This window comes from Martes martes, assembly GCF_963455335.1.
Source record: "Martes martes genome assembly, chromosome: 1".
Classification (NCBI taxonomy): Eukaryota; Metazoa; Chordata; class Mammalia; order Carnivora; family Mustelidae; genus Martes; species Martes martes.
Genome location: NC_137888.1, coordinates 166,947,263 through 167,235,620, shown reverse-complemented (window position 1 = coordinate 167,235,620; position 288,358 = coordinate 166,947,263). Strand labels below are relative to the sequence as shown.

The 288,358-nt window shown below is 41.8% G+C and overlaps 5 protein-coding genes across 15 annotated transcripts in view; 3 read left to right on the top strand and 2 right to left on the bottom strand.

Moving 5' to 3' along the window:
• Positions 1-35,305, bottom strand: part of SRGAP3 (SLIT-ROBO Rho GTPase activating protein 3) — a gene marked incomplete at both ends in the record, with an annotated part of 247,518 nt that extends 212,213 nt beyond the window's left edge. For all 3 annotated transcript variants that reach the window (XM_080817981.1, XM_080817980.1, XM_080817982.1), the window contains one exon: positions 35,239-35,305. In XM_080817981.1, coding sequence (XP_080674107.1) covers positions 35,239-35,305 — 67 coding nt within the window. The remainder of the gene's footprint in view (positions 1-35,238) is intronic.
• Positions 35,306-77,834: 42,529 nt separating this feature from the next.
• Positions 77,835-78,113, top strand: LOC308358860 (large ribosomal subunit protein eL43-like; the record flags this gene model as incomplete). The annotated part of the gene is made up of 1 exon (XM_080829338.1): positions 77,835-78,113. The coding sequence occupies one exon, from the start codon at positions 77,835-77,837 to the stop codon at positions 78,111-78,113; it is 279 nt and encodes a 92-aa protein (XP_080685464.1).
• A 47,581-nt stretch (positions 78,114-125,694) lies between these two features.
• On the top strand, positions 125,695-151,164 carry THUMPD3 (THUMP domain 3 tRNA guanosine methyltransferase). The gene is given in 11 exon segments (XM_080815035.1): positions 125,695-125,783; positions 127,277-127,562; positions 128,624-128,701; positions 137,770-138,240; positions 140,743-140,873; positions 143,115-143,184; positions 146,271-146,386; positions 149,747-149,857; positions 150,578-150,701; positions 150,899-151,027; positions 151,029-151,164. Coding segments are annotated over 10 exon segments (1,527 nt in total). The 5' UTR covers positions 125,695-125,783; positions 127,277-127,307; the 3' UTR covers positions 151,071-151,164.
• A 10,721-nt stretch (positions 151,165-161,885) lies between these two features.
• SETD5 (SET domain containing 5) lies at positions 161,886-250,052 on the top strand. 9 transcript variants are annotated; one of them, XM_080819809.1, is made up of 24 exons: positions 161,941-162,225; positions 196,372-196,431; positions 199,937-200,123; positions 204,910-205,015; positions 205,399-205,550; positions 205,889-205,947; positions 206,469-206,647; positions 207,578-207,616; positions 210,801-211,043; positions 211,836-211,984; positions 212,378-212,495; positions 213,238-213,347; positions 214,252-214,501; positions 214,872-214,955; positions 216,559-216,816; positions 217,466-217,786; positions 218,195-218,437; positions 223,692-223,821; positions 232,224-232,468; positions 237,406-237,876; positions 240,660-240,958; positions 241,828-241,961; positions 242,691-242,779; positions 243,166-245,850. In XM_080819809.1, exons 3-24 carry the CDS (start codon positions 200,053-200,055, stop codon positions 243,772-243,774), a joined length of 4,359 nt encoding a protein of 1,452 aa, XP_080675935.1. In that variant the 5' UTR covers positions 161,941-162,225; positions 196,372-196,431; positions 199,937-200,052; the 3' UTR covers positions 243,775-245,850. The 9 variants fall into 9 exon arrangements, with proteins under 9 accessions (XP_080675936.1, XP_080675935.1, XP_080675931.1 ...); XM_080819805.1 differs by having other exon boundaries at positions 205,342-205,550; XM_080819810.1 differs by lacking the exon at positions 207,578-207,616 and having other exon boundaries at positions 161,886-162,225.
• Positions 250,053-262,606: 12,554 nt separating this feature from the next.
• On the bottom strand, positions 262,607-287,648 carry LHFPL4 (LHFPL tetraspan subfamily member 4; the record flags this gene model as incomplete). The annotated part of the gene is made up of 3 exons (XM_080797270.1): positions 262,607-262,707; positions 265,164-265,400; positions 287,243-287,648. The coding sequence occupies 3 exons, from the start codon at positions 287,646-287,648 to the stop codon at positions 262,607-262,609; spliced, it is 744 nt and encodes a 247-aa protein (XP_080653396.1).
• Positions 287,649-288,358: the final 710 nt, after the last annotated feature.

Here is a 288,358-nt window from a genome sequence, read left to right as displayed (position 1 = left end):
AGAAAGAAGCTTATTCTGCACTCAAACCCAGGTTTTCTCCCTCCAAGTCCAGAGTTCTTCCCTCAGCATACAGTTAACTTCCAAGAGTGCTTCCCACTCACTGAACATAAACTTTATAACAGCAGATGAGAAACAAAGCAGTTACTCGCAGGACTGAGTTAAGCTCCAAGCCAAAAAAGAATATGAGGCTCTGAAACCATTTTGGAAATCATCAAAATAGATAATTATGTGAAATAAGCCCCCTCTGAAGTCCACGACAGAGAAGCTGCATGTCGTCCAGATGTCCTATCTCAAGTTTGATCTGTGTTTACGGAATTCCCTGATTCAAATGAAGGACAGGGAACTTGGAAGTGGGGGGAAATGGAGAGAGATGAAAAAGGCTGTATCTCTACCCAAGAGTGGCAAAAAGAAACTATGACTAACAGGGGAAATTCATTGTAGGAAACGAACCACATGCTAGGGGAGGATCAAATTTCTCACCCTTCAGACCAGAAAGTTAAAGGCAGAACAACCACAGCATGCTGAAAACCATCTTCAGTCCCAGGTCAAAGAAACAGAGCTGAAAATACCCCTGGGAGGTTAAACTGAAGTGGCCTTTGGGGCAGGGGAGCTGGATGGATGCAAGGGAGTACATACCATTATATTTATAATGCTTTGCATGTGTCTCTATTATATATTCATAACAAGAACTAAATTTAAACAAACCATTTAAAAACAAAGAGAATTGGTCTCTGTAGCCACTTCTGTAGGTCAGTTCTTCCAGCCCTGGCCTCCCCATCAGAGTTCATCCTTCCTGATCCAGACAAAGGTGATCAGTCAGGCCTACTTCTTCCTCCTCAGAGCAAGACAGTAGCAGGTTCTTCCTTTGGTCTCACTCAAATCTACGCCATTTCCCTTCAGATCCTGGAGCCACAGAGGACCACCTTCTCCATACCCTTCCTTTGACAGATGAGACCCAGAAAAGGAAGAGACTTTCTCAGGATCCCCCAACAAGGCAGTCGCAAAGGTGGAGCCCGAGTGCAGATTCCCTGCCTCCCTGTGCTGTGCTCCTTCTGTGACACCAAGCTCCTTCTCTGTTCAACACCCAGGAAACCAGAATACCAAGCGTTAATAGGCACAGTGTCAGGGTATCAGCCCACCGGGCAATTCCCTAAAGACTCCTCTTTTCCACACTATATTTAACTGCCTCAGAGCACTCCAGAGCGCTCAGCCGCTGGCTCTCCCCTGGAGGCAGGACCATTCCAAGGGGGATGCAAAACTCATGGGGGTTTGCCCCCCAAAACTGGGGAGCAATGCCAGCATCTACTGGGCAGGGGCCAGAGATGCTAAACATGTACAATGCCTGGGCCAGTCCACTCAGAGCTGAGACTCACCCACAGGAATGCCCCATGGGACAGCCCCACCAACCATCTCTGCCTCACTTCTCTGAGTCCTCTACCGCCCTGCAAACACTGCGTGTCTGCACAGTAGTAGAAGCCCGGAGAAGCGCGAGCTGAATGTTGTCAGAAATAACAACAATAACAAGCAGCATCCAATGGCCCCTTGCAGCTGAACACAGTGGCGAACAGTCATTCCCCTAACAGCCCTAGGAAAGGGGCACCACTGTTCTGATTTCACAGACAAAGAAACTGAGGCACTAAGGGGCTAGGTCACTTGCCAGAGCCGTGCCAGAAATTGACAAGGCAGGCACTTATTAACCGAGTCTCCCAAATCCACAAACCCAAACAACACCGCTTTTACAATAAACCGAAATGTGGAAAATTTAAACTCCTAATAAAAGTTACCCATGGCCCACTTCTGTGCCTCAGTGGCCTCACTAGGATACCAGATTGCATCTTCCAGGACCCCTCACTGCCCCACCTCCACCGCTCTGCAATCCCAGGAAACATACCAAGGAGTCTTGATGGGCCTCACCTTGGACAAGGCTGTAGTTTTCAGACCAGATTTCACAGGCCACTAAAATCCCCCCACCCCAAAATGGGAGTGGGGTGGGGTGTCTACAAAGGGTGGCCAAAGTTAAAAAAGATATTAGGGAGAAATACAACCCCTTAAGAAAGGATATCCTTAAGAAAGGATAATTTCTCTCTCTCTCTCTCTCTCTCTCTCTCTCTCTCACACACACACACACACACACACACACAACCAGAAAGGAAGAACATCATTTAGAATAAAAGGCAGGTCTTCAATCACACACAGTTAGCTTTATGGGAAAATCCCTGCATTGCCCTGATTTTTTTCATGTTATTGCAGACTGAGGACACTTCACAGACTGACAGTGATCCAGGGACCTTTAGGGCAGACAACCTCACTGGGAGAGAAGGAGTCCTGCGGGTTTTGGACCTCAGTGCTGGCTGCAGGCCCCAGCCCTGTGGAAGCCAAACCACCCAGAGAGAGTCACAGAGGCAAAGAGGAGTTGGGTGGGGAGTGGGGTAAGACAGAGAACAGTGATGGCAGAAAAGAGGTAGTGGAGCAGGCCCCAGCCCCAGTGGAAGTTCCTCCTCCCTCAGTGAGCCCCATGCCGGTGGTCATTACCCACATGCCATGGGGGGGCTGGGACAGGAAGGGCAGGAGGAGATGTTGTCCTGGCTAGGTCTGGCTCTCCTGCCCTTCCCCCCACTTCCCTCTACCCTTTCCTCCCCGCCACCCTCAAGAGTCAAGAGCAGAGTCTCTGAGCTTCAGCTTTACACACACGGGGAAAAAGCTAATGCGACCTTTAAGCGGCATTAACAGGATCAAGGGATGTATTACTAGTCTCGAGGGCCTCCACAAATTGGGGTACTTCTGAAAGACAGTGCTTAGCTTGGTCTCCATATTTTAAGGGATGTTAATAATTTGGAAGGTTTATCAGTGGACTGCAGACTCAAAACTGGCCCTTCTCTATTTGGGAAGATTTCCCAGAAAACACTGCTCTAGGAGAGACCCCAGCCCTGCCAACCGGATTGGTTAAATCCACCCTAGAAATGAATTAGGTGGAAGATATGGCGAGCCAGATGGCTTTTAAAATATTGATAAGCTGAAATGTGGCAGGAAAAAGAGACCAGGGGTCAGGGAACAAGTTATCTAGAGCATAACAGAAGAGTCTAAGCATCAGAATGCTTAGCAGAGCAAACAAACATTTTGCATGTAAGCCACTACTGCCCACCCCTGAGCCCATGGCAGGTAGGATATGTTTTCCTACCGACCTTGGAACACAGTCGCAGAACCCTTCTCAACACAGCCCCCCAGCAGCCACTACCAATCCATCATAGTTGGCACTCGGTCGGGAATCATACCATCTCCAAATGAGAGTTATCTCCATAAAGAGGCACAGATGACACATTAGACATAAACTATTCCCCATCCTTGACTTAGGAGTACACAAAAGTGGTCTTCAAATCATCGAAATGTTACCATGAGTCAGCCGGCTTAGACTTACAAAAAACAGAGATGTCTTGCAATTCCACTCGAGGAAGACCTTTCCAGCAAAACTTTCCAACAAGGGGACAGTCTGATTTATGAGGTGGTCAGTCCCTTGCTACCGGAGGTTCCCATCAGAAGCTTCAGAGCTACCAGAGAGTCCAGCCACAGGTGGGCAATCCAGGCAAACTCTCACCAGGCCTGGAGATTCAGATAGAACACCTAAGTACTGAGCACCTACCGTGTGGCAGGGACAGGCACGCAAGATACCACCGTGGATACTGTGACCTCCATATACTCAGGGGACTGAGTAACTTCACCCAATGAGGGAGTAGCCCATCAAGAATTCAAATCCTGATCCTGCGACTCCCAAGTCCTGCATGTTTTCCAACCCCCTCAAACAAGCAACAACACAAAGCCTCCTCTGAAGCTGACTGGCTCTCAGATGGTACCTACACTGGGGGCTTTTCCTTCCCTAAAGATGCTGCCCAGTTGTTACCGGATGGCCCGATATCTGCTGCTCTGAGGTCCAGGGCTAAAGCTGCCTCACGGCTACACAGCAGGCATTTTGTTTGCTCATTCCATCCCCAATGAGAGTTCTCACCACAAAGGGGCACAGATGGAATCTCTGACATTGAACTTAGTGTCTTTGTCCTAACATCCCAGGCACTGTCGTTCTTTGGGTCTGAGGCATTTATAGCTTCTGTTCCAAAGCAGAAGTCCCTAAAACAGGGTGAGAGCTAAAACCACATCAGTCAGAGATATCCAGATGATTAGCTAATTGCAGGCTGCAAGGTCCTGAGCCGTGGGAGGGAGCACAGGAAGGTTGCAAAGAGGAAAACAGAAAGGATGGTTTGCAGAAAGACAGAGCAACTCCATTCTCATTGCTAGTCCTGCTGCAGCTTCATGGCCCATTTCAGATTCCTGGGGTTTCTGTCCTGTACCCCAAACCCCATTCTCTCAAGTCCCACCTTGTCCCACCCTCCAGCAACAGTACCTTCTTCTTTTTTTTTTTTTTTTAGATTTTATTTATTTATTTGACAGACAGAGATCACAAGCAGGCAGAGAGGCAGGCGGGGTGGGGGGGGGGTAGTAGGCTCCCCGCCGAGCAGAGAGCCCAAAGTGGGGCTCGATCTCAGGACCCTGGGATCATGACCTGAGCCAAAGGCAGAGGCTTTAACCCACTGAGCCACCCAGGCGCCCCGCAACAGTACCTTCTTATTGCCCAGAGCCTGGGGCTTGTCCCCGACTTACCCAACACTATGGCCAGGCCCTGCTTTTTGCACACACTATTTTGCCAGCACTAGAGATTACCCCCCTCTCAGATACCCAACAATCCCATTGTGTAGACCTGGGCCTGGCAGCTTGGACTCTCTCTAGCTCCTGTGGAGCTGGGGAGGGAGGAGGGCCCCTCCCCCAGGGGGCGTGGCTCTAGCTTCTGGCCCTTCCTACAACAGCCCACTTGCATCCCTGCTGCTACAATTAACCTTAGAACAGTGGACTGTCTCCAGTAATGTTCCCCACTTCCCTCGCTGTGCACCCCACTGCTGTCCAAAGTTACCTCCCTCCTCTTAAGTGAGATTTGTGTTATGGAACCAGACCACATTTTACCTATAATTCTTTGTCTTTACCCATGCCCATCTCCCTAGTCAGAATTTTTTTGATCCCCACCCACCTTCAGAGAACATCTTTGCTGCCTAAAGCCCTTTCTGGTGATGTGAGCCCACACAAGCCTTTCCTGTCTCTCTTTTTGCATTCAAGATGTGTACAGCAAAATTAGTCCCCCATTTATACTATTACCTTCTTCACTGTTTAATGAAACAATTTCGCACATCTGACATTCTCATCACTACTATTGTATATGTTTTACTTTCCAAGTAGTTTATTCATGTCAGTGGATAGAAATATTCCACCTCACTCTGCACCTACTCAGTGCCTGGCCGGGGCAGGGCTAGAGTAGACCCTCTTCTTTGGAAAGTGCCAGCTCACCAACAGGGGTAGGAGTCTGGCTGACACAATCCTGATGTTAACCCCACCTTCCTGGCCATACCAACGTGGTTCAGGGACCACCTAAGCTGGGCCAATTAGAATCTCTTCCCCAGCAATACTGAAGTGAGGGAAGAAGAAAAGAAAACAAATGAGAAACAGAGAAAGAAGGAGCAAGAGAGGCAGTCTTTCTATGTGTTCACCTCCAAATGAAATATGAACTTGGGAGGTGTCAGCAACCATTGTTTAATACCTGTCATGTACAAATATCAGAAACGGCCAGAGAAGAAACAGCCAAGAAGGAAGAGTGAAGCAGATGTGCAAAGAGAAGCCAAAAAGAGAGAAAGAACACCAGGTGATATCTAGAACAAACCTGGGATCCCTAGCAACCCAGTTCCTGGTCCCAAGGCCAACTGCGTTTCCCCACCGGGGTTCCATAGAACACCCTGCATTTTTTTTTTAAAGATTTTTTATTTATTTATTTGACAGACAGAGATCACAAGTAGGCAGAGAGGCAGGCAGAGAGAGAGGAGGAAGCAGTCTCCCTGCTGAGCAGAGAGCCTGATGCGGGGCTCGATCCCAGGCCCTGGGGATCATGACCTGAGCCGAAGGCAGAGGCTTTAACCCACTGAGACACCCAGGCGCCCCACCCTGCATTTTTAAATAAACTCTATTTTCATTACCACTAGTTTCAGCTGTTTCTGTTGCTTGCCACCAAAGGTTGTGATTAAAGCAAGTGCACGTTACATGTTTTGTAAATTCTTGCACATTCATTGAATATATTCCCAACTTATCACCACAGACCTCAATTCAAATAGCAGTGGTCAATTTCTTCAGCATCTCCCCACAGATGCTTTGAAACAAAGACCTCTAGCTGGATAACTTATCTATCAGCCGCATTCATGCTTAATGACACAGATACCATGGTCACACACAGACAACCTGCACACAAACACCCACATGTACCTACATGCACATTACTTCAATTGCATACAGCATGCACTCAGGGCATTTTGCCCCCTTCCTGGGTCTTTCACTCCAAAGGGGCAGAGAACAATGAAAAATAAATTAAAATTTATAGTCAAAAGCCTGGGTGACATCTCTGTGATGGCACTTAGCAGTCACATACCCTGAGCAATGTATTCAATCTCTGAACCACATTCAACAACACATTGCCACTCACACCAACCATTCTGGAAGATGAGAGTTCAGTAGTTCAGTCCCTATATAGGACTCCATGGACACTTCAAACAGCATCTCCCAGAAAAGGTACTACTGCAGAATGCCTGTTCTAGAACAGGGGTCCGCAAACTACAAACTACATGAGTCAAATCTGGCTCACAGCCTATTTTTGTAAATAAAGTTTTACTGGAGCCAGCAATGCCCATGCCCCTCTCAATGGCTGCTCCTGCATTGAAAGAACGAAGTTGAGTAGTTGCAACAGAGATCATGTGGCCCACAAAGGCTGAATGTTTACTATCTGGCCTCTTACAGAAAACACGTATACATCCGGAAGATGCCAATAGGTGTATCCTAAAGAAAAAAGAGTACCTGGGTTAATGAGTTTTTTAAAAATGTGAATTAAATAATTTCTTTCTACAGGACTTATCAGAGCCTTTATTATATGGAAGTGCACTATGAATCTCTAAGAGAGCACACTAGAATGCTTCCTACACTTACTTGAACAGAGCCCTTTCTTTTTTTTTTTTTTTTTTAAGGTTTTTATTTATTTATTTGACAGAGGGAGATCACAAGTAGGCAGAGAGGCAGGCAGAGAGAGAGAGGAGGAAGCAGGCTCGCCACAGAGCAGAGAACCTAATGCGGGGCTCGATCCCAGGACTCCGGGATCATGACCTGAGCCGAAGGCAGAGGCTTTAACCCACTGAGCCACCCAGGCGCCTCTGAACAGAGCCCTTTCTATAGCAAACATCTTGAGGGAGTAGTTCGAAGTCTAGAGGAGTTCCTCATCTATAAAATAGAGATAATATTTCACCTAATTTATGCTTTTCAAAAGTCATGGCATTCTGGCCATGTATAAATGAGAAGGAAAAAAGCTGATTCAGACTTGGAAATTAAAAGCAATTATTGTAATATATTCCCCTCTTACTAAATAGTAAAAAGCTTTGATCATACAGGAAATACCTATATTAGTGGATGAAGACTTCTTTTTCCTTGAACAACTTTGGAAAATGGATTTGACAGTACATAATCACTTCTACTAACCAAAGCTTTATTTGGAAATTTATTTTGTAAAAACTGAATTATAGAATGCTTGAAATACCTTAAGTCACTCTATAAGCAAAATGCATAGCACTTACTTTGTTTATACCATAAAATATATGTTAAATGCCTTTATCAACTTGAGAATAAAGATAGTTACTCATATAAATTAAAAAATAAATAAAATAGAGATAATAATAACCCTGACATCCTCTGCATCATAGGGCTGTCAAGAAGATCACATGCAGCAAGGATGTGAGTGGGCTGTGCAAACCACAGGCAAAGGATAATTATACTTCCAGCCCTGTAACTTAAAGGCATTTTCTCTCCATTTCCCACCAGCCACTCTGAGGACAGACAAAAATGGCCTCCAAGAGTCAGCTGCTTCCAAGAACCTGCTGATTCTGAAAAACTCGCCCGTGCCTTGGTAGAAAAGTACATGATTGTAAGCTTAATGGGAAGGGTTGCTGAGAGATTCGATTTGTTTCCATTAAAGAACATCAATTAATCTTGATTCTGGATGGAAGACAGGCATTTCTCCTCTGGAGGTTTTGATTAGCTCTCCATACCACACAGGAGTGACATGGGCTCCAGATAGACTGTTTCCTCACGTACAGACATTTCACAAGCTGTGGGGTTCCAAAGCGGACAGATGCTCCTCTAGAAGGAATACCTGACCATGTTCCCTCCCCTGCAGACCCCCCCTCACACTCTACACATGCATGCTCTGTGCCCTTAGCCCTGGCACATAACACCTACAGCACCAACCGAGATGGGTCCCCCACTATCACTCAAACCCTGCTAATGGAACAACTCCTAGAGATACAACCTTCTCTCTTGCTGACTCAGAGCCATGGAAACACCCAGGGAAGGCCAAGCAGGTCAGGTAAGGAAGGGCCAGCACCCTGGACAAGGAAGCAGCAATGACATGATGCTGAGATGTCATGTCATTTACAAATGGATGTCACCATTTCCTTTCCCAAAACAGGAAATGGGAAGTGTGGGGAAGGGGATGTTGGGAAGAAAGTGGGAAGGGAGATGGAACAATGAAGTCGCCGTCCACCCACCTGCAACCCTTAGCCTCTCCAGGCAGTTCAGAGGGTGCCTCCCATCTTCCCGCCCACCCCACCACACAGACTCCGGCATCTTCCAGAGACGCCATGTCATCTTAAGCAGTCCTTGCCACTCCCAGGGGATAATCTCTTCCTGGAATTCCCACGATCTACGTGTACCACTTCCATCTGTGGAAGAAAGGCCATAAGCAAGGGCAAGTCTTAAAAAAGAAAGAGAGAGAGAGAGATTTAGGAAAGATGAAAGAGAAATAACATTCAAAAGATGACTCAGGGAAAGGATTCGCTGAAGCAATACGGGGAAAACACAAGATGCTATACCACGGAGAGACAGACGAGATCCTTTGTCCACACTAGAGGTAACTCAGACCAACAGGGCATTTCCTAAGCCATGAGCCTGAGGTCCCATGTAGAGACGGGCCCACTCTGCAAAGAAGTGAGACTGGAGGGTATCCCTAATAGTTTCAAAGTCATGGGTTGGACAATATCAGTCTGAGAACCTAAGAGCAGACGCAAGCAGCAGGAGGGTCTAGCAAATTCCATCCTGGAGCAAGGAAACCAATCAAAAGTCCTACAGATAGGCCTCCCCACCCGTGACTTGCAGCAGCCATCAGACATTGAGCCAACTGTGCTTGATGGTTCTCTGCTTCTGGTAAATTTCTTATGATTTCTACCACTAGATACCAAAGCTTCATGAAAAGATTCAGTTCTTCTTGGTCTCCCCCAGACCCCCCCGCAGCTGACAGAAAGTTTCAGACGCTGGCACGAGGAGCCTGTGGAGAGGCCGATGCTCTCACACACAAAGTGTGAGACTCAGGGCTTCCCAAGCACAAACGGCCCAGCTCCAGACCCACCTGAACGCAATACTGTCTCTCTTAAACCCCCTGGTCTCTCTGCACCCCACCCGCCCCCACCCACTCTCCTCAAGGATCGTCAGCCGGCTCACAAGGCAGAAGGAGCTGCTGTCTGCAAATCTCTGCAGAGCTGTGCCGTGGAAGCGCAGCCATTGTTCCGAGAGGCTCCAGGACAGGCCCATGGTGTAGAAGTTATGTGAAGATTTGGGTCAATGTAAGAAAAACCATCAGGAGTCTCGGAGCACTTCAAAAGAACAGCTGGGGATGTTCGCTGAGATGCAAGCACTGGGGGCTTGTGGTATAATATGAGCCACAGGTACCTATTAGGAGCAGCTATAAAGGCATCTCTGTTCCCTCGACCGCACCCCCAACCCTCCCCTGTGGGCCCCCAGCTGCCAGCCCCACTGTCACGAGTGGAGTCCACACAATTCACCCTAAAGATGTCTCCGACAGCACGGGGCATTCTGATGTGGTCCTGAAAATAAACCATCATCTAACATATTAGTCAGGCTTAAATAAATAAATACATCTCTTCTTACCGTGAAACAACATACTGTATACTGTTGGCCCTGGGAGAAAAATTTCAATTTGATGCTCATGTTGGTACCGGTTGCGTTCTTGGTCCACACTGTCTTAACCCCTATAAGCTAGTCTTTCCTGAGACACAGTACAAATTTCACCTCGGTTCCAGCCGCTCGGAAGATGTCTGTTCCTCTCGGAGGTACCCCCCGGACACACCTCCTAGAAAGTGCATTCCAGGTATGCCACAAAGGCTATATTTTAAGTCAGATCCATCCTGAACATGATATTGCCTCCAAGGTTGCAGAAAAGTAGTCAGTGACTTTTCTATAAGGTGCAATGATATTTTTGTTAAAAAAAGGAAAAGAAAAATAGCCACCCCCACCACTACACCAGAGCGCTAACTCCAGTACTTAGAGGGACCAGTTACACCACTTGAACCAGAGAAGCAGGGGTGGTTAAGGAGACAACAGAGGCCAAGTGAGCTCCAGCCCTACCAAAGGACAGCTACGGGTGTTCAGCTACGGCTGGTGCTGCCACGCGGGAACACAGACCCAGGCTGCCAGACTTTCTGACTTTTTAAAAAAGGTGCTGGAAATCCAGATTTTATGTGAAATCTCCTCATTTTTACATGCTGGCATCTAAATCACATTTTTCAAAGACACGGTGCAGGCCAAATCAAACACATCTGAGGACTGGAGTTGGCCTGTACACCGTCAGTTTGCAAGCTCTGCATAAAAGTCCAGCTTAAACAAATTACCAGTAATGTGCAAAACAGATCCGTCCCTCTCTCAGCCACCCCCTCCATCTCCGAGAAATGAGGCCGGGGGTCAGGGATGGGGTTGTAGGTAAGAGGAGGTTAAGGCATGAAGAAGGCCCTGTGGCATCTGCGTAGTTCACATTTCCATTTTGACAGTCAGATCAAAATGGCTGCATCCAGTCAGCTCTTCAGCCTGTCTGCTTTCCTCTATCAGGAAGCAAGATATTTTACTTTTATTATGGAAATTATCTTCTTCCAGTGGGCTGCGGAAAGCAGAATCACAAGGTTGGCGGAGACCTTATATGTCACCTTGAACAAACCTCCCTCTGATGCCCAAATCCCCACTCCGACCATCTTTTCCCGGGGCATATCACCCCAACCTCGAACACATCCTACACTAGGGAGATCAAGGCTTCTGGAGACCGCCTGCCTGTCCCTTCGAGATAGGTCTAATTGTTAGAAAGGTCTTCCAGACACTAGACTTCTTATAAACCCAGCCCAAAATCAGATTAGGTTTTTGGCAGCTGCCTCCCTGTGACTCACACCAAACTTATTGTCAACGAGAACCGTAAGCCTTTTTTTACAAGCGTTACTGCTAAGCACATCTCTCCCTAGTCTGTACTTGGCCAGCTGGGTTTTTAGACAGAAGGGCAAGACTACACTTTTTTCCTTATTAAATTTCAGCCCACCTACATCTTGCGATGAGGTGGGCATCTGTTCACGGGTACAAATCTTTGTTAGTTTCCTAGATGCTTTTAAGAGGACCTTGACCCTACCTCTGCTCCATGGACTGTTGAAGCTGATGGCTCTGAACTTAATCGATAACACAGATGGCATTGGGGCCTTTGCCAGTAAACACAACCTGCTGTCCACCTTCTCCAAAGCCCGGTTGCTGGAAATAATACTTATGGAGAATTGACTGAATATTCCATAATGAGGAAAGAGGACTGGAAGTTGGTCCATTCCTTCAGATCAAAAAACTGAAATGCCCCTGGGAGTCAAACAGGCAACAAAAATGAGTGAAATGGGTCAGGTGGGCCCTCAAGCAGGTGGGGCCCATCCCCCCTTTGGAGGCCCTCAAGCAGGTGGAGCCCATACCCCACTTGGAGGGGACAGCCAATTTTTGCTTCTCTCTGAGAATGAGGGCCCGATATGCTTAGATCTGCCCATATCACAAGAAATGTCAGAAATCTGGGGTTTTTATGTGAACTCTCCTGACTTTTTAAAAAATTTTTTCTTGATTTTTATTATTTTTTTTAAGTAAGCCTTACACCCCACGTGGGGCTTGAAGTCACAACCCTGAGATCAAGAGTTGCCTGCTCTACTGACTGAACCAGCCAGGCGCCCCTTGATTTTTAAATGTTGGAAATGAATTCGCTTCTATAAATGTTCCAAAAGCCAAACAAAACACACTTGTGGGTCTAAGTTGGCCTCCAAGCTGCCGGTTCTGCTGTAGATGTTCTAAATTGCACTCCTGGAGCAAATCAAGCCCTCCGAATCTGAGTAAGAATAATAGAGAGCACTACTGAATGATTCCCATGTTCTAGACACTGGACTAGATGCGAAGTATGGACTATCTCATTTAATCTTCACAAGAATCCAATCAGGTGCCCATTTTAAGGAGACAGAAACTGAGAGGTAGAGAGGTGAGATGATTAGTAATGAAGCTGGAAGTCAGTTCCAGGTTTGTCTGATCTCGGAGTCCGGTGGGGAGTTCTGAGACCATGGTGTTAGAGCGGAATTGCTTTAAGTGGACTATGCTTTGATGTTAAAACTATCAGCTTATGCTGAGAGATTTTTAACTATTAAAAACGAGTTGTAGGGGCGCCTGGCTGGCTCAGTCAGTTGAGTGTCCTACTCTTGATTTCAGCTCAGGTCATGATCTCAGGGTCGTGAGATGGAGCCGTGCCAAGCCCATGCTCAGTGAGAAATCTGCTGGACATTCCCTCTCTCTGTGTCCCTCTGCCCCTCCCCACAGCTCGCATGCACATGCATGTGCTCTCTCTCTCTCTCTCAAATAAATAACCTTAAAAAAAAAAAAAAAGTCTTATAGTGACTACTACTTAGGTAACTAAGGACACCATCCACCACATCACAGGATTTTAATGGCCTCCAGCAGCTGAAGTCCTTGACTCCACCTTCCCTACAGTTCCTCTCAAGGATGGGTCAGAGGCAAACACAGCAGCACTTCTCAGGGAAGAATGTCTTGTCCTTGACTCCAATGTCAAACTCATCCTTGAGGAGAAGCGAAGAAGGATATTCGTAAATAATGACAGAGGGTCTCTATTGTGAACCTGAAACGATGGTGGCAAGTTGGAGGCATTTTTGTATCAAAGACTTTGAATTATTTGTTATGCTGCCCTTCACTTCTCATTGCACGACCCCATCTGATGAGCATAATTTGAGATAGAAGATAGAATATCTTGGCCATATCCAGGAGTGGCAAACCTAAATGCCTACAGAAACCAGGAAGCTGGGGCGCCTGGGTGGCTCAGTGGGTTAAAGCCTCTGCCTACAGCTCAGGTCATGATCCCAGGGTCCTGGGATCGAGCCCCACATCAGGCTCTCTGCTCAGCAGGGAGCTTGCTTCCCCCACCCCCCGTCTCTCTGCCTACTTGTGATCTCTCTCTCTCCGTCAAATAAATAAATAAATAATAAAAGCTTTAAAAAAAAAAGAAAGAAAGAAAGAAAGAAACCAGGAAGCTTAGGTACATGAAACAGTAGGGGGTAGATAAGGGTGCCTGGGAACCCAAGAGCTCCTGCAGGGACTCCAGGATGCACGCCTCATGTAAAAATGGGGGCTGCTTCTCAGCTCTGGCTGATTTGTTACCATATGGGAATGGGGGCCCAGTACAGTCAGATCACTTTCCACTCTCAAAAAGTGAAAAATACAGATTTGTATATGAAGTTGCCCAACTGTGCTGTGCATCTCAACACAATACATCGCTGACCTGCAGACCACCTCCTGCCTGGTGATCAGTGTTGGCTAAAATAACTACATCGAATTTTTCATTTTAGTCTTGAGCTGCCTTTATACATCTGGAAAAGGAGAGGGACATCAAAGAGGCATTCTTAAATCCTTGGGGGGCTGAACCACCCAGCTCCTGGCTGCAGAGCAGGCACACTACGGGGCAGAACTGGACGCAGAGTGGATGTCACGGATTCTCCACTGATTTCTTCTGCAGAGGGAGAGAGCCACACCCTGAACTGATCATAGGATTGGCTGTTAAGCTTTTGGGAATATTAGAAGAAAGGTCAACAAGGGGTGAATGCTGACCTTCAGGGAGCTGAAGCCCAACTCTATTTACTCCTCCTAAGTCAGGGTCAAGATTAGGGGCAAGGAAAGGCACCCACCTAAAAGGAAATGTGACATTATGGACTGGCCAGGTTTTAGGATACCTTCACGGACCAAAATTGCCAGAGGTTATACTTCCAAGGAGTTCAAAGGTCAAGTCTGGGTGGTCCAGGCTTCTGACTCTTCTCCCTGTGGCAGATTAGGCCTAAGTAGCGTCTCAGAGAGGACTCAGAGCAATTGTCTAGGCTGGTCCCTAAAGGGAAGGGGTCGGAGGTTTGAGCTTCAGCCTGTTTTGGTTACCCTGGAGCAAAAGAGTCAAGATTCCAGTATGGGCTTGGAAGGAGGACAGAATGCCTAACCCACCTAGGCTAAAGGAGTTCTCCAGGGAGAAGAGCTCAGCACTGGGGTACTGAGCGGCAGCTTCAGGATTGGTGTTCATTGTCCAACCAGTGGCCTCTATCATATATTTCCTTCTGGAGCCTCTTGAGGAGGGGCCAAGAGCTACCTGGCCAGGGACAGAATGGGGTCAGTGTCCAAAGTGTAGCATCCCAACTGCCAATTTGTTCTCACCCCTATTCAGATTTCTATCAATTCATAGAGAAACTCCTCTCAGGGAGCAATAAGCCAAAAAAAAAAAAAAAAAAAAAAAAAGCTGAGCTTCTCTTGAAGAGTTGGTGGTCTTCTCTTAAAAATACTATTAAACTTCAAAAAAAAAAAACTATTAAACTTCACATTTTTATTTTTTTTTTATTTATTTTTTTATTATTAGACCTCACATTTTTAGAGTCTGTCCTTCGCCCTAGTCTATTAAGATCTCTCTGCTTCCTAGTTCTGTCCACCACAGGAGGTGCTATTTCTCCTAATGATAATGCACTGTTTATGGAGCATCTACTATTGTGTGTGTTCTGGCCTAAATGCTTTGTAGAAATGCCCAACCTGGCTATTACTGTTCCTCATCTGCAGAAGTCCAGACAGCTGAGCTTCAGAAAGGTTAAACAATTTGCCCATAACTAATAAACGGCAGAGCTAGAGTCTGAGCCCAATCTACCGGACTCTAGAGCCTGGAGTACGACTCCTACAGCTGTGAGTATTAATACAACAGCTAACACTGACCGAGTCCTTACTACGTGCCAAGCACTGTGCAGAGGGCTTTACGTGTTTTATCTCACTTAATCCTCTAGATTACTTTTTTGAGATAGGATTATTATCTCCACTTTACAGATGAAGAAACTGACGTTTAGAGAGATGAAAAGACTTGTCCAAAGTCATACAATTAGAAAGCAGCAGAGCTGGACTGCAGACCTCAGAGAGTTTGATAGCAATAACCACATTCCTGATTACTAAGCCTGCTATCCTCGGTTTCCTACCATTCTCAAAGTGGATGAGCATGCTCACATCTTCATCCAAATCCTCGGTTAAAACAGTGAGCACGGTAGAGCCTTTAACAGACCACTGGAGACTTCACCTAGGCTGACAATGGTCCATGCAATAATTGGCACCGGTTTAGACAATTATGAACCCACCGAATGGTACCCTCAGGCTGAACTGGTATAGGAGAGGAAAGAAGAAATTGCAGATTTATGACTGTATAGGAAAAGGGTCCAGAGGACCAAACCTGAGATGGGGCCCCTATTTCCTAACTACAGGTCTACCCCAGAGTTCTTTTCCTAGACTTGGCTCCAGTCCCCTCCCTGCCCATTCAGATGATAATTACCCGGGTCTTAGAGGTACAGGAGCCCCCAACTTGAGCCTCAGATAATCCTTCCAGTTTTGTCAAGAAACTGGAAGTTTTCCCACTTCCAGGGGAAATAAGGGACTTCGTGGTTTACTGGCCAAGGTCTGGGGTAGAGGCCAAAGGGGGCCTTTGTCTGAGTTGCCCAGAGAAGGCTTATTCCCGGGCTCTGACCAACAATAAAGGAAACTGGTGATCCAGGGGGCATTCCTGTTTCTTGGGAGACTTTTCTTCAAGAGTATCAGAATTTGCCTTTTCACAATCTCTTTTCATTCATCCTGCCCTCCTTGGAACCAGCCATCCTGCATTTGACAGTAATGAGGATGGAGGGATGTGGCTCTGTCTCTTTAGAAAACTGGGCAATTAAATTTTCCTTAATGAAGTTCTTTTCTTTTTCCTAGCAATATCATTTCTGTTGTGGACTTGGGTGAATTTTTTTTTTTAATTCTTTTAAATAGACGTGGAAGGCAGTATTTCCTGGAAGAGCATCTTAATATTTTCATAAGCCTAAACCTAACTGTGCATGTATTTTTCTATCCTTGATAGCTATTCCAGAACTTGCTTTGAATGCCTCCTGTGTGGCAGGCACTAAGCACAAGAATTTGGGAATGAATAAAACAAGATCCCTGCACTCAATGAGCTCACAGAGAGACAGACACATAAACAACCCCACGGTAATAGCAGCATGTCCAAGGGAGGAGCTAGGCAAAAATAGAAATAATTAACATTTCTGCAGCACTCTAGAGTTTACTTTCTCACACACCACCTCATTTCATCCTCACAGCAACTAGCCTTTAAGGTAGATAACGCCCTCGTTTCACAGATGAGGAAGCAAGGATGCAGAATAGAGACGTGCCTTGCTCAAAAGACAGATCAGAGATGGAAAATCGGGCCTTACAACTCTAAACCCCAGATCCGATGGCTCCCAACATGAATCCAATAAATTAAATGGTTGAGCTTGACTCCACCCCATCTCCATCTCTTAACACCTTCTGCTTTCACTGGGAAATCATTCAGTAAAGTAGTGTATTTCATTTCAGCCGTCATTCTCACAATATACAATGAACACCACAAGAAGTTAACCAGGTGTCTGTCTTATTTTCTTTCCCTCTTTCCTTGTATAGTTTAGCTGATATCTGAGCATCCTCTGTAGCAGGAAATTTTGTCAATGAATTCCTTATTTATTGTCAACTTTGTGGGATTTTTTTTAAAGATTTTATTTATTTATTTGACAGAGAGAGAGATCACAAGTAGGCAGAGAGGCAGGCAGAGAGAGAGGGGGAAGCAGGCTCCCTGCTGAGCAGAGAGCCCAATGCGGGGCTCGATCCCAGGACCCTGAGATCATGACCTGAGCCGAAGGCAGAGGCTTTAACCCACTGAGCCACCCAGGCGCCCCTTGTGGGATTTTTAATTAGAAAAGTAATCATACTCGTTATTTTAGAAATCAATCAAAATGGAAGAATATAAGGAAAAAGGTCCCCTTCCACCATTCCCTGTCACTAACATCCTGCCCTCGTCCCTGACCTACTACGCTCTTTTCCTGCTTCCCAAGAGTAAACAGCATTACAAATCAGTAAGAACTATCAGACTCTTTTTATACACACCCAAAACATAAAGACACACATTTTTTATTTAAAAAAACACCAGGACTGTATTACACACACACACACACACACACGCACGCACGCTCAGGTTATACATACACACTAGGGACGCCGGGTTTTTTTTCCTCATTCATGTAATCTACATAATTACTAAATGTTCTTTGCCTTCAAGAAAAAAGACATAAAGACAGTCAAATTGATGAGTTCATTACAGTTCAGGCCCAAATATCTCAAGATCATAAAACCTGGGGCACTTAAAAAATGTAGGTTCCTTATCAAACTCAACACCCAAAGAACAAATAATCCAATCAAGAAATGGGCAGAGGGGCGCCTGGGTGGCTCAGTGGGTTAAGCCGCTGCCTTCGGCTCGGGTCATGATCTCAGGGTCCTGGGATCGAGTCCCGCATCGGGCTCTCTGCTCAGCAGGGAGCCTGCTTCCCTCTCTCTCTCTCTGCCTGCCTCTGTCTACTGTGATCTCTCTCTGTCAAATAAATAAATAAATAAATCTTAAAAAAAAAAAAAAGAAATGGGCAGAGGACATGAACAGACATTTCTGCAGAAGACATCCAGATGGCCAACAGACACACGAGAAAGTGCTCCACATCACTCGGCATCAGGGAAATACAAATCAAAACCACAATGAGATACCACCTCACACCAGTCAGAATGGCTAAAATTAACAAGTCAGGAAATGACAAATGCTGGCGAGGATGCAGAGAAAGGGGAACCCTCCTACACTGTTGGTGGGGATGCAAGCTGGTGCAGCCACTCTGGAAAACAGCATGGAGGTTCCTCCAAAAAGTTGAAAATAGAGCTACCCTATGACCCAGCAATTGCACTACTAGGTATTTACCCTAAAGATACAAATGTAGGGGCACCTGGGTGGCTCAGTGGGTTAAGCCTCTGCTTTCGGCTCAGGTCATGATCTCAGGGTCCTGGGATCGAGCCCTGCATCAGGCTCCCTGCTCAGCGGGGAGCCTGCTTCCCCCTCTCTCTGCCTGCCTCTCTGCCTACTTGTGATCTCTGTCTGTCAAATAAATAGATAAAATCTTAAAAAAAAAAAAAGATACAAATGTAGTGATCTGAAGGGGCACGTGCACCCGAATGTTTATAGCAGCAATGTCCACAATAGCCAAACTATAGAGAGAACCTACATGTCCACCAACAGATGAATGGATAAAGAAGATGTGGTATATATAAATACAATGGAATACTATGCAGCCATCAAAAGAAATGAAATCTTGCCATTTGCGATGACGTGGATGGAACTAGAGGGTATTATGCTTAGCGAAATACATCAATCGAAGAAAGACAACTGTCATATGATGTCCCTAATATGAGGAAGTGGAGATGCAATGTGGGGGGCTTGGGGGGTAGAAGAATAAATGAAACAAGATGGGATCGGGAGGGAGACAAACCATAAGAGACTCTTAATCTCACAAAACAAACTGAGGGGGGCCGAGGGGAGGAGGGTAGGGAGAGGGTGGTGGGGTTATGGATACTGGGGAGGGTATGCACTATGGTGAGTGCTGTGAAGTGTGTAAATCTAGCGATTCACAGACCTGTACCCCTGGGGCTAATAATACATTGTATGTTAATAAAAAAAAATTTTTTTTAAATGTAGGTTCCCAGGCCTCACCCCCCAGAGATTCTGATTCAATAGGTCTGGGATAAGCCCCCAGAATCTGAGTTTATCAGTTCCTTCCCCATGATTCTGATGTAGATGGCTCAGGAGTCACACGGGGAAAAACACAGCAGTAGCCAAAGAAAGCATCATGGCCAGGACTTCCTTTCCCAGCTGCCCATGCAAGCAACTGCGCCTGTACTCGTGGTTTCTAAGACTGCCCCCATGTTCCTCTCCTTTCCAACCGGCTGCACTTACTAAGAGCTTCATCTCTAGGTTTAGGTTCACAGTCCAGGGCTCTGAATGCTGGTAGCCCTCTTAACTGGTTTAGTTAACATTTTCATTTTTCATTTTCCTGTATACTAAGAAGTGTGCTGGAAATTCTGATGTGTTACTTCAACTGATCCTCTCTCTCTCTCTCTCTCACAAACACACATATACACAAGTGAGGTATTATTATCCCCATTTTCCAAAAAAGGAAATTGGTGAGATATTATCCCTATTTTTCTTCTTTTTTGGGGGGACAAGAAAAGACTTACCTAAGGTCATTCAACTGATAAGCCATAAGGCAAAATTCAGAGCCAGGTGTGTGTGAGTCCATCCAGAGCATGGTCCCCTGTCTCCTTCCACAGTCCATATTCTCCACTCAACTCCCTTCTGTGACTTTAGCATAACTTGTACGACCAGGATGGATTTCAGCCCTCTTCAGTTGATCCCTGGCTTTAATTTCCCCTTAATAGCACTTATCCCACAATTGTATTTACCATTGTGAGTATAACTACTACAAAGTTCCTTTTCTGGAACCATTTTTGTCTTTTATACCAGGAGTTGTATGTTTCTCTTAGAAGTACCACTTCCTGACTCCTCCAATATTTTGATGGCTTCTGACTCTTCTTTAAACGGAAAGATGGTTCTGTCTAGATCCTAAATAGCTCAGGAAATGGTGGTAGTGAGATAAGCTTGGCCAATACGGTTCAACTTTACAGATCAATATCAGAAATCACCTACAACATTTTCAACTACTTACATCCATTTGCTGTAGGTTCCCCCCAACAACTCTGTACCATCCCCTCCTAACACTCAAAATTTTTGTCATTACAAGTTAAAAATCCATCTTCCTCACAGAATTATAAAGTCTATGATGGCAGGGGACATAGTAGGAACTCAATAAATATTTGGGGTTTTGTTTGTTTGTTTGTTTGTTTAAGATTTTATTTATTTCTTTGACAGAGAGAAAGATCACAAGTAGGCAGGGACACAGGAGGAAGCAGGCTCCCTGCCGAGCAGAGAGCCCCATGTGGGGCTCGATCCCAGGACCCCGAGACCATAACCTGAGCCAAAGGCAGAGGCTTAACTCACTGAGCCACCCAGGCGCCCCTCAATAAATATTTGTTAAGCTAAATCAGAGTGAACTGGCCCACCACATTCTCAACATTTCTTTCTCACTATTTCCGATAGTACGACAATTGGATGTTTTTGGCAAAGAGCAGTGGGACCTCTGCCATTTTGGGCACAGAGTTTTGACGGTAGTGTTACGCCAGGTATGAGATCCGGCAAGGTAGAGATACTCAGGGTGGGGCCTAAGCAGGGTCAGCCCAAGACTTAAGCCCTGTATTAGCTGAGGGTCAAGGGACAAATAAACTCCAAAGACCACAACCAGGCAAAAAGTCAGGAGCCCGAATGTCCAGGGTAGTAGGTCAAGGAGTTATCAGTTACCAGGTGTCAGAAGCCACAAAGTAACTATTGTTCTATCTCAGTTTCCTCAAGAAGATACATCTTTGGGAGATCCAAAATACTGTCTAGAGAGGCCACTGATTTAAAAAAAAAAAAAAGACACTGCAAAGTAAAAAGTAATGTAATAGCCAACCCTGCTTGTAAACGCCTTACCAAGACAACAGCTGGAGAGCAGCCACGTTGCTCCGCCCGTTCACATTCTTTAATACAACAAAGATCAGAGAAGCGACAGCCACTCTTTCGAGTCCCTGGTGGCTCAGGTGTTTCATTGGTAAGGGTCCTCTCATGTCGACTCCCTCTCTCTTTCTCTTGTTCCTTTTAAAGCACCCTAAGCTGTGGAAGGCGGCCCTACAGAGCTGTCCCTTCCCACTGTGCTCTGATCTCTTAGCAGGAGCTCTACCTACCTACAGGAATCCAGGCCTTTCTGTCTGACAAAGAGTCGGGAAACATACTTGTCTAAAATAAACTATATTCCAAAATACCCCCACCAACCATCAGAAGCAAGGGGAAAGCAGGTTATCACTGTTGGAAGCCGACTAGCAATCAGGAATCCCAAAAGTACTATAGGTGACCAGAGATGCTGGCAGAGAACAACGGGGAAAGGTGGACCGAAGGAAAGGTACCAGCAGGGAAGGGCAACCGCTCTGAGGCTCAATTCTTTGTCCTAGACAACACTCTCCTTTTAATACCACCTGCCAAAGGCAGGAACGGCTGCCTGGGTACCAAGAGGGAAGTGAGACAATAGGGGACAGGGAAGGGGGAAAATTTTGCTATAAATGGCTAGGACAGTGCGGGGGGCGGTTCTTGGTAAGTCAACTCAGTTCCCCTCAATTTTATACAAATCCAGTGGAACAGAAGTGGCAACACAAGCCAACCACCACAACAGAATGGTTTCCAACCAACCAATCCCCTGCTCTGGAGGGCCATCAAAATATGTGGAAGGTCATGATTACTGATTAATGTTCTTACTTGACAAAGTCTGTGTATTTTTAGGACATACTCAACCCATTTTAAGCTCTAGGCCTATGATGATCTGCATGTCAGCTTCATTTTTATAACTTTTCACTAAAGATCTATCATCCCATTTTTTTATCTCATATATATATATATACATATATATATATATGAATAAAACAGATTTGGTAGATAGAGATATAAAGCCTGAAAGGTAATAATATATCAGAATATTTATAGTAGTGCTCAGGTAGTGGCTTCTAGATTCTTTTTTTTCTTTGTTATATTTTTCTGTATTTTAGAAAGCATGAATTATATCCACAATCAGAAAAAAAAAGTAATAAAAAAAGTAAGACTCTCATCCTCTATCTCCAAGGTCAAAGATTCATAGGATCCAGTGGTTAAAAAGGAACTTCAAGCTCTTTTCCTTTCTGGTCTCATCTCCAACTCCTACTCCATTCCATCTACTCTGGACTTCAGCCATATCAAACTTCTCACCATTTCCCAAGTACCCAGGCCCTTCCATAACCCCCACACCCTTGCACATGGAATTCTCTGTTTATGATATACCTTTCACTGCCAGCTGAGCTTCTAGCCATCCTTCAAAACCCTACTCAAAAGTCCTTTCTTCTATAAGAACTTCTCCAGCTCTCCCAGGCAAAGCTGTCACTTTCACTCTCAGTTCCCAAAGTGTGTGGTTCCAGCACTATCCCAGTACTTATTATACTTATTAGAATAAACTAATCTATTTTTATAAGTATCTTTCCTAGAGAACTATGAGTCCATCAAGACAGGGATGGAGACTATATCTTACCCATTTTTGTGTCCCCACATCAGACACACACTAGGAACACAATTAATAGAAAATATTGGATATCCTGCAGTATCCCAGCAAGTGGCCACCTGGTCCCTCTACTTTGTTCCCTCTGATGAGTTAGACAGCCTTGCATAGACACCATTGTCTGTTCTTTGGATTCTTCCTCTTTCTGAATTACCTTTCCCTCAGGGTTTGGGGAAAGCCTAGATCTACTTCCCTCTGAACCGCAATTCCCAGTACAATCTCATGTACCCTGAAGCAAAACACCTATACATGCTTGTGTATAAGGTCCATCAAAGGGAAATATATGTATATTCATTCATTCAACAAATATTTTGATCTATTATAGACCAAAGGCTGTTTCAAGTGTTAGCAAAACACAAATGGACAAGAGAAACAAAAGTCTTATTCTTAGAGACTTTCAATTCTGGTAAAGAGAAGAAATAAACAAAGAAGGGGAAATATCATATAGCCATAAGTGTTCTGCTGAGAATTCAAGTCAGCTAATCTACAGTTACTCATGGCTATTTAAGATTGGGTAGTTACGAAGTGACAGGAGAGCTAAAAGCTGAATACCAATAAGGAGCCAGCCATGTGACAATCCAGGGGGAAAGGATTCTAGAGAGAGGGAAAAGCTATGTGCAAAGACCTGAGATTGGTTATAAGCTTGGATTGTGGAGAGGTAAGGAGGGCAAAGCGGGCAGAACATGGCTTTGTAAGCCTAGCCAGGGGTTTGGATTCACCTTTTGTTTTTAAGATTTTATTTATCGGGGCGCCTGGGTGACTCAGTCAGTTAAGTGTCTGCCTTCGGCTCAGGACATGACCCCAGAATCCTGGGACTGAGTCCTGCATTAGGCTCCCTATTCAGTGGGGAGCCTGCTTCTCCCTCTCCCACTCCCACTGCTTGTGTTCACATACACACACACACACTCTGTGTGTCAAATAAATAAATAAGATCTTTAAAAAAATAAAGATCTTATTTATTGAAGGGGGAGGGGCAAGGGGAGAGGGAGAGAGAGAATCTTAAGCAGACTCCATGCCGAGGGTGGGGCCAATGCAGGGGCCCAAACTGGGGGCCCAACATGGGGGGCCGACAGAGGGTTAGATCCCAGGACCCTGAGATCATGACCCAAATGGAAATCAAGAGTCAGATACTTAACTGACTGAGCCACCCTGGATTTGACTCTTATGCAATGAAATGCTACTGGAGGGTTTGGAACCAGGGAGTAACATAGTCAAGATTTAAATTGTAAGGATTACCGCTGGCTGCTGTGTAGAGAACGGGCTATGAGAATAAGAGGAGAAGCAGGGAGACCAGTCAAGTCAGTGGCTTTCAACTAGGGCCTCTTTTGCCTCCCGCCCCCAGGAACATCTGGCAATGTCTGGAGACAACTGTGGTGATCACAGCTTGGGAGAGAGAGGACGGTACTACAGGCATCTAGTGGGTAGAGGCCAGGGCTCTAACAAACCACCAAAAACTGATCCAACTCCACGTACGCCTGGGTGGCTCAGTCAGTTAAGCGTCTGCCTTTGGCTCAGGTCATGGTCCCAGGGTCTTGGGATTGAGTCCCAAACTGGGCTCCCCGCTCCGTGGGGAGCTTGCTTTTCCCTCTCCCTCTGCCTGCTGCTCCCTGCTTGTGCTCTCTCTCTTTCTCTCTCTCCCTGTCAAATAAATAAAATCTTAAAAAAAAAAAAAAAAAACTGTGCGCCTGGGTAGCTCAGTGGGTTAAAGCATCTGCCTTCGGCTCAGGTTATGATCTCAGGGTCTCGGGTCATGATCTCAGGGTCCTGGGATCGAGGCCTGCATCGGGCTCTCTGCTCAGCAGGGAGCCTGCTTCCTCCTCTCTCTCTGCCTGCCTCTCTGCCTACTTGTGATCTGTCTGTCAAATAAATAAATAAAATCTTAAAAAAAAAAAAAAACTGATCCAACTCCAAATGTCAGTAGTGAGGAGGTTAGAAACCCTGAGTTAGAAGGATGTTACTATGGTCCCAGGAAGAGGTCACGGTGGTCTGGGCCAGCATGGTGCAGGCAGAAAAGAAAGGAAATCCACTACAATTAATATCTTGAAATATTGAAGGTTTTTCATCCATATTTCCTTAAGAGCTTCTGGACCAGATTCAGGCAAGGAGGGCTTTCTATGTTTGTTACCTCTGGGATAACACAGAGAAAGAGTCAATTCTTGGCTTTTGACTTTCAAAACCCTAGCCCTCAGGGAGAATAGAAAAAATGTGTGTTATGTACAATAACCTTGAGGGAACGTCTGATGACAAAGAGCCCGGATACCACCCCTAATCTACACATGGATAAAGATTTCCAGGAGTCAGTAAAGCAAAGTGTATATAGATTTTATGGATCTATAGGAAAACAGCCTGCATGCTGCCTTACCCCGAACAAGCCTAGGGAAAGAGGGTAACAAGGGAACCCCCATACAGATTTGTAGAATCTGAGAACAGAGAGCAGCTGGGCTGCTTCCCCAGCCAGAGAGCTCGAGGAAGGCACTGGAGGAGAAGCAAGGGCAGGCCGGAGACAAATGTCCAGAGTTCTTCACAAGACAGCATGGTATGTGGGCACCAGGATGACTCCTGGTGCTTGCAAACAGCATGGAAGGACTGCAGAGAGGGACACAGGGAATCAAGAAGGACGGATCACTGGCATGGACAGACCACTGAAGGCCCAAAAAGAAGGAGGCTATTTCAGTTTACAAAATAGATTGATGATAAACCACAACAGATGTCCCTTGGCACTGCCTTTGTCTCCTGGACCTTGGGATACAGCACAGAAGGAAAGAGGAAAAACCCCAAACTGACTTATATTTATTTCTACCACCCCCAGCAGAAGACAGATGACAAATGGAAATCAAGCTATAGAAACATAAAGAAAAACACATTTCTCTTACACCCAGATTTGCAGCTGAGCTCTGTTCACTGTGAGGTGCACGGGCTTTGGGCTTCCGTGCGTTCCTCTGCACCAATGTCACCTGGCATTGACTACAATCCCAGGGGCAGTGCTGGGGTCCACTCAAGGCCCTGTGAATGCAGCCTGCAGTTGAGGGCAACCTCTTACTGTCACACACAGACCAGCACACACCATGCATATTGATCAGGAGCAAGCTGTCGCCAAATTACCATTTAAATCAATGGTTGAGCGCTCTGTAATTGGAGATGTCAAAACCCGCATTTTCTAAGTGACCTCAAAACACCACATCAATATCACTTAGCTGGGCTGGATACGCATTTCTTTTAGCTCTTCCCCTCTTCAAACTGCCCTCTGAGAAAAGTATAAAAATTAGGGAACTAGGCAAAAGGCAGAAAAGAGAAAGAACCGGGGTAATCCACAAATTGTGTGGTCTCATACTTTCCAGAATTTAATCTCAGGAATAGAGTCAGGAATAGGTTGTTGTTGTTGTTGTTGTTTCAGATTTATGTACTTGAGAGAGAGCGCGAGCAAAGCAGGGTGGGGGGGGGTGTGGAGCAGACTCCATGCTGAGTAGGGAGCCTGGCGAGCCAAAGGCAGACACTTAACCGACTGAGCCACCCAGGCACCCCTCAGGAATAGAGTTGTGTGAGATATTCCACGAAAAATGTCTACAAGATTGAATAAGTTTGAGAAAAGTCCAGGGCCCCTTCTTGGCGCTTTATACTTAAAACATTTAAGGTTCCCAGAAGCCCTGTAGGAAACGAACCTATTTAACTCAGTTTGTGTTAGAACTTCCAAGACCCATTTGACCCCAATTTTCTTTCCACCTAAAGCCTCTTTACATCCAGTTTCATGGAATACTTCTCAGGGAACACTGCTCCAAACATAAATTGGCCTAACGATTAGACAAATTAAGAGAAAAGAGCCAAAATCCCACTCCTAGCCAGCTAAGATATTTTATAAACACCAATGAACCATCAGGAATGAATCATTTACGAGTGAAATCAAGCCTAGAACACCATTTGCTGGGTCCTCTATTAGGCCAGAGGTTCTGAAACTCAGCATCTTAAAGAAGTCAACCCCCATCCCTTCCCGGAAAGGACCAATTTCTGATCCAGCCTAACCTCCCCACCCTCCCATCCTTACCCTATGATATCCTTGCCTCATCCTGTTCTCCAAGGTACCACTCAGCTCTGCCACCCGGGCAATCACCACCACCTGGGCTTGCACCATCTACCAGAGCAATTCAAACCCATACATTTATGGATCACCAACTAGAGGCCCGGCACAAGCCTACAGCGATGGGCCTAGCAGAGAGAGCTATCCGCCTCCTGGAACTGTGGTCTACAAGAGTCTGCAAGCCAGAACCCTTCTCTGAACATTGGTTTCCACATCTTGGTTCTGGAGGCAGGGAGAAGTGGGAGACCTGGACTAGAAGACCACTTGGATTTCTAGTTCTGTATTTCCAGGCTGACAGAGGCAGACAGAGTAGTCTCAGTCAAATCTACAGGAGTATCTCCAGTGGACACTTTGCCAAAAGTGACTCCATGAGGGGGGTGTGAAGGGATCTGACACAACTAGGTGGCATCCAGTGAGCACTAGGAAAAGCTAGACTAGACGGGGAGCTGAAATTTTAGAAAGGATAGGAAGCCAAAGATTAAGACCCATCCCAGACTGCCCCCCAGTAGAGGAACCCCTGGGTTTCAGAGTCACACTGCGTTGGCATGCTTCTTGCCTCCCTGTACAAATGGAAGTCAGGAAGGCTCCTTTTAAACCCTAGCTCTGCCCCTGTTTGCTATGCAATCTGATCTAACTTATTTCTCTGAACCTTAGAGCTTTTAATCTATAAAACAGGAATAATAATGAGAACCTCAGAGAATTATTGAGATCACAAAATGAGATACTGTTATATATGACTGAGACTTGGAGCTAAATAAAACTTAATGACCTCCTACTGCTAAATAAAGTTATATAGCCTGAAGCATGGCTTGCTGAATGAGTAAGTGAAGGAATGAATGAATAAGAGAGGAAAGGAAAGGTTGTTTATAACAAACTCTTGTGGTAAAAACTCAAACAGCCAATACTGACCCCCAGATTCACTGATTTCCCCAAACTGGAAAGAGCCTGGAATGCACACTCCACCATGACTATGGCAAACATCGCCTCATCATACATCACCTTGGCTTTCAACACATTAGCCTTCACCAAATCTCCACTACCAGGGACAAACAAGGAACTTCAGCAAACTATGGAGAGTATTTTCTTTCTCAATAATATCCCTATTTTCGGGGCGCCTGGGTGGCTCAGTGGGTTGAACCTCTACCTTCGGCTCAGGTCATGATCCCGGGGTTCTGGGATCGAGCCCCCCATCAGGCTCTCTGTTCAGCGGGGAGCCTGCTTCTCCCTCTCTCTCTGACTCCCTCTCTGCCTACTTGTGATCTATCTGTCAAATAAATAAATACATAAATAAATAAATCTTTAAAAAAAATAATACCCCCATTTTCAATGGAACAGAAAATATGGGTCATTTCATAGGTTGAGTATTTGTGTCTCCCCCTCCAAATTCATATGTTGAACCCCTAACCTCAGTGTGATCATATCTGGAGGTAGATGAGGCTTTGGGGAGATAATTAGGTTTAGCTGAAGGTCATGACAGTGGGGCCCTCATGATGGGATTGGTGCCCTTATATGAAGAAGTCAGCTCTCTCTCTCCACACACTGAGCAAAGGCCATATAGCATACAGAGAGAGAGCAGCCATCTACAACACCAGGAACCAAATCTGTTGGCACCTTGATCTTGGACTTTCAACCTCCAAAAACGTGAGAAACAAACGCCTGTTGTTTAAGTCACCCGCTCATGGTATTTTTGCTATGGCAGCCTAAGACACGTGTAAAAGAAAATAACTATGCTAGCTAAAAGTTGTAAGAGTAAAACTTCTTAATAGTAACTTACCAGCCATTCTCTCAACCTATCCTATGGCAACCACAGTGGGGAAACAAAATGACCACGAGCATTTCTGGCCTCAAGAGTTCATGGCCAAAGGATTAATCACAAGATTGTAGTAAAGGAGAGTAAGGCTCAGAATATGGGGGGCAGATGTGAGGGAACCACTAATTCTGCCTAGGAGAGCTATTAGGAAGACATCACGCAAGAGAGTATCATTTGGGCAGGCACTGAAGGACAGTCAGGAGTTGGCCAAAGAAAGCATGAGAAGAGGGGGATATCGTAAGCAGAACAAAGGCGCAAATGGGGAAAGATCCAGAGGTAGGAAGGGGTATGGAGGGTTCAGAGATAACAGATTGGTTTCATGTGGTTATAAGAGCACAGGTTTATTATAGAGAAGACAACTGAAGATAAAACAGAAGATAAAACTGGCTGAGACTCCATCATCAAGACGTTTTATGGACTTCAACTTGTAGGCCAGAATTTGCAAACTGGTGGCCGGTGGGCTGAAAAATGTCCCACTGATGGGTTTGTTCAGGCAGCACAGTGTTTCTCAAAAATCTGAGCTACATTTAAAAATCAGGAGCTTTCATCATGGCCTTGGATTTGGCAAAAGAGTCGTAGATATTACATGAAAAGCATGAGAATAGATAGATAATCTAAACTTCATAGAAATTAAATACTTCTGTGCTTCAAAGGGCCCCATCAAAAAAGGGAAAGGATAACCCACTGAATGGGGGAAAATATTTGTAAATCATGTATCTGCCAAGGGACGTATATCCAGAATAAAGAACTCTTAGAGCTCAAAAAAAGAACCCTTGTGCACTATTGGTGGGAATGTAAATTGGTGCAGCCACTGTGGAACACAGTATGTTGGTTCCTCAAAGAATTAAAATAGAAATACACTATGATCCAGTAATTCCCCAGCTGGGTGTTTACCCAAAAAAAAAAACAAAACAAAAAACAAACCAGAAATCCGAAAAGATATATGCACCCTTATGTGTACTGCAGCATTATTTACAATAGCCAAGATATGGAAGCAACCTAAATGTCCATGGATAGATAGAGGAATGGATAAAGAAGATATGGCATGCATATATATATATATGTGTATATATATATACACATATACACACACACACACACACATACATACATATATATATGTATATATATATATATAACCCAGCCATCAAAAAGAATGAGGTCTTGCTATTTGTAGCAACATGGATAGACCTACAGGTGTTATGCGAGGTGAAGTAAGTCAGACAGAGAAAGACAAATACCATGTGATCCAACTTACACGTGGAATCTAAAAAACAAAACAAATGAATAAACAAACAAAAAACAGAAACAGACCTGTAAGTACAGAGAACAAACTGACGGTTGTAAGAGGGAGGGGTTGGGGGATGGTAAAATCGGTGAAAGAAAGTAGGAGGTACAGGCTTCCAGTTATGGAATGAATAAGTCACAGAGATGAAAGACACAGCATAGGGAATATAGTCAGCGGTACTGTCATAGTGTTGTATGGTGACAGATGGTGGCTACACTTGTGAGCTTAGCATAGGCTAACATATAGAGTTGTGGGATCATTACATTGTACACCCGAAACTAATGGAACATTGCACGCCAACTATCCTCCAACTTACTTTTTTTAAAGATTTTATTTATTTATTTATTGAGAGAGAGAAAGCACAGGAGCAGGGAGAGGGGTGAAGGGAGAGGGAGAGGGAGAATCTGAAGCAGGCTCCACGCTGAGCACCAAGCCCCACGCAGGGCTTGATCTCACAACCTTAAGATCGTGACCTAAGCCGAAATCAAGTGTTAGACACTTAACTGACTGAGCCAACCAGGTGCCCCTTACCCTTTAATTTAAAAAAGAACTCTTATAGCTCAAAAATAAAAAAGACAACCCAATTTTTTAATGTTTATAATTTAAAATTTTTAAAAATTTAGAAATTAAAAATAAAAATCAGGACATTTTGTTTTAAAATCCAGATGCGCTTGAAACATGGAAAGAACTGGCCACTCTGGGCTCACACTCTGCCTGGCAGTGAAGACTAGAGTTGAGACTTCTCTAGGTGAGCTGACTAATCAGCCACAGTCCCTAATGCTCCCCAGTATCTCCCCAACCCAGCATCCTTTCCTCATTGGAGCCTGTTGACAGTAGTGAGGCTTCATATGGAGCTCCTCCACTCATTCAATGGCATAATCTCTTTCAGACTAAACTCATTGTGGTACTCAGCTGGAAGCTTTTGTATTCTGAGTTTGGGTTTTGTTTTGTTTTGTTTTGTTTTAATTTCCTTCACTGATTTTATCACCATATTTCAAGAAAAATCTTAGAAAGCCAAAAATATATCATATACTCTGTATCTCTCACAACACCCAGCATGAGACTAAGAACAAAGTAGATAATCCATGTCTACTGAATGAATACATAAATGAATGAGTAAATAAATACTTCTCTGTGATATTCTTCAAAATCTGCTCTTCTTCCCCCAAATTCTAGACTTTTGCTCTTAAGAAGATGGCCTAAAATGACTATGGATGTATAATAAAAAACAAAACACTAAAGTCAATCACTGTGTTTCTATTTCAATTTTCTATTAGGTTGAAATGGAAATGAGAACTCTGAATAAAAGCAGAACAGATCATCATGTCTGACAGCAAGATGAATTAGAGCCCAGGATACTGAGAACTCTGGCAAATAAGATTATCAAACACTATCACGGATCTTTGAGGGAATTGTGAAAAATAGGATAGATGCCAAAACTCTGGAGATGGGCAAATGTTATTCCAGTTTTCAAAAGGGGAAAAAAGTTATAGCTTGCCATTTCCAGGCTAGAGAACGTGATGTTACTCTCAAGCAAAATTCTTAAACAGACTCATAAAGAGATACTTGCAAGCACCTCAGACAGGAAGTTGAGTCCATCTGGAGCCAGCAGAGGGTCACCAAGAACAAATCCTATTAAATTCATTTTAATTTCTTTTCTCTGACAAAACTCCTAGCCTTGTGGATTAGAAAAATATAGCAAATATAAAAGATAGGGTACAATGAGGAGATGGGCAGTGAAAGGGCTAATTCAGCCTTCGGGTTATATAATAGAAGCATTATATGCAGCATAAAGGAGGTGATAGTTGTTTCCTTTCTCTGACCACATCCAGAGACCTTCATCTAGAACTTGTTACCACTCTTGAGGAAGGTTTTTGATAGTATGATCTTTTGAAGGTCCATTTGGCAAAACATCTTTTTTTAAGATCTTATTTTTAAGTAATCTTCACACCCAGTGTGGGACTTGAACTCATAACACCAAGATCAAGAGTCACAAAACCTTTTAAACTTTTTAAAGTAATCTCTACACTGAATGTGGGGCTCAAACTTAAGACCCTCGAGATCGAGAGTCACATGCTCTACGAACGGAGTCAGCCAAGTATAACATCTTTAATAGCATAAAGCTCTCATCTAGCTTTCCGGCATCTGATGAGAAATTGAAAGATCTAGTTAGGCCTACATTTCTAAATGGCAACAAAAGGCTGAACCCAAGTGGTGACTCTCCATTTGGACAGGACACGTTCTCTCAAGCCTACCATAATCACCACCACCCTTTCTTCTATTGCCCTCAATGAGGTGGTGGACCAACTACCACAAATCATCTTACCTGGCCAGCTTCACTCATTTATTCTACCTGCCAAGCTCCCAAAGGCACTAGAGCCTGCAAGCAAATATACAGTAAATCCAAAGGAGAGAGAAGATGATTAAGCAGCAGATAAGCACTTTACAAGACCAAATGAAGATGCTCATAATCCAGGAGCTGTGATCAGAGTCTCTAAACATCCAACGGGCAGTCATAGGGAAGAAGCATCTGTCCTGTTCTGTGGAGTCCCAAGGGGAAGATAATACAGAAGCAATAGGTGGACATAAACAACACAACAGCCAGAGCTATCCATAGGTAGAATATGTGGACTTGGGAGGTGATGAGCTCCCCATCACTGGAAATATACAAGCACCTGGTATACTACTGTGTTGCAAATATATAATCAAAGGGATTCAAGTATTTGACGAGGCAAGAGAAGACATCGGTCTGAAATTTTTTACAGTAGGGGAAAAAAACAGTTTTAAAACATTCTCCTTAGGTCAATAAATTCTTCAAAAAGAGATAAAAGAGAATAAGTCAACAAAGAATTCAGTATCATTTTTAAAAACCAAAAATTCCCCTCACTCGATTCACAGGGCAAAATTTACCTAAGTAAGTGAAGTATCTGCACCAAACTGGCCAAATGATACCCAGGGAGAAAGGAAATTGGCATCAGGCGTTATTTTTGGTGACTGGTCAAACATTCTTCAGAGGCAAGCAACAAAGGCAAGGGATAAAAGTAAGAGGGTAAACAATGGAACACGATCAAAAGGCAGCCAGTCCCCACCACAAAACCGCCATCTGCTACTGACATCAATCCTTCAGGGGGCAGCTTCAGGCAAACAATGTACTGGGAAAGACGACCGGCTGCCTTCCCATTTCCAGCCTTGTGACCTTGGGCAAGTCATTCCACATGACAAGGCCTCAGTTTCCTCCTCCCCAAAACTGAGCTCATACGAACCCTTTCCGTACACTGTGTAAGGCCAAGAGTAGTGATGTTTGGGAGTGAGCCAGAGAAACTGTAGAGCCCTGTATGTACATCAATAATTATGACGATGATGAACAGAACTTTGAGAGAAAAGGTTCCAGATGGTTTCAGAGACTGCAACACCCTGACCTAAGTTGTGTGGGTGTCAATTCCGAAGGACCGAAATTCAACTCCTTTAACCAGAACGTAGTGACCTTTAGAGTCTGGAAGAGACAAGATTATCTGGACAAATTTCCTGCTGAAATGCATTACCTTGGACTTGCTAAGTAGTTGTTAAAATAAAGGTGAACAGTAAAACGTAAAAGAATCAGCCAGAGCAAGAAACGCTTAATTGATCCTCAAGCAAAGTTCACGGGCCCAATGGTAACAATCCAAAAATGAGACAAGCGTGCTCCCTACCACGGCAATGCTAATAAAAACCCCGAACTGTCCAAAACTCAACATCCCCTTCTCTACTGTGGCATTTTTCTTGGGAACCACAGTTAAAAAGAACAATAAAAATCAGCTACCTTCATCTTATAAAACATGAACTCCCTAAAAAGTGTGTAGGCAAAGACCAAACCTGGGCTTTTGTACTGGAGCATTCGGGTGAATTCAAATCTCTGACCAATAAAGGGCTTGCTTCTAAATTCTCAGCAAGGCTGAAACATCGTTAAGTCACTGTTTTCCACGCTGAACTGAAAGCTGGAGAAGGGTTTTCTGTTTATTTCTGCCCTGGGGTCTACCCAGAGGTGATTAGCTTGCCGGGTCTGACCAGAACTAAAAGGCACAAGACGGTTGGCGAGACTGGAGGGGAAAAAAAAAAAACAAAACAAAAAAGCCCTCCCCTGGTGGCTGCTCCCCTCCCAAAGGTTCCCAAGCATCTGAAGCGTGTTCAGCAGCTGTGGATGCCGGTCTCCCGCCGCTCCTGGGGGGGCAGCCTGCCTTCCTGGGTCACCGAGTCAGGAGGTGCGGCAGCACCCAAAGCAGGTGTGGCAGCCTCCCGTCACCTGGGCCCCAAATAACCAACTTGCTCTTTAACAGTCCACCCAGAGCCTCAAGGGCAGGCATCAGTATCCCCTGAAGATGTATTTTGTCTTCAGTCTTTCCGCAGAAGACCACAACACAGCCCGTGTCACAGCAAGGAGATCCAGGACCAGAAAGAAACCAGACGCTAAGAGGCACAGGCCCAGGCTTCCCTCAGGGTACCTCCTCAGAGAAAGGGCGAGCACGGTGCTTTTAGGTTTTCCTCGCCAGCGCTGAGCCTAAAACTCACGAAGGTGGGAGAACCCCAGTAGGGTGTGAATGAGGATTCCGCCTGCATTTGTCTATGCCATTGTGTCCGGTGTCCTATTTTGCCTTGCGAGGGAGGATTTAGGGAGCAGCTTCTGAGGAGTGTGCCCCCCGCGCAGCAAAGCTGGAACAAGCAGCCGGAGGTCATCTCACCCTGCCGGCTAGCTTCCTCTGGCACGACGGCAGCCAGGCAGCTCCCAGCCGCCGAAACGGCACACTGAGCTGTTGGCTTTGAATGAAGCCTGATGACCCTACACGCTCGCAAGCAGCCGGACGGTGACTGGGGCTGCACACGGTGAGAGAATACATTTTCTGCACCGAGCTCCCTCTTTATGCCTCAATGCCTGCATTCGTCCGGATCAATATGCCCTGTAACAGTTCATCCATGGCAACCTAGGCCAGCCAAGAGACACTGACAAAGAACTGCAGCCCCAGGACGCTGCTTCCCCGTGCAGGTGCACGTGAATTCCGGCCCGGAGAAAGAGGCAAAGGAAAGCAACAACAAAAACCAAAAAGAAGAAAGAAAAATAAAAGCAGATCATAAAAAGATCACAGGAAGGGGCTTTCAGCATGGGAGGGGGGAGGAGGTGGTGACTGTCAAAATGGCCTTAGAGTGACATGTCACCGCCAAGATGATGGAGTATCCGCGACACTCCTAAAGCCGGGCGTCGGATCCTCCTCACACACCTGCAATGCAGTGATTGCTGCCCATTCTATAGCCCATACTCCCAGCACCGGCGCTCTCTGCGGTTAAAACCAGTCTGGACTTGTGTGGCTGCCACTGTTCCTACTCACAATAAGATTATTGATGCATAACAGCATTTCGTGATGGCAGGGAGGAAAAAGGGTAAAAGAAAGCCAAAGCAAGAGAAAAAGGAAAGGGGACGGGAAGCATGACTCCCCAGCCCGTGTCTCACCTTTTATTTGGGCTTCGTATTCGGCAATGATCTCTTTGTCTTTCTTGAACTTAGTTTGAGATGACATCTTCCAAAGTGGCCAAAGGCACTGACAGGCTGTTTGATTTATTTCTCTTTTTCTTCCCCAGTCCTCTCTCAAGCCCTGGTAATCACACGGCTCTGGTCGATTTCACAGGTTTAGGGACTAATCTCTTTTACTCCGCTGCAGAGCCAGGGGGCAAAAAAAAAAATCCCTCTCGATCCGGGAGGAAAATTCTCTTTACTCGCCGAAAAAAATGTCTCTAGTAGCTTGGTCTGGTCAGCTCTTCTTGCAAAAGAAGAACTACCACCCTAGGAGCTCAGTAACCTGCCCCAGATTTTCAAGATTTTTCTTCCACAGAAATAAAAACCAAGAGCGATCACACACACATGCACACAAACACACTCACGCGTGCACTCTCGCACTCATCCAGACACACACACACACAGCCGCGATGCACACACACATACACACACGTTCACTCACTCACACCCGCTCACCCACCCACCCCCACACACACACATCCACGAGAGGCGCGGCACCTCCTTGGTCGTGCAGTCAGTCCCCGGCTGGCTTTCAAAAGCTCTGCTAAGGAGATGGTCAGGTTGCCAAAGAGCCGGTCATCTCGCATCCTCCCTCCCTTCGGCGCCTCTGGTCTGATGTACAGTGAGGATCAAAGCCAGGAGAGCCGAGATGGAAGTTCTCCTGCTGCAAGGCTTAAGCTTCGGGTGAACCAGGGCTGGACTGTTCGCCCTGCAGGGCTGGCTGAGCGCTCCCCCACCCACCCCGTCACCAAGCTCCACCTCCCGGATTTTATAACAACTGACACATTGTAGCCTACAGGAGAGCAGAACTCACTGCAAGCAAAAAGGGGAAGAAATGCTCACAAAAGGGAAGGCAGCAGGAAAAAGAATTGGGTGGGAAAGGCCTGAGAGGCCCAGGCAAACTCCATTAGCAGTCGGGTTAGGAATTTTTCTTCCAAAAACTCCAAAAGGTTCACCTTTTCTTTGCACCTTGCAATTTAATTTAATTTCTCAAAGCAACAGCTATGTGACAGTTTGTTACTCTGTAGGGATGGTCTCCAGAGGAGAGAGGCTGACCCATGTAGGCAATCTCATTAATATTTGTTGAGCAATTGTGGGCTGGCAGGGACAATGCCAGGCATTTCAGACACGCAGTTTTGCAAAGATGTTGAGAGCAGGCATGCTGGAAACACCCAGCTGCCTCAGTGTCTCTTGGAGCTTGTGGCAAATCAATAACTCATTGAGCCTCAGTTTCCTCACCAATAAAAGGGGCTGTCTTTAAGGGCTTTTTAATTCATTCTTTCAACAAATATTTACTGAAAGCTTACTATAGATCAAGCATGGTTCTGGATACGGGGATGCAGCAATGATCAAAATAAACACACACAGAAGGAAGGAAGGAGCAAGTGAGGGAGGGAGGAAGGAAGGTAGATAGATCCCTGTCCTCCTGGAGCTCCAGGGTCTCCACGTTACACAACTCTGGGAAATCCCCACCAGTCACATTCATGTTCTCGGTAAAGGTCGAACTCAGAATGCACAGTGAACGGTGCCTTCTGGAGTCATGCAAGGCAAGAGGCCCTGGAAAAGGAAGATGAAAAATAAACAAAATGAGTAAATGATAAAATATAGTAGAAGAAGATAAGTGCTATGGGGAAGAAAATACTGCTGGGTAAGGGATTTCAAGAATGAGGGAGCTCTTGAGAGGATCTAATAAGAATGTAAAGCTAAGCTTAGCAGGGTGCCAGGCACATAGTAAGCACTCAATAAATGGTAGCAATTATTTTTACCCCATGATATCCTCCCCCAAAAAACCCAACAACATAGTAGAAGCACCCCTCTTTCACAGATGAAGGAAGAGAGGCACAGATATGGGAAGGGACTTACTCAAGGTCACCAGCATTCAAACATAGGCTATCTGACACCAGATTTTGACCATGCAAATGCTCAAGTATCCTGCCTTCTACTAAAGAGATTAAACCCATTTCACACGCACTTCGGTAGGGTAAGATTTGTTCTACAAAAAATGAAATCAAGCACTATAGGATTGCTGAGCATGGGAATTACCCGTACTAAGGTTGCCTTTGACATATTTTATCCCCCCAGTTTGGTATTTCCACAAATTTTTCAAAATAATCTCACATATGCCTATATCTGAGTATATAATAAATGATCAGATTCAGGTTCAGAAATGAATCCACGGCGATCCATTAAAGCTTCCCAGAGAGGGTGGCCGTTGTAATGGGTCTCCTCAGACAGGTATGGGGCCAGGGGTGAGGGAGGGTGTGGGAGGAGATGGGATATTCCTATGCAACAAACAGTATGAGCTAAGCCTGCAGGCGGGAAGGCATAGGATCTGCTTGGAGAAAGCACAGGGAGAAGTCCGGCCGGTGAATTTACAGGGCTTATTACAGCTTTGCATCCCGAGATAGGAGGTCACAGAGTTGATAAGTACTGTCCCACAGCCAGTGCCATCACCCTCTTGCCTCACCTTGAGGGGGCATGCTCAGTCCCTCTGAGGTCTCCCTCTGGACCAGTTTATTTATTTTTTTAAGACTTTTATTTATTTATTTGACAGAGAGAGAGACAGCAAGAGAGGTAACACAACCAGGGGGAGTGGGAGAGGGAGAAGCAGGCTTCCCGCTGAGCAGGGAGCCCGATGCCTGGACCCTGGGATCATGACCTGAGCCGAAGGCAGACGCTTAATGACTGAGCCACCCAGACACCCCCGGACCAGTTTAAAACAATGGAAGCCATACATTTTACCTAAGAAAGATGTGCCCAGAGATTAGCATCCCTGCCTCAAGCATAGGAAAGGAAAAAAGTAAAGTATTGCATTCCTTAGGATATGACAGACTGGATTCCCTGCCTGGCTCTGCCATTATAGTTCTAAGAAATGGCACAAGTGACTTAACCTGCTTGACGTCAGAGGCAGGAACTAGTAAGTGTCAGCTATTCTCATCATTACTAAAAGTTTCAATCCGCAAATATTTCTGGGAGACCATGTGTAGGGCACTGAGCCACAGAAGTGTCACAAAAGGCTCTAGAAAATGAAGTGAAGTATGGTATTGAGCTACATGCCGAGCAGCAAAAGAGCCAGATTTTGGTGTAAAACAGATGGTGATTAAAATTCCAGTTCCGCCACTTACCAGCTTGTGGGGGCCCCCAAATCGCTTCTGTGTCTTCGCTGAGCCTCACTCCAGTTTCCTCGTCTGTAAAATGGTGGTGATGTTACTCATAGCACAGAGTCCAAGGTGATCATGAGTTTAAAGTGCCTGGCACATAGCAGAGGTCCTGCAGATGTTACTTCTTTTTTAGGGCCCAACCACGTTGGGCCTAGGATCAGAGTTGGGGCTCCACAGATCCGTGGATCAAGAGCAGAGAGAGAAGAAATATAAGACAAGGGTTACGCCCCCTGCAAATAAATCACCACACACAGCGAACCCACATCACCCAGAATCTTCCTTCCCCAGGAAGAGGTGGTATGACCTAGGCAGGCCCCCTGGTATGATGCCCTTGACTTTTTCCTTCTGTTCCTCCCCAAGGCTCACCGGTCTCCCCACTGCCCTTCTGCAACACTCCTCCACATGGCACTTCTTCCTTGTTATATGAGAACCAGCTGCCACTCCTGATGATTACCCTTCACAAGGTAGTAACAGAAATCAGATTCCTCCAAAGTAAGTGTGGTATGTGGCAAGGCAAGGGGCTCTATTATGTCATTTGATCTGTGCCACCCCCAAGGATGGGAATACCTCAGGCTCATTTCCTAAAATCTTTTAGCTCTTCCTGAATTATCCTAATAGCTAGTATTTATCAAGCCCTCATCCCATCTAGGCACTGGGCCAAGTACATTATATAGATTTTATCATTGACTTCTTGCTACGACCCAGTGGGTCAAGTTCTGTCATCATCCTTGTTTTACAGACAGGGAAACAGAGGCACAGAGCAATGAAGCAATTTCCAAGGTCACAAAACTAGCTACCAACGGAATCATATTCAAACCAGGTCTGACCAATATGGTAACCCAAGGACTTAACCAGTACACAGTTCTATACCAGAACAATCATCATAGTGATAATCATTGTGAAATATTGACCTTTCTTTTCTCAAGCAATACAGTGTTCAACCTAAAGTTTGCCATTTAAAAAAAATAATAATTTAGGCTTAAAACCATAATGAAAACATGTCAAAATGGCCATTGATGAAGCTCAAATCACAATTATAGCTGATTAACTCAAAACTCACTAAACTGGTTTCTTTTCCTGGTAGGGGGAGAAAAAAAAAAGACTCTACTTGGAGGAAGAATGACCAGAAAAGTTTTGGGTTTAAGGCAATGTTTGTGGGGTTTTTTTTAGCCAAATATGAAACCCTCCCAAGGTGACTAGTAAGAGTTGGTATCTTCTGTGACATTCTCCAATGCTACCAACTACCGCATCCTTGGCTGGCTCAGTGAATAATTCTGCCCTTCAGTCTCTGCTCTGCAAAATGAAAGTGACCACAGAGCTCAGCTAGCTACTGCCAGAACTGCATACAATTAATAGTGGCAATGACAACATGCCATGTGTGTATGTGCTGGTCCATATTTTATAAAGCCCTTTCATATTGCTTATCTTATTTGGGCCTCACAAAAACCCCAGGGGGAGAGTGCAAGTGGCCTGTTTTTAATCCCTGTTTGAGGAAATGAGTGTATAAGTGACAGCTCTGATGGGAGAATTATTTTATAACCCCAAGCATAAGGATGGCTTTCCTGTGTCACAAAACCTATAAGCTGTGAAAGTCTGACGGCCGGTTGCATAACAATTTTTTCAAGATCCTCCCTGGTCAAAAGCACCATAAAACAAAGTGAAAGACAAACTGCAAACTGAAGAACAATATTTACAACACCTATTATAGGCCAAGGACTAATTTCCCTAATACACAAAAACATATGATTCCAACAAATACTTGTATGCAAATGCTCCAAGCAGCACTGCTCACAATAGCCAAAAGGTGGAAACGATTCAAATGTCCATCAACAGACAAATGGAGAACTAAAACGTGTTCTATTTATACAATGGAATATTATCCAGCCATAAAAAGAAATGAAGCACTGATAAGTGCTACAACATGAATGAACCTCGAAAACATCATGCCGACTACAAGAAGTCAGGCACAAAAGGCCACGTATTGTAGAAGTCCATCTGTGTGAAATATCCAGACTAGATAAACCCACAGAGATAGAAAGCAGAGGAATGGCTGCCAGAGGCTGGCAGGTGGGGCATGGGGAGTGACTGCTTAACAGATTGAGGGTCTCTTTGGTGGTGATGGAAATGTTCTGGAACTAGAAAGAGGTGATGGTTGCACAACGCTGTGAAGGTACTAGATGCCACTGAATTGTATAGTTCAAAATAATAATTTTGTTATATGAATTTCACTCCAGGAAAAAATGAATACTGGGGCGCCTGGGTGGCTCAGTGGGTTAGGCCTCTGCCTTCGACTCAGGTCATGATCTCAGGGTCCTGGGATCAAGTCCCGCATCGGGCTCTCTGCTTGACGGGGAGCCTGCTTCCTCCTCTCTCTCTCTCTCTGCCTGCCTCTCTGCCTACTTGTGATTTCTGTCAAATAAATAAATAAAGTATTTTTTTAAAAAAATGAGTACTAAAAAAAAGAAGTTCCTTCAAACTTATGAGAAAAACACCAACAGTCCAGTGGAGAAATAAGTAAAGGATATAAGTAACACTTCACAGAAAAGGATACTGGCCCATATCATATCCTTTTCTTCCCCTTTCAAGTTTTGAACCAACTAGAAGTAAATAAAGGAGACAGATGGAGAGTCTATTCTTATTTAACAAATATGTATGATGCACTTATTAGGTGCCAACTAGCAACTTGCCCAAGGTGACACAGCTAGTAGATGGCAAAGCCAGGCTTCCAACCCAGCTCCAAAAACTTATTTTGCTTCTTAAAATGTAAGCTTTAGGGGAACCTGGGTGGCTAGTTGGTTAAGTATCCATGTCTTGATTTTGGCTCAGGTTATGATCTCGAGGTCATGAGATCAAGCCCTGCATCAGGCTCAGCACTCAGCAGGGAGTCTGCTTGAGACTCTCTCTCTCTCTCTCTCTCTCCCCCCCGCTGCCCCTCCCCCACTGTCTCAATAAATAAATCAAAACTTTAAAAGAAAAAAGGAGAGGATGTGATATATTGACCCCATGAATGTCCAATACTAAAGAACTTGCACCTTTTTAAGTTTTTAAATTCTAATGTATGAGGGTCAATCACAGCAATGCACAGTTATGGGCACTTTGTTAGGTGGTCAAGAGTCTTCATCTGTTCAAGTTGCCATAACAAAATGCCACAGCCTGGGTGGCTTATAAACAACAAACATTTATTTCTCACAGTTTTGGAGGCTGGAAGTTCTAGATAAGGGTGCCAGTGTAGCTAGGTAAGGGTCCTCTTCTGGGTCACAGACTTTTCATTGTATCCTCACAAGGCAGAAGAAACTAGGGAACTCCCTAAGGTCTCTCTCTCTTTTTTTTAAAGATTTATTTATTTTAGAAAGAAAGAGACGGATTGCGGTGTGGGGGAGGGGGAAGGGAAAGAATCTTAAGCAGACTTCCCGCCAAACAGGGAGCCTGATGTGGGACTCAATCTCATAACCCTGAGATCATGACCTAAGTCAAAATCAAGATTCAGCTGCTCAACAGACTAAGCCACCCAGGTGCCCCATCATGTCTTCTTTTTAAGGTCACAATTCCATACACAAAGCCTCTACCCTCATGACCTAATCACCTCCTAAATGTCCCACCTCCTAAGACCATCACATTAGGTGTTGAATTCCAATATGTATATTTGGGGGGAACACAAACATTCAGACCATAGCACCAAGCTACAATGACTCGGGCCATTTCTTAGAGACCACCAGATGCCTGCCCAGGTCACAAGCCCTCAAGACTGGAGAGAGGGCAAGGATGTAAAATAGGAGACCAGGAAACAAGAACATGAGGAAAAAGTTCCAGGATCAGGAACTTGAGACTCCCAGAATCTCAGCCTCCTCATCTCTGCAATGGGAGAATAATAAAGCTTCTTAGGGTTCCTGGAAGCATTAAGTGAGATAATGAATGGGAAGGCTTATCATATGGCTATGAGGAAGTATCAAAATGCCCCCTGAGGCTGTGTAAGCAGTGAATGAGTATGTCCTGACCACCTTAGAAGCCCTCCATCAAGCACTGGGAGAAATAAGAGATGATGTGACTTGATCAAGGTCTTATAGCTCATCACTTTAGGAACTGGGCTCTAAACCTCAGTTATCTGACTCTACTACATCGTGCAGGCCACAGACTGCCAATAAATTTCTAAGAAATCTAGAGATCAGTGTAGGAAATGGAGAACATCAAATTCTCACTCTGTCTCAGTGTTAGGGATTGAAGGTTGTGTCCCCCTGCTCCAAATTCCCATTTTGAAATCTAATCCACAATGTGATGGTGTTTGAAGGTGGGGCCTTTGGGGGGTGATCAGGGTAAGATGAGGTCATGAGAGTGGGGTCTCATGATGGGGTGACTGCCTTACAAGAAGAGACACCAGACAGCTTGTACTTGCCCTCCCTCTATCTCTCTCTCTCTCTCTCTCTCCTTCCATCACTTCATCCGTTCTTCCTTCCCTCTGCCATGTGAGGATACAGTGAGAAGGGACCCATCTGCAAGCCAGGAAGAGGGTCCTCACCAGAACCCAACCATGCTGATACCCTGATCTCGGGACTTCCAGCCTCCAAAACTGTGAAAACATAGATGCCTACAGTCTATTCTACTTGTTGTGGCAGCCCAAGCTAAGATACTTAGGTTAGGAAGCCCGGATAATGGTTAACTCAAAAAATAATAATTATTATTATAATAATGGAGGAAAATAGGATATAGGGAAAGAAAGTAGCTATACCAAAGGATAGGAAAGAAGATTTTTACCTCATTTACCCACTCATTCAACAAATACATCTTAAGCACGTCTCATGAGCTAAGCATACGAAGAACAAGATACAATCATGAACCAGACAGACACAGTCCCACCTGTCATGGAGATCTTAGTTTAGCAGAAGAGACAGGTAAACAAGCAATTTTAATTCAACATGATGGAGAAGTACATGGTTCCATGGGACCTGATACTAAGGGCACTTGAGGGCTTAGAGAGCCAAGAGACCGCTTCTCAGAGGCAGAAATTTCTAAGCTGAGCCTAGAAAGAGAGCTGGAGATAGTAAGTCCAAGACAGGAAGGGAAAATCCTCCGGGCAGAGGGAGCCTCATGAGCTGAGGGGCGATAATCAGTGTAGCTGGAGCCTGAGCTGAGGGTGGGGCATGAGGGAGAAGATGCTGGAGAGAGACGTGGTCCAAAGCGTGAAGAGCCTCCTGAGCAACAGTAACAAGTCTGGCGTTTGGTTGGGGCTCAGTTGGGAGCCCCTGAAGCGGACTGACCTCATCAGATTTACAACTTCAGGAAAGATGACCCCAGGGGCAGTGTGGAAACCAGACTAGGAGAAGCACAACAAAGGACTAGAGGGCCAGAGGAGAGGCTGTTACCATCGTTTAGGAGAGACACAAAGGTGAGCAAGACAAGGTAACGCCAAGTGCTGCTGTCCCGGGAGGACGGGGTACTTTATAAACCTTGCCTCACTGCGTCCTTGTATCAGTGACAGCACACACGGGGTACTATGACTGTCCCCATATCTCCAGATAAGAGATTGTCTCCCACAGAGCTACCCCTCTGGGGTTAGCTGCTGCCCTTTTGTCCCTGATTCCAAGGGGCCAGCTTCTCTTGCTTAGACAGCTTTAATAGCCTCTTCCTTGGCCCTCTGCCTCCATTCTCGCCTCCTGACAAGCCATGATCAATGTAGGAGCAAGAACAAGCTTTTAACATGTAAATCAGATCATGACAGCTCACTGGTGAAAGTCCTGCAGCGGCTTCCCACCACTTGGAATTAAATGCATACTCTTCCCCATGATCCCAGGGGATTGGGCCTCTACTTGCTCCCGGCCCCATTTCATACCACTCTCTCTCTGGTTCCCTACTCCAAGCCACAGTGGCTGTCTTATACTTCTGGAATGCTGTGTACTCAGCTCCTTCCAGGGTCTTGGCCATGTGTCTCCTTCTCAGAGAAGCCCACCCAGACCTATTAAAAGGCAACTCTAGCCCATTCCTCTGTTTCATTTTCTTCATACGACCACCACATCTGAAGTTATCTTATTTATGTATATGTTTGTTCACTGAATGACAGTCTCCAAGCCCTCCCCACCCTATCCACACGAGACTAGTGTGTCTGATAGAACTTTCTGCCAATGGTAGAGTGTTCTGAACCTGTAATGTCCAGTGTAAGAGCCACTAGCCTGTGGAGCCCTTGAAATGTAGCTGAAGAACTGAAGTTTTAATTTGAGTTCATTTATTTTTTTTAAAAGATTTTATTTATTTATTTGACAGACAGAGATCACAAGTAGGCAGAGAGGCAGGCAGAGAGAGAGAGAGAGGAGGAAGCAGGCTCCCCGCGGAGCAGAGAGCCCGATGCGGGACTTGATCCCAGGACCCTGGGATCATGACCCAAGCCGAAGGCAGAGGCCTTAACCCACTGAGCCACCCAGGCACCCCTAATTTGAGTTCATTTAAATGAGTTCAAATTTAAATGTAGTGGCTATTGTATTGGACTGAGCATCTCTAGAGTATAAACTCTAAGAAGGCAGGGACCACATCTGTCACTATGTTCCTGTGCCTTCAACAGCGCCTGACATTTAGTAGGTGCTCAATAAATAATTCTTGAGTGAGTAAACAAAAATATGAACAGATATACAACAAAATCTCTTCCGACCTGCTCTTGGCTCTGCTCCCCACCTCTCACTAGAGGCCCTGAGGCCTCCCTCCACTGGGTGGAGCGGGGTTTGTTTGCTGCAGTGACCTCAGGCATTTGGCAGAAACACCAGGTGCCAGGGCAGCAGAATCAATTACTCCCTCCACTGCACTCCATTTGGAGCCAAACACCCCCTGTGAGGAGGTGGGATGGTAATGAGGCCTTACCAGTCCCCAGTAAATACTGCAGCTGTTTCCTATACAGTCATTGGGGCTTTACGGAATGTGGAAGTGGCTCGGCCCATAAATCCATGTGAATCGCTTTATTTGTCTATTTCTCCTCCTCCTCCTCCCTTGTCTAATGTTGGAAGGCACTAGGAGGGAGAACCAAGTCAGTATCAGGTCAAGAGGCTGAATTCAATTAAAGTCTTATTTGGACCCAATCTCTTTTAGGAAATGAAATCAGCATTGGGCTGAATAATATATTTTTTTGCAAGTTAGGGTCCCTCCTGGGCTCCATTTAGGCAGAAAGATAATTCAGAACAGACATTCAGTCTGGTCTTATTTCTACACAGTGAGGATTAGGACATCTACATTATCCCATGGCAATAAGACAAAGTTATACTTCCTCCTGTAGTCACCCCAAATGATGACTGAGGAAGATACGGCTTTCAAGGCCTCTGAAAAGCATGCTTCACCTTGTTAACTGTGCCCAGGATTAGATGGGAAAGAAGCAGACGCAGACGCTGTGACAGAGAACAGACATTGGTTTATGAGACAGGACAAACTGAGATGCACTGTGCCAAGGTGGCTCAAGTTGAACTTCCCTGAGAATCTATGTCATGCAAGGCCAGAGGATGCTATAAGGGGTCTGGTTTCCAGAGTCATGAAAGGAAATTCTTGGGCCTGCCCTAAGAGGCTTGAACAAAGGGAAAACAGAACATTTGACTACTGTAGACTCCATGGTACATGTCTTAGAATTGCCAGGCATGTGGCCTGAGATGCTTCGGGAAAAGAGCTGTATTTTCTCAGCAGTTTAGAAATTGTCTTTTCCCTGGAGAAGCCTCTGTGTTATAGCAGAGGACAAGTGGCATAGTCCCATATGCTGTCTGGACAATAGCTAGACTCCAGAGTATCGGTTGCTCCAAAAATTATAATAATAGTAATAATAGTTGCCATTCAGGAAGCCCCAACAACACCAGCCATTTTCCACATTACCTCAATGAATCCCACAACACCTCTAGGACAGCTATAACTATCCACATTTTACAGGGTATAAAGGGGGAGAATTCAGAGAGGTCAAGTCATCTGCCTTATTGGAGAGGCCCACGTGGAAGGAACTGAGGGTGACCTCTGACCAACGGACAAAAAGGAACTGAGGCATTCAGTCCAACAACCTGTGAGGAACTGAATCCTGCCAACAACCACCTGAGTCAGTTTGGAAGCAGATCCACTATGGACTGAATTGTGCTCCCCCAAAAATGTGTATGTTGAAGCCCTACCTGCCAAAGTGCTAGTACATGGAGATGCGGCCTCTGGGAGGTAATACAGTTTAGATGAGCTTGTGAGGGTGGGGCCTTGTAGGAGACCAGAAAGTTCGTTCTCTTTCTCTCTCCATCATGTGAGGACAAAACAAGAAGGTGGCTGTCTGCAAGCCAGGGAGAGAGATCTCACCAGAACCCACCATGCTGATCTCAGACCTCTAGTCTCCAGAACTGGGAGGACATAAATGTCAGTGGTACCTTGTCATGGCAGCCCAAGCTGACGAATATAAGACCTTCCCCAGTTGAGTCTTCAGATAAGACCTCAGCACCAGCTAACACCTCAGCTGCAGCCTTGTGAGCCTGAGTGGCAGCCTGAAGCAGAGGACCCAGCAATTCCAAACCTGAATTCTCTGTTTTTAAGATTTTATTTATTTATTTGATAGAGAGAGATTGAGCATAAGCAGGGAGAGTGGCAGGCAGAGGGATGGGGAGAGGCAGTTTTCCCACTGAGTGGGGAACCCGACACAGGGCCTTGATCCCAGCACCCTGGGATCATGACCTGAGCTGAAGGCAGACACTTAGCCAGCTGAGCCACCCAGGCACTGCAGCCTGAATTCTTGTTACACAAAAACTTTAAGATAATAAACGTGTGTGCCCTTATGACACATTTTGGGGGATAATGTGTTACTTAGCAATACATAACTGATAAAGTCACACAACCCACAAGTGCCTCTGCTCTGATTCTAAACCAAGTCAACCTGATCCCAGAACCCACAGATCTTTGTATTCCGTCACACCACTTTTTATGTTTTTTTCCTTACCTTTTCCCAGAAGTGCCAATATAGGTGCTATTGCTCTGAAACTGTCTGACACTGTCCCTGTGCAAGTGATTGCACTTCCCCAATTGTCACTTCCCCAGTCTGGGGATTGTCACTTCCCCAATCTGAGTCCTCATAGGCCATTTCCTGAAAGGTTCGTTCTTTCTTTCTTTCTTTTTCTTTCTTCTTCTCCTCCCCCCACCCGCCAAAGGTTATTTCTTGTAAGAGGATTAGAAAGCTTTTATATAGAGGGCTATATTCTGGGGACAATTTTGGATAAGGTCCCTTGCCTTCCTTTTTCAACCTAATAAATATCATCTCATGACAATGAGAGTCAATAAGGATTTTCCAAGGCAGACCAAAATCAGGCCTGTCAATGGAGTCTTCAAAGGAAGCAGTGTACCTTAGTGTGCTGTGTCATGAGGTAAGGGGGAGGGTTATTGTTCAATCAGAATCAAGGACCTGGTGTTCCCCAACAAGCTATATAGTTACCTTTCCTTCAAGATGTTTCCCCTGCCATTGGCATGTCTGGGTTTGCCCCCCTAGATTTCCTAAGACTGGTTCTTATTTGGGAACCACAAGTATCAGCCCTCTGTGTCACTTGTCCAGATAAAACTGTCACTCACCCATCCTGCATGAGATAAGGTCTGTTTGTAAATCTTCCCAAATACAACTGGAGTCAATCCATTCAAACACATTTCTTCCAGCATCATCACACTATACGATGGTGAGAGCAAGTAAAGGAAGTCATCCACAAATGTGCTCTTGTTGAGAAATAGTTACCACAGGAGAAGGCAAGAGCAAGAACAGGCTATATTTAGCCTCCTTACACACCACACCAATTTAAATTAATCTGGATAAGTTAACTCCTTATCCATCATGACATGGTGATGCTCCTAATAAATAGTTACCCAAAAAGGTAGAATGTAAAAATGTGAGTATAGTATAATCTCATCTAAGAAAGAAAGAGAAAAGGAAAGAAAGGGGGGAGAAAGCATTCTAAGAAAATGGTCCTCAAATATGCACATATCAAAGACACCCCGGAAAATGTCTTTAAACGCACTGGTGGCCTTACTCCCAGAGTTTCTGATTTAGCAAGTCTGGTATGAGATTGGAAATTTTGCATTTCTTTTTTTTAAAGATTTTTAAAATTTGTTTATTTTAGAGAGGGGGAGAGAGAGAGTGGGGTAAGGGGCAGAGGAAGAGGAAAGAGAGAATCCCAAGCAGATTCTACACTGAGCATGGAACCCAACACAGGGCTCAACCTCACAACCCTGAGATCATGACCTGAGCTGAAATCAAGGGTTGGACACAACCAACTGAGCCACCCATCACTCTAAAATTCTGCATTTCTAACAAGTTTTCTGATGTTGTACCACTGCTGTAAATAATATGTCAAGATTTAGTGGTTATCTATAGGAACTGGATCTAAGGATAATTATTTTTAATGTTACATAATATAATTCCATATTTTTGAGTGTTGATACTAAAAGGGTGTATTGTTTACAATCAGAAAACTACAGGGTTGCCTAGGTGGCTCAGTCAGTTAAGCATCTGCCTTCAGTTCAGGTCATGATCCCAGTGTCCTGGGATTGAGCCCCATGTTGGGCTCCCCTGCTCAGTGGGGAATCTGCTTCTCCCTCCCCTTGCTCTTGTGCTCTTTCTCCCTCTCTCTCTCTTCCCTTCTCAAATAAATAAATAAAATCTTTTTAAAAAGGAAAAGAAAAAATACATAAGTAGTATAAAGTAAAGGGGGAAAGTCGCTGTTTAAAATGTTTGTGTATCATCATGTTAACAATATGAAGAATAAAAATCATGATCATCTCGATAGATGCAGAAAAAGCATTTGACAAAGTACAACATCTCATGATTAAAACTCTTAATAAAGTGGGTTTAGAGGGAACACACCTCAACATAATAAAGGTCACATATGAAAAACTCACAGCTAACAACCTGTTCAATGGGGAAAAAACTGAGAACTTTTCTTCTAAGATCAGGAAGAAGACAAAGATGTCTATGCTTACCATTTTTTTTAAAAGATTTTATTTAATTATTTGACAGAGAGAGAGAGAGAGAGAAAGGGAGAATGATCACAAGTAGGCAGAGAGGCAGGCAGAGAGAGAGGAGGAAGCAGGCTCCCTGCTGAGCAGAGAGCCTGATGCGGGGCTTGATTCCAGGACCCTGGGATCATGACCCGAGCGGAAGGCAGAGGCTTTAACCCACTGAACCACCCAAGCGCCACTATGCTTACCATTTTTATTCAACATTGTACTAGAAATCCTAGCCACAGCAATTAGACAAAAAAAAAAAAAAAAAAAAAAAGAAAGAAAGAAAAAGAAAAAGAAAAACAAATAAAAGGCATCCATACTGGTAAGGAAAAAGTTAAACTCACTATTTGCAGAAGACGTAATACTATACATAGAAAACCCTGAAAACTCCATCAAAAAAACTATTAAAAGTAATAAATGAATCCAGTATAGTTGCAGGATATAAAATCAATACACAGAAATCAGTTGTATTTCTATACACTAAGTAGGAAAAAGTAAAATCAAGAAAACAATCCCATTTACAATTATACCAAAAAGAAAAATACCTAGGAATATACTTAACTAAGGAGGTAAGTACTCTGAAAACTATACTACCATGTACTTTGAAAAGAAAGCTTGCTCTCTTTTTCCATCACATGAGGACCAAACAAGAAGTAGCTCTCTGCAAGCCAGGGTACTCTGACTTATGTACTTTATGTACTCTAAAAACGATAAAACAATGATGAAAGAAATTGAAGACAAAGCAAACAAATGGAAAATAGTCCATCCTCATGGACAAGAAGAATTAGTATTTTAAAATGTCCATACTACACAAAGCAATCTAGATTTGACACTCTCCCTCTAAAAAATGCCAACAGAATTTTTCACATAACTAGAAAAGAAAATACTAAATTTTGTATGAAACCACAAAAGATTCTGAATAGCCAAAGCAATCTGGAGAAAGAAGAACAAAGCTGCAGGTATCACAATTCCAGATTTCAAGATCTACTACAAAGCTGTAGTAATCAAAAGAGAATGGTACTGGGGCGCCTGGGTGGCTCAGTGGGTTAAAGCCTCTGCCTTCAGCTCAGGTCATGATCTCAGGGTCCTGGGATTGAGTCCCACATCTGGCTCTCTGCTCAGCGGAAATCCTGCTTCCCCCTCTCTCTCTGCCTCTCTCTCTGCCTGCTTATGATCTCTCTCTGTCAAATAAATAAATAAAATCTTTAAAACAAAAACAACAACAACAAAAAAAGAGATAATGGTACTGGTACAAAAACATATAGATAAAATGAAGCATAACAGAGAGCCTAGAAATAAACACATGATTACATGGTCAATTACTCTATGACAAAGGAGGCAAGAATATACAATAGGGAAAAGACAGTCTCCTCAATAACCAGTGCTGGGGAAACTGGATGGCTACATGCGAAAGAATGAAACAGGACCACTTTCTAACTAACACCATACACAAAAATAAATGGATTAAAGACCTAAATGTGAGACCTGAAACCATAGAAGTCATAGAAGAGAACATAGGCAGTAATTTCTTTGACAACAGCCATAGCAACATTTTTCTAGATATGTCTCCTAAGGCAAGAGGAAAAAAAAAGCAAAAAATAAACAATTAGGATTACACCAAAATAAAAACTTTTTGCACAGTGAAGGAAACCATCAACAAAATGAAAAGGTAACCTACTGAGTGGGAGAAGGCATTTGGAAATGATATATCTGATAAGAGGTTAATATCCAAAATATATAAGGAACTTCCACAACTCAACATAAAAACAACAAAACAACAACAAATAATCCAATTAAAATAGGCAGAGGACCTGAATAGTTTGGTTTTTTTTTTCCAAAGAAGACATACAGAAGGACCACAGATGCACAAAAAGATGCTCAACATCACTTATCATCAGGGAAATACAAATCAAAACCACAATGAGATATTACCTTATACCTGTTAAAATGGCTAAAATCAAGAAGACAAGAAATAAAGAAGTAAATGCTGTAGAGGATCTGGAGAAAAAGGAACCCTGGGCACTGTTGGTGGGAAGGTAAATTGGTGCAATCACTGTGGAGAAAACACTATGGAGGTTCCTCCAAAAATTAAAAACAGAAATACCAGGAGTGCCTGAGTGGCTCAATCAGTTAAGCAACCAACTCAATTTCAGCCCAGGTCATGATCTCAGGGTCCTGGGGTTGAGCCCCAAGGTGGGCACCCCACTCATCAGGGAGTCTGCTTATTTCCCTCTCCCTCTGCCCCTTCCCCTGTGCTCTCTCTCTCCCCCTCTAAAATAAATAAATAAATAATTTTAAAAAATAGAAATACCGTACGATTCAGTAATTCCACCAGGGAATATTTACCCCCCAAAAATGAAAACACTAATTTGAAAAGACATATGCACCTCTGTGTTTACTGCAGCATTTTTATAATAGTAAAGATACAGGAGCAACCCAAGTACCCATCCATAACTGAACAGATAAAGAAGATGTGGAATATATATATAATAGAACATTACTCAGCCATAAAAAAGAATGAGATTTTGCCACTTGCAACATGAATGGACCTAGAGGGTATCATGCTAAGTGAAAAGTCAGAAAAAGACAAATATCATTATGATTAACTTATATGTGGAACCTAAAAAAAAAAAAAAAGAATAAACAAACAAAAATCAACAGACCCATAAATACAGAAAACAAACTGATTGCTGCCGGAGGGTAGGTGAGTAAAGGGAAGGGTTACAGGGGTGAAGGGGAGTAGGAGGTACAGGCTTCTAGTTATGGAATGAGTAAGTCATGGAAATGAAAAGTACAGCATAGAGAATATAGTCAATGGTATTGTAATAGCATTGTGTGGTGACAGATGGTAGCTGTATTTGTGGTGGGCATAGAATAATGTATAAACTTGTTGAATCACTAAGTTGTGCACCTGATACTAATAGAACATGGTGTCTCAACTATACTTCAGCAAAAAAAAAAAAAAGAGTATAAAAAATAAAATAATAAATAAATAAATATGGATCAGAAGAGTTAATCTTTTATGCTTCCTTCCAGGCAGAATTCAAAAACAGACAAAACTAATTCATGGTGATAGGAATCAGAATCTTGGCAATAATTTTTTGTATATGATACCTAAAGCACAAGCAACTAAATAAAAAATAAACACATGGGACTACATCAAACTAAAATGTTTCTGCACAGCAAAGCAAGCCATCAACAAAATTAAAGGCAACCTATGAAATGAATACAAAAATTTGCAGATCATACATTGATGAGGGGCTAATATCCAAAATATATAGAGGACTCATATAAATCAACAGCAAAAAATAATGATAATCCAATTAGAAGTGGACAAAGGACATGAAGAGTCATTTTTGCTGAAGAGACAAATGGCCAACAGAAATATGAAAAGGGGGCGCCTGGGTGGCTCAGCGGGTTAACACCTTTGCCTTTGGCTCAGGTCATGGTCCCAGGTCCTGGGATCGGGGCCCACATCGGGCTCTCTGCTCAGCCGGGAGCCTGCTTCCTCCTCTCTCTCTGCCTGCTTGTGATCACTCTCTCTCTCTCTGTCAAATAAATAAATAAAATCTTTAAAAAAAAAAAAAAAGAAATATGAAAAGGTGCTCAACATCATTAATCATCAGGGAAATGCAAATCAAAGTCATAACGAGACATCACTTCATGCCTGTTAGAATGGCTATCAACAAAAAGACAAGGGATAACAAATGTAGGCCAGGATATGGAGAAAAGGGAACCTCTGTGTACTTCTGATGGGAATATAAACCGGTACAGCCACTGTGAAAAAAAGTGGGGAAGTTCCTCAAAAAATTAAAAATAGAACTACCATATGATCCAACAATCCCACTTCTGGGAATATATCCAAAGGAAACAAAAACACTATGTTGAAGAGAGATCGTTCATAGCAGTATTACCCACAATATCCAACACATGGAAACAACCTAAGTGTCCATCAACAGATGAATGGATTAAAAAGTTGTGGTATTTATATACAATAAAATACTATTCAGCCACAAAAAGGAAGGAAACCCTGCTATTTGTGATGACATGGGATGGCCCTTCAGGTCATTATTCCAAGAGAGATAAGTCTAACAGAAAAGACAAATACCGTATGTTCTCACTTATATGTGGATTCAAAACAACAGCAAACTCATAGAAAAAGAGACCAGATTTGTGGATACCAGAGACAGGGGAGGGGAAAACGTGGGAGGGGTGGGAATAGATGAAGGTGGCCCTGATGATTAATGATGTTGATACAAATGTCCTTGTTTTATTTATTTATTTATTTATTTATTTATTTATTTATTTATTTGACAGACAGAGATCACAAGTAGGCAGAGAGACAGGCAGAGAGAGGAAGGGAAGCAGGCTCCCCGCCGAGCAGAGAGCCCGACATGGGGCTTGATTCCAGGACCCTGGGACCATGACCCAAGCCGAAGGCAGAGGCTCTAACCCACTGAGCCACCCAGGCGCCCCCAAATGTCCTTGTTAAGATAAACAAGTACTGGGATGTGATGCACAACATGATGGCCATCACTAACACAACTGTATGGTATATTGGAAGTTGTTAAGAGAGCAAATTTTAACACATCTCATTGCAAGGAAAAAAATTTTCTTTTTTTATTTTTGTGTCTATACGACATGATGAATGCTAACTAAATGTATTATGGTAATCATTTCACTATATATAAGTAATTATATATAGTGTATATATATATTTCAGTATATAGTACATATTTCATATATATAGTATAACTTTCACTATATATAAGTAATTATGCTGTACACCTTAAACTTATACAGTGTTCTGTGGCAGTTATATCTCAGTAAAACTGGAACAAAGAAAAAAGACAAAAAAGAAATCAGGAGTTGCTTCTGGGAGTGAAGTTTGACTGGAAAGGGTGACTAGGGAACTTTTTAGAATGACAGAAATGTTTACCTTGACTGGGATGGTAGTTACCCATTAGTTTTATCAAAACTAATCTAATCACATACTTGAGATCTTCACATTTCTCAGTATGAAATTTAACTCATTTAAAATTAACAAGAGCAATCAGGAAAAATTGTATTATTTATATACATATAATACAAATACATATACAAATACAAATACATATATAGTGCTTATAATCATAACTATATAAAGTTGGTATATTATAAGAATATTGATCAGATAACAGCATAGCAAGTAAAAACAAGCAATTCAGAAGGAAGGTACAAGTCTAATAAAATTTTATTTCCATTTTTGCTGTTATAATATTGTCTGAGCAAGAGATTTTTTTTTTTAATGAACAAAAATTCAACTCCTGTTTTGTTCATGATGCTGGTATTTTGTGCTACCTTTCCAGGAAATGGCAAACTTCTTGTACCAATAATTCCTGAGGACAAAAGCAATGGATTGGTGCAGTATCTATAAGTATTCTGTGCCACCAAGAGTCACAGCTTCCCTGCAGAATTGAAGTACTCAATCCCCACCTGCCCAGGGGTGTTGGCTGTTGAAGACTGCCAGCTCCAACTCCCCTGGAGCCTTGACCACAGCCAAAGAGAGCTACTCACCTCCCATTATGTCCCTTCCCCAAGAACATGCACCAACGACTGTGAGGTAGGTGCCCCCAATCCCTTGTCTCACTCAACTCTAAAGGATGCTCCTGGCTTCAGAGCTTCCCATGGGAACAGTCCTGCTGCCCTCACTCCTCCCATATATGTTGTTGCTGACAGTAGTCCCATAAACCTGCACATAATCTCTAAAAAACTTAGAGGACTGTTGGTTCCCCCAAAGGTACCATTTTGTAGGTTTGGATTTGCACTATATCAGCCTTACTAACAAGGCAAAATGAACCATACAGCCCAAGTATGACAACTTAAAAAGAAAGCACAGAATGGCAGAGGATGGAAAAAAGAAGTAGGAATGTACTCACTTCTTTGTCCTGTCTCCTGGAACATATGACATAGGAATGCCTCAAGAATGAGTGAACAAATAGGTACTCTACATCTCTCTCTTTTATGACATTTCTCATACTGTTCTCACAACAGCAGATCATTTACACTAAAGGTCTGAGAACTGCTCCATTCTGAAATTACAATAGTTCTGGAGTTTGAATATCTTCATGCCAAAATTTGTTGATCATTGTCAAGCTTAAGTCATTGCTACCTGCCAAAACAGATAAATGTCTAAAAACTGTCACCATTTCTGGTGCCATGAGTCCACTGCAATGTCATAGCTGTTGTCTACCAAAATACACCTTATTTGGGCAGCCGTCACCTTACCCACTCACCAGTCATTCACCGTCCACTGAATCACATCATCTCTGACAACATCGTGTTGTCAGTATTTACAGTTGTATGATTTTTGAGTGATCACTTTTTTTTGAGTGATCATTTTTTCAATTAAAAAAATTCTTTGGGGGGCGCCTGGGTGGCTCAGTGTGTTGAGCCCCTGCCTTCGGCTCGGGTCATGGTCTCAGGGTCCTGGGATCGAGGCCCACGTCGGGCTCTCTGCTCGGCGGGGAGTTTGCTTCCCCCTCTCTCTCTGCCTGCCTCTCTGCCTACTTGTGATCTCTCTCTCTGTGTCAAATAAATAAATAAAATCTTTAAAAAAAAATTCTCTGGGCGCCTGAGTGCCTCAGTTGGTTAAGCCTCTGTCTTTGGCACAGGTCGTGATCTCAGGGTCCCGGGATGGAGCCCTGCCTTGGGCTCTCTGCTCAGCAGGGAGACTGCTTCCCCCTCTCTCTCTGCCTGCCTCTCTGCCAAATAAATGTCTCTCTGTCAAATAAATAAATAAAATCTTCAAAAAAATTTTTTAAACTGTGGTAAGATACACGTAAGATTTACCATCTTAACAAGTTTTACATGTACAATTCACTGACAGTCAGTATATTCACATTGTTGTATAACCATCACTATATCTATCTCAGGAATATTTTCAGCATCCCAAATTGAAACCCTGTACCCATTAAACTTCCCAGCTCCTGGTAACCTTTATTCTGATTTTTCTCTGATTTTGACTACTCTAGGTCTCATATAAGTGGAATCATACAGTATTTGATCTTTCGTGACTAATGACATTTTACTTAGCATGTACTCAAGGTTCATCCATGTAGTAGCATGTGCCAGAATTTCACTCTTTTTTAAGCTTAAATAATATTCTATTGTATGCATATAGCACATTTTGTTTATTCATTCATCCACTAACGGACCCCGGGCTGCTTCCACCTTTTGTGGCTACTGTGAATAATGCTGCTATGCATATTGGTGCCTAAATATTTCTTCAAGTCCCTGCTTTCAATTCTTGTGTGTACATAACCATAAGTAAAATTGCCAGATTAAATGGTGGTTCTGTTTTTACTTTTTTTTTTAAAGAAGTAAGCTCTAGACCCAACATGGGGCTTAAACTCAATGACCCCAAGATCAAGAGTCCCATGCCTTACCAACTGAGCCAGCCAGGCACTCCTGTCTTTTTTGAGGAACTGCCATACTGTTTTCCGCAGTGGTTGTACCATTTTACATTCCTACTAACAGTGTATGAGGGTTCCAATTTTTCCACATTCTCACCAACACTTGTTACTTCCTTTTTGGACTGTAGCCATCCCGGTGGGTGTGATGTAGTACCTCACCATGGTTTTGATTTGCATGTCTCTAGTGAGCTGTGATGGTGAGCATCTTTTCAGGTGCTCATTGGCTCTTTGTTTTTCTTCCTTAGAAATATCTACTCAAGTCCTTTGCCCATTTTCTACTTGGATTGATGGGTTTTTGTTGTTGTTGAGTTGCAGGAGTTCTTTATGTCCTAGATATTGCCCTTTACCAGAAATATGATTTGCAAATATGTTCTCCCTTTCTGTTCATTGCCTAGTCACTGTTAATTGTATTCTTTGAGGCACAGAAGTTTTTAATTTTGATGTAGTCCAGTTTATCTGTTTTTTCTTTTGTTGCCTATGCTTTTGATGTTATAGCCAAGAAATTATTGCCAAATCCAATGCCATTAAGTTTTCCCCCTGTGTATTCTTCTAAGAGTTTTATGGTTTTATCTCTTATATTTAGATCTTTGATTCATCTTGAAGTAATTTTTGTGTATGGTGTAAGGTAAGAGTTCAACTTCATTTTTTTGCATGTCAATGTCCAATTTTCCCAAACCCGTCTGTTAAAAGGACTATCCTTTCCCCCAGTGCATGGTATTGATAACCTGACTGAGAATAACTTGACCATATATGTGAGGATTTATTTCTGGGCTCTTTATTCCATTGGTCTATGTGTCTACTTTAAGCAGAGTGATTACTTTTAGTATCCTTTTTAACAACTCTGAACAATTATGTTTGGCATTACAGAGTAAAGGTCTTTCACTATAATGCTTCCATACATGTTCTACCAAAAAGCTGTACTTCCTTAAGAGCCAAGACCACATCTACTTATCCTTGTCCTCAGTGTCTGACATTGTTTCTGACACATAGTAGGTGTTCCAAAAATATATGACCCACATGTGGCAAGATGCTGGTAAGCAACTTTTGCTTGCCACATGGCCACCTTGTCAATGCATTATTAAAAGAGATTAAATACCACAATGTATCAATAAGAAATGTCTACTTTAGGGGCACCTGGGGAGGCTCAGTGGGTTAAGCCTCTGCCTTCAGCTCAGCTCATGATCTCAGGGTCCTGGGATCTTACCGCATCAGGCTTTCTGCTCAGCAGGGAGCCTGCTTCCTCCTCTCTCTCTGCCTGCCTCTCTGCCTCCTTGTGATCTCTGTCTGTCAAATAAATAAATAAAATCTTTAAAAAAAAAAAAAAGAAAGAAAAAGAAATGTCTACTTTACTGAAGAATTCTTGGGGAGGCAGGAAGAAAAGTTTATATTGCACACAATATGGCAAGATTTCATAAAAATTCCTTTAAATATTTCTCTTCGTTTCTTTCCCTCAGAGTCTTCTCTCCTGCCACTACCTCATTTTCCTTCCTCCTCTTCTTCTTCCTTTAACTCAGACTTTAAAAAAATATGCTCTATTGTTCCAAAGCTGTTCAGTGCCAACCTACTCAGACAAATAAGAGCCTGGCGGTTGGTTAATGGAGCAGAACCATCTATCTTCTTCAAGCTTAATGCTTAGGAGCTCATCATCACCACCCCCCCCCAGCCCCAAACAGCTGATCAAAGTGTTCGCCCCACCTACATGGGTTTCCTGGAAAGGGGGGTGGGTAGGGGAGGTACCAAGAGAGGTAGGAATCTACTGCTAAGAAAATAAAGACTTTTCTCCACTGAGATACAAAGATATTCATTGAATAAATGAAGCAAGATGATCACCATCAAGTGTTAGTCAATGTCAAGACACCTGCCAGAAGCCACAGTTTCTTCTAATCTTAACTCCTTCTCCTGCTAGGCACTGGTCAATCACTCCTTGGTGGACTCCTAGCCTAACAGAGACCACAGCAAACCTCTGGGTCGGAGATACAGAGCCCTCTGGGTCACTAAGATATCACTGGTCTTGCTTTCTCTGGTCCTGTGGGTCTCTAATGCCTGAGCCCATGTGTCTTGCTGGGCCCTCCTTCATTGGCATTCAGGCTCTATCTATCTTATGCCCTCTGGTCCATAGAAGTGCTTTGACCATCATTACCTCCCAGGTACTGCTTCCGGCCCCACTCTCATCTGTGCTATCTGGACGTGGTCCTCTTCTACTCTAGTTTCACTGCTTCACTTCCATCCTGAACACTGGATGCTGAGTTTTCCAGAAAAATAGAAAAATAGGGAAGAAAAGAGTCTCCTGTTACTTAAACACTTACTGTCTCAAGCGCTGTGACTAAGGGCTCTTAACCAACAGGACTAGGTTGAATACTATTCTGCCACTCCCAAGATATGTGACCTTGGGCAAGTCACTTGACCTCTCTGTGCCTAGGTTTTCTCATATTGAACGTAGAGATAATAATAGTAAATAATATAGAAAATGCTCGACTCATGTTCACTGTGGATACTCTTAGGATCACTTCTCACATGCACTGACTTCATTTAATCCTCACAAAAATCTTGCAAGGTAAGTATTATTCTCCTTGCCTCAACAGGTTTTACAGAAAAGAAAACTAGAGTTCGGATAAAGGAACTCACCCATGGTTACAGTGCTAGTAAGTAGTGGCAACTAGATCTAAACTTGGTCTGTTTGACCCCCAGACCCCTTGTCCTTTCATCATCCCAGGTCTCCTCCAAAGGCAACTACTTCCAAGATATGGAATGGTTAAGGTTCCTTGGGGAAAAGTAAGCGGCAAGAGGCCACCAGCTGGGGCAATTACTTTTTGGAGCATATTCAGGAAGTAATGAAGGGAAATGGAATGAGTATTAAACCAGACTTAAAATAAGCAGCCTCACCTTGCCGCTCACTGGCTAAGTACACAGGCAACCAATCCTCAAATCCCTCCTCCGAAAAATGGGAATGATAATACAATGTTTTTATAACAATAATAATAACAGCCCTGTGTGGGGAGCACACAGTGAGGGAGCAGTAAATTAGATGCACTGTACGCCATGTGCGAGTACTCTACGTATTATGAAATGTGTCACAAATGTAAGATTACTAAATCAGTAAGATTACTAAATTTTACTAAATGTAAAATTACCAAATAGTGCAAGATAGAGTCTTTGGATCCAAAGGAAATGGAGTCAAATCACAGTAGCTGGGTGGATTATTTCACTTCTCTGAGCCTCAGTGTCCTCACGAATGGGAATGTATCAGATTCTCAGTCGTGAGTGACAGAAAACTCAACTCCACAGACATCTGCATGAAAAAGGAATTGATTCCGCTTCAAGTATTTGAGCTAGAGTTTAGGCATGCAAACAATGTTGCCAAGTCACAGGCTCTCTCTTGAACTTTTCACTCTGTCTTTAAAAGCATTGTAACATTCTCCTTAAATAGTAGCCATCCCCCACCAACACATAAGGATTAGATGCAGCTCCCTAAACAATCACAAAGCAGAAAACTTCTTTATTGCCAAAGTTCCAAAATTAATTTTCACTGACCTGGCTTGGATCATGTGTTCATTCCTAAACCAATCGTTGAAGCTGGGAAATAGCAATATTCTGGTTGGTCAGGCCCTGGAATAAGATGGATGGGATAAGCCCCATCAGAAACCTATGAGCTGAGAATGGGGTGGGGGGCTGATTCTCCAAAAGACAAAATGCTATTACCTGAAAAGCAGGCAATGGATACTAGGCCTGCAGCAACAGATGTCCATGACAGAGGATGTGATGGCCTCGTGGTAGAACTGTCTCCAGGTTTAAATGAGCCCTGCAAATAAATAGGTGGTTGTGGTGACTATAGAGGAGGGCAGGGCTCTGCAAAGTAAATTCTGAGCTCCTATCAGTCGGAGGAGAAGCAAAAGGAGCACCATGACTGAGGCAAATGCAGAAGGTCCTTGGGTGGGCAGTAAGGCATTGGATCCCACACACTGGACTGGTGCTTGGGCAAAAGTCAAGGTCAGCCCACAAGAGGCAGGTTTAGTGCTCAGAATGGGCAGGTAACAAGATATGGCTGGGACTGCAGCCAAGAGGCCAATGCTAGTGAAGCTGTGGCTCTGGCTTTTGGTTGAGTGGACAGCTTGTCCCCCTAAAAAGGGCCAGGCCCAGCAGGCAAAGAAAACCATAGCAACCACAAGTTAAGGAAGACGGATGAAAAGCTTGTAAACACAGCTTCCAGCCATGTGGCGTAGCTTTGGGCTCCTAGGAGACAGCCACATAAAGACCAGTCTGGCTCATGGCGACCAGGCAAAGGGGACTATTTCTGGGCTCAACAGTGGGCCGACACAGAGTCTGCAAACCAGACAGGCAAACAGGCAGTGCAAACAGAAATCATGGCTGTGAAAGCAGTCTTCTCCTGTTGCACTGCTATTTGCTCACGAGCGCGCAGGGGCCAAGCTTGCTCTCTGCCCGCCCTGGTTCGTGCCCACCCCTCCTCCCATCCCCATGCAAACTTCCTACCCAGCCGCAGAGCTGGGTGGCAAGTGACCGTTTAGATGGCGGCAACTGTGAAACCCACTAAGGAGCTCTGTGTTGCTCTGTCATAAATAACCAGCTGTCTCATACAATTTCCTGAGCTGTACAATCAGCAATGACAATCTGCCTTTCCATCCATCAGCGGGCAATGACTGTAGGTCCTCAGCTGGATGCTGATAACTCCATTTTTCAAGGCCGTGGCCAGACCCACTTTTCACCACTGAAGAGTTAACCATTACTCTGCAGTGCTGGGTATGACAGTACCCACCCAGAACAGACATTTAATAGGATATAAAATCTTTCTCTCCTGTCCGATTTTCCAAAGAGAAAAAGAGAAAAAAAAAAAATCAGCAAACTCTTTTTGCCTGATAAATACTTGAAATTTTAGGTGCACAGAACCCAAACAGTAACTATGGCAACACAAGCCACTCCAGTAAGACTAACACAGATTATTTCCAGCACAATAGCCTGGCTTGTGCTCAGAAAGCAGAGGTAATGTTGGCTGAAAGCAATTCCTGATTGGGGTGGGGTGGGGGGTGGCCAGGGGAATGAGGAGGGGATAAAATCCTCTGGCAATAAAAGCTTCATGCTCAGGTTTCTGGTTTCAGGCCTCTAGGATTCAGTGGCAAGATGAATTAACTACTGGATTAATATCTTGCCTCTCCACACTAATGAGCTGGCGGCCTCTTCATCCTCTGCTTGGGCTTCTTCACTTCCAACCACAAAGCCACTCAAACCCCACGACTGACAGAGATAGCACTAAGAAAATGGGCTGTGAAAATAACAGAATCAGACAAACAGTTTGACCGGATGTTACGCATCACCCAGAATGAGAGACTCTTAAAAACAAGAGAATGTGACCCATGGTTGGTAAAGCTCTGTCCAACCTCATTTATTTTATAGATGGGAAAACTGAGACCCAGGAAACTTGGGAGAATTGGCCATATTCAGTCAGAATCAGGAGGTCATGTGGACTCCTGGTTAAGGCCACTGGCATGTAGGGCCAGACTGAATGGGGTTTGCATACTAGCTATTAGACTCTGGGTGAGTCAGTTAACCTCAATGAACCTGAGTTTACTTACTTAAGAATAATAATTATGATAATAATAATAAAAGAGCCTACCTTTTAAAGTTGTTATAAGAATAAATGAAGTAGGGGCGCCTGGGTGGCTCAGTGGGTTAAAGCCTCTGCCTTCGGCTCAGGTCATAATCCCAGCGTCCTGGGATGGAGCCCCTCGTTGGGCTCTCTGCTCAGCAGGGAGCCTCCTTCCCTTCCTCTCTCTCTGCCTGCCTCTCTGCCTACTTGTGATCTCTGTCTGTCAAATAAGTTAAAAAAAAAAAAAAGAATAAATGAAGTTACCCATATACTTAAGATAAAAAAGGTACCCCCAAAATAATTGATACTGTCATTAATGCATTAGCCAGAACTAAACCAATTATTCTCGAGAAGACTTGTGCACAATGCAAGAAGATATCCAACTTCACCTCAATCCATTTCCCATTTTTTCCATACCCCACCTTTTTTGCCACAAACTCACCATTTAACCAGTTAACATTTAACAATCTTCTTCTTCTTTTTTTTTTTTTTAAGATTTTATTTATTTACTTGAGAGAGGGAGCATGAGAGGGGAGAAGATCAGAGGGAGAAGCAGACTCTGCTGAGCAGGGAGCCCGATGTGGGACTCGATCCTGGGACTCCAGGATCATGACCCGAGCAGAAAGGCAGCTGCTTAACCAACTGAGCCACTCAGGCCCCCCGTCACAATCTTCTTTTTTTTAAGATTTTGTTTATTTATCTATTTGAGAGAGAGAGAGTAGGGAAAGGAGCAGAGGAGAGGGACAAGCAGCCTCCATGCTGAGCATGGAACCTGATGGGGGGCTCAATTCCAGGACCCTGAGATCATGACCTGAGCCAAAATCAAGAGTTGGCCGTTTAACCAAATGAGCCACCCAGGCACCCCAGATTGAACAATCTTCTCTTAAGGCAGTGTTTCTCAAACATTTTGGTCTCAGGATCCTTTTCCACACTTATTTCCACACAAAATTTATTGAGCTTTCATTTATATGGATTTTTTATATGGATTTTTTTTTAAAGATTATATTTATTTGACACAGAGAGAGAAAGCACAAGCAGGGGGAGTGGCAGGGAGAGGGAGAGGGAGAAGCAGGTTCTCCGCTGAGCAAGGAGCCCGAGGCTGATGTGGGGCTCAATCCCAGGACCCTGGGATCAGGACCTGAGTCAAAGGCAGATGCTTACCTGATTGAACAACCCAGGTACCCCTATATGTGTTTTTAAACAATTTATTAGTTTATTTTAAAATAACAATAAACTCATTAAATGTTAACATTAATTACATATTTTTATGAAATATAACTTTTTTCCAAAACAAAAAAAATACTTAATGAAAAGATTAATGCAAATCTCTTTAAAGTCTGGCTTGACAGAGAACAGCTAGGTTCTCATACCTGCTTCTGCATTCAATCTATTGTGATATACTATTTGAACTGAAGTATATGGGGAAAATACAGCCTCATATGGATATATAGTTGGAAAAGGGAAGGATATTTAAACAGCAGTTCAGATAATTGTGAATTTTCTTCTTTGATACTACCTCAAAACTCAGCAAGCAGTAGTTTCTTAAAGATTAGTTGCAGGTAGAATCTGAAACCACATCAACGAAATTTTCATGCTCTATAACATAATCTATTGGCTTATCAAGCATTTTGAATGGATTTTTTAAAATTTATTCATGATTTTTTAACATCATGCATTGGTCATTTGGAAAACATTGGCTAAGTTGCACAGATCTTCCAAATGTCACGTTTCACTATAGAAGATCACATTCATTAACATCACTACTAATCTCATGAGATAAGTCTTTATTGGGAAGCTGTCAAGTTCATAGTAACAGATATTCTAATTCTCACTTGAAAGCTTGAATTTGATCTTTGGTAACAAATACTATCAGTGTTTTCCTTCACAGGCTCATTTCAATTATTTTTGAGAAATTTTCTACCACATACCCTAGCTGGAGTAACGATAGTTTTCATTAAGATAATTAAAAAAAAAAAAACACAAGTTAAAAACCATAACTCTCATACAGATATAAATGCATACACATTAAAGGTTTTATTTAACTCACAATGAGAGAACCAAGCAGATGTTTAAAGCAGTTCAAAGAAGTCCAAGAAGCACAAATTTATAATGAATAAAATAATGTTCCATGTGCAAACAGCACAAAACTGGCTTTTTCAAAGAGGGGAAAGGGTGTCCCTTGCCAGGTGGGATTCATTTGCGTCTCCACAGACGAGAATTCTTTTGCATTGCTATCAGTTATCTACAACTTAGACAGTTGTAAAATAACTCCATAGAATCACACTGGGCTAAGCACGTGCTACATACAAGCCACGCAGTTTTCCTCTGAAGCACAGATCTTCCCCACAGTCTTCTGTCGCCCATTCTTTCAAGTAAAAATGAAGGTTTTTTGGAAAAAAGCAGCTAGTTCAGCTCACTACTCAGTACAATTTCACTTTCTGAGACAATCATTCTACACTGGTATGCAACATAAGTAACCCTTGAAGTGTGGCGCCACTGCCTTATTTCTGCTAAGTTGCCAGTTGAGCTGCTGTTGCTTTTACACCATTAGTGCAAATGCCACACAATGAAATGACAGATAATGGTCTTAGTATTCATCTGATACTTTTAGATTAATAAATAATTTTGACCTTGAGGACCCCCTGACCAGGTCTTGGGAATCCTAGGGGGATACTTTTAGAACCACCACCCTAAGGTATATAGTTGAGGAAGGAAATGATCTAAAAAAAAAAATGAACAAGAGCACCTGACTGGCTCAGTTCATAGCGCGTGGGACTCTTGATCTTGAGGTCATGAGTTCAGGCTCCCCACTGGGCACAGAGCTTACTAGAAGAGCAAGAAAAAAAAAAAAAAAGGAAGAAGATGAAAAGAGCCAAACATCTGCAAACTGAATAATCAGTTTGCTTAGAGAGGGAAAAGTTATCAATGAAAATCTAAGAACAGTGCCATGGTGTTGGGGACGAAAAGAATATAAACACAATAATAAAACCTACTGAAAGTTACTATGCTTTGCTATTACTAGATACTGGCATTTCCAAATAATGCCAGTGATAAAAATACTCCTACCCACATGGCAGTCCATTCCCACTGCTCCACCTGTATGTTACAGCCCAGAAGTACAGAGCCAAGTCACAGGAATCCTCCGGCATGAGAAGCAGAGACTGTACAGGGAAGAGGTAGCGACCATTCCACTCCTCTTCTTTTAGTGACTACGTTAGAAATGTTAACATGGATGCTTGTCAAAATCCAAAACTCATCAGTATCTCAATCCCTCCACTCCTCCCCAAGACAGGGATTGTAATCCAACGTTCGTCATCTCCGCTCTCCAATTTAGAACCACTGTTACCACACATTTTGGTTTTTTTTAAACCTTACAAGACATTGTTGTAATCTTATAGAATCGGTAATTTTTTTTTATTTGTCCACGTATTTAGCACTTCCTTCGCTCTTCATTTGTTCTTGCCATCTCAGACCTTCCCTCTGCCTAAAGTATATTTTTTACAGTTTCCTTTAGTGAGAGCCTGCTGGTGATGGATTCTCTCAGATTTTATCTGCAAATATCTTTATTTCCTCCTCCTTTAAAAAATATTTTTGCTGCATATACAATCCTACTTTCACAGTTACTTTCTCAGCACACTTCAGATATTTCAGTGGTTTCTATTATTGCTGCTACAAGGACAACTGTCAGGATAATTGCCATTCTTTAATCTATCTTGCCTTTGAGATTGCTCCAAGATCTTCTCTTCTTTGGTGTTCTGCAGTTTCATTTTACAATGTGTGCAGGTATGGATTTCTTACCTTTTTTTTTCACTTAATGTTTTTTATTGGAGTATAATTAACATACGGTGTTATACTAGTTTCAGGTGTACAATATAATGATTCAGCAATTCTGTACATTATTCAGTGCTCAAGACAAGTGTACTCTGGATTTCTTTTTATCTCACTTGAGATTCACTGTGCTACCTGAATATGTGGACAGGTGTTTTTCGCTAATACTGAAGACCTCAGCTACTATCTGTTTAAATCCTATCTCTGTATCATTCTTTCTCTTTTCTTATGGAACATTCTTTCTGTGTTAAATTGTTTCTTTTTTTTTAAGTTTTATTTATTTATTTGACACAGAGAGAGGTCACAAGTAGGCAGAGAGGCAGGCGGGGGGGGGGCGGGGGGGGGAAGGGGGGAAGCAGGCTCCCTGCTGAGCAGAGAGCCGGATGCGGGGCTCGATCCCAGGACCCTGAGATCATGACCCGAGCCGAAGGCAGATGCTTTAACCCACTGAGCCACCCAGGCGCCCCTTCTTTTTTTTTTTTTTTAAGTGTTTTTTATTTATTTGACAGACGGAGATCACAAGTAGGCAGAGAGGCAGGCAGAGAGATTGGGGAGGGGGGGAGCCGGCTCCCCGCTGAGCAGAGAGCCCGACATGGGGCTCCATCCCAGGACCCTGGGATCATGACCTGAATCGAAGGCAGAGGCTTTAACCCACTGAGCCACCCAGGTGCCCCAAATTGCTTCATTCTATCTTCCAGATCTTTTAATGTCTCTTTCCTATTTTCCATCCTTTTTTCTCTTCTTTGTGTTGTGTTCTGAATATATTTTTCAGAGCTCTCCACTTGGTTACTGATTCTTTCCTTGGTGTATCTAATTAAGTGTTGAATCCATAATTTTTCATTTCTAAAAATGTTTTTCAAATATACTCTGTCAGTTTATAGTCTGATTCTTTATTCATAATTTTATTTATTTCCATAAACATATTAAAATACTTCTTTTGTATTCTGTCTGGTAATTCCACTCTGCATTCTTTGTGGGTCTGATTCTGTCGTCTGTTGTTTCTGCTGGCTCAGTACTCACATTTCCCTGGGCTTCCTTAATGTATTTTATCATTTTTGAGTAGGAGCTAAAATTTCTTAGAAACTTATCATAAAGAATTCTTTGAGGCATAGGATGCGAGCTCCTCTGAGGGGGTATGCATTTTTTTCTGCTAGGCACTTCAAGGGAACTACCAATGTAGCTAGCATCACTTTGGCAATGTGAATTCATGTTTTGATCCTCAAAAGTATCGACTTATGGTTACAAATTCTCAGGAAAGATTTTTTTTTTTAACCTTCCACCCAGCCACATTGTTTAAGACAAGCAATTGTTTTTCCCTCTGGTGACAGGTTTAGTTCTAAACTACCCTTGCACTAAATCACCTTTACACTGAGTTATGGCAACCTGAGGTCCTGACTTTATGGGAGGGGTCCTATTAGACCGTCACTTTGGGCACATTCTAGGATTCATCTCCTTTCTTCCATGAAAAATGAGAGCTCGAAAATCACCTCATTCAGCAAGTATCTATGAGGCAAAAGCCAACTTTGGGGGCTCTGCTTACCCTTCTTAGTTTTTGGCCTTTGAGGATTCCTTAATAACTGCTGGCTCATGAACACGTTTTTCAAAATGGCTTTTATATGTTATCCAGCACATTTAGTTGTTTCCAACAGGAGGATCAGTCAAGGTAGTTACTCCCCCAGACTGTAAGAAATGGAAGTTCACATAAAAGCATGATGAATGGTTTAATGTTGCTTGTTTATGTGGAAAAGGAGTGAGGAAAGGCAACAAGGTTGCAGCTGGGGATATAGCTGAAAAACTCAGCAGGGACTAGCCACCGGAGGGCCTTGAATGTCAACCTACATTTGAACTTAATCCAGCAGGTGATGGAGGTGCTTCTGAACTTGACCACAAGATTAATAAGGTTCTTCATATACTAACATTTTAGGATTTGACTGTTGTTTACCTTTAAAGTAGTTTAATTTCTCACAGTGTGGCCAAGTTCCACATGCATCGGAACCATCTGATTCATAACATCAAAACTTGCAGATTTCCAAGTCCCATCGCAAACCTACTGAATCACTATCCTCAGGGAGGGATAACTCAGATGGGGGATAACTGGCAGACTGGGAAATCACTTTTTAATGACATAGAATAGAATAAATATTCACAGGAGCACCTGGCTGGCTCTGTTGGTAGAGTGACTCTTTTTTTTTTTTTTTAAGATTTTATTTATTTATTTGGGAGAGAGACAGTGAGAGAGAGCATGAGCGAGGAGAAGGTGAGAGGGAGAAGCAGACTCCCCGTGGAGTTGGGAGCCCAATGCGGGACTCGATCCCAGGACTCCGGGATTATGACCTGAGCTGAAGGCAGTCGCTTAACCACTGAGCCACCCAGGTGCCCGGTAGAGTGACTATTGATCTCAGGGTTGTGAGTTCAAGCCCCACACAGGACATAGAGATTACTTAAAAATAAAATCTTAAGAAAAAAGTCACTTACATGTGTCCTTTGCTGTGAGTATTATTTCATTTAATCTTTGTTTAGGGGTGTCTGGGTGGCTCAGTCATTAGGTATCTGCCTTTGTCTTGGGTCATGATCCCAGGGTCCTGGGACTGAGCCCTGCATCTGGCTCTCTGCTAGGCAGAAAGCCTGCTTTCCCTCTCCCACTCCTCCTGCTTGTGTTCCTGCTCTTGCGGTCTCTGTCAAATAAATAAATAAAATATTTAGGACAAAAGTAAATAAAATAAACCTTTGTTTAGGTGTTATAAAGTGTACATGTGGGTATGTGTGAGTGTGTGCTTGTACACATGCTGGGTCAAGCTATAAAATGTGTTTTTATGTGTTGAAGTCAAAAAACTTAGAGAAGCAATGTCTTAGAGGATGCCCTTTATATTGTTTTTGATCAGATTTTACCTGTAATTAAAATCTTGTGTGGAAAAGGAATGCAGTGCAATTTCCCCCTGAATAACCCTGCCCATAGCAGGCTGGAACACATCTATATTTGTACATAAATCAATTAATTTTGGCATTTCCTGACTCAAAATGAAGTGGTGAAAAAGCAACTCCATGAACCTGGTATGGGTGGAAACATGTTGTTAATTGTCACCTATTCAAGAACTGTTATCTCATTTTCCTCAAGAGATTACAAAGCCTATGTTCTGGCTCTCATTACATCTCAGTAACCCTGTACTTAAGAAGATGAAGTATCACAAAATCCTGGCACAACTAATTTCAAAATACTGAGGTGGTCCCTTCGCTGTGCAGGATTTTGTATGGCTTTCACAAATGGCGATGGGTTTTTCCTTGTACTTGCTTCAGTGGTGTGAGTGTGTGTGCGTGCGTGTGTGTGTGTGTGTGTGTGTGTATTTATTTGTGGCCTATTCTCCAAAAACACTGATGAGCAAGGACAAATACAAACCCATCCATCCAAGCATCAAGAGAAAATACACACACACACACATTGTTGTCCTGAATATATTTCACAGGTTTCAGTAATACATTTAATGCCTATTATATTTCCACTTCCACATACCTCTGGTACTGTTATTTATCTTTTTTCATTAAACCAAATCACAGTTTTATACAGAAAAGTTTTCGTGAAGAATATTTTAGAGATATCACCTCACACCTTTAGAATGGCTAGTATCAAAAAGACAAAACATAACAAGTGTTGGCAAGGATGTGAAAAAAAGGGAACACTTCTGCACTGTGGGTGGGAATATAAAGTGGTGCAGTACGGAAGTTTCTTAAAAAATTAAAAATAGAAATACCATAGGGGCGCCTGGGTGGCTCAGTGGGTTAAGGCCTCTGCCTTCGGCTCAGGTCATGATCTCAGGGTCCTGGGGTCGAGCCCCGCATCGGGCTTTCTGCTCGGCAGGGAGCCTGCTTCCTCCTCTCTCTCTGCCTGACTCTCTGCCTACTTGTGATCTGTCAACTAAATAAATAAAATCTTAAAAAAAAAAAAAAAAACATAGAGACGCCTGGGTGGCTCAGTTGGTTAAGCAGCTGCCTTCGGCTCAGGTCATGATCCCAGCGTCCTGGGATCGAGTCCCACATCGGGTTCCTTGCTCGGCAGGGAGCCTGCTTCTTCCCTGCCTCTCCCTCTGCCTCTGTCTGCCAGTGCTTGCTTGCGCGCGTGCTCTCTCTCTCTCTCTCTCTCTGACAAATAAATAAATAAAATCTTAAAAAAAAAAAAAAGAAATACCATATAATCCAGTAATTCCACTTCTGGGTATGTACCCAGAGAAAACAAAAACACTAGTTTGAAAAGATACATGCCTTCCTATCTGTGTTCATTCCAACATTATTTACAATAGCCATGATATGGAAGCAAACTAAGCATCCATCAATAGAAGAATGGATAAAGAGGTAGTATGTATAGACAATAGAATGTTGCTCAGTCATAAAAAAAATTAAAATCTTGCCATTTGCAACAACATGGGTAGACCTAGAGGATATTATGCTAAGTGAAATGAGTCAGACAAAGATAAATACCATATGATTTCACTTAGATGTGGAATCTAAAGCAAACAGACAGACAAATGGGACAAGACAAAACAGGAACACACTCATAAATACAGAGAACAAACTGGCGTTGCCAGAGGGGAAGCTGATGGGGGTATAGACAAAATAGGTGAAGGAAATTCAGAGGTCAAACTTCCAACTATGAAATATGTCTTGTGGGGTGGGGGGGAGGCTCCTGGGTGGCTCAGTGGGTTAAGCCTCTGCCTTCGGTTCAGGTCATGGTCTCAGGGGCCTGGGATCGAGCCCTGCATCGGGAATCTCTGCTCAGCAGGGAACCTGCTTCCCCACTCCCCCTCTACCTGCCTTTCTGCCTACTTGTGATCTCTCTCTCTCTCTCTCTCTCTGTGTTAAATAAATAAATAAGATATTTTTAAAAATAATAAAATAAAAAAAATAAGTCATGGGGATACAGAGTATAGCATAGGGAATATAGTCAATAATATTGTAATAACTTTTTATGTTGATGGATGATAACTACACTTATCATAGTGAACTTTTCATAATGTATTAAATGTCAAGTCACTATGTTGTGCACCTGAAACTAATATGCTATTGCATGACAACTACACTTCAATTTAAAAAAATTATTTCATTTTTAAGATTTTATTTACTTAGAGAAAGAGCACACGTGCACAAGCAGGGGGAGGGGCAGAGGGAGAGGGAGAGAATCCTCAAGCAGACTCCACGCTGAGCATGGAGCCTGAAGCAGGGTTCCACCCACGACCCCGAGATCATGATCTGAGTCGGACGCTCAACCAACTGAGCCACCCAGGCACCCCTATTTTATTTTATTTTTAATAAATAAACAAATTTTTAAAAGAATGTCTTATATCCTTTTTTCAAAAGGAAAATCGGAATCACTTGCCCAAAGAAGAGGTAACTGTAAAAAACAAATGCATAAGAAGGAGAACCAAGTTATCACCCTCATATTACAAAACCTGTCAAGGCTCTGAACCTGAATGAAACCTGTTCTCTTTATTTTAAAAAGAGACTTGAATGTTTCTTTCTAAAGACCTCCGGCGGAGGAGGGATGCCTGGCTGGCTCGGTCCACAGAGCATGGCACTCTTGATCTCAGGGTCATGAGCCCAAGTTCCATGTTGGGTGTAGAGCCCACTTTAAAAAAAAAAAAAAAAATTAAAAACCTGCCAGGATCAAACTGAGTCTTTTTCTGTGATGTTATCAAAAAGCATGAGAGGGGCACCTGGGTGGCTCAGTGGGTTAAAGCCTCTGCCTTCGGCTGGGGTCATGATCCCAGGGTCCTGGGATCGAGCCCCGCATTGGGCTCTCTGCTCGGCGGCGAGCCTGCTTCCCCCTCTCTCTCTCTGCCTGCCTCTCTGCCTACTTGTGATCTCTGTGTGTCAAATAAATAAAATCTTTAAAAAAAAAAAAAAAGGCACAAGAGATTAGAAAAGGAAATAACCTTCTCATTAGTGATTCTTTTTGGTTTGCTTTTTGTTTTGTTTCTTGCGATTCCTTTTCAGGCTGAACAAGTATCTCTTAGGATCATCTCCTATTCCACTGATCCTTCAAATCTGGGCAAGGACGTTATAGAGCTGAGGTTCTCAAACTGCAGCATACATCAGAATCACCTGAAGGGCCTGTCAGACCAGATGGCTGGGCCTCATCCCCCATTTCTGAGTCAGTAAGTGAAGCCCAAGAAGTTTCCAGGTGGTGTTCATGCTGTAGGTGCAGATCACACTTTGGGAACCACTGCACAGATGAGTCCTCCACATCTCTTACCACCTGGTTCAAGGGACCCTCCTTTGCTGCCCTCTATCCATATTAAACTTCTCCTAGTCATTTCTTGCCCAACTCACCAATTCTCAGTCTTTTCACCCAAAACAAACATCATCCTCCCTTCACAAGTCCCATGCTTTGAAATACTTTTTGCCTATCAAACAGAAGACACTTATCAAGTAATAATTTCTTTTCTCATGTTTTATTAATCAAAGACAAGGGAACTGCCAGTCAGAGCTCCCAGTCAGCATGGGGTAACTGGTGTTTCTATACTGAGTTGATGTAATTCTAGCCCAGAGCGAGGAAACCTGATGTTTTAGCTTAATTAGCCTGTGCATCTAATCTCTGGTAAATACGAGCTTTTTTGGTTAGTCGTTTTGAAGTACTGAAAATAGCTCACAGACAGCCCTCCCTACTCTCCCTCATTACCCTGTGGGGCTGAGAAGCTCAGGTTAGGACCACCTGGTATCTATCATTCATTTGGTAATTAATCACTGATTGTCTTCTGTCATTTCTCCTATTGTTGTGCGTTAAGAGCACGAAGGGGCTGCATCTGGCCCTTCTTGTAAACCATACCATACCTTGCTCAGGGCTTTAGGGTTAGCAACTGCCCTCCTTCCCACAAAAACCAAAAAACCAAAAATCCAAAACAAAACCAGAAAAAGAAAACTTTTTATTTCATTTAGATATTTGACTCTACCACAGTTGTATCCAGGAGAGAGCAACACAATGAAAGAATATTTGCAGTAAAATAGACCAGTATTGTAAATAGGAGAATTGAGCTCAAAAGTTACCCTTTGGGGGATAGAAAACAAGTCAACAAAACAATTGATTTCCAGCATTGGTAAAGAGCCTTGGAAATAACTACCTGCGTGAGTGAGTGCACCCGCATATGATTCCAATGGATTGCTCTGCCCAGTGCCTCCTGGAAGGCTGGTAAGGGGGAAATGTTTGAAATCAGTCTGACTGAAACACAAGCAGATGAACTGAGTATTTGGAGTGATGGTAAGATCTTAATGAATCAGAAATACCTCTGCCTTCCTCAAGAGTGACTTTCTTAAAAAAAAAGAGTGACTTTTTTTCTTTTTTCCAAAACTCTTCTTAAAACTCATGTCCTCCCAAAAGCCATCCCTGGTGGTGACTACCACCACCCCACCCCTGCCTGATTCTGATCACACTTTATTCCCAAGTCCCTTGGCAATATGGACTCACTCAACATTGCATTGAAATTGCTATTGAAAGCGTTTTTCGTGTGTGTGTGTGTGTGTGTGTGTGTGTGTGTGTGTGTTTGGGAAGGTGCCCTTCTTACCTCAAGAAATAGCTCCCCACCCACCTGTAACAAAGACCTAAAAGTTGACTAGTATAATTTCTCTGTCTTTATGGCCTTGCTTATGTCAGGCATCTTCTTTCAACATGCCAATAACAGTAAGCTGTTACCCATCATTAATCTCTTGGTGTCCCTTCCTGCCATTTGCTGATGGAGGGGATGCTCAAATATTATTGCCAGCAATGCTTTGGATAGTTCCACCAAGGAAATTCCAAAGGAATCTTTTAACTACTAATGACTCTGGAAAAGATGCAAAAAGCGAGGTTTTAGGTTGTTGTTTTACTTGTTCCAAAGACTTATTAGATTTAGCTAATTATATAGCTTATCAAAATAAAAGATCTTATGGGTGCCATGTGATGGTCTACCTCATCATTCATGCCTGATTGAATAACATGATTAAAATCCAAGGAGCTCCTCCTCTAATGAAGTTCCTGCTCTGGTCTGTTGCTATGGCAACTAAGGGCTATGGTCCAAAATGACAGCAAATATATTAAATATTGCAGCAAATCCATTTTCTTCCTGCTTTAGTGACCTCAGAGCCAAAACTGTATTTGATAGCATACAAGTTTAGATGGAGTATTGTGCCTGCTACTTTTTTCTTTTTTGACATGGAAACCAATCATACTTATATTCTCTAGCACAGTGTCATCCATGTAGCAAGCACTGAACAAAATACTTGAGGGAAGTTAGTTATATATGGTGGATTGACCGCACACACACTTATTAAGCCTCTTTTTCTTGAGACCCCACTAAAATGGCAATAAAGAAATTAAAAAAGAGTATGTCCTGTTAAACAACAAAAATTCAACTGAGTAATTTAAAAGATCAAATTGGCTTTCTTGAATGCTTCATGAATCAGGCAGCATCTCACCTAGCAAATAGAAAGATGTTCTATTGAGCTATAGAAAAGGAAAGGTGTTTTTGGTTTTTTGTTTTTTTTTAAGGCATAGAGACATAGAGGGAAAGGAAAAAAGGAAATTATTAGCAAAAGAATGCATTGTTTTAGGCAAGGTCACCCTCCTAAGGGGAATTGAAGGGACCTATCAGTAAGTTTTCTAGTGCTGATCAGGAAATTCCACGTTGACTGGTTAAAGGACACATTCCTGGAAGGACTGAAACTGCAGTTAGGTTTAGGTATTAAGTCTTGGTTTGCTGACATAGGATCTTACCATAAGTGACTCCATTTTGGACCTGTTGTTTTCTTTTTGACAGTTCACGCGGACAAAGAAAGTGAAACGAAACCAAAGTAGGCAAGTGATTTTTTTAGCTTTTTTTTATTGTGTTATAAAATATACATAAAACTTACCACTTTAACCATATTTAAGTGTATTGTTTGATGACATTAAGTGCATTCACACTGTTACACAACCATCCCCACCATCCATCTCCAGAACGTTTTCATCTTCTCAGACCGAAAGTTGGTACCAATTAAACAACTACCTATTCCCTCCTCCCTTCAGCCATGGTAACTGCTATCCTATTTTCTGTCTGTATGAATTTGACTACTCTAGATACCTAACGTGAGTGGAATCAGGCAGTATTTGTCCTCTTGTGTCTGAGTTATTACACTTAACACAATGTCTTTAAGGTTCATCCATGTTGTAGCATGTATCAGAATTTTATTCCTTTTCCCCCCATACGAAATCAGATTATATTTCGTTTTCAGCTTTACTGAGGTGTAATTGACAGAATTTGATTCCTTTTTGAGGAGGAATAATAACCCTATTATATGGATATACCGCATTTGGTTTATCCATTCACTGACAGACACTTTGGTTGTTTCCACCTTTTGGCTGTTGTGAATAATGTTGCCATGAATATCAATCCACAAATATTTATTTGAGTCCCTGCTTCCAAACCTTTTGTATATATACCCAGAAGTGGAATCGCTGAACAAATGGTGATTCCATGTTTAACTTTTCAAGGAACGGTTGGACTGTTTTCTATAGCAACTGCACCATTTTACATCCAGCAGTGTGGAAGTGTTCCAATCTCTCCACATCCACCCCAAATTTCGTTGTTTTTGTTGTTTTGATAAACAGCCATCCTACTTGGTGTGAAGTGGTATCTCACTGTGGTTTTTATTTGTATTGCCCTAATGATTAGTGATGTGGAGCAGCTTTGCATGTGCTCTGGCATTTGTTCTCTTCATTTTTTTTTAAAGATGGGAAGCAGATGGAGGGATGGTAACCATCTTAGCAGAGCAAGGGGGCTTACAGATGAGAAGCAAACTGATTTGCTCCCAAAAGGCTCTGAACAACTCGGGCTGAGATGGAGGGATGAGCCAGGGGAGGATCAAGGCTGAAAACATCCTCTGCCCCAACAGCCAAGCAGCTACCCCTCACCCAGGCAGGAGAAAGGAAGCTTAATCCCTGGGAAATCTGAACAGGGGAGGCCCCAGGTTCTTGTGCAACTGGCAGAGGAGCCAGCAGGAGCAGGGTAAGGTTGCACAATGGAGAGACTTGGTGAGACTGCATCCTGTGCAATGGGACCCCCAGTCCTGTTCCTTGACTCTGCTCGTGAAATTCAGGGAATGCAAGTTACTCCTAGGCAGAAGATGAAGACTTCTTCTCGTTAAAAAATTGAACTGTCTCAGGGGGAGAAAATAATGGGTAGTGACATCTGGGTTTCCCCTAACAAAACAGATCCCCACCAAAAACCCAATAGTGAAGGCCTCCACTTGATAAGCTCTGCCTGTGTACATAGGGCTAGTTTTGTGCCTTACCCTAAAATATGAGACGATAACTAAGGATCACTGACGTTTGAGGAAGGCTTCCATCAAGAAAGACAGAGATCAAGACAGTCCGAGAAAAAAAAAAAAAAAATTGACCCAGGAAGAAATTGATGATGCCAGGAACAGAAGAAAGCTTCATATAAGAACTATAATATACCCAGAAAATTAAGGGAAGATATTGCTTCCATCATTTTTTTTAAAAAACAGGACACTATGAAAAACAAAAAGAGCCCTTGGAAATAAAAATGATGATCAATATTAAAGAGTTAATAGGTTGGAAGTAATAAAAAGCCAAAATGATGGAAAATAATAGGGATAATATAAAGATAAAAGACTTAGGGACTCAACTGAATTTAATGTCCAAATAAGAAAACAGAGGAGAAGATGATAAAAGAAATAATTTAAGAAAAATTCCTGGAACTGAAGGACATGAGTATCCAACTGAAAGCATAGGAGGAGCACCTGGGGGGCTCAGTTAGTTAAACAACTGCCTTCGGCTCAGGTCATGATCTCAGGGTCCTGGGACCAAGCCGGGCTCCCTGCTTAGTGGGGAGGCTGCTTCTCCCTCTGCCCCTCCCCCTGCTCTTTCTCTCTCCAATAAATATACTTTTTTAAAAATCACAATGAATGAAAAAAGACCAATGCCAAGTTTTAGCATACCAGGGATACAAGAAGAACTAGAAGTGTCCAGATAATTAAGTCGCATACAAAGGCAAAGGCAAAGGTATCAGACTTCTCAAAAATGACCCTGAAAGCTGAGAGTGGAACATGCCTTCAAGGGAAAATGATTTGTAACCTAAGTTCTATATAGCCAAGCTGTAAATCCAGAGCAGGGGTAGAAAAAAAAGACATTTTCAGATTAGCAAGGACTCACAAAATCTATGTCCGTGTACCTCTCTTAGAAGGCAACAGAAACCAGAACAAGGAAATAAGATGTGGAACCCAGGAAACAGAGGTTCCAACATAAAAGAGAAGCAAAGAGAATTTGCAGAATAACAACTAGGTGAAAGGCCTATTGAAAAACTTACCTATCTAGAGCAGGAGGACTCCAGAAAGCTCTAGAAAGTATATCCATGTAAGTATGAAAAATGTCTTATAGGCCTGAATGCTCTCACAGCACAGAAAAGAACAGGTACATAAAAAATAATGCAAATAAAAGAAATACACACAAAAAAATTATCAGTGCAGTGAGTCTCTTCCTTTCTGGGCTCAGACCTAGTTTGCGGCAACATGGCTAAACACACCAAGAAGGTCGGAATCGTGGGCAGATCCGGGACCCGTTATGGTGCCTCCCTCAGGAAGATGGTGAAGAAGATTGAGATAAGCCAGCACGCCAAGTACACTTGCTCCTTCTGTGGCAAAACCAAGATGAAAAGACGAGCTGTGGGGATCTGGCATTGTGGATCCTGCACGAAAACCGTCGCTTGTGGCGCCTGGACCTACGACACCACTTCTGCCATCACAGTAAAGTCTGCCATCAGAAGACTGAAGGAGTTGAAAGACCAGTAGAAGCGCCACCATTTGCAACATTGCTAGCCTATAATAAATGGGTTAATTTATGTAACAAAAAAAATTTTTTTAAAGATTTTATTTATTTATTTGACAGAGATCACAAGTAGGCAGAGAAGCAGGCAGAGAGAGGAGAGAGCAGGCTCCACGCTGAGCAGAGAGCCTGATGTGGGGCTCGATCTCAGGACCCTGGGATCATGACCTGAACCGCGAAGGCAGAGGCTTTAACCCACTGAGCCACCCAGGCGCCCCTGTAACAAAATTTTTAAAAAAATTATCACCTCCAGGAAAAATAAGAAGTTATACAAAGAAGGAAATATAATCACAGTACACTTTTTGGCTTTGCAGGGGATAACAAGTGTATAAACATAATATAATAATCAGTAAATATTGTCTTAACAAAAATTATTCTTTGATGATAGGAGTTTGCAGGAAAGGGTCAGAGGCAAGTAACACATTTTTATCCTAGATAACGGCAAGTCAAAAGGTGATTTCTAAAATTAACAAATCAAAGGGGCGCCTGGGTGGCTCAGTGGGTTAAGCCTCTGCCTTCATCTCAGGTCATGATCCCAGGGTCCTGGGATCGAGCCCCACATCGGGGCTCTCTGCTCAGCAGGGAGCCTGCTTCCCTTCCTCTCTCTGCCTGCCTCTCTGCCTACTTGTGATCTCTGTCAAATAAATAAATAAAATCTTAAAAAAATAAAATTAAATTAAATTAACAAATCAGGAAGCACTAGTATCAGTATTTTATTTTGATATGTAGCAGTAAGTATCTTGATGGTGGTAGAAAAATGATGGCCTAATGAACCTTCTCTAACTCAGCCTTTTTTAATGGAACCAGTATAGACTCATTCTTTACCAGGTTCCCAGGGGCATCAGGGAAAAATAATAGCTAAGAATACAGGTTCTGGATTCAGACTTCCTGAGCGCTCAGCTTGACCTGCCACTTCTTACTACTAGGGTAAATTCAGACCGGGGAACTCACCCCTCTCCTCAATTTCCCCATATGTAAAATAGGAAACATAATAGTACCTATCTAATAGGATTATTGTGAGAAATAAAAAATGTGTGTAAAGCACTTAGCATTCTGCCTGGCGCACTGTACACATTCATAAAATATTAGTGATCATTATTTTATCATTCTCATTTATGGTTCTACCAGGATATGCCACTCCTGCCACCTTTCAGTGTCCTTCTAAAAAGATCACTATGATAGAGCTATAGGTGAAGGACACAGAACAAGTAACTAGAATTCAGTCTCTGCGCCTCAGGTTATAAATAGCTAAGATCCTACACGCGAAGCTAAGCAGGTTTGGTGCCTTCCTCCACCTTGCTATTTTTCTGCTTGGGATAAGAACTGAACAGAACTGTAGGTAGCAGTATAAAGAGTAGTTAATAAAGGAGCCTAAAGTCACACTCAGGTCAAATTCTCACTTCCTATCTATTGACTACATAAATATATGCTAATTTGTTGATTCTGTGGGTGGAACTGTGTCCTCTCAAAATTCGTATGTTGTAGTCTTAATCCTCACCACCGCACAATGTGACTGTATTTGGAGACAGTGTCTTTAAAGAGGTAATTAAGGTAAAATGAGGTCTTATGGGCTGGCCCTAATCCTAATATGACTGATGTCCTTATAAGAACAGGAGATTAGGACACAGACACACACAGAAGAAAGACATTGTGAGGACAAAGGGAGAAGGTGGTCATCCCTAAGCCAAGGAGGGAGACCTCCAAAGAAATCAACCCTGACAACAACACCTTATCTCAGACTTCCAGCTCCCAGAACTGTGAAGAAATAAACTGTTTAAGCTACTCGGTCTGGGGTACTCTGTTCCAGCAGCACTGGGAAACTAATACACTTGGTCTCAGTTTTCTGGAAGGTAATGTAGGAATGTATATACCTCATGAGATCATTGTGAGGATTAAGTCATCTAGAAAAGTATTTATCACAGTACTTGGCACATAGTAGGTACACAATAAAGATAGGCTAGTATCATTATTATGTTGTTACTATTATTAAAACACAATTACTCTGGTCTTTCCATAGAAGATACAAGAGAAGCTAAGGGACCAACACAACCAAACTTATCAAAGCTATTATAATGACGTCATAACTCATCTTCAAGCCTTTAGTCTTGCCCTCTTCAATACACTTCCACAATGCTGCCAGAACATTCCTTCTGGAATAAAAATATGGCTAGGATCCAAGAATGGCCTCAAACAATTCCACCCCTCCCTATACACAAAGGCCAATCCTCCTGACAGAGATGGACCTCTTGCCCCCTCCTCATGAATCTGGGCTGTGCCTGCGATCACTTTGACTAGAAAGACACAGACGAAGTGACATACTGAATACAGACATTAAGAAGGCCTGGCAGCTTCTGAGCCACCAAGAACAGGCTATGCTATTGCAGAGAGGTCACGGGGAAAGGTCCACAGGGACAAAGAGAGATAGAGAAATACCAAAGTGTCAGATGTTCAGCCCCAAACTGCAGCCCCAGCCACTATCTCACTGCTACTGAAGAAAGACCCCCAGCCAGGCCAGTGGAACCACCCAGCTGAGCCCCAGCCAACTCACGAATCATGAAATACAATAAAATGGTTTTGGTTAAACTAGAAAATTTGTAGTGAAGTTTGTTATGAAGCAAAGGTTAACTGAGACACTGACAATGACATTGCTATATTGCTCTACTTAAAACCCTTCATATAACTATAACCAAATTTCCACAGCTGTGTGACTTGGACAGGTTACCTAATCTCTCTGTGCATCGTTTTCCCCATCCATAAAGCAGAGGGAATAGTAAAAGGACCACTGTGAAGTTTAAGAAATAATACACGTAAGACGCTCAGAGCAGCATCTGGCATAAAAGTGCTCAGGGCTCCAGGGTGGCTCAGTCAGTTAAGTGTCTGCCTTCGGCTCAGGTCATGATCTTAGGGTCTTGGGATTGAGTCCCATGTCGGGCTCCCTGCTCAGTGAGGAGACTGCTTCTCCCTCTCCCCTACCCCTGCTCATACTCTCCCTCACTATCTCTCTCTCTCTTAAATAAATAAATGAAATCTTTAAAAAAGAAGAGGAAGAAGAACAAGAAGTGGTCAGTATGTGTTAACTGTCATCATCATCTTCTTGCCCTGCCTCTCTCTAGCCTCCTCCCAGCGGCACTATGGGGGACAATCATAATAAAATACTTTTTTTCCCAGCACATCATTCTTTACAACTCTTTACCTTCGTACATTTCGTTCCTCTGCCTGGAATGTCCTTCACTGGCTCTACCTGCCTGGAAAACTGCCATGTCCTTACCTGAAGGATCTTACCTTTTCGGATTTCCCCAGTCGGTGTGGTCTGCCCCTGTGCTCCTCAGAGTACCTACTTCTTGTCCCTGGGAGGGGCTTCCCATACTTGGCCACCTGTGCAGCCCTTTCTGTCTCCCCAGTTAGTTCCTAAGTTCTTTTTTTGTTGTTGTTGTTTGTTTGCTTGCTTTTTTAAAGATTTTATTTATTTATTTGACAGACAGAGATCACAAGTAGGCAGAGAGGCAGGCAGAAAGAGGAGGAAGCAGGCTCCCTGCTGAGCAGAGAGCCCGATACGATGCGGGGCTCAATCCCAGGATCCTGGGGATCATGACCTGAGCTGAAGGCAGAGGCCTCAACCCACCGAGCCACCCAGGCGCCCCAGTCCCTGAGTTCTTTAAGGACAGAGCCCATATTTGAATCATGTGCCAGAACAGCATAACACATAGCAAGCTCTTTTTTTTTTTTTTTAAGATTTATCTATTTATTTATTTGACAGAGAGAGGTCACAAGTAGGCAGAGAGGCAGGCAGAGAGAGAGGAGGAAGCAGGCTCCCTGCTGAGCAGAGAGCCCAATGTGGGACTCAATCCCAGGACCCTGAGATCATGACCTGAGCTGAAGGCAGAGGCTTTAATCCACTGAGCCACCCAGGCGCCCCATAGCAAGCTCTTAATACGTGTTTCTGGAAGGGAAGGAGCATGATTTTAGAGCACTGGTTTTTAAGAGGAGGGGAAAACAGAAAGGGGAGGAGCTATGGTCCCCAGGGGACATTTGGCAATGTCTGGAGGCATTTTTGGTTGTTGCACAACTGGGGGTCTGCTATTGACAACTAGTGGGTAGAGGTCAAAGATGCTGCTCAACATCGGACAACGCACAGGACAGCCCCCACACAAGGAATCAGCGAGCCCCAAATGCCAATAGTGCTGAGACTTAGAAGTTCTGTTTTCGAGGACTGTCAGAGTCCCTCATCAGAGTCCTAATTTCCACATCCAATGGTCCCTTCCAGCCCTGACATTCTATGATTCTGCAATTGTAGGTTGGTGCCTGCTGTTTATTTCTTGGCTAAAAGATGTCAATGCTGCACAGACTCTCTCACATGCCAAGAGAGGAAAAATCCCAGATAAGCTGGCCTGAGTCATTGAGAGCTTGTGTTACATCCTGGATTGCCTAGAACTCAAGTAAACTCACGTGCCTGAGACGCCAGCTCCACACCTGCCCAAGGAAGAGCCTGCGAGCTTCAGAATAAACAGGACGGGGGAAGATGGCCCTTGGCTGCATGGCTAACTCAGCTCTAATCTAAAGAGGCCTCTTTGTTTGTCAGTCAAAGCATGTTGTGTCTTTGCAGGGGAGCAGGGAGACATCTGTGAAATCTGCGCCTTTGTCTCCCAGGATAAGAGTGATAAGAAACCTCACCCCAGAGAAGAATGACTTCTACTCTGTGAGCATAGCTGATGCCCAGGGCTCCTGGGGCTGGTTTTGGTGTCTGTAATTGACTCAAAGAGGAGGTAGAATGGTATAGTGGTGAAAACCTTCATCGGACAGTATTGAGTGTGAGTCCCAGTTCTGTCACTTTCTGCATGATCCTTGGAATGACAGTCCTGTCGAAGCCTCAACCTTGAGCTGGGAACGGGAACATAGGTTTGTTCTTTTGATTCACGGAGATATGGAAATCATAGGTTTAGCATACTGCAGAGCATGACTGCAAGTAGATGGCAGGTATCATGATGAAAAGGACACTATGGGATGACAATAGGTGGGGAGTATGATGAGTTATATTGGCATTTCATGTAAACTCATATGCATACAGGATGCTGGTGAATTATAATACTAGAGCAAACACTTCTATAGCTCTTACCACATGCTTACAGGTATTCTGAGTGCTTTCCATACACTAACTCAATCCTCACGAAGATCCTATATGATAGGTATTCTATTAATTCCCATTTTATAGACGGGAAAACAAGACACAGAGGTTCACCAACTGCCCAAAGCATACTGCTGGTAAGAGGAGGATGAGGGTTTGGACAAAGGTGATTTGGCCCCAGGGTCCCTACCCTGAGCAGTACACACACTACCCCTGAATGACTCTACGAAAGGATAAGAAATGAGTGGGGGGGGGGGGGGAATGCCCTCAGGCTGCCTCAAACCTCTGCCCTGCTCCTAAATGCCTCCTCCACACCCAAATAGCAGACTGTAGCAACTGCTCAACAGGGAAGCACCTAGCTCTGCAAGGAAGGGTCCAGAAGCAGCTATGGGGTTGTGGGCAAGGGATACCACACCGGAAACAAATGAGATTTGGAACTGGCAAACTAAGACACCACCCCAAAACCACCTGGTGACCGTAGGTGACTCTGAGTATGTCTCAGAGACATACTTTCGAGCTTTATTTCTCTGTCTCTCAGCTTAGACATGTTCAAAATCGCTGCTAGCTCTAGAAGCCTAGGTTCCAGTGAGAAAAGACTAGTCGACTGCCAGGCCTTTGCCCGTTCCTATCCCAGGGGAAGAGCGCCACCTAGTGAGCCATTCTGATAATGTCCCAGAGCAGGAGGCCTGAACTCCAGACTCTGGATACCTAGTGACTGAGCGGTCCATCCATACTCAGCTGTGTTGTCGGTCCCTGGCAAGGTGCTTTAACTTTCTGAACCTGAGAATTCTGACCGGCAAAACACTAGCAAAGATGGTAATGTTTATAATAGCTGTCACTTTCTCCCTCGCACATTTTCTCACCACTTTATTTTGAAATGAAGTGAACAGTAAATGAATAATAAATTTTAAGAAATCATATAATATTTGTTCTAGACACTCTGATAAGTTATAACATTGTCTCTATTTTTTCCTATTTTTTTTCTTTCACTTTTTTTGTCTTGATTTTGGTTTGGGTTTATTTTGTTTTTAACGGAACAACACTTAAAATAAGATCTACTCTCTTAACAAATGTTTAAGTGTGTAATACAGTACAGTATTTTTAACTATTAGCATTATGTTGTAGGGCAGACCTCTAGAGCTTGCCCATCTTGTATAACTGAAATTTTATGCCCATTGTTTTAACTAGTACTTTTTGAGTATTTTTTACATTATAATAATATTATTAATATTATGCATATTAATTAAGAGTGAGTACCCTTAGTATGCATGTATGCTACGGAAAAAATCCAGGAGCCATGGAAGTTTCACCCACTCTGGGAGGGAAGAAATGTCAAAAACAATTATACCCATAATCACATGTTCCCAAGCTCTGTGTGTCTGCCTCGTCATGGGACCCAGTGCAATATTTACATACCCGTTCGTCCACCCCCAGCTTCCAAGTTAGTATCTGAACTCCTCAGGAATGGTGCCTGTGTCCTAATCACCTTCATTAACACAGTACCCAGGGGAGGGGCTGGCACATGGTGGCTCCTCAGTAAATACTGGTCCAGTAAAACCCTTACTCTTCTGTGCTCAAACACTCTCCCTCCCTTCTGTCATGAGAACCTTCCTCTTTTTCCCAATAATCCTGAGATCAGGACAGTGACTCCCTAGCCCAGGCATGAGCCATAATTTGCCAACCCAGAGAAGTTACACACATGTTAACTATTCTAAGCAAAGTAGAATTAAATGTTGTTGGGGAAAGTAAGGGGACTAACGGTTTTCAGATACTTTATGCTGAGCATTCGATCTTTATTACCTAAATTACAAAACAAGCCTGGGAGGTAGGAAGTACATGGCAGGGCTGGGATTTGAACTTGGGCCGTCTGGCTCCATACTCTTGTACCCGTGTTCACCATGTTCTGCTGCCCCTTGGCTCTTCCTCCGAGCTTCAGTGAGTGGCTAGTGTTATTGTCAGCGAGGGACAGAGCTCAAAGCCTGTTATTTATGCTTCCCCCCCATCCACACTTGGACCTACCTAGAATCAGAAGATTCTTCTGGAAGCTCCATGTTCAGTCCCTGAAGGCGACAAAATATCTTCCTGGGATTTGCCATTTCCTATTTGTAGCCCCTTGTTCCTAAAGAAACTCTGAAGGACACCTGGAGTCAGGTACACCCCACAGGGTTAAACCAACGCATGAAACTGACACCTGAAAGATACCATTTTCTACCTGCTCACCTGGGGAACAAAATCAGTGAGGATAACAATAACAGCAACAACAGTGCACATCTTTGAGCTCTTCCTGGGGGCTGGCCTACTGCTAAGCCCTTCTCAAACATCATCTCCTATAATCCTGACAATCACCTTCAGTGGTATATTCTATTTGACCTCTATTCGGTAAGGTTCTTGAGAACAAAGCTGTTGGTTTGGGCCTTCCAGGAAGCAGACGCCAAGACAGAATTAGACATGCAGGAGAATTCTTGGGAGAAATGTCTGAGAAGGATAAAGGGGGAAGGAGCAGGAGTATGCAGGAAAGCCTCTGACCTTGTCACAGGGACAGGGGGAAGGTAGGATTGGCTGAGAAAAGCCCAGGCTGCAGTGCCCTAGGACCCTCACCGCAGCCTCAGCAAGAACACAGTGGAGCGGGGTAGAGGGACTGAAGCTAAATACACCCTTTCGGGAGGCTCTGTCTTAAAATTGATCTGCAGAGGGTGACCCATGGCTGCCACAAAAGACTCTGTGCTCCCTGCTGATTCCCCAACACCTAGAATAGTGTCTAGCACATTGCACTTAAAAAAAATTTTATTGTATCTATCTGTTACCTAAATTAATCCTCTTTTTATGTATAAGGAGAGTTAAGTGCAGGAAAATTGAGTGACTTGCCCAAGGTCACACAACAGGTAGGTAGCCTGGGCCTGACTTGAGCCCTGGTTTTCTCACTCCAAAGCCCCCAGACTTAAGGCTGCGCTTCTCTGTGCCTTGGCCTTCACCACAATCCTCTTCTTTCCCCCCACTGAGCACCCACACAACGTCTAGCTGTAATATCAGGATTTGTCTTGCATTTTTTCACTCACTCACTCAGACAGTCACTCATGAACTTACTCATCCATTCAGCAAATATCCAGGTACTGCACCGGGTACTTGGGTGACACAGTCCAATAAGAAAGTTCCCTCCCTTGGAGGAGCTCACAGCCACACATGGGGAGACAGTCACATAACAAAGGATTGGTATACCATGTGACAAGTGTTACAATGGCAGTGCACTGCTCAGAATTAATTCTCAGGGGTGAAGAGGGCCAAAAAATGTTCCATCACTGCCCACCCCACTCCCCCACACACACGTTCTCACACCTCCACAGCCAGGACACCAAACTTCTGGAGGGAGTTTAACCTCTGCATACACAGGCAAGCCAGGGGTCACGGGGGCTAGAAAGGCTGGGTGTATGACATCACTTTAAGTTGGTAATGGTAGCCAGCCTGGTAACCTTGGCTACACACAATTTAATTTAACACTGTGGAGGGAGATGGCCATCCCAGGAACCCACCACACAGTTATTCAGAAGGTGTTTTAGTCAACCAAATATAGGCTATATTTAAGGGAAAGACGGAGAGAACCCTTTATTTATTTTTATTTAGTAGGCTCAAGTGGGGCTTGAACTCGCAACCCTGAGACCGAGAGTTGCATGCTCTAGTGACTGAACCAGCCAGGTGCTGGAGAAAGAGGCTTTTAAAAGTTATCATATATTATCTGAAGACCATTTAGAAGTTCCTATTCGAGGAAACAAAATATTTATCAATAATCAAAACTGCCAAGACCAAAAAGAAAAAAAAAAAAAGCCTACAAAGATGGTATCTTCAGCAAAGTAGAAGGATGTTCCAAACACAGAAAAGAGGAAAACCTCAGGGTCTGATTTGAAGTCAGAGAATTAAAAAATTACTTAATCCTAGTTGCAAAATTGGAAACAACTTAAATATCCCTCAGTCTGGGACTGGATAAAGTTGCACGTCCACAAAATGGGATTTTTTAAAACTCAGGTTAGAGCATGATCCCATTTATTGCATCACACATGGATATTCACTGAAGGGTATCTGGAGGCTGCTCACTAAAATGTTAATAGTAACTACGGCCCTCTGGATGGTAGAATTAAAAAAAAACAACAACTGTACACTCTTTTTTTCACTGTCAGTGTGTTTGGATATTTTTCGACAACACGTATCACTAATAAAATCAAGAAAAAAGCATATAAACTAATTTTTACTTTGAAAAACAAAATAATCAAAATAGCACTGGAACGATTCCAAAGGCTATGGTTGACAAGGACATGAAAGGAAACTACAGTTCAGGGAAGACTATCTAAAAGCTTTTTTTTTTTTTTTTTTAAGATTTATTTATTTATTTGACAGATCACAAGTAGGCAGACAGGCAGGCAGAGAGAGAGAGGAGGAAGCAGGCTCCCTGCTGAGCAGAGAGCCCGATGCGGGACTCAATCCCAGGATGCTGGGATCATGACCTGAGCCGAAGGCAGCGGCTTTAACCCACTGAGCCACCCAGGCGCCCCTCTAAAAGCTTTTTTGATGAATATCTCACAAAGGAAGCAATTATCAATGAGAGTCAAATATGAAATGAGACTCAATGCACAGATTTCAGGGTCCCCTCTGCGAGTCCTCTCTGTAGTCCTTTTAAATGATGGTGATGGCATTATCCCTAGCACATAACAGGTGCTCAGCAAATACTTGTTGTATGAATCAATGAACGATCACGTTGGCAGGCTACCAGTTCCTTGTCGTTTCATCTCTATTTCTTTCAAATTAAGGTGAATGGCACTGGTTCACCTGATGGATTCACCAGATCCCATTTCTTTTCATGTCCAGGGTCAGTGGTAAAACCAAAATTCATACCTAGGTGCAGCTTAAAGGCAGCAGTTTAGTTAGAGACTGAGTTTGGGGGCTTGTCATGAAAATGTGTTTGCAAAGTACCTTAAATACAACTGAGAAGATGCCAAGTGTTCATGTTAAAGGAAGTGGAGGCTGATAGAAACAGTGGGGAACTATGCAGTTTTCTCAAGTGACCCCTTGGCTCTACCAAAGGACAAAGCTAGTCAACTAGATCACAGGAATGTGGTCAACATTCTTGACCTGGCCTCTCTCCTCTATTCCAGCCCAAACCCAAAGCCCATCAATCATGTACACCCTTGCCCCACTCTTTCAATAGATTTAGAAAAAAGGATCCCTGAACCTTCACGGGTGGCCCCAGTGAATCTCACATCCTGGTATTCATGTGGTCCTTTTCTAAACAGACTCTGGGCTTGGCCATATGGGCACTCGGGCCACTGGTACATGAGCAAATGTGATAGAAGGCTAGAAAAGCACTTCCACACTGGAGCTTGTCCCCCTGGAATGCTCCCTTTTGGGACCCCACTGCCACATAAGAAGGTTGGGCAAGACACATAAATAATGAGAAACCACGTCAGGAGAGCAGGCCAGCCAGCTTAGTGTCCTGCCTGAGCAGCCACAAGAGGGAAACCTGACGAGACCCTCTTCTCATATTGTCACAACTTCTCAAGTCATGAGAATAACTTCCTAGTCAAACCACAGGATCATGAGAAATATTAAAGTGTTACACTAAACCACTAAGTTTTAAAGTGGTTCCTTATACAGCAGTAAATAACTGAAATACCTCTGATCCTGATTTCCCTGCCAACCCCATGCTGACCTCAGTTGCTCACTCCACTCCCTGGTGCTCACTCCACTCTGCCCACGATGGCTTCCCTGCTGTTCCTCAGCCACACCAAGTCCGCACACTCAGGGCCTCTGCACTTACCTTTCATTCACCTGGAAGGCATTTCCCCCAGATACATCCACAAGGCTTGCTCACTCATCTACTTCAAGTCTGCTTAAATGCCACCTTCCCGGGAAGTCTTCCCTCACTAGCCCATGAAAAATCGTCACCACTTTCCCTGCCAGGCCTCACCCTCTTTTCCTGATGTTTTCCCCTTGGCACACATCTACTTTGAATATAGCTTATAATTTACTTGTTTATTGCCTCTCTCCACCCCTTAGAATGTAACTCCTTGCAGGCGGGGATTTCTGTCTGTCTCGGTCACTGGTATACCTCCAGTGCCTGGAATCGCTCTTGGCACACCGCAGGCACTCAATAAATAGTTGCTGAATGAGTGAGTAAAAATACAGCATGAAAATGTGATGCTCATTACATAAAAGAGCCTAGGAGAACACTGAGGAGAGATGTCTAACCCAGTTGTGGAAGTTCAGCAGACCACAGGAGGGTGGGGATGATGTTTAGGGCAGAGATCCAAAGTAAAGACACATTCCCTGGAGAGAATAAAGGGTCCATGCAATGAAGATATGTAACACAGCATGAAGTTTCTGTCTCACTATAGTCCTTGACAATATGTGTCCAACCTGCCCCTTCACTCTCCACAGCTGCAGGGTTATGGTCCCCCATCTCCAAGTCCAGTCCTGCTCCTAGTTTCCAGGCCAGACTTGAGCTGAGATAGCAAGGGCATAAGCCACTCTAGCATCCCTCCACAGAAACCAGCACTGAGTCACGCCTCCTCCACGCAGGGGCTAGGGAGGGGAGGGAGTCAGGCATTGCAGCCCAGTTCTGATGACCGTACTCCAGCCTCATTCTCAGCACCTGGAGCTGTATCTTGGCAAATTCCCAGTACCTTTAGACTCCAGACCTGCATTGGCATGACTTTTTATCAACAGAAAATCCAATCTCAACCAGCTTAAGCAACTAAGGAGGTTTGTTGGTTTGAACAACTAAACACTCTAATGATAGGGCTGGCCTCAGGCATAGGACTCAAATGATGTCATGGGGACTGAATTTTTCAGCTGAATTTTCCCAGCTCTTTCTTCAGCAGGGTTGGTTTCATTCATCCCTGGGCTCCTCAAAGGTCCCCAGCCTCTGCCATAGCTTCAAGCATCTCAGGGTATCAGACTGGCTGCCGCACCTTCAGCCTCACCTTTTCCCAGATTTAAGAATCAATGGAAGGGGAGCCTGGGTGGTTCAGTCGGTTAAGTATCTGCTTTCACCTCTGGTCATGATCCCAAGGGTCCTGGGATCAAGATCTGCATTGGGCTGTTTGCTCAGCAGGGGGCCTGTTTCTCCCTCTGCCTCTCTCCCTCTCCCCCTGCTTGTGCTCTCACTCCCTCGTTCTCTCTGACGAATAAATAAAATCTTTAAAAATAATAATAATAACCAATGGAAGGAGGGCTCCTGCCTCTCTCCAGCTAATCCCAGAAAAGCCTAAGATGTATTTCACTGGCTACAGCTGGGTCATGTGGCCCATCCTTAAAGAAATCTCCAGGCGTTTTCCCTTTCCCCATGCTGGGGGTGGGACAAAAGATTTGATGATTTGTTTGGCCAAGTGGAGATCCCGAGTTCCAGGACTGGAGCTGGGACTGGTGCCTCACAGAGAACACATGGTTGAGAGGAGAAAACACACCCCTGGGCTGGGAGAAGAAGGGAAATGGCCATCAGAGGGGCAGACAATAACCTTTGACTCCAAGTTTAGCTCTAGAGCCTGGCCTCCAGTAACCCAGCCAAAGGGACAAATAATAGCCCTTGATTGAAGAATGTTTTATATCTTCTGCCACATTCTGAAAATTCAAAAAATAAATGGTGAAATAATATCTTTTACAGTAAAATGAAAATCAAAGATGTTCAAATATACTTAAACCATTGAAACATACGGGGCCCTAAATGATGGTAATGATTTTTCAATATAATTTGTTTTCAGGATTAAGAAAAAAATGGAATGCTATTAACACACACCTTTGAAAGGAAAATGTGGGATAAGATTAGTGAAAGGAAAACAGATTGTTATCAGCTAGACCCCAACACCTGACCTTTACTGCCCACCTACTAGCACTCATCGACCTTTAGCCCACATTTTTCCTTTAGTTCTTCTTTCCAGCTTATCTCTTAACTCAGGCAAATGGAAACCAAATCCTCCTTCAAGTGACAGCGACAGCCCTGACAAGAACTCAAACTGGCCCAGACCACCCAGACCAGTTTCAGTATAAACCCCCAACTCATGTCTGCACAAATGACCACTGAGTGACTTCTAGAATGACCAACAACTATATTTACCTCATTATAATAATAAAATTTACACGCAAGAAGGACCACAAGTCTCATTTATATACATATAGTGCCTGTATAGGCATGTTCCCTTACGGCTCATGTGCCACCTTATGCCTGCCACTACGTAAGATGACAAGGCTTTCCTATCCAAATATTCATCCTAAACTAAATAAAAGGAACCCATTCACTCTTGCCTGGGGAGCCATGGCTTTTGAAGTTATTCCCTATGGTCTCCTTATTTGCTGCAAATAAAGTTTACTTTGCATGACAATTCTACCTCGTATATCTGTGACTTACCAAGAAGTGAGGAGCTCACATTAGTTTGGTTACAAGATGGAATGATTTAAATCATGCCTAGGTTGCGGGGGCAGGAGGGGGGGCAAGTAAAATAAAAAATTAAAACAAATCCTGTATATTCAAACCCCATTTCAACAGACTCCAAAGGCTGTCTGAATTCCTCTCTGATAATAAAATTTTGTTTTGTTAAATATTTCATAAAAGTGGGTAACTGGCTAGAGCCAAAAACAGGTTTTTTGGGTGTGGTGGGTTTGTTGTGTTGTTTTTTTTTTTAATGTAGAGATTTTTCTCTACTGATTTTTCTTAAAGTTGGACTTTCAAATTGAGCAATATTTTTGTCCATATGAAGGAATGCATGAAATATATTTGTTTGGAAATCAGCTATCCTAACTATTTCTAAAATTATTAAAGAAACATTTGATTTAATAACTGTTCTGTCCCTTAACTGCTCCCTGCTAAGCATCTTAAAGTGGGAAAGGAGGTTTTAGGAAGGTTTCCTTTTTTAAAAAAGCCTGAGAAACTGGGACTTCCCTACATTTCAAAGCACAAAGGCCTATTATTCAAGGAAAGGGGCCAGGGAGGCAGAGTAATTCAGTTTTGTAGGCCACCGTGTACTTCTTCCTTTCTCCTGCCAAATCAAGGCTCACCCCAGTCCCAAGTGGACCGCGAGCAGGGCAGTCCTCTGTGAAAAAGTGAAAGCAGTCGAGGAAAAAAGAAAAAGCGGCCAGCCAGGAGAGCCTGGGGAGCACTCATTATATGTGAATAGAGCCTGTGAAAGGGGCCTTTGCTTGGCTGCCTGGGTGGGGCCACTCCATTCATACTCCCATTGTAAATTCCATCTGTGTGCTATCATTTCCTGACCCAGATACGGGAAAATGTTTCTGCCATAAATTTCCCTAGGACCTTGCCTGGCCACAAAATCATCCCTATGAAGTACACTGGGTCCTTGGGGAGGTAGTAAAAGTTTAAGATCGTGTTTGCCTATGATCCCCTCTCTCCACTTACTGAAGGGTCTCTTTCCAATCTCCCCTGTTTTCCTCTCAGGAGCTGGGTCCTCAGTGAAATGAGATAAAAGTGGGATGGTCATGAGGAAGACTCCAGGGGAAATCAGAAGCTCTCCTCTCCAGACACTTAAAATAAATATGCAGATCAAAGTCCTCGTTTATTCCTGGAAAATTTGTATATCATTATTAATTTTTATCATCAGTTCATATATAATTACTAATAATGTGAGACTATCAGTTTAGGAGTGGTATGTGTTAAATAATCTCAATATGACTGAAAATAGTTTTGTAAGCCTCATTTTTCTGAATTAAGCTGGAATTAAATTTTAGATTCACCATCCTTTGCCCTCGATACTTCAAAATACTATTATTTATTTACTTTTAAGACTTTATTTACTTTACAGAGAGACAGAGAGAAAGAAAGTGAGAGAGTACAAGCAGGGGGAGAAGCAGAGGGAGAGGGAAAAGCAGGCTCTCTGACCAGGGAGACTGGCATGGGGCTCAGCCCAAAGCTGATGCTAGGCAAGTATCACATGGTAACTTGACTACTGGAGTTAAGTCTGAGAAACTGAGGGTGTACGTACGAAAATAGATAGGATACAGAGCAGTGGTTCTTAAACTCTAGCATGTGTTAGAATCACTTGGAAGAGTTTCAGATTCAGGAGTTCAGGGGGGAAGGCCTGAGAATGTGCATTTCTCACAAAAGCGCAGCGGAGCTGATGCTACTAGGCCTTGGGATCATACCTTGAGAACCCCTGATGGAGGGAGTGCTTGTACCAGACCTCAAATATCAAGCAGGACATTACATATATTCAGAGGCTCCACAACATCTGAATTCAGACTCAGTAAACATCCTGGTGCCTACCTACAGATAAAGGCCAAGTGCTTTCTGCGGTAGTGGTTATGGGTCTTAATCCACCATATAGACACAAAAACTATTTTTATAATTCAACTTCATTTTTATTTATTTATTTAGTAAAGATTTTCTTTATTTATTTGAGAGAGAGAGTGAGAGAGAGAGAGCATGAGAGGGGAGAAGGTGAGAGGGAGAAGCAGACTCCCCATGGAGCTGGGAGCCTGATGCGGACTCAATCCTGGGACTCCGGGATTGTGACCTGAGACGAAGGCAGTCACTTAACCAACTGAGCCATCCAGGTGCCCTCAACTTCATTTTTAGATCCTATTCAACCAGAGTGGCAAAATATAACCTCAGTTCATCTGAAGTCTTCCTCCCATTTTCAGGGAGTGCCTCTAGGTTCTAGGAGCTCCTGGAGAATCGCAGTTGAAGGAGGGGGCGGGGTGGGAGAGAAGTGCACTCTGGTCCTTGCTATCAACTATCCATGCAATTGTCAAGTGAAATTGCCATCACCCTTGTCAGGCCTGTAGGCTTTGATGCTCAGGGACCTACACTGACATTTCCTTCACCTCCAGGCTGCATGACCCCTTCCAGTCAAGCACCATTTGTGGGCCACCCTGGGCACCCAGAATCTGCCAAGTATGTCCTTTCTGCTCCCTAGGGTTTTATCTAGAAGGGAGGGCACAGACCCCTCTCACTCCGGGTCCCACTGTATCTGTGCTTCGTTACACCCCCTCTGTCTCTCCTCCTTCTACTCCCCTCCCTCCTCTGCCCAGAACAGTGGAATCCATTGCCAGTCTGAAGGAGAATCTCCCTCTCCCTTCAAACCCCTTGCTCTCACTCATTTTGCCCAGTCCTGGGGTCTCAGTGTTCCACTAAGGGCTCCAGGCTTTTGAAAACCAAGGCCAGAAAGATTCCTGTTTGTTTTTCTGCTCTGACATTTCCTTTCCTGAGTTAATGAGCACAGCATGGCTAGCTGCTTAAGTGAGGGACACTGTATAAAGGAAAGGTGCTTAGAAGGAAGAAAAAATAAACTTACTTTAAATACACACACGCGTGTGCACGCACACACACACATTAGCATTTTAGAATTATTACCCATTATTATCTTGCATTATCTACATTCTCCCATTTAATCTTTTTCCTTTTTGAAGATTGTATTTATTTGTTTGACAGATAGAGATCACAAGTAGGCAGAGAGGCAGGCAGAGAGAGAGAGAGGGGAGAAGCAGGCTAAGCCACCCAGGCACTCCCTCCCATTTAATCTTTAAGGCAATGCTGTGAAGTAGAGAATATTCTTCCATTTTATAGATGAGAAAATTGGGGGCGCCTGGGTGGCTCAGTGGGTTAAAGCCTCTGTCTTCGGCTCGGGTCATGGTCCCAGGGTCCTGGGATCGAGCCCCACATCGGGCTCTCCGCTCAGCAGGGAGCCTGCTTCTCCCCTCTCTCTCTCTGCCTGCCTCTCTGCCTACTTGTGATTGCTGTCTGTCAAATGAATGGAGTCTTAAATAAATAAATAAAGATGAGAAAATTGGGGCCCAGAGAGATTAAAAAGCCTTGCCTAAAGTCATATAGGTCAGGTTTTGAACTTGGGGCTTCTGGTTCTGAATCCAAGGCTAAATACACTACACCTCAGCTTAACCTCCAAATGAAGAAAAGGGAGAGAGAGAGAGGTCTGTCATTGGAAGGCAAAGCCCAATACGCCAATCAGCAGACGTGTCTTGGGAAATAATTTGGCCTAAGAGATACTAGTAAGCCAAAATGTAGGTGGTAACAAGAAAGAGTAAGAAAACAAACCAAGAGACAGGATGTATGAGAAGCAAGGGGTTAAGAGGTTTGTAAACAGCAGAGCAGGACACGAAGGAGTCAAGAAGTCCAGAGTCAAGGCCACAGACCTGGGAGTAACCATTTCCTGACTGTGAGAGACAGGTTAGGAGTCCAGAAAATCAATACCCAAACCAAAGTGTTCTGTGCCCCTCAAATCCTTAGCAGACTAGGAATCAGAAATATACAGGGAGTCATGGAAGTAAATCAAAGCATCAGGAGTCAAGAGCTAGACATTCAACGATGAAAGGGTACATCTACCTTTAGGTTGTCCTCCTGGGAAACAAAGAGCCTACAATTTGAGTAGGAACATGAGTGTGGCAGGATGTGGCTGAGCAAAAAGCCACGACAAGAATGGAGGAGCAGAGATGAGAGACTATCCTCAGGGTCAAAAGGCATCTCGCTGTGCACAGGAAACATCTGTTATCTTTGTAAGGCATGCCCTCTTCTGAAAACCAAGCCCAACTCATCCTTTTGAGGAACAAATTCCCCCAACATGGTTCATGTCTTCCAACCAAATAAGCCCCAGGCATGGCAGAATAGGGCCTGTCCTTCTATAGCACCCTATCTGAATTCTTAACCCATAGAAATTGTGAAAGATCACTAGTGATAGTTACCGTTTTTAAGCCACACTGTTTCGAGATTGTTACACAGCAATAGACAACTAATACAAAGTCCAAGAACAAAATAGCAGATGGTTATTAGCTCAAGTGCTAACTCCAATCAGTGGATAGTTGTCTGGAGAAAGAGCTGAGCAAGAAAGAGGAGGTGAAATTAAATCATTGGTGTCTGCCATTAAGTGGGAAGTGATAGCAACTGTGTTTTTTATTTGCCAACCGTGGTCAAAGACAATTAACTACAGAAAACAGACTCAAAACAATGTTCAAAGAAAGAAAGGAAGAAAAAGACAGGTAGAGAGGGAAGCAGAAAAAGCACTGGACTTGACAATAAGATACAAGGATTCCAATCCTGGCTACTTACCAGCCATGGGAATTTGGGTAAATTGTTAGCCTTCCTGTGCCTGTTCCCTCACCTGCAAAATCATGGGATTATTGTCAGGATTAGATTAAATGAGACTGTGATACAAACGTCTGGCAGTAGGTCCTTAACAAATGGGAGTATATTGGGAGTCCAGGCTGAGTCTAAGCAAACTTTGGGTGTGTGGAATGTATTTCAGGTCCATTTGACTTTCAAAAACAGCCAAAAGTCACAGCATTCAAGGCCTTCCTAAAGCTTTTCTCTCCAAAGTGCATCCAATGAAATACTAGGTCATGTTATATGTTCCGTGACATACTAGTTATGTAAGATCTTAACAGGTATTACACAAATAAAAAGAGTTTGCTTACATACATTTACCAAGTGACCTAGCAATCCCATTCCTGGGTATTTACTTTAGAGAAGTGAAAATGTATATTTACACAAAAACCTGTACATAAATGTTTACAGCAGATCTATTCAAAATCACCAAAGACTAGAAGAGACCTGAATATGTTTCAACAGTATAAATAAATTGTGGTATATTCCATGATATTCCATACTCAGCAATAAGAAAGACCTAAACACACACACATACACACACACACACACACCCTAATAACTGATACGTGCAACAACATGGATGAGTCTTAAAGGTATTACCTAAAAAAAAGAATCCAGTCTCAAGGGCTACACGGTATGTAATGCCATCTATATGATATTTCTATAAAAGATAAATGGCAAAAAGAAAATTTATGGGTAGAGAACAGGTCAGTGGTTGCCAGGGGTTACAGAAGTAGGGGATGTGACTATAAAGGGGGACACAAGTGAGTTCTGGGGTATATAAAAACTATTCTGAACCCTGAATATTGTCGTGGTTACAAAAATCCATGCACAAAATTTCATTGAAGTGTATATTTTAAAAAATGTTAATTTTACTGTATATTATTTTTAAAAATAAAATTAAAAGAAGAGTTCATATAAATGTGGGAAATTTGAGGCTAAAGTAAAATAGGATGCTTCACAACACAACTTCTCAGAGCCTTTAACATGTTTTAATCACATGTTTAATTTAATAGGTACTAATTAATTGAATACTTATTTAATCACAAATTAGTATCTGTGGGGGCACCCAACTGGCTCAGTCATTGGAGTGTGTGGCTCTTGATCCTGGGATCATGAGTTCAAGCCCCATGTTGGGCACAGAGTTTGCTTAAATAAAAAAAATTAAAAATAAAAATTAGGGGCTCCTGGCTGGTTCAGTCAGTGGAGCATGTGACTCTTATCTAGGGGTTGTGAGTGTGGGCCCTGTGTGGGGTGTAAAGATTACTTAAAAATGGGGCACCTGGGTGGCTCAGCAGGTTAAAGCCTCTGCCTTCAGCTCAAGTCATGATCCCAGGGTCCTGGGATTGAGCCCCACATTGGGCTCTCTGCTCAGCAGGGAGCCTGCTTCCCTCCTCTCCCTCTGCCTGCCTCTCTGTCTACTTGTGATCTCTCTCTCTGTCAAATAAATAAATTTTTTAAAAAGAGATTACTTAAAAATGAAAAATTTTTAAAATCTTTTTAAAAAAATAAGTGTGATTCTTAAAGACTGAAAGAGAAAATATACAGCATTTCCCCAACTTATTTGACCACAGAACTTTTTTTTCTCAGACCATCTCAGGAGCCTGCTATTTCCTAGATTCACTCTGGGAAATTCAGATTTGGTAATAGGTATGACCTCTTGCCTTAATACCTAGGATCCAGAGAAAACTAAAATGGGAGGTTGTGAGTCAGGTACTACTTAACACTGAGTAACTGACACTGCCCTACACAAATGCCAGAATGAGGAGGTTACAAATAATAAAAAGTAATAAGTACTTCTCTGACTTTTTTTTTTCCTTAAGATTTATTTATTTATTTGACAGACAGAGATCACAAATAGGTGGAGGCGGGGGAAGCAGGATCCCCACTGAGCAGAGAGCCCAATGTGGGGCTTGAACCCAGGACCCTGAGACCATGACCTGAGCCAAAAGCAGAGGCTTAACCCACTAAGCCACCCAGGCACCCACTTCTCTGGCTTTTAAACTTTTGTGTATGTATCTAAAAATACACACAAGGGCGCCTTGGGTGGCTCAGTTGGTTAAGTGTCTGCCTTCGGCTCAGGCCATGATCCCAGTGTCCAGGGATGGAGTCCCGCATTGGGCTAGAGAGGACTCAGTGGGGAGCCTGCTTCTCCCTCTCCCTCCCACCCCTCCCCCTGCTTGAGCTCTCTCTCCCTCTCTTAAATAAATAAAATCTTAAAAAGAAAATTTTAAAAAATACAAACAAATATTTCTGTGTATATGGGTGTGTGGGTGTGTCTGTCTATCTTTCTATCACACACTCATTCTTATGCACATATGCATTGGAAAAAAGCCTAGGATCCAAATGGATTTCACCAAAAGACTGATAGTGCCTAACTCTGTGGTAAATCCTGGGTAATATAAACTATTTTTTCTCTTTCTGCTTCTCTATGTTTTCTGATTTTCATGCTGTGTGAATTACTTGTAAAACAAACAAAAATAGCTAAGGATTTAAACTAAGAAAATTTAAAAGTAAAATAAGCTATAATTCATTTGAACACCTACCATGTGCCAGGAACTGTACAAAGCGCTTCCTATATATTATCTCTCTCGCTGACTCCTCACAGTGCCACAAAGAGGCACTGTTACTATTCCCATTTTAAAGATGAAGAAATGAGGGAACCTGGGTGGCTCAGTGGGTTAAAGCCTCTGATTTCAGCTCAGGTCATGATCCCAGGGTCCTGGGATCGAGTCCCAAATCGGGCTCTCTGCTCAACAGGGAGCCTGCTTCCTCCTCTCTCTCTGCCTGTCTCTCTGCCTACTTGTGATCTCTGTCTGTCAAATAAATAAATAAAATCTTAAAAAAAAAAAAGATGAAGAAATGAAACTTGAAGCAATTTGCCCAACTAAAATGATGTGGGTTGACTCTGGAATACAATTTTAGAAGCATACATGCACACCCCAGCTGTTTTTGTATGTACTACACTTTGGAGACAGCTGGCTCAGTTGACAACAATCTACGTCTCAAAACCCAAATATAACCCAGCCCCAAATATCCTGATAATTCTCTCCTAGATAACTAGGAATGTGGTAAAGTGAAAAACTTGATCACAATATTTTGAGGCTCCTTCTTGTAAGAGGTCGAGTCTGCATTCCTCAAAACTGAGCTGATCTTGGGTGCCTGGGTTAAGCCTCTACCTTAGGCTCAGGTCATGATCTCAGGGTCCTGGGATCAAGTCCCACATTGGGCTCTCTGCTCAGCAGGGAGCCTGCTTCTGCCTGCCTCTCTGACTACTTGTGATCTCTCTCTGTGTGTCAAATAAATAAATAAAATCTTAAAAAAAAACAAAAACTGAGCTGATCTTGAGACTTATAAATTTGTGTCTAAATTTATAATTCAGAATTTCTAAATTCTTGGCTGATGGAATATGGTAGAAGTGACACAGAGTAGATTCCAGAGGTGTTCCAACTTCCACCTTCATACTCTTGGAACCCCAAGACCACTGTGGTATGAAGCCCTAAATGAAATACCACATAGACAGTGAGGCCCAATCTCAACCCAAATGGGTCCATACCCCAGCTAACCTTACAAATGAACGCAGCCACATGAGTAAGCCCAAGCAAAATGAGCAGTGGAAAAACCATCCAACAAACCCACAAAATAGTTCAGAGTGATATATTCTTGTTGGTTCAAGCCATTAAGTTGTGGGGTGACTTGTTATGCAGCAATAGTTAACGGATACAACTTGAATTTCTCTCAAGTTGTTGAGGTGTCTGGGCTGAGTCAATGCTACAAAGACATACTAACAGAATGTGGTAAAAAAAAAAAAAATCTTTTAGTGAGGCTCTCTTGTACCTCTTTTATTTATTTATTTGACAGACAGAGATCGCAAGTAGGCAGAGAAGCAGGCAGAGAGAGAGGAGGAAGCAGGCTCCCCGCTGAGCAGAGAGCTCGATGTGGGGCTCGATCCCACGACCCTGAGATCATGACCTGAGCCGAAGGCAGAGGCTTTAACCCACTGAGCCACCCAGGCACCCCTGTACCTCTTTTCCTAATAGAGAGATCATGCCCCCGGTCCAGGCCCAGAGAGTGACTACAGATCTCAGACTCTTTCCATATAGACCAAAGGTTTCTTCTTCTCAAAACAGAACTAGCATACAAGTAAACAGATACTGGTAAGAAAGTGAGGAAGATTACATAAAAAAGAATATCAAGAGAGCTCCTTCTATGTGAAAAGCAATGGAATACAATCATAGACATGCACATGCACACATCTAGCTATCCATATGCACTCCACTTTAAGGGACAGCTGGCTCAGTTGCATAGAAAAAATGTATGCTGAAATCAATTAATTGTTTTCCTTTGCTTTTATAGCACATTAGGTTTTCCTTCCAAGATTTAGTGAGTCATGAAACATATTAACGGTGGCAGGCTGTTTCAGTTAAAGATAGAAGACAAGGGTCATTTACCTACATCTAAATGCTTCTTCAGTAATAACAGACTTGTGAGCGAAAGGAACTTGCTGCAAGGAGAATATGAAAAATTGTTACTACAGCCATCATTTTCATTCAAACACAAATGGCTCTAGACCAGAAAATCATATTAGATCAAAACATGACATGGAACCCACTGCTCACACCAAGAAATGTTCCTTGCACGGAGGTAACTCCCTGTCAAAATCAGCAACCATGATAATAGGAAAAACCCTAGCCTCCTGATTATCGCCTCTCTTAACGGGACAACTCAGCATATTTTCATTTTACGAAATACCAGAATGCTGCTGCAGATTAATTCAACTCTTAAAATAAAATTATAGTCCACGTTTTAAAAGCAACATCACCCACTAAAGAGTGCACTGCTGTCTGGGGTTTGATGATGACAATCCTTTTCAGAAGAAAGTGCCTCACAGAGAAAAGAATACAGATGGTATCTTGTGGCTCCTTCACAGCGGGTCACTTTGCATTCCTTGCTCTTTTAAATGCTACTGACAAAACGCCCTCTCAGTCTTTCCTTCCTCTTCGTTTCTCAAATTTCTTGGCAGTGCCTTTGTTGATTTCAATCACTTGGCCCCTTCTAATTCCCCCTTTCCTTGAACCTTATTCTTCTCTTTTCTGCCTTACCTGATACACAAAGAGTGTAACTGCTCCTCACGTGACAGCCCCACATTTCTCTGGTGTTGGCACAAAGAAAGAATTCTCTCTCAAAGAGGGTCTGGTTACCCTGCAATTTTCCATGTTCTTCTCTTCTCAAAGATACAGGTCGATCAGTCTGAGTGTGTGTGAGGGGTGTGGGGGGTTTGTGTGTGTGTGTCTGTCTGTCTGTCTGTCTCTGTCTCTCTCTCCAGGCATCCAGTCTGTGATAAAAGAGTGAGACTATGTTTGGTTAATATTCAGACTGAGTGAAAGTAGGACTTAATCATAAGCAAATTTTAAATGGCTCTTTCAAACATTTCCTTAGAGAGGTACCAGACATAGCTTCTAACACAGAAGTAGAAATTAAATTCAAGTCAGCAATTGCTGAATGTCTACGACCTGCCACACCTCATACTGGGGACAGAGACCTAAGCTAAGGCTTAGGTTCTGCCATCAAGGGATGTTATTTATTTATTTATTTAGAGAGAGTGTGCATGCACGAGCAGGGGGAGGGGCAAAGGAGAGAGAGAGAGAGACAGAGAGAGTGAGAGTATCTCAAACATACTCTGTCCTCAGCACGGAGCCCAATACAGGGCTCTATCTCAGGACCCCAAGATCATGACCTGAGTTGAAATCAAGAATCGGACTCTTAACTGAGCTACCCAGGCACCCCAAGGAGAAACTTTTATAAAGAAAAATTACAGGCGCCCATGAATGGCTCAATCATTAAGCATCTGCCTTCGGCTCAAGTCATGATTCCAGAGTCCTGGGATTGAGCCCCGCATCAGGCTCCCTGCTCAATGGAGAGCTTGCTTCTCTGTCTCCTACTCCCCCTGCTTGTGTTCCCTCTCTCACTGTGCCTCTCACTGTCAAATAAATAAATAAAATCTTTAAAAAAAAAAAAAAGAAAAAGAAAAATTATGAAGAAAAACAAAGAATAACCTAATAGCAATAATTTGCTAGGAAAACCTAACAAATATCACCTGAGTATCACCAACTAGAAAGAAATTCTTAGTACACTGAGATTCTGTTTCTTGATTTTTAATATGGGTATAACAACAATATTAATAATACTTGTTTTTGCAAAATGATTACTACGGGAGTCAAACTGGACTATGACCAAATGTATCTTCCAACTCTGCAATTAAATTGCATTTCCATTTGATCAGCATTTATTTAGTGCCTATCTTGGGCCAGGTCCTGTGAAAATAAAAAAAGGAAGTCCCAAATCCCCAAAATGAAAGTACCCAACATCTGAGGTAGTAGAGAGACACATCAAAAATATAATATAGTGTGATTATGTGTGGTAACAGAGATACACAGAAAGTGTACCAGATCTTAGAGGAGAGATGAAATTCTCCAGCCAGGAGTCTGGTGAGTAGGGAAGAAAGGAAAAGTGCATTAGAGGATGCTACAGAAACAGCGTATATAATAACAAGTATCTCTCATTAAGGCCCTTCTGTGTAGTGGTCACTATAGTAAGCCCTTCACAGACAACTTTCTCAATAAATAAAGATTACCTAGAGGGCTTTCCTTCTTGAAAACATCATGCCCTGTTAACTTAAAGAGTTTGATTTCGGTGACTGTCAGGTCTATTGGCCTAGAGAGACTAACAGCCGATTGCCCAGATGGAAAAGGGGGAAAGCACTGAAACAAAAGTACAAAGTGATGGGTTCTCACCCTGCTGTTATGTGTCTATAGGGATGTCTCTTAGCTGGCTAGTCCTCAGTTTCCTAATCTGCAAAATGGACTTTAATACAAGCTGACCTTGTGAGGTTGTTGGCATAACAGATGTATAAAAGGCTTACCAGTCTGTCTTAGTCCTCCGCAGGGTCAGGCCCAGGCTGAAAATTCACTTGCCTATAGAGCCTGGGAGGTAACATAACTGAGTGAAGCAGGCCTTTGGGAATTCTGCCAATTGTATCAGTTAGCTCTTGTTATGTAACAAATCACCCTACAACTTAGTGACTTAAACCAACAGTGTATTACTTTTCACTATTTTATGGGTTTGATGGGTAGCTTTTTTTTTTTAAAGATTTCATTTTTTATTTATTTGACAGACAGAGATCACAAGTAGGCAGAGAGACAGGCAGAGAGAGGGGAGGAGGCAGGCTCCCCACTGAGCAGAGAGCCCGATGCGGGGCTCGATCCTAGGACCCTGATATCATGACCCGAGCCGAAGGCAGAGGCTTAACCCACTGAGCCACCCAGGTGACCCTTGATGGGTAGTTTTTCAGCTGCTGTTTTGACTGGGCTCACTAATATGGCTAATATTCAGTTGTAGGGTTAGCTGGGGGCTGGGTTCATTTGGAAGAACAAAACAGCTACTCCTCGTTAGTTAAAGTTGAATGTTGTCACATAGAAAATTGGACCCCTTGGTGCCAACCTGCTATTCCGAAAAATTGATATATTTGTGTGTGTGTGTGTGTGTGTGTGTGTGTGTGTAAATCCCTGATTTTTAAATATTAACTATTTTTATTAACAGAAAATATTGTATGAGCCTACAAAATGTATCTATGGATTGCATTTTGGGCCCGCAATTGGGACTCTCCCTGTGAAGTAGTGTTTTTAGCCAGCCTTTACTTCTGTGTCCAATCTATTGGGTTTTCCTTAGGCCCAAAGGGCTATAGCAGGCCCACCTGTGCTCCCTTCCTTAGTCTGATCTCTTGGTCAGTTGTTCTCAAGATGTGGTTCACAGATTAATACAGTCAGCATCACCTGGGAATTTTTTTTTAAGATTTTATTTATTTATTTGAGAGAGAGAGAGCATGAGAAGGGGGAGGGTCAGAGAGAGAAGCAGACTCCCTGCCAAGCAGGGAGGCCTAAGAGGGACTCGATCCCAGGACTCCAGGATCATGACCCGAGCCGAAGGCAGTTGCTTAACCAACTGAGCCACCCAGGCGCCCATCACCTGAGAATTTGTTAGAAATGCAGATTCTTACCCCTACCAGACCTACTGATTCAGACGCTCTAGGAGTGGGAGCTCCACGTGAGTCTCATGCTTACTAGAGAGAACTACTGGTTTCCACACAGACCTGAGAAGGGAAAGGGTGGGAGGGATATAAAGACTAACTTTCAGAACTAGAGAAATTCTCCTTGAGCACCGCCAGGCAAGCCATAGACTCCCATTTTTAAGAAGACGAGATAACAACAAGCCAGACTGTGTGGCACATACCAAAAGGGCCATGAGTGCAGTGCCTTCTGATCAAGAAGACTTCACTCTGGAGGGGGCACCTGGCTGGCTCAGCTGGAAGAGCATGCTACTCTTGATCTTGGGGTTGTGAGTTTGAGCCCCACGCTGGGTATAGAGATTACTTAAATAAAAAAAAAATTTTTTTAGCTTGAAGAAGAAGAAGACTTTACACTAGTTCTCAGTCCTTCCTGTGTGCCAGAGTCAGGAGAACTTTACAAAATACTGATGCCTGGGTCCCATCCCAGAGATTCTGATGCAAGCAGTCTGAGCCGGGCCCTCAAGAGTCTTAAATGCTCTGCAAGTGGCTCTAATTTGCAATCATGGGAATTGGGCCTTGAAATGAGAGAGTAAAGAAACTGGTAACTATAGATGTCTCTGCTGAAAGCACTGGGGAATTAGAAGACTGGGAAAGAGTCTCACTTTTTAAAATCTGCTCTCATAATGGGAACTTCCTCCAGGTCTTCCTTCCTTGAATTTCTTGCAGATTAGCATTCCAGTCACTTCCCACAGAGCACAATGCTTAGTAATGAATGCAATTCAATGCTTTGCAGGACTTGTCTTTGGGAAATTTATTTTCTTTAAGAAAAAAAATATTAGCTGGGGCACCTGGGTGGCTTGGTTGTTAAGCATCTGCCTTCAGCTCAGGTCATGATCCCAGGGTCATGGGATTGAGTCCTGCATCGGGCTCTCTGCTCAGTGGGAAGCCTGCTTCTCCCTCTCCCACTCCTCCTGCTTGTGTCCCCCTCTCACTGTGTCTCTCTCTGTCGAATAAATAAAATCTTTTTTTTAAAAGATTTTATTTATTCATTTGACAGACAGAGATCACAAGTAGGCAGAGAAGCAGGCAGAGAGAGGAGGAAGCAGGCTCCCTGCTGAGCAGAGAGCCTGATGCATGCGGGGCTCCATCCCAGGACCCTGAGATCATGACCTGAGCCGAAGGCAGAGGCTTTAACCCATTGAGCCACCCTGGTGACCCGAATAAATAAAATCTTGAAAAAAAAAAAAAGAAAGAAAGAAAGAAAGGGAAGAAAGAAGGAGGAGAGAGAGAAAGAGAGAGGGAGATGGATAGAATTAAGACATGAACAAATAGGAAAATGAGATATTTGCAAACATATCTAAGCAAAAGAAACAGTTTGGACAAAGGTTGGAGGTGAATTCTGCAAGGGCCATGTAGAAATAATGAGAAAAGCAGCTTACCTTGAGCAGAGGTATGTGCTGGGAAATGGAAAGAGATAAACAGGTGTAACAGAAGTCTGATCTTAAGTCAGGGTTCTCCAGAGAATTAGAACCAATAGAATGTGTAGCCTATATGAAGAAATATAAGGAAGTGGCTCATGTGATTTGGAAGCTGAGAAATCCCAAGATCAACAGGGTAAGTCAGAAGCTAGAGAGCCAAAAGAACTGATAGTGTAATTGCAGTCTGCTAAAGTTTCAGTCTGAGTCTGAAGACAGGAAAAAGTTTATGTCCCCGTTTGAAGGCAGTCAGGCAGGAGAAATTCTCTTATACTCACAGGAGGATGAGACGTTTTGTTCTATTCATACCTTCAACTGATTGGATGATGCCCACCCACATTAAGGAGGGCAACCTGCTTTATTCAATCTATGGATTTAAATGTTACTCTCATACAAAAACACCCCTACAGAAACATTCAGAATAATAGTTGACCAAATACCTGGGCACCTTGTGAAAAGTAATAAAGGGAAACCTCACTAGAATGGCGTGGGAAAGCCACCAGGGGGAGCTCTCACACCTTACCACTCTGTCAGTTGCAGACTTAACGGGAAGAGAGGGACATTTTAAGTGGACACTACTTTACCATCCCAGCAGGAGGAAGAAAGACTCTCCTCCTCCCCTGGCAACAGCCCAGCCAATGAGAAGCAGTCACAACTCAACCAATGAAAAGCCACTATACTTCCAGTGCCCAGTTTACTCTAATGGACTCTGTTTATAACAGCACTCCCAACTTCCCACTTTCCTCTATAAAAGAGACTTCCTCTCCTTTATTCAGCAGTCTTGCCGTGATTCTGATATAATTTGCTTGTCCCTGATTACAATTTTTTGCTATTTATTTTTTTGTAAAATAACTGTCTATGTGATTTTGAAGGTTAACAATTCCATGGCCCAGTCAAATTAACACATAAAATTAACCATCATATAGAGTATGGACTTGAATCTGTGGACCAGTGTTTCCAAAATGTGGTACATGTAGACCTAGACCAATGAAACACTCTACAAAAAAAGGTTCTGTGAAAATGTGTCTCAGAAAACACTGTGTTCTAAGGCATATAAACATATGAAAGCTATGAATCATCCTGTAGGGAAGAAATGGTTTATAACTCTGTCAACCTAGCATATCTCTGACATTTGATCACACAATCTGTTTTTTACTTAAAGCCTATTAATTTCCTGTGGAACAAAAGCTTCATATAAAAAAACTTTGGGAAAAGCTAGTCCAAGCCATGAGAAGATAATATAGATTTGGAACCTAAAAGGGGACATGAAAACAGGATTTTAGTAAGATAAATTTGGCTGTAATATGCAGTGATATAAAAGGAAAGAGATCCTGGAGGCAGGGAGAAGCTACTTTAGCAAGAAAGCTACTTTAGCAATCAAGATCTGAGGATAGACAGAGGCTTGCACTTGGGTGGGAATGGGGGCAGGGGGAGAAAGGAAATAAGACCTTTTATGGAAAAGTATCTGTATATATGAATTATAAATAGAAAAGAGTAGTAGAGAACTCCAAAGTCCGGAGTTGGTAAGTAAAAGAATAAAGAGCCACTGATGGAGAAAGTTGCAAGGAAAGTTTTCAATATGTTACGTTTGCAGTCATGGTAGACAAAAGTCTGTAAGAAATATCTAGCAGTTTCTGGAATTAAGAAACTTGTGTGAGAGATTATAAATCAGTTTGGAAAAAAAGTATAAATCAATATGGGAATCATCAGCACAGAGCTGGAAACTAAGCCACAAGGGTACCCTCTTACCCACTTCCCGATTTCCCTCAGCTAGGCCATTCTCTTTGTAAAGGGCTTCATTTTGAACAACATGCTTTCTAAGCCAGTTTTAGGTCCTCCTAATAACAGCCTCACAAAGGAGCATTGAATTATATTCATTTCTGAGCACAGCTCTGGACTCGGGTGGTAACCAAGCACCATCAGCAGGTAGTTTAAGGAAATAAGCCCCGGAGAAAGCTCTTTAGATATGCAAGGAGGATGAGCTTTGGAATTTCACTACGTTTATGGAGCACAAGTCAACTGGGAACAGAAACGCTATGCCCTTCTTCCTATATGCCAATAGTATCTTCTACTACAGAGCCTATTAAGAAATCCCCAGGCCCAAGGCACCCAGACACCAGTAGGTTTTAAACCAATTTCATAAACCAAAAACCACACTTGTAATCTTCTGGCTGCTTGTACTCATGAACTTACATTTAAGCAGTGCCAACCAATTCGGGAAGTACTTATAACATGCCTACTCTGCACTTGGCCCTGAAATGACCCATGTCTTTTCCCTTTTCCTTCACACTGGACCTCTGAAGTCACACAGTCTCATATTTGAATCCCACCTGTAACCTCTCCTGATCACATGATTCTAAGCAAGTTACTTAAACGTAAGGGCCTTGATTTTCTCATCTACAAAAATGGGATTAAAAAACTCATTCATTTATTCATGCATTCATGTGCACATTCATTCATCCAATGAATACTTTGGGGCTCCTACCATAGCTTTGACTATACTAAGTGCTGGGACTCTCCTAGTGGTGAAAGAAGCAGGTATAGGAGAGGAAAAAGTTTTTCTCATCCCTCTTAGGGTACCTGGCTGGGTCTGAAAATTAAACTGACAAAAACTTACTAACAGAAAAAAAGTATACACATTTATATAAGCTTTACATGACAAAGGAGACCTCCTAAGGAAATGAAGATGCAAAAAAAAAAAAAAAAAAAACCCACCCAAAACTGAGTATATTTATGCTAGGTTTCATGAAGAGTAGACAGAGATGGAAGAATATGACAGATTAAGGAGTGTGAAGGAAACTTAGCAAGGCCTGTTTGTTATCATTCTTCTCAGCCTCCCTTTGTCTTTAGTCTTTAGAGATAAGGATGCTCCCTCCCCAAAAACTTAAAAAAAAAAAAAAAAAAGCCCCTTTCCTCCAAGAATAGGAAAGGCAACTCTCAAACAAAGATTTTATGACTTATTTTAGAGAAGAAGGGTAAGCAGAGGTCAGAACGACCTTCATGCTTCTGCTGTGTTCTCAGACTCCTTCAATTTAAAATATTCAATATGGGGCTCCTGAATGGCTCAGTGAGTTAAGTGTCTAACTCTTGATCTTGGCTCAGGTCATGATCTCAGGGTCATGACATCAAGCCCCACATTAGGCTCCATGTGGGCTGTGGTGGGCGGGGGGGGGGGGGGGGGGGGGGGGGCCTGTTTGCCTGCTTAAGAGTCTTTCTCTCAAAAAAACCAGTCTTTCTCTCCCTTTCCCTCCCTCCCTCCACCCCTCCCCCTGCCGGAAAAACAAAAAAACAAAAAACAAAAAACAAAACCAGAAATGTATTTTATAAATAAATAAAATATTCAATATAACAGGGACACCTGGCTGGCTCAGTGAAGTGTGTGATTCTTAATCTCAGGGTCTTGGATTTGAGCCCCATGTTATGTGCAGAGATTAGTAAAAAAATAAATAAACTTTTAAAATAATAATAATAATAATAATAATAAAAAACTCAATATGCCAAAGTGCCATATTTGTGGTGGCATGTCACAGGGATGGTCCCTATAGCACTGAAGCTGAAATCTTACTTGACTGTGAGAATAGTCAAATGAGATCATATATATAAACTACAAGATACAATGTTATGTCATACATAAAGGTAACTCAGTAAATGCTAGTTTTCTTCTCAAGGGTACCAGGATATGTGATCCCAAGATATATTTCTTTGGCATGTGGATTATTTTGAGCTAAAGTCACCTGAGAACCAACAGAGGCAGGAAAAGCTCTTTACTGCTTCCCTTTAACACTTAAAAATGGAGTATAAAGTTCCCCTTTCATATAAGAAATTTACATTTAGAGAGGAGATTTCCATTTGTAAGGTAATCTCTGTACCAGGAAGAAAGACAATTTTATCACCTGTGAGACTCTTATCTGCATAACAAGACATCCCATCTTTATGTTTCCTCCTCCTGCCTTCCCATAACTTGCCTCCCCATCCACAAACCCCAAAACCCTTTTCCTTTGTCTAGCCTAAGATGGTATATAAACCTTAATTACCTGGACACCTCGTTGAGTCTCGATTCTTTGTGAAACTCTATTGTGTACCTGCGTAATTAAAACTGGTTTTGTTCTTGTTAATCTATTTATTATCAGTTTGATTTCTGAGCCAGTGACACTAGGAAGGTAAAGAAAAAAGGTTTTTCCTCCCCTACACATCCTTCCCATAGACCACGGAACACAACTTACGTGACTATGGTGGCCAACATAAATGTGTGCAGCAGTGGGCTCCTGTCCCCACTAAAAGGCAGTGTACTCAGCATTAGCCAATGGTTTCCAGGAAGGGATACAGATCCAACTTTCTAGATCTTCCCATATTAAAGAGGAGTAGGAAAACTGCATGTGAAATATCCCTATTTTGAAATGTTGGCAACTAACTCCAAACCCTGGGTGGACCAAATAAAATACATCTGACCCAGGGGCTGCCCACTTGTAACTTCCATAACAGACTCATCCTGACAAGGCAGGCCACTCAGATGACTCCTAGTTTTAAGTACTCTGAGCATTGTACAGGAAGACTAAGGGACCCTCCAGTAAAATCCTTATTTCACTCCAGCTTGGTCACCATCAATCAGCACAACTCCATTCACACTCTGATGAAACAGGAACCTGGTGTGACAGGATCATTATCACCAGAGGAAAGGACGATCTCACCATGGGTCATCAGCTTGCATTGTATAAATGAATCTAAAGGCTCAATATGAGGAAACAATGAAAATGCACTCAACAGGGCAGTGAGGCACAAGCAGTTCAGGAACCCAATTGTGCTAATGGGACTTAAAGGACCAATCACAGATATGCCAGGAATATTCCATCAGCACTTACAGGTGACATTTTCCCAGTGTGATACTGTTTTCATGCTTACTTGTCTCTGACTCATTCTTTCTGCTTCAATCTACTTTGTTTATAGATTTAATATCTGGCACTATTCCTCTAAAGAGCTCACGATTTCCCTCTGTCTTCTCTTCCCCCTCCTGCTTCAGAGCAAGACAGATGGAAAACTAAATAAGCAATGACAGACGTAAAAAGATATGGATATGTCTATTGCTTTGGTTTGGGGCCCCGAAAGAAGCTGGCCCAACAGACACAAGACTGAAGCTGCTTCATCCCTTTCAGAAGAGTTTAAGCATTGCTGACTCCAATATACACCATGCTTTAGAAAACCCAATAATTACGGGCACCTGGGTGGCTCAGTTGGTTAAGCTCTTGGTTTCAGCTCTGGTCACAATCTCAAGGGTCCTGGGCTGAAAGCCCCACCTCCAGTTCTGGGCTCAGTGCGGAGTCTGCTTCAGGATTCTATCTCTCTCTCTCTTTCTCTCTCTGCCCCTCCCCACACTTGTTCTCTCTCTAATAAATACACCTTAAAAAAAAAAAAAGAAAACCCAAAATTATAAATCTGTGCTAAGACCTACACTTACCACCCAACTTAAATGTGTTTCTTTTATTCTGCCACTTAAGGGTAAATGAGCATTCCATGAGTCAGCCATGACCCTGATAGACCCGAGTCATGTAGAAGTCCATCACATGCTCTGGGAAGACCAACATCTGAGAGTCTTCTCACCTTCTCACTAGGGACAGTGAAACTGGCACCCTGCCACATCCCTTGATGTGCGTGGGACACAAGAGACTTATGTAAGAGACACAGAACACACCCCACAATAGGTATATACTCCAACCCTGTAAGACAGGAGTTCCTTAAGGGGATGGACTATTAGAAAAGACAATAGGGAGACATTTGGGTGGCTCAGTCCATTAAGTGTCAAATTGATTTCAACTCAGGTCGTGATCTCAGGGTTGTGAGATCAAGCCCCGCATTGGGCTCCGTGTAAGCACAGAGTTTACTTGAGATTCTCTCTCTCCAGCTCCCTTTGCCCCTCCCCCCATTCACTAACTAACTAACTAAATAAATAAATAAAATCTTTAAAAAAAGAAGAGGAAAAGACAATAAAGCCACTAAGAATAAATCACCATGAATGAAGGAGTTTGTCAGGGTGAATGTCTTAGTCAGCTCAGGTTGCCGTAACAAATTACCAAAACTAAAATAAATATCTTGATTATATTTCATGGGAATGAAAGTGACTTTCATAGGAAACTGAGCTTGGTCGTACCCTATGTGTATGGCTATAAATAGCCTTTAAATCACCAACTTTAAATTGGGAACTTTTTAACACTTCTGTTACTTGACCTGTCTGGCATCTGATATTGACGACAACTCCTTTCTTGAAATTCCTCCCATAACTTTCTTTTCCCTCTGAACCCCTCTGGCTACTTCTGGTATGCCCTGGCCAAGGCTGGTGCAGTTGAGGAGGCAGTAAGAAGAGAGAACACACAAGGATGTGCCTGTGGCACAGTACAAAATGGTGTGAAGCTGTGGTACCTAGACCCTTAAGGGCTGCAGGGCCCGTACCCCAGCCTACAGCGCAGGGAGTGGCAGATCAGACTTGAGAGGAGCTGTGCCGACCCCTGGGCTTTGGTCACAACCCCACAAGAGCAGAAGAAACCACGGAGTCTCCTTTCCTGTACCCGTTGCAGTGCTAGCTTGCAGACTCGATGGCAAGCTGAAATGAAAGCAACCTTGAACTTGTGCAACTGGTCGTTCTTGCCTGGCTCTGAACCTGGCTTAGTCTATTATGGGCTGGCCTACCTCACTGCTTCTCAGTCTTCTCAGTGACTTCCTCTCCTTCATCCAGCCCTATACTGTGGAGGTTCCACAGGGCTCCCTGTTCACCCGTTATCTCTCTCTGGACACTCTCCAGGCAACCTGAACAACCACCCGGTTTTAACAACCACCCATATGCTGATGATCTCTAATTCTTTATCTACTGATTGACCTGAGCTTCAGACTCATGTACCACAGCTTAGTACACGTCTCCTATATCCCTCAAACTCCGTGTGTCCAAAATTGAATTTATTCTCTCCCTTCACAGTCTAGTCCTCTTCTTACGCTCTCTTTCCTTGTCAACTAGACCCTCATTAACTCAGCTGAACAAGCCAGTAAACTAAAACCTAGGAAACTAAATCAGAGTTGGCTCTGAGTTTCTTTAAATGCATATTTGAAGGTACTATAAGGATATGGATGAATCATGTTGACTCTTTTAAAGGATCAATTTTATTGTTTTTTAAAGATTTTATTTATTTGTTTGACAGAGAGAGACACAGCGAGAGAGTGAACACAGGTAGAAGGAGTGGGAGAGGGAGAAGCAGGCTCCCCGCCGAGCAGGGAACCTGATGCAGGGCTCGATCCCAGGACCCTGGTAACATGACCTGAGCCGAAGGCAGATGTTTAACAACTGAGCCACCCAGGCGCCCCAAAAGATCAATTTTATTACTGACTTGAAGGTATGGTATGTGTTTATAGTTCTCATAGGACTACTGAATCTGTCTCCAATCAGCTTTTCCTCCTCTTTCCTTCTCTATCCCACTGCCATATCCCTAGTTCTTACTTGGCATTGTCTTTTGCCTGAACCACTACGGTAACCTCTCATCCAATTGTCCCCATTCATATTCTTCTAACTACTGTGGCCAAAACAATCTTTTGTGTTTCAAGTATATTTAAACATCTTTTCTTCTTATTATAGAAGTAATACATGTTTATCGTAGACATTTGAGAAAAGTCTATAATAGTACAAAAAGATCATGACTATTAACACTGTATTATATATACTTTGAGCCATATTCTATGCATAGACACACACCTTTAGATGAAAAGGATTATGTCATACATAATTTATATGCCCTACTTTTAAAAATCAGTGTTGCAGGAGTACTTAGGTGGCTCAGTCGGTTAAGTATCCACTTTTGGCTCAGGTCATAATCCCAGGATCCTGGGACTAAGTCCCACATCAGGCTCTCTGCTCAGCAGACAGTCTACTTCTCCCTCTCTCTCTAGACTCACTACCCTCCCCTGCCATCGGCTCATGCTCGTGTGCACTCTCTCTCTCAAATAAATAAATAAGATCCTAAAAAAAATAGTATTGTACAAGTAAATAAATAAATAAAAATTCGTGTTGTGAACAACTCCCTAATATAAAAAATATTTTAAAATATGCTATAATAATCACCTTCATACATGTATCTTTGTTCACGTTCATAATTATTTCTTTAGGAGTAGAATTGCTGGGTGAAGGGGTAATGCATACTTTAAGACTTTGAACCTGTTGCCAAATACTCTCTGGAAGGGTTTCATCCATTTATTATACTTCTGCTAGTAAAGTGATTATTTTAATCTAGAAACCAGATTGTTACTCAAAGTCATGGAAGAATTTACAGGTCCAACAACATAAGACCAGAGAAGGCCCAGAAGTAAGGCTGTCATAGTCATTTAGGCCAGCATGTTTCCGGGCATGGTTGTGGCCTCATGGAGTCTTCCTAATAAACCATGAAAAGAGATCAAAGTATGCAAGTTCTTTCTGCAACTCTTAGAGTAAATGCCATGCAAAGCCAGGGACTTTCATTTTTACATATGACTAAGTACTTAATAGCTTCCTTCTTTAATTATTAAGAGGGATTAAATTTTGATATTCACCAAAAGGAAAAAAGACGTGCAGTATCGCTAATTACTGAAAACTTTGGCTGCCACAGAAAAGTTAGCAATGATATAAATTTCCTGCTCCATATGTGACAACCACAGATTACTGGAATTTCCACAGTTTTCAAGAAAGACGTTTTTTTGTTTTGGGGCATGAGGGACTCCATAGTGCCTTGAGTTTCAAATACAGCCAGCACTTCTTTATGTGTTACTTCACATCTCAAATATCATTGTCTTTCTATTTTTGATCATTTTGTTCAGACATAAACATTATGACGCTGCTGTTCTGGGTTGCCATTTTACTCCTCTATAATTTCTTTATCATCAAATTCTTTTCCCACCAGAAGTACAATGGATGGGTTTGGTGTATTGTGGGGTCTCAGGTACCAATTAAGTTAGCATGTTGGAGAGTTGACAGTCTGAATGTCTCAACATCTCTCTACCCTGACTCTAGGCTGGTTTACTCAGTTTGTTAACTAGTAAAGAGGCCTGGTAACTTAATGTCTATGTGACAATCAAATGTATGAAGGGAAGAAAGAAAAACAGAGTGGCTGAAGACAGTTTTGAGAGGGGGTGACAGGAGGCTCACAGACTTACCCATTCTCCTCTCAACTCTGTTTTTAAAACACTGGTCTTATGTGATGGAAGAATATATATAGAAACACAACTATCTGAATATATAACAGAATCCTATTAAACATTAGCAGGGCCAAGAAGTCTGAGCTACTACTAGCATAGAGGAAACCTAAACGAGGCTGTGTTGAGACCTGCATCAATACTGTTTTGTACTCGGCCCACGCCACCCAGCCACTGGCCTGCAGATTTGGGAAACTCCTGATTGGAATGTAAAAGACCAGCAGGAAAGAGGAGAGAAAGATTTTCCTACAAGAGAGACTACCCTTGGCAACGCAGACATCTCTATAATAGGTTCTGGTTATAGGTCCAAAGATTTTTATTTTCTCATCTAGCCCTGGGAAGTCATGATTTTAAAATGCACGGCATTTACCTTGACAAACAGCTTATGAGAGAATATGGGAATCTGATTTCCACCAGTCCAGCTTGCATTTCAACAGGGATTCCATAATGTTACCAGCCCGAGAAAGGACTGATCACTATGTGGTAGTTCATTTCCATTCCCATGTGGAGAAAAAGGAGAAGAAAAAATTAGCTAAATCAGTTCTATTTGATTCTTGTCACATTTCCATTGCCAAGAGCAGTGTAGTTACTCATCAACAGGTGCTAGGAACATCCACATGCTCAGAGACATGTACAGACATTCGTTTGGCTGTTACTTAATAGGCCTGCTCTTTTCCATAACCAAGGCCCCTGGTTAAAATATTTAGTAACACCAAAATTGGGCTCACCTCAACAGCAGAACTTTCTGTGTAATCCTAGGTCAGCTGTGAATCACGAGTAATTCTATTTCACCCAAGACAAAGTTCTAAAACCTCTTCTCTGCACATCCTCTGAGTGAAGACAAAACATTTATGAGGGTCCCAGGCACACCACAAGTAAGAGCAGGACAGAAGATGCAATGACAGGGAGAAAAAAAAAAAAAAAGACAAGAAGAAAGGAATAATGTGGAAAGAGAAAGGAGAAAGACTAAAAATACAAAACATTTTTAAAAATGAATGTGAATGGTCGCATTTATAGCAGTACTGAACTGTCACAGGTTATGGGTATTGAGCATCATCTACTCCATGCCAGACACTGTTCTCAGGGCTTTCACATGCATTATTTAAGTCATTCAGTACACATTCATTGCATGCCTTCTGTGTGCCAGGCATTGTTCTAAATAAAAAGTGTGCTGTAAAGAACAAAATGGATAAAAAAATTTCCCCGTTCTCAGAGCTTACATTTTGGTAGGGAAGAGCTTACTTAATTGTCACAATAAGGAAAAGAGATAGGAAAGGCACAGAAAGAAGGCAAGGACATGTACAGCCAGAAAAAGAGAGGATTTAGGGAAGGAGAGAAAAAGGAGATGAAAGTTAAAGAATCATCCTCAGAGGGGCGCCTGGGTGGCTCAGTGGGTTAAAGCCTCTGCCTTCGGCTCAGGTCGTGATTCCAGGATCCTGGGATGGAGCCCCACATTGGGCTCTCTGCTCAGCGGGGAGCCTGCTTCCTCCTCTCTCTGCTTGCCTCTCTGCCTATTTGTGATCTCTGTCTGTCAAATAAATAAATAAATAATCTTAAAAAAAAAAAAAAGAATCATCCTCAGGGCTTTGAGATGCTGGATTAAAAGGATAAGTCTCTGTTTGTGCCTCAAATCCTCCATCATAAAGGCTTTGGAAGGTCCCACCATAACCAATCTAGTGAAAAGTATGAATTGTAAATGTGTGAAGAAATATGTTTCTATATTATCTCAAATGTATATAGCAATTTGAAATGCTAACAAAGTCTCTCTGAGCTGATACCCAGCAATTTTCTAGTTTAAAAGAAAAGACATATTTGTAATAAACAGTGTTCATCTGCACATATATCTCTTGTCTCTCCCAGACTATTCCAGCGAAAGAGAAGAGAGATCAGTGACCTAAGAAAAGGTGGGTCAGATATTTGGCTGAATCTCTCACCAGCACCAATTATAATACTAACGGATACTATTTACTGAGGACTTTCTATTTGGTGCACAACAAACTATTTTCCAAAACTTAGTAGTTTAACAACAGTGATTTATTTCTTGTAATTTTTAAAAAAATATTTTACTTATTTATTTGAGAGAGAGAGAGCACACAAGCAGGGGGAGGAGCAGAGGGAGAGGGACAAGTAGACTCCCTGCTGAGCAGGGAGCCTTAGAGCCTCTATCCCAAGATCTTAGCTCATGACCTGAGCTGAAGTCAGATGTTTAACCGACTGAGCCACCCAGGTGCCCCAACAATGATCTATTTCTCATAATTCTGTACGTTAGCAGGTCAGTGTTCTGATCTCACTTGGTACACTCATGGCTGGGCTTGAGCCAGGGCTTAGGCTGGGCTTCCTTACCTAGTGGCACAAATGATCCAAGAGAGCAATACAGTCCTCTTAAGACATATGCTTAGAACTAGCCAATAACATATCTGCCACATTCCACTGGTCAAAGCAAGTCGTAAGCTCAGCCCAGATTCTAGGAGAAGGGAAATAGATTCCACCTCTTGTGGACAAGAGTAGTAGTACTGACAATTATGAAAACTGTTGGCAATCATCTTTGTAGGCAAGCTATCTTATTTGCCACATGCCAGAAACTGTGTATTATCTCAATGAATCTGCAGAGCAACTTATGAAATAGTCTCCTTTATGTCCCTATTTTATAAGTAAGGAAACTTAGTTCCTGAAAAGTTAAGTACCCTCCTGCAAGTAGGTGACAGATCTAGGACCAGATCTAAGCCACCTTTAGAGTTCTAATTCACAACCCTCCCTCAATATAGCATTCAGTAGAGTTAGAGGAGTTAAAACCCTTGTTCCTCTCCCTGAGGGAAGCAGGAAATCATTGTAGTTAAGAGCTCAGATCCTGGGGTTAAACTTCTTTGGTTCAAATCTTGGTTCTAAGTCTCATTAGTTCTGTGACTTTGGGCTAGTGACTTAACCTCAGGTTCATCATCTGTAGAACAGGGCTGATAACAATATCTATATCCACAGGACTACTATGAAGTAGCCTTATTTACTTTTGTTGATCCCTGAATGCCCTGAGTAGTTTACTCTAAATCAGGCAGTAGTACGGTCTCAACCACAGTCTCTAGAGCTGTTGCTGACCAGTGATCCTGAGTCTATGTGACTTGATCATCTTTATCCCTGCTGGTCTTGGTTCTAATTTTGCTGTGCCTCTGGACCCGTGCTGCTGCAGCAGTGACTACTTCTGAGGAGGCCTGCCCCACTGTGGTCCCTCTCTGTTCATTTCTTGCACCTCCTGCTTCCTTTTGGAGCTGCCACTTCATGCTAGAGATCTGGTGGCTGCCCGTGTTGACCTACAACAGTTTGCCTTTGTCAGTGCTCTTTTAATTCTTCTGCTTCCACAAAAGGAGCAGCCTCTCACAGGCTAATCCCATTAATACCTTGTTTTGCCTCTGACCATTTGCACAAGGTTCACTAACATCTTTTTCTAACAAGGGAGGAGGAATTGGAAGCTTCCCTGGTTCGGGACCTTTGCTGGGTGTCTCCTGTACTAACTTAGTTCCTATTCTGTTGTCTGTGCTTTTAAAGAACTTCAGTGTTTCAGAATGAATAACCACTAGGTGGCAGCAATGTTTTGCTTCCTAGCTCATTACCATCTCTCTGCCCCTCAACCTTTATAATCTCAATTACAGCCAAGATACAGTTCCTTTCAAAGTGAATGACTTGCTTTTGAATCCACTTACCAATCTATATGAAGTTCAAGGTGAACAATAAATTTCACACACATTCTCTTGAAAATTCACGGTGATGTCACTAATTCCATCAGAGAGTTCTCACAGGAGTTATATTACTAAAGCAGTTTTATAGCCTTTGGTTTGAAAGGGCATGGGAAAAGTAAATAAACCTCAGCTTGTTTAGGGCATGGCCAAGGCTGATTGTTTTCCCCTCTGGTTGTTAACAGCCAACAGGCCAAAGGTCTGTTGGGTTAAGAGTTCATGGACTCCCAGGCTATCATTTTGTGAATAGGATTGTAGACACATCACTCATTTCCCAGTAATGTCCAAAAGGTTTTCTTGGGGAAGATAGAATTTCAGTAGTTTACTGAGTGAGAAGCAGGTGTAGGGACCTCCCTTCTTCCCCCCCCCCTCATTTCTTTCAATTACATCTCCACAGGATTCCAACATGCTAAATGGAATCCTCTTTTAACAAACTAGATTGGGAAGCACAAAGACAGAAGAACAGGTAGAGAAAACACCAGGAGTGCTGACAAAACCCTCATCTTACAGTGTGGGGGATCAAGAGATGCTGTCTATAGTTGATAAAACAAAAATATGTTTAATATATTACTTATATTTACCCAGTAAATTTAACATAGAGGAACAAACTGTATCAAGTTGCAACATTTATTTATTTATTTAAAGTAATCTCTACACCCCCCATAGGGCTTGAACTCACAACCCCAAGATCAACAGTTGCATGTTCTCTGACTAAGACAGCCAGACACCCCCTATATTGGGTTGTAACTTTAATGGGAAGAGAAAAGAAAGGGAAGTGGGATGGTGGGGATATTAATATGCTAAACCTCAAGTACCCTAACAGAGTCTGTAGATAATGACCAAAATTGAAAATGCAAGCAACAGCACTATAAGCAGGCTATTTAGAGACATGAAGGAAGTCACTATGTGAACGAAAGGAAGAAGTAGTTAATAATTCTTGCTTCTGCAAAAGAGCAAAGGAAGGGGCTGGGCTGGGGAGTGGCTGTACTATTTGACTTTCTAACCATGACTCTGTTTTAGCCTTAAGAACAGGCACGAATATGGGGTTCCTGGGTGGCTCAGTCAGTTAAGCATTTGCCTTCGGCTCAGGTCATGATCCCAGAGTCCCCTGATGGAGCCCACAACAAGCCCCACATCAGGCTCCCTGCTCAGTCGGGTATTTGCTTCTCCCTCTGCCCTTCCCCCTGCTTGTGCTCTCTTTCTTTCATATAAATAAATAACCTTTAAAAAAGACAAGAATAGGCAAGAATAGACAGCGGTTAGGGTAAAATAGATATCTGGGCTCATGGGAACAACTAACACTGAATTCCTAATTTGTGTCACTATATATGATGGAAATTATCTAATTTAATCATTTGCTTATTTACATAGAGATCACTTTAGTTTAATGTAACACTACTGTTAGAAAGAAATTAGAAGCTTCTATTTCTACATGTATGTGTCACTTATCCAAAACTGGCATCTTGGAGCAAGGATCCACTTTAGTCAATACTTTTTTACAGCAGATACCAGGGTTTTTCTGACATAAGCCAAAATACCATTACTCTTTGCAATAAATCAGAACCAGAACTTTAAAGAGCAAATGTGTCCATTTTTACTTTCTTCACAGCATTTTAGTGGGAGTTCTTCAGCATGCATTCCCCCAAACTTCCTGTTCCTTACCTTCTTTTCAAAACCACATTCGATCCATCAGCAATGACAGGTCATCCTTCAAAATACACCAGAATCTGACAATTCTCACCATACCCGTCCCTAATATCCTAGTTTGAACTGTCAGTATTTCTCATTCGCACCACTGAAATAGCCTGATAACTGCTTCCATCCTTGCACATTCGGAAGCCAGAGTGATCCTTTTTGAATGTGTGATAATTTCTAAAACATTGGCCTATATGATATACCCACCCCATCTAATCCTCTCTACCCCATTCACTCCTCCCCAGCCACACTGGCCTCCTGGATCTTCCTAGACCATTTGGAACATATGCCTGCCCTCTGCCTGGAATGCTTTTCCCCCAGATATCCAAAGGTCTCGTTCCCTCGTTTTTTTCTGGCTCTGCTTTGTCACCGCATCAATGAGACTTTTCCCAACCAACTGATATAAAATAAGCATTCCCCTCCTTCTCTCCAGCACTCTCCATCCCCCCAGCTTGCTTAGTTTTTCTCCATTATATTTATCATACCAGGATGTTACATGTTCCTTGTATTGTCTCTATTTTTCATTAGGATCTAGATAATTTTTCTCTGCTGTTATCGCTAGTGCCTACAAGAATGTCTGACACATAATAACAGATGCTCAATAAATTCTGTCATTTTTAAATGACAGCTACCATGATACCACAGGCAGATAATGTTTTAGAGCAATGTTCCCCAAGTATGAGATCTGTTTATGAGAAATTATTTTATTTTAAGACTTATTTACTTTTTAGAGAGAGAGAGAGCAGGGGGAGGAGTGGAGGGAGGAAAGGGAGAGAGAATCCCAAGCAGACTCCCCACTGTGTGAGGAGCCTACCACAGGGTTTGATCTCAAGACCCTGAGACCATGACCTGAGCTGAAATCAAGAGTTGGACACTTGGGGTGCCTGGGTGGCTCAGATGGTTGAATGTCTGCCATCAGCTCAGGCCATGATCTCCAGGTCCTGGGATTAAGCCCCGTATCTGGCTCCCAGCTCTGCAGAGAGTCTGCTTCTCCCTTGGCTTCTGCCTATCCCCCAGCTCATGCTCTCTTCCTCTCTCTCTCTGTCTGAAATGAATAAATTTAAAAATCTTAAAAAAAAAAAAAAGAGTTGGATGCTTAACTGACTAAGGCACCCAGGTGTCCCAGAGATGATTTTAGATAGTATAAAGGTATGCACTAAATAACACTAAATCAGGTGGAGAGAATCTTTTCAATGTTTTAATCCCACTCATTAGGTCAAGAAAGCCTCATATAAAAGGGGAACCCTCCTACACTGTTGGTGGGAATGCAAGCTGGTTCAGCCACTCTGGAAAACAGCATGAAGGTTCCTCAAAAAGTTGAAAATAGAGCTACCCTATGACCCAGCAATTGCACTACTGGGTATTTACCCTAAAGATACAAATGTAGTGATCTGAAGGGTCACATGCATCCAAATGTTTATAGCAGCAATGTCCACAATAGCCAAACTATGGAAAGAACCTAGATGTCCATAAACAGATAATAGATAAAGAAGACGAGGTATATATATACAATGGAATACTATGTGGTATATATATACAATGTGATACACACACACACACACACACACACACACACACACACACACACACAATGGAATACTATGCAGCCATCAAAAGAAATGAAATCTTGCCATTTGCAACAACGTGAATGGAACTAGAGGGTATTATGCTGAACGAAATAAGTCAATCAGAGAAAGACAATTATCATATGATATCCCTGGTATGAGGAAGTTTAGAGGCAAAGTGCGGGGTTTGGGGAGTAGGAAAGGAAAAAATGAAACAAGATGGGATCGAGAGGAAGACAAACCATAAGCAACTCTCAATCTCACAAAACAAACTGAGGGCTGCCGGGGGTAGGGGGCTAGGGAGAGGGTGGTTGGGTTACGGACATTGGGGAATGTATGTGCTATGGTGAGTGCTGTGAAGTGTAAACCTGGCAATTCACAGACCTGTACCCTTGGGGCTAATAATACATTATACATTAATAAAAAATTTTTTAAAAAAAGAAAGCCTCATATAGTGCTAGTTTATCTCTAATACTTGATAATTTATCCTTTTAAAGAATAGAGAATGGGCCTTACATTTAAAGGTTACAAAGAGCCTTTCGTAGGGAACAGTATCTGGCCAGGATTTCAATAACCTTGTTTTATTTTCATTGTTTTAATCTTAGGGGCATTGTCTACATCAATTATGAGACTGGTAACATGTTAATCTCATTTAAATCTTGCAACAACTCTTTTTTTTTTTTTAAAGATTTTATTTATTTATTTGACAGACAGATCACAAGTAGGCAGAGAGAGAAGGGAGGAAGCAGGCTCCCTGCTGAGCAGAGAGCCCGATGCGATGCGGCGCTTGATCCCAGGACGCTGGGATCATGACCTGAGCCGAAGGCAGCGGCTTTAACCCACTGAGCCACCCAGGCACCCCTCTTTTTTTTTTTTTTTTAAGATTTCACTTATTTATTTATTTCTCAGAGAGAGAAAGAGAGAGAGGGAGAGAGAGAGCACAAGCAGGCAGAGTGGCAGGCAGAAGCAGAGAGAAACAGGCTCCCTGGTGAGCAAGGGGCCCGATGTGGGATTCTATCCCAGGACCCTGGGATTATGACCTGAGCGGCTTAATCAACTGAGCTGCCCAGTCGTCCACACCTCTTTTTTTTAAAGATTGTATTTATTTATTTGACAGAGAAAGAGAGCACACAAGCAGGCCGAATGGCAGGCAGAGGGGAGAGGGAGAAGAAGCCCCTTGCTGAGCAGACAGCCTGACATGGGGCTCGATCTCACGACCCCAAGAAATCAAGACCCCAGCCGAAGGCAGATGCTTAACTGACTGAACCACCCAGGTGCCTGTTGCAACAACTCATTATCATTTTCCATCAGAGGAAACTGCAGATGAATTTCCCATGAGACCAAAGTTTCCTTTAAGATAAAATTCACACAAAATTCACCATTTTAAAAGTTTTAAACTGTACAACTCAGTTTTTGTAGTATATTCACCATGTTGTACAAACATCATTACTGCATAATTCCACAACATTCTCATTCCCCCTTCAAAAAAACCCATACCCTTTAGCTATCACCACCGATGTCCTCACTCTTTCTAGCCCTAAACAACCACTAATCTTTCTCTCTTTATATTGATTTTGCTGGAATTTCGTATTAAGGGAAACATATATATGGTCTTTTGGCACTGTTTTTTTCACACTTAGCATAATGTTTTCAAGGTTTACCCATTTCGTAGCATGAATCAGTACAGTACTTCACTCCTTTTTATGACTGAATAATATTCCACGGCATGGATATATAAATTATGTTTCTTATGTTCATCAGCTGATGAATATTTGAGTTGTTTCCACTTTGGGGCTATTATAAATAATGCTGCAGGCATATCATGTCCAAGTTTTTGTTTGAACATCTGTTTTTCAGTTCTCTTGGGTATACACCTTGGAGCAGAATTGCTGGATCATGTGGTAATTATGTTTATCCTTCTGAAGAAAGGCAAAACTGTTTTCCAAAGTGGCTGTATCATTTTGCATTCCCACCAGCAACATGTAAGTGTTCCATTGCTCTATACGGAACTTTTCACTGTCCATTAAAAAAAAAAATTAGCCACCAAAGTATGTATTTCATTTTTTAAAAAGATTTTATTTATTTGAGAGTGAGAGAGAGCACAAGTGGAAGAGAGGAGCGGGCTCCCAGCTGAGCAGGGAGCCCAGTGGGGTTGGATCTCAGGACCCTAGGATCATGACCCAAGCCTAAGGCAGATGCTTAACTGAGTGAGCCACCCAGATGCCCTCATTTTGGTTTTAATTTGCATTTCTCTAATGATGTAGAGCATCTTTTCATGTGACAATTGGCCATAAATGTATCTTATTTGGGGAGATATTCAAGCCATAGCCCTTTGTAAAATTGGGGTGTTTTGTTGTTGAGTTGCACACGTTTCCTTTTTTTTTTTTTTTAAGATTTTATTTATTTATTTCACAGAGAGAGAGAGAGCGAGCGAGTGAGAGAGGGAATACAAGCAGGGGGAGTGGGAGAGGGAGAAGCAGGCTTCCTGCCAAGCAGGGAGCCCGATATGGGGCTCGATCCCAGAACCCTGGGATCATGACCTGAGCCGAAGGCAGACGCTTAACGGCTGAGACACCCAGGCGACCCCACACGTTTCCTTCTAAAATAAGTTAAAAACATGTACTTAGGGGAGCCTGGGTGGCTTACTCCCTAGCACGCTTGATTTCCGCTCAGGTCATGATTTCAGGGTGTGAAATCCAGCCCCTCGAAGGGGCTACAGATAGAGGGTGGAGTCTTGAGATTCTCTCTTCCTCTGTCTGCCTCTCCCCAACTCACTCTGTCTCTAATAAATAAATAAATATTTTAAAATATATGTATTTAGAGAATAGTATTAAGTAATCAAGAATGCGATTGGACAGAAGTAGTGAAGACAATTATAACTAAGTGAAGACAATTATAACTAAGAGACTAGTTTCAACAACACTGGGTCAGACGTGATGAGGAAGCATTCTGGAGTCACACTATCCAGATTCAAGACCCAGTTCTGCTTCCAAAATGCTGCTGCGCCTGACAGTTTGAGCAAGATATATAACCTCTTTGAGACTCACTTTTTTCGACTTTATTTTTTTTTTTAAGATTTTATTTTATTTATTTGTCAGAGAGAGTGAACACAGGCAGACAGAGTGGCAGGCAGAGGCAGAGGGAGAAGCAGGTTCCCTGCTGAGCAAGGAGCCCGATGCGGGACTCGATCCCAGCACGCTGGGATCATGACCTAAGCCGAAGGCAGCCGCTTAACCAACTGAGCCACCCAGGCGTCCCTACTTTTTTCGACTTTAAAACTGGGATAGTCCATGCTACTTCAAAGAGCTGTTGGAGCAAATGAAATGACGCGTGTGAAGCGCTTACTCAGTGCCTGGCACGGCTAAGCACGCTGTAAAAGTTAACTACTATGATAACAGGCCACGAGCTCTGGGGGCCTCTCCAGGTTCAGCGTGCAGACGAGCCTAGCCCCAGCTGCTGCAGCCAAATACCCCCACAAGCAGCGACCCCGCGCACAAACCGTAATGCGCATGTTCTTCTCTCCCTGACCTTTCGCAAGCGCCCTTCCCCAGCTCTGAGCATCTGGGACCGCGCAGCCTAACTTCCGTTTCCGGGGAAGTCGAGGCGGCTTCCGGCGGCGTGACCTGAGCGCGCTGGGTCTGGCGGGGTGCTGGAGCGAGAAGGGTCTGCGCTGGCTGCCGGTAACCGGGCGGCGGGTGGGAGTGGCCGGGTGTGGCGCCGCTGTCCCTCGGGAGGGAGGGACGACCTTTGTCTTACGACCCTGGCCAACACCGAACTGGACTTTAGCCCGATCCTGTTGCGGAGCTTTTTTGGTTGCTTCTTCTAGGCCTTCACCCACACCCTGGGATTCCTGTCTCTGGGGCGGAGGGTGTGAGTCGGGAGACGCATTCCAGCCTGCGCCACTGATCGGCTCTCTCTGACCCTGGGCGGGATATGACCTTTCGTGGGCTCAAGCTGCTTTATTTAGGAGATGGAAGTCGTATTCACGGGGATTATGAGCTCCTTCGGGGCTGGAACTGACTTTTATTAGTGTTATATACACTGTCGCCTGCCCGGGCACAGAGCAAGAACAATGTAGGTGCTCTGCCTACTTGTGTTGTTCATGGTCACACAACCTTTGAAATCTAGTGAGCGCTGTTGATCCCCACTACCCACCTTTGTAAATTCCGCTGCCGTCCCCCACCCCGCGCTTATAGACAGGAAATTTGGCTCACTGTTACAGATATTTCACAAATACCGTTGCCACTCCATGGTTCCCAGATTAGAGCATGGATGTAAATCTTTTTTAAACGCATGATTCACTGTCCATTTCAAAGGAAGAAGATAGATATTCTCTTAGAAAGTTTTAATCATGGGCCTGGCAGTATGCTCTTCTCAAGTCTCCCAACAACTCTAGAAGAGAGGTATTAATTCCCGTTTTTACAAATGAGGAAATTAATGCATAGGAGAATAAACTTGTTTTAGGCCATTTGCCCCGTGAATGGTGAGGGCAAGAATTCAGACGCATGTCTGTGGTTCCAAAGCCCCATGTTCTTAACTACTAACTGAAAAAGGACTAGATGTAGAAACGTATTTGAATGTGTTCTTGCAGCCTCTGTTGGGGAATTGTTAACTCTATGAGGTGGCTGTTATCAACACAGATGGTCCCAAACCAAACATAGCATGCTGTGGAAATACTACTTCTCTATCTCCTTTTCTTCCTTAGCATCTATGTTGCTTTTTAAGTAATAGCACAGTTTTTACATCTGGTCCTCTGTGCCATGTTCTTCAATCCCTTTATCGTGGGTGAATATTGATTGATTCAGGTGTGTTGACTGCATATGGCCGTGTCGATTGTGTTGCCTTGTTATTCTAGCCCTCAAAAGCAGGTGTTTTGTTTTTTGTTTTTGTTTTGTTTTTTAAAGATTTTATTTACTTATTTATTTATTTGGGAGAGAGAAAGTATGAATGAGCAGTGAGGAGGGGCAGAGGGAGAAGCAGACTCCCTGCTGAGCAGGGAGCCCAATGAGGGGCTTGATCCCAGGACCCTGGGATCATGACTCAAGCTGAAGGCGGGCGCCCAACCCACTGAGCCACCCAGGTGCCCAGAAAGTAGGTGTTTTTTAATTATAGTGAAATATGAGGTGATAATGTTTAGGCATTATCTCTTTTTCTTTTCTGTACTGTTTTTAAGGGACTGTAGGCATCTTTGAAGCACTGCCAACATGTCTGATGTTCAGGAAGCCACTAAGCAGCTCTTGGATGTGAACCTTCATGAGAACTGGAGGGCTATACAAGTGATAGAAAGTGGTCCCAGAAGTGAGTCTGAGCACCTCCAAGCCACTATTGGAGCCACTGTACCTACTGGTTTTGAGCAAACAGCTGCAGATGAAGTGAGAGAGAAATTGGGGTCATCATGCAAAATCAGCAAAGACCGGGGCAAGATATATTTTGACATTTCAGTGGAAAGTCTGGCTCAGGTTTGAATGAAGCAATATTTAAAATAGTTTTCTAGAAAGGTCATTTTACAATTATTTTCTGCCTTACCGACCCCTCTTGAATCCTTTTTGCTTTTCTTTGCTCTGCCTCACATCTGGTGATTTTAAAGTATTATTGCATTTTCCAGAATGCAATAGTAGGTTTTCTGTAGTTTTAGAAGTGATCCTAGTATTTCCTGAGAATGAATTTCACCAGAAAGAATCCTATGTGACTTTTGAAGAAATTCTGAATATCAGGTGTCCTTGAATTTATTTACTCCAACATCTAACTGAAGTTTAGACTTTGGTGGTAAGGCATAAAGGAGAGATTTTTCTTTTAATATATTTCAAGGAAATTCTTGCTCAGAAGTAATTAGGAACCACTGAAAGGGAAAAGTGCTCAGCAAACTGCCATCCCACTTGAATAAAAGCTAACTAATATCGCATTACTACATAAGCATCATGAGAGCGGGAATTCTTTGGGTTTTCTTAGGCTGATACCTCCCAACTTCTTAGGGTCTGGCATATAGTAGACACCCAATAAATATTTGGGGGATGAATTGGCAAGCAAATATTTTCCACCCAGTATCTTAGTTAATAACCTCAACTGCTTTGTGAAGATAGGGCTTTTATTATCCTCACTAATTATTAGGCTTAGGAATAAGTAACTTCAGGGTCGCTCAGCTAGTAAGCACAGCTGGACCTCAAACCCTGTGCTCTTAACCACTGTACTCTACAGTGTACCCTAGGGAGCCATGAGGGAAATATGATAAAGCACCACTTGTCTATCTTTATCTTCCTTTCTCCCCTAAACCTGTGTTTCCCTGGTAGCCCTTCAAGCTATCCTTCCATCTTCCTTCCTATATTTCTGTAGGGGAATAGAAGCTAATGGGTAACCAAAAGCATGGGAGACTGGGGAGATGGGAAAAGTTTAAAGTACACATTATAGGTATTAGCTTCTTTAAAATGTTTGTACCTAATTTTTTATATTTAAGCGTTGATAGTTCATGTGATTCAAAAGCTATTTTAGGACTTTGTTTCTAACATTTTTTCCTGTTCTCCAGGTTCATTGTCTGAGATCAGTTGATAACTTATTTGTGGTTGTTAAAGAGTTTAAAGATTACCAGTTCAAAGAAACAAAGGTGAGTTTTCCCAAACATGGTAGCTGACTTTCAGCCATCTTCCCCAAAGAGATTATTCCCACATTTTGCATTCTATCGTTTAGCATTACTACTGCATATATATTATAGAATACTGGGAGGATTTTATATAAAAATGAGAAATTTGTTGACCGCTCATTCTAAAAGTTTTTATATTTTATTTTTAAAGATTTATTTGAGAGGGGGTAGAGAGTGGGGGAGGAGGGACAGAGGGAGAGGGAGAGAGAGAACCTCAAGCCAACTCCCCACTGAGCACAGAGTCCAATGTGGGGCCTGATCCCATAACCCTCAGATCATGACCCCAGCTGAAATTGAGTTGGATGCTTCACTGACAGCCACCCAGGCACCCCAGCCAAGAGTTGTTTTTTAAAAAATCAATAATGTGAGTAGTGGGCAAAACAGATGGGAGAGGGTCAAAAGGTACAAACTTAAAGCTATAAAATAAGTAAGTCCTGGGGATGTAATGTATAGCATGATGACTATAACTAACGATACTGTACTGCATATTTGCACGTTGCTAGTAGAGTAGAAGTTAAAAGATCTCATCACGTGATAAATTTTTAGAACTATGTAGGGTGATCGATGTTTACTAGACATTGTGGTGGTCATTTTGCAATATATACAAATACTAAATCATTATGTTGTACACGTGCAACTAAAATAATGTATGTCAGTTACATCTCTTTTGTAAAAGATGAAAGAATAACAAAAAATCAGTTAATAAAAGTCAATATAGTAAAATATTGAATTGTATAAGAAACAAAATAGTTTGATTTTATTACAAAAAGGTATATACTTTAGATTAGTTTTGCTTACATATACGGTTTCAAATAGAATTGCTTCCAGACTGAATCAAAGATTAAGTGACTGAATCATCTACATATAACACTTCTCTCTCACAGTTCTGCTTTTGCCCTGCTTTCTTCTCTAACTTCATTTTTTTTAATAAAACTAAAATAATATCTAAATACTCCTTCACTTCTTAAGACAACGGCTCTGTTTCCAATTTGTATTTAGCGTCTGATTCCTAAATATTGATATGCTAACTAAGTTGGAGATTGAAAAATAGATTGCAGTAAGGCCTTAGTATTTCTCCACATTGTTTTTTGGCCAGGTTTCCAGAATCAGTTGCTTGAAAACTTCTTTCTGTGGTTTATTGCCTGTATTAGAAACAATGTGTTTTTAAAATCTATGATATACTGCCTAGTTCTCTAGTTTTTATTTATTGGCAACAGGTTGATTTCCAAAGCATTATTCAGTAACCAGTCGAAGTGATGTGAACCCACCAGTCTAGAAAAAATAAAACCAGACCTAAAAGAACTCAGGCTAAAAATAGATTAAAATTGTGTTAATTAAAAATGTAACTTTCAATACTAGCATTATAACCCTTCAGACTTCTGATAATCATTGTCAACTGAATCATATCAGTAAAACTGGAACATAACAGGCAGGCTACTGAAAATTTTGCTGTTTAGTATTTGGAAATCTTAATAGCCAATTCTATACATGAGTAAATGCTAATAGGCATTTTTAAAAACTATAAAAAAAATTAAAAACCCTGTAAAGTTCCAACTTAAATTCTGGCCTTTGTTAATTTTTTTTTTTTTTAAGATTTTATTTATTTATTTGACAGACAGATCACAAGTAGGCAGAGAGGCAGTCAGAGAGAGGAAGGTAAGCAGGCTCCCCGCCGAGCAGAGAGCCTGATGGAGGGCCTGATCCCAGGACCCTGGGATCATGACCCAAGCCGAAGGCAGAGGCTTTAAACCACTGAGCCACCCAGGTGCCCCTGGCCTTTGTTAATATTTTCTTAAATTCCTGGGTTTTTGGCATCTTAGAGTTTGAATTATTTTGGATGGTTTTGAGCTCCACTTGGAGGTGAATTTGATACTATGTAATGGTTCTACATGAGCCAGCTTTTCAGAATTGCATTGTAAGTAACTGCAAAAGAGTTTGCTGGTGGAAGTCCCAAAAGAACAGCAAGGATTAAGGTAGATTTTCAGATCTGTGCAAGGGCATGTATGAGACCATGAAGTATTGTTAAGCCTTTCCCTTTATGGACTTAAAATGCAACGTATCCCCATACTCTTGTTTTTATTTTATTTTTTCGTGTGTGTATGTGTGTGTGTGTGTGTGTGTGTGGTTTTTGGTTTTCTTGTTTTTGTTTTTTCCCATACCCTTGTTTTTAAATATTTGCTTCTTGTTTTCTGTTGCCCATCAATTTCATTGTTTGTGGCATTATACTTTCCCATATCTTATAAGTAGCATGTTAACTAGTATTCTTATAGGTCTATAGAGAGATATTCAGATATCATGAATTGATTAAACTATTTTAAAAAAAGGTAACATCTATGCTTTATATGGGTTGTTTTTAAAACTGGGTAATACATGGGGGCGCCTGGGTGGCTCAGTGGGTTAAGCCTCTGCCTTCGGCTCAGGTCATGATCTCAGGGTCCTGGGATCGAGTCCCGCATTGGGCTCTCTGCTCTGCGGGGAGCCTGCTTCCTCCTCTCTCTCTGCCTGCCTCTCTGCCTACTTGTGATCTCTGTCTGTCAAATAAATTAAAAAATATATATATTTAAAAAAAAAACAAAACAACTGGGTAATACATGTACTTAGAGCAAAATTGTAAAGATCCAAAGGATATCCAGTGAAAAGTGTTCCTCTATCTCCAAACCATCCAGTTCCCTCCCTGGAGGCAACTTCTACTACCAATTTCTTGGCTATCCCTCTAGAGATATTTTATAAATATGTGCATTTTATGTACTTAGACAAATTAAAGCATGCCATACATACTGTTTTGTGCTTTGCCTTTTCTCCTATATCTTGAAGATCATGCCAATGTCATGTTGGATTTTACTACATCATAATTTAATCTCATTTAGGACTTTAGGGTTTTTCATTCTCTTGCTATTACAGTGGTTCAGCAGATATCCTGTATATATCCATATGCCTACTCAATCTGTGGGTCATTTTTCTGTTTAAAAAGGTAGTTAATTGGGCGCCTGGGTGGCTCAGTGGGTTAAGCCGCTGCCTTCGGCTCAGGTCATGATCTCAGGGTCCTGGGATCGAGTCCCGCATCGGGCTCTCTGCTCAGCAGGGAGCCTGCTTCCCTCTCTTCCTCTCTCTCTGCCTGCCTGTCTACTGTGATCTCTCTCTATCAAATAAATAAATAAAATCTTAAAAAAAAAAAAAAAGGTAGTTAATCTTACCAGTATTTATTGCTAAGTCAGAAATGTTTGGTCTTGGTTCTGTCACATTTATGTTACACACATTCTGCTTTTTCTTACTGTAAGTTTCTCTATGTGTTTTCTTTGCATTTTTACAGATTGTTTTATACTAGTTTGGAAGGTTTTGTTTTTGTTTTTGTTTTGTTTGGTGCCGAAATCCAGCTGTAAGCTTTCTAGCTGTTATTATAACTACAACTAAAACTACTATTTAGTATTTTTTTAATCCCTACTAAGAACAGTGATGAAGTTGGCATTTTTTCCACATCTCCCTTCCTTCCTTTTCACCCTCCAGTTTTATTTTTTTCTTAGTGTTGACCCTTGTGCTTTTAAAAATTTATTTATTATTTATTTTTTTTTAAGTAGGCTCCACACCCAGCATGGAGCCCAACATGGGGCTTCAACTCATGAACCTGAGATCAAGACCTGAGCTGAAATCAAGAGTCAGAAGCTTAACCAAATGAGCCACTGAGGTGCCCCAACCCCGGTGCTTTTAAATATATTTGCTTAGCAGCTTTAACTTCTATCCTTTAATCTCTTCACAGAGGAAGATGTCAGCATCTTTTCTTTCCTTCCTCCTCTAACTACATTCCAATTTGTGATATTTACAAATGACAGATTCTGCCTGTAGTCATAATCCGTTTTTGTTTTTTTTTTTTTAATTTAAAGATTTTATTTATGTACTTGACAGAGATCACAAGTAGGCAGAGAGAGAGGGGGAAGCAGGCTCCCTGCTGAGCAGAGAGCCTGATGCTGGGCTAGATCTCAGGACCCCAAGACCACGACCCAAGCCGAAGGCAGAGGCCCAACTCTCTGAGCCACCAGGCACCCCACCCTGGTTTTTTTTTTTTAATCTCTTAAATGGCATTAGTTCAGAAATGATTCTTTTTCAGCTTTATGCTTGATGAATAGCTTTAAGTATAAAATTTGGAGTCATGCTTTTCTTCCTGAAAAATATTGTAGGCAGTATTCTTTTTCTTCTAGCATTAAATGTTGCCATAGGGGTCCCTGGGTGGCTCCGTGGGTTAAAGCCTCTGCCTTTGGCTCAGGTCATGATCCCAGGGTCTTGGGATCGAGCCCCGAGCTTCCCCCCCAACCGCCTGCCTCTCTGCCTACTTGTGATCTCTGTCAAATAAATAAATAAAATCTTTAAAAAAAAAAAAATGTTGCCATGGAAAATTCTGAAGCCATCTTGTTTTTTTCCCCCCTTATTTGTTGCTTTCTTGATATTTTTGCCTCATGCCCAGATTTTATTTTTAATCTCTGAAGTTTTACAAGTTGATCAGGTTGTGTCTCATTGTCAATAATTCCTTGTCAAGACATGTCAGTTTATAGAAATGTTCATATCCGCATGCATTTATTGAAATTTTTCTTGAATAATTATTATTATTATTATTTTTATTAAGTAAGCTTTACATCCAGTGTGGGGCTCAAACTCACAACCTTGAGATCAAGAGTTGCATGCTCTACCAGCTAAGCCAGCCAGGCGCCCCTAAGTTTTTTTCTTTCATTATCTCAAATCTTTTCTTCACAGATAAATCAGTTATACATATGTAGACTCTCTTGACTTTCTTTCATGTTTTAAGATTTTCTTTAATCTTTTTTTTACTTTTTGCCCACTTCCATTGTATTTTCTTAACCTTTTTCCACATCCTTGTGTTTTCAGCAGTGTCTTTTGTATGTGGTGCTTTCAGTATGGTCTTTATTTTTGCAGTAGTTTTATTTTTTTATTCCACTTGATTCTTTGAACTCTACAAGCTCCTGTTTCATCTTTTTATGGTGTCTTACTTCATCTTTTTTCTGCTTTAATATCTCTGCTTGGAGCTCTTATTTTACCAAGGTATTTCCTCATTCCATTTTTTTTCTATCATGTCAATATGTTTGATCAGTTTTCAACTGCTCTGTGGCGGTGTCTTTCTGGTCACTGTTTTTTGTCTGCTCTTTGTTTTTCTGTTCCTTTCCTCCTTTGTCCTTTCTTACGTTCATATAAATCTCATGCTGATAACTTTTGATGATTGCTCAGCTGTGAATGAGGAAGTTCTCCTGGACCTGCTATTGATAGGAGGCTCCTGTGGGAGAAACCAGGAACTGTTCCAGGCCAGCAAGAAATTCCCCTGCTTTTCTGTTAAGTTCCTTCTGACAAAGGGTTGTAGGTGAATGAGGTCTCTCTTCCTTCTTTTTCTAAATAGCTTTATTGAGGTACAATTTCCATATTATTGCATAAATTCTTTTAACCAGTACTTCTCTCTAGCCTGAAGAGATGTGCAGCTTCGGTTATTTACAATGTAAAACATCTCTCCACAGCTCTGCCTTATCAACACAGCAAATAGAGCGTGTCTGTAAGATTCCTTGTTTAGCCTCCATTTTCTCCCTTGCTTGTTCTTGGTACAGACGAAGTCTAGGGAATCTCCTTCTGTTGGTATACATACTTCTCTGCTATTCCAAAGAACAGTTTATTTGCTACAGCTTTGCAGACTGCTATAACCTTTATCTGAAATATATGGGCATTCTCCCTCTGGTGTCTTCCTGCACCTCTCTTTGACCCTCACTGCACTTGGGAATTCTTAGGTTAGATTGTTATGTTATGGTTCAAGGTTTTAGGTATCGTGTAGATTCTCTTAAGATAAAGGAGGTATTTCCATTTGGTGGTAGTGTTTAGAATGGTGTCTGGAGAGAGAAAGGGACTGTGTGAGTGTTCTCCATGACATTAAACCTCCAAGTCCTGTAGATGTCCTTTATAAAAGGGAAATAATTGTAGATAGAATTGCCAAACCTGAAATTTACCATCATTCATCAGGTTTCAGTTAGTATCAGAACCTTCACTCTTCTCCATTTCAAGTCTCAGTTCCATCAGTGAACACTGATATCTTTCTATTTTGATCATCAGTGGCATATACTGTCTATACCAGCACTCTGCAATAGAACTTTCTTACTGGAATGTTTTAGGTCTGCACTGTCCAGTACAGTAACCACTAGCCGTTAGCATGTGAATGTGGCTCAAGTGATCGAGGAACTGAGGTGGGGTTTTTTGCTTTTGTTTTTGTTTGTTTGTGTTTGTGTTTTTGTTTTAAATAAGCTCTATGCTCAGTGTGCAGCTTGAACTCATTTATGACCCTTAGATCAAGAGTCACATGTCCTACCACCTGAACCAGCCAGGTGCCCCTGAGCTTTTCATTTTAAGTAATTTTACATTATTTTTTAAAAATTATTTTTATTCTTTTATTTTTAAAGATTTGTATGCTAGAGAGAGAGAAAGTGAGAGAGAGAGCATGTGTATAAACAGGGGAGAGGGACAGAGGGAGAGGGAAAAGGAGGCTTCCCATTGAGCCAGGAGCCCCACCCATAGGCTCAAACCCAGGGCCCTGGGATCACGACCTGAGCTGAAGGCAAACACTTCACAACTGAGCCACCCAGGTCCCTTTATTTTACTTACTTTTTTTTTTTTCCCCCTTATTTTACTTTCAATAGCTGCATGTAGCCAGTGCTCCTGAATTGGACAGCATGGCTCTGCACCACACTTTTTTTTCTCCTTGAAGATTATGTATTTATTTATTTGACAGACAGAGGTCACAAGTAGGCAGAGAAGCAGGCAGAGAGCAAGGAGGAAGCAGGCTTCCTGCTAAGCAGCAAGCCCGATGCGGGGCTCCATCCCAGGACCCTGGGATATTGACCTGAGCGGAAGGCAAAGGCTTTAACCCACTGAGACACCCAGGTGCCCCAGCACCACCCATTTTAACATTTAATCACATTATCCAGTAGCCATTTATTGAGTACTGTTTGTATGCCAGGCACTGTTTAGATGTGTGGCTTATAGCAGTGGTCAAGACATGTCAGGTCTTTCCACCCTACTTCTGAGAGAAGCTTTGATGGTGAACAAAACATAAACCTAGTAACTTCAGATAATGCTAAGCTCTATAAAATAAAATGGAAAGTGAATGACTAGAGAGGACTGCCTTATGAAGAGCAGGTCTCAGAGGATATGCCTTTTAAATTACTAATGAGATGGGAGCAGTGCAGAGACCATATGAAGTAAGTATCTTTGAAGTAGAGGTAAAAAGGCAGGGAGAGAGAACAATTCTGAAGTTATATAAGCAAAATAGGCAGAGGTCAGATTATGTTGGGCTTATTTAAGGAATTTAGATTTTTTATGTGCGGTGGGAAACTGTGGAGAGGCTTTAAGCAAGGGAGGGCATGATCAGATTTACCTTTTTTTTTTTTTTTTTAAGATTTTATTTATTTATTTGAGAGAGAACAGGAGAGGAGGATGGGTCAGAGGGAGAAGCAGACTCTTGGCTGAGCAGGGAGCCTGATGTGGGACTTGATCCTGGGACTCCAGGATCATGACTGGAGCCGAAGGCAGCCATTCAACTGACTGAGCCAAGCAGGCACCTGATCAGATTTACTTCTCTTTTTTTTTTTTTTTTTTAAAGGATTTTATTTATTTATTTGACAGAGGAATCACAAGTATGCAGAGAGGCAGGCGGAAAGAGAGGAGGAGGCAGGTGCCCCGCTGAGCAGAAAGCCTGACCTGGGGCTTGATCCCAGGACCCTGAGATCATGACCTAAGCCAAAGGCAGAGGCTTAACCCACTGAGCCACCCCCAGATATACTTTTTTTTTTTTTTAATATTTTATTTATTTACCTGACAGAGAGAGATCACAAGTAGGCAGAGAGGCAGGCAGAGAGAAAGAGAGAGAGAGAGGGAAGCAGGCTCCCTGCTGAGCAGAGAGCCCGATGCGGGACTCGATCCCAGGACCCTGAGATCATGACCCGAGCCGAAGGCAGCGGCTTAACCCACTGAGCCACCCAGGCGCCCCTCCCCAGATATACTTTTTAAAAAGATTCTGGGTACTATTTAGAAACTGGATAGAAGGGCACCTGGGTGGCTCAGTTGTTAAGCATCTGCCTTCAGCTCAGGTCATAATCCCAGGGTTCTGGAATCGAGACCCACATGGGCTGCTGGCTCCAAGGGAAGCCTGCTTCTCCTCCCACTCCTCCTGCTTGTGTTCCCTTTCTTGCTGTGTCTCTCTCTGTCAGATAAATAAATAAAATCATTAAAAAAAAAACTGGATAGATACATTTTTCACTGCTTCTGGTTTCTTTTTCCTTTTAAAAAATACTGTTTTTTAGGGGCACCTGGTTGGCTCATTCAGTGGATCATGAGTTTGAGCCCCACGTTGAGTAATAGAGATTACTTAAAAAATAAGTAAACAAATAATACTTTTTTAAAAAATTACTTTTAGGGGCGCCTGGGTGGCTCAGTTGGTTAAGCGGCTGCCTTTGGCTCAGGTCATGATTCCAGGGTCCTGGGATCCAGCCCCACATCAGGCTTCCTGCTCAGCAGAGAGCCTGCTTCTCTCTCTTCCTCTGCCTGCTGCTCTGCTTGCTTTTCTGTCTCTCTGTCAAATAAATAAAATCTTTAAAAAAAAAAAAAGTTACTTTTAAAAGTAGTATGTATACATAGCACAAAATTCAGAAGGAAGTCAGTCAGTGAGAGGTAAATTTCCCTCCCATTTTTCATCCACCTACTTCCCCTCCCTAGGGGTAACCATTTTTAATAGTTTCTGATTGCTTACATTTTAATCTTAAAACCCAACTTCTGATCTACAGGTCTAGTATTATTCTTCGGTTGCTTAATTTGTATTTATCTTAAATTTCAATGAAATTTTAATTTCCTTAATTGTAGACATTATTTCCTCTTTTGTTCTGTACTTCTTCCACCCCCAATGTAATGATTAATGTAGTCTATAGGCAAAGTGTAGGGATTTATTCAGTGAAAGTGATGAGAGAGATGTATGGATTTCATTCTCTTGTCCTTTATAGGAAGAAGTTCTCAAGGATTTTGAAGAACTGGCTGGGAAGCTTCCATGGTCAGACCCTTTAAAAGTATGGAAAATTAACACCAGTTTCAAGAAAAAAAAAACAAAGCGCAAAAAGATAAATCAGAATTCAGGTAGAGAAAAGATTGATAATGGACAAGGAGACAAAACAGATGAGAAAGAGGATAAAAAAGGATTCACTAATAATACCTTAGATTCCCATATCTTAGACTATTATGAAAATCCAGCCATCAAAGAAGAGATATCAACATTAGTAGGTGATGATTTGGCATCTTCCAAAGACGAGAAGGATGAAAAAGAAGAAACTCATCCTAAAGTGCTGAAGTTTAGAGTCACATGCAACCGGGCAGGAGAGAAACATTGCTTTTCCTCAAATGAGGCCGCAAGAGATTTTGGGGGTGCTGTTCAAGATTACTTTAAGTGGAAGGCTGACATGACCAACTTTGACGTGGAGGTACGTACTGGCTCTGATTATGGTGATTCAAGAAGGCCGTCACAGATAGGTAGCATTTTTAGCCTAACCAGTTTTACGGTCAGCTAAATTGTGGCCACGGAGCTAATAGGGTGTGGTTAACAAGAGCATGGGCTATGAGACAAATCTAGATTCAGATTTTGACTCTACAACTGCTTAACTTTGGACAAGATACTGTCTCTGAGCCTCTGTTTCAAATGGAGCCAGCAGTGGCATATACTTCTAAGTGTGTCCTGAAAGTTAAATGACATAATACATTTTGGGTATTTGGTGTGATACCTGCTGAAAACTAAGTGCTCAGTAGATGGGAAATATGAAGACTTGAGTTTTTTAATCTAGTACTTTTTACATTATGTGGACTTTCAGATTATAAAATCCAACCAGAATTAAAGCAGTTATTTTGTATTTTGTGTCTTGGTTGTAGAGTTTTACTACGAAAAAAAGTGGAGTACATTTTTAAAATAAACCCCAACCTCCTAAAATCAGGACATCATTGCTAATACTCATCCTACAGGCAGTTCTTCCCTTTCTTAAATTCTGCTAGATCCATAAATCTAGATGCCTCTTTTTGCATTCTTACTCTCCTTGGTCTCAGTCTTCTGCTAATCAGGTGATTCACAATGTGGGCCATGCTAAGTAGTCTTTAAATCTCTAACAGTTTAAAAGGCCCATAGCACCTGACATTTTCACCAAGAAGTCATTTTCTGTTGCTTTTGGGACACTTGAATCTGGGGCAAGTCAGTTATTCTCTCTGTACACTTTTCTTGCATATCAAATCAGAAGAACAATTCCCCATTCCTTTTTTTGATGTAATAGCTGTTACAAGAATGACTAGGCTAACTAGAACAGTCATGTCCAGAAGTTAGCAGGGGGGCTCAGAGCACAGATTTTTGAAGCCACACTGCCTGGATTCAAATCCCAACTTCAGTGTTCCATGACTTTGGGTAAGTAAGAGGACATCTCTGCCTCAATTTCCTTATTTTATTTTATTTTATTTTATTTATTTTTTTTTTTTTTAAAGATTTTATTTATTTATTTGACAGACAGAGATCACAAGCAGGCAGAGAGTCAGGCAGAGAGAGAGGAAGGGAAGCAGGCTCCCTGCAGAGCAGAGAGCCCGATGCGGGGCTCGATCCCAGGACCCTGGGATCATGACCTGAGCCGAAGGCAGAGGCTTTAACCCACTGAGCCACCCAGGTGCCCCTCAATTTCCTTATTTTAAAAGGAAGATAATAATACCTAACTCTCCTGGGGTGCCTGGGTGGCTCAGTGGGTTAAGCCTCTGCCTTCGCTTCAGGTCATAATCCCAGGGTCCTGGGATCAAGCCCCGCATCGGTCTCTCTGCTTGGCGGGGAGCCTGCTTCTACCTCTCTCTCTGCCTGCCTCTCTGCCTACTTCTGATTTCTCTCTGTCAAATAAGTAAATAAAAAATCTTAAAAAAAAAACAAACCTAACTCACCTGAAAGCAGTGTAACATTATGTGTCAACTACACTGCAAAACAAAAAAAAAATAAATTAAAAAGATACTTAGCTTGGAGGATGTGAATATGAAATGAAGTAGTGAATTTAAAGTAGAGACCAATGGCTTGCATATAAGAAGTGCTAGGTAAGTGTCAGCTGGTGCTCTTGTTAAGATCATGTTATGTGGAAGACTGGAGAATGTTTGTTACTTGAATAGTTTATATTTCACCATGTGTTAGAAAAACAGTAGGACAAAAAAGTATTTCATAGGCCTTATTAAGTGAGTCAAATTTAAAAACACAGTAAGAAAATAATAGGTGATAAAGCAAATATGACGTGTGGTCAACAGTTGGTTAATCTAAATGCAGGGTATATTTAGGAGTTACTATGCAAGTGTTCTAGTAGCATTTTTATATGTTTGAAACCTTTTCCAAAAAAGTTAAAAATTTAAAAAAAGGTATATAAGCCATAAACCTATAAAATATGTTGATATTATAAAAATTCAGGGGATATCTGCTTACAGTAACTTACAGTAAATAAAAAGAATAAAACATGTTTTAAAATTTAAGAGTGCATACTAGATGATTTCATTTATATGAAGTTCAAAAAAAACTAATTTGTGCTGGTCGTAGTCAGATTAATGATTACTTTGGGTGGGTACTGACTGTCAGAGGACAAGGCGGGGAGCCTTCTGTCCTGTGCTAGAAATACTGTATATCTTTATCTCGATGGCAGTTACACAGTGTGTATAAGTAAAAGTTCCCTGTGTTGTATATTTGGGATTTGTCCACTTTATGTAAAGTATAGCTCAATGATAAAGTAAAAAATTCTAATTAATAAAGTTTAGTAACAGTGAAGTGTAAACAATCCTAAAACTTTTATTCTTTTTTAAAGGTTTTATTTTTAACTAATCTCTACACCCAATGTGGGGCTTAAACTCACAACCTTGAGATTGAGAGTCACGTGTTCTACCTACTGAGCCAGCCAGGTGCCTCTATTTTATTCTCTGTTTTTCTTCTATAGGTTCTTTTGAACATTCATGATAATGAAATTGTTGTGGGCATTGCATTGACAGAAGAGAGTCTCCATCGAAGAAATATCACACATTTTGGACCTACAACTCTTAGATCTACTCTTGCCTACGGGATGCTTAGGTAAGAGAATGAGTTTGCCATCTAGATTAAAGTGACACTTTTGGGGGCACCTGGGTGGCTCAGTTGGTTGGTTAAGTGTCTGAATCTTGATTCAGCTCAGGTCATGAACTCAGGGTCCTGGGATCCATCCCCATGATGGGCTCAGTGCTCAACGGAAAAGCTACTTGAGGATTCTCTCTCCTTCCCTTTCCTCCCACCCCCCACTCACCCACCCCTGTACTTGCACTCTCTTTCTCTCTCTGCCCCTCCTGCTCGTGCGTGCTCTCTCTCTCTCTCTCTCTCTCTCTCTCAAATAAATAAATAAATCAGGGCACCTGGGTGGCTCAGTCTATTAAGTGTTTGACTTCAGCTCAGGTCATGATCTCAGGTCAGAGGATCAAGCCCCTTGCCAGGCTCTCCACTCAGTAGGGAGTCTGCTTCTCCTTCTCCCTCTCCCCTTCCCCCTGCTTATTCTCTCTTTCCCTCCTTCTCTCTCTCTCTCTCAAATAAATAAATAAATAAAATCTTTTTAAAAAAGAAATCTGACACCTTGATTTTAATTTTCCCTTTGAAACACTTGAATTTTTTGTGAAGTACTGTGTTGGAATTTAGTGGATAAACAACAGGATAAAAAGCTAATGATCTGTTTCTTTCTTTTGTATCTAGTGTTGATTCTTTGTAATCCTGAAAATATCACATGACTACCATCTCCATTTTCTTGATTTTAAAATGAAAACAGTAGTTTTCATCTGCCTCTGAACATTTCTGTTTACAAAGGATATAGCGTATGTTGGGAAATACAGCAGATTTTTCTATGTTTCATTTCTGTGCCATGACACAGATGAAAGCAGAGATTTTTATATTTTTAATTTTTATTTATTTATTTTAAGTAATCTCTAAACCCATTTTGGGGCTCAAACTCACAACCCGGAAATCAGGAGTCACATGCTTTACTGGCTGAGGCAGCCAGGTGCCCTGAAAGGAGAGATTTTTAAAATGTGTATAATATGGGGTGGGGGGGGGCAAAAAATGTGTATAATATGTAAATAAACACAGGGAACTTTTACTAATATTTTTAAAATTTGTACTCACAGCATCTCAGGAACCATCCAGGATTTTCCACTTTTTCAAGTGCAAGACCTAGCTTTCTTTCTTGTTTGTCCTTTACCCTTTTATTGGGTGCTTCTTCCCACCTCTAGGACAAGTTGTCTTCTCTAGGTTTCTGTTCTCCAGACTGCAAAGTGGGTTTGATGTGAGACTTAAAGGATTGTTAGTGAGGAGTAAATGTAGAACTGTATGCTTAATACCGGTTACATAGTGTCTGGTATATGCTGGTATTAATTGTTTATTAATTATATTTCCTTCTCTTCCAGTCTTTGCTTCCTCTTTCACTCTATTCATCCATGGAGTTACAGTTCAGCACAATTGGAACCTATCTATACAATGACAGTAATAGAATACTGGGCGCATTTGATAAAGGAACAGCTCCCAGTCTTCCTTCATTGATTTAACAAACATTTATTGTGTATTGCCAGGCATTATGGTAGGAGCCAGGAACATGGAGAGTTCTTTTGGGTGCAACTATTAGAAACCTAAGTAAGCTAGTTTAAGATTTAAAACAAAAAACTGATGATTGGATAGGAGGGGGTATTTATAGGAAAGATACTGAGAAATCTTGGGGCATCCACAAAAAATCTGAAGGGCTGTTAAAAAGATTAAATGAGATAATGCATGCAAAGAGCTTAAATCCATGACTTGGCAAATACTGAGTGCTCAAAGTAAAGCAGTTATTTTGGCAAGGTTCTTTAAAATTAAATTCATAAGGAAAGGAATATTAATTGTCTAATTGCCAGTAAACTTATTATCAATACTTATCAACACATGTTTTACTTGAAACACAGTTGAGTTTTTTTTTTCTTACGGAATACAGGTTTATATACAAAATAACACTGTGTTTTCTAAAGACATGGATGGATAGATGTACATGTATATATTAAAAGATCTGGAAGCTAAATTCCATCTGTCACTGAAATGTGATTTTGGATGAGTCAGAGGGTACTTTTAGCTGTATGTAATTTTTTGGTAACTAGGATATAGACTCAGTCTCTTAATTACAAATTGATTTTTAAAATGAATATTGATTGGTGTTCCTTAATGCCAGCATTAATAGGTCCTTGATCTTTATAGCTTCAGGAATAGTCTGTGTGAAAGCCTTAGCTATTGATTGAAGTCTTTTCATATAGGCTGTTTTCTCTTCTGTAGGCTCTGTGCTCCTCAACCTACTGATATAATAGTTGATCCGATGTGTGGAACGGGAGCAATACCAATAGAGGTAATAATGTTTCTTTACCTTTTGATAAGCAAGTGATACATCTAGAATATTCTAGAAGTAATGGGCAAATTACACAAGATGAAATCATCAGAGTTGGGTCAGTGGGCCCCCAAGAGTTTTAAAAGAATTGCACTAGTTTAAAAAAAATTTTTTTTTAAAGACTTTATTTATTTGACACAGAGCAAGGGAGAGTGAAAGAGAGAGAGAGCAAGCACAAGCAGGAGGAATGGCAGGCAGCGGAGAAGTTGGCTCGCCGCTGAGCAAGGAGCCTGATGATGTTCCCTGGTTGGAGACCTGAGGTGAAGGCAGCCACTTAACCGACTGAGCCACCCAGGCGGCCCCAAAATTTTTTTTTAAAAAAGAAATTGCACTAGTAAAGCTGGGATTTTGTGTGAAGGGTATAACCACTTACTACAACTAGCTAAGAAGTGGTAGATTATAAGTGGTAGTTACTCAGTGGATCACAGAGAAGGCTGAGAGTTAGAAACTGTTAAGTCCCTTTTCTTTTCTTTTCTTTCTTTCTTTTTTTTTTTTAAAGATTTTATTTATATATTTATTTGACAGAGAGAGAGAGAATCACAAGCAGGCAGAGAGGCAGGCAGGTGGGAGGGGAAGCAGGCTCCTTGCTGAGCAGAGACCCCGATGCAGGGCTGTATCCCAGGACCTTGAGATCATGACCTGAGCTGAAGGCAGAGGCTTAACCCACTGAGCACCCAGGCACCCCAGTAAGTCCCTTTTCTATAAGAGACAAGCTGGTAGACTTGAAGGCACAAGCATAAACTGGAAGGTGTTCCATCTCTATAAAGTGAGATTATGCTTCTTAATCCACATAAGCTCTTGGAGGGAGTAAATATAGTTGTAAAATGGAGAAACCTATGAATCTTATTTAGATTTTTCAGGAAGTCTAACATGGGTACACACAAATGCTCTTAAATAGTTTTCAAAATTACTGTGATACTCAGGACTCAAAAACTGCTTAAAGCAAAGCAGGAAATGGAAAGGCATTTTCTAAGTGAAGAACAAACAGGAGAGTCTCCTTGAATCACTATTATCTAAACTTTAACAAAAATTTGGAAGAGGGTGCTCCTCTTTGAAATTGCTTAAAATTTATTTTAAAAAATTGCTTAAATTAAAAAAAAATTGCTTAAATTTATGAGACATAGTAATTTCTTATATAGAGTATATTTAAAGCCAGTGGGAATAAACTGCATGGAGATACACAGATTCTGTGAGTGGGCAGAAACTGGACAGATGAACAAGTCCAAAGCAACCCAATTATATTGGAAAAATAATCCAAACTGCAATTAGAAAATGACATGTGTCATCTGGGAGTTAAAAATCCTAGAAGGAAATCTTGGTAGTCTAGATGACTACTGTTTTCTGGTAGTGTGAGCTAGAGAAATTTACTCTGACTAAAGAGCTGTCAAACTCAAGTTGTTGAGAATTTGAGGAACAAAGCATTAAACCATGATGTACCTATGTCTTAAATAGAAGGGAAAGTTGCCACATGTCAAGAAATATACAACAGAGCTAGAGAGAGTCCAGAAGAGCCCCCCCACCCCGCCAAAAAATACAGATAAAGGTTGAGGCATTTCCATTTAAGAGTAGAGACATGAGAGTGTTAATATAGAAAAATTTAAGATGATATATGATCAGAATGAATGCAGTTATGAAAGGAATTGACAGGATATGTATACAGAATTGTTCACGCAAGTATAAAATAGTGATCTGAGTTCTTTTAAAATTTGGAAGTACTACAAAATTCATCTGGCAGAGGCTGAAAATATAAACAGATTTAGATGAAAAAAATGAGTGTTGGGGAATCAGAATCAATTGAGAGGCTTTTATCAAAATCTGTAGGTCTCTTCTACATCCCCTCTAGATCACCCTCAAGTATGTGGGCAAATGAAAAGACAGTGAAGCCTTGTGTTCATGGATATGAGTGTATTCCTGTTTACAAAGGAAGAGGTACTTCTACCTCATCCCTAAACAGAGGGCAAAACTTCCCTCTGCTTTCGTATCAGAAACCTGTGAATCTAGAACATTGTTCATCCTAGGGTAGGGTGTTACCTCCATTTCACAAATGACATGTAACGTTGGTATTTATGTTCTGTCGACGTGTTTTTGACTTAACATTACAGAATCTTTTCAGGGATGTAGCAGTGATCATTCAGAGGCTTAATGCAGTGTATACTACATTTTATTTTGAAATTTTCAAATACCCCTATATATATTATATATATATATATAATTTATATATATTAATATATATTATATATATTTACATATATAATATATATATGTATAAATTTTATATACAAAATCCTGTAATGACAAAAGGATATAGGTTAGTGATTTTAATTTTGTTAAATTTTTCAAACCATGGTTGTATTTCAGGTTTGTAATGCTTACTATGTGCCAGACACTGCTGCCTGAGGGATTGAATAAAATATCAGACTTGTCCTTAGGGAGATTCCTTGAAAGGCAGACAGGTATAGAAATAATTAAAAAGCAGGTGCAGTGGGGGCACCAGGATGGCTCAGTGGGTTAAGCCTCTGCCTTCGGCTCAGGTCATGACCTCAGAGTCTTGGGATCGAGCCCGCGCGTCGGGCTCTCTGCTCAGCAGATCCTGCTTCCCCTTCTCTCTCTGCCTGCCTCTCTGCCTACTTGTGATCTCTCTCTCTGTCAAATATATAAATAAAATATAAAAAAAAAAAACAAGTGCAGTGACAGTATGTACAAAGTGCTTTGGGTTGGGGAGGCAAATGAGAGACAGCTTGGAGAGTTGGGGTTGATGTGAGAGAGTGTGACATTTGAGCTTGGTCTTGAAAGATGCATAGGAATTCAGCAAGTGAAGATGAACAGGAGGGCTTTTCAAGCAAGGGGAATAGCAAAGTTCACAACATGCAGTGTTCTACCACTTTAGAAAAGCATTGGATTATTAGATTGGATTGTCTAGTTTATTGGCAATCAATTGAAATGATTTTCCCTTTAATCATTTCTGGGTTTTGGGGTGTTTTTTAATTTTTGTTTTGTTTTGTTTGCAGTTTGCTACTTTGGTTTTAATATATACTGTTGTCTTTTAGGGGGCTACTGAATGGTCTAACTGTTACCATATTGCTGGTGATAATAATCCGTTGGCTGTGAATAGAGCAGCAAATAACATCTCATCTTTATTGACGAAGAGCCAAATTAAAGAAGGGTAAAAATTTAAAAGATTTTGTAGCATTTCTTAGACTTAGATGGCCACTTTTTATATTGACATTATGAATTAATACCTCCAGTGCACTGTGACATTGTAACTAAAATGAATATACTGTGAGACTCCATTAAATTTTAAAGCCATTTATTGAAAATAACTTAAAAAAACATGTTTTTAACTATAATTTCTCCACCTAGTGCAGCTGTGTTTATTTGTCTTCCTTTTTCTTATTTGTGTATCTTTTTTCTTACTTAATGGAAAAATACTGTGTTGATTCATTTTAATTTTATACATTCCCACTTTGAACATTTTTAGATTTTTATATTCCTGTCTTTTAAATGACTGCATATTTGTGTAGAAATTTCCTCTATTATTTGGCACTCTAAAGCAGTCTCAAGAGTTGAAGAAACCTGAAAGCCATATCCACAGTACCTAAATGTCCTATAGGAGATCCTGACCAATGGCCTTCCAGTCTGTATCATTATCTCTAATGGCTCTGTCTCTGAAGGCTGTCAGATCCGGCTTTGCACAACTTGGAGTGCTAGTCATGAACTGAATTCCTCTCTGTACCTTCTGTAGATTTGTTTTAGACCCACTTGGATCAATAAAGAAAAACCTTAGCCCTGTGTCACATGATGCTTGACATCAGATCTTTGAAGGGTTACCAAAACTCCTCCTCCTCCTCCTCCTCCAAAATCCTCTCTCCTGCAAGCAAAATATTCTAAGCCCCTTCACCTGTATCCTTTCTCTGCACTGGAAGTCCATTGGTGTCTGGGAAATTTTTTGTTACAGTATCTTAAGCCCTGGCCCACTACTCCCAAGTTACATTCAGTGATGCAAGCTGTGCCAGCCTTTCACTGTTCAGTTTCATCTGTCTTTGGAAGAATTGGTTGAAATGTCACTTGGTCTTCTCACCAGAGGCCTCATAAAATTGTTTCTGTGAAACAGGTGCCCTTATTTTATATATTGCCCTTAGATAAAGGTGCCCTGTATTTTCTTGGAAAGTGGCAGGAGTGGGTAGTGGTCATTATATTTGTTGAACTGTACAGATGCTCGATATCCTGAATACATAGCCCAGGGAAGTGGTTATATCCCATGACTGGCCTTAGCAAACCTGGAAGCAGCTGCCTCCATAACCCTTAATGTGAGGTTTATATCTGTAAATAGAAATCAGTGGTTTTAAAAAATATATATCCAATTGATGCAGGTATTCCGATTACTTATACATGGTATCCTTCATATTATTTTATGTCTGTATGTTGGTTATTGTCTTTACTAATTTTTTTAATTAGAATCACCAGTGCTTTTAGTTGTTTCATATACTGTTCTGTGTTTTTATGCTCACTGCTTGTTTCTTTATTCCTATTTCCTGTTGAGGTTTTTTAAATTTATTATTTAAAATTATAAGTTGGGGCGCCTGGTTGGCTCAGTGGGTTAAGCCGCTGCCTTCGGCTCGGGTCATGATCTCAGGGTCCTGGGATCGAGTCCCGCATCGGGCTCTCTGCTCAGCAGGGAGCCTGCTTCCCTCTCTCTCTCTCTCTGCCTGCCTCTCTGCCTACTTGTGATCTCTCTCTGTCAAATAAATAAATAAAATCTTTAAAAAAAAAAAAAAAAAAAAAAAATTATAAGTTGTAAGCTATGTTTTTCTTCAATGATAAAATTTCCTGTTTTGGTTTCTTTTTAAATCATTGGTTGTGTACTTGTCTCACTGATGTAATTGCTCAGGGCAGTGCTTTTCAAAATGTAATGTGTATACGAGTCACCTGAGGATCCTGTTAACTAGATCCAGATTCAGTAGGTTTCAGATGGGACCTGGGAGTTTGTTTCCTAGCAAGTTGATGGGTGATACTCATGCTGCTGGGCTGTGGCCCAACTTTGAATAGCAAGGGTTTAGATAATTTTTTTGTACATAAGTAGTTGAAAGGTTTTAATTTGCTTTATTGACAATGAATTTTTATGGTACATTTTGTTGCATATTTATTGAAATTTTCTTGGGGCTTAGTACGTTTTTTTGAAACCTGATAAAACATTTTTGAACAATTTATTTCTATTTTCTGTATATTTTATCTTGCTTTTCAGACACTCTGTACCTTTTTTGTCTATTCTACCTCTACTATTTATCAGTCTCTTAATATTTTATGTTCACTTCTTGTTTTGCTGCAATTATTGGTGCCCATAAATGTGATTAATATGCTTATTTTTGATAATCTGTGCTTTTCCCCCCTATTATGGAGCAACTGCCTTTATTGCACATTTTCTCTTAAATTCTTCAGTAGCTCTCAGTAGAATAACCATTTATTTCTCCTCAGTATTTGATTTGCCTTTTTTTTTTTAAGGTTTTATTTATTTATTTGACAGGCAGAGATCACAAGCAAGCAGAGAGGCAGGCGGGGGGGTGGGGGGGGAGGAGGGGCGGGGGCGGGGGGAGCAGGCTCCCTGCCGAGCAGAGAGCCCAATGCTGGGCTCAATCCCTGGACCCTGAGATCATGACCCAAGCCGAAGGCAAAGGCTTTAACTCATTGAGCCACCCAGGCGCCCCTGATTTGCCTTTCTTAGCCTGTGTGTTATTGCCTGTTGTATCTTGCTTCTTATAGAGCAGCTTTGCCTTAATGAAGAGGATTTGTATCATTTATATTTTTTTGTTTTTTTTTCAGTCTTTTTGTCTGTGTGCTACATGTTTAATTTTTTTTTTTTTTTTTTTAAAGATTTTATTTATTTGACAGAGAGAGATCACAAGTAGGCAGAGAGGCAGGCGGAGAGAGAGGAGGAAGCAGGCTTCCTGCTGAGCAGAGAGCCCGATGCGGGGCTCGATCCCAGGACCCTGGGATCATGACCTGAGCCGAAGGCAGAGGCTTTAACCCACTGAGCCACCCAGGCGCCCCGCTACATGTTTAATTTTAAAACAAATATCTCTATTTTATTAATTTTGCAGATGTTTCTCGTTACTGAGATCTACCAAACTTCAGATGTGTCACCCCATAATCTTTTTTCCTGTGGTCACTGATGTTTTACGTTCAGTTATATAATTTAAGTGCTTCATTACTGTTGTCATCTTTTGCAGTTCTTTGTGTTAGTCCTGTTTATCCCTTGATCTGTTTTCTTAAATTATAGATGAAACCAGACATCTTTTGAAACTAATCTTGACCATTTTTTAAATAGTCATTATAGATTTTGTCATTAGAAGTTTTATCATATGACCTTATGCTTTCTTCCTACACTTTGGCTTAAAAATTTTACTTATTGTTAATGTTGTCACAGATATTATCATTTTAGTAGCATTTTGCATTTTATAAGTTTCTTCATAAATGTTTTTAGGCTTTATACTTCAAAATAATAAGCACACTGACTTTGTCCCTATAGCAAAGTGTCCTGGAGCTTGCCCATAGATGCTGTTCAGTGGGATATCTGCAATCTGCCATTGAGAACTGGCTCTGTGGACATTATTGTGACAGACATGCCATTTGGAAAAAGGTGGGACTTGGCTTTAAAAAAAAAAAAATGAGTTTTACCTTCACTTGTTAAACTAGTACCCATCTTATCTTCCAAGATTCTATCAGAAATCTTCAATTTCTTTTAGTAGAATTATAATATGATGGATTCACATGTTTTGTTTCTTCTGAGAACTCATTAATTAACCACATTTTGACCCTGACCATCACAGGCTAACCCACTTCCTGGCCCATTGCTGAATTACAAGATACTTCCAAAGGTTGAGGAAAATTTGGTTTGAATCCTCAGGATAAATGTTTTCTCATCATTGGTTTGGTTTATGTAATGTGTTTATTATAGTCATTAAGAGGACAACTTATATAATTATTATAGTTGTCAAAACAAATTTTTCTGTAGCCAGTTCATCTATTTCATATTTCTAAGTCAGATTACTCATTTTTACTTATTTTTTTTTTAAGATTTTATTTATTTGTCTGAGAGTGAGCACAGGCAGCCAGAGAGGCAGGCAGAGGGAGAAGCAGGCTCCCTGCTGAGCAAGGAGCCCAATGCAGGACTCGATCCCAGGACCCTGGGATCATGACCTGAGCAGAAGGCAGCCACTTAACCAACTGAGCCACCCACGTGTCCCAGATTACTCATTTTTAGGCTTCAGCATTTTATTGTAATGAGTTTTTAACTTCTCATTTTTAGTTCTAGATGTTTATCTACTAAGTGTTTGATTCACTGGATCTTCTTCTATAGGATGGGCTCCAAAAAGAGAAACTGGAACCTTTATCCAGCTTGCCTACGGGAGATGAGCCGTGTCTGTAAGCCAGGGACAGGCCGAGCTGCACTACTTACTCAGGACAAGAAATGCTTTACCAAGGTGCTATAAATTAGCCCAAAAATTTACCCTGTGGCAACTTTAGGATCTTTTAATTTATTAAAACTTTTCTTTAAAAAAGGTATATTAGTTTGAGTAGGATTTGTTTTCCTTTCCCCCATGGTTTCTTACTACCAACTAGGCCGCTGGTTGGCCTACAGATTTTCTGCTAATTACTTTTCCTTTTTGTGTGTACGCAGGCATTATCTGGAATGGGACATGTTTGGCGGAAGGTACATACTGTCTGGGTGAACATAGGGGGTCTTCATGCAGCAGTTTATCTTCTGAAACGTACACCTCAAGCTTTTGTTCATCCTTCAGAACAAGATGGGGAAAGAACTCCTTGGTGATGCAAAGAATGAAGATGGTTAATGGTATTTGTGTGTCCCAACACTGGGAATGTCAGCATGAAGAACTTGGTTTGAAAGAAAAATAATGTTAATAAAATTGCAGTTTGCAGTTTAAACTGGTCTAAAGCTCTTCACCTCTGTATGCAAAAGGTGTGAATGGAATTGAAGTTCTTAAGCGGAGCTTTGGAGCTCTTTTTGAAGGACTGGCTGGGCAGTTACTACCTAAAATGCTTTCAAGATCCTAAGCCTCCTAAAAAGCTCTGGGATTTGGGTTTTGAGTATGTTTTCAGGCTTCATAGCTGTTCCTATTTTCCACTGTAGCAGGCAGAAAGCTACCCTGGCCTAAAGGAAAGGAAGAGAACATAATCAAAACATTTTGGGCCATATTGCATTCGGCTTTGCTCTTCATAGTTTCTCAAGTTGGCTTTAGCTCACCCTTAATAAAATGAAGCACTGCATTTTGCGAATAGTGTTTGCCCCATGACAAGATGAAGTCTCACAAGACCAACTGGAAAGTTTACCATCTGCCTTAAAAATTAAAATATGCATGTTATTAAAATTAATGTATAAAACTAAAATAGAGGATTAGGATTGCTCAAAGGAATTGCAAATTTCAAAGTCTTTAAGAAAACTTCATGAGAATTCTTCTATTTTCTCTTGGATCTGTATTCATACTTAGCTGTTCTTCCAGTTGGATAAAATCCTGACTGGAAAATGAAATGAACATTAAGTCCTTACAAAAATGATGCATCCCTGGGACAAATAGTACTTGAGGTACATGTGGAGTTCTTTACAGTATTCAGTTTATTTGGGAGTTTTAGATATCTTGTATTTAGAATAAAAGGACACCTTTTCTTTGAAAGAAGAATTCACATAAACAGTATAGCCAACAGCCCTAGTCTGGTTTCTCTCTGCATCTACTAATACCCCACACTTCAGCATGAATTAGAAGATACTTTTAAGGGTTTTATTTCCTAGACTGGAGTTTTTACCATCAGAAAGCATAGCTGCCCTCTTTTGGGTTCATTGAAACAATCTTTCACCTCTTTTTATTTTTTAAAGATTTTTTATTTGAGAGAATGGCAGAAGGAAGAGGCAAAGTGGGGAGCCTGATGTGGGGCTCAATCCCAAGACCCTGGGATCATGGCCTGAGCTGAAGGCAGATGCTAAACCAACTGAGCCACCCAGGCACCCCTATCTTTCACCTCTTTATAAATCATTTAAACTTTTAACTATTAGGTCAGTAATCAGCAGAAATGGAAGTAAAAGGACTGTCTGTTTTCACCACTGTTTACCTACCAAGTGCCTGGCAGAGTCTTGCTGAAGTGGGCATTTAATATTTGCTGAATAAAATAGTATTTTTGCATGTTGGCTTAGTTTTTAAGTATACCAAATTTGTGCTTAACCCATCATATGGGTCAGTAATGTTCACGTTTTAGGTGAGACATACAAGGGTAACTGTTGGGCACTTGGAAATTTAAATGTTTAATATTAGTGAGCTAGCCATAGAAAAAGTAAGACACCCTGATTCTCTGCATAGCCTTTCCCAATAAGTTTAGATGTTATGTGGGAATCTCGGGGATACGGTGAAGGTTTGAAAATTACATGAGAAAAACCAAATTTCTGTACCTTGGTACTTTATCATTGTTTATAAGAGGCCTACTACTCTGTCACCCTTACACTTTTGTCTCACGGCTAACAAGTTTGCTAATCAGTTGTTAAGTTCAGTAGCTATTCAGTGATACTTTCTTTGATAAAAGCATTTTCACTAGTAAGAATGGTATTTTAGTTTTTCTCAAGCCCAAATCCTTAATTTCTACATTAGAAATTAAAACTGAGAAAAAATTCAATAGTAATAAATGCATCATTAACATTTTCATAGAAGTAACTATGTTCAATAGAGTAATATTCATTTCTCTTAAATGTCTGCCTCAATAGAAGGTAGCTGGATTTTGGTGTATTTTCTGTATTGGTTGAAATATTACTTATTTGCAATTTTTGTCATTTCATGTATTGGTTATTTGGAAAATACTGGTTCACCCAAGTTATATAAATCTCTCAGATGCTGACCCAGTTCATTATATAGTATGTGCAAATTAGATTAATATCACCACCTAGCTCATTAAAAAAGGGAGGGGAAGCACTGGGGTGGCTCAGTTGGTTAAGTGTCTGCCTTCGGCTCAGGTCCTGGGATCAAGTCCCACGTGGGTTCCCTGGTCAGTGGAACTCCCTGCTTCTCCCTCTTTCCCTTCCCCCCATCCCTGCTAGTGTGTGCATGTGTGCGGGTTTGCTCTCTTGCAAAAATAAGATCTTTAAAAAAAACAACGTCCTTTTAAGTATTAGGAAGATGTGAAGCTCCTGATAGTGGATACAAGTTTTCCCCAAATTCTAATTTTCACTTCAGAGTTTGAGCTTTGTCGTTAATAACTGCTATCAACTGTTTTCCCTGAAAGGTACACTTTTATGTTTGGAAAAATGTCTGCCAGATAGCCAACTTTGACAGTCATTTAGGTAAAAATACCATGAAAAGAAAATAGCTAATTCCACTTGCAACTCGATTGCTGTCTTTTTCTTAAAACCACTGTAATTTAAACATGTAGCTGAAGTGTACTACATGTGGACTTTCTATTTCATCACTCACACTAAAGTTACATACTAAAGGTCCAGATTTCATAAAAGGATTTTACTGTTTTCACAAGAGAGAGACTCTCCAGCAGACTTAATGCTGAGCATGGAGCTGATGTAGGACTCGAACCCACAACCCTGAGCCAAAACCAAGAGTCAGTTGCTTAACAGACTGAGTCATCCATAGGCCCCTCACAAGGACATTCTTAAGTGGAACTGACACTGCCCCTCCCCTTACCCTGCAAATGCATGGCAGTAAAGAATGACAACTACACTTTGGTGCCACTGTCTTGAATAATGCCAAGATGCCAGCAGTTTTACCAACTTTTGCTTTTTCACCATTAGTGAAAACATCAGTGTAGACCAGAGGATTTTAAGAAGTTTCTCAAGGGGTGGCTGGCTGGATCAGTTGGTAGAGCATGTGACTCTTAATCTTAGGTTTGTGAGTTTCAGCCCCACAGTGGGTGTAGGGATTACTTTTTAAAAATAACAATAAATAATACAGTAAAAACCTACTCAACGCTTTAACGGTTTCCCGGCATGTGTTTGCCAAGCTTTGACAGAAGTCTCTTTGACTAGTTAATGCCGGACAAATACATGGAAAATGAGCCCAGCCATTTTTGCAGATTCATCCATTTGTAAGGTTTAAACATACTTCTACAAACTAGATATTAATGCAGACTTCATGTCTATACACAAATGTTTAATATGACAATGTATTATTTTTAAAAATGACACTGCCATGACTTTTACTTTTCATCCAGCAGCAATCAGCAATGTCCACTCTGTATATAGCTTTTTGTAAAATTTTTGTTATTGTGTAATTTTTTTGTAAGACACTTATTTGAGAGAAAGAGTGGGCATGAGTAGGGAGGGACGAGAGAACTGCAAGCAGACTCCCCATTGAGCAGGGAGCCTGATGGCAAGGCTGGATCTCAGTATCCTGAGATCATGACCGGAACCAAAAATCAAGAGTCAGATGCACAACTGAGCCACCCAGGTGCCCCAACTGTGTATTGTTTCTACAGCAATGTCATATAATAACTTACCCTTTAAGATACTACAGTAGCTCTTTCTTTTCTTTGGAGTTGATTCTTTCTGTGAGAGAAGTCTGCTGTATATTGGCTTAATCTTTTTAGCATTTTTAGACATAGATGGTGGCTCTAAGTTGATCAAATAATTTTCTTAAGGCCAATGACCCATTCTTTTTTTCTTTTTTATCTCTCTTATTTTGAAGTAATCTCTTTCATGGGGATCAAACCTATAACCTGACATCAAGAGTCATATGTTCTATCAACTTAGCCAGCCAAGTGCCCCACAAATGATCCATTCCTTAGAAAAATATAAATTGGCTTATTTTAGAATAAAGTTTTTAAATTCTAAAAAAAGGTGTATTTATATTTAAGAATTTCTTTTTTAATATTTTAAGGAAATATCTGAAACACCGCAGGAAGACAACAGAATATACTTAACATTTAGGCACAAAAAGAACTATAGGATTTCAAAAAATTGCACAATATTGGGGGTTGCTGGGATTACAGAAGGTATAACCTAAAAACTAAGTTAATTTCTAAAAACAAATATTCACACCCTAAATGTACTGCTTAAGTAAATTCTAGATAATTCAAGAATATATTGCACCATTTGATTCCTTCTTACACTTAGCAACAGACACACAGCTATATATAAACACCATCCTGCTCTCAAGAAGCAACCTGAAAAAGTAGGGAAAATCTCCAGTTACACAATTACTAATATAATTATGACTATCAGAAGTGCTATAACAACATTAAGCGAGTGATCCAATGTAGTGGAGCTGAAGGCATCAAGAAAGGTTTCCTTCAGAAGTTTGTGCTGAGACAGTTCTCAGTGACTGACATTCAGTTGAGTCCTTTAACTTCCTTTCCATTGTGATTGCCCCATCACTCTACAGCAAACCACATTACCTCATGTCTGGACTGCTGTAAAAGAACCTTCAAATGTCTCCATCCCTGGAACCCATCTGGTATCCTGCAGTCAGATTAATTTCCTGAATGGCGGTTTCCATTAAAGAAAGGCAGTACCATATACTGGTAAGGAATACTGACTAAGCAAGTCTGACCAGAGTTCAAATCTGTGGTTCTTAATTTGTTGTAGTGTCTACAGAAAAGTTGTTCAACTTCTTTAGTTTCCTACTCTGAAAGATGGGGTTTTATGTATTAGGACTACAATAAATACACTAGCAATGAGTTTGGCACATTATGGGATTTTGGCACATTATGGGATACACAGCTGGCATTCAATGATTATTATTAGTTCATTTCTTCTAACCCAACTGTTTCCATTAGCCTTAGCCTATAGTACACAATAGATTTATGTTGTCATTATTTATTATAAAAAAAGGTTGGGGAGAGATTTTTTTTTTAAAGATTTTATTTATTTATTTGACAGACAGAGATCACAAGTAGGCAGAGAGGCAGGCAGAAAGAGATGGAGAAGCAGGCTCCCCGCTGAGTAGAGAACCCGATGCAGGTCTCAATCCCACGACCCTGAGATCATGACCTGAGCCGAAGGCAGAGGCTTTAACCCACTGAGCCACCCAGGTGCCCCTGGGGAGAGATTTTTAACAAAAGATCAGTAAAAAGAAAAAAGGTTATGAAGAGTGTTGACTGTTGAGTGAGTTGACCAGAATCTATACACTAGAGGTGGGGCTGGTTAGCTGATAAAATAGCCAGCTGTATAAATGTGATCTGAAAATGTGTAAAGAACAAAAACAAAACTCAAAACTAAAAAACAGGGTGACTAAATACCAGGATAAACTGATAAAAATCAGCGATGACTATGAACTCTAGTCGTAAAGCTGGAAAACAGGATTATTAAATGTGACCATGACTCTGAGATATAATCAGAGGCAGAAATAGTCTCTCTAATCACCAGAAAGGTATATACCATGATGGAATAATCTATCAGGTTCAACCCTGACTTGGACAAAATAAATGTTTAACAGTTCTCTAATAATCCAGTTTCTTACCCACTCCATCAAGAATAGGGAGTGATGGACAAGGAGGGGAAGTCTTCTGGAGAAGTAAATTCTCCATTATAAAGTAGCATGTCACTAGATAAACTAACAAAATCAAGAATTCTCAACCTTCGAAATAAAGGTGCTAGATTCTCAGATATATGACCTAATAAAGAGCTCTAGAATTAAGATTGGCCTAAAATAGTCAAAGTACTCTTACCGTTATGATGCTGATTCCTGTCATATTCCGGACTAACTGCTGCAAAGCATAATGTACCAAACTTCCTCTTTGCATAAAAAAATCAATGACAGAGGGTGGTTCAGTCTGTTAGATGCCCAACCTTTGGTTTCAGCTCAGTCATGATCTCAGGGTCCTGAGATCAAGCCCCATGTCAGGCTCTGAGCTCAGTGGGGAAACTACCAGAGATTCTCTCTCCACATCTCCCTTTGGCTCCCTGTTCCTTGCATGCGCTCTCTAAAAATAAATCTTTAAAAATAAATAAATCGTGTGTGTGTATGTGTGCATACGGCAGAAACATTATGTGGTACAAATTTTGCAAATCCAAAAAAAATTTAAAAGCCTTTACAAAACATTCAACTTTATCATCATGGAAGTAGAAGTATTTGATACACTTTTATCCTAAAAGTATAAGAAACATGGTTCTACTTAAAAAAGAGATAGGTAGCTGGTTTGTGGAAAAAATAAAACAAACCCTAAGAAGTGAAGTACAGGAAGAGGAATGGTTCATACAGGAAACCAAAGGAAGAGGTCAACAGTGGACAGATGCATTTAGAGACCGGGATGCCTCAGTCTCCTTTATAAATAGAATGAAGAGACTTAGGGTAAGTATGACCCTAAAATTTCTCCATAAAAGGAGCCTATGTCTGTGTTTTGTGGACTTAGCTATTATTTGAAAACTAATTTCATGTATAAATTAATAAAACCAACATTTACTGAGTACCCAACTCTGTGTACAGGCACTGGGGAATCAAAAGTCCCTGATGAATGCATTTAGTGGGAAAACAGACAAAAAAGGTAATACTCTTGTTCAAAAAATGTATTTGGAGTATTTAAACATCCCTTTTATAAGAAAAACAATCTGACCTGCATGTTTCCCAAACTATTAAATATTACCACTCTTCTCCTCTTGGTTTGTTTTTCCATTCATTTTTTTTGAAAGGAAAAAAAATTGCAAAGTAGAAAGCACAGAATATTAGAGGTTTTTCTGACGTTTTAATCATTTTTGTAGAAATAGGTATATAGCCTGGAGGCTGTATTTGCAGTATGATTCTTGGGCCCCCAACATCAGAAGCAAATAAGGAACATGATACAGAATTCCAGTGCCTCCCACCCCTGTTTTAAGTGGATTCAGAATCCCTGGTTGTGGGACTGGAAATCTGCATTAAATAGCAAGCCAACTATCTGTGTGCACTGACAGATTCCTATCCTAACAGTCTCATATTCTGAGAAATCTTAAAAAAAAAAAAATTGTCTTTTAAAAATATAACAAATTTACAACATGCTGTATTTGCAGATAAATAAAAATATTTTGGTGTTAGGATATATCAATTTATACTTTATCAGGATGCAACTTACTTTGTGATGAGTTCCTAACAAGAAGTGATATGTAAGGTCTGGCGTCCTCTGATCAAGTTTCTCCAAAAATGAAAATTTATAGGACTGAAATATAGGGCTGGTTTCATTAATATCAGATATAGTCCTATTCCTAACTAAATTTCTGTCACCATTACAAGGTTTAATGAAATCCCACTTTCCTAAAATTCATTATGCATTCTTTTTTGAAACCCAAACTAGTCAACACTTGCTTTTTTTAACACACTGTTGTCCAAGTCAAGTTTAGCTTTAGTAATGCCTTGTTCAATTTAGCTTTCAGCTAGGTACAACTATAGTATAGATAATAGATTAAACAAGCAGGGAAAAAATTAAACTAAACAGGCCAAGTTTTGTTTCCTTACTGCTCAGTATGAAGAGAAAATTATCAATGCATATTAAGTATTCAGCAACCCACAACACAACCTTTTGGCTACAGTGGCAATTTAAATTACATCAAGTTGAAAATTCAGTTCTTTAGTCAGAGTAGCCACATTTCCAGTGCTCAACAGTAATACATGATTAGTGGCTACCATACAGGTTGGCAAAAATACAGAACATTTCCATCACTGCAGAACATTCTATTGGACAGTGGTAACCTAAAGCACTAGGAAGCATACATCCAAAACTGAAAGACCAATAACCTATCAAACCTTATAAAGACATCCACATGTTGCTCATTCCATTTTACTTAAGATTGGCTAGCTATCAGGGAATATACTAGGAGCTTGGTGGTATAAGACTTAACAAGAACCTGTGACCTCAAGCAGCTCAGAATAGGAGAATTTAAACAAGCAATGACAACCTGAGAAATGCTGATTCAACCTACTATCAGATGAAAAGCACTGGTAACCTTTCTTTAGGGGTGTCAGGCTTCTGGGATGATAGAAGGCAAGATCATAGGGAAGATGGTATTTGAGTCTTAACAGTCTTGGAGTAAGGAGCACCAAGGGTGCCACTTCAGAAGGAACCAGCCTACAAAGAGGTAGGGCAATGACACTATGATTTGGGTAAACAATTTAGTATGACTGGAGAGGTAATGTTTGAAGTATATGTAAAAAAATTGTTGCAAATGAAAAAGCTGTTAAGACAAGGTAAGCCCATTTAGGGGCCTTGTATATCACCCTCATGTTGATGGAATTCATCCTATAAATAGTTAGGAGCTAGTAAAGGAGTTGCATCAGTCATTTTCACCCCTATCTGTATGTTGGGACAACTGTCCCAGCAACATGTTTGATGGATCAAAAGACAATACCGGGGCGCCTGGGTGGCTCAGTGGGTTAAACCTCTGCCTTTAGCTCAGGTCATGATCTCAGGGTCCTGGGATCGAGTCCCACATGGGGCTCTCTGCTCAGCAGGAAGCCTGTCTCCCCGCCCCACCCCCGGGTCAAATAAATAAATAAAATATTTAAAGAAACAAAGATGATACCACAGGCAGAGACACCAGTTTGGAAGCTATCAGCATTACAGCAATCAAGCCCAGTTACTAACTGATGAGAACAGAAATAAAAACATGGATTGAGAGGTATTCAAAGGAGGGAAAACGGAGGTGTTGCTGAACCTCATATCCAATTTAGGCAGTAATCAAGGTCATCTGGACTGTGAAGAGATCAACGGGTAGAATCCTAGCTGAGGAAAAGGATAAAGTATAAAACGAGGTAAACATTCAAGGAGGAATAAATACATTACTGGGTAAGAGTGAGGCCTCTCCTCAAACTGGGTAGCCTTAATTGGCAGAAGAACTGATCTGTCTGGTTTCATGACTCACTGGGCTGCCAAAAACAGGAGAGGAGAAAGCCACTACTATGCCTGGGGATTGAAAGAGCAAGTACAACAAATGCAAAATGCGCTCAAAGTAGGAGTGCGAGTTGCTAAGATCCCTAACCAAAGGGATGCAAGGAAAGGGCCTAGAATTTTAAGATTAATATTTAATTTCAAATGCTATACCTTGTTGGTGTCAGCAAGGTTCTCAAATGGGGTGAGTACAAAACCTCCAATGACTCTGCCTTTAATCTCCCCTTTACCTACAGGGAAAATACTACAAGAAGGATCTTAAATAGTAATAACACGCAGTCTAGCTGCTTAAAATCAGCCCAAGGTGAATGCTTGGACTCCTATTTCCTTCCTCTACCCCTATTATAATTACTTTGTGACACAAACTCAAGTCTGTGGGAAGAGAGAAATCTTAACACCTGCTCAATCCCCTGCAGGACAACGCCCAGCCACCAGGTTAAGCCTGGGCAAAGAAGTCCCGCCCACAATCGAGAAGGAGCAACTCGACTTGGAGGCGATGACGAGATCGCGAGGGAGGGAGGGATTCTTCTAGGCCCAGGGCGGTCCTTAGGAGACAGGAGGCAGCAGAGAACTCCCATAAAGGTATTGCGGCACTCCCCTCCCCCTACCGAGAAGGGTGCGGCCTTCTCTCCGCCTCCTCCACTGCAGATCCCTGAGGATTGCAGCTCGCGCCGACTTTTGGAGAACATGCACCTCCCTCCCACAAACCAGCAAGACCGACCCCCGCTCTTTCCCCCACCCCCGCGACTCCGAGAGCAGATCCGGATCGTCTCGTCCTTCAAGCGGCGGACGCCCGGGGCGGAGCCGCGGTCGCCACCACCCAGAAGCCTCGGCCCAGCAGCCCGCCTCCGCCTTCAGCGCGCGCTTCCTGCCACGTTGCGCAGGGGCGCGGGGCCAGACACTGCGGCGCTGGGCCTCGGGAAGGACCGTACCAACGACCGCCTCCCCGCCACCCCTGCTGACCCGCTCAGTGGTTTCGCTCATTTGGGACCCGAGCCAATGGCATGGGGCCTTTCCCCGGGCTTCAGCAACCAATCAGATGCCGAAGCTGAGCAGGCGGCGGGTAAACCGACTCCCTCCAAGGAAGGGGCGGGTGGCAGGACGCCCGCTCGGAGGCACTTTCACTGACCCTCCACCCCCCGCGGGAGGTCGACCGCGCCCGCTCCTCCAACTCTCTCCCCACCCCATCTACCTACCCATCCCACCCAGGGAGCAATGCGAGTCCCCAGGCGACTGCGCACTCCCGAGGCTGTAACTGACAGGCACTTTACTCCAACCAAAACACGCCATTTGTGTTTTCACACACGGCGGGAGGAGAAGCGGCCAATCAGTGACAAGAGGTGAGCCGGAAGCGCTCCTCCCTCTGCAGGAGCAATGGCTCCGTCTGGATTCGAGCCTTTTCCGCTCTTCTCCCTCCCCCTCTGGTTGCCGCAGGGCGGGCCATACTCCTGCCTGCCTCTGACCACCTCCTTCCCTTCCAGCCTAACAAACGTTATACTCCCTACTGCCCGCGGGGCAAAGCGACCCCTATCTCTCCGTCAGACCGCCTCAGCCACCCATCTCCCTCCAGTCCACCGGGCCCCCCCTCCCACCAGAGTCCCGCTCCCCTACCTAGCCGAGGCTCTCTGAGGAGCCGGAGCCCCTGAGCACAGCCTCTTCTCTAGGCGGCCCCGGCGGCTTCCGCTGATTGGCGGCGAACTGGCCAATGGGTGCGGGGCGGTGGGCGGAGAGGCCAATGGCGCGGCGGGAGGGGGCGTGTCCCGGGTGCCCCTGGCGCCGGCGCTGGGAATCCCCGTGCGGTCAGTGGCGTTTCCGCTCGGGCAGCGGGCTGAGTGAGCTGCCGCCGCCGCCGCCGCCGCCGGGGGAGGGGCGGCCGCCGCCCGCCTGCGCTGAGAGACTCACGCAGCCCCAGTCCCGCCAGTCCGCCAACACTGTAGTGCCGGCCCCCCCCCTCCTTCCCTGGCCCTTCCCCCTCCCCGCCTTTGGCTCGCTCCGCCTTTCTGCCCCCCACCCCCACTTCACGGGCACGGGCCATTCCCGGCCAGGAAACGCCGTGGCGCCGCGTTGGGCCTAACTCGAGTCCTGCTGCCTCCCGGGAGTGCTGTGCGCCGCAGCCCGGGCCCAGGCCCCGGCAGCGCCTGGGACAAGGTAAGGGTCCGACAGAAAAGAGAGACCTATTCTCACGACTGGGCCCTGGGGGAGGAAGGGTCACCTCCTCCGTCTCCCCGCGCTCGCTCTTCGGGACGTGGGCCTGGCCCTCTCCAGGCTTTTCACAGGAGGATGCTGCCCCTTCTCATCCCCCTCGCTGCCCCCCACACACCATTGCACCCTATTTCCCAGGGAGAGAGGCCCCCTTCGTAATCTAGTCGACCCCACTACCCTTTTCATGCCTTTCCTGGGTCAGGACGCTTCCCCTCCCCCACGCCTCTTCACCCCTTTTCCTGGGAACTGCCTACTCCACGTTTACCTTTTACTTGAGGATAGGCCTCTCCCTGCCCTTCTTTAAAAACGCACAGGCATACTTTTTTTCCCCTCTCCCATAACCCCCACCCCAACCCCCTTTCGCGCGGCCTTGTGACAACTCTGATCTGGGGGAGGCCTCTATCCCCCCCTCCATAATGTTCCTGGACGCCTTCAGTATCGTTCTTGGGTCCCCATCTCAGATGATTGCTTCTTTTCCCACACTAAAGACGTTACCTTCGCCACCCCCACTTCACATTCTTGGGTTTACAGTGGCGTATGCCCCAGTATCTGAGATAGCCTCATTGAATTTGTAGGGTTCGAGCCTGGAGTTGAGCCAGTTTGTGTCGTTTTTCCTGCCTTGGGCGTGGAGAGCGATCATTTGAGAACGTCTTTAAAAGCAGAAAAATTTACGCTTTATGAATTCCCTTTCCCTTTGCGTGGAAGCCAGGGATGTAAGGTGAATGGTGGTAAGAAAAAGCCCTGGTTTTTTAAGTAGGTGAATCGCACGAGAGGGAAAGTTGAACTGTTGGGAAAGCCCCTTCTATGCTAATTTATTCTATAGAGCGCCTTTGCTTGTCTGACTTGGAAGCAATAACTGGTCTTTCCCTAGGATACTGATGCTGCAGCCAGCTCTGCTGGTCTGGGTCAGGGGTGCGTGTATGACCTGCATTTTCTGCTTTCTCATGTTACTTGTGCAATGTGTTCACCAGTAACTCATTTCTTACCCAGAGCTCAGGGTTCCATTGGGCTTTGTCTATACTTTAGTTCATTTCTCCAATTTTCTCCGTGGTCATAGTACTGAAGAGTCCTCAGGTTTTCTGCGAATTTCCTTTATAACTTGACTGAACAACTTGCTTTTAAATGACATACTTGTGATCAAGGTCATATTTACATTTTTTGTTGTTGAGCAGATGTTGCATAGCTATACTTTTGATTGGGGAGGATCCAGCTGAGTTGAGTGTTTAGAGATTTTCAGGAGAATGTTTGTGAATTGTGAGAAAATTTCTTGATGGTTAATTTTATGTCATTAATGATTTTAGGTCACTCTGAGAGAAAAGTTGTAAGTGGTAATTTTAGATGTGTGAAATGTGGATATGAGCAAGGACTAAAACAAGAATATTCACATAATCAGAGGTTTCTGGGCCTCTTGGAGGACACAGGAAATTTTTTTTACTGGATTTCTTCCAGTTTTCTCAGGAGTATCATTAGTTTTCTAATGTAGCCCCAAATTCTGGCCCGTTATGGGATTAGAGTCTTCAAGGTTTACTCATACTGTCATGTTTAGAAAAATGAATTATGTCCTTTGATAAGACACAGGGCTCTGTCTCTAGCTGCAAATTTAAATTTGACTACAAAGAGAGTGTTTGGGAAATTGGCCTTTTAAAGATGAAAACTTAATCTTCACTTCTTCGTTGCTGGCTTAATTTAAAAATGGATATTTGGAATTTATTTGGTGAATTTTGATTTTTTTGGTAAAAGGTCTTGGTTTAAAACTAAAAGGTTGACCTTAGGATTGTTTGGTTCTTAAAGCATAATTCCAGCCTTTCTGGCATAGAGCACTGGTCCAGAAAAAAGAAAAAAGAGTGTGTAAGGAGTGGGGGTGGGGTAAGGAGAAGGTTGTTCCTTTGGGTTGGATCACAGGGGTGAGTGTATACAAGGCAGCAGCAGCTGCTGGCTCTGGAGCTCTGGTTGCTACGTGAGAAGCTTGAGTAGTGCTGGCTGCTGTCTCCAGGGAAGGACAGCAGTGCAGCGTCCATTAATGCTGTTGGCTGCAGGGAGCTGCACTTAGGCGATGGCTGCTTCAGGACTAGGAAGAAACCTTGCTTTTCTGGGAATTTTGACTGCTGAGCTGGTTTTGCATTTTATTGGTGGGGAGATCAGAGTTAGCAATTCATAACCTTCTACCCATTTATGGATATTAGCATCTGGAAAATGCATCATAGTTAAAGACTCCTCTTGTTTGGTTTTTGTTTTTGTTTTTGTTTTTTTGGCAGATTTTCAGTTTTTGCCTGAGGATTTATGCTTGGATAGGTCTGAAAGTTCCATTAGAGTTTTAATTTTTCAATCCATTTAAAACCAAAGTAATAAGAATTTAAGGATCTTCCAGAGCACCAGAATGGGAAAAACCAGTTCTTTTTTCTGCAGCTGACATGTTTCCTCCATCACTTTAATTATTGAATTAATTTTGGTATTTTGTTGTCTGTGTGCCTCCTTCCTTCTCTCAAGTTGTTAGGCCACATCTGCCTTATGGAATAGATGTTTTGCTAAACATATTACTACATTTGGAATTGTAAACCCTAAAAAGAACGGCTCTTTTTGGAATGATTTCTAAATATTAATCTCAGAAGTATATTCTTAATTTCTGTATTAGTATAGACTTCTCTAGACTAGATTATTCCTTTGGCATTTGACCTATAAAATTGATTTCACTATATATGTGTCGGATATAGTCTTGTAAGATCACAAGGATGTATGTTTGTCCATGATCCATTTGAATAAAGGACAGACCAGAAGGAATACTCAGAAATCGAGTAAGTCTGGAGTACAGGATACTTGAAAAGATAGCATCTGAACCCCTTATATGATCTCCCCTTCCCCCACAGCTCTTGCACATTAGGCAGATCTTTGATTAGACAGAACAGTTTGTTGAGTATGAAAGTACTTGAAGGAAAACCACCACCCAAATATGTCACCACTTACATAGTATCTGACAGATGTCAATGTGTTTTCTTCCCCCCACCCCTCCAAGACTCTTGCATCCTATTTTTTCCCCCCAGAATTTTGATATTTTCAGTTTTGTGTAAATGTACTTAAATCCCACAGTCATCTATAATGTGTAATCTGACTCTGGCATTTGTGGCAGGGAACCAAAATAAAATGATTTTTGTCATTCACGAATGTGGCTTGCATTGTCTCTCAGTGATACAAACCAGACTAATGAAATAGAACCTTTAATGAATAATATTTTAGGTGGTTCTCTTATTAGTATTACATATAAAAGATGTCATATCAAATAAAGATGGTTTCACTCATAATGGCTGTTTAGCATAGCTTAGATATAAATGTAAATGTCTTTTAGTTTTAAGTTACTACATAACATGAAAGTTACCTTATAAAATAATTGCTTTTTCACTTGTATTTTCTGTTGTTTGGAACCCTTTGTGGTCTTGATGTAATCATTTTCTGAAAGATCATAGAGGCCCTTTTCATAAGGTTTATTTAACAGTATGCTTGAAAATTTTTGTATATTCTGATACTGTTTTGTGTCTAGGAACTTACATACTTTCTGAACTTATTCTGGCCTTTCTAGTGGAGGGTTGACATCTCATTTTTTGCTTTTGGATAGGAAAATAATATATTGCAAAATGGAGATGTGCAGACAACCACTCTTACCTTATCTTCTTCGTGTTGAAATAATGAAAGATAAGGCCACAGTTAACAATAATCATTGGATACATCTTATTATTGAAAATTGGATTATGATCTAGAATAAAATTTTCTTCTAATTTCTGGTTCAGCTCTGGTGATTTGTCAGCTCAATCTGAAACTAAAAGGCTTAGAAACGGTGAATTTTATTTATAAAAAAAACTTCCAGGTATTGAAAACTAAAACTTATTGATAGGGGTATTTCTTTAAAACAGAACTTAACTTTGAACTCTGTAAAATATGTAAGATAATGTATATTTAGTAATACAACTGGTAGTTATTTGAAATTTGATTAAAAACACCCTCTCAGGGGTGCTTGGGTGGCTCAGTTAGTTAAGCTTCCTGTTTGATATCACCTCAGGTCTGGATCTGCTCAGGTCAGTGAATTCAAGCCCTGTATTGGGGTCTGTGCTGGGTGTGGAACCTGTTTGGGAAAAAAATCCTTTCTGAGGCAGTCCTTAGAAAATAAATATAATGCGTCTATGATAGACAAGGATTGGTACCATTCCTTACTGCCAAAAATCCAAAATATGTGATGAAATGGTACTTTTAACCTCTAACTTGCTGTAGCAATTGATCACTCTTGTGTAAAGATTCAGAGAAATTCATCAAAGATAGAATACCATTTCTTTCATTTATCAATATGTATTTTGTTAAATCATTTAGGATCTTATGAAAAGTGTCCTATTGTATATTCATTTCTAAATTGATATCCAGTAATGGGGGGGAGAGAGGAACTATTAGAAAGCCTCACTTTAGAAAAAGCTCTTAACACTTTATGAAGGAAACCATGAGAGATAATAAAGAAACAATGACGCTAAACCTCAGCCTACTTTATAGGAGCCTTCACTGAGCAAGGAATTTGTAATCCCATCCTGTCTCACTCAGTTTTTCCATCATATTGATTTTGTTTGCTGAATACCTCAAGGAGAGATGTAAGGGTCATGTTAAGTATCTTTGATATAAAGGCAAGGAAAAGGAATTTTTTGCGTATTGGAATAGTATCTTCGTATTGTTAAAACACTAAGAATATTAGCAAGTTTTGCTTTATGTATATGAGTGTTGGTTTGGTCTGACCATTTTCTCTTCTGTGCTTTGCTGTCTTCCTTGTAGTCTGAGAATTTTCAGAGTTTAGATGGCAAATTGAAGTAGTAAGAATCATTTCCTAAGCTATGTTGGTTATGTATATACACCCAGAACTGGGGATACGCTTTGGCCTATGTTATAAATCATAAAATAAGTAGTGAATATAGGAATTTGTAAGAATTTGCTTCTGTCTGGGGATTCAAGTTTTTGATGTGCTACCTAATTAAGGGAAAATGCCGAATTCCTTGCTGCTCTGCTTGAAAAATAGATGGAAGCATGGGAGGAGCCTGAGACTTCTGCAGCAGATTTGGTCTGAGTAGAAAAGGAAGATTTTTGTTTCAAATTGCCAGCTGCTTATGTCAGACTGACTCCCTTATTATGCTTTTAGTTGGCCTGTCAATATGGCCAAACAGCTAGATAAGTGCGGGGCAGGACAAAGGGCTCTTTACACAGCGGGGAGGCAGTGTTGGTGGGGGAAGGGCAAGAGGTAGGAAAGGCAGGAGGAGGAGGTTCTTTTCCCTGGGAGATTATTCAGTTTGGCATACAATTAAAGAAATCATTTATAGTTCTCACTCCAGCATTGAATTTGTGCCAACTATATAGTCTTAACCCCAAATTTAGTATGTCCCTGAATATCGGGTAGGGACCCATAAAAAACTAAAGCTTTTTATAGGTTAAAAGAAAACAAATCCCATGCACTCCACCCTCCTAAATACAAGCCACCTCCTGAGGAAACCAGTTCTAGAGCATCTGACAGCTGAATTCTCATTAAGCAATGGAAGTGAATATTTTATCTGCATAAAACTTTCATGTTTCAATATATATATATTGTCTTTATTTAGATTGGGATTAGACCAGAATAGGTAGAATAATTTGTTTCACTTCGTGAAGTAGTTGCATATTGTTAGCTCCAATTTTATTTAAGAGTTTATTTGTTTAAGTAATCTCTACACCCAGTGTGGGGCTTGAACTCATAACCTCGTGATCAAGAATTGCATGCTCTACCCACAAGCCAGCCAGGTGCCCCTGTTAGCTCCAGTTTTAGACCAGTAATATGGAGAGCACCCTACAGAATATGAATGTTGGATTGCCATCATAGAGAATGCTTACTGGGGGCGCCTGGGTGGCTCAGTGGGTTAAGCCTCTGCCTTCGGCTCAGGTCATGATCTCAGGGTCCTGGGATGGAGCCCTGCATCGAGCTCTCTGCTCAGCGAGAAGCCTGCTTTCCCCTCTCTCTCTGTCTGTCTCTCTGCCTACTTGTGATCTCTCTCTCTCTGTGTCAAATAGATAGGTAGAATCTTTAAAAAAAAAAAAAAAGAAAAGAAAATGCTTACTGAAGAAAGGCTCCTTATTTGTCTCATCCCTACTTCTTGGAGAACCTAATATTCCTTAGAAATTACTCCCAAGGTGCCCTCTCCCCTTTTTAGGTTAGGCACAACCTAGTTTAGTACATTTATACTCAGCTCCCAGCAGAAAGTGGGGTGGTTGCATCTAGCTTGTTAGAATAATATGAATCATGGAGTTGGAAGAGATTTGTCGGTTACCTGGCCCTTTAAGTAAAATCACAATGAAATATTTCAAAGTTTGGGCCCTTTTTGAAGTTCTGTTTTGTTTTAAGATTTTATTTATTTATTTGACAGACACAGCGAGAGAGGGAATGCAAGCAGGGGGAGTGGGAGAGAGAGAAGCAGGCATCCTGCCTGCCGCTCAGGGAGCCCAGTGCCAGGCTGGATCCCAGGACCTGGGATCATGACTTGAGCCGAAGGCAGGCACTAAATGACTGTGCCACCCAGGCGTCCCTTCCCTCTTTTTGAAGTTTTTATTAAAATGTTAAACTTGTGTTCCAAGCAGTATTTTTAGTTAGTTTTATTTATTTATGTATTTTTTAAGATTTTAAGTAATCTCTACACCAACCCTGGGGCTCGAATCCACAACCCTGGGATCAGGAGTGCATGCTCCACTGATCCCGCCAGATGCCCCTATTTTTAGTTACTTTTAAAATAAATGTCAAACAGTACATGTATGCCAGTTTCTTAAAAAAAAAATACGTATAAAAGAATTGCATTCAGATATAAATTAGATAGCAGTTACTTGGACTAAAAAAGATTCTTCTTTTATAAGGGACTATATGCTAAGGTTTTTTTTTAAATGCTTAATATATTTTAAGAGAATTTGGATTTTGGAAATAATTGGTTTGAACTGTTTTCCAAGAGTACATCTGTTACTTGCATTGAGGTACCACCTGTGTTGCAGTGTTATTAAACTAGCCTTAAAGCTTTGCCTTCTATCCAAACTGTGCAGGCAAGGGTAAAGTGAACTGGTATGCTAACTTTTGCTCATGGTTTTGGACCTTGTGACTGTTAGCAAAGAAGGGATGTTTTAGCTTAACAGAGTAACTAGAAAAAAAATGGTCTTTAATGCGCTTTTTTTTTTTTTAAGATTGTATTTATTTATTTGACAGAGAAATCACACTTAGGCAGAGAGGCAGGCAGGGAGAGAGTGGGAAGCAGGCTCCCTGCTGAGCAGAGAGCCCGATGTAGGGCTCCATCCCAGGACCCTGAGATCATGAGCTGAGCCAAAGGCAGAGGCTTAACCCATTGAGCCACTCAGGCGCCCCTTTAATGCACATTCTAATATTAAGCAAACCTGATCAAGCTTTGTGCCATTTCTCTCTGTAAAAGAAAGATGTGTGTTACCCACTTATTATTTTTTTTAAAGATTTTATTTATTTATTTGACATAGAGAGAGAACACAAGCAGGGAGAGCAGCAGAGGGAGAGAGAGAAGCAGGCTCTTTGCTGAGCAGGGACCCTAATGTGGGACTTGATCCCAGGACCCTGGGATCATGACCTGAGCTGAAGGCAGATGCTTAACCGACTGAGCCATCCAGGCTCCCAACATTACATTTTAATGTGTAATGGCTTTTGCAGTGATGAAACAATGTTTTGACCTGAAAAGGAAAATCTGAGTGACTAATTTCAATTGCCATTAGTTAGAAGGTTTTTTTATTAGTGAAATAGCAACAACATGAAGTTTAGTGAACTGTATTTTATATTACCATAAAAATTTAGGGTAGTCATTTCTTCTCTTTATAATTCGCTCACATGGATTATTTCCATAGATTTGTGGGATGAAAATAGAAGCCATCTAGTTCAAAACCTGGCCTCCATTCCAGATCATTTTCTCTACATGAACCACATTGCTAGCATTAGAGTAAACATCTTTTCACACACATATGTATGTACACACAAACCCCTCTTCCCAAATAACTAGAAACCTCTTCATCTTGGGTTCTTGAGCTGCTATTACCTGAATCTTGCCAGAGGCTCTAAAAAGTTTGGGGAGCGGTGAGGGGGGCAAATTTTGATCCCAGAGGTTTTGATAACTGCTTTGGTTCCCCAAACAGCTGATCTGATTTTCAGTGAGACCTCCAGCAGTAGACAAGAATGGAGGTGAAACACAGCACTGTACCTCATCTTGCCTGTGTAGCTGCTCCACCTTATTTCCTGCTATTATTATCTCACAACGGCTTTCCCCAGCAAAAAAGAAACTAGGACAAAGGGAGAAAATTGGATGGACTCATAGGATTTTTTATTATGGTTAGGTTGTGGCTTTGTTTATATGTATTTAAGTACAAAGTTAATTTGTTCTTAAAAGTCAGTAGTGAAAGAGATTTTATAACTTCAGTATCTTCCACTTTGTTTCTTAATAAACCATTTCAGATTCTTAGCCTTACAGGGGGAAAAAAATGTTTTTAAGCATATTTAATTTTATTGGCTGTTCACACAGTCATTATTACCACCAGATGCCACTTCAAGTATTAACTTGAAGAAAGGGAGAAATCTCTTATATGGATAATGTTTGCAGTTTTATTGGGAATTACTTATTTGTGTAACATAGACCTATGACTAAAATAAGGTTAAAAGTTAAAACTTTATATATGTTTATCCCTTTACCTTAGTGAAGTTAATTGTTTGCATACAAATTTTTCATCCCTCAGTTCTTTCTTTAAGCTGCATAATTTATTTTTCTTCAAGCCTTTTCCTTCCCATATCACCACCCCAAACAAATTTTATTTTTATCATTTTTATTGTTTTCTGATGCTGAGATTTCCCCACTCCTGAAATGTGAAGAGTCAAATAACACCCAGTAATCTAATAAATTGTGTGTACTGCTGAGTATAGTAAGGGATTATTTCATAACTCTTAGAAATTATGATGTTCTAGTATCATGTTCTAGTATCATGTTAGCATATTTTGTAATGTTAACATGTTAATTTTAACATATGTCCATATGGATCTCATTGTTTGATATTTGCACCCATTGTTTGTCATTTTGTATGAGGTTGTTGTGGTCCTTTTCCCCCTCCCCCCTCTGGTCTCCATGGTTTTTTATTCCGGCCCTGTTAAAATCTTTGGAAAATTCTGTTTCTTTCTGCCAACCTCAGTGCATGCCACAACACATACAATTTGTACTCTCACATCTCTGTGAAGGAGGATGATCTCTAGTTAATAAGCAACTGTTAGGGCATTCGCAGTATCCAAGGAAGGTTTTATTTAAGCAGAAGGACCTGTTGGCAATTAGACTGCGTATGCATTTATGTTACATTTTCCTTTATTAATGCAGGCTGTTGAGAGTTGACTTGTTTTATAAGAGAAACCAGACAGAAGGGGAAGAGACACAGTTAGGATATCGTTACTTTAAAAAAAATGTTTATTATGATAAAGTTTGGGTTAGACTCTAAAGGGCACTTTTTAAACTTTAGTTCTAAAGACAAAAGATTTTAACCTCCTAAAATAGAACAAAGCAAAAAGGGCTTTTAGGGCAGTATGATTGATTGCATGCCGAATGTAATTGCATTAGATTGTTGTATGAATGCATACATTTTTATTTTCTCAATTTCTGTGGTGCAAATTACTGTGGCCACACAAATTAAATGTCTCTATGTGCATAGCCTAAAAATCATTAAGTAGAATGACCAATAAATAAATAACAGGAAGGTCTGAGGAAAATGTAGAAGCAAGTCCAAATTTTTGAAGTCTCTTTTTAATTATTTCTGTTCTTGCTAGACATACTTAGTTTTATTTATTTTTATTTATGGCAGTTAGAACTTCAATGTCATAGCCTAGTAGTAGAACAAAATAAGGGTAGGTTGACATGGTATCGGTGGACATTTTAGGATGAGGCTGAAATTGATCCGTATTATTACATATATTCACATTTAGGCTACTTTTTAATTGGAAAAAGTTGACCCAATATTTGAAAACCTATGAAGTGGCATAAAATACTCACAGATTAAATGGGTAGTTACTTTATTGGTGGCTCATTATATAAGCAATACTAAAACCAGATGTTTACTAAAAATACCCCAGGGGCACCTGGGTGGCTCAGTTGGTTAAGCGACTGCCTTGATCCTGGAGTCCTGTGATCAAGTCCCACATCGGGCTCCCTGCTCAGCAGGAGGTCTGCTTCTGCCGCTGACCTCTCTTCTCTCATGCTCTCTTTCATTGTCTCTCTCTACCTCTCAAATTAATAAATAAAATATTTTTAAAAATCCCCCCAAATTAGGCTAGCATCATTTATGGGGATTTAAATTTACTGTAGCCAAACTACTTAGAACAAAACAAGTAGGTAATAATGCCAACCCCAAGGCTCTTACTTTGGAGCCTTGGCTGGTTGACCTGACCCAGATGTTTTTACCTCACTCTTCGTAACTTAACTGCTAGGTCACTAAGATTTGAAGTGTTACTGGGAATAAGGTATCTGTTCATCAACTAAGTAGGAGTCTTAGCAGGCCATGTGTGGAGGCCCATGGGAAGACTTGTATTTTAAGAGAAGCAAAGCTCTTGAATAGGTGCAACTTTCCCTTCATAGTTTATCATGAATCGTTGGTATGAAAAGGAATGGCTTGAAGTTTGTAGAATAAACTTGAGCAACAAGAAGAGACATAGACATCCCACTTTATGAAGTAACTGTGTGCCAGGCAAGAAAGAGGAGAAAAAATTTTATAGAATACTTTGGTTTTTCTGTCCTTTATAATATTCAGAATGTGTTTCTTTGGAAAATCATTACTCAGAGGACTGAGGTGAATATCTTTTGTGAAAACAGTAAATAATAATAATAATAAACTTTTATAGATAGAGTGACTGTATGTCTCAATTTCCCTGGGACAGTCCTGGTTTATGCCTACCACATAATTAGTAATAGCCCCCCTTTCACTCTCAGAAATGGCCCACTTGGGACCATAAATTATATGCTCACCCTAATTATAGAGGATCATGGAACTTTTCTTGACTACATAGCAACCCAGTTTTCTTTTATATAGCTCTTTGATTCTCCTCTCTGCTAGGATTTATCTGTTGGCCTGTCTGAACCCCTGTTTCCACATGAGCAGTTCTTGGAACACTTTTTTCCTTTTAGTTGTTGGTGAGGGAGGGGGTATATTTAGATTTGATAATTACAAATACAGTGAAATAGAGGGAAAAGAAAAATGGATTCCCTTTGGATTTTATTTAAACCCCATTTGGGGGTGCCTAGGTGGCTCAGTCGGTTAAACATCTGCCTTTTGCCTTTGGCTCAGGTCGTGATCACAGGGTGCTGGGATCAGGCCCACGTTGGGCTCACTGCTCAGTAGGGAGTCTGCTCAAGGATTCTCTCTCTGCTCTAGTGCGTGCTCTCTCTCTCTCGCTGTCTCTTTGCTCTTTCTCTCTCGATCAAATAAATAAATCTTTTTTTTTAAGTTACATGATAGCTTATCTATGTGATGTTAAGCCTTGTCACCTGGATCAGCCATTCTTAAACTTTATGCTCTTAAAAATTGAAAGCCCCGGGGCACCTGGGTGGCTCAGTGGGTTGAGCCTCTGCCTTCTGCTCGGGTCATGATCTCAGGGTCCTGGGATCGAGCCCCGCATCGGGCTCTCTGCTCAGCGGGGAGCCTGCTTCCCCCCCCCCCCGCCTGTCTCTCTGCCTACTTGTGATCTCTCTGTGTTAAATAAATAAAATATTAAAAAAAAATTGAAAGCCCCAAAGAGATTCCAAAGATTATATCAAGATTTACCAGATTAGAAATTGAAACAGAAAAAATTTTAGTTTATCAACTAATTTTAAAATAATTGTAATAAATCCTGCTAACATAAATGATATTTCTTGTATGAAGAATAACTATTTCCAGAATTTTTAGAAAGGGGCATTGTTTTACATTTTTGCAAATCTCTTCAATGTCTGACTTAATAGAAAACAGCTGCTTTCTCACAGCTGCTTCTGCATTTAATTTGTTGTGATAAGTTGTTTTGGTTAAGACTGAAGAAAAACTGGCCTCACACTGATACATCGTTGAAAAGAGAAAGATTTCGTATGCCCTCTGAAAGAATCTTGGGAACTTCAGCAGTTCTCAAACCACACCTTAGGAACAATGGGCCTAGATCCATTATTTCCTTTATGGTTGCAAAATGGTGATACTTTATCACTACCTCATTTATTTTCTGTAGTACTCCCTCTCGTATATTTGGTTATCCTAAGGTACATTTTGAATGCAAAAGGAAAGATCAGTGGGGTTTTTTTTTCCCCTCTTAACAGTTTTCAAAATAATGGATTGGTAACCTAGCAGCCTCCATGGGTGATCAGTGAGGTGTTATTATTGTGTACTGTGGTCTGAAATATGTTTGGTATGTTTCAGTCCCTTGCAGTTATTGTTTTTGACATTCAAATTGTCCCGCATTTGGCTGTTGTCTTCTCATTCTCAGTTGTTTCCTGGCTAATTTTTTTGATTGGTTCCTTGCCTTCTAGTATGACAGGATGTTCCAGGATCATTCTGTACATTTCCTGCCCCAAACCTGGAATTACTCATTTCTGCAACTCACTGGTTTCTTTTGGGGGAAATGGTACCTAGAGACCATAGTATGGATACTAGGAATGTTCATTACTCTTGCGTTGGTCCTTGTTTCTAGATCTTTTCAATGAAAAGGACTAAAAAATGTTTTTTCTTCTTTTGTTTCTTTTAAAAAATACCAGTTGTTGGTATTTGGTAACTTTTATTTGAAATTCAGTACTACATCATATTTTTTAGGTCTAGTTTTTCCCACTCTCCTAATCCCAGTGTCACTAACACCAGTGCCATTACTCTTTGCTTTATCCCACATTGCGCACACAGCAGTTTTAGAATGCTCGAACAATATGATTACTGGAAAATGAGTTTGTTTATACTCTTAGAATGTATCCCTCTAAAGATATGCTGTCAAATTGTGTTTTAAAATCACTTGGAATAATTCCTTTCCATGTGACCATGCCACCAACTTGATACACAGTGAGGTTAATTTGTTTCAACTTAATCTCAGATTTTTCAGGGATTACTTTTTGTTTTATTATTATGTAAAATAGTATTACTAAGTGAAATGTGCAAGTCTGCATGTAGTTAGGGAAATCTAGTGTATAGTCCTTCCACCCTGTTCTTTTTTTTTTTTTTTTAAAACATGTAATATTTGATTCAGGGGTACAGGTCTGAATCATTAGTCTTACACAGTTCAGCTTAGCACATACCCTCCCCCAGTGTCCCTAACCCAGCCACCCTCTCCCTACTCCCTGTCCCCCAGCAACCCTCAGTTTGTTTCCTGAGATTAAGAGTCTTTTATGGTTTGTCTCCCTCCCAGGTCCCATCTTGTTTCATTTTTTTCCCCCTCCTTACCCCCTACGAACCCATGCCCTGCCTCTCAAATTCCTCATATCAGAGAGATCATATGATAATTGTCTTTCTCTGATTGACTTATTTCGCTTAGCATAATACCTTCTGGTTCCATCCAGATCATTGCAAATAGCAAGAGTTCATGTCTTTTTGATGGCTGCATAGTATTCCATTGTGTGTGTATACCACTTCTTTATCCATTCATCTGTTGATGGACATCTAGGTTCTTTCCATAGTTTGGCTATTGTTCCACCCTGTTCTTTTCTTGACCTATATGTAAGGCTTGACAGATTCATCATTAATATTTATTTTGTCATAATATTTCTATTATAACACAAAAATCATTAATTTACTAAAACTGTCAGCTTCTAGATTTTTCAGTAACTAATAATTATTTTTAGTACATGGAAGAGGATCATGGACTTTTCCGCTCTTTTAGGAACCAGAATTTCTTGCTTTAATTTATAATTCAAAATAAGAAACTTCCTTTCTCTAGTAAAAATGATCTCTCTTGAAATGCTAGATCATTTTCCATTTGTCTCTGATGATTTCAGGTACTTAAACCTGACTACCACTTGGGGCACTGGTACTTGTAGAAAGCTGTTCAATTAACATTCCTTGAATGGTTCCCTCTTAGACCTGAAAATAGACGGTATCTTAGAAAGGATGTCATCTACTCTTTAACATTGTCATTTAAAATTCAAATTACTTGATTTTATAAGTCTGAAATATTAGATCTTTTAAAATCATAAACCTGTTGAATATGAAATCTGTTTTATCCTTTTGAACTAAAAGAAGTAACATTAACGTATTTCAGCAGTGTGTGTCACATTATAATGTAGTTATAGGCTAAAAAATACTAAATCAGGGTATGTCAGATGTGAAGCAATAGTGATTAAAAATGTGAAGATTCTAAAATTGGATAGACCAAGGTTCAGATTCTAGTTTGGTGTTTTCTTGTTTTTAGTCTTGGACAAGATTCTTAACTTGATGAGTTTCTCTGGCTAAATAGGAGTAGTACATTACTCATAAAGTCGTGGGCATTTCATGAGCTAATGCATGTAAAGTAATTGAAGAAACTGTGGTTTGTATAAAATAAGCATCCAGTAAATATTAGCTTTTATTTTGGAAGTCATTATTGTTAGGAATATTTAATCGATTTTGTAAACTTTATCTTCATCTTGGGATAAGTAATGCTTTCATGCTATAAATGGAGCACCTAATTTTCATGATTCCATTGGTTATATGAAAAGAATTAACTGTTTAGCAGAGGAATAATTGGTGTGCTGCAAATTTGTTTGAGGCTTCTGACTTGACAAACGTACTGGTATTTACAATACAAATGCATTTATAAATATCACATTAAGAAATTTATACTAGAGGGGCACCTGGGTGGCTCACTGAGCGTCAGCCTTCTGCTCAGGTCGTGATCCCAGCGATCCTGGGATCAAGCCCCGCATCAGGCTCCCTGCTCGCTGGGAAGCCCGTTTCTCCCTCTCCCCCAGCTTGTGTTCCCAATCTCGCTGTGTCTCTCTCTGTCAAATAAAGTAAAATAAAGATTTATTTTAAAAAAAATTTATACTAGGAAAGGGAGTTTTAAAGAAACAAAGCTTTTCAGGATCCAAGGTCCTTTTCAGACATGAGCAGAGAGTGTTTTATTTGAAGTGACTTTAGTGGCTCATAGGCTGACCAAAGTTAAAGGAATTTTTTACCTCTAGAATTTCAGGATACATCTGCCTTTTCAGATAAAGCTGTGTACCACCAGATTGCTCATAAATTCTGGTGTTTGGGATAGTGTGTGTTTTTAATCTTTATTGAGATAATTAACAAATAAAATTGTACTGTATTGTATACAACATGATGATTTGATTGTACATTGTGAAACGATTCCAACAATTGAGTTAATTAACACATTCATCCCTCACATATGTATCTCAGCTTTTTGGGGGGGGGATGGTGAGAAACCTGAAGTTCTGATCTCTTAGCAAATTACAACTTTGCAATATGGTATTATAAACTGTAGTCACTGTGTAACTACATTATCTAGTATCTACCTTAGATCCTCAAGCCTTATTCATCTCTATACTGGAAGTTTGTACCCTTTTACCAGTCTCTCCCCATTTCTCCTGCACCCCAGCCCAACACCCACCATTGTACTCTGATTCAATAAGTTCAGTTGTTTCTTTTTTAAGTAATTCCAAATGTAAGTGATGCTATGCAGTATTTTTCTTTCTCTGGCTTATTTCATGAAGCGTAAGCCTCTCAGGGTTTGTTCATGTCATCAACAAATGACAGGATTTCAAAAACAAAACCAAAAACAAATGACAGGATTTCCTTCTTTTTTATGGCTGAACAATATTCCACTATAGGTAAATAGATGAGTATCACATTTTTTAATCCATTCATTTTTTTAAAAATCTTATTTAGTTATTTGATAGAGAGCACAAGAAGGTGGAGTAGCAGGCAGAATGAAAGGGAGAAGCAGGCTCCCCCTAAGGAGCCTGACATGGGGCTCGATCCCAGGATCCTGAGATCATGACCTGAGTCGAAGGCAGTTGCTTAATCACCTGAGCCACCCAGGCGCCCCAATCCATTCATCTTATAACAGACTTTTAGATTGTTTCCATACCTTAGCTGTTGTGAATAATGCTCCTGTGAACATGGGAGTACAGGTATCTCTTCAAGATAGTGATTTTGTTTTCTTTGGCTGTATTCCCAGAAGTGGGATTGCTGTATCATATGGTAGTTCTATTTTTAATTTCTTGAGGAGCCTCATACTGTTTTCCATAATGACTGTACCAGTTTACATTACCACCAACAGGGTACAAGGGTTCCTTTTTTTCTGCATCTTCACTAGCTTTTGTTATCTCTTGTTTGATAATAGCCTTCCTAACAGGTGCCAGGTAATATCTCTTCATGGTTTTGAATTGCATTTCCTTGATGATAAGTGATGTTGAGACCTTTTCAAGGGCCTGTTGGCCATTTTTATGTCTTATTTGGGAAAATGTCTATTCAGGTCCTTTGCCCTTTTTTTAATTGGGTTTAGTTGATTGGTTGTTTTTTTTTTTTGTGCAATTGAGTTTTAAGAATTTTGGGCAGGCAGAGTTATATGGGTTTCTTGTATATTTTGGTTATCCACCCCTTATCGGATATGTGGTTTGCAAATATTTTCTCTCATCCCATAGGTTGCGTTTTTATTTTGTTGTTGTTTTCCTTTTCTGTGCAGAAGGTTTTAGTTTGATGTAATCCTCCTTGGTTATTTTGTTGCCCTTGTTTTCAGTGTTGAATCCCAGAATCATTGACAAAATCAATGACAAGGACCTTGCACTCTATGTTTTCTTTTAGGAGTTACACAGTTTTAGATCTAACATTCAAGCTTAATCCATTTTGAGTTGATTTCTGTGTATTGTATAGAAGAGGGCTCTAGTTTCATTCTTTTGTATGTGGAGTTTCCATTTTCCCAGCACCATTTATTGAAGAAACTGCCCTTTCCCCACTGTATATTCTTGGTGCCTTTGTTGAAAATCAATTGAAAAAAAAAAATACGTGTGTATATAGTATATGTACTATGGTATAGTATACTGTGTATATATGTGTGGATTTTTAAAAATATATATGGAGTTATTTCTGGGCTCTCTTTTTTTTTTATTTGACAGAGAAAGAGAGATCACAAGTAGGCAGAGCAGCAGGCAGAAAGGGGAGGGGAAGCAGGCTTCCTGCTGAGCAGGGAGTCCAATGTGGGACTCAATCCCAGGACCCCGAGATCATGACCTGAGCTGAAGGCAGAGGCTTAACCCACTGAGCCACCCAGGCGCTCCTTTTTCTGGGCTCTCTTTTCTGTTCCATTGATTTATGTGTCTGCTTTTATGCCAATACTATACTTTTTGATAACTACAGCTTTGTAATATAGTTTCAAGTCCAGAATTGTGCTGTCTCCAGCTTTGTTGTTCTTTTTCAAGACTCTTTTGGCTATTCAGAGTCTTTTGTGGTTTCATAGAAGGAATTTCGGAATTTTTTTTTTTCTATTACTGTGAAAAATGCCATTGGAATTTTGAAAGGTATCACATTGAATCTGTAGATCACTTTGGATAGTATGGGCATTCTAAAAGTATTAATTCTTCCAATATACGAGCATGGACTATGTTTCCATTCATTTGTGTCTTCAGTTTCTTTCATCAGTGTTTTATAGTTTTCAATATACAGATTTTTTACTTCTGTAGTTTAATTTGTTACTAAATAAATAAATTAATAAGTTTATGCTGTTGTAATTGGGATTGTTTTCCTAATTTCTCTTTCCTGTAGTTTGGTGTCAGTGTATGGAACAGCTGAGTTTTGTATTGATTTTGTATCCTGCAGCTTGTTTATATGTTTACAGCTGTTTATTTGTTAACAGCTCTTTGGTGGAATCTTCAGGGTTTTCTAGGTAGGATACTATGTCATCTGCAAACAGACAGTTTTACTTCTTTTTTATTTCGATGTGTTTTATTTCTTTTTCTTGTCTAGTTGCTCTGGTTAGAACTTCCCAGTACTATTTTGAATAAAAGTGGAAAAGTGGACATCTTTGTCTTGTTCCTGGTCTTAAAGGAAAAGCTTTTAGCTTTTCACCATTGACTATGATGTTAGCTGCAGGCTTGTCCTGTGTGGCTTTCATTATGTTGAGGTACATTTAATCTGTACCTAATTTGTTGCGAGTTCTTTTTATCATGAAAGGATATTGTGTCAAATGCATCTATAGAAATGATCATATTATTTTTATTTTTCACTTTGTTGATGTGGTATATCACATTTATTGATTTGGGTAGTTGAACCATCCTTGTATTCCAGAAATAAATCTTAATTATGGTGTATAATCCTTTTAATGTACCATTAAATTCAGTTTGTGAATATTCGGTTGAGGAGTTTTGCATCTGTGTTTATCAGAGATACTGGCTTGTGGTGTTCTTGCCTGGCTTTGGTATCAGGGTAATGCTAGTCTCGCAAAATTAGTTTGAGAGTGTTCCTTTCTCTTCAGTTTTTTGAAAAAAGTGTTTTAAATATTTCAGGATTAAAGTGAGGAGTACCAAAATGAATTCAGATTGGTTGACAATATTTTTAGATAGAGGAATGGGAGTTTTAGGAAGGGATGACATGGTGGGCTAAAATTATTTTCTTCTGTTCCTCCAAAACAAATGAGAAACTAAGCACAAATTACCTTTTTTAAAAAAATCTACCTTTCAGAGATACATGCTGAAATATAGATGAAATGATACATTGCTGGTGTTTGCTTTAGAATGGAGGAGAGGTAATAGATGAGATAAGATTAACTAAGAGTTGGTAATTATTGAAACAATGATGAATAAATGACATTATAAAACTGTCCTTTTATACTTGTTTGAAATTTTTCACAATAAAGTCTTTTAAAGTTTAAAATAAAAGTGTCTATAGACTGAGGGATGTGGGTCTTTGGTAAAGCCAATTTAGGAAACATATTTAGATGTTTCATCTCTCCCCAGTAGTAGTACTAGGCGTCTGAGCTCCATTCCTCTTGTGACTATCACATGATTATTTGCAGTCAACAGAGGGATAGAATAGCTAGGGGCACCTGGGTGGCTCAGTGGTTAAGCTGTCTGCTTTTGGCTCCGGTTGTGATCCCAGAGTCCTGGGATCAAGCACCACATTGGGCTCTCTGCTTGGCAGGAAGCCTGCTTCTCCCTCTCCCACTTCCCCACCTGTGTTCTCTCTCTCACTGTGTCTGTCTGCCAAATAAATAAATCTTAAAAAAAAAAAAAGAAGAATAGAATAGCTACATAGATATAGAATGACTGCACTAAAGGGATATAATAATGTTTTAAAGAATTCTGGAAATCATTCCCGACAGGAAGATTGAGGAAACAATTGGGTAAATTAACAGTATATTCTCTATACAAGCGATTTCATTTTATGAGATAGTTGAATTTCTGAAAAGACACCTTGTATATATTAGGTTAATGTTAAACAGTCAAGATTTCTCTGGGCGCTTGGGTGGCTCTGTTAAGTGTCCACTCTTAGCTTAGGTCTCAATCTCAGGGTCGTGAGTTCACACCCAGTGTTGGGCTCACTGGGCATGGAACCTACAAAACAAACAGACAAACAAGATTTCTCTAAGCAAACTGATGGGATATTTTGACTAGGAGTGCAGTTTACTCAGTGACTATTAGCAAATATTACTGTTAGTGGACTTGGTAAGTTACTAATAAGACTCAAGTTGTGGCTTCCTCTCTCCACTTTATACTATTGCCTTGGAAGCCACAAAATGGTTCCTGTTTACTTCTTTAATAGTGTAACCCTACATACCAGAAGTGGGTACCTACAATGTGCCAAGTATCTTGCTAGGTTCTCTTATGAATGCTGTCTCACTTAATTCTCAAAATTGTGCAGTGGAGTTGTTTATAATGAACAAATTGAAATCACAGTGATCACACAACTAGTAATGAGATGAGTCAAGATCCTTATGATTCCCAGATCTTTTCATTGTACAATATTACCTATTTTACTTAAGGAGCCTTATATCTCCACTAGTATAATCTGCCCTTTCCTCTCCTCTGGACATTGGGTATTGCTACTTTTCTGTGGTTTTGATCTTTTTTTCTTTAGGATCCTCTGCCAGAATTGGATGGGGCTCCTGGATCTGGATGGAGAAAGGAAATGGATGGGTTTTAATTGAGCACTATGCCTTACGACAGTAATTATAAGTTCTGGCTTCCTAGATACTAAAAAAGAATTAGTAGGCCTCTTTCAATCACCTATACCTTGCCATTTGGTCAGTTATAGGCTTTCTTTATCAAACTGGCTGCAGTTCAGGAAAGGGTATAGAGCAGAGGCCTATGAATCCCTAGAATTTTGACCTCAAGTTTTGCTTGTTTTTCTAAGGAGAAGGTTCATAGTCCTAATCAGATTTTCACAGAAATCGGTGATCTGTCTTCAAAAGAAAAGATTAAGAGCTACAGATACCCTAGCATTTGGTTCCTAAGAGAGAAAGATAGGAGACATAATTTGTTCTTGAGCCTGAAAAGGTTTGCCCCCTACTTTGATCTCCTGGGCCACACAGCAGACCACCACCACAAAGCCTACCTGTGAATGTGCTGTTTTCTTATAAAGAAAATCTGAATTCATAATTTTGCTACTGGAGATTAAAACCTACTTAGTTTTGACTCGTCTCCACCTGGCATACATAGATGCACACTCAGTTGTGCTTGGTAAACTCAATAATTCTTTCCAAAAGAAAATTTTTTTTCTGTAAATATTTATTCATTTGCCAGAGAGAGAGCAAGCGAGCGAGAGCGCGCATAAACAAGGGGAACAGCAGGGAGAGAGAAAGAACAACCAGGCTCCTCGCTGAGCAGGCCCTCCCCACCCCCTCGCCTGACCCTAGCTGAAGGCACTCACTCAACCAACTGAGCCACCTAGGAGCCCCAAAAAGACTTTTTTAAAAGGAAATCAGTGGAAGGCATTAATAACAGGTCTAGAAGTCACAAGACTTGAAGGAATTTGTATTTCACTAGCGTAAAGAATGGTGACAAGCAGCACCCAAATGTGTCTTTAAAACTTTTTGCCTTGTAAATTAGTGTTTTTGTATTAAAATAAGCTTGATAGCCAAATAAACATTCATTATAGGTCCCCGGAAGAAGAAATTAGGCAAATATTGTCTCCTTTGAACAGTTTACCAAAGCAGGTTTGGTGGGAATTCATGTTTGCTCAAGTAATAGCTAAGAAGTACTAAGTTTGAAGTCAACTAGAGAAACAGTAATGGGAGAAGGAGATCTGAGAGAATCCCAAAGCAGACTCCACACTGGGTGTGGAGTTGGAGCTGGATCTCATAAACCTGAGATGGAGACCTAAAGCCACAGTATACTCCAGATGCTCATCCAACTGAACCACCCAGCCCCCCCCCCCCACACACCAGGGATCAATTTTTGAATATTCATACTGGACCCAAGTGGGTTTCCTTCCTGCTTTTATATACAGATGGGGGAAGAGTTAAAACACAATCTTGAATCTTAGTGGATTCTTAAGTCCTAAATTTGTTGAAGAGCCATGATTCATTGCTGGTTTTTTGTTTGTTTGTTTGGTTGGGTGGGTGGGTGGGTGGTGTTTGGTTTGGTTTTAGAATTTAGAGATGAATTTGAAGGCGTCATTGGGTTAGTGGGGGAGGGATTCATGGTGGTTTGGTCCAGTAGGTCAAAGTGAGGCATCTTTTTAGGCAAAGATCCCTGTTTCCCTTTTTTGGTCACCCGTAGTAAGGATCATCTGACACATTTACAAGGGTTCTGTCTTAGCAGAATAGACAGTGGTCTTTAAGGACATAAAATGAAAGAGTGTTGTGCAGAAGTATTGTTAGTTCTTTGTAATTATTGTTATTGACATTGGTACTTTGTGGGGCAAGAACCCCAATTACAAAGGATGTAATCCATTACCAAATTCATACCTTTTTTTTTCTGTATTTTCCTAATCCACAGATAAAAATTTCTGTGCTAGAAGTTGGGGATCACGCTGTTGGCAGCGTTGGTTTCTCCTGAGCTCTCTCCATAGTTTGCAGGTGGTTACCCTCCTGCTAGTGCTTTTCCATAGGGTCATCCCTCTATGCACGCACCTCTTGGTGGCTCTTTATCCAGATTTCTTCTTCTTTAAAGCTTCAGTCATATTTGATTAGGGCCCACTCTAATGGCTTCATATAAAAAACATTTTTTTAAATTGAGATATACTTGACATTTAACATTATATTAGTTTCAGGTATACAGCATAATGAGTTGATATTTGCATACATTGGGAAATGATCACCACAGTAAGTCGAGGCAACATCTGTCACCTTACATAGTTACCAGAAAAAAATATTTTCTCATGCTAAGAACTTTTAGGATCTACTCACCTGGCAGTTTTCAAATATACAACATGCTAACTGTGGTCACCGTGCTGTACATTACACCCCTGTGACATTACTTTGTAACTGGAAATTTCTAACGTCTAACCCCCTTCACCCGTTTTTCTGATCCTCCCCCCAAATCTTTACACTTTTGAGAAACTGTCCTCTTTTCTAAAAAGATTGATAACCACTAATCTAAAGTTACCAGTGGTGGTCTACAAGAGATTTGTCAAAATCTGGGGATTAGGATTAAAAAAAAAAAAATCTTAGTTTTTATATCGGTTACCAAGTGCTGGAAAAGGAAATACAGTATTCAAGAACGGTAATGTTCATGGGGTGCCTGGGTGGCTCAGCGAGTTAAGCCTCTGCCTTCGGCTCAGGTCATGATCTCAGGGTCCTGGGATCAAGCCCCGCATCGGGCTCCCTGCTTGGCAGGGAGCCTGCTTTACACACCCCCCCTCCCCCGCCTGCCTCTTTGCCTACTTGTGATCTCTGTCAAATAAATAAATAAACAATCTTAAAAAAAAAAAAACAACAACAAAACTAAAACGGTAATGTTCAGCATTTAGAAATATTTCACCTGGGAAAAAAATAAGTTTATAAAATAGATGTTTTAACAAAAAGGAAAAATGGCACGTGAACCTAAGATACTTTGTGTTTTACTCTTAGTTATTCAGGGCCAGAATTCTGGGCTTTGCTTAGGATTGAACTACATTATGACAGGAAAAGCAATAGAGGTGATTCAAGAAGACAATAAATGACTGGTAAAACTTAGCATGGTATATGGTGATTATATTTTGCATAAGAATTTGGAGCTGCTTATTGTGCCAGTTGTATTCATTAACTAAAAAGTACTATTTTTTTTCAGGGCCCTGGGGATGATTTATTACAAGAATTAATTAACAAATGAGAATTTTGGCCTAAATACAGCTGAAATGTTTACTGAAATTGGATCAAAGATGAGCATCTGTGTCAAGGCTTTAAAATCATTTTTCATATTAAGATCTCTAGAGAAGATGTTTACAATCAATAAGTTAAATATTTTTGTTTTGCATGTTGGGAACTTTAAGTTTCTGTGTGGCAAGAAACCACTGGCTATTTGGTCCAGAGATGTTCATTCTCTTGGGCTTCTAGGGAAATAATGTATGTACTCATCATTTCAAAGATTTCATTTTACAAGGAACCTACTGTGTAAGTAAGTGCAGGCTTATTTTTTGCTTAGGCAAAGCAGTGTATATCAGTGTTTCTTGGAGTTAATCTTCATGTTCCATCACTGTTACTTTTTAAATTACAAATTAAGTTTAATTTTATTGCCATTGGTATAGCTTATGATGAATAGTTTGGGAATAGAATGGGTAATGGTATATATTTGCATTGACAGTGATTTGGGCTTGTTTTCCATTAACTGGACCTTTAGATTTGCTTTGTGGTTCAAATAGGAGTCATCCATATCTATCCCAAATGCTTTTGTTCTGCGACACCATTACTACAGAATTATTTTTTGACTGAAAAGTGCTCCTCAGTTGAGTACCCTAAGTATTGTCACTAAGCCTCTCCTAGTACTCTAAGAAACTGCTTGCTAAAAATAACAGCTGGTTGGTACCTCAGATTTTTTTTTTTAAGATTTTATTTATTTATTTATTTGTCAGAGAGAGAGAGAGAAAGCGCACAAGCAGGCAGAGTGGCAGGCAGAGGCGGAGAGAGAAGCAGGCTCCCCACCAAGCAAGGAGCCTGATGTGGGACTCCATCCCAGGTGTCTGGGATCATGACCTGAGCCGAAGGCAGCGGCTTAACCAACTGAGCCACCCAGACGCCCCTGGTCAGTACCTCAGATGTGAACCATTGCTTGTATGGTGTAATCAGTCCTTATCTTCAGTACACAGGTTTATAGAATATCACTCTGTTTTTGTGGTGTTTCTTCTGTGTTTTGTCCATTTTTGTTTATTGGCTTGTAGAATATATAGGAATGCTGTGTTACAGCTGTGGATCATGTATGTACTTGGATTTAGCTTTGCTGTAAGGAGAAATTTGCATTCCCCAGAATACAAGAGATTTTATCAACAAATTAATTAAAAAATAATAATTGCTTACAGTGTTTTTTTCTTTAGAAAAAATTTAAGACATTTTTAACAGCCATAAGTATATAATTATAAAACCTAAACATTACTCAGCAGATCTATCAATCGATGAATTATATTAAGCCCTTTATCCATTTTAACTTTTGCCAAAAAAAGATGTCTTTCTTTCTCTGTCACAACCACCTACCATTACAGGCAGACTCTTTCACCAATTTTTATGATAAATGAGGGACAACTCCACTCAGCAGATATTATATGTACAACTGATATTTCTGGATTTGCTGTAAAATAATTCTGTAAAAGATGAGTGGTTATAGATAAAGTAAGGTTAGCCATCAGTTTGTTTAAAGTTGGGTACGGTTTATGAGTTCATTACAGGGTTTTCTTTGGTTTTGTATTTGTTTGAAGTTTTTCATAATAAAGTTTTTTTTAAAAGTATACAGAAAGTAGCATTAGGATAAGTAGTATGGACAAAATTTTGAAGGATAAGAAATAGATTAGCCGGTAATTAACAAAAGTCTTCATTCCGTTCAGGCAAAGGAGTTTGAACTAACCCATTAGGTATTAGGGAGCCACTGTAGATTTCTAATTGTGGAATGATAATGATTAAAGTTATGCTGTAAAAGGGTTAAAGTTGGGGCGTCTGGGTGGCTCAGTCATTAAGCTCTGCCTTTGGCTCAGGTCATGGGATTAGAGCTACATAGGGCTCCCTGCTCAGTGGGAAGCCTACTTCTCTCTGTCCCACTCCCCCTGCTTGTATTCCCTCTCTCACTGTCTCTCTCTCTCTGTCAAATAAATAAAATCTTTTTTAAAAATTAAAAAAAATTAAAGGGTTAAAGTTATGAAAGAATGAAGAGTAAATTTTGGAGGGTTGAGAGCCTGGAGGTAGTGAGATCAGTTCATTGGTATAATGAAACCTTGAAATCATAAGGAGGTGAGTAGTGTTGGTGAATGAATGGATAAAAGACAGTCTATAAAACATTTCAGAGGAAAAAGAATAGCTCTGCATCCAGGCTCTCAGTCAGGTGCTAGAGCAAGCACAGTAAAAAGTAGAGGGGTTGTTGTTTGTTTGCCTCATTTGTGTAGGGCTTACATTTGAACCATATTGGTTCGCAGGTACTGTAAAATTGAATTGGTAGGCACTGTAAAAATTTGGTCAGTGTTTTGGCTTTATCTTTTAGTAAATCAGTATTGACAAGGTTCTTACAGGTTTTTTTTGTTTTTGTTTTTGTTTTTAAAGATTTTATTTATTTATTTGACAGAGAGAGACCACAAGCAGGCAGAGAGGCAGGCAGAGAGAGAGAGAGGAGGAAGCAGGCTCCCTGTCAAGCAGAGAGTCCGATGTGGGACTCGATCCCAGGACCCTAAGACCATGACTCGAGCCGAAGGCAGAGGCTTAACCCACTGAGCCACCCAGGTGCCCCGGTTCTTACAGTTTTAAGGGTTTTTTTCTCTACGTGTCATTAAAAATGAAGGGCATCCTATTTTATACTCTAAAGTGGAACTGGTAGAACAGAGTTTTTTGGTTTTGTTTTTAAGTTTATTTAGGTAATCTACACCCAGTGTGGGACTTGAACTCACAACCCTGAGATCAAGAGTCTCATGGTCCTCTGACTGACCCAGCCAAGCACCCCTAGAACAGTTTTGACAACTTCTTTGAAACCAAAGAGTTCAAATCTTCTAGATTACTTGAATTTTGTCCATCAGAACCCTACAAATGCTAGCTAGGTTACAAGTGGTTAGCATAGTTTATTTTTTCATTACTGGAAGAAGAAATTTAGATCTTGATACATTCTACGAAAAGAGTTAAAAATTATCTCATGGGTCAACCATAAAATACTTTGATTTTGAAATAGTGCTTTATGTTTTATTTTGAAGATGCCGGCCCAAATTTAGTGAAAAAGCAAATGAGATCTCTTAGTATATAAGAATTTCACAGAACAATAATAATAACAACACATCCAATCAGTAGTTGTAAAAGTGTATGAGAATTGTTGAGAATTTGCAGTTGACTCTCATTTTAGGGTTTTCTTTTAGAATGTAGTCTTCTAAATAGAAGACTCTATGAGCAGAGTTAGAATTGAAATTATTTTAAACCTATGAGAAAATGTAGCCAGCCTTCACACACTATGTGGGACTTTGTAAAATGGTTTTAACTTTGTGGAGGGTGGTTTGACACCTCTGATACATGCTTATGACATTTTAGTAGTTTCACATCTAGAAATGTATCCTAAGAAAATGTTTGTGTATGTTAAAGAAAGGCATATGTACATGACTGTTCAGTTGTATATATGACGGAAAATTGGCAACAATATGAATGAACATCCACCTGCACGGGATTGACTTAAATTAATAGTACAGCCATAGGGTAGATATGGTGCCATCATTTAAGAAGAAGCAGACTTATACATATGCATATAGAAAGATGTCTGAAACCTGCTAAATGAACAACGCAGATTATAGAACTGCAGAGTTATCACTTATTTTGGGGGTATATTTGGGAAGTGGAATTATGTGAGAATTTCACTTCTACTTTTTGTGCTTTCATAAAGTTTGCCTATTTTTACAAGCATTTATTATCTCTAATATGTTAAGAATACAGATATAGCTGTTGGTTGGGGAGGGGAACTCTATTGTGTGTATCAGAAATGTTAAGCCTTAAATTCCTTTGCTGTTATATACTTAACCACCTGGTCTGCCTACCAATCCTGACACATGTATGGTCAGGTTCTGTTTGTCTGTTTTGAGGGTTCTTGCTGCCTGGTGACCTTCATTCTTAATAGAACTTTCCATAAGACCAGTCAGTGATAAGTCTTGTCTAAACAATTCGAGAGACTTACGAAAATCTTCCCTATAAGAGACTCCTCTGTGTCACTGTTAAACTATGGAGTGGTCTGGGATTTTCTTTTTTTGAGAGGACAGTGTTGTTTTCTCTTCAGAGTGACTCATTAATTGTAGAGGCACACTTAAGGATTTTTTTCCCCTTCATGGTTGTGAACATGCGATGCTTGGCACATAGGCAAGCCTAAAGAGTTTGCAAATTGCCTATCCTCTTCTGCTTTGGATAAGAGAAACACCTTAAAATGGCACTTAACATAGTTTTTATATATAGTAGTTACTTCATGTTTGTTGAATGAATGAATGAGTGAATGAATGAAGAAAAAACTGGCAAACCTAGATAACATAAATCCAAAGAGAGCCAGGAATTTTAGTCTGGACTTGTGTGTCTAGCATAGCACCAATAATAATTGATACTTAAGTTTTAAAAATTTATTTTAATTCAGGTGTTGCTATCTAAAGTAAATAGTAATTACTTTAATAAATAGAAGCTCGGGGCGCCTGGGTGGCTCAGTGGGTTAAAGCCTCTGCCTTCAGCTCAGGTCATGATTGGGATCGAGCCCCACATCGGGCTCTCTGCTCAGCGGGGAGCCTGCTTCCTCCTCTCTCTCTCTGCCTGCTTCTCTGCCTACTTGTGATCTGTGTCTCTTAAATAAATAAATAAAATCTTTAAAAAAAATAGAAGCTATACATTAAAATCTTAATTTTCTTTCTTTTGAAGGCACCACTTTGTATGTTACTTCTTATAAGTTAATATTTTTGTAGCAATGTTTCTTCATCTATAAAATAATAAATTAGGCTCTAAACTTTAAATTCCTAAGTTATTTTTAATGAACTGGAGAAATTTTGCCCAAACGACTGAAAGTATAACAGATATTAATGCCTCATAAATGTGCACAACCCACTTTATCTGGAGTAAGGAAATGTGGTTCCCATTTGAGGGTTTGGAAATGAAAAGGGTCTAGACAGAGGAGGAAAACCTAAATGGATGAGATGTTCTTTTCCTTTTTCTGTGGTGTATAGATCTAAAGCATGCTCTGAGGCTCCTAACACAGTAGAACAGAACCTTCAGAAAGTCTTGAGAATATCTCTTTGCAGAGCCCTTGAAAGTTCTTTAAGGATGTCATCTTTTTTTTTTTTAAGATTTTATTTATTTATTCGACAGAGAGATCACAAGTAGGCAGAGAGGGGGAAGCAGGCTCCCCACTGAGCAGAGAGCCTGACTCGGGGCGATCCCAGGACCCCGAGATCATGACCCGAGCCAAAAGGAGAGCCTCAAGCCACTGAGCCACCCAGGCGCCCCCGAGGGTGTCATCTTTATTTAATACTTAGAAGCCTAAAATTTTCCTGATTCTTCTTAAGCACAGAAAGAGCCTGTGCATCTTTCGTTAGTGTAGCAGTAAGTACCTATTTATCACTGTTAAATCAGGTATACATAAAATACTTCTCTTTTTTAATGTCAACCTAAAATAACTTAAAATCATAGTATTTAGTTTCATTATTTATGATGTGTACTCGTATCCTAGCTCTCCCCCCCCCCCCAAGAATAGCTAAGTATATCTTGGCGTCTGTAATGCTACCATTAATGAAATTTTTCAGGGGGAAAGAAATTCTTCCTGTGGACTAATACAGGAGTTTTTAAAAACTGGGTTTTAATTACCTCCGATTCTAGTAAACTTAGAGTTTTTATAGACATCTGTTTATTGTGCCAAGCCTAATAGCCCCTAAAGGGAGTATAAATTTAGGCATAGGAACCAAGGGATAAACAAGTGTTGGAGAAGAAGAGGTGAGAGAAAAAGAAAACTTTATCTTGACTCTAAATTACCTTAGTCTGAATTTCTTTAGTCTCCATTGTTTACTTCCAGTTTTTCTCTTTTCTTCTTTATCTTAAGCCCTCAACTCCTAGATTCTTTGCCTACATTAACTTGTTTCAGATTATAAGCCTAATTTACAGTTTATACCATCCAAGTATATGAACTTTTCACCAGATCTTTGAACACTTTTTTCTTAGAGTTAATCGCCTATTTTCCAATAATTCTTCTAATGCTTATCACTTACCTCTGCTACACTGTTATTTTTACATGTTTCCCAGCATCTCCCCTTCTTACCTTAGTTACAGTAGCAAAATTGAAATACACACTGTTGGAGAATAGTAAAAATAATCCTTAGCCACATTCAGCTTATTAGGTAATAGCTCCTCTTCACATATATTTAAAGGTTGCAGAGAATCATTTAAACTCTATTTTCTACAAATACTAGTTCATATGCACCTGTGAGTGAGCAGGACAGGTATTCTTTCTGTTGTTGAGATGAGAAAACTGAGACTTTGAGACATTGCATGAATTGCCTAAGCCAATGCCAGGATTCATAGATTCTGAAGCAGAATGAAGCCCATTGAGATTTTACTTTGAAGAATTAAAGATTGTATATAAAAAGTGATTTTTCTGAGATCACCAAATATTTAGGCTTTTAGGCTAGAACTCAGACTTCTGCCTCTTAATATAGTACTTTTTCCTAAAATACTTTTTCCTTTTTCAAGGCCAAAAGTGATCTGTTAGAGTACAGCGGTAGTGTTTTTCCTTGATCCTTCAGTTTGGGTTGAAGATGAAAGATAAGCATATAAATGGTAGCTGCCACATTAGTTCTTCCACAAGTTGGTACCGTAGATAAAAATGCATTCCTTTATCTACTGCATTTTGAACTGCTCTGTGATTTAGAAATTGAGGGTAATCATCATGTTAAAAAAACACTTTCTAATAGTCTTTCCAAATGTCTCCTTTTTACTTTTACTCTCTTGTAAAGAAGAAATTGAAGTATTTAAAAAGAGGGGTGCCTGGGTGGCTTATTCACTTGAACATCCAACTCTTGGTTTTGGCCCAAGTCATGATCTCAAGGGTCGTGAAATCAAGTCCCAAGTTGGCTCCATGTTCATAGGGGAATCTGCTTGAGATTCCCTCTCTCCTTCTCCCTCTGCCCTTCTCCCTGCTCTCATGAGTGTGTGCACTCTCTCTCAAATAAATCTTTTTTTTAAAGTATTTAAGAATAAATTCAACTTACATGTATAACAAAATTTTGAATGATCAGTAGGTTCAGAAATTGAATCTTAATGGCTATTTTAACTCTTATTGACAACTTTCCTGAATTTTTTTTCTCTTCTTGCTTAAATTTATTCACTTACTAGCCTACTTTAGATCTTTTACTGCTTTAGAATTATTCTGTCCATCAGTTCATTTTCATTATTTACTAGTTTAAAAATAGGGATAGTAGATTGGGCTGAATGTATTGATTGTAGGAGACATCTTAGATGTTTGTGTTTTTAGTGAATCCCAGTTTAAGAGTTACTGCTTTTGCAAGGAAGGTCTTTGGTTAATTACAGCTTATGGCTAGTTGAAATTTAGAGAACTAAGAGTTGTTGTATGCAGGGTCTTTTATTTAGTAAACAAGGAGGTAAAATCCTAATAATTTTATAGCAGTACCATATATACAATTTAATACTAAAACCAGACCTAGGAGATGAAGAACCTAGGTAGGATTTTTAAATTGATGAATTTTTTAAAATTAACATATAATGTATTATTAGCCCCAGGGGTACAGGTCTGTGAATCACCAGGTTTACAGACTTCACAGCACTCACCATAGCACATACTTTCCCCGATGTCCATAACCCCACCACCCTCTCCCTACCCGCCTCTCCCAGCCCCCAGCAAGCCTCAGTTTGTTTTGTGAGATTAAGAGTTTCTTATAGTTTGTCTCCCTCCTGATACCATCTTGTTTCATTTATTCTTTTCCTTTCCCCCTAAACCTCCCACGTTGCATCTCAACTTCCTCATATCAGGGAGATCATATGATAATTATCCTTCTCTGATTGACTTTAAATTGATGAAATTTTTAATTTAGATTCCAAAATAGTAAGCTGTTGCTAATAGGATGATAATAATCATTAACCCTCTTAAAAGATCTGAAGTAATATTGTTGCCCTTGAGAAAATTAAGCGTTGCAAATTGTGATATTATTCAACCTACTGTTTATGTCTGCCTAAACAAGAAGAGATTTTCTCTAATATATGCCTATCTTTAACATATTGAGTCACATAACTTTAGAAATAACTATAAAATACACTTTTCCTGGCCCTGAATTAGTAAATGTGCATGTTTGTCCTTACTTTCAAATCTCATAATTGGGTCCTAGATTCCAGATTGTTTTTCATACATAGGGAAGCCACTACTACTTTTCAAAACGTTTTCTAATGAGAGTGAGGAAAATAAGTGTAAAATTTCAACCTTGTTAATAACTTGCTTTTAATACCTTGTTGTTAATATGCTTGGAGGACTATATTCATAAAAGTAGAAATGTTCTCAGTGTTTTATTTCAAATTTAGTTATGGATGATTGATATTGAAAAACTAATTAAAAGCAAAGGGACATTTTGGGAAGATGGCTTGTTCTTATATATTTTAATGTGTATTCACTTACATGTTTTTGTCAGAAGCCAAAATTGAGGAAGAGATTTGGCTTTCTGGGGGTTTTTGAAGAGAGCTGATCAGAGATTGCTCCTTGGCTGAGTTGCTGTCTGCATAGGCTGTTAACAATTGTTTCTCTGGCAGCAGATCTTGTTCATCAGGATTGCATCATTTCTGGGAGAATGGCCAAGGTCCACAGCCTCAGTACAAAGACTGTCTGAAGCATATGAGGCCTGTTCTCTTTCTAAAGCGGCACTCCTCTTCCTGCCAGTCCTCTTCACAGGATTACTGAAGCAGACTTGTTCTGAATTTCTTTCATTGGATTGGCTGTTTATTGGACTCTTGTCTCCCAGCTGCTTCCGGCTCACCTGGCTGATGCAATTCTTTTTCTGAAATCTCTGTTGGAATTGTTCTTAAAACACTTTGTGTGTCTGCTCTGAGAGTGACCAAATAGGTCACACGGGTCTTGTGCTTTCAACAACTCATATAGAGAAGAGACTGTCAGAATGACACATACAGAGACTATTGACCATTTCTGAACCCAAGTAAAAAGATGGGTAATTAAAAACATTTTTTCATGTTCTGTTTAATAGCCTTTTCTCCAGAAACTATATGTGTGTGTAAATGGTGACTTCTCAAAATAGTACTCAGTGTTGGGAGACTGCTTTTGCTTCTGAATCCAAGAACTTACTAGTATTCTGTGGATTCTGATGAATTGTTCTGGAAAAACAAATTGATATGAATTTGAATTGATATGAAATTGAAATTTTCATGTATTCATTTTCCCCCAGTGAACATTCATATATTTCTCTTTTTCCTCCTGTCATTTCTTACCTTCTTTCTTACTTGTTGCTAGGGGAGTCTACTTCTTCCTTGTTTTTTTTTTTTTTCTTCCTTTTATTGTTGCCTTCATACCTTTTATTTTTATGATAATTCCGAGTATGCTCTTTTAAAAAATTTTTTTAATTTTTTCTTTTAAAGATTTTTTTTTATTTATTTGAGAGAGAGAGCACAAGCTAGGAGAAATGCAGACAGAGAAGCAGGCTCCTTGCTGAGCAGAGAGCCAGATGCAGGGCTCAATCCTAGGACCTTGGGACCATGACCTGAGCCAAAGGCAGACAGACACCCAACCACTGAGCCACCCAGGTGCCCCTAAAAATATTTCTAAAAGAACAGTTTAGGGGTGCCTGGGTGGCTCAGTTGGTCAAGTGTCTGACTTCAGCTCAAGTTATGGTCTCAGGGTCCTGGGATTGAACCCCGTGTCAGGCTCCCTGCTCAGTGAGGAATCTGCTTCTCCCTCTGCCCTTCCATCTGCTCATACTCTCAAATAACTAAAATCTTTTTAAAAAATAGTTTGTTTTCCAATTTTTTGTAAATTTAGAAATCCACAAAATACCAACATATAAATGTACTTTTCCTCTCTATTGCTTGGTAGCTAGAATCCCAAAAATAACTCTTTTCACATACATGATATATTACCATTTAGTTAATAATTCCCTGTTCTGGCTAATGTTAAATTTGACTTTTTGCCCCCCCCCCCCCCAATCACCTATTTTCCTTTACTTTTTGGAGGGTAGAAAGTTAATTAAAGTTCTGTTTTTCCACATAGTCCATTATACAGTTGACCACAAATAGAATTGACTACCATTTGTCTTTTTTTTTTTTTTTTTTTTTTTAGTGGACAAGATGATAAGTGGGATGAAGGTAGGGGGAGGGGAAAAGTAATATGAATTTATACTTTAATAGGTGATGGTAGGTCCTTTTCTGACTAGAGAGTAAACTTGATATTTGCTTAAAGAAAAGCCTCTGCATTTGGGAGTGGGTCATTGGAGAAGTACCTCCTATGAGAGATAAGAAGTCCTTTGGGAAATGGGAGAGACTTCTCATTTGAAGAAAAGAGTATTACCCAGTGACATAATATTTTCCACTTCTTAAGTCTAATAAAGATAATTTCCTTTTCCATTCTTTATTTAGGTTCTGGCTTTATAGGAAAATAGGATATCATGGCTTTAAGGACAGAAATAAGTGAACATAGGATGGTTAACAAGGCAGTGTGTAGAAATGAAATAAATTACTGTGTAAAATATTCTGTATAATTCAGAGTGCCTGGGTGGCGTTAAGCATCTGACTCATGATTTAGATTCAGGGCATGATCTCAGGGTTGTGAGATCGAGCCCCACATTGCATTGTGCTCTGTGTTGAGCATGGGGCCTGTTTAAGATTGTCTTTCTCCCTCTGCCCCTCCCCACCCTCTCTACCCCAATTCATGTACGTGTGTGTTTGCTCACTCTTCCTCTCCCCCCAAAAAGAAGATATTCTGAATAATTCTGTTCTTTGTATCCATTGTTGTTATTTCTTTCTGTACTAATCTGTGTCTCAACTTTTTCTAGGTCTTCAGAGGTACTGGCAGATAATTTTGGGGGACTTCATATTTGGAGGTCTATAAAAAGGTGACTGAGTCAAATAAATCCTTTACATTTGTTTTAATTTTTACATTGTAATGAGTGCTAAAATCATATGTTGAGATAATGGTGATCATAATACATTCAGCAAACAGTCTCAGACATTTTCGGTTTGAATATTGGAAATACAGCAGAGGATAAAACACAAAAATCCTGTCCTTATAGAGTTTATATTATGGTAGAAAGAGAAAATTTAACAAGTAAAAGATACCTTGAAATTGTTCCACCTAGAGACAGAGTTAACTTCTTACTCTAGGACACCTCTCCAAACTGTGCGATAAGTTAACTAATTCTGTACTACTAATCTTGGTAAACTATACTAAGAGTCTGTTTTCTTGGCTTATAAAACTAGAGTAATTTTAATAAAATATTGCATATTGATCTGTTAAGTTTTCAGTTAATACTTAATAGCTACATTTTACAGAGTGTTATTTAGGGAAGGAATGATTCTCAGGGTTATGTGAGAAGTTTGATTTTGTTAACATTTTTTGTGTTAAGCCTAATAATTTGAAAGCTTTATTTATGTATTTATTTATATTCAAGACTTTATTTAAATTCAGGTTAGTTCACAGATAGTGTAGTATTAGTTTCAGAAGTAGAATTTGGGGGGCGCCTGGGTGGCTCAGTGGGTTAAAGCCTCTGCCTTCGGCTCAGGTCGTGATCCCAGGGTCCTGGGATCGAGCCCCGCATCAGGCTCTCTGCTCGACAGGGAGCCTGCTTCCTCCTCTCTCTCTGCCTGCCTCTCTGCATACTTGTGATCTCTGTCTGTCAAATAAATAAATAAAATCTTAAAAAAAAAAAAAAAGTAGAATTTGGTGATTTTTTTTCAGTTGCTTATAACACCCAGTGCTCATTACCTTCTTAATGCCCATCCCCTAATAATGAAAGCATTATATAGAAGATGGCCATGCTACTCTATAGTAATTGTCCTCATCAGAAGAGAGGAAAAGTCTTGTAAAACTAGACAAAAGGAAGGTGAAGGAATTCATGAAAGAGAAATTCATAGCTGAAGTAATATTTCTTAAATTTATCAAGTCTCCAAATTAGCTAGGTTGAGATTTCAGTAAGGAATGTGTTAATCATTTATTCACTCATTAAGGAAATTCTATCTGTAATTTCCCCCATTTTTTCATTTTAGAATATCTTTTAAAAATTACTGTCAGAAAAATAACTATCAGCTTAAGTTTGTAAGTTGTCTTCTAGAAGCCTACTTTTTTTTAATGGACATAGAATAGTCATGACTAAGACAAAGGCTTTTTAATGGTGTTGGATAACTTTTTTTTATCCTTTACTGAAAATGTAACATGTGATTGAAATTCCTATATTGGTTAAGGGGAGGTCTGATTATTATCAGACTCTGTTCTGATCCCAGGCATCTTCTGGGATTTTTGGTTTTTGTTTCTTCTTTTTAGTTCAAGTTATAGAATGATACTAAAATTAGAGGAATAGTTGTAACCAACAATCCCCAATATTTAACTGTTTTTCAAGCATATTTGATAATTATTCTCTTTTTTAATTTTTTAAAATTAAATTCTCTTTTTTAATTTTTAAAAAAATTCTCTTTTATTATTTGTAGATTTTATTTCAATCTCCTAGAGGCTTGGAGGGTATACTGCCTAAATTTGTTTGGATATATTGTTAGAGAAAGGAAATATATTATGTGTTAGATGGGCCCAGAGAGTTATATTAGTCAATTCTCTTTTGTAAGCTGTGAAGAAACAGTAGGAAATTTTCCCTTTTTCATTTCAGTCCCAAGTCTAGCACTATGTCACCTCCAGTTGTAGCAACTGGTATCTTGCCTTCACCCAGGTTTGGAGAGTCCTAGATCTTAATGAGATCCAGTTCTTTCAAAGTGTAGGTGCCAGAGAGGACTGCCTAGTTTGTAGCTGTTTCTGGTATTCTAAAATAACACAAAAAGAATAATATTATCTTTATGTGTTTTTAAAAATCTTGACCTGATTCACTGTTCATAATTGGTTTTCTTATTGACATTAATTTGCCTTATGTATCGAAATAATATTTAGGCATCTTATATGGTCTGTCATTTAAAATTTACACTAATTCTCTGGGTTAGTCAGCTTAGTATCACATATTTCTCATTTCATTAAATTTCTCTAATATAAGTAATGGAATAATTATTTGTAAAATTGAGTAAAATAAGTAATTTATTTGTCTTAAGATGAATCAGCAAATCAATCATGACTCTTTTTGTAGTCTTTTTGCAAAATTCTTTATTAACTTGGGTCTTTACCATTCACACTGACTTTCTTCCCTCCCACAGAAAATATTTCTTGTTTCTTTCTTTTTTTTTGTTTTAAGATTTTTGTTTCTTTGTTTGATAGAGATCACAAGTAGGCAGAGAGGCAGGCAGAGAAAGAGGGGGAAGTAGGCTCCCTGCTGAGCAGAGAGCCCGATGTGGGGCTCGATCCCAAGACCCCAGGATCATGACCTGAGTCAAAGGCAGACGCTCAACCCACTGAGCCACCCAGGTGCCCCATCTGGTTTCATTCTTTAAGTAGTTTAATACAACCACTAATGTAAATTGTATAGAGCATACTTTTTTCCGCTTTGCACCATACCTTCAAATCTCTTAATATACTCTTTTTTTTTCCCCTTTATTCAGAGAAAGAGAGGAAGGGGTGGTTGGGGGTGGGAGAGAGAGAAACTTAAGCAGCCTCCACACTGAGTGTGGAGCCTGATGGCAGGGGTTGATCTCACGATGTTGAGATCATGACCTGAGCCACTCAGGCACCCTTCAGAGATTTTATTTTTTAAGTAATCTCTACACCCAACTTGGGGCTTGACCTTACACCCCTGAGATCTAGGAGTCATATGCTCTAATGAGTGAGCCAGGTGTCCCACTCTCTTAATGTACTTTTAACTTTTTATACTTTAGTAGTTTGTGAGTCTTTTTCTTCCCAGATTCCACTGGTTATGGTCAGTCACTCAAGGTATCTCACTGCTTTTCCATAGAAGATTTTCTAACCTTTATTATGAAACTACTCTTTACAGTTTATGTTTTTATTTATATTTAGCAGTGGATTGAATTGAAATGAAATGAAAATAATCGTAACTTTTGCTATCTCACTTTGTAGAATGTTAATGTAGTACGTAATAAAATAGGTCAATGTGTAGATCCTTTGCTGTACTTGTTTATATTTATCCCTTAAAAGACTTATTTTAAAAATGGAAGAATAGGGGCACCTGGATGGCTCACTTGGTTGAGCATCAGACTCTTGGTTTTGGCTCAGGTTGTGATCTCGGGCATAAGATTGAGCTCCATGTTGGGCTCTGTGTTCAGCAGGAGTCCACTTAGGTTTCACTCTCCCCATCGTGCTCTGCCCCTCCCCCACTAGTACTGGTGCACGCTCTCACTCTCTCTTTCAAATATATAAATCTTTTTTTATAAATAAAAATGGGAAAATATTCAGTATCATTTAGGTTAAATGTAAAGAGCTATCTGGTTATTAGATATTTTCCTTTTCTGTGGCAGGATTCCTCATGTCCATAACATGTTGGTTAAGACTGTGCAGCTCACCCCCACTCTCAGAGTGGCCAGTCTCCATTAATTGGACCCGGTGATTTCCACTCTCTGCTGTATTGGACGTCATGAGCATTGCAATCCCTCTGGGAGTCACCACACCAGATACATCCTACTCAGATATGGCTGCTGGATCAGAGTAAGTGCTACTTTCTGGGTAGTAGGTGCGTTACCAGTTTGTATGGAGATAACTTTCTTATGGGCATCTAATAATTAGTACACAGTGTTTCCTAAACCCGAGTCTAACCCACCATAAATGACATTAGGCCTTTCCCTTTTTGCCCGTAGAAGTTGGAGGGAAAAAAAAGAGTTAGAAAGGGGAGGAAAAGAATGGGGGAGGGGGGTTCTTAGTAAATAATATAATTGAATTAAATTTGCACAGTAGTGATTACATTTTCATTTGTTTTGATGGGTGGGGAAGATTGAAATAAAGTAGGTGTCACTACGTGCTTCTGTAGAGTTAATGATTAGTCTGAGGAGGGAGATGAGGAGTTCTCTCCAACTGATTTTCCTTGAAGGCCTCTTCCTATGTACTTCTCACTGTTCTAGAGTAAAGGGGCTAAAACTTTATATGGGCAGGTTACTTAGAACTTCTCCTATTTGGGGTAGAAAACATTGAAACTAGTGTCATCTGTTTTTATATAATATTCATTGCCTAGAAAGAGGACCTTCAAAATCAGTGGTACCAAACTTTTTTTTCAGCTAAGAGCAGCTTTAGGAATTCAGAGTTTGTCGAAAAGCCCAATCCCTAAAATAGACTCTCAATTCTTGAAGAATTTAAATACCAAATGGCAATGAAGGTAGGCCTTCATTATGAAACTTTATATATTATTCACAGTTTAAAAAATTTTAGCCTTTTGTATCCCTTCTCTTTTAAGTTGTCCAAGATTCCCCCTGCTCACAGATTCCCCCTTTTGTCCTTTTACCTCCCTTGTACCCAATCTTCCTTGCTTACAGAAAGGAAGTGGAAGCCCCCTACCTTTCAAGACGAAGTGGCACTACACCAGGATGTGAAAGTCCAGCGAAAGAGACCCAAGGGGCCTAGGGGGCAGCACACCCCCAGAAGCCAAGTCTATTCCAGGCAGTACCAGGGATTAGGGTCTGGGCTGGAAAAATCCTGGTGTTTTGAATATGTTCAGGTCCAGTTCAGACTCTTGATCCCACAGCCACTTCTTGAGTGAGGTGGGTGTTGCTCTAATTCCCCTGTTTCTCTTGCCATTTTCATAGTCCCTGGGGATTCTTGCCCCATCAGCAAAGCAAAGCAACTGTACCAGAGCTCTGGGTTCAACTGCATCCCTGATTAATAGTGGTTTTCTTCCTTAAAACTGAGAATATAGTAAAGAGCATGTATATTTTCTTTACAAAGCCACCTAGGATTACTTAACTGTCTGTTGTCTTCCTTAAAGAGGAGGACTTAAAATGGAGCTACTCCAAGAAGCAGTATACTATATTCTTGGGTAGTCAAGAACTGAAAGTTTTTGGCCTTATTCCCATATAAAAAGGAAGATGGCGGGTGGGGGATGGGAAGGGTGGAATTGTGTTCCTTCCAGGGCTTTTTTTCCTGTTTTGTTTTGTTTTTATTTTTTTGCATGCCTGAGAGATTCAGTTATGCTGGCAGCTGAGACTTTCAAGTTTGTAACTGTTTCCCAGATACTTAAAAAAATCTTCCTGCATTAAGAACTATAATTGTACAGTGTTAACAGATTTTTTATAAAGTCAACCACTGCCTCTTACATAAATTGTCTAATAAACTACACAGGTAGACAGCATTAACATTTATGAAAATTTCCACAGAGAGATTAAAGCAATGACTTTGGGACTAGTAGAGAAAAAACCCTAAAGCAGTTGTTCTTAAAACTGGTGTTTTTCCCAGAGTGCAGAGATGACCACCCGTAAATGTTGCTAGGGAGTCCAGAAGTATTTGCAGATTTTTGGCCTAAAAACCTGACTGATATTTCTATTTCCTGAAACGTTTTCATCTGTAATTTCTGGACAGATTTCTGATACTGTTCTTACACAGTTACTTATTTAGTATTTCCACAAAGCAAGAGAATGTCAGCAATTAGCTTATGTACCATTCTGTTGCATTTTAGATGATGTTTTAATGTTTCACCATGCATATTCCACTGTCATGCATATTCCACTGTTCTGGGCACTCTAAAATTAAACTTGTGTGAAAGGCAACATACTAAACTGAGTAAAAGATCTAGACCGGATCTCATGGGATTTTAAATCTGATAATAAGAGTAGGCATTATGCATTTTTTATGTATTTGTAGGAGAACCTCTAGATAATAAAAGCAAGGATTTTTCTGAATTTACAGTTCTCCCATAAATGATTTTTAGACATTTTCCAAGAGGTAACATTATAGCAGCAGGTTACATGTTGTATTTAAAACACAATTAATGCAATATCTGTCGTTAGCATGGCTTCCATGTATGTGCCCAGCTGTCATAGTAGTTCAGAAGTAGGCTATAATTACATTTGCATAAAATGGTTGGCTAATAAGGAAATGTAATCCTAACAATCCAGATTTTTAATCCATATTTTGAAATATAGATAAGAGCTGATATATATGTCAAGAAATATTCTAGGAAATTGTATAGTTATTGATCAACATGTAACTATTTAATTGATAGCCAGCATGAAAATTGCAGAGTTTCCTTTTCAAAAGACATGAGGTTAAATTTTAATACTCGGCACGCATAGCTATATATTAAACGCTGTGCTTTACTAGAAAGTATTGTCCAGTGGGATGGCCTTTTAACCTCCACAAAACACATTTTATTTTTATTCCCTAGACTTGCACATGAAGTGCATATGTTCATATTTACCCAGTTTGGAGATGGGTAAGATACAACCAACATAGCTCCATCTCCATGGCCATCTTTTATTTCATGCCACTTTCCTTTTTCCCGTCCAGAAAAATTCCATTTCTAATAAACAGCTGCCATATTTCACCCCATGTGTTCAGTGGTACAAAATCTCTTATATAAAATATGTACTGCTTTTTTGGAATACTTATTTACTGAATTAACAGTGTTGAAAGTTACTACTTTCTCTTAACTGTCCATCATAGAAACTAAATTCTGCCTTCATTTTATTAATGCTTGTTTCCCTTCAGTTTCATTTAGGAAACCCCACCTGTTTCCTAATACTCAGAGCTGATTGCCTCTCAGTGAGCCATGTCAGATCATCTTTTCTCAAGAATACTGACCTGCATTCTTGATGTACCCCCACCCCAGTTCCCATTTTGCAGACACTCTTAAAGAATAAAATGCATGCACTTCACTAACAGAATACTTTCCTATGTCTAAAGTTCTTCTTCACCTAGAAATTACCTTTGCTGTTATTAATAAGATCCCTTCTCACAGTTTTGGAGCATATAACTGGGTGAGTTGGATATATCTCAGAATTTTCTTTTATCCCTCACTTCTCAGCTGACATTGCACCACATTGAACTGCACAGTTTATTCCTGCCCAATAATGTGTATTGTATACTTGAAAGCAGGAAAAACGTATGTTCCTTAAAGCAAACCATGCATTATTTGATTCCCTAAAAGACCCTTTGATCTCTAAGGCTGAGTTATTTGTGTCCTTGGAGTTTCTAATTTGTGAATCTGTTCTAGTTAATTTAAATGACAGATAATCTATTACTGAGTTCAACAAAGTCATACGATTGCATTCCTTAATAATCTTTCAAAATTCCCCAAAACTTGAATCAAGTAACAATCAGAGTAAAGAGTTCTTATTTTCCCCAAAACTTGTGTTTTGTCCTTTGTTACCTATGCCTTTTTATTATCATGTAAAGGCTTACAATTAAATTTCTAAATTTGAACACATTTATAATGTTTTTATATTGAATTATACTTGAACAGTTTGCTTTCCATTCAGTGAGGGTAAAAAGATATCACACCAGGCTTCTCAACAAGCCTGGCTACTTAAATTTTCATATCATTTTCTTGAAAGATAGAATGTTAACCTGGTTTTCCAAACCAGACAGGCACAGTGGAAAGAGCACAGGATTTGGAATTAGACATTGTTTCAAATTCTGGCTCTGTCAGCGTGTGACCTTGGTGATGTCACGTAATCTCACCACCTCAACTTCTCCTTCTGTAAAAATGGGGTGCTATTTACCATGTTTACTAGTTGCAGAGTAAATGAATTAATGTATATAAAAGCACCTAGAAAATAATGGGCGATTCAGAATGGTAGCCACAACTCCTCTTATTATTTGTCAATAAACAATAACCTCTGATTACAGTTTTGAATATTTTGAAGTTCTGTGGTATTACCATGCAGCTGTTAAGTAATTGTGTCCTTGATATGCTTGCATGTCATTGGTGGATGAGAAATTATTACTCTAATATTTCAAAGGTTTTTGGGGGTTCATCAAGATGAGAGGTATGATAAATATAAGATGCCGTTGTTTTTACCTGTACTTTCTTCAGGGTATCCTGTCTTGGTAGTGAATGGAAGAGGGCCTGGTCCCTGGGGCAGTGCAGAAGGCACTTTCATCATCTCACTCACTGCAAATGTCATGTGAGGTTTCATGGAAGTATTAAGAGATCCAATTAAGAAGAATAGTTCTGAGTCTAAACCAGCCCAGAGTGGCTTCTCTAGGGGAAACTCCCTGCTCAGCTGGTACGTTTGTGTTTGTCATTAGGGACACCTTGTATTCCAGGTGCCTGCCTTGAGACATCTGCCTGTACTGGCTTCATGTTACACACAAATTCACATTTAATAACACTCCTGTTATTTATAGGCTTAGTTATGTTAATCAGATTGTTTCACTGAGTTCCTTCTCTTATTCTAGTGGCTGGTGGTTGTGGAAAGAGGAGGGGTTAGCATGGGAAGTTAAAAGTCTTAGTTTAAGGGAAGATTAGGTGTTATGCTATCATGCATTGCTTTTCGCCTTTGTGCAGCCCTGAATCTGTGGAGGCTAGTCCAGCAGTTAATGAGAAGAGCGTGTATTCCACTCATAATTATGGGACCACTCAGAGGCATGGGTGTCGAGGACTGCCTTATGCTGTGAGTATGCATTTGTTTCTCTCCAGAGCAGTGATCTTCCTGGAGTGTAATCCATTCTTATACATTGTGACTTTCTTGAAATGTTTATATGCAGCATGACGAAGTTGCCCCTTTTGCACTTCCCTGCCTCCAGCGGACGTCTAGCCCTGCATCATTGTTCTTGTTTTTATGTCCCAGTTGACCTTGGCATTTTGTTTTATCACTTTCCTGGTTGAAGCCAAAAAACAAAGGGTACTACTTTCTTCTTTCTTTCCATATGTACCATACTTTAGGGGAGAGAGGGGCCAGTGTTTGGACACTGTTGATTTAAAAAATCTTATTTTCAGGATCATAATTACGGAGCCCCTCCTCCTCCGACACCTCCTGCTTCTCCCCCTGTCCAGACGATCATCCCTCGTTCTGACCTGAATGGCCTGCCGTCGCCCGTAGAGGAACGCTGTGGAGACAGCCCGAACTCTGAAGGAGAGACTGTTCCTACCTGGTGTCCTTGTGGTCTTTCTCAGGATGGCTTCCTTCTCAACTGTGACAAGTGCAGGTAAGATCATGCTCCATCTCAGTTTAAGCCTGGGTTGCTGGGATTAGGGTTTCTTGTTAGTAGGGAAAAGCTCAAAGTATTCTTTCTTGTGTTTGTTAATGTAGATGATTCCTTAGTGCTCCTTGGCTCGAATTCTCTGCACTAGGTGAGAATTGCTGACAACAAGGAATGAGAGATTGATGTTAAAGCTATTGAATTTGATATGAAATTTAATGTCCTGGAAACATTTGGTAGGTGGGAGGAAGGGGGTAGTATATGCAGAGACACTTCTCCCATGTGTGCAACGATGTGCTGCATGCTGTTGGAAGGACTACTTTAAGTTTATTTTCCCTCTTTAGGGGAATGAGCAGGGGGAAGGTTATTAGACTTCATCGGCGGAAGCAGGACAACATATCAGGTGAGCCAAAAATGGGTTGGGCCCATGTTTTGACAGATAAATATTTTGTGATTTAAACAATCATCTCCAGAATTCCTGTAAGTCCCCGTGGTCCCAGCTTTTCATGGAAAGATTAAGCAGTTCTCTCACAACTTCTGTGTAATTGTCTTGTTGTGAATTAATGTCTCCAGAAACAACATTTTAGCCCCAGAACAATCAAAATACTCCTTATGAGCACACATACCAAATAAGACAGATCCTTTTTCTGTGTTAACACATTAAGATGATGGAGCTTGGGGACTTAGTACAAGGGGGGAAAATATATCGATATCAAACAGAGTTTCTCTGCTTGATGCCAGTGATACAGAAAGAACCTTGTTTTCCTAAGAAAGGTGGGTATTTATGTTCTACACATGACAGAGTTAATGGAAGTTATGACTTCCTGAATATGGAAAAGGAATAAAGATAAAGTAATAAGCTGCTTTTAATGTGCTTGGACACTATTTGCACAACATGTGAACTATGAAATAACTTTTTTTCAGGTGGGGATAGCAGTGCAACAGAAAGCTGGGATGAGGAGCTTTCTCCTTCCACTGTGTTGTACACAGCAACACAGCACACACCTACAAGCATCACCTTAACTGTTAGAAGAACCAAACCCAAGAAGCGGAAGAAGAGTCCAGAAAAGGGTCGTACAGCAGCAAAGACGAAGAAAATCAAGGTATGGAGGGTAAAAGTATCTTAAATAGAAATATGTCTGAAATAGCCCAAATTTTGGACCAAGAAGGTGCCAAAATTCTTTTAAGAAGTGTTTGATTCAGATGTTTGAAGGGCCACTTTTGCTCTGCTTGCAAAAATCGGCTAATCTATGTTGTGAACATGTAGACCAACCTCTCTTCTGCCACTCCATACCATCACAACTGGCACAAAGTTTCTTCTACTCCAAACCCCATCCCAGGTATAAAATCCCAGCCCCATCAGGCCAAGCCTGTATGTGCTGCAGCCTCCAGTCTTGGCTTCCACTATCCTTCATTATCTCCCCACCTCCTCAGTCCCGAGGCATAGTCTGAAATTCTTGTCCTGCCCACCTCATGTCATTGGGTTGATTGTTTTTTCCGTGTTTCAAAAAAGTTAGGAAACATCTCTTGAATGATCTAGGCTTCCTCATGTTGTGGTCACTTTCCTATATTCTCAACTAAAAAGTCTCCAGGAGAAACCTCTTCTATTTTGTGTTCTTTCTTCCCCATCATGGCAACTTTGTTGCTCCTAGGTGACTTGTCCACCCCTTGTTAAGGGGATTGGTCTTTGTTTTCTTCTTAATTTCAAAACTGGTAAATCTGCAACCTTACGAAATGTTTTTATTTACTTTTTCTTTTAGTGTCAGGGGCGCATACAGGATTTAAGTGATGCATGCTCTTCCCTGTTAATTACTTAGATTCACCATGGAAAGAGAGTTAGCCTCAAAGTTCACTGGCCTTGAGCTGCCCCTGTTCTTGATAATAGTGTGGGGGATTCCATTGTATTTGTTACCTAGGGAAAGGGGACAGACTAAAACACTAGTTCTTGCCTTAGTTTTAGTCTCAGATAGGTATAACTGTCATTCTTGGTACCAAGTTTTGTTTTGTTCTACTTGTTTTCCTCTTTGGGATAGGCATTTCGAGAGGGATCCCGGAAGTCCTTGCGGATGAAGGTAAGGGGTATTCTTCCCTGATGCTGTGTTTTACTTCACTGTGATCTTGCATTTTGGTCAGCTTCTTTCCTGACATTGATGGTCTGGGAATCTTGGACTCTGCTTTTTGTTAGTTTGTAATTGTTGCCATTCAGTTTTCGTAGAGCCTTTCTCCAAAGTAGGTTTTCTTGGCCATTTTCTGAAATATTTTCCCTTTCTGTAATCAGCCTTCATTTACTGGTTTTTCATTAGCTGCTTTTCTGGGGGGAGGGGGCGGTGAAAGGGGATAAGTGACATTTACCAAACAAAATGGGGCTGATGTTTTCTGTCCTTCTAATTGGCCTCCACCTCAGGACTGAGGTTTTTCTAGTGATACAGGATCTCTTTTGCACCCACCCTAGCACCACGTGGGCTTTAATAACCAGTTGGGAGGGTAAATTTCATCAGGAAAGTAGTATTATCGATAGGAATTACTCTTACTGGAATTACTTCGTTTTGAACTGTATTTTTCCTGGCATATCTATTTGGTATAGAAAATTCAAATGATGCTAGTGTGTTTCTTTTCTCCAGTTACCAAATGAAAGAGCTTATAAGGTGATACTGGGTGGTGGTTGGAGAATTGAGAAATTACGTGCAATGGTTTGAAAGGACTTTTAAGTACTGGGTGATAAAGAACAGTTTTCCCAGGAGATTTGATTTTACTGTCTGGTATCTTCCTTTACCTGTGTATATGTAGGAGGACATTATAGCTCCCAGTTGGCTTCAAAACATTTACTTAGAATTAAGATCTAATTTAGTTCTATAAGAATTCCTATCCCTAAATGTGTAAATAATAAAAAGCAGAATCTTTGCTGTTGACAGTTACATGGCATAAACATTAAAATCTTAGTAAGAAAAAGCTTTATTGAGGTTAATATACATAATTATATACAGAACACTAATATAACTGATGTTAACAGAGATAATAGGTGACCCTTTATCTAAAATTTGAAGGCCTCACCTAGCATATACCTATAAAACAGACTTGTACATATCTGTAAAAGCAATGGGAGAGGACAGAGCCCAAGAGCATCAGAGTCCTGGGATGTCTTGTAACACAGCCTAATTGTTATATTTTTGCTAGATTTGTCTCCTGTAAGAGATTACAATTGCCTTAATTACCCCCTTTGTTTTTGTCTCATTTGCTTAGAGGGGATCTTAAATAGACTTACGGGGCAGACATAGCCCTGACCACAGCTGTTAAAGCCTTTTTTCTTTTATCAGCTAACTGTTTAACTTGCCTCCAAGTGTTCAAAACCTTTTTGAAAGCTATTGACTGGCTGCCCCTGAAAACTATTTATAAACCTCTCTACATGTAAATACTGCTTGCATTTTCAAGATGTTGACAGTCCCATAGGCATCTTAAAATTTAAATAATAAAAAAATTAGTTTATTTTGATTCTCATATCAGAATTCTAAGTTGGGTTCCAAATTTGTACTCAATTCATGATTAGTAAGAACAGCACCGAAGATTTGGTTGGGAGCCATAAGGATGGGAAGTATTTATCATTTAGATTTCTAATCCCAAAATCAGAAGCTTGTCTTCTGGAGACTACTCTTACCCACTAAATGCCAGTAACACATACACCCAGGTGTGGTAATCAAAAATGACTTCAGATAGTACCAAATGTCTTCTGGGGACAGAAATCACCTCTGCTTGGGAACCATACTCTAAACACACAGAGTTAGGGTCTCGAGTACCCAGAAGAATGGGATAGCAGAGTAGTCAGAGTTGTATTAGTGAACAACAGCTAGTAATGTGACAGTGGCTTCCAGTATACATTAAGTGTTGTAAGTCGTTGGTTTAGTGATCACTACTGAATGCTTAAACCTGGGAATACTGTTTGGGCTCCCCTAATCCCCAGTCTGATAAGCCCCCTTCATCTCAGGTTTTGAACTTTTCTTTTGCTTAGCTGCTCCTGATACCTCAAGCAGGTGATACTGTGTTCTCAGTGTGTTGGCCTCAGATGTTTCTTAGATTCCTTTGTTTATTGTTCATTTATTGTTCTTTTGGGCTCTGGTGAGAAGGGTAGAAAACAAAGGTATTAATTTTTTCCTTTCATTTCCCTGTTCCTTGGGGAAAGGATGGTAGACAAAAGTCAATCACAAACAGTGACACAAAAGTGAAAGAAAGCAGTTGTGAAGATAGACTTAAATTTTTTCTGTGTCATTCATGGAAAGTATATCTTAATGCCTGTATTTGCAACTTGAGTGTGGACATGGATTTGCAAGTAGCTTTGGTACTGTGGTATCTTTTCCTTCTAGTCATCACTGTTATGACATCATCACTATCGGTGTTGGTTTTGTTTTCTGATGATGCTTTAAGTCTTTAACATCATGGAGGAGAACATGTGTCAGACTTAAGCTGTGTCTCTGTATCTCAGATATAAAAAACTGTTTAGGATAATGTTATTGAGATATAATAATCTTTTCTCAGTATTGTCACCCTAGAAGACAGTGGTTTTCCTAGAGAAGTAGAGCAAAGTACCTCCCAGCATTTTCTACACTCCATTTATGCACTCCCCTGCCCCCACCTTACCTCCTCAGAGTGCAGCTGTTTAAACTGTCAGAAATAGAGTGCTAGAAAGATATACTCCAAAATGATGACTTTGTCTCTGGGAAACGAGATCACGGGTTATTTATTTGGGTCACATGTATTTTTAGAATGAACATGTATTAATTGCAAAATGAAAATAATAAGTCACAAAAAGAAATTCTGGAGAGTAGTGAAATAATATCAATTTAGGCTGGTACACAGATACTCTGTAAGTATTGAAATTTAAACTAATCTTTTGAGGTATCTCTCTTGCTTAATTTTATCAAGATTTTCTTACGAGCTTGATGTCATTCTTCCGATAAGAACAAAATTTCTGTGATTTAAAAATGGTCATAAATTCACAGTGATGGGATAGGGACTATCATCCACATTAATTTCTCACTTTATTAATGAGGAAACGAAGCTTGTCTAAGAAGTTGTGCAAGGCCTTACATGTCATTGGTTAATGAAACCATGATTAGAAGCCAGATCCCCTGACTCCCAAACCATTACTCTTTTATGCCATACCAACTGCCAAGTGAAAATAAATTTTCTCTGGAAATTCAGCCTGTTTTCCCCCCATTTTTATGCATGGATTTTCCTAACCTACATGACCTTTGTTCTCTACAGAATTCTCCTTCTGAAGCACAGAATTTAGATGAGAATACAACTGAGGGATGGGAAAATCGGATAAGACTATGGACTGATCAGTATGAAGAAGCTTTCACTAATCAGTACAGTGCAGATGTACAGAACGCCCTTGAACAACATCTACATTCTAGCAAGGAATTTGTGGGCAAACCTGCTATTTTAGACACTATTAATAAGACTGAATTGGCCTGTAATAATACAGTTATTGGTTCCCAAATGCAGGTAAGGATCAAAGGGTGAAAGACTCCCTATAAGTAGTTGAGACTTTTCTGAACCCAAGAAGAGGGCATATAATAGGATTATCATTTCTTTCAAATATATGAACCCCTTAGAATAACAAATTAGCCAGCTCTTGAGCATCTTTTTTTTTTTTTAAGATTTTATTTATTTATTTGACAGAGAGAGATCACAAGTAGCAGAGAGGCAGGCAGAGAGAGAGAGGGGGGAAAGCAGGCCCTCTGCTGAGCAGAGAGCCCGATGTGGGACTCGATCCCAGGACCCTGAGATCATGACCCGAGCCAAAGGCAGCAGCTTAACCCACTGAGCCATGCAGGCGCCCCAGCTCTTGAGCATCTTTAATTAAAAGCAAGTTGTAGTGACTGGAAACTGTCTGGATACATATTTGTAAAGTATTAATTAAAAATAGGTAAAATAGGATAAGAAATTTTATACAGCCTAAGTAGGAATTTTCAAGATTAATAGAAAGCTAAGCTTGTTCTTTATCATTCTTGCATTAGACGTAGAGCCACTAAAATCTTAATCATATCTTTTTCTAATTTTTTTTGTCTTTTGTGAGGGACCAGGTGACTGTTCTATTAGGTGGAGCTTGTCTCCTAGAAACTTTGATCATTCAAAAATTTCTTAGTTTATAAAAAAAACTTCATTTTTGAGCTAAATAGCATACAGATAAAACCTAAAGATATATTGGTGCCTTTTCCTCAATTAGGAAATACTTGAAGTGTCTGCTGTGCTGCTGTAGCTGTTGTCTAATGTTAATTTTCTGGTTTTATGTAGCTACAGCTGGGAAGAGTCACTCGTGTTCAAAAGCACCGGAAGATCCTGAGGGCTGCAAGAGACTTGGCTCTGGACACGCTTATAATAGAGTATCGAGGGAAAGTCATGTTACGACAGCAATTTGAGGTCAATGGGCATTTCTTCAAAAAGTAAGAACATCATTCACAGAGCGGTGAGGGCTGAAGTGGGCCTGGCAGAGTGGTATGGCTGTATAAAAAACATCCTGGTTGATAGGATGCTCTTGGGGAAAATATTAGAGCTCATATAAGCTCACACCTGTCTGCTATTTGTAGAAAAGTGCAAATAAATCTGCAAATTGTTTAATGTATAAAGTGGTAATGACTCCTTTCCAAGCCAAGCATTCCTTGCTTTGTGCTTACTCTTTAATCAAAAGCAGACAAACATGTGATGTTTTTCAAGTTCAGGCATTGCAAAGGACTGCTGCCTCTTCTGTCAGCATATGCTTCATATTTGAGGTGAAGTCATGGGGTGGCCCTTGTATTTGTGTTGAGAATTACAGGAATTTCAATTATATCCCTTAGACCATACCCCTTTGTGCTCTTCTACTCAAAATTCAATGGTGTAGAGATGTGTGTGGATGCACGTACTTTCGGTAATGATGCTCGGTTCATCAGAAGATCATGTACACCAAATGCAGAGGTAAGATTTCTGTAGCAACTTCTCTTTGAATGGAACCACCAAAGGACAAGTCTACTGAAGAGGCAGTCTGAAAACTTCACCCAGATTAAATTAAGGTCTGTAGATAATAATTACGATCTTTTATCATAAGAGACCCCCAAAAAAGTAATGATGCTTTTATTCTCACTGGATGGGGCCAAGGAATGGGTTTCCTTAGCGAAGGAAGAAATGGGAAAAAGCAAATTTAGTATTTGCTAAGGAGAAAGAGCTAGACTGGATAAGAAATTGAGGTATATTAAAGAAATTACTGTATGATAGAAGATGTCATTAGGCCAAACTAAGCTGTGTGGTTGCACTTTTTTAGATTTTAGGTAATAATGTTTTAGATTTAGATTCTAGACATTTCTAGAATTCATTACTTAGTGTATAATCAGCGCAGCTACATCAAATGCAGCAAGAAAATCCACAGAGCTTTTAATAGGCTAAGGAATTTTAATTCTCTGATGCAACTGAAAACAGCTTTAAGGTGTAGAGATCTTACCCCAATTTCTCACATCTCAAGGTTTCTCCATTTATTTCAAGAAGTATCATAAATTTTCAAACAGTTAATGTGTAATAGTTTCATTTGAAATGGTGAAGTTATGTAACAGACTACCATAACTTTTAAGTGGAGAGAAATTATTTTGTCAAAAGGTTTTTTCTGTCTTATGGAAAGTTCCTGGTCTTTATGGTAAATCATCAACTGTAAGCCATGTTCACACAGGTGCGACACATGATTGCAGATGGGATGATTCACCTGTGTATCTATGCGGTGTCTGCCATCACCAAAGATGCTGAGGTCACCATAGCGTTTGACTATGAGTATAGTAACTGGTAAGACCTACAAAATCTTTCCTACATGAATGGTCTTGTTGTACATATTAGGCTCTTCTGTTGGTCTGGTTTTTTTCCTTGTCATTTCCTTTTTTTAACCTAAGCTTTTCTCATGTAATACATTTTTGGTCTATAAATTGTGTAGGGAAAGACAGACTTAGGACAGCTTTTTCTAGAGATTCAAATACATAGTATGTCATTGCTCACCGGTCTCCTAACCAAAGGTGTTTTGTCTTCTTAGCTCTATAGAAAAACAGTAAAAAGGGTAGGAATGAGACACCTAGAAATTACAGTAGCATCTGTTGTTTTGCACACAGTGCTATTTCAGGGACCATACAGAATGAAAATTTTAAAATTTGCCCCATCCATTCAAACCACATCTGAATGTGACAGGGCAGAAAAGCAGAAATGGCAAGTTACAGATAAATATGTGATAGATATTATAAAATGGATGCTTTTTCTCCCTTGGTCCTCTCAGGCCAAAAAGGTTACATGGTAAATCGATGTTCAGCCCAGGTAGGAGAATAAAAGGAATCAAGAATAGTACGGAATCAGTAGTTCAAAAGTGAGGAGAAGGTGGAGGTAGATGCAGGGGAAGTATAGCCTTTTCAGCCCCTGTTACTGATTCACTGCCCATTAAGTATCATAAAAGTATTAGGGAGAACTGAACTTTGTGAGGGTTTCTTTCTTTTTCACTGACCATATGTAGGGGAAGAGTTAGGGTTATATAGGAAAACACTGAATATTGAAAAGTATTCACAGGACTCTAATGTGTCTGTTTAACTTATTCAAAGTTAATACTAGAGGAAATTACTATACTGTTACTCCAAGAGAATGAATGGACAGCATGACTGATTTTGCAAGGCTGCTGACACAGGCACTTTCGGTTGTTTCTTTGGAGCAGTAATTACAAAGTGGACTGTGCGTGTCACAAGGGGAACCGGAATTGCCCTATACAGAAAAGGAATCCCAATGCTGCAGAACCACCACTCCCACCTCCTCCAAGCTTACCCACCATCGGAGCAGAAACAAGACGTAGGAAAGCACGACGGAAAGAGCTAGAGATGGAGCAGCAGAATGAGGCTCCAGAAGAGGATAACAGTCAGCAACCAGAACAAGTTCCTGAAAAAGCAGTTGTGTCCAGTGACCATGAGGTAATCTTCCCCTCGTCAGAGAATGTTGCTATGGTTCTGATTCTCTGCAAATAAAGAGGATCCTGGTTGCCACATGTTGTTATATGTAGGGAGTCTATGATAACATTTAATGCCCTTCATATCAAGGTGGGGGTGACATTATTCATTGTCTTTCTCTCTCTTTTTTTTTTTTTTAAATAATGTCAAGAACATTCTCTCAACTGCTTTCCACGTTTCAGTTCAGAGAATGGTGCTTATCATCTGCATTTACTTACATGAATAACACTATAAAGCATTAGAGGTTGTTTCTAGAGAGTTTTAGCTACCAAGAAAAAACAGACTGCTTTTTCTTAGAGCCTGAGTACAGCTGAATATCACCTCTGTTTTAAAGGAAATAGACAATCCAGAAGAAAAAGCAGAAGAAGAGAAAGAAGAGGTTACAGATGACCAGGAGAACCCAGCTCATAGCAGAAGGGTGGGTACCTTCTAACATCCTTTGGTTTCTGCTACCTATGGCTTGTGAACCCCTTCTCTTCTGAGTTTGTATCTGCTCATTCTTTAACAAAATACTATACCATCACCTGCACAAGATAATTGGGGCTTTTAAAAAAAAAAAGGAGATTTTATTATTATTTGTTTATGTATTTAGTTTTATCACACACACACACACACATAGTAGTTATCTAGTGACTTACCTAATGATGGTCTTTTTTTTTTTTTTAAAGATTTTATTTATTTATTTGACAGAGAGATCACAAGTAGGTAGAGAGGGGGTGGGGAAGCAGGCTCCCCACTGAGCAGAGAGCCCGATGTGGGGCTCAATCCCAGGACCCTGAAACCATGACCTGAGCCGAAGGCAGAGGCCTAACCTGCTGAGCCACCCAGGCACCCTAATGATGGTTTTAAGAGGTTTCTTTCTTTCTTTCTTTCTTTTAATATTTTATTTATTTATTTATTTGACAGATCACAAGTAGGCAGAAAGGCAGGTGGGGGTGAGGGGGCAGGAAGCAGCTCCCCACAGAGCAGAGAACCCGACGCAGGGCTTGATCCCAGGACCCTGGGATCGTGACCTGAGCCAAAGGCAGAGGCTTCAACCCACTGAGCCACCCAGGTGCCCCGGTCCTAAGAGGTTTCTTACTGACAATCTAGTTTCCAAAGAACTGCCTGGTTGGAACAAAATATATGTGTTTGGGCTCCTTGTTCTGGACTTGTGTGAGTTTTGACATAAAAATAAAACTTTTGGTCACATGGATTTAGAAATTCTACTCTTTTGCTGAGGTCAGCCATGTTTAGTTGTGGTCCTGAGAAGTGAAAGATCTACTTTGTTACTTTTGAATTCTGAAAATGAAGAGGAAAAAAAATTTTTTTTGAAAAATTGGTTTTGATGGTTTTTTCTTTTACATTAAAAAGTTTCAAATTAGGGGCGCCTGGGTGGCTCTGGGTTAAAGCCTCTGCCTTTGGCTCAGGTCATGATCCCAGGGTCCTGGGATCGAGCCCTGCATCAGGCTCTCTGCTCAGCAGGGAGCCTGCTTCCTCCTCTCTCTCTCTCTGCCTGCCTCTCTGCCTACTTGTAATCTCTGCCTGTCAAATAAATAAATAAAATCTTAAAAAAAAAAAAGTTTCAAATTAATTGACCATTTTGAAAAGTTTAGATTTGACCTTGCCTTTTTCTACAGCTCTTTCCAACATTTAAAAAATGTTTGGGGGGAGCCTGGGTGGCTCAGTCAGTTAAGCTTCTGACTCTTGGCTTCAGCTTAGGTCATGGCCTCAGGGTCAAGAGATTGAGCCCCTCATTGGGCTCTGTGCTCACTGTAGAATCTGTTTAGGATTTTCTCTCTCTCCTTCTGGCCCTCCCCCACTTGAGCATGCGCTCTCTCGCTCTCTCTCACTCACTCTCTAAAAAAATATTTTTTTAAAAAACAAATGTTTTAGTTTTTAACTTCTGTTCTCTAAAATATATGGGTCATTTTACTGTCAAATGTCTTTAAATGTGTATGAATTTCCATTAATAACATTTCTGAAAAAATACCTCATGTCCTATTGAAGCTTCCTTCTATGCTAATGCTATTTCTTTCTAGACCCGGGAAGATAGGAAGGTCGAAGCCATCATGCATGCTTTTGAAAACTTAGAGAAAAGAAAGAAGCGGCGGGATCAGCCCTTGGAACAAAGCAGCTCTGATGTAGAGATTACTACCACCACTTCAGAGGCCCTTGTGGGAGAAGAAGCAAAAACTGAAGCCCTTGAACCCGAAGTTAGCAACCCTGCTTCAAACATGACCATCCCAAGCACCCCACAGAGTGTTGGAGTGAACACCCGGAGGTCTTCCCAAGCAGGGGTAAGAGATGAAAAGACTCCAGGCCTTAGACATCCTTGCTTTTGCAAATGTCAGTTATCTATCTTGTGGAATAGTCAACAACAGCATTTTCAGCTTCACCTCATAATGCAGTAAATAAAGCCATTTTCATCAGCTGATTTGTGGGATTCAGGGAGACAGAATTTGACAAGACACTTTTAGACTAGAATATAACTTCATACTGTTTCTGCCAGATGAAACTGTGGCGAATTCATAAAAATCATTCCATATCTCTTTTGGCTCTTCTGTATAGCACAATTAGGCACCTGACCTTTTGTAGGATTCTCAGGATAAACTCATCTTTTCTTTCCTTACCCTGACCATGAATTCACAGCCTAAGCAAAACCTCAGTACCTAGGAAAGAAATAAAGGAATTACCTCCCCTGCTAAGAACCCTAAAATAGGTAGCTACTTTCAGCTGACTTTTGACCTATTTTATAAATACTTATTAATGAAGAAATAGATATCTGCCTATAGGTTCTTTGGCTGATGGTGTAAGTTTTTTAAGGATTACATTTGAGATTAGTGTTTCTAAATACTAAATACTCAGAATGCTTAAAGTGAATAGAAGACTGGATAGAATGTTTGCTGATAAGAAATTTCTGGTAAGCATTTCACTCTGTTCTTACAGGATGTTGCTGCAGAAAAACCAGTCCCCAAGCCACCTCCAGCAAAGCCTTCTAGGCCCCGACCGAAGAGTCGAATTTCTCGGTACCGGACCAGTTCAGCCCAAAGACTAAAGCGTCAGAAGCAGGCCATTGCACAACAGGCCGAGTTGGCACAAGCTGCCTTGGAAGAAGGAGGAAATAATAGCTCTGTAACTCCTACTGAAGCTGGAAATATAGACAGTTCAGGAGAAAACAGGCAATTAATGGGGTCTGACCCAAATGTGGTGTCAGTTACTGGATCCCATGTCAACCGTGCTGCACCTAAATACCCCAAAACCAAAAAGGTAAGTCACAAATACATCTTCATAAGTCTGGTCTGGCAAGGGCTTTCTTAGTATGGTGAGAGGACCTGTAATCTCCAGAAAAAGGCAAATCACCTAATATTATTAGATTGAAAAGTTGTAGATAAAAAGCTTTGAGGCAGCAAGCTGAAACCATCCTACTACCTTTCTTTTGTTCCCTTAACTTTTAGGCAGAGTTTAAATTGCTGATAACTGGAATTATTGCTCCCTTAATGATCATGGAGAGGGTAAAGGAAGATATTTTTGCATTCTGAATGCCCAGCTCATACTCTGCAGCTGCTATATCTACCTCTGCCCTAGTTTCTAGCTGAGGTTTGTCTTTGTGAGCTACACTGCTGCCTCTGGCTTTTACATCTACAGCACCAACTAATGATCTCTTTTCTACCTTAGTATCTAGTTACAGAATGGTTGAATGACAAAGCAGAGAAGCAAGAATGCCCTGTTGAGTGCCCTTTACGTATCACCACGGACCCAACTGTTCTGGCAACAACCCTGAACATGTTACCCGGTCTTATCCATTCCCCATTAATTTGCACCACCCCCAAACACTACATTCGCTTTGGCTCACCCTTTATCCCTGAGAGACGTCGAAGGCCCCTTCTGCCTGACGGCACCTTCAGCTCCTGTAAAAAGGTATGTCTGTGTTTATGTGGGTTTTTTGTATTTTTTTGGTTTTGGTTTTTTTAACCTAGGATGCCTCTAATTGTGACATACCTAACATGTTTTCTAGATAGCCACTCTCTGCCCATGTGAGTTTATAATGAGTTAGTTTCAGCCATGAATAGTGATGCACCAAGAGTCAGTGGAACGAAAGCGGGATGCATTTTTGGTGCTCAGTTTGTGAGGATTCACTGTTGTCTTTTCCGAGAGCCCTTGAAGTACTGAGTTGAGAGCACACAGCAGTTGATGACTGGGTAGGGAGGGATGTTCTGTGTGTGCTCTTGTGGTATTGGTTAATATGTCCATTTGTGATTACCGTGTGAGATTGGGCCCCAGGTACTCTAGAGCACTATTGCATAAGTAAAAAATGATTGAATTGTGATCCGAATTAATTTAATTACATTATCATTTGAGTGAGAGTAGAGGAAAGGTCCTGTTACAATTGGCATATTTTCTGATACTTGATCAAATAACAAGTTGGACTGTTTATCCCCTAGTAAATACGGAACCTGCTCTAAAATTTTCTCTCTCTGTCTTTCTCTCTCTATCCCCCTCTCCCCACTGTCTCTCTAGTTACATACTGTTTTTGGATCTAGCGGCAGTAGTGTTTGATGGTTGTTTTGGAATGCTCTTTCGGAATTCCCAGAAGCCCTGCATATTTTCCAAAGATGTCTCTTGGGAATAGATCACTTCCCTCAGACCTATAATGTCATTTTTATGTTTCTAGAAGTTTAGGACACCCTTTCATTTGGTCTTCCTTTGAGGTAGAGTCTGTTCCCTGGAACACCCTTTTCTCTTATCCTCAGATCTGGATTCAGGCTGCCTTCCTCAGTGTCTGCCATTGCCCTCCTCCACTGGCATCACGTACATGAGGATGCTGCATGTAGATTATTTGATGTGATGAAGTCTCCAACTCCAGGCAGGTCTTCCTGACTCCTCCAAACTTAAAGCTTTTCTCTTTTCCCAAAGAGCAGAAATTATTTCTTGGGGGTGGGGGGCATGAAAGATGAGATAAAGTGGTGTGGGATATGGAGGGGAGGAGGGCAACAGGGTTCTGTGCACAAGGAAGGGCACTACCACTGAATGGGTAGCATACACTGAATAAGTCTTCCTAACTGCACATCTTATCTAAGTATTTGAGTCACTTAATGGTTTATTTGGGGGAAATTCCCAAGTAGAATAAACCCTAAGGAGAAATTTGACCATGAGATCTTTGCCAAAAGAGAGGCTTTGTAGATAACACAATCGCATGAATAACTTGCAGGTGTCAAGAATAAAAACAATGACATCTTTCTTAAGAAAAAAATACGACTAGAAATTTACCTAAGTGATATAGGAGGTTGGGTCTCTGGGGACAAATTTTTACACCAAGTCACTTACCTTGGATCCCAGAGATCATCTGAGAAGAAAAGCAATTGTTTGCATTTGATGAGCATTATGATTAGCCTTATTCTGTAATAATTAGAGAGTTAATTCTGGTATGGCATGCAAAACTAATCTTTCTGTTACATTTAGCTCAGTCCCTCATAAAGAGTAACAGCTCAAAATCTTAACTACATTTTTAGAGTGCTGTTGAACAATTAGAGAAGGTGCATATAATGGTCTTTAGTTTGGAGGAGCAAGTCAGGTGATGACTACATATATATATGTATACACACACACACACACACAAACACATGCACATACATACATACATATATATATATATATATAAGAGAAGTTCTTTTTGGTGTGTATTTGGCTGAACATAATACTAGTCTTCTAAGGATGTTAACTATTGAAGCATCTTATCAAGCCAGACAATAGGATCTCCTGTTTTGCTCCTTTGAGAAGGGTAGACAGTTATTTAGTACAGATTCATAATGAAGTCTGAATTGTAAGCAGTATGGACTAGCCTCTTGAAATGCCACCTTAATCATTCTGAAGCCAGGTTATAATCTTTCTATTCCTGTCTTGATTTTCTAGCTAGCAGAGTCCTGTAAAAACCAAAAACATGTACGAATTTGATTTCAGATCTGATAGAAAATCCATTTCTTAGAACTCTTTTACCTCATATAATTTAGGACTTGTATCTATAGCTCATCTTTGTTATCTCCACTGGCAACAGATAAAAATCCCATTTAACTCATGTCCATGTTTTATTCTCCAGATGTGTCTGACCATCCTTAGTCTTGTTTTCTGCAGGCTCTGCTCAGGCACTTTTATCTCTGTATGTCATATTAGTCTTCAGGAAGAGTTCAGGATATGTACGCTGAGTTATCTAGCAAGATTATCTCACTTAAATTTGGTCTTTAAAATTTTTTAAGTTTAGATCTGAATTAGGTTAAGTCATAGGTTTAATATCTGCTGTTAACATACAGATGATATTACACAATAAAAATTTCACTCTTTATAGCACAAAATTAATGAAATTGGGTATTTTACCTAGAAATTGAACTCTGCTTTATTCTAGGTAGGGATGGAAAAGAGTTATTTTTTAGATCGGTTAGAAAGGACGCTTCGGTCCTAGTGTAGGACCTAAGAAGATCTGCATTATTCAACAAAATTGTTAAATTTTCTAAAAATTTCTCAGAAGAATATGTTAGATGAGAAAAACCACCCTTGGGATTAGTTAGAGCAGTGTGTATTGCTGATAGGCATACTGTTTCTTATCTGATTAAAGGATGTAAAAGCCTCAAATAAAAACTATGTAAAGTTGCATGTTGTATACTTGCATCCAGATTCTTAGGGTGTTTGACAGAACATTTTTGATGTCCCTGGAGTCTCTAAATTATAATGAATCATAAAAAGCACATTATGGCTTATTTTGTATTGGGTCTTCACTTACTTTAGAATGGAAACATTGATTTTATGAGTGGCCAGTAAGCCTTTCAGTAGTGTCCTTCCTTCTTTGTTCTCTCTAAATCTTCTCTAAGCTTCAACTTTGTAGGTATAATACATGTGGGGTAGAGGGGGATTGGTCTTCCAGATTTCTTAGAAAACCATCCTGACTGAAATTGAAATACTTAGCTTTGCATTGGTATTTTATTGTGTATACAGGAGGGGGTTATATAATCTGTGTATCTCTATACTTAATTGAACAGGTCCTCACTGAATATGTGCACCTAGTGATAAGCTATGAGCTTTCTTCATACGCATTCTCACTTAGCCTTCGTGACAACCCTGTGAAGTTGGGTTATTGGCCTTGATTTATAGGTCCAGAAACTTTGGCTGAGATGGATTGCCCAGAGTTAGGCAGCTAGTGAGAGGCACGGCCATATTTCAGTCCAGATCTTTGGACTCCAAAACCCAAATTACTTCTTTGCTCCTTCACCTTAGTAATGAGACTTGTCAAAACATTTCTCTTACCTGTCTCTGAGCTTCTAAAAGACTCTTATACATGAGTTTTGGAGAAGGAGGAAGTATCCTTTTGACCTAATAACTGTAGCTAGAACTGAGGTGCTAAGGGCATCTAAAATTAATTTGTTTTTATGGAACTTGTTAGTTACAAGCAAATGTTCAAGTTATTTTTTTTGTCGACTCTAAAATATTACATAGACATACAGAAGGGCCAAGAGGAATGGGTTTGCTCGTATTTGCTATGTTTGACCTTATAGCTAACCATAGCAGCATCTTACTCCTTAGAATGCCCCTGTCCTGTTTTTATTTTCCCTTTGTGTAGTCATCAGATCCAGAGTTTAAATTCTTTTATGGGTGCATCTACTTGACACTGGAAATTTAAGAAATTATCTTCTCTTGGAGGAAAGCACAGTGACCCCAAGTGAGTCCTGTCATCTGCTTTGAAAAGAAAAACTTGTATTTGAGTTATCTGTAACAAAGGATTTTTCAGTCATTTTGTCCTGCTGGGCTTCATTTTCCCCATCTATACAATGAGTGCTTTGGACAAGGTGACTTCCAAGGTCTCTTCTAAGTTGTAAGGTGCTGTGGTTCTGACAGTTCATCTTGATGTCAGTATTCTGTGTAAGCGAGTTCATTCATGGTCTTGTTTTAGCTTTTCCAAGATCTGGTCATGTCATAAAATGTTGATAACGATTCAACTGACTGTTGAGATCCCTTTTATATGCTTATTCACTCTTATTGCCTCGTGTTTACAGTTTTATTTTTGCTTTCATTTGGTAGACCACAAAGCCATTTATTTACATGATCTAAAATTTTTCATGGTGAAATTCTCCTCGCATTATTTCCTAAGTTTCTAAGAGGGTGAATCTATTTGCTCTCTTCAGTGAAGAGAATATTTACTTACCTGTAATACTTGTTCTCTAAAGGTGTGAAATTATAATCACCTTTGCTCTTCCTATTTGGGGGAGGGTCTGATTCAGAAATTGATGTTTATCAAAATTCGATCTGTCTTATGTCAGGGCAGGAGAGCCACAGAGTGGTCAGCAACCTACAACTGTGTATCTTAAGAGAACACAATTACAGGTAAGAAATTTTCTCTCTTCCCCAGGATGAATAATCTTATTATCCTAATCTTTGCAGACTCACTTTCTGACCTAAATTTGTATCTCATCATTTTAGATTCTAGTATTCATTACAAAAAAATGTGACTGATTAGAGAGCTCTTTTTTACTTTTCCCCCTTTTTGATTTCTGCAGAAGTTCATTTATTCTGGTGATTTGCATTATTCTTGGCCTAATTTAACCGAAGTACTTAGTAGGGAGAAAAAACTCACAGGTTATTCCATCTGAGAGTAGACCTTTTGGAAGTATTTTGTACCTGTATTGAAGAGCTGTTTATTCTCATCCAGAGTCTTCCTGTGAATCTTTTCTATTATCTCTTCAGATGTCCCCAGCACAGGGTAGACAACTCTTAAGAGATCTTTGTCTTCCTTTTTAGGCACTTATTTATGTACTAGTTTTATCCTATATGATCAAGTCTCTCTCTCAAATGAAAGCTAAAATTTCTTAATCTCTTCCAATTTACCCCGTTCTAAACATTACGAAAAGTTGAACAGTAATCATTTTTTACTGGTTTTGGTTTTTTGGTGGGATCTCATTATGTATAGTCCAGATTTTCTCAATTTTGCCCCATAGAAGGAATTGATGGGGCAATATTCTAATATGCTGAAACGCAAGACAAAAAATACTTGACTGTGGAACTCAGTGAGTGTGTTGGAGTGCATCTCTCACCAGTTGATATGTAATGATCCGGTTAATGTATTTGAAATAGCTTTACTAAGTAGTCTTAAATGATTATTGATAATTCCCTGGTTCTTTTCCCACTGTAGCGCTGGATAAAGCAAGCCTTGGAAGAAGGGATGACTCAAACATCATCTGTACCCCAAGAGACTAGAACTCAGCATCTATACCAAAGTAATGAGAATAGTAACTCTTCTAGTATCTGCAAAGACAATGCAGGTATGTATCTCAAACCTTCCTGAATACATAAGCAATTATTATTTCAGGTCGACATAAAAATTCAGTTTGACTATTTGAACAGTTTGATTAAAAAAAAATTGTTATCTAAATAGTTACTTTACATCTGTCTTTACAGAGGAAGAGAGAGATCTCAAGTCAGGGAACAGTTTTCCCACGCCGACAAAGAAGGAACTAGACAGTGTACAGATAACAGCAGAAATGGTTAAAAAAAGGTTAGATACGTTTAAAGTAGTAAGTTTAGGAAATCTATATCCATGTTTATAAGAGGAGAAATAAGCAAGAAAGATGTGGGGTGCTGTTGAGGAAACAATAAAGATTACACATGATTGAGCTGGGTGGGGCTTGGGTGAATGAAGTAAATGAGAAATCCTTAAAATGGTATTGTTTTCAAAAGGGCTTGCACAATTAGTGCAAAATTTTTTAGGAGACATGGCTTTGAATCCAATATAAAGTCCTTGTGAGTTTTTAAATTAGAAGGTCCTAAAAAATTGTCTGGTCCACTGGTTTTCACAGTAATTCTTGCAGGGTAATTTTAATTGAATTGCAATTGAGAGCACTGGTACATGAATTTGTGAGGCTACCTTATTTTGGCACCAGTCTTTTTACCAAAGTTTCTTCTGCCAATTTCAGCTTAATTGAAAAGTTCTCTGTGACTTCCATAAGTTTATCTCTAAATAAATTTTGTGAATATTATGTAATCAAAAAAATAAAATAGATGCTAAAGGTCATGTAAGATTATAGCTAACATGATGTAATATTTCAGATTTTCGTTAAAAACGACTTCACTGTTTCTGTTCATTGCCTGTGACTAAATACGAACTTAAATAGATTTGTACTAATAATATCTGCTTTATATTAAAATTCTGTGTAATATTATATGTGGAAAAAAGTAAGCTGCTAAATTTTTTTTTCAAATTATTAATTTAGTTAATTCTTCTATCTCTAATTTGGATTATACCTTATAAATTTTCACGTGTATAACCCCAGGATAATAAAACCCCAGTGTGAACATCTGGAAGATAAATGATACTATTTATCTTATCTTTATCTTTATTCTTAAAGTATTTTACCCTTCTTCTACATCAAAGATTAGAGAGATTTACTCAAACTAGACAAATACAAAGAAATGCTGATACCAGATTTCCATCAATATTAGCAATTTATTGGAAGCTTTTACAGTACAGTGAGAGTATAACTTAAATCTTCCATCTAGTATACATAATTAGGCACACTTGCATTTGTGTTTTGTATTTGAGTTTGGGAAAGGAAGGTTGTATAACAGTTCATGTCCTGACTAGCAAAGACTCATAGGCAAAATGTCTTTGTTACTACATGCCTTGGTTGGAATGGAATTAGGACTATTAGTCACCAACCTTTATTGAATTTTTGCTCTGGTCTCTAGCAGTGAGAAACATTCGAAGAACACACCTTGCCCTTAAGGAGCAACACAACCAAAAGGAAAATATCTAATTAAACCAAGCAGTAGTCAAATGAATGATGGTATATTGCTGCAAGTTAGTATAAATCCTGAGGGATTATTTTTATTTGCTAGTTATGTTTTTTCAGAAAGACTAAGGAGATGTTAATCAAGAAAGGGAAGTAGAGGTGCCTGGGTGGCTCAGTTGGTTAAGCACCCGACTCTTGATTTCACCTCAGGTCATGATTTCAGGGTTGTGGGAGCAAGCCCTACATCAGGCTCTGTGCTGAATCTAGAACCTGCTTAAGATCCTCCCTTCTCTCCACCCCCCACCCTATTCCTCTCCCTACCCCACCCCTTCCTCCCTCTGGTGGAGGGGGAGGGTCAGAGAGAAAGGGAAGTGTTTTGGTAGAGTAGAAAGAATCCAGTGGACTTGGATTTGAAGACCAGCTCTACGCTTTACTAAGTACATGATGTTAGGCAAGTTACTAAGCATCTCTGAACCTCCTCTCTAAAATGGGAATGGTAATACCTGTTTTATAGAGCTTATATGAGATGAATGAGTTAAATAATGTATGTAAATGGTTAGAGTAGTATCAAACCCATAATAGGAATTATTACTAACATTATTCTACACAAAATACTCTTTCTTGTTGAGCATTTATGAAATGTTTACAGAAATTAGTCAGATACTAGGGTACATTAAAGATGCTAAGTTCCTAAAATCTAAACTTGATTAGGAATAAAAAATAAAATTACTCTTCAGGAAGGAGAGGGCATAATGTTCATTGTTTGTAAATGGTGTGGATATGTACCTAGTAAAGTCTAATCATCTGAAAAACTTAGATTTAATAAGGGTTTAGTAAAACCGGGGCACCTGGGTGGCTCAATGGGTTAAAGCCTCTGCCTTCAGCTCAGGTCATGATCCCGGGGTCCTGGGATCGAGCCCCAAATCAGGCTTTCTGCTCAGCGGGAAGCCTGCTTCCTCCTCTCTCTCTGCCTGCTAGTGATCTCTCTCTCTGTCAAATAAATAAATGAAATCTTAAAAAAAAAAAAGAGTTTAGTAAAACCACTGGATAGAAGGTACATATGCAAAAATTAATAACATTTGTGTACTAAGAAAATGAATGAAGAAAATTTTTTCATTCCCAAACTTAACCAAACTAAGAAATTGCCTAGGAATAACTATAGTGGAATGTGTGGAGTAAACCATTGCTGAGAAATATGTTTATAAAGTCTTGAAGATAGAGTCTATATTTCTTAATGAAAATTATAACTGTAGTATCTCCCCCACCTTCCCCACCTCCCATCCCCAGTTTAATATAGTTCCCATCGAAGTAGCTCATTATGGAAGTTGATTAAATGAAGTTTATCTAAGTAAACATGAAAATAAGAAAAAAGAAGAAAATAAAAAGGCAAAGAAGTGCCTTCCCTAGCAGTACAAAACTAGTTTCTAGGGGCACCTGGGTGGCTCATCTAGTTAAACACATGTCTCGATTTCAGCTTAGGTTATGGTCTCAGGATAGTGAGATCAAGCCCTATATAGGGCTCTGCGCTGATCTTGGAGCCTGCTTAAGATTCCCAAAATTAGTTTCTAATATGAAGCCGGAGGCTAATAATTAAATTAAAATAGTACTGGTGCCTGAGTGTATGTGTGTGTATGAGATAGAATAGCCAGAAACAGGTCTTAGGTAAATGAAATATTTGCTAAATTGTTCTGGAATTTTTACTTACTTGAGGGATTAAAAAGAATTAGATCTAGACACATTGAAATTTTTTTTTTGTAAAAGTCAAACTTGAATAAAGTTTCTGTGCCTATATTGTCTAAATATTATATAGAGTTTAATGGAGGAGAAGTCTATTAAGAGAAAGGATTTGCAAAAAAAAGAGAGAAAGGATTTGCAATAAAAATGGCAGAAGAATAATATTCCTACTACTAGCAATTTGCTAAGGTTTAAAATAATGTATTAAAAAGACTAATACTCTGGGTTGCTTGGCTGGCTCAGTCAGCAGAGCATGTGACTCTTGATCTCAGAGTCATGAGTTCCAGCCCCGACACTGGAGTTAGAGATGACTTAAAGAAATAAACTAAAAAAAAAAAAAAAAAAACAACTACCTAACGAAGTTGTTCTACAGAAAAAAAATATGGACTAAAAAGTTTTGTACAAAGTACTAGTTATCAAATTATTAATAACTGCAAAAATGTAGAGAAGAAAAAGCAGGATTTCAAGCCCTAAAGGAGTGGTAAAATTTGTTTATTTGCTATGTGCACATACTTTTGGGTGCACATAGCATACCATATGCATGTATATACTATATACTATACAGTTTTATTAAATTTTTCACCCTTTATTTATTTTGTCAAACTAACCCCCCAAAACAGCATCTTACTACTTTTAAGTTAGATTTCAGTGATCTGAATCTTGAATCTGTAAGAATATCAAAATAAAAGTATATTATGACCAAATGAAATTTCTGCTACAAATATAAGGATGGTTTAGTATTTGAAAAATTATTCATATAATTAATTTATTAGGCCAAATGGAGGAGGGGGAGTAATAGTACAGTAAATATTAATTTAAGGATAAATCTAGTAAAATAAGATGCCTATGACCTTTTTTTTTTTTTTTTTTAAATTTAGAAAGAGCAGGAGCAGGAAGAGGAGCAGAGGGAGAGGGAGAGAGAACCTCAAGCAGACTCTGTGCTGAGTGTGGAGCCCTGTACAGGGCTTGAGCTCATGACCTGAAGGGAAACCAAAAGTTGGACACTTAACCGACTGAGCCACCCAGGCCCCCATCTTAGATTTTTTTTTTTACATCTGTCTGAAAAATAGTTGCGAGTTATGCTTAATGGTAAAAACTATTTGTATTAAACCTTAAAAGGCATTATCAAGAACACCAAAACTAAATTAATACTGTGTACTAAATTGTACTTCAATTAAAATTATAATAAATTTTAAAAATGGGTTATCAGATTATCTCCCTCTTATATTAATTAACAGTGTCTAGAATTATTAGACAATATGAGTACCAAAAAAAATCTGTGAGATAAAAGTACAGGTAAAGAGGATGTGTGTGTTATCATTGTGTGCAAATAATATGCTTTATCTACCTGGAAAAGCCAAGTGAGTTTACTAAAACACTGGTAGCTAGATACAAAGATAAACATTTTCTTACATGTTAAAAATAACATGTAGAGGGGCACCTGGGTGGCTTAGTCAGTTAAGCACCCAGCTCTTGATTTCAGCTCAGGTCATGATCTCAGAGTCCTAGAGTCAAGCTCAGATGTAATCAAGCCCTCATTTAGGCTCTGCACTCAGCAGGGAGTCTGCTTAAGGATTCTCTCTCCCTCTTCCTCTGCCATTCCTTCAACTCACACTCAATCATGTGTGCTCTCTCTCAAGTAAATATTTAAAAAAAAAAAAGTGCAGATAATAACACAGAAATGTGCGTAATAATACACAGAGATAACAAAAACTAGAGAACACGGGCAAGTAACCCTAATTAGAAATTTGACAAATCAAGGTGCCTGAGTGGCTCAGTTGGTTAATCATCTGAGTTCGGCTCAGGACGCAGATTTCAGGGTCTTGGGATGGAGCCCCAAGTCTGGCTCCCTGCTCAGCAGGGAGTCTGCTTGTCCCTCTGCCCCTCCCTTGCTCTTGCTTGCTTGCTCTCTCTCATAAATGAACAAACGAAAGAAAGAAATATGACAGATCTATATGAAGAGGTATAAATGAAGGCATGAGTAGCTGAAAGATTGTTAACCAAGGTGCTGAGTGAGAATTCTTCTTCAGTTACTCCTGAGTTTAATACAATACCAATCAAAATTCTGACTTTGGTGGGGAAAGTACTGTCAGCATGGTGAATGATTTCAACAGTTCACTGACAGGAATAAGTATGCTAGAATAGCCAAAATATTTTGGACAGCTATAGTTGAATAAATGAAATTACCCAAGTTTTACTAAAACGAATGTCAATATTGATGCCATTTAGACAGCAGTAAAACTGTACAAAACTAAACCCAGTTTGTGCAAGAATCTAATAGGATAAATGTCATATTTCTAATCAGTGGAGAAATTATAATTCTATAATTACAAAAGATTTTTGAAGAATTACTACCTTCTACTGAAGTATGTTTTGAGTTAAAGTATATTTGGAGATAAAAGGGAAAATAGGTCAGGGTTTTTGGGTTTTTTGTTTTGTTTTGTTTTGTTTTTAAGATTTTATTTGTCAGAGAACACAAACAGAGGGTGCTACAGGCAGAGGAAGAAGCAGGCTCTCTGCTGAGCAAGGAGCCACATGCAGGACTTGATCCCAGGACCCTGGGATCTTGACCTGAGCCCAAGGCAAATGCTTAACCATGTGGATGTTGCTAGATGCTTTTTACCATGTGTTTCTGAATGAAAATTGTAGGTTACTGAGCTGTGTTAGACAAGGGTCAGTAAGGCCACGTCAAGAAAAAGGTCTAGATGAAAATGCACCAGGATATTAGGAGTATGTTAATCTGTAGGTATGGTTTCAAGTTTTGTGTTTGTTTAAATATGCGGGTGTTTGTTTATACAGTTTTGCAGATTATTTGAATATAAAGAAAAACAATATAAGACTTGAAAAAAAATTTGAACATATAGTGTTATAGGTGGAAAAAAGGCAAATGACCACTGGCCTATAAGCTTCCATCAGGGCAGATATCAGATTTATTTTGTTGAATATGATACCATAATAACTCAATAAATATGTTTTATGTGAATGACCTATAATTTGATTTGGAAGTGGTAGGGTTCATCTGTACATTCGAACTTTCCTAGAGTGAGCTTTATTACTTATCTAATTCCCTTTAGTATTTAGCATTGGAGCTGGCAGTATAGCAGTGGGTTTGGTTTTATTTTGTTTTTTGTTCTTTTAAGATTTACTCTCAGAGTACATTAAAAAGTGTTCTAAGGGCACCTGGGTGGCTCAGTGGGTTAAGCCTCTGCCTTTGGCTCAGGTCGTGATCTCAGGGTCCTGGGATCAAGGCCCACATGGGGCTCTCTGCTCAGCTGGGAGCCTGCTTCCCCCCTCTCTCTCTGCCTGCCTCTCTGCCTACTTGTGATCTCTCTCTCTCTGTCAAATAAATAAATAAACTCTTTTTTAAAAAAAAGTATTCTAAACATGTCATGAATCATATGTTTGTTTTTTTATACCTAAGCATCTTTCAAAGGAGGAAAGTCAGAAAGAAAGCTCTGTTTCTGGAAAACAAAAATATGAATATACTTCAATCTAGGAAAATAAGAAATTCTCACATAATCAGAAAGAAAAAAAGCATGTCCTGTATTTTTGGCATTTATTCTTCTCTCCATTTCCACATCTGCTAGCCTAGTTCAGTGCCTCATAACTGTTAACTACTCCATTAACTCCAGATAGTCTCCCACTGTCATCCTAACTGTTACTGCCAGAGTAAATCATCCTGAAGGATAACTCTGATCATGCCTTCTGTCCCAGCACTTGTCCTTGAAGGCATGGGATAAATGCCACTCCTTCCACTTAGCTTTGGGGATATATTTTGACATAATGATTAAGAATGTAAGTGAGGGGCGCCTGGGTGGCTCAGCCCTTAAGTCTGCCTTCCACTCAGGTCATGATCCTGGGGTCCTGGGATCGAGCCCCGAGTTGGGCTCCTTGCTCAGTGGGGAGCCTGCTTCTTCCTCTTCTCCCTGCTTGTGCTCTCACTATCTTTGTCTGTCTCTCTCAAATAAATAAATAAAGTCATTTAAAAAAATAGAATGTAAATGAAACTAAATTATCTAGTCTTTATCTGTGCACATCAAATTTCTAATAGAAAATGGATTTATAGAGTTCATATTAAATCTGATAATTCACATAAAGCACATAGAGTAGTACCTGGCATATAATAAGCACTTAAAAGTGTAATTTTTTTTTTAAGATTTTATTTTTAAGTAATCTCTACAGCCAACATGGGGCTTGAACTCAGGACCCTGTGATCAAGAGTTGCAAAGCACAATTATTTTTTACAAATGCAGAGCAGTATGATCCTCTATAGAGATTCTTAAACTTACATTATGCATGTTTAATATTATTTATATTAAATGATTTAAATATTATATTAAATAATATATATTAAACATACTTTTTCTCATCCTCACAGATTTGTAAATCCTCTGAAATAGATTATACGGTGACCTCCCCTTACATACCTAATTCAATGGTTTCCATATAGTAGGTATTAAGTAAATAAATATTTTTAGCTGTAAATGAATAAAAGTAGATTTTTTCCTCTGAGAAAGTGAGATAGGTGCTTTGACCCGAGTGGTCATTAAAATATATAGGGTAGTAGTTTCCTTTATAAGTGGACCCAAGAAATAAAAGAAGTGTAGGATATTCCAATCAGAAAAAGAGTACCAGCTTCATTTTTGAAAATGGTTGGGAGAAATTTTTGTAAAAATCATTTCCTACTTTGAAGCACTCTAAAACTAGGGGCCAGGTATATAGGTCAGGTAATCATTTGTAACTATTTCCTACTAAAGCAAAAAATTTTCTACCAAAAAAAGGTAGAAATATATAAAAGAAGATAAAAGGAGTATGGAGTTAACATTCTAGAAACTTGAGCTGGTGACATGGCAATTAAGTAGAGGGTGATTTTAACTAAGTGACAGTGAAATTTTTAGAAATTCAATGTAAAAAATAAAAGAGGTTTATATTTTCCACTGGAAGAGATTAAATTTGTTCCAGAGATCAGTCATTAGAAGTGTCAGATTCATCTGGTGATTCTCTGGGCAGTAGAGAATTTTGAGAATTACTTATATTTGGCAATTAGTTCTTTGGCTTTTGGTTTGATTGCAGGGAGATAACATCGGGATGAGGCAGAAAAGGAATTAAGAGCCATTGTGGGCTAGAGATTAATGGCTTTACTACAGAGCCTCCCTTTAAGCTGTGGTTTCAGTCTCTCATCCAAGCTTTGTATTTCACAGACTTGTTGAGCCCATTAAAGAAATGGAAGTCTCGCTATCTGATGGAGCAGAATGTCACCAAGTTACTGCGGCCTCTTTCTCCAGTCACACCACCCCCTCCCAATCCAGGCTCAAAGAGCCCCCCGCTGACCACACCTGGCCCATCTCACCCAGAAGAGGAGTGTCGAAATGGATACAGCCTCATGTTCTCACCAATCACGTCTCTTACTACTGCTAGTCGCTGCAATACTCCTCTGCAGTTTGAGGTGATTTGGGTTTGCTTGTTGGGAGTGCTGAATATGAAAATTATCATTTACCCTCCTCATTTCAAGTATAATATCATTCCCAATATTTCTTGACCATGTTCCTGCCAGTCTCAGCAAGAGAATGAGAAACTCAGCTTCGGTGTGACCTGTTACCTGGTAGCCTCTCATCTTCCCCAAAAGTCCCCATACTTTCCCAAAAAGGAATAGTTCTACCATCGATGACATTCATCTGTTTTTGCATGCAATCCATCAGTCTCCATAACCGTAGTAAGCATGTTACATCTCCATCTTTGTCTTTACTGCATACTTTGATTAAAATAGGTCTCTAGCTGCCTAGTAACCACTAATGAAACCAGCTTCAGAGCTCAGATTATACTGATTGACTCTCTTTCTTTCTAGGCCTTTAAATGAGTGAGCTATCTTTCCCTGTTGTTTTGTATTCTTACTGTGGCCTCAATGAATGGAGATTTAGAAAGTTTGGGGTATGGTTTGTGGCAAATGAGGGGTTTTTTCCTACTCCAGGTTACTTTCCCTTCTTGTTACAATGTGTTAGGAATGAAAAGTTAGAAAGAGGCTAACAATATGTATTTGTAAGAGACATATTTATTACATTCACTCTCTGGATTGAGTTAGAAATGTGTATTTTAGCTGTTGGAACAGTTAATTCTGATTCACATTCTCGTGTTCATGTGTGGATGACAATAGGTTTACTGAATAGAATCCTTGTGTATAAAAAAATCAATCTATTGCATGCTGCTTTGATTTGAAATTCATTAAACAGTCTCTTCCTTCTTCTTAAAATTGTTCTGATCACCAAACACTTAGCTCTGCCCCTAGCTTGTAATTTCTCTAGATGTCTTCTTTGATAAAGGTGAATGCTTTAACCAATGCCTTCCTACCTGTTCACCCCTTATGAAAGCATAGGGATTAAAAGTACCCATCCTTTTGAGTGGCCAATTCAGAAGGAGGTAGCTAGCAACCTTGAAAGCAGGAAACAGCTATGTTCTGTACCTGAATAGACTGTATTAATTTCTTTGGGAGCAAACCTCTTTGGCAAGGGGATAGTGGGGAAGCAGAGGGAAGCTTCCTGGTTACATTTGATTTATAGAGAAGTTACTCTTTACCAAATTCGCTGTGACATTCTCATTAGCCATACAGTAAAGCACCTGATTCAGGCCTTACTAACTTTACTTTGTCTAATTGCCTTGATTTTTCAGTTAGCAAGTAGAATTTAATAGTAAAATTTCATAAGAGAGTGTTCACCCTGGAGGGCAGCAAATTGTAAGCATAGGATTTCATATTTTATCATTTCAGGTTTTATTATAATTAAAAAGGTAAAATTACAGAAATTAGAGGGTACATCACCTTCCAAGACCGTTAAATTGAGCATTCAGTGCATTTCCTAATCCCATGTAGTATTTTAGATAACTGAAACACTGTGCAAGGGTGAGGTATTCTATGTATTTATTTATTTAATTCATTTTGCAAATCAAAGATCAGTTTAGTGATGCATAGTCTAAGAGTAATGTTAGAATATTGGGAATAAAAGTATTATATTAAATAATTCATCCCTTCAAAAAGTCTGATGCCTATTTTCACTGTTGCAGTCTCATGATTTAACTGAGGAAATTTAACTTTTCTTGTCGATAAAACAGACTTCACCATCCTGACCATCTTTATCACCATTTTAACTGCCATGCTCTTTCCTGTATTCTAGTATAGGAAGCCTTATTTCCATCCAAGACTATGACACAGAGAAATACCAAAAGGTGTAACAGGTAAAGCTCAGTTTGGTTGGGGAAGAATCTTTTTTAAAGGAAAAAAAAAATCATCCCAGTGAAAAATGTCCCCAGTGCTAAGAGAAAGAGTTGAGAAGACATGTAGTAGAAGAGAACAAGATCGTGAGGGAGGGGGAAGCATCAAAGAAAAAGTGAAAAGCAACTTTGGGAGGGCTAGCTTAATTAACCTCCTCTTTTCCACCAGAATAACCTTTTCCTTCTCTTCCTAGCCCAGTATCTACACAGTACCCAGTCCATCAAATAAAATTAACAGCCTCATTTCACCTCCCATGGAATGGATCTGCCACCCGGGTCTCCAACATTAGGAACCCTTCCCTTCCTTTACCCCTAGTACTCTGAATCCTTGTCACAACCACCACTATCTTTCTGTCCACTTTTTACCATTCAGATCTCCCATCAGAGTTCACTGGCCAGTTCCTGTTTGAGTGCTCTGGGAGTGCTGCATCAGGTGAAAGCTCTAAGGGGAAGTCTGTTTAAAATGCAGGGACTTGAAATGTTCCCGTCTGCTTCCCCCCACTCTCTGTTCCCAAAAGTACAGGGATTTTCATATCAGAGAACATTGGTAGGCAGGGGTGTTCAGATCCAGTTAGATTATGCTGTGAACCGTCTAGCCTATGAGCTGGATTGCATTCTGTGTCCTGTAACTGTTATTCAGGAGGGCTGGCCATCTCCCCATCCCTGTCAGCCCCAGCATGCTCAGCACTTTCCCTCGACAACGGTGGCAGGCCTGAATCACACAAGAGAATGAAGAAATACGTTTCAGAAGGAGGTGTGGGATAAAAGAAAAAGATTTCCCTATGGAGGAATAAGTGGTAGGGTGCCCTTCAGTAATAAATACTATAGGCTAATCAACGGTCATCAGATGTAGAACAGAATTTCAAATGAAATTATAGTGTACAATTTCACCAATCTAAGTTTTTTCTGTTATCTGCTGAGGATGTTTACTTATAGCATGAAACATTATAAGCAGTTTATCCCTAAATGTTTCCAAGGACACCAAGGAAGCATTTTTAAGCAGTCGTTTTGTCCATTGAGATGAATTTTGCAGTTAAACATTCCCCTGTGCATTTTTTCCCTCCCCTTGCCCCCCACCACAAAAACTTGTGGCTAACCATCTATGCTTGCTTTTATTTTTTTGTTTGTTTTGTTCTGCTTCTTGACTTCGGATAGATGAATAACAAGATGCTTTTCCCTCCTCTAGAACATATCCTCCCCTGAGAGTTCCCCTGCGAATAGGCCTGAGTCCCTGTCACCCGAGGTAGTTATCACACCATCTCAATCACACTTGGAGGCTGAGAGTGAGTGTGCATGAGTGTGTGGGAGGGCTGGGGGGATTGAGTGAATGGGGTGCAGTAGGCTGAAGAGCAACCAGTCAGTCGCTGTAAGTTGAGTAAATCTTCCCATGTATGACTGGATCACTCAGAACTTTCAATGTAGTTGGAGGAAAATGAAGGGTGTTTGTGTGTGTGTGTGTTGGGGTTTGTTGTTTGGGGGAGGGGGTGGCTGAAGAGTTCTTTTAAAGAATAGAATCTGGAAGTCAAGTTTAAAGCAAGCTGAAGATGTGGGAGCCTTGGTAAAGAAAGTAACAAATAAGGTGTGTTTGTTAAATAAAGTTGAAATCAAAAGTTGGTAGGAGTTACCTTTTGATATTTATTATCTTGGGCTGATAAAGGAGCATTTTATTCTAGAAAAGTTAGGCAGTGATTTATGTCTTGTTTCAGTGTTTAATCTAACAGCTCTGTTTAACAGGATGTTTGGGACTTTGGTTGATAGATTGAACAGCTTCTTTAGAAAGGGAGTCCTGCCTCTCTGCTCTCTCCATTTTCTTTATATCTCTTTACTGGGTATGCAAGGAAACTAAGTCAGCACATGGCTTCTGTCACACAGGCCTTTCTTCTTTTTCTATAGTAGTGGAGATGTGGTGGCATACAAGTAGTATCTCTTAGAATATCTAGTTGAGTGTTTTTCTTAGGCACCCTACTGCTGTGGAGATGTCAAATTCAGATTTTAGTGCTAGGGTTTTTTAACTGTTCAAATATTTGGACGTATCTAGTAATGATTAACTCTGTGAATCCACATGGAGCCTTTTTCCTCTTGAAGTGAAAGCTGTAGTCTCTCATAACCTTTCAGAAATTAAGTGAACTGTTAACTCTACCCCTTTCCAGTTAAAAATGTAGTGCTAAACTTGGTGATAGTTGATAAAATTCTGAGTCAGAATTTTATAGATCAGTGTGAATCTGATAAAGGTTGTCTTCTAGTGTACTAAAGGTTTTCTGGGTGTTTTCTGCTCTTGTAAGGAAATCATGGTGTGACATCTGGATTTTTGGTACCATTCTTTCTAAAGAGTAATAGTTGACCTAGTGATGGAAAATCTTGGTGTTGGGGGGTAATGATACCAAAGGGTAGATACGGTTTATTTTTGGTACAATTCAGCATTTTGAGTGCTCTGCATTGGTGGGCGTTAGTGGTCTTGCAGTATGTGGACATATATCAGAGGGTAAAGAATTGAGTGGCCAGAAAATTTTATGAGAAGCACACATACTTAATAGTGAAAGTGAGTGAAGAACTGGTTGGCTGATGTCTTTAACTAATACCATTCTCCTCTACTAAACCAGTAACTTAAATACTTGACTTTCTACTTACTGCTTTCTTTCCCTTTTTCCCTCCTCCCACTTTCCATCAGTATTAAATACAAATGAATAACACCAGAAGCCAGTTGTTATCTTAAGACACCAGTCTCACCCCTGTAGCATACATGGGGCTCAGGTAAATCCCTGATTATACTTCCAGTCCCTTAATGTAGTTCAGGGTGACTCGGCAAACCTGATGAAAGGCTAAGCAGGCAAAATAGTCACATTTGGCCAATTGTTTAATTCTGATTTTCCCAGGCTTCTCATCCAGAAAACTTTAAAGCAATTTGTGAAAGGCTGGCATTCTTTAATAATCTGGCCTGCATATACTTTTGCTCCATGGGCCTTTTACAGATGTTAATGGCTTTCTTTCTTGTACTCCCATCCTTCTTACCCCATCCCTCTTACCTTTCACCTGTGCCCCTCTCACTTCCCTTCCTTTCTGCCCTTTGACTTTTTCCTTCCCCCGCCGCCTCCTCCATGTCTCTGTTGATTTTTATTCTTTCAGCTTTGTCACCGGAAAGACCTGGACTTGACAAAAGTAGGCTACCTTGACTCCAACACTAACAGCTGTGCTGACAGACCTTCCCTCATCAACTCGGGTCCTTCTGACCTGGCTCCTCATCCCTCTGTCGGGCCCCCCTCTGAGACTGGCTTTCCAAGCAGGAGTGGAGATGGACATCAGACCCTTGCAAGGAACTCAGACCAGGCATTTCGGACAGAGTTTAACTTAATGTATGCCTACTCCCCATTGAACGCTATGCCTCGAGCAGATGGACTGTATCGAGGGTCTCCCCTAGTAGGGGATAGGAAGCCTTTACATTTGGACGGGGGATATTGTTCCCCTGCAGAAGGGTTTCCCAGCAGATATGAACATGGTTTTATGAAAGACCTCTCTCGTGGATCCATGTCACCTGGTGGTGAAAGGGCTTGTGAAGGAGTCCCATCTGCCCCTCAGAACCCACCACAGAGAAAAAAGGTAAGTGTTTTACCTTATATAGGCCCTTTTGAAGAATAGTATCTAAGCAATTCAGTAGATACTTACTGAGTTAACCGCCATGTGCTTAGCACCACTCTCCATGTGAGGAAAAGAAAGTCATGAGACATGATCTCTGCCATGTCCAGTGAAAGACAAGACTGTTTTGTTTTAAAGATTTTATTTATTTATTTGAGAGATGGGGGTGGGGGACCATGAGCAGGGGAGGGACAGGGAGAGGAAGAAGCAGATTCCCCACTGAGGAGGGAGCCAGACACTTGACCAACTGAGCAATCCAGGTGCCGCTGTTTTGTTTTGTTTTGCTTTGCTTTGTTTTTTGTTTTTTTTTTTTTTAAGATTTTATTTATTTATTTGACAGACAGATCACAAGTAGGCATAGAGGCAGGCAGAGAGAGAAGGGAGGAAGCAGGCTCCCTGCTGAGCAGAGAGCCCGATGCGGGGCTCAATCCCAGGACACTGGGATCATGACCTGAGCCGAAGGCAGAGGCTTTAACCCACTGAGCCACCCAGGCGCCCCTGTTTTGCTTTGTTTTTAAGAAAGATGTTTTAATACAATTTGATGAGTGTTACAAATATTCAACAAATTTAAATGCCTGCCATGTATGTGCTGTGCACCTGCTATGCAATCAAAGGATAGAAAAATGGAAAAGAATAATGTTAATTACGTGTATTATTTAGCACTTCTCATGTGTTCAGCTTTTTCTTATACATTATATCCTCACTGTAATCCTGTAAGATGGGTAATCTCCCATTTTGCAGATGAGGAAACTAAGGCAGGTTGAGTGACTTGCCCATGGTCACATAGCTAGTAAATGGAAGAGCCAGGACACTGCCCAGGTCTGTCTGTTTCCAGATTTCATGCTCTTATTGCCAATATGCTATATATTTCTTCCTAAATTCTGGCCTAATGGAGCTTAAAGCAAGTGAGACTGAGGTAAGCAGATACTTGTATTATTAAGTAATTACTTACAGTGGCAGTGGATGCTTCAAAGGAATTGTTCAGATATAGTAAGAACACCTTAGCCACAACCTAGTCTAGTCATATATGTGGAGGGTACATAGAGAACGAACAAGAGGCTCCTAGCTAGTTTGAGAGGTGGTGGAGTGAGAAATGACAGGTCACTCACTGATTTAGCTGATCTCTTGTGGTAAGTGGGAAACAGTCTGCCAGCAAATAAGGGTAGGGATGTTACAGAAGGGAGAGCAGAACTTGTAGCTGTGTGACACTCCATTGTGTGGGCAGCAGGGATGCAGTGTGGTTGCAAACAGTTGAATGCTGCTGGAGTGAAAAGTAGGGAGAGTATTGAAAGAGATGGTAGAACAGGAACAGGCCATAGACTGCTGGCTAACAGGTTGGAACTTTAACTTATAAGTAATGCCTGTTCAAGAAATTACAAAGCCCAAAATGTGCTTTTTAGGTCAGTGAATTTCAACTAGGGGCATTTGAAAATGCATGGGAATATTTTGGGTTGCCACGGGAACTTCCATTTACAGTGCAGGGCTAGAGATGTTAAATGTTCTGTGTGTGACAGTCTCACACAATTGCAGGATATCTGTAGTAGTCTCATTGAAATGTAACCTAGTGACTTTTGGTATTTGCATTTCAATGAAATATATTACCAGGATTTATTATTATGAATTCTTTTCCAAGATTGTATATGGAAAAACGAATAGAGAAGATGGTAGTACTTTGCATTTTGGTTATATTTTACGTTTGAGCAGAAAAATGAGAGAGCCCTGAGTAGAAGGCAGAAACACTGGCAGATAATTTGGAGTAAGATACCAGTGGGTTTAGAAGACTATTGTATGAACAGCATTGACCATCAGGAGCAAAAATTAAAATGTTCTTGGATTCCTGGTTTTGTTTATTATGTACAACAGTGATTGAAATCATAATTTGTTATTTGAGAATTGTTGTGTACCTGCTGCCAGTCAGGTTCTGTGCTGGATTTTAAAGATGGAAAGCCAGAAAAATTTGATCTTTGCCCTCATAGACCATACAGTTTAGTGAAGGAAAAATCAAGACACAGGTTGACAGGCAGTGTGGGCAGTGTGTTGTAACAGCAAAGAGGAAGCGTGCTGGGGGGGCCAGGGAGGAAGGCCTTGTTTTGGCAATCAAGAGAGAATGAGGCAGAGTTGGGGAAGGTTTCCAAGCGTACATTTTCCAGACTAGCTTGCTATAATATAAACTGCAAATCATTCTTTGTCTTTCTACACTAGTTTGACAAACAGTAATAAATCCCTGCATGTATCTTGAAAAATTGAACGCATTTAAGAACCCTGAACTGTTGGCTTTTCCTTTTTTTTTTTTTTTTTTTTTAAACAACTTACTGTGGGGATTCTTAGGGATTGGGAAAGAGTTGTTTAGATCACCTGGGAGGCTTTTTCAAACTACACAGCTTCCAGCTCCCCTTTTTCCTTTTTAGGTGTTACCATTGTAGCAAACAGCTGATAGCACTCTTCTGTTACTGGGTCACTGTGATCTCAATTTTCTGAAGGCATGAAAAATGTTGAGGTCTTCTGGTGAACACTGTTCTTCAAAAATGTCATCTCCTGGGTATTTTCCTCTCCTTAACCAATTTCTGACCAATTTAAGTATGTAGCGTGCTCAGTTCTCTCACATCTGAAGGAAGGGTTGCTATTGTTGGTGCCTGCTTTGTTTGCATGGCAGGCTGGTGGTTTGTGAGGTTTCCATCTTCTTTCCCTATTGCTAGTGATCCCCTGACGATGTCTGGCTAGAGTTCTGTTTCTTGTTTCCCTCCCAGGTATCCCTGCTGGAGTACCGCAAACGGAAACAAGAAGCCAAGGAGAATTCTGCTGGTGGGGGAGGTGACTCTGCACAGAGCAAAAGCAAGTCTGCAGGAGCTGGGCAAGGCAGCAGTAACTCACTTTCTGACACTGGTGCCCATGGTGTGCAGGGATCCTCAACCCGAACCCCATCTTCCCCTCACAAAAAATTCTCCCCATCTCATTCCTCTATGTCCCATATGGAGGCGGTAAGCCCATCAGATTCCAGAGGCACTTCATCTCACTGCAGACCTCAAGAGAATATCAGCAGTAGGTGGTAAGTTTATGTTTGATGCTGAAATAATTAAATTCAAGAGGGAAGTATGCATCTAGAATCACTCCCAATTTTACCTAAAATATATTGGAATACTTATCTGAGAAAGGCAGCAGCAGTGCCATCCATGCTGTGCAGCTATTTTAATAGCATCAGCCATGACCCCTCCCCCACCCCCTTCAGCTTTACAGAAGCAAAGAATTGCCACTGAACCTGCAGAACAACACTTTGGATGCCATATAGTTGTGGACATAGATGAGCTATTTTATTTGCTGGGCACTAACACTGCCTCTTCTATTTTTTCATTTCATATGAAAGGTAAGTCAGGAGTTCAGCTCAGTTCCACTTAAATTACGACAGAAGATTCAGTTGCACACAGATAGCATGTATAGAAAGATAAGACATATTCTGAAAGGTCTTATCTAGTTTAGGGGAGACCACGTAGATAAATACCACTGTAAGTAAATAAATAATAAATAGTAGCAAGTATTGAGCATCAAATGGGAGATGTAGAGAATGAGGCTGTTCAGGGATCTTGAACTGAAGCAATGAAGTTTGGGAAAGAAAAGACCTGACTCAAATAAGTAATGTTTATTAATCTATAGAGCATTTATTAAATTACTACTATGTGCCAGGCACATGACTTCACAGAAGAGAAAAATTTCGCATTTCACAATAGAGGTCAAATGTAGACATCTTTAAATTCCTTTTTTCTGTAATTTAAGGCAGAGAAAGAAATTCTTGTTTTGAACTGGTCCTGAAGAGGATGTTTTAAGAGAATGTATTATACAGCCTTTGTGAGAGCTTCATTTGTTCCAGACTCTTGACTCTGAAGTCCTGTGACATAAACTTTCACCCTGTTCCCTTTACAGGATGGTTCCCACATCAGTAGAACGACTCCGAGAAGGAGGGAGCATCCCCAAGGTCCTCCGAAGCAGTGTGAGGGTGGCCCAAAAAGGAGAGCCTTCTCCCACTTGGGAGAGTAACGTCACAGAGAAAGACTCAGGTGAGCCCATGGCCTTCTGCTGCCAGCCAGGTTTAGGGACACACGAGCCAGGCTCTACACAATGCTCACTAAATGCTGGACTGAAGTGAGTCAGTTTCTTATGCAGTGAGGCTCCACTGGAAGGAAGGTTCCAGGTCAGTCTTGCTTCCATTCTTCTGGGCTCCAGCGTTCTTAAGATCTTGCATCCATCTAGTGTTGTCTTTCTCTCTCTATCCCTCCTCCCTCCACTCCGCCCGCCTCTGTTTTTTCCCAAGAGATGGCTTTCTATAACTCCTCTCTGCAAAGGCCCAGAAATCCATTTTGATGAAGGATGAAGAGAAAGAAGGAGACGGGAATCAGATCAGGCATTTAAAACATCGCCCATAATTAACCACTCCTTTTGCCCCTATGGCATGCTGCATTCACTTGATTTGTTAAAAAGAAAGTAGCACGGGCGCCTGGGTGGCTCAGTTGGTTGAACGACTGCCTTCGGCTCAGGTCATGATCCTGGACTTTCAGGATCGAGTCCCGCATCGGGCTCCCAGCTCCTTGGGGAGTCTGCTTCTCTCTCTGACCTTCTCCTCTCTCATGCTCTCTCTCACTCATTCTCTCTCAAATAAATAAATAAAATCTTTAAAAAAAAAAAAAAAAAGAAAGCACGGATTGGTGATACCATTGGTGATTTGAATGAACAATGGCTATTTCTCACTTAATTCTAGGAAGCCAAGTTGATTTTCTGTTATCTTCCAGACCCTACAGATGGAGAAGGCCCAGAGACACTGAGCTCAGCACTCTCGAAAGGAGCAGCCGTTTACAGCCCTTCCAGATACAGCTACCAGGTGAGACGAGAAATTGCTCATCTCTGGGCATAGGAGTATATTCTGGGTTCCAATATTTTGTGATCCTGGCCATCCTTTGCAGTTGAGATGCCGCCTTTGCATATAGTTTCAGCAGCCTTGGAAATAAGTCATCATCTGCTCACCTTCAGGTAATAAATCATGCCAGAAAAATAAATAAAATGATCAGAGACAGCCATTTTACTGTCTTTGGTATCCTAAAAAGAACAAATGGTTAAGAAGATGAAGAAGGTGAAGAAGGAGGAGGAGAAGAAGAAGAAGAAGAAGGAGAAGAAGAAAAAGTAGGGTGTTTTAAATATTCACAAGCCTAAATGGCTTAAATAGGGACTTTTTCACCTCCTTATGCTTTTCCTCCTGACTCTTTCTAGCTCCTGCAGTGTGATAGTCCACGGACAGAATCACAAAGCCTCCTTCAGCAGAGTTCCTCCCCCTTTAGAGGACATCCCACCCAATCTCCAGGATACAGTTATCGAACTACTGCACTGAGACCTGGAAATCCCCCCTCTCACGGTTCTTCAGAATCTTCCCTCTCTTCTGCGTCCTATTCCAGCCCCGCCCACCCTGTATCCACAGACTCGTTGGCCCCATTTACGGGGACACCAGGGTATTATAGCAGCCAGCCACATTCTGGAAACAGCACTGGCAGCAATCTTCCAAGGAGGAGCTGCCCTTCTAGTGCTGCTAGCCCTACCCCACAGGGCCCCTCAGACTCGCCGACCTCAGACTCGGTCTCCCAGTCCAGCACAGGAACTCTGAGTTCCACCTCCTTCCCTCAGAACTCTAGATCGTCATTGCCATCAGACTTACGGACTATCAGTCTGCCCAGTGCTGGGCAGTCCGCTGCCTACCAGGCCTCCAGGGTATCTGCGGTTTCCAATTCACAGCACTACCCACACCGTGGGAGTGGGGGTGTGCACCAGTACCGACTCCAGCCGCTGCAAGGGTCAGGAGTCAAGACTCAGACAGGACTTTCCTAGGGCTTCTGGATTTGGGCAAACAGAACTGAATGAGCCCATAGCTGCTTCCTTCCAGCTGCCTCTGGAACCTAGGCCGAGCATATTGCTGGGGAAGAGGGTACAAGGTGCCAGAGGACTGGGTCTGGTCGACAAGAAACGAGACTTGTGGTCGCGACTGGCTCTGGCCTTGGAGAAAGATGTAAATCTTGTCTGAAGCAGAGACTATAAAGAAGTTTCTCCCTGCTGTTAAGGGTACATTGTTGACAAGCAAATGGTGTTCCGGTTAGTAACGGTTCTAAGTGCAATGAGTCGTGTTGAAGCCTCTGTCTCCCGTCCTTGCCTGTAGCCTGTAGTCACTTGTGCAGTGGGGACATCTTTTTACACACACACACACACACACACACACACACGCCCTCCCCCCCAAAAAAGAAGTTTTCTTTTCAGAGGAAAAAAGCATAAAGAGCCAATCTCAAAGCCCCAAGCCATCTGAGTAGTATCAGGATTTTTATGCACTTAAGAAGAAAGGTAGGTATGGAAATGTTCGCCCTGTGACAACCATTCCAAAAGCAGGTATCTGGCCAAGATGTGTCCACCAAGAATTCTCCCTACCTTTGTCTTAAAATCACCAAGAAATAGGCAGGGATAGCAAAACTTGGAATGTGCTCTGGCTGAGGGGTGCCTGGCTCTCTGAAGAAGAGCTCTTCGTCAACTTCTGATGATAGAGGAGCAGATGATCATAGTAGATTGTCTGAGCCCCCAGCTGTTCCCATCCCCCACCCCTCCTCAAGCTGTCTCACAGCTCAGTAACCCAGAAAGGAAGTAGGCAAAGAAAAGAGAAATAAGTGAGATGGGCCAATTGCATTGCTACTTATCAGCTATTGGCAATAAATTTGATTAGTAAGGATCCCAGGTGTTTTGGGAATTCTTTGAATTTTATTTTTTCTACTCCCAGTTAATCAGGAGTTGACGATCCCGTGAATAGGACCACCTCCATGATTAGGGAGCACGCACTTGTGACTGCAGGGTAAGAGTGGAAAGATATGTTTGTGGAGTGGCACCGACAGGACTGTGATTGTGTGTGGGCATGTCCCACATTTCTTTGGGGGATGCTGATTTGAGAATGGCCCAGGTGAGAGAGTTACAAAGCCACCCACACACCTAACACTGTTCTGGATGAGAGACACGGGCAGACTGGCTTCTCCCCATCAGTGCATCGTGCCTGTTGTACGCCCCTGTGGGAGCCCTGGAGCCCACCCAGGTGGGGTACACAATCTTTTTAAAAATTCCATACGGTTGCCAGCTTATTTCTTTCACTTGTTTACTGTAATATCCGGCGTGTTTTTATTTATCTAATTTTGTATTCAGTTATAACCATGGTAGGGGTAGCAAATATATGACAGGTGTAATCCCTGGTGCTGCAGTGGACCTTACTTCTTTTCTTTTGGACAAGATAATACTGTGAGTCTCCCTCCTTCCTTCCAATTTGTTTTCTTCTTTTTTTCCCCCCAGCCTCTTGCATCCCCCTTCTTTTCTATCCTTCCCTACAACTATCATATGCACAGTCTTCTCTCTTTGTGTGTGACTGTTACAAAATTTCACTTTTTCAAAATTGAAATCAGGTGTTTGCTCAAATGAGGGGAGATTTTTTTTTTTTTTTTAAATGCTGAAACCTCAGCAGAATACTTTTCTTTTTGTTGTTTCCCCCACAAACCCATCAGTCTGGGAGAGCGTTGGGAGTGGAAATCATGTTGCCTGGGATGCTGGTTTCTTTGTATATTATATAAAACGTATGTAAATGTCTCTCCATTTGGGCTGGGGTTTGCATTCTCCCCTTGGTTTTAGCTAAGGGGAGAGGCCAGCGGGCAGGCGGCCCTCACCCTGCCTGGCACGTGCAGAGACCCCAGCCACTCTGTGTGGGCAGGGTGCTGTCAAGACCAGACCTCTGGGGGGGGTGGGGGCGGGGGGTGGGGGGAACTCTTGGAAGGGAAGAAGTATCACTTCTTTCTCAAGTGGAGTGTTTACACCTTGCTGTAACATTTGAACTTTCACAAGAGATGTAATAATTTTGATAATAAAATTCTTAACCATAATAATCATAAAGTTGAGAACTTCTTTGTCAAATTCTCTGACCTTGCCTTGCTTGGTTTTCCTACTTCTACCCTTACCTGAAGAGGCATATGTTCTCGATGGAGTTGTTTTTGCACATAATGGACCAGGAATATGTACTGATCTTCCTTCAGCCTTTTATGATTCAAATCAGGCCAGTATCAAGACCATTCAGCAACAGTGAAACTGAACGTTATAGACTGATTTAAACTGGACTGGAGTTCCTGACCTTGGCCTTATTCATTTGGCGGCTATTTATTGGCCCTCTTCTTTCCCACTCAAAAGCTACCAGGCATTTGTTTCTGGTGATGGGTTTATGCTTATTAAAATTTGGAGATGGGGATATGCAAATAAGGTTTCATGGAGCATATATTCTAGAGCGGGGTGAGAACTAAACCAGTCAATAATTTCAAATAGTCATTACCGTGTTATTGTTTCATAGCAGATATGTAACTAAGGAGGTTGAGGGGCCACTCTAGATTGGTTGATCAGGACAGGTCTCTGAGGACTTAACATCTAAGCAGAGACGCCAACAATAAGGAGGCAGTTATGTGTCAATATGAATAAAGATCATTCCTAGAGAATTAGAAGAGCAGATGCAAAAGCCTCTGAGGAGGAATAGACTTGATACAGTGAATGACCAGGACAGGAATGGGGAGTAGCAAATACCTAGGAAGATAGGGGGTCAGATCATGTAGAGTGGGGGTCAGCAAAAGTGTTGTCTGTAAAGGGCCAGATAGTAAATATTTAGGCTTCGTAAGCCATATGGTCTCTGTCACAACTACTCAGCTCTCTCTTGCAATGCAGAAACAGCCACAGGCCATACTTGCCTATGCTCCAATTAAACTATATTCACAGAAACGTGTGGCAAGTCAGATTTGGCCTGCAGGCTGTAGTTTGCTGGTTGCTGATACACAGAGCCTTGTGGGTTTAGTTTAAAGAATGTGGAATCTAATACAGTAGGAGGGGCGCCTGGGTGGCTCAGTCTGCCTTCAGCTCAGGTCATGATCCCAGGGTCCTGGAATCAAGCCCCAGCCTCTGCTTAGGCTCCTTGTTCAGTGGGGAGTCTGCCTCTCCATCTCCCTCTGTCCCTTCCCCTCTGGTGCTCCCCTGCCTCTCTCTCAAATAAACATTTTTTAAGATATACAATGGGAAAGTCACTGCAGGATTTTAGGCACAGAAGTGACATGGTCTAGTTTATGGTTTGTTGTTGATTGGTTAGTGTTTAAAAATTACTCCGATTGATTTGCTCCTGGGAGAGATGAATAGAAGCCAGGAATCCAGTTGGAAAGCTATCGTAGCTATTCACATGGGGGCAATATAATGGCAGCTTCTGCTAAGATGTTAATAAATGGGGGTAAGGTGAAATAGTTGGAATCAGGATACATTTTGCAGGTAAACATCAGTGCTTGCTGATGGATTGGTGTGGCAGTACTTTGCTCTAACATTTGTTGGACAAATATTTACTGAGGGCTATGATAGACTGATAGCATTTTGCTAATAAGCAGGAGGGATTCAAAGATGGAGAAGATGCTATCCATTTCTTTAAGGAGCTTAGAAAGTAACTAGTTGGAGACATAACAAAAATTATTTTTTTCTGGGGTGTCTGGGTGGCTCAGTCAGTTAAGCATCTGCCTTTAGCTCAGATCATGATCCCAGTGTCTTGGGTTTGAGCCCCACATCGGGCTCCTTGCCTGGTGGAGAGCGTACTTCTCCCTCGCACTCTGTCCTTCTTCGTCTCTCGTGCTTTCTCTCTCATCTTCTCTCTCTCTCGCTCTCACAGTCTTAAAACCAAATAAAGCTTCTTTCCTTAAAAAAGAATTTTTTTTTCTTAGAAAACTCTTTCTAATAGAAATGCCCACTGGAATACCTAGACACCCTTCTCCCAGCCACAGTTGTTTTTTGCCTGGAGTCAGTAGGTGCCTGGTCCTTGTTAAAAAGCATTTTTGTATATAGTGCCTTATTTAGTCTCAATTCTGGATAAAAGCAAGCCAGATGCTTTTTAAAGATACATTAGAGATGAGAAATTGAGACCTAGTGTGGTGTTTCAGCTGTACTGAAGAGCTTCTGATAATGAATAAGCCCATCTGATTTTTGCCAGAATTGAACATTCTATTCCTTTTTTTTTTTTTTAAGATTTTATTTATTTATTTGACAGACGGAGATCACAAGTAGGCAGAGAAGCAGGCTCCCCACTGAGCAGAGAGCCTGATACGGGGCTCGATCCCAGGCCCCTGAGATCATGACCTGAGCCAAAGGCAGAGGCTTTAACCCACTGAGCCACCCAGGCGCCCCGAACATTCTATTCCTTAATTACTTACTAAACACCCTCTATGGTCCAGGCTATGTGTAAGGTACAAGGAATATAAAGGTGAGTAAAACAGCAAACTACCTATGTTATCAGGTACTTTATATTGCTGGGTGCTACACTTTTGATATGGTAGAAATAGAGGAAGGCAAACAGTACTTAAGTACACTACTGAAACGGTATTTACCGTTTACCAGGCTCTTCTATTCATGTCATTCTATCTCATTCATGTTTAACAATGTGTAAGGCAGGCATCATTCCCATTTTACAGGGATTTTTTTTTTAATGAATTTCGAAGGATACAACTTGTCCAAGATTTCTCTCTTCTGAATGGCAGACTGAAGTGAACAGCCTTAGAACTAATCATTTAACTAGCTGAAAAAGTATATCACACCGTTTCTTTAAAACAGCAGTCTGGCCTTTTGGCATCAGTTTGATGGTGCAGGTTTCTGTTTAATAACAGAGATCACCCTGAAGTAAATAAAATGCACAATTGTCCGAATGGAGTAGGCCATTTGCCTTGAAACTACCCTGATTATCAATCATCAGTCAGAGCTGGAGCGGCCTCCATAATCTGCTACGAGGCTCAGAGAGAGGAGTTAGCCAAAGTTGTTGATATACTCTGTGCTAAAGATTGATAAGAGAACAACTTGGAGAAAAGCAGTTACTGGAGGAGATTGTGCCCCCTATAACTTTTACCTGCTCCTACATTCAAAACTTAAACTGGCAGAGATTCTGAAATAATAGTGATGAATATTTATCAAATTCCCCCATAAGCCCACACAGAGCAGCCATGAAAACAAAACAAAAACGTTGGCTGCCTCAGTCAATGGAGCATGCGACTCTTGATCTTGGGGTCATGAGATCAAGCCCTACCCTGAGCAGAGAGCTTACTTTAGAAAACAAAAACAAAAAAAAACCTTGGGTAACTTTACCAAAAAATTAGGTATCCCCGTGAGCCCTGAAGCAAAAGGTGGGTAGAAACAAGCTGCCATAGCTACAATACCTGCATGGTATCCCCTTCTGTTTCAGAGGAAGCAATGGAGCATCAGATCGATCTCAGAACTCTAAAACAAGTACTCACTTGGAATTGAGCATGCCAGGTTGAGAACAACAGCCAAAACTTGTGCAGAGGATGCTTGCTTGGATCTGAAGGGACCACAGCAGTCGGTTCAGAAAACTCTCACCAGCAGAGTACCCAGGACAAAGGTGCATGCTGAAAAGGCACTCTATACAATTAAAATTGAGTGGGATAATCAAAATAGAGATATGGAGGGGCGCCTGGGTGGCTCAGTGGGTTAAAGCCTCTGCCTTCAGCTCGGGTCATGATCCCAGGATCTGGGATCGAGCCCCGCATCAGGGTCTCTGCTCAGCGGGGAGCCTGCTTCCTCCTCTCTCTCTCTGCCTGCCTCTGCCTACTTGTGATCTCTGTCAAATAAATAAATCTTTAAAAAAAAATAGAGATATGCAGTGGGGGGTACCACATTAAATGAAGTTTTGGAATAAGAGTGAAACTACTATTGTCCCACTAAATCTGGGATGTATTTCTTCTCCAACAACAATATAATGGTTATTAAATAACTTCCTTTGAACTGTAACTCCTGAAAGAAACAATTGGTCATAAAGTTCTAAGCATATCTGGTGATAAATTTAAACAGCTCTTGGGAGCCTGGGTGGCTCGGTTGGTTACGTGTCTGCCTTCAGCTCAGGTCATGATCCCAGAGTCCTGGAATTGAGTCCCGCATCAGACTCCCTGCTCAGTGGGGAACCTGCTGCTCCCTCTGCCTGCTGCCTGCCCTGCTTGTGCTTGCTCACTGGCTCTCTCTCTGACAAATAAGATTTTTTAAATAACCTTAAAAAATAAACAGCTCTTGTTTGCACAGTCCTCATTTTAACAGTTACTTAAAAAATAGTACTGTAGAACCTTCAAACTAGAAAGACCCAAGTCATGCTTCTCTGAAAGTACAAAAAAACTTAGTCAATATGAGTAACAAAAAGGATCAATGTCAAATCCCAGTTATAAGAAAGTAAGGAGCAGAATAATATTGCCACACACAGTAAGAGCATGCTAAAGACATGTACATAAACATTTCAGTGAGAAATACCTTCAAAAACCAGAAATAGAAGAGAACTTTACCTGCTTGGTGAAGAACAGCTACAAGAATCCTACACCTAACATACCTAGTGGTGAGAAACTAAAAGCTTTCCCATTAAAATTCAGAAGGGGGGACAGGAATTTTTTTAAAAAATCAGGAATAAGGCAAGGAAAGGAGGATGTCCACTCTTCTAGAACACTGTACTGGAAGTCCTAGATAATGCAATAGGACAAGAAAGGGAAATAAAAAGTACAGAGATTGTGAAGGAAGAAGTAAAACTCTGTTCACAGATGATATGACTAGAAAATCTGGAAGAAACAACACAAAAAATTCAGACTAATAAGCATTTATAACAAGGTTGCAGGATACAAGATTCATATACAAATATCAGTTGCATTACTGTACCACTAACAATTCCAATTAAAATACAACATTTACATTAGCACCAATAAAAATGAAATAGGTATAACTATATACCTATAGGTATATAGGGAGAACTACAAAACTGATGAAAGAAATCAAAGGAAAACTAAATAGAGATATCCCATGGTCCTGGAGAGAAAGAGTTCATATCAGGATGTCTCTTAACTGATCTATAGATTCAGAACACCAATCAGAATCTCAGCAAGTTATTTTGTGAATATCAATAAACGGACAGGCAAAAGACCCGGGATAGCCAACAGAATATCGAAGGGAAAAGTCAGAGGACTAACACTGCCTGACTTAAAGACTTAATAAAGCTGTAGTAATAATGACTGTGACATTGGAATAAGAATACGCACATAGATGGACGGAACAGACTGGAATGACCAGTAGACCTAAAGTAATAATAGTCAACTGATGTTTGACAAATGAGCAAAAGCAATACAGTGAGGAAAAAGATAGTCTTTTCAACAAGTAGTGTTGGGACAACTGGACTTCAACATGCAAAGTAACCTAGATGTAATCCTTACACCCTTCACAAGAACTAACTAAAAATGGATCACAACCTAAATGCAAAATGAAAACTACTAAACAACTAGGAGAAAATCTAGAAAACTTTGGGTTTTGCAAAATGGCTTTTTGGATAAAACCCCAAAGCCTCCATCCATGAAAGAAATACTTGGTAACCTGGGCTTGATTAAAATTAACTTTTGCTCTGCAAAAGGCATTGTCAAGAGAATGGGAAGACAAACTAGACCGGAAGAAAATATTGGCAAAAGACACATCTGATACAGGACTGTTATCCAAAATATACAAAGAACTCTTAAAAACCTAAAGTAAAAACCTAAAGCCATCTACAAATTCAGTGTTCTCTTTGTCAAAATTCCAGTGGCATTTTTCAAAGAAATGAATAATCCTAAAATTTGTATGGAGCTACAAGGAGCCTGAATAGCCAAAGCAATCTTGAGAAAGAACAAAGCCGACACATAATGTTTTCTGATTTCAAACTATACTACAAAACTATAGTAAAACAGTTGCATAGATCAGTAGAACAAAATAGGGAGCCCAAGAATAAATCCAAACATATAGGGTCAGTTAGTTTACAACAGAGGAGCCAAAAATAAACAATGGGGAAAAGATGGTCTCTCCAATAAACACTGTTGGGAAAACTGGACAGCCACATGCAAAAGAATAAGACTGGACCTCTGTCTTACACCATACACAAAAATTAACTCAAAAATGGGCTAAAGACTTGAATGTAAGACCTGAAATCATGAAACTAGAAGAAAACATAGGAAATGAGCTCCTTGACTCAGTCTTGGCAATGATCTTTTTGGATTTGACACCAAAGCCAACAAAAGCAAAAATAAACAAGTGAGACCATCAAACTAAAATGTTTCTGCACAGCAAGGCAAATATCAACAAAATGAAAAGGCAACCTACAGAATAGGAGGAAATGTATTTTGCAAATCATATATCTGATAAGGGGTTAATATCCAAAATATATCAAAATATATAAAGAACTCCTACAACTTACTGACTCAAACAATCCAATTTAAAAATGGGCAGAGGATCTGAATAGACATCTTCCCAAAGAGAAACATTTGGCCAACTGGTATATGAAAAGTTGCTCAGCATCACTGATCACTGGGTAAGTGCAAATCAAAACTGTAATGAGATACCATCTCACACCTGTTAGAATAGCTATTTAAGACAACAAATTACCAGTGTTGGTGGGGAGATGGACAAAAGGGAACCTTTATACTCCGTTGGTAGAAATGTAAATTGGTGCAGCCACTGTGGGAAACAATATGGGGATCCCTCAAAAAATTAAAAATGGAACTATATCATCCACCATTCCACTTCTGGTTATTTATCTAAAGAAAATGAAAATATTAACTTAAAGTGATGTGTGCACCAAGTATTCATAACATTATTTACAGTAGCCAAGATGTGGAAGCAACCTAAGTCTTCATTCATGGATGGATGGACAGACGGATAAAGAAAGTTGTGTGAGTGTGTGTGTGTGTGTGTGTGTGTGTACACACACAATGAAATATTATTCAGCCATAAACAAGGAATGAAATCTTGCTATTTGTGGCAGTATGGATGGACCTTGAGGGCATTATGCTACATCAAATAAATCAGAGAAAGACAAATACCATATAATCTCACATGTGGAATCTTTTTTTTTTTTTTAAATGAACTCATGGATATAGGGAACAGATTGATGGTTGCAAAGGATGAGGGAGAGGTAAAATGGGTGAAAGTAATCAAAAGGTCACATTCGCAGTTAGGAAAAAAACATGCCCTCGGGATGTAATGTACAGCATGGTGACTAGAGTTAATATTGTAGTGTATATTCACAAGTTGCTGAAGGAGATCTTTAATGTCCTTATCACACACACAAAAATTCTAACTGGTGATGGAAGTTAACTAGACAACTGTGATAATTTTACAATGTAGTTGACAGTTGAACAACATGAGTTTGAGCTTTGCAAGTTCACTTCTACATGGATTTTTTTCTTTTTTTAAAGATTATTTATTTGTCAGAGAGAGAATACAAGCAGGGGGAGCAGCAAACAGAGGGAGAAGCATGCTCCCTGCTGATCAAGGACCCCGACATGGGACTCAATCCCAGGATTCTGGGATCATGAATGGAGCCGAAGGCAAACACTTAACCAACTGAGCCTCCCAGGAGTCCCTACATGGATTTTTTCAAAAATATTGGAGGGACGCCTGGGAGGCTCAATCATTGGGCATCTGCCTTCAGTGTGGGTCATGATCCCGGGGTCCTGGGATCAAGCCCCACATCAGGCTCCCTGCTTGGCAAATAAATACTTAAAATATATTATATATATTTTAAGTATATATTATATATATACTTAAATATATACTTATATTAATTAATTAATTAATTAATTAATTAAATATATACTTATATACTTATATATATATATATAAAATATATATATATTTTAAGTATATATTATATATTATATATAAATACTTAAAAATATATTATATATAGAGAGAGAGAGACAGAGAGATAAAAGTTGGGACATGATTACCATAAAAGTCAAAGCAAGGGCGCCTGGGTGGCTCAGTGGGTTAAGCCTCTGCCTTCGGTTCAGGTCCTGATCTCAGGGTCCTGGGATCAAGCCCCACATCAGGCTCTCTGCTTAGCAGGGAGCCTGCTTCCCCTCCTCTCTGCCTGCCTCTCTGCCTACTTGTGATCTCTGTCTGTCAAATAAATAAATAACATCTTAAAAAGTCAAGTCAAAGTAGTGGTTGCTCTTCAGGAGAGAAGGAAGAGGGTAGTGTTTGTAAGTGAAAGGCTTCTGGGGTGACTCGCAGGATTCTGTCCCTATGGTAATGTCTAGTATGGTATTTTATAATATTTCACCTGCCTGTACATTTGTTTTATGCTGCAACACGTTTAACAAAACAAAAACCAGAATCTTACCTAGCCACTCCAAACAAAAGGCAAACAACCCTGCCGCTAACTAGCCTGTGATCATCTGAGCCCAAGGCCTATATCTGATTTATTCCTGTATTTCTAGAACCTAGCAGTACCAGACCAGAACAGGCATTCAATGTTGAATGAATAAGTGAATTTGAAGAAGCCTCCAGTCCACTCCGGTTGCATTCCTGTACCTGCTTTGACACCTAAATGAGCCTTCAAGCACCTCCAGATCTGTTTCAGTGCTGGTATCACTGGTCCTTTTGCTGTGCCTAAGTGGACTTGAAAGGGATTTCAAACGAGAGCTCCATTTGAAACTTTGAGTCATGACTGCTACCAACTTCATGCTCTTGTTACCCTTAGCCATTTCCCAAAATGAGAGTTTTCTGTGTAACCTCTTGGTGCTCTTGAGCCTTACAAGGTAGTTCTTTCTCTGTTCTGTCCTTTTCTCCTAACCTTTCGGCTGTGCCCTCTGGATACCTCTTTCCTTTAAGAGACAAGCCCTTACTGAAATATGGAAATATCATTCTTTCCTTAGGACACCACCTCCTTTGCAGCCCTTTTAAGTGGAGACTGCTCTTTCTCACATCATTTTGCCTAAAGGTTCTCCCCCAAATGCTCCCAGACAACTACATCTTGCCCCTCAGATAAAAAATTCCTGCTCCATTGATGCACACAATGTCTGGTTAATGTGTTTGTAGCTTCTCACCACTCTCTTTGGTTCTTGGATGACTTTGGCTCCTCTGCACCCCAATTTTTCTCATTATTCTCACCATTTGGGTAAACATTCTACTCAGTGCCTCACATCTCAAAGCCATCTCTAAGAATGAGTCACAGTATTCAGGTCAAACACCCAGCTTCCCAACCATAATCTTCTCTCCTTCAGCTCTTTCACAAAAACCTCAGTCCTTTGTCTGTCTCTGTCTGTCCCATTGCTGGCTTTTTTTCTGTAAGCAACCTGGATATCATGGCGGGAGTGAAACACTCCTGCAAGACACTCTGCTTACCTGGCACCTACCGGTCGGTCTACAGTCTGTCTTCTCTGTGCTTGCCCTCCTGTCCATTGGTGCTTCCACAATTTCATGTTCATGTGTCAGTCTTTTGAAGCTTTGACAGCTCCTGTAGCAACTGCTTAAATTTTGCCACTTCTCCGTCTCTCTTTTTTTTTTTTTTTAAGATTTTATTCATTTATTTGACAGAGATCACAAGTAGGCAGAGAGGCAGGCAGAGATAGAGGGGAGGAAGCAGGCTCCCCGCTGAGCAGGGAGCTCGATTCAGGGCTCCATCCCAGGATGCTGGGATCATGACCTGAGCTGAAGGCAGAGGCTTTAACCCACTGAGCTACCCAGACACCCCATCGTCTCTCTCTTTTTTAAGATGTAATTTTTTTTTGAGAGAGAGCACAAGTGGAGTGAGGGACCACGGGAGAAGCAGACTCCCCGCTGAGCAGGGAGGCCGATGCAGACTCGATTCAGAGTCTCCAATTCAGAGTCTCCAGGATCAAGACCTGAGCCACCCAGGCTCTCCTTTTGCCACGTCTCAAACCCCCTGCTCATTCCTTTCTCTCAGTCTTGCCTCCTGCTTCACTGAGGAAATGAATACCATCAGGTATGAGCTCCCTAAACCGTGCACTTCCCTCTACCCCCAAAAAGGCCTTCTCACCTCTTCTTAGTAATTCTCTTTACCTTTATTTCTATTTTTTTAATTAATTTATTTATTTTAATAAACATATAATGTATTTTTATCCCCAGGGGTACAGGTCTGTGAATCGCCAGGTTTACACATTTCACAGCACTCATCATAGCACATACCCTCCCCAATGTCCATATCCCCACTACCTTTATTTCTTTTTTTTTTTTTTTTGACAGACAGAGATCACAAGTAGACAGAGAGGCAGGCAGAGAGAGAGGAGGAAGCAGGCTCCCCGGGGAGCAGAGAGCCCGATGTGGGTCTCGATCCCAGGACCCTAGGATCATGACCTGAGCCGAAGGCAGAGGCTTTAACCCTCTGAGCCACCCAGGCGCCCCCCTTAATTTCTATTTTTTTTTTCCTTAATTTCTATTTTTAAAAAGATTTTATTTATTTAGAGAGAGTAGGAGGGTGGGGAGGGAGGGGGAAAGGTAGAAGAAGAATCCCAGTCTGACCCACACTGAGCACAGTCCATCCCACAACGCTGAGATCATGACCTGAGCCAAAATCAAGAGTCAGGCACCTGATTGAGCTACCAAGGCACACCATTCTCTCTCTTAGCTTTAAACTCTTACTGGCCATGACCTATACACATTCAGAATCTTTCATATAAAGAGATTCCACATCCTCAAATTCAACAATGGCCCCCTTCCTTCCAAATCCAATAGGCACATTTTTCAGTCCCTAATTCCGAACTAATTTCCTCCAGCTGACTTTTCCCTTGACCTCTAGATCCTTGGTTTCCCTAACACATTTTCATGGTTTTTCTCACAGCTGTGACTCTTCCAGTGTCCTCTCCTTTCGGACATCCATTCCTCTGACCTTTCTATATCGGTGTTTTCCAACATTTACTCCATTGTTCTGTGTTCTTCACACAATACAGTCACCCTGAGCAAACTCCTCTGTGCTTCACCTTTCAACCATTACCTGCAACCTCATGTTTCTGGCCCAGATCTTTCTCTTAAGCTCCCAAATCCATCTAAGTCAACTGACTACTGGACGACTTCACCATGGTGTCCCACATGCTATTTTTTTCTTTTTCTATTTATTTTTTTTAAAGTAATCTCTACTAAACCTAATATGAGCTCAAACTCACAACCCCGAGATAAAAAGTCCCACATTCAACCAACAGCCAGCCAGGCGCCCCCCACATGCTTCTTAAACTTAGCAAGTTTCAACTGAACTGATCTTGTTCCCCTGCTATCCTGACAAATCTTTTTTGTCCCCCAAGCAAAAAATGTATCCATCTTTCTTGGTGCCACTCTTTTACCCCACAGCCAATCAGCTACCAAGTGTCAGTTCTACTTCCTAAATAGCAAATTTCTCACCTCTCTCAAACCCACCGCCACCACTTTGTTTCATGCCAGACTAATGATTTCTCTTTCATTAAAATTGTCTTCCTCTGGGGGGCTTGGGGGGCATAAAAAGAGTAAATTAAACAAGATGGAATCGGGAGGGAGACAAACCATAAGAGACTCTTAATCTCGGGGCGCCTGGGTGGCTCAGTGGGTTAAAGCCTCTGCCTTCGGCTCAGGTCATGATCCCAGGGTCCTGGGATGGAGCCCCACATCGGGCTCTCTGCTCAGCGGGGGGCCTGCTTCCCCCCCCCCCCCGTCTACTTGTGATCTCTCTCTATGTCTAATAAATAAAATATGTTTTAAAAAAAGAGAGAGACTCTTAATCTCACAAAACAAACTGAGGGTTGCGGGGGGTAGGGGGTAGGGAGACGGTGGCAGGGTTATGGACTTTGGGGAAGGTATGTGCTATGGTGAAGTGCTGTGAAGTGTATAAACCTGGCGATTCACAGACCTGTACCCCTGGGGCTAATAATACATTATATGTTAATTTTAAAAACTTTTTTAAATTTTAAAAAAAAGGAAAAAAAAATAAATCATCTTCCTCTAACTCCGCTCCCTAACAGGGCAACCAGAGTGATCTTCCTGAAACGCGGATCTAATCATGCTGCTCTCCTGCTAAAATCACCCCACAGTCGGTCCTCCACTGCTCTGAACATCCAAATTCCTGTCCACAGCCTCTGAGCTCTTTCATCCTCTGGATTTGCCTGTCTCCGGACAAATCTCTGACCCTCCCTGCCTCGCACCTTATAGTTCAGCATTGCTAAAAGGCTTTTAGTTCTCTTAGTTCTCTGCACTCTCCGTTGTTTCTTACCCTGCTCTTTTCCCAAGCTGCCCTCTCACTCGTGAATGGCTTTCCTGACCTTTGCCTGCCTAACTCCTACTCACCCTACAGTAGAACGGTCTCCTGCTCTACCTACCCCCACCAAAAGCCATGTTAACTTGTCCCTACCCAGGGCACCCACATTACCCTGCGCCTGGCACATTTTACATTATTTTTACATTTTTATCTCCCCAGCCAGACTGACCCTTAGCTAGCACAGGGTCTCTGTTTTTGTTCTTTAAGTGCTTAGCCTATACCAAGTGCTCAAGAGTGTTGAGTGAAGACTCAGTTCACTAAGTGCAGACATTATAATCAATCTGTCATATGGGACACTACAACGTGCCAGATGCTGTCAAGCAAGGCACATTCCCTCCTTTCTTACAATTTCCTGAGATCACTGTCATCAATTCCATTTACTAAATGGGGATTTAGAGAGATGTGAAGGGACTTGTCCAGGCCACACAGGCAGAAAAGGGTGGAGCCTTGTTTGTTCTAGTCCGAGTCCTAAGTGCACAGTCAAGCCTGTTTAATCAGTCAGCAGAGACTGCCAACTGCCCACCCCATCTGTTCTCTCCCTTGAACCACAGTCTTTTCTGGGATGACAGTGTGCCCCCATTAAAAGATCACATTTTAGCTAGGTGTGCAATGTGACTCAGTCCTATGGGATTTCCATTAGTCTCCATCAAATGAAATGTGGACCAAGTGACTATAGAGCTCCAGCAGCCATGCTGGGCCAGGTGGTGTCCTTGAGACTGGAAGCCAGGATTGAAAATGACAGCCCAGAAAGAGGAGCCTGGGTTCCTAGTAATGGTGTGGGCCATATCAGTCATTGTCTGGCTATCTCCAGACTTAATATAAAAGGAAGATAAACTCTTGTTAAGCCACAGTGTTCACTCTGTTAATATGCAGCCAAACCTGGGCATGTGGTAGAATCTCGACCCTCTCCATCCCCAGGGGCCAACTCAGAGAAGGAGCCAGCATGGGTGATATAAAGTGTTTCTTTATTTGAACGTCATTCCACCTGCACTGAAGCTCAAATCCAGCAGCAGCAGAAGGGGTCAGGACCAAAATAAATGTTACCAAACTGGACGATGAACAGCGAGGACACATTCAGACGGAACTTACTAATGGGGTGTGGACAACACCAAGCTATCCTAATGACACACAGCACAGGCCCCTGAGGTCTGCTGGTCAGAGCTCTGGGAAGGACTGTCCCCCTTGTTCCCTTCTCAGGAAACTCCAGGCCCACCCGAAGGCTAGCCCTGAGCCAGGCAGGGACCTGCGTAAGTCTCTTGTGCTGGGAAAGTCCCAGCTTCTCCAAAGAGAGGGTTCCCCTGTCTCAATCACACTGGACGTTGGAGAAGGCTGATTCCCCTGTGCCCAAGCAAGAATCTCAAGGAGGCCAAGTAAGTTCCCTATAGCCTCATCTAAAAGCTCTTGGCTTAACTAGTCCAGGCCTGAAAAGGATGAATCCTACCCATGGTCCTCACCCCCTCAGGAAAACAATGTTTTCCTTACCGGGTACTGGTTCCCAAACAGGAAAGTTTTCACATCCTAGAGACCCAGAAGGACGTGACCAACCAGTGCTCTCAACCACCTCTAGGTTGTAGCTGCTTTGGCCTCTCCTGAAAGTCCCCAGACCAGAGCAGAAACGACCTGCTCGTGCCAGACGCCTCCAATCCAGTCACAACTCGGGAGGACGAGTGCCTCCACGGGCTGCTCAAAGGTCAGCTTCTTTCCTTTCCAGAACCAAGAGTCCCAGAGGCCATGCTGAGGTGGGAGCAGGTGATCACTGCATCTGTCTCTTCCCCAGGGCAAAAGCCAAATTGCCTGCTTTGGCTAGGGCACACCACAAACTTCCCCTAGTCCACAATGGCTTCCTTGCCCCCAGAGAGCCATCTGAGCCACAGGGTGGTGGCATTCCAGCCTCACGTGAAGCCCCTACCTGAGCAAGCATCTGTTTCCCGCTCTGCTCCGGCCTCCGCCAAAGCCTCGGGGACAGGGCTCTGGTGCGCACCCCAGTCTCTTTTCCTTCCCTGTGTTCCCCTTGCACTCTTACAAGCCTGCCCAACCCTGCTTTTCGAACCCCAAACTCCTGGGTGCTTACGTGGGCTGCCCCTTCCTTGGCAAAGGCAGCAACTGGCTGGGTGCATGGGGACAGGGAGGCACTCGGGACCCCCCTCAAGGGGATTAACTTCACTCTCCCCTCCCACTAACCTCCACTCCAGTGGCGCACCCTGGCCCCAAAGGGGTGGGCAGGGGCCTGAGTGTCTGAGGGGAGGTTCTCCCGTCCCCCCACAGCACAGGACTCTGGCGCCCCCACCCCCGCAGCAGGGCACACACAGCAGCTGCTCCAATCCCTTGGCATCCTGCCTCCTTTATCCTCCTCTGCCCCATGCCGCGCCCCTGCACCCCAGTCAGCTGTCCACAGCTCACCCCTCCATTTGCCTCCTTCCCTGTCCCTATTCCTCCTTCTTTTTCCCAGCCACCTTACCCCCTCAACCCCAGGCTCTCTGCACCAGGGTCCCCTCTCCACTACTCTGCATCTCTCCTTTCTCCATATTTCTGCCTCTCTCCACCCCTTCCCTCCCCTCTCTCATTCTCTCCCACCTCAGTCGTCTCCCCCTTCCCAACCACTGCCTCCCTCCCAGCCCCCAAGCCCCCCCCCCCCACAGCCTCCCAACACTGGGCTTTGGTTTGGATCTTTGAGGAACTCACTTCTGCCCCCCACTGCCTCTCAGGAGGCTCCCCTGACCGACCCATTCAGCATAGGCCCCTGGTGCACAGCCCCTTCCTGCAGGTAGAACCCTGGGGGAAGAGAGGGGAGCACTGGGCCAAGGCCAGAGCACCAGGGGAAAGGTGTTTGCTCAAGAGGACGGAGTCAGGAGGGTGGAGCATCAGGACTTGGTGAGTTCCGGGTTTCGGGAATCCTACCAGGACCCAGCATCTGATTCCAGTTAGGGTCCAGATGGGGGTCTCATGCAGAAGATTTCTAGGGTCTGTCTTGGAAACCCTCTCAGGTCCAAGTCCTATGGAAATGAACACAAGATTGGCAAATACATGGCACTCGCTGCTTTTCTCCCCTCCTTTGGCTGAGGCCCACAAAGGAAATGATGACAACAACCTTCCCCAGTGAACCCACAGAGGCCTCCCGCTCTGGCTACACAGTGGACCAGTACTCCCCCCCAGTACTGGAAGACAGAAGTAGGCACACTAGATGAAGCCAACCTGCCACCTGCACTGGGGGCTGAAAGGGGCTCTCCACACCCCAGGCCACATGGCTCAACCACCAGGTCGACCGGGCAATGAGGGAAGTTTGGAAACACCTGGAGTCTCCCTCATTTGCTCCTGGCCAAGGGTGAAGGGATGCCCCCACAGTGGGAGGGGAGGGAGAGAAAGACTCCTCTTCTGCTCCCCGACCCACACACACACACACACACACACACTCACACACTCACACGCTCACACACACACTCATGCCTCAGCTCCAAGCACTGCCCATTGGGCTGTAGACCCTGGGCATATCGCAAGGCGAGAGGTGGGCAAGGAGTAAGAAGTGGAGGTGGGGATAGGGTTACAAGGCCTGGGGATGGGGACAGGGGGTACCCTGTTCAGAGGTGACCTGCAAGTTCAAGTTATGCAGAAAAAGTATCAAAGAGGCAAGACAGTCTCTGCCCTTGGCAGATGCCCGGGTTTGGGGCATGAGAAGGGGCAGAGGGGTGATGCATCCCCTAATTCCCCATTCTTGGGCCCCCCTCCCAAAACCCCAGCCCTGACAACAGGGCCAAGAAGTCTGTGCTGTACAAAACAGGCCAGGGTCAAGGGTCCAGTCACTGGTGAGACATCCCAGCAGGGAGAAGGCCAGGCCAGCCCAAGGTTGAGCCCCTTCCAGCCCCAGCTGCCATGGTCAGATGTCACCAAGACAGGAGTCAGAGCGCCGCCTCCTACTGCTTCCAAAGCCTGTCTGTCCTCAGACTCTGGGCTGCTCAGGACCCCCATCAGCAGCTGACAGGGAGGCCCTGTGTTTTCTCTCTTGGTGCAGCTCAGACTCCTTTGGGAGAGGTGAAAACAGGCTGGCGCGGGCGGCAGAGAGGCCCCAAGGAGGCAGGTGGTGCCTGGAGCTCTGTGATGATGTGATGGAACCACCATCAGGGGGGAGAAAACAGGAAAGAGTCCAGTCCACCCTGGGCCAGCGTCCTGGGCAAGTTTCTGTAGGAGACAGGGACCAGAGGAGGCAAGGATGCAGCCAGGTGGGAGCCCTCCAGACTGATGGGGCCTGGGGAACCGGAACCGCAGCGCCTCTTCCCCTGGAGACTCTGTGGGGGCCCCGGGCTGGCCTAGAAAGGAAGGGAGAAGCCCGAGGGCCCAGGGCTCTGGCTCCCTTAGGTCCATTGAGGGAGGAGCAGATTCAGGCCCTCCCGCACGCTGCATCCCAGCCCCAGCCTCTTCAAAGCCTGGAGCTACAGGCAGGTAGCAGGTGAGCAGTCAGTTCTGGATGGGGTCTTCCCTCGGAGCTTGAATGAAGGGATGAGAGGGCAGGCAACGGGACAAGCTGAGGACAGGTCAATTCCTGGGCTGTGATCCTGGCTCTCAAGGTCCCTGTGAGTGAGCGACGGGACAGGGGAGGACTCCCCATCCGGAGACATCACCCCCTGGCCGCAACACGGAGCTTACTGTAGAGCCTACAAAATCTATGAGAGAGAAAGAATTGGAGAAAGTCAGAGACTACCCAGCACTGGGGCTCCCCTCGGCCACTCCTCAGGGCGGAGCTGGACAGGGGAATAAGCTGCACAGTCGGAAAACCAGCCAGGCCTCTGGTTAGCTGGATGGTCCTGAGCAGGCCATTCAACCCTTCTGAGACTTGATTTCCCCATCTGTACAGTGGGCATAATAGCCTACTTCACAGGGTGAGTCCTAAGAGTGAAAAAAAAAAAAGAATTCCAGCTAAGGACTTTTCACAATGTTTAGTGCATAGTAAATTCTGGAAATGAGAGCAATTTATTTGTGTTTTTACTTTTGTCCCAGAGGTCTGGCTCAGAACTGAAGTGTGAGGCTCACTCATCTTGAGCTCCCAATGAGGGACAGACAGACAGACACACACACACACACACCCCAACCCTGAGGTACGACAAACTGGGGCTCCTTCACATCACTTTAAACACTGAGCTTAGGGCACTTTGGGGAGGAAGGAGAGGACGCTGGGTGGGCCCACCTCACACCAGTCACATCCCCACACCTCTTCTTCAGAAAGGCCGCGTGGCTCTTAGTCATGCACTTCTGGAAGCTGCCACCAGAGGGCAGGCCCTGACCTCACACCAAGACTATGGGAAACCACGAGGCGTCAGAGTCTCCAAGGATAGGCGCCTCAGAGAAAGACAGGTTATGCACTTCTGGGTTCAAATCCCGACCACACTGCTTCATGACCTTGGACAAGTTACTGGACCTCTGCAGACCTCACCTTTCTCATTTGTAAAATGGTGGTCATGATGCTTGCCTGGTGGGGTCTTGAAGAGCGACAGCTTCTACTGAGTATTCACCAAGTGCCCCCTAATAGACATAATCTTTCTTCCTCATCGGAAAGCCCTGCGAACTGATACTACTTCCACCACCCTTATTTGAGGAAACTAAGGCTCAAGGAGGTGCCGTCCCCAGCCCGCTTTCAACTCAGAGGCCTTCAGTCCAAGGGTTCCACCACAATACTAAACCACCTTCTGCCAGATGAGATTATAACCCTCACTGCCATTATTCCCATTTTATAGATGAGACTCCAACAGAGGAATATAATTAATGGAAAGTGCTAAATATAGACGCATTCTAATGGCTTCAGGCAGGGTGTGACTGTGAAAACCACTACTCGTGTTTCTCCCGGCAGGGCACACACACCCAGAGAGACGGCTGTCTGTCCACAGATGCCATGCCGTGCCTCCTGGTGCTCCGGGGACAGGGTGGGTCCCTGGCTCAGAAGACCAGCCCCCCTTTGGAGAGCAATCTGGCACCATCATTACAATTTTAAGTGCGCAATTCCACTACTGGAAAAACACCAAGAAAACACTGTGTATAAGAAGGCACAGACAAAGATGTCCAGCGTAGCATTGTCAGTGATAGTAAAATCCTGGAAACCTCCCCTAAAAGTCCCTAAAAGGAAAATAGTTAAATAGTTACAGTTCCTCCATCTGACGTAATGCTAGGCACTGGATAAAAAGGGTTCTCCATAAAAGGATAAAGAAAGATCTTGAAGACATGCTCTAGGGTTGGGGACAAAAAGCAGTCTGAGAGGAATTTGTTTGGGATGACACCTAACCTGTGTTACATGAGCATATAACACTACTGTATATTTTATAAAAGGACATATAATGAACGCAGATGCATAGATAAACATCTGATAACTGGTTAGTCTGGAGTCTCCGGCCTCATGTGTAAATTTTTTCTTCATCAGATTTCAACGTTACTTGATATATACGACGGTTGATATGCAGTACACTAGGTGTAAGGCATACTGTAGGGAGCACCTGCGTGGGCTCACCATGCAAGACTACCACCATATTCTGTACATGCCTACACCCACCCCCATCTTGAGCTCCTGGCCTCCCCTCTTCTACCCCAACCACAAGTAAGCATCATCCTATCTTCTGTATTTATTGTTTCTTTACTTAAAAAAAAATGCAGTACCACCATAAATATACTTATGATCAAACCATACATTTGTGTCTCTTGGTTTTTGACTGAACTCCATGAAAATATCTCTCTGTTATCTTCTGGAAATTGATTTCCCCCACTCCTCTGTCTCAATACTATCTATATTTCCAGGATGTATCCATCCTGTTACTTATAACTACAATGCATGCATTTTCAGTTATGCTCCATTCCAGGATGTGAGTATATCACCACTTACTATCCATCCGCCTGTCAATGGCCATTTAGGTTGTTTTTAGTGGTCTGCTATTTGAAGCTGCTGCCACATTTCTCATGGGTTTCTACTCAGAGCTGGGTCTGCTGGGGCCCAAGCATGCAAGTGTTCGGATCTGAGGAATAACGTCAAATTGCTTTCAGGGGGGTCAGACTGTCTGCACCTGTTCCAGTTTTTGCTTCATCTGTAGGACCCGGTCACCCCTGGAGGCCCCGCCCCCAACCCAGCCCGCGCACTCGCCTTTGTTCTCCTGCTTGAGCTCCTCCTGCAGCAGATCTGTTTGCCGGTTGCCCAGCACGAAGGCGAGGAAGGAGAGGATGAGGGCGTTGAGGATGCCGATGATGGCCAGGATGTACGCCCAGCGCACCGAACAGTCCCCCAGGGAGTACTTCCCGGTCTTGGCCCCGCACATGTCCCGGATCGTCTCGGCGTCCCAGCCGTCGGGGAAGATCATGCAGCCCAGCACGAGGCACAGAGCTGAGTGGGTGCGAGGCCGGGCGCACCGCCATGGTCAGGGAGGAAGAGAGAAGGGGTTGAGTACTCCCAGAGCCAGAGGACCACCCCAGCCCCCGTCGACTGGGCCCCCCCGCAGGCCGCGCCCTTCCACTCAGTCACTCAACCCAAGAGTCTGTTAAGCCTTCCGTGGGTTCCAGAAACTATAGGGTCTGGGACGGCCTCCTGCCTCGGGGAGAAGAAACTTTCCAGGACCCCATAATGACCCCCATCAAATGGACACCTCCAGGAAGCCTTCAAGGAAATACAAGGAAATAGCAATCCACGGTTACCTTCCTCTGCTCCCATTAGCCTCCCCACAGTGCTTACTGCCTCCCATCCTCATCGTTCTTCATCTCTTTTTGTCATTCTTTCAACAAATATTTATTGAGCTCCATTTCCTTTTCTTCAGGACGCTGGGCACACGTTCTTATTCATACAGTCGGGCACTGGCTCAAAGAACAGAGTGAGGGAAGTTCTTTCCCTTACAAAATGTACACCATGGGAATGCCCCTATTTATGTTGGAAATCCCAGTACTGCCTCACAGGGTAGTGGTGAAGATTGAGGGAATTAAGGCGTGTAAGACACTCAGCCCAGTGTCTGAGGGCCCCTGGGTGCCAGGCACTAAACTAGGGAGACATGGTGAGAGATGGGGCGCAGTTACTTGGGCTTCAGCTTCACAGAGCTTGTAGTTAGTGGGGGAAATGTCCATTAGAGCAAAGAGGCTCAAATCCTGACCCGGCTCTTTTCTAGATGTGTGACCTCCAGCCAGTTCGTTGCCCTTTGAGACTCAGTCTTCTCATCTGTAAAATGGGGATAATGATGGTATTCAAGTGTAAAGGTTACAGGAGGCAGCAAATGTGAACACTTGACATAATAAATCCCAGGTAAATGTTAAATACTGTTATCATCATAACTAGTCATAATGATACCAATAATCGTCACATAAATAAGGAAATAATTGGGGAGGGCGGAGCTTAGTTTCAGATGGTGGGGGGTAGGAGAAGGGGCGAGGCCAAGAAGAGCCTTCTATTGAAATAGCCCCCACCTAGTTCCCTCCTAGGTATTCACTTCCTCTATCTTGAGTGACCCACCTCAGCCAATCCTGACCCATGTGGTATCGGTAGGCTCTTCCCAATGCTCAACCTCATAGGTGGGACCCAAGCCTGAGCCAATCGGCACACGGCCCACCCAGCAAATCAGTACCCGCGGAGTTTAGTGAGCGGCTACGACCGTGACCTTCACTTCTGCCTTGCAATGAGCAGCCAGTCCGGCGACTTGTGAGTTACTCTCGATGCTGCCCTCTTAGTGCCTGCCAGTCCCACCAGCAAGGAGGTTACTGTGTCTGAGACCGGCAGGTTCCACACCAGGCCCGTGGGGTGCTTAACCTGAGTTTCAGATGACAGTGATGACAAAGGGGGTGGTGGCCAATTCTGCCCACTGTCTATGAGGCCCACCTAGTTCCCAGGGTGGGGTGGCGGACCTCTGCTTTGTCAGTCTCTCCCTCACCCTTCAAGGAAGTGCTCCCTAGGCCTCAGACTCCCATCTGACAGTGCGCAAGGTTTGCCCTCTTGTGACAGGACAGTGTCCCCCACACCCCTAGGTTGTACTCCTCATCCTGATGCAGGGCTCTCCCACGACACTGTGATCTCTCTCTCTCTCTCTCTCTCTCTCACACACACACACACACTTAGGGCTTCCTCGCTCCCCCAGTGCTTGCCTCTGCCAAGATGATTCCCAGCTAGAGCACAGCGAGTCGCTTATGGGATGGGGAGAGCTCCTGACAAAGGGGACGGCCAATTCAGGAAGCCCTGGGGTGAGAATGAGCTTGGGGAGCTCAAGAATCCGACAAGTCGGAAGACGCACTTTAGACACCCAAATGGAGAAGGAAGCTCGGGGTGGGGGTGGGGGGAAATCAGTGCCGGAGACGTAAATTTGGGAGCTGTGGGCAGGTAAACTCCCTGGGGCTGGCGTTAGGGAAACTGACAAGAACGGACTGAGCCCTGCGGCGCTCCGGAGGAGGAGCCTCTGGAGAAGGTCCACCCGCGCATCTCCCCGTAGATCCCTGACATTTTGCAGGACCCTCCAGGCCCCAGTCGAAGACGGGGGTAGGGTCAAACGCCCGGGAAGGGGAGAGAAGGAGCGCCTGGGTGTCCGAGGGCTCTTGCCCAGGTCGTGCGCTCCCGCCTCCCCAGCGAGAGTCTGGGGGGAGGAAAAGAGCCTGAGAAAGGGCCAAACCCAGCCAGACTCTCCGCCTCCCCTCCCCTCCCCGCGTGCCACGTTTCCTCCCGTTCCCGGAGCATCCCCGTTTCCATGGAGACTGCGCCCGCATCCCCAGCTCCCAGCAGCGCGGCCAGGCTCCCGAGGGCGGGCCTCTCCGCTCCGCAGCCCCCGCTCAGCCCTCACGGAGTTTCCTTCCCGTGGCCCTGCGCCCGCGCGTTCTCGCTGGCACTCTCGCTCTCACCGCTCACGTGCCTCTCCCCGGTCGCGTGCCTCCCCCTTCCTTCCTCCGGTCCACCCTTTTTATCTTTCTTGTTCTTCATCTGTCTCTTTACAGGCCTACTCTCTCGCGGGCTTGTCTCGATTGCGCTTGGGGGTCGCCCTCGACCCTCCTCCCCTTGTCTAGTTAGATCTCTCCGCCTTTAACATTCGTTCAACATCCCTTCTCTTCTCTCTTCCTTTTCTCGCTTCTCTTCCTTCTCTGGATCTAGCCCCTTCGCCCTCTCCTCTCCCCGGCTCTCCCTTCCTACACTGCACATGTAAATCCTGAGCCCCAGTTATGTGCAGGGCGCCGTGCAGGGGCTGGGGAAACTGGAGGCGTGGTCCCCAGGAAAAGAGACGTGTGGGGAGGAATAAAATCAAGTCGACACACAAACAGAGTAGTTATGCATGGCAAGGAGTGCTTGCCAGGAAGCAGACTAGGGGTTGAGACCCAGAAGAAGCGGGTGCTGGGAGAGGGTGGGGGTGTGGCCTTTCCATCTCTAACTCACTCTGCCTCCTCTGCTCTGCAGCCGAGTACTGGGTGGCTATGTGGCTCCAGAGGCCACTGGGGGAATGGGAAACACCCAGGAGTCAAGCAAATGGGGGATAAAAAAGCCTATCAGATGGTTTCCCTGGACCTGGGGGAAGAGAGGAAGCTATTACTACAGAGACAGCCTAGGACAAGGAAGTGACCTTGCTGAGGTTCAAGCATCAGAAGATGGAATGACTGCAGGCAAGGTGGGTTTCAGCATCCCCACGTCCTGGATGAGGAACCTGAGGCTTAGGTCTTTGGAATCTGAGTTCAGGTCTCTCTTGGAAGACACAGACCCAGGTGCAGGGTGCCATGTGGAGGAGGGTGCCTCAGTGGAAGCAATTTTGACACTTGGCCTTAGAATTCTTTTTTTTTTTTTAATATCTTTTTTTTTTAAGATTTTATTTATTTCTTTGACAGAGACAGATCACAAGCAGGCAGAGAGGAAGGCAGAGAGAGGAGGAAGCAGGTTCCCCGCTGAGCAGACAGCCCGCTGTGGGACTCGATCCCAGGACCCTGAGATCATGACCTGAGCCGAAGGCAGAGGCTTTAACCTACTGAGCCACCCAGGCGCCCCTGGCCTTAGAATTCTTCACGATGAGGACTGTCCTATGCCTGGCAGGAGGTTCAGTATCGTGCCTCGCCTCTTCCTGCCAGATGCCCATGGCACCACCACCCTCAGTCATCATGAAGAACGTCTCCAGACATTGCCAAACATTCTCTGGAGGGCAAAAGTGTCTCTGGTTGAGAACCACTGGTCTAGGGGAAGGGGCCCTTGGGTGGGGCATCTCTATCCATCACCCTACAGTCCACTGACTGAAAGGGTTGTGACAAAATTAATAATATGAATATTCATGCTGTGGTAATAACATTCACAAACAGCATGGCATGCTTAAGTACATGCCAGGGTACAGAGCTCCCGACATCATGATCTGGTTTAATGCTCTAACGAATCTGTACCCCAGGAAAAGTCATCATCCTCATTTCACAGATGAGGAAACAGGCTCCGAGGAACGAGCTTTCATATCCCATGTCACAGAGCTAGTCAGTGGTGGGATCTGTATTTAAACCCAGACAGGTCTTTACTTAACATTTTTCTTTTAATAGACTCACTTTTTAACTTAGAGGCATTTACTTAAAAAGTAAGCTTTATATCACTATCATAGAAAAGGAAACCAGGATCATTTGCCACAAATAGAAGGAAACTATAAATATAATGAAACCAAAACAATGTTCTTAGATTCTAGCTGGATACTTTTGCCTGCCAAATGCTCTGAGCTCTCTCTCTGTTTAAGAGACTTAATAGTGTGAGAGGAGTTAAAGCTATACTAGCATCAAACTGAGACTTTCTCCCTGAATCCATGAGACACCGGCCACCGTGCACGGCCTCGATAGGAAGCGGAACTCCCGTTCTTCCCCGTGCAGCTTTAGGCCAAGTCAACTTAACTCTCTGGGCCTCAGTTTCTTCATCTGTAAGATGGGGTTCATGATATCCTACTCACTTCATAGTGCTTTTGTGAGAATCAATTAGCAGGTGAGAAGAGGAACCTAAATTATAACTGGTGAAGTGGGGACGGGTTATGGCAGCTCTTGAGAAACTGGGGAAAAGAATTCTTACACAAAAGAGATGAGCCTTTTTCCAGGGGGGTGATCTGTACATACAATGGGATCTTATTTATTCAGCCTTAAAAAGGAAAAGAATTCTGACACATGCTACAACATGGAGGAAACCTGACACAATATGTTCAGTGAAATGTACCGGTCACAGAAAGACAAAGACTGTAGGATCCCACTTGCATGAGGTCCCTAGAGCAGTCAAATTCACGGAGACAGAAAGTAGGATGGTGGTTGCCAGGGCCTAGGGAAGGAGCATGGGGGGTTAGTGTTTAAAGGGGACAGGGATTCAGTTTTGCAAGATGAAAAGAGTTCTGGAAGATGGGGACATAGATGTGCTACACAACATTGTGCACTTGAGAAATGGCTAAAATGGCATATTTTATGTTATGTGGACTTTGCCATGAGAGAGGGAGAGGGAAAAAGAAAATCAGCAGGGTGAATACAGGAAATGACATGATATATCTGCCTCGTGGACATGTATGTAAAAGATTGGGGGCAGATGGAAATTAAATTTATGAGTGGTGGCTTCTGGGCAGGGATGGGGTAGGACTTTAGCCTTTAAATGTTTCAGCTTTTCAGAGTGAACGTCTTCATATACTACTCATGAAATTTAAAAACATTTTTCAAAGAATACACATAGGAGCGCCTGGGTGGTTCCGTGGGTTGATGCTTCTGCCTTCGGCTCAGGTCATGATCCCGGGGTCCTGGGATTGAGCCCCGCATAGCATCGGGCTCTCTGCTCAGCAGGGAGCCTGCTTCCCCCTCTCTCTCTGCCTGCCTCTCTGCCTACTTGTGATCTCTGTCAAATAAATTTTAAAATCTTAAAAAAAAAAAAAAGAATACACATAGAAGCTTACATATCTGTAAACACTTCTAGAAGTATAGGGAAGCAGTTTAATGATGCATACCTCTGAGGTGTGGACTGGGAGGTGGGCAGGAAGGGAGGAGGGAGGGGACACTTTGCATTCTATGTCATCTTGTGCTACTGAATGTGTCTAGTATCTGCATATATTACTTCTGTAACAAAAACTCCATTATTATGTCCAATCCTTTTCCATCTATCCCAGGCCATGAAATCCTCTTAAGCTTTTTTTAAAAATTAAGAAACTAAAAGACGGTTAAAAGGAAGAGCAATACTTGAATTTGGGAATGAAACTTCAGTGAGACCAGAAGTAGTGAAGAATTAAGAAGAGCAAATGTGTGATACACTCAGGTGTTTATTTTCTTCAAAGCTTGTGCTATAAATGTACCCTCTTATAAAGTTTGTTTTGTTTTAAGTAGGCTCCATGCTGGGCATGAAGCCCAACTTGGGGCTTGAACTTGTGACCCCAAGATCATGACCTGAAATGAAATCAAGAGTTAGACGATTAACCCACTGAGCCACCCAGGGGCCCCTATAGAAAGGTTTTTAATGATGTATTTTATGCTCAGTTCTTTTAATAGCATTTCACTGTAACACTATTACACCATCCTCAAGGGACATCTGCTAAGCTGGGCACTCCAAGAGGGAGGCCTCTGTTTTGGCTCAGTTGCCCCCTCCATGTATGACATACCACAGCGGCTACCCTTTCCTGGGGGTCAGACTGCATGTCCTCAGGGCTTTCTGTCCCTGGGCAGACTCCACAGAGGTTTGCCATAGACTGAATTGTGTCCCCACAAAATTCACATGTTGAAGCCCTAACCCCGGGTGTGATAGTATTTGGGTGTGGGCCCTTCGGAAGGTAATTAGGGTTTGGGGAGGTCTTGAGGGTAGGGTCTCATGATGGGATTAGTGCCCTTATAAGGGGAGACAGCAGGGACCCTGCTCCCCACACCCCCACCAGGTCAGGACACAGCCAGAGGGCACCTCTTTGAGGCTGGGTGAGGACGCTCACGGAGCAGAACCTTGCCTGAGGAGGAACAAATTTGCTGCATCTTAGAGCCACACAGCTGAGAAAAAGTGTGATCCCTTTATGCACAGTTCAAAGACAGGCAAAACTCACCTACAGGATGGAAAATCAGACAGGTGATTACCTTTGTGGGTAGTGACTGGAAGGGGACATGAGGTTCCTGATCTGGATGCTATTTCCACAGGCAGGTTCGCTTTGTGGAAATTCTCTGAGCCACAGAGGGGACATTTTCTGTCCTTTTCTCTAAATGTGTTATACTGCAATAAAACCCGACTTTTAAAAAGGCTGTATACCATAGTGGGTAAGAAGTAAACCTCAGAATAACTAAGAGATCACTGGTTAGAGCACATCCATGCGACAGCACGCCGAGCAGTCGTGGAAGGGAGGAAGGAAGCCCTTGTATGTGCTGCTGTGGGATGGCGCGTGGATGTGCTAAGTGAACTGTAAGGTCCCGGGCAACAGATGCAACATGATGCTAGCATTGGGCAGCGGGGGGTGGGGTGGGGGGTGAGTGTGTGCGGGGGTTGACGGGGGGGACTGTTTTCTTGCATGGACACAAACTATTTCTGGAAGGGCCTACAAGACCCTGATAACCCTGGTTACTTTTCAGGAGGGGGACAGAGTGGCCAGAGGACAGGAGGGGAGGAGACACTGAACTAACAACTTGCTGCACATTTTGGATTCAGAACCATGTGAAGAGTTACCTATCAAAGCCGTGAGGTAGGTGGGAGTTGTCTGCTAACAGGTGACTATTACTAGAGATTCTCACTCACTTGGAATGAAAATAATTAAAGCAACAAAGAATGGCAATGCACAGGCCCAATGTAACTCTCGGAAATAATGGCTTAATCACAAAAACATAAAAATGAAAACCCCTTTTGACTGACCTTGCCAATTTCCGGAAATTTATCTGAAGAAAATGCTCCCAGATATGCTCTCAGATCGAGCTACAAGGATGTCGGTCACATTATTACTTATAAGAGAAAGAGGGGCACCTGGGTGGCGCAGTCAGTTAAGCATCTGACTCTCAGATCTCAAGGGGGATCACCCCACAGCCGCCCCCCACTCCAGTGCTCAGCATGGAGTTTGCTTGTGACTCTCTCTCTCCCTCTCCTTCCGTCCCTCCACACTGCATGCCCTTTCTCTCTCTAAAATAAATGAAAATAAATCTTTAAAATAGAGAGGGGTGGGGTGCCTGGGAGGTTAAGCCTCTGCCTTTGGCTCAGGTCATGATCTCAGTCAGGGTCCTGGGATCGAGCCCCACATCCGGCTCTCTGCTCAGCGGGGAGCCTGCTTCCCCCTCTCTCTCTGCCTGCCTCTTTGCCTCCTTGTGATCTCTGTCAAATAAATAAATAAAATCTTTAAAGAAAAAAAGAGGGGGATGCTTGGGTGGCTCAGTCAGTTAAAAGTCTGCCTTCCACTCAGGTCATGATCCTGTGTCCCGAGCCCCACATCGGGCTCCCTGCTCAGCGGGGTGTCTGCTTCTCCCTCTGCCTCTACTGTTCCCTGCTTGTGCTCTTGCTCTCTCGCTCACTCTCTCAAATAAATTATAAAATCTTCTTTAAAAATAAAATTTAAAAAAAGAGAGAGAGAAAGGAGGAGAGGGAGAAATAAAGGAAGAATGGAAAGAAAGAAAGAAACAATTTAATATCCAGCAATACGGGAATACAGTTCTTTCCTGTCACAGAATGTCACTCCGCTATGAAACTTGAATATGAATCTCCTCAGGTAGCCATTGAGGAAGATTTAATGATACAGAAAATACTTATGCTATGTTAGGTTTCTAGAGGCTGTAAAAATTAACATGCAATATAATTTCACTTCAGGGAAAAAACACTTATATAGTTAGAGCAAACAGTCATACAGCATTTACCATGCCGGGCACTATAGGACCTTATGTAGTTTAGTTTATGTCATCCACACAATAATCTGCATTATTATTTTCTTTTTACAGATGAGAACACTGAGGCACAGAGAGGTTATCCAAGTTATCCAAAGTCACACAGCTGGTCAGCTGCAAAACCGGCTGGCAAGTTTGAACCCAGTGAGCCTGGCTCCAGAATCTTCTGGTAACCAATACTCTCCACCGTGGGCCAGGCAGTTAAGAATGACTGATTCTGGGAGATTATGGATATAATTTTGCTCATCTGTAGTCCCCAGTTTTTCTACAAAGAACAATGATAACTTTACAAAGCAGTAAAGGTCTTAGAAAAAGGGGGGTACACAGAGCAGCAATGCAGCACAGAACTCATGGCCAGCTGCTTGTGTCCCCTGTTAGTCCCTCCCCGGGGTTAAGGAAAGGATCAGGCTGCATGTGGGGCTGAGGGGAGCCCAGTGAAGAATCTGTCCACACTGGGACTGCTTTCCAAGGCGCTGCTTCCCCAGCACCCCTGGCCCTAGAGGGCTGTAGGGAAAACCTCTGACAGGCTAAGCCCTGCTAAGGGAAGGAGGATGTTTACAGGCCCCTCACTACCAAGGATGAGTGCTGGCTCTGCTCCCCCAGGGCAGGCCCTGCTCTTCTGAGGGAGACCGGGCCTCTCCTAACAGTCACCCCCAACTCACTGAAGATCCAGGCCCAAACTTAGTGCCTGTTATCAACCCGGGATGCTGGGGGTCGGGACGCCTGTGCCTGGGCTCACCATCCCCCATCCAGCACCCAGAGGCTAGGAGGCACTCTGACTCCCCCTTCCCCTCACCCCCACATCTAATCCATTCCCAAGGTCGACCAACTTGACCTCCAAAAATATCCAGGATCCGACCTCTCCTCTCCAGTTCCACTGCACCCATGTGTCCAAGCTGCCATGATCTCCCTCCTAGAGGACCACAGTGGCCTCCTAACTACTTCTCAGCTCCCACACTTACCCCATCATCAGCTGTTCTCTGCTCAACATCCACAGTGAACTTTCAGAAATGGACGGTGCCACGCCCCTGCTCAGCGCCCTCCAAAAGCTCAGGCACTCAGAACAAAGCACTGCCACGGGCTGCCCTCCTTTCCCTCCAGCCATTAGGCCTCCACTCCCGACACTCGGGCCGCACTGGCTTCCTTTCTGTCCCTTAAGACCTGTCAAGTTCAGCCCCACCTGGAGGCCTTTGTATGGACTGTTCCCACCTCCTGGGAAGCTCTTCCAATGTAATCCAGTCCCCAGTTCCTGGTTCCTGATCTTGAGGACACTACAGTTTAGGAGGGGGACTATTCAGAAGACAGATAATTGTGGGTGGGGGGATGGGTGAAATCGGTGAAGGGGATTAAGGGGACACATCGCAGTGAGCACTGAGTCATGTATGGAACTGTCACATCATTATACTGCACACATGAAACTAGTAGAACACCGTACATCAACTATACTGGAATTAAAATAAAATTTACCCAAAAAAAAGAAGACAAATAATTATATCTGGTGTCACAGATTACTATCACTTTGTGTGGTAATCATTTGGGAACCATATTCAGTATTTACTTCCCCAGCCCCAGGCCCAGCCTACGGCGGAGCCCATGGCCTCTTAATAACCTTTGAATCACCCCATCCATGCATCCCCATTGTCCTGGCTCCGCCTAGCCCCATCTACTTTCTGGTCTGGTCAGAAGTCTCCTGCTGCTCTCCTCACAGCCAGTCTGGTCCCCCCAGCTCAGACCAGGCCCTCCCAGATGGCTCTGTCCCTCTGGGTCCCCCTCTGTTTCCTCCAGGCATGTGTCCTTTCTCAAGGCCATTCTTCTCCATTTCTCAGTTGCTAATCGGAGCAGCTGCTCTGGCTCCTTTTCTGGCTCCTCCCCCACCTGCCTCTTAAAGGCTGGTGTTTCTAGACTCTCCCCTTCTCCCAACACATACTCTCCACAGGGCAATTTCACCCACTCTTAGACTCATTCGATGGTGCCTCACATCTCTGTCTCCAGCGGAGACCGCTGCCCTGGGGTCCCAGCCCGAATACCAGTTGCTTGTCAGATCCTCCCTCTTGCACACCAGAGGGTCTGCCAACTCCACATTTCCCAAACTGACCCGATCTACCTCCTGCATGTTTGGGAATATCAGTCCAGGGACCCAGTCATCCAGGGAGGAAACCTGGAGTCATCTGTAACACCTGCCTTGTCCTCCCCGCCGGACAGCCGCTGGTCTCCCATACAGGTCTCCGGTCTTCCTCCTCCTCCTCTCTCCCTGCTGCCTTGGCACCTCTCACAAGGACCACAGGCTCCTTGCCTCCCCTCAAGCCTCCATCTAGTCCACCTCTGCAGCAGCCACCTCAGTCATCTTACTAAATCCAACATCTGGGGCTGGTGACTCCCATGCCTGAAAGCAGATGCCCACGGAGCACCTGGGTGGCTCAGTCAGGTAAGCATCTAGCTCTTGGTTTCGGCTCAGGTCCTGATCTCAGGATCATGAGATTGAGCCCAGCATTGGGCTCTGTGCTAGGTGTGGAGTCTGCTAGAGATTCTCTCTCCTTCTGCCTTTGCCCCTCCCTCTTGTTCTCTCTCTCTCTCTCTCTCAAAATAAATAAATAAATACATCCTTTTTAAAAAATAAAGAATAAAAGCAAATGCCCATCACATAAGGCCCAAACTCCAAGACCCAACTTTGAAAGCTCTCCATAGCCAGTCCTACCTGCCTCTTCAGGCTTATCTTCTCATTCTTCCCACTCTTCCATCTGTCCTCCCTTATTGTAGCACAGACAATGGAATGTGGGAGCCAAAGTGTTTTGATCCAAGTCACACATCAGCTAATAATAAGTGCTAACAGTTCTTGAGGGTCTCCTTTGTGCCAGCTCTGTACAATATTCACAATCAATGTTTCAACAGCCCCCGAGGTAGTTACTATTATTATCCCTATTTTACAGATGAGAAAACTGAGACTCAGAAATTGTGTAACCTTCTTAAAGACACTTAGCTGGTTATGCCACACTTAGCATTCGAATTCAGGTTGTCTGACCACTGAATATGCTGCCTCCAAAGGAGTGGAGGGTAGAGCTAGGACTTAAATTAGATGTCATCATTCATTCATTCAACAGCACTTATTAAGCACCAACTATGTGCCAGGCACAGACTCCTGGTCCAGGGCTCTCATTATACCATTAAACTTCTCTGGGATTAAAGTAAGGTTGATAATGATGAATAACATAACATGGGGATGAAAAGAAAAAGACACAAATGAGAGGCTTTCAGAATGAGAATACTTCAGTCCTTGTTCTCTTGACCCCTCCAACTCCTCCAAATCACCCTATCCACTGATAGCCAGATGTGATATGTACCCCCCCACCCAGCTCAAAACACTTCAAGGCTGTTCTAGATACCACACTAAACCCAGGAAAGAACTGACAATTTGAGATATTGATGAGAATATGTTGAGAAAAAACAAGTTTCACCATGGGGAAAACATCCATAGACAAAGTCAAAAGATCAACTGGGAACAATATTTGTAACTCATATCACAGACAAGGAGTTAACTTTCTTAATATACAAAAAGATCCCTTTTTTTAAAGATTTCATTTTTAAATAATCCCAGTACCCAATATGAGGCTCAAACTTAAAACCCCAAGATCAAGAGTCACGCACTCTACTGACTGAGCCAGCCAGATGCCCCACAAAAAGTTCTCACATATCCAAGAGGGAAAATGCCATTAATTTGATAGAAATATATATATTTATATTTATATAAATATGTATATTTTTATATATATTTATAACTGACAGCTTATATATGTACATATATTTATATAAATTTATTTAATAAATTTATAAATAAATTTATATAAATTTATTATATATATATATATAAGCTGACAGTTTATATAAATGATATATATGTAGAGACACCTGGGTGGCTTAGTCAGTTAAGCAGCTGGCTTTGGCTCAGGTCATAATCCCAGGGTCCTGGGATCGAGTTCCACATTGGGCCCCCTGCTCAGTGGGGATCCTGCTTCTCCCTCTGCCTGCTGCTCCCCTGCTTGTGCACTCACTCTCTCTCTCTCCTCTCTGACAAATAATAAATAAAATCTTTTTTAAAAAGGATACATATAAAAGGTGCTCGGCTTCACTCCTAATTAGAGAATGGCAAATTACTACTATAAGAGTATTTTTTTACACATCAGGCTGGCAAAAATAAAATATTTGATAACATACTCTGTTGACAAAGAAGTGGGGTAACAGGTACTTTTATATGTTGCTGCTGGGAGGGTAACTCTGTACAGTTCCTACAGAGGGGACTATGGCAGGATCTGTCAAAATTGTAAATATACAGACCATTTAATCCAATAATTCTGCTCTAGGTCTTTATTTTGTCCTTATACGCACATATGTGTCAAATTATTTATATACAACATTATCCACTGAAATATTGTTATAGCAAAATATTGTAAACAACTTAAGTATTGATAAGATAAATGATGACACATCTATACAAAAGTATATTTTGCAGCTCTTGAGAAAAAATAGCTCTTTATACACTGAAGTGGAACAATCCTAAACAACAGAGTATAGTGGGGTGATGGTATGTGATATCTTGATTGGGACATAAAAGGCAGTGTCATGGCCAAAACAATCTTCAAAAAAGAACACAGTTGGAAGACTCATACTTCCTGATTTGAAAACTCACTACAAAACAGCAGTCATCAGGATATTCTGGTACTTGCGCAAGGACAGACATATAGATCAGTGGAATAGAACTGAGTCCAGAAGTAAACCCATGCATCTATGGTTAACTGAGTTTTGACAAGGATGCCAAGACTATTCAATTGAAAGAGAATCATCTTTTCAATAAATGGTGCTGGGACAATAGGGGAGCTACATGCAACCTTACCCCACATACAAAAATTAACTCAAATGGATCAGACACCTAAATGTAAGAGCTAAAACTATAAACTCCTTGGTAAAACCAGAGGTACATTTTTTGCGTCAGTTGGAGTACCTGGGCGTCTCAGTTAGTTAAGCACCGTTCCCCCCTTCAGGTCCCTGCTCAGCAGGGAATCGGCTTCTCCCTCTCCCATTGCCCTTCCCCCTGCTCGAGCTCTCATGCTTTCTCTCTCTCAAATAGATAAATAAAATCTTTAAAAAAATTTTTTTTGTGTGCCCTTGGATTTGCTAAGAATTCTTAGATATGCCACCAAAAGCACAAGCAACACAAGGAAAAAAGAGATAAACTGGATTTTGTACAAATTAAAAACTTTTGTATTTCAAAGAAAACTATCAAGAGAGACAAAAGACAGCCACAGAATGGAAGAAAATATTTGCAAATCATATATCTGATAAGGGACTTGTATCAAAAATATACAAAGAACTCTTACAACTCAACAATACAAAGAAAAATTACCCAGTTTAAAAAATGGGCAAAGGATCTAAATAGATGTTTCTCCAAAGAAGATATACAAACGGCCAATAAGCACATGAAAAGATTCTCAACACCACGAATCATTTGGGAAATACAAATCACAACCACAATGAGACACAAGTCCACAGCCGGTAGGATGGCTATAATTTAAAAAGTCAGGTAACAACAGTGCTGATGAGATATGAAGAAATAGGAACCCTCATACACTGCTCATGGGAATGTACAAAAGTGCTGCCACTTTGGAAAACAATCTGGAAGTTTCTCAAAACGTTAAATATAGAGTTGCCATTTGAGCCACCGATTCCACTCCAAGTACCTACCCAAGAGAAATGACCACATGCATCCATGCAGAAAGTTGTACACCAATGTTCACAGCAGCACTATTTATAACGGACAAAAAGTTGAAACAACCCAAATGTCCATCAACCCATGAATGAATCAACAAAATGTGGTCTATCCATATATTTCAACATTGTGGCCATAAACGGCCACAAAGAGGAATAAAGCGCTGACAGGTGCTACGACATGAGTGAACCTTGGAAACATCATGCGAAATCAAAGAAGCTGCAAGGACTGCATGTTGGAGGATTTCATTTGTTTGGGTTTTGGGGGGGGGGGTTTAAGATTTTTTTTTGGTAAGATTTTATTTATTTATTTGTCAGAGAGAGTGAACACAGGCAGACAGAGTGGCAGGCAGAGGCAGAGGGAGAAGCAGGCTCCAGGCTGAGCAAGAAGCCCGATGCGGGACTCGATCCCAGGACGCTGGGATCATGACCTGAGCCAAAGGCAGCCGCTTAACCAACTGAGCCACCCAGGCGTCCCTAAGATTTTATTTTTAAGGGGCTCCTGGGTGGCTCAGTCGATTAAGCTCCTGCCTTCGGCTCAGGTAATAATCGCAAGGTCCTGGGATCCAGACCCCTATCAGGCTCCCTGCTCAGCAGCGAGTTTGTTTCTCCCCCTCCCTCTGTGAACTCTCTCATTCTCACTCTCTCTCAAGTAAATAAATAAATAAAAATCTTTTAAAAATTTTTTTAAATTTATTTTTAAGTAATCTCTACACCCAATGTGGAGCTTGAACCCACAACCCTTAGATCAAGAGTTGCATGCTCCACAGACTGAGGCAGCCAGGTGCCCTTGTATGATTTCATTTCTATGAAATGGCCGGAACAGGCTAAGATAGAGAGACAGAAAGTCAGTTAGTGGTTGCGTAGAGGCTGGGGAGGTTGGGTGGGAGAGCTTTGCGGGGGTGAGACCTAAAGGGTATAAGGCTTCTTGAGGTAATGAAAATACCTTACAACTGGTTGTGGTAATGGTTGTACAACTCTATAAATATGCTGAAAACCACTGAATTATACACTTCATATGGATAACTTACATGGCATAGAGTTATAGCGCAATAAAACCGTTACCAAAAAAAAAAAAAAGAGTGGGGCAGTGTAGCATCTTCCTTTCTCTCTCCTTGGTCACTCATTCTGAGGTCTCCTGCCAACACATGAGAGTGCTTAGAAGTGGGTCCTTCAGCCCCAGTTACCCTTAGATGACCACAGCCCCTGCTGCAGTCTTGGTTGTAACTTCAGGAGCAACCTTGAACCACAACTGCCCATCTGAGCTGTTCCCAAATTCCTGTGACTCACAGAAACTGAAAAAATAATGGCCTGTTGCTTTAAGCCACTAAGTTTTAGAGTAATTTGTTATACAGTTATAGATAACTAATATACCATTTTAGCAAAATAATAATAATAATAATAATAAGTGTTTGCATTTGCTTGTCTATTTCTGAGATTTCTTGGAAGAGATACTAAAGGCACTGGTGACAGTGGCTGCCCCAGAGAACTCTGGGAGGACCACTGGGCAATGAGGACAGGAAGGAAGACTGATGTCTGAGTGTATACCTTTTTTCCAATTTGAATTTTGTATCATGTGCCTGATTAATTATTCCCCAAAAAACCTTCAAAAAAATATATGCTGACAGATAAAGTCCATGAACTTCCAACCATGGCTTAGAAGCCTCCACGGTCTAGCTTCCCATTCTGAACACTCACCACTCCCTGCCCTAATTGTTGGTAGTCGCCAAAACATAAAACACACCAAGGTATTTTCCATCTTCACGCCTATCTCTTCTGCCTGGCTGCCCTTCTCTTTCCGGCTCATCCTCCCAAGACTCAGCTCAAATGCTGGAACTTTTTGGAAGTTCTGTCCTTAACTGTGTTCCCTTCGTGCCCCCAGAACACTCTGGGCTTGATTCAGTCATTTCGCATGCCATGCACACAGGAGCGATGATCTGTCTTCTTCCCTGCCTCTCCCATGACCCTGTGAGCTGTGCAGCAGCAGGGACTCTTTTTTTTTTTTTTAAATTTATTTATTTGACAGACAGAGATCACAAGTAGGCAGAGAGGCAGGCAGAGAGAGAGGGGGAAGCAGGCTCCCTTCCGAGCAGAGAGCCCGACTCGGGGCTCTATCCCAGGACCATGGGATCATGACCTGAGCCGAAGGCAGAGGCTTTAACCCACTAAGCCACCCAGGTGCCCTGGCAGCGGGGACTCTTACTCTGGATTCCCAGAGGCCAGCACTGTGCCCGACACAGATGAGGCTGTCAGTAAAGGACGGATGTAAGAATGGAAGGGTGCAGGGAGGGAGAGTGGAATAAAGGAAAGAAGGGACAGGTGGGGGAGGAAGAAAGACAATGGAGCGGGGGAAGAAAGAAATCCCCCCAATGTGCTCAGCAGCTCATGCACATGCAACAGAGATGTACTGGGTGAAGAGACTCCCAAACCAAATCTGAAACAAGCCCCCAGAGAAATGGGGAGGAATGTGGGTAAATACGCCAACCTGCAGTGACCTTGCTGCTCCCGCCCAGAAACCCCTGGTGATGAGGCACACACCTGGAAGGCTGGAAGGTACTCGTCCTCAGATCGCCAACCCCCCGCCGCCATCCCCAGCTTCTGTCTCCCCCAGCGCCCACTGTCCTGTCCCAGGCTGTGACTCCAGCCCCCGAGCGGGCCGGACATACTGCAGGTGCTCAGTACTGAATGAATTATGGTCAGAATCATCTCCTTTCTGTAGGGAGCAGAGCCTCACTTTGTGACATGAACTTGTTTCTTCTCTCCAGGACTAGATTTTTTTTCTTCCTCTGTAAAATGAGGCGGCTGGGCAGCTAATTGGCAAGACCCTTTTCAGCTGGCAATTTGTGACTTCTCAAGGCCTTTGATCATCCCAGCAAGTTCAAACTCTCCCACCTGAGCAGCAAGAGCTCCTCACAAGCTGCTCTTCACGTAGGCTGTGTCACGGAGATAATGTGACCATTTACTGAATGCCCACTGTCCACTATGAACACATTCAGTGCTTTACAGCCATCATTTTGTTTCTCTCTGCCACCTAAAGTAAATACAATAGTAATCTCCCCTAGGCCCCTGGCTGGCTCAGTCAGTAGAGCACGGGACTCTTGAACTCAGGGTTGTGAGTTCGAGCTCCACGTTGGGTATAGGACTACTTAAAAATAAAATCTTTAAAAACAATAGCAATAATCTCCCTTTTACAATAAGGAAACTGAGACCTAGAGAGGAAAACCCACTTATCCAAGGCCACACAGCTGGGAAGGAGCAGAGAGAGAATTCTAAGTCCTCTGCTCTTAAACCCCTACCCCACATTATGCCCGAGGACTCTCAACCAGGCTTCCAGCTTGAACCTCTACTCCAGCCAGCAACCTCCCCTTGGCTAACCCCACCCAGCCCACGGGTGAACACCGAGCACGGACAGCTGACGGCTCTGTCTTGTGATTTGTGTATCCTCTCCCAGGTTCATTTGGTTGTAAGAGCAAGAACTAGATCCATTCAGACTTGTTTTAAGTTTCAGCTTCACTTTTCACTAGATGTGTGACCTTTGGGCAAGTCAATTTAACAAATGAACATGAACTGTCTAACAAATATGGAAATGTCTAGCGTCAAAGCTGGTACCTTGTGTATTCTCACTAAGTGGGAAAGACCAGGTCCGGAGTAGCAGAGGTACCTGGAGAAGCTGGCCCCTGACTCCACAAAGAGCCACCTGGGTTTTCAGCCTCTCTGCTTAACATTTGAGTGTTATGCCTAAAACCCCCTGCCACTGCCCCATCACTAATGCCCCTCTATAATGGCTTCATAAATCCTTGGCCTTTTGAATCAGACAGCCCAAGTTACAATCCTAGTTCTTCCACTTACATTCTGTATGACCTTGGACAAATGACTCATCTCTGAGGCTTAGTGTTCTCTTCTACAAAAAAGTAATAATGGTACCTACTCCATATCACTGTGAGGATTAAATAATAGTACTCATGTCCATGTCTAGCACATGGTCTAGCATACAGCAAAGGCTAAGAAAATATTAACTGTTTTTCCTGAATAATAACAAGAGTTGTAGTAGCTTTGAGCTGCCTGCTGATCAAAGTCCAAATGCGTGATCCACTATTCAGAGACTTGTACGCTGGAGCCTCCGTCATTCCTTCCTCCCCTCTCCTCCCACTCCTCCCCTAGGTGGAGGTCACCCCCAAGCCACATGTGGTTTTCTCACCTCTGTGTCTCTGCCCATGATCTTCCTCTCCATTCAGAATGCTCTCCCCCACCTCGCACTTGTACACATCCTCACCTCCTACTCAAGCCTCACCTCCCAGTGAAGGGGCCGCCTCCCGGGTTTCCCCAGCACTTAACAGCCAGGACATATTAGTGCTGAGACTCTCCAGAGTGAGGCTTTTCTGTCTGCGCCTGTCCTACCAGTGGTTACACTTGATTTCTCTTTTCAGGAACTGACCTTTCTCCACTGTTGGTCCATGTGTTCCAGGGACGGGAATATGGCTGAAGCCTTAGACAAAGTCACATTGATTAACTAAGAGGTGAATCCTTGGCCAAAGCCTGGGCCAATGAGAATCAGCCCTGGAACTTTTGCTGGAACAACTGACTAACAGATGTTCTTTTCCCACAGGCACTGCTAAGCTAAAGCAATGTAAATTCCAAGCTGTGAGTAGCCTTATTTATCACCTTTAGGAGAGAAGTGGACTTTTAAAATGAGCTGACACAGAGGAACCAAGAAATGGCAATAGACATTTTCTTTATAGCATTATTTGAGTATCTGGATCCAACCATGCCTAAAGCAAGTTACCTTTTTTTTTTTTTTTAAGATTTTATTTTTAAGTAATCTCTATATCCAACGTGGGGCTCAAACTTAACCATGAGATCAAAAGTCCCATACTCCACTGACTGAATCAGCCAGGAAGCCCTGAAGCAAGATACTCATAAAGAAAGATACTTTATGTGAGCCAAAAACCCTACCATCCCTATTTTATTTGATTTTTATTTATTTAAGCCATTTTGAGTTGGATTTCTGTCACTTGTCACTGAAAAAATGCTGACCACTATAGTGATCCAACTAGATGGTAAGCTTCCTGAGAGTGGAGATCTCATCATATAGACCTAAATCCTTGGGGATCAGGAGCATCTCAGTATTGTCGCCCCTAGCACAAGGATGATCACAGAGCAGGTAAAGAATAAATAGAGGAATAAGTATCTCTGAATGTTCCCAATAATCCAGGGCTCTACACTTAGAAGAATCTAAAATACTTGAATAAAAGTTTACTTGAACAAGAATTCTAATTCTTTCCTGATATAAACAAGGTCCTTTGTCACTCTGCAGTTCCTGTGAGAATGACTGATTTCTTACTTTCTGAATAGAACGATCTTGGCAAAAGAGCTGTTTTAGGAGACACACAGGGCTGAAAGAGATATGTTGAATCCACTAATGTAACTGATTAGTCTCCCACTGTAAGAAGGACAAAACTGAGATTTAAGCTAAAAACAATTGCTTAATACTGCACAGTGAATCACTCAGGCAGAATCAGCCAAGCAAGACCCCATCCCATGACTCGTAGTCCAATGCTCTAGCTCCGGTCCTGATGTCACTTCATTAAACAAAGTGAATTGGTCACTTATCCAGAGAACTCAGAAATCTCTAACCAAAATGAAATAAACTGCTCAACTCTGCTAACTGGCCTCCTCAGCCCTCAGGACAACGATACAAGGGAAAGAGCACCAGGCCAGGAGTCAAGACCTAGTTTACTCCCCTCCTGTCAATGAGACTTTGGATAAGACCTTCTCTCTAGTCTCAGTCTCCTCTCTCTAAAATGGGGGGAGGGGAAGGTGGGATTTGAAGGAGCTGATCTCTATGATCTCTGAAATTCTGTAATTACATGGGGTTATTGGACACTTCATCAAATCCCTAAGATTAAACCCACATAAATTACAGAGAATTGGAAGAGAGGTTAGCATCCCTTCTGCAGACTCCAAATTAAGGGTGGGGGGATTGAGGATTCCAGGTAGGTATATATTCTTTCCAGCTTGCCTTTGGAGGAAGAGTAGAATGGAAATACATAAAATTACCTTCTGTGTGCCACAGAGAAATATGGAGACATACCTCCTACACTCTACGATTCTCCTTTCTCACCTTCAAAGATCCTAGAAGACTCACATCTAAGTAGATGGAGTGAGACAGATTTGAAACAAGCTCATTACAATGTCCTCATCTAAATGAACACTTTCTTCAAAGTAGTCCTTCTGAGACTTTGAGAAATTCTTCCAGTGGGACAGTAATTCCTCCCTGTATTTGTAAAGGTCCTCTTGGGGAAGCAAATCAGCCTCATGGTTTTGCTCTCATACCTTGGCTTTCATCCCAAGTGACAATTCTCAATTTGACCACTACTGTATTTTCTACACTTGGCCCTAAGCAACTTCCAGCCATTTCTGAAAAATCATATTCTTCCTTCAAAAGATGGAGGTTTCCCTCAATGATGATGTTCAAGAAAACACACCCCACACTCCGAGGACAATTTCCTACAATGTTTTGAGCAGTGGAATCATCAGCAAGTGATATAACACCTCCTGCAGGGAGTCTCTTTGAAGAGGCCCACACTTGTTGAATGCCCTGAGGTGCTTATTTTGAAAAACCATCTCTACTATATGATCATCACATTTTCCCTACTCTTTCTCATTCCTGGAGGGCTCCAAACTTTTCCTAACCTCACCAGCCCTCCTCCCCCGTTCCTGCTACATCCTGACCTCACTCTCCCCAGCCCAACTCTTTCCTGCCTGCAATTAGGCAAATGCCCAAGTTGCTGAATCTTCAAAATCTGCCTTCAATCGAAAGGCAGGTGGGGGTGGGGACTTTAACGGATCCTGGAATACAGTCTCAGCAGTTCTCTTACCCAAAGTTCCCTTCTCCGGTTCTTAGAGCAAGATGTCTGTCCTAGCTAAACATTTCAAAGGGTCCTAGGGATTTATTGCCATTGGGCATAGCACCAGAACCCTTCCTGCATTGGGTGGGGGGTAGCAGGTGGAGACTTGCCCTCCCAAGACCCCCATGCCGTCCACCACCCACATTTCAATACTGGATAGACATTATAGACATGCATATCTTCCTAAGCTCCTTTATCTTAATACAGAACTTCAAAGTTTACAAGATACTCTTTCATTTGTTCTTGGAATCTTCTCCACTGTTTTACAGATGTGGAAGCCTAGCCTCAGAGAAGTAAAGTGAAACACCCAAGTTAATAATGTCAGCAAGATAAAGGTCAAAGTCAGATCTCCTGATTCCCCCTACTCAAGCTATTTTTGATACAATAGAAATTGCTCATTCTTAAAGTAACTCCTCATTCAGATAATTATTTTCCCTAAGACAGCCAAAAGAGACTCTCGGAGACCCTCAGACACTCTAACATAACACTAACCCATCAGTAACTACAGTCTGCCCATATCCAAGCACACAAACTCAAAGACCTAGTTCTAAGGCTCTGTCTCCTGCCCCAAGGTGTTTCTCTCATAAATCCCCTCCCCAGTGGCTGCTGAGGGACAGCCAAGGAGGTGTGTCTTTAGACAGAGGAGCAGAATCTCTCTGACCCCTCCCAGAAGGGGTCCTGGAAGGAAGAAGCCCGGTCTTCGGCGCCTGTTCTAGGGGTCCCACCCCCACCCCTCCCCTACCTGCCAAGAGCTGCATCCAGGCGCAGATCTTGTAGACCGTGGCCGTGTTGCAGAAGAAGAAAAGCGCAAAGCAGGTGATACAGCCGAGGATCAGCACCATGGAGAGCAGCACGAAGAAGGCGGCTGCCTTGAAGGCGCCGGACGGGATGGTGCTGAAGTCGGTGAAGGAGCCTCGGCAGGTGAGCTCGCGGCCCGCCAGCCCGCTGCCCACACAGTAGTGGAAGAGGCCGAAGTAGCCAGGCTTGGGGGTGCTCACGCTGTCGCCCACCCAGTAGGGCTGGATGAAGACCACCACGTTGATGATGGCGAAGCAGATGGTGAAGATGGCCCATAGCACGCCGATGGCCCGCGAGTTCCGCATGTAGTGCTCGTGGTAGAGCTTGGAGGCCTCCTGCGAGGGCAGCATGGTGCCCGGGGGCGGGGCCGGCGGCGGCGACGGCGGCTGGCGGGGGCCGCCGGCCCGGGACCGACCGCCGGGCTGCCGGGCTGACGGGCGGGAGCTGGGGACGCACGCGAGAAGCGGCCCTGAGCCAAGGAACTCTCGAAGGAGGGGCCTGGGGTGGAGCTGGGGGTATCTAGGGGGTAGTATGGAGGGGCCAGGAGGGGGTCCTGAGTGTTGGGGCGGTGTCTGAGGGGAGTAAAGATCTCCAACTGGGGGCCTAGGTAAGGGACATGTGAAAGTTGGGGGGCTGGGATGAGGGGGATGGGATATGGATATGGGAGCTGGAAGTGGGGGGCAGCTAGAAAGTGGTCATGGGGGTGTTGGGGAGGAGGTTTGGGGGCTAGAACTGGGCGAGTAGTACGGAACCATGGGTAGATGGAATGGAGGCTGAGGACTTAACTGGGGAATTAACAGAGGGGCTGTATACAGGGAGCTTGGAAAGGAAATTGGGGACTGGTATTAGGGGTAAAAGAAGATTTGGTATTGGGCGTCTAGAAAGGCGCTGTGGGGGGGGGGGTTGGTGCTTCTATGCTTCCCGCATAGAAGGGGATATGAGGGGCTGATACTGGGGGACTGGGAAGGTGATATGGGGGCTGGGACAGGGAGGGCGAAGTGGAGGAATCAGGATGAGGCTAGTGGGGAGTCGAGGGCCGGGACTGCAGGGTCTGAACACA

Bases quoted from the DNA above. Each gene is read 5' to 3' on its own strand.
- SETD5 (XM_080819804.1), top strand. From the start codon at position 204,537: ATGGAAGTATTAAGAGATCCAATTAAGAAGAATAGTTCTGAGTCTAAA. The intron at 205,016-205,341 runs GTGAGTATGCAT...TCTTATTTTCAG, and splicing joins GTCGAGGACTGCCTTATGCT to GATCATAATTACGGAGCCCC. The intron at 240,959-241,827 runs GTAAGTTTATGT...TTCCCTTTACAG, and splicing joins GAGAATATCAGCAGTAGGTG to GATGGTTCCCACATCAGTAG.